The sequence below is a fragment of the Agelaius tricolor genome, unplaced genomic scaffold (assembly GCF_023055355.1).
Source record: "Agelaius tricolor isolate 1412-34295 unplaced genomic scaffold, bAgeTri1.0.p SCAF_19, whole genome shotgun sequence".
Lineage (NCBI taxonomy): Eukaryota > Metazoa > Chordata > Aves > Passeriformes > Icteridae > Agelaius > Agelaius tricolor.
In genome coordinates, this window is record NW_027269279.1 from 16,218,162 (window position 1) to 16,427,525 (window position 209,364).

Below are 209,364 nucleotides of genomic sequence, written 5' to 3' on the forward strand. Positions count from 1 at the left end.
CTCATCCCAGCAAGATACTGTGCAACATTTTGTTGTTTCCTTAGAGCTCGGTGCTTAGGCCCATATTTGGGATATCTTTGCTTTCCAGGTGTCCCATTAGAGATACCAGAAGGAGCTCTAGGGCTTTTTGTGCAACTGGCCAACCTATTCATCAATGAGTTGAATGCAGACAACCCCAGGGAAGGAGAGGTTGCAGAATACATGGAATTCTTCTATACTGGACAGACATGCTTCGACCTCCAGGGATACTGGCTGGTCCTCTACAATGGTAAAAGCAGCCGGGCCTACTGGTGTGAGACAGAATCACAGTGTCCTGTACTGCCCCCAACACAAGAGAGATATGGAGCTGTTGGAACAAGTGCAGATGAAATCTCCACAGAGATCCTTTGAGGACTGGAGCCCTTCTCCTGTGAAGACGAGCTCAGAGAGTTGAGGTTGTTCACCCTGGAGAAGAGAAGGTTCTGGTCACACCTTAGAGTCCCTTCCATTGTCTAAAGGAGCTCCAAAAAAGCTGGAGAGGGACTTTGGAGAGGGGCTTGGAGGGACAGGACAAGGGGGAATGGCTTTAAGATGAAGGAGGGCAGATTTAGGTTGGGTATTAGGGAGAAATTCTTCCTTGTGAGAGTGGTAAGGCCCTGGCAGAGGTTGCCCAGAGCAGCTGTGGTCTGCCCCTTCCCTGGAAGTGTCCAAGGCCCGGTTGGATGGGGCTTGGAGCAACCTGGGACAGTGGAAGGTGTCCTTGCTCATGTGGGACAGGATGGGCTTTAAGATCCCTTCCAACCCAAACCATTTTGTGATTTTGATTATATTCTCTTGTCTCACCAGGGAGCCTCGGGAGGTGTTCAGGTGAATAAGAGGTAATGCTGTGAGCAGCTGTCACTCCACACAAATGAAATTACAGTGTCAGTAGTGGCAACAGATTTTGTGTTTCCCACAGGTGACCATGGGGACACCACTGGGGGAGAACTTGTGCAGCAGCTCCATGGTGCCAGGCCCTCCTGCCGTCTGCATCAGTAAGCTGTGCCTGGCTAGTGGCCATACCCACATCTGCTTCATGGAGCTGGAGGAGAAGCCTGGCACCAGCCTCAGAGGACTCAGCTTGGTCTTCTTCTCAGGGAAGGAGGGGAAGGCACATGCCAGCATCCCTTTGCAGGGCACTGTTGGCGTCATAGGGCTGTTGGCGTTTGTGCTGCATTGAGAACATGGGCATGGTGAGTCCAGTGAAATGGGTCTGATGTGGGGTCTCTCTTCAAACGCACGGGCAGGGGCTTGAGCAGTTTAGAGGAAACAGATGGAGGAGGGTGCACACCATGGGGAACAATTCTGCCTTGCCTTTCCTGTCCTTCATTCCTGTTTTTTCCTCTATTTGTTCTGCCTGGGCTGTTCTGTCATACTCCAGTTGAGAAAGTGATAAATCCTACCCCGTGTCTCTGCTAATGCAGGAGAGTGGCAGGACCAAAAGTTCCTCTTGCTGGTACCAAGACAAGGGGATTTCAGGAGAAGCAGGGCCCACCAGGGCTGTGGGTTGCTCCCTTATGTCATGTTCACTAATGCTCACTGAATCCTGCAGTGGTGCTGCCGTCTCCTGATTCTCAGCTGGTGCTTTGTCAGCACATTCTTTTATCTCGTTTACTTTAACGCATTCTTACTCATGTTCACCTTAATTTCTGTCTGGGCTGCATGAAGACAACTGCATCTTGGAGGAACCGTGATCTTTTTGGAAGCACAATCACAGCAAGCAGCTTCCGTGCAGCTTTACTTGGCCCCAGTCATGACCATTACTGTGTTTCTCATTTCTCTTCTTGGAATCCTCCTTGTTGCCAGCTTGTCCTGTCAGGCTCAAAGTTCAACCTAACACTCTCTAGATATTAATCTCATCTATTTCCCTGACATTTCTGGATGAGACAAACCTGACTTCCAATAAAATCTCTGTTACTAGTGAAGGCTTCAGTGCTATAGCTGTGTACCGCACCAGTGGGATTCCTGCTAGCGGGAAGGCAATGCCAGAGAACTCGGTGGATGCCTTGGTTTACACGTGTGAGCCTGGCGCAGCTGGAGAACACTTGAGCTTCCTTGGGCCATCTTAAACTGTGCCCTGCAAGGGTGACAGGTGAAGTTACTTCTCTAGAAAAGTTCCTGGTGTGAAGCGGGAGCATTAGGTTAATGAAATGCTGGGGCAGGTATTGTGTAGCTTGGAAAATTCTATCCTGGAGGACAAACTCTTAGGTGTGGGAGTCTGGTGTAATGAGGCAGCAATCTTGCTCCTGCAGAAGCCAGTCAGATCAAGTAGGTTTGCTCTGGCCAAGCTCACATATTCTCCAGCTGGAGGAATAAGGTGGACCCATCTCTACGATGGGTCTGTGGTGCACACACCAATGTGTGGATGTGGGGCTGTGTCACGGTTTGACACTGGCGCAATGCCAGTGCCTCCATGAAAATAGCTTCAGTTCCAGCTCCAGGTCCCGCCAACTCTCCATCATCCAGCGCCAGCAACTGAGGCCCAGGGTGGGATTTAGAGGTGGGAAGAAAGGTGTGTGACATATTGGTGAGTTTTGACTCTCCTGGGGACAGCCCTGTGTCCTGAGCTGCTGTGGCAGTGCCAGCACAGCACTGCAGTTTGCCCTCTTGAAGCCCTCTGTCAGGCTGTGGAACAGCTGCCCCAGCACAGCTTTGCCATGGATGGCCACCTCTGCTTCCTCACACCTAGGGAGGGGAGCAGGGCATCCCACCGGGCTGGTGGGGGCAGGCTGGGACAGGGGTTGACCTCAGCTTTCCATGGTGTGGGAGAGGGGCTGTTGGGCAGCCTGCTGCTGTGAAAGGGGACACACTGGGAGAGAACTGGTGCATGCACCAATGTGTGGATGTGGGGCTGTGTCACAGTTTGATGCTGGCGCAGTGCCAGTGCCCCCATGAAAATATATGCTTTCTGGTGTCTGCTGTGAGATGGGACCAGGAATAGAGCCAAACAGGCTCCAATTTAGGAATGAAGAAGAAAAACTTTATTAACCTGCAACTATATATAGAAGGAAACACACACAGAACTCAGAATGAAAACCTTCTAAAAACATTCTTCCTCTCCCCCACCAAATTTCCAATACATCCATCCCTCAGATCAGCAACTCTCAGTCCATCTCCACCCTTCAGATAATCAATTCTCAGTTCATCAAGGAGAGAGGAGTCCTTGTACCATAGGCTTCCCCTGGAAACACAGTTGAAACTTCTTGTGTTTCCATGTCACACGTGGCACCGCCTGGAGATCATTTGCCATCATGACATCTTCCTTCCATGTCCGGTGCTCTCACCACTGCACATGGACCAGGGCTGCTTCTAGGGTTTCCCTTTTTAAGGATGCTTTGCCCAGTTCCAAAAAGAGAGCAGTCTCTCACTTTCGGGACACCTGTTCCCCCCAAATTTCACCCCCTGGGGCCGAGGGGTCTCAAGAACAGAGATCTTCTCTTCCACTGAAGATCGAGGGCACCAACCACCCTCCTCATCAGTCGCCTCTGTTCACACACTCCTTCACATAACATCACTGCACTCTCTTGGCTCCTAGCCATTGCCTCCCCCTAGATGCAGTCTCTGTGTCCCAGGAAAAATGGTTCTGTCCATGGCTATACAAGAAAAGTCCAGCCAAAGGCCACTCCATCACCTCCGCCCACCCAAGATTCTTCTCAACTTCTCTCATGACTCACTTCCTCTTATCTCATCTCTATCTCCTCATTCAGCTCTAAGAGGATCAGCATTTGTAAGGTTTCCATCATCCGAGGAAAGGGTTAAAAATGTCAGGCTCTTCCTGTCCAGAGCTCCCACGCTGTCCTGCCGGGCACCTTCTTGCCACACCCCCCCCCCCCCCCCCCCCCCCTTCTCTTTCTTGACTGGCCGTGCTATCAAATTTGGTGGCACAGGCACAGACACCAGCTCTCCCTCTCTCTCTCCTGGTGGGGGGGAGGGTGGCTGCCCAATGTCTCTCAGTACTCCTCCTCCCTTCCATCCTGCAGGGGCCTTCACCTCCCTTCTCTGTCCAAAGCTCCGGCCTACTTCACCCGGCTGCATGGCTTCCCCTGCCCCACCCAGCCCGCAGCTGGGCAGGGCAGCTCTGACCTCTTTCACCCACCTGAACCAAGAGAGCTTTCTCCAGGGAGTTCTCTGCTTTTAAACCCCTGTGTTCTCAGGGGCGTATCCATGTCCTCAGTGGCCACACCAGGTGCCAATATTCAAATCTGAGCGCCTATTGGTTTGACCACAGCATCCCAAAAAACTCACTTCTTTTTCAAACCAGGACACTCCCTAACCCAAACGCCTTTTTGACCAGTTGAACAATTTCAGTCAATTCTGAGCAGTGGGTAGAGATACAAAGTGTAGTAAAAAGTATTCTGTTGGGTGGGATGACAACCTCAAATCCTTTTTGTCACCAAAAGAAAGGTAGAGCATGTGCTCAAGTTACCAGTGATGCAGCATGGCAGCATGATTTCAGAGCAGTGGGGGGGAGAAAGGTGAAGAGCGTGGGAGCAAGGAGGGCACAAAGTCATGGGAGCAGTGTGATCCCTGACACCAGAGGGTTTCTGACCACCCACAATGCACTGTTGTTTCTTGGAAGAGGTTAACATGAAATGTGTGGGTTCACTGGTGAAGGTCTGGGGCCAGGTGTGGGGTCTGCAGCCAGAGCAGGAGCAATCCATCAAAACCTGTCTCCAGGGATTCCTGGCCAGCCCCCATCCCTTCTCTGTGGATGGGAGAGTTCTGAAATCCAGTCCTGAGTGTGTCACCCCCAAAAATATACCATTCCTGTCACACAGTGGTGGTAAGTAGAAGGGACTCTGCTTCCAGCACAGTGAGCAGGGCTGGGACCAGGGTCAGGTGACATCTCCACAGGAGAGGGCACATGTGGGCAAGCCACTGGGCTTCAGTGGGGAGGCCCTTGCTTTTGGACCTGTTGCTCACACCGAGGCTTAATTGCTGGGAGCAGCTACTGGCATCCAGGCTGGAACTGTCCAGAGGTGGGATGTCACAAGGGCTGTAGCAGGGGAAAAAGAGTGGGAAGCTGAGACAGCCCAACCTATTGTTGCCCAGAGAAACTGTAGGTGCCCCATCCCTGAAAGTGTTCCAGACCAGGTTGGGTAGGGCTTGGAGCAACCTAGGATAGTGGAAGATGTTCCTGTCCATGGCAGGGGATTGGACTAGGTAGCCTTTAAAGGTTCATTTCAATTCAACCCAACCCAACCAGGCCCAATCCAACACATTCTCTGACTGATTGCGTGACCTCCTAGGGCTCCCCCATGCTGGGAAAGGTCATGGCTGTAATGCTTGTTCTCTGCCTTTGTTCCCTCAGCTTCCTTTCAGGGCCGGGAAATTTCCCTGTTTGTTATGGGATCTCTCCTGCTCCTGTTATTGTTTGTTGGCCTGGCTTTTTATTTCATCAAAAGGTGAGAAACCACCGTTGTATCTGCTGTGTATCCCCCACCCTCTCCTTCCCCAGGGCCTCCTCTGTGTAACTGCTGCACAGAGACCTGCTCCTTTACTCAGCTAAACACCTACATTGCCCTCAGACTGTTCAACATGCTGCTCCTCATTCCTGCAGTGAAGTCCCTTCCTTTTCACAAAGCCTCTGTTTCTGACAGAGCAGACTGCAGGTTCTGCGGGAGGCTGAGATAACACCAGTAAATCCTGGATGATGCTGGGAATGGCAGCAGGTGCAGTGTAAGGGCCATCAGTGGTACTGACAACATGCTGTGGTGGGAGAGCAGAAACCTGAAGGCATGTGGCACACAACAGATGATGCTGTGGCCACAGGGAAGAGCTCTTCCTTGGAGCAGGATGGAAATGACAGACACCTTAGGATTACCTTGGTGGGAAACACCTTCCGTGTTATAACATGACAGCACATTAAATACGAACTTGGTGTTCCCTAATGTGGTCAGGAGGCAAACAGCAGCTGAACACTTAGGCTGTAGATCTGTCTGAAGTAAATTTTATGGTGGATAGGTTATTTAACCAGCCCAAGTGATTTGTTGTTATTAATTCTTGGTGGGGTTTTTTTAGCACTGGATAAATGGCTGATGTGCAAGAGTTAGAAATGAGGAAGGTTCTTAGAATACATTTGGGGAATAGAAAACCCAGTGTGTGTATATATATATATATATATATATATATATATATATATATATATATATATATATTTTTTTTTTTTTTTTTTTTTTTTTTTTTTTTTTTTTTTTTTTTTTTTAATAATTTAAGAAGTAGCCCAAGTCAGATTTAGGGAAGCTCTTTCAGAAACCAGCGTGGTTTTAACTACATGTGCCAGGGAATAGCAGTTGTTCTTTTTCTCCAAAACGTTAACAGAGACATTAGGGAACTGTGCCTGCTGAATGCTGATCATCCAGCCTCTTCTTTTCGAACCTGAGGTGCAGATTAGCTGCCTTGGGCAAAAGAACAGAGCAACTGATTGTGTGGTTTTTTTCATCTGTTGCTTTTCAGACATCCCAAAAATTACACCAACATCCAAATGAGTGACCGCAGGCAGATGGCAGCAGACTTCTAGTTCCCTTGGGCACAGCTGGATCTGACAGCCCTGGGGCCAGCAATGTGTCTCGGGGCAGCAGAGCAGGTGTCCAGCTCCCCCAGGCACTGGGGCTGCTGCACAGACCTGCCACATGCATCTACATCTGTGCACGTGCGTACAGCTCCACGTGTGTGTCTGTGTACAAACACTTCAGTTGTTTTTACCCTTCTTAATTTTGACCTTTGACTCAAAGAGACCTCAGAAACAGGCTGGGCACTTCTCATAGGCACAGGCTGTGCCAAGCGTGGTGCCCGCGCAGACAGAAGCCTGCTTGGCTGATGTGGAGGAAGGACACGTTCTCTGCCTCCTCTCGGGATTCGCTACTGGGTGCTGAGCCAAGGCCACACCCATCAGACCTTTACTGCTGGCAGGCAAGGCCAGTCTCTGGTCCTTCTGGACTCCACTGCTCAGCGAGGGCCCATCAGCCTCCTCCATGCCCTTCTGGTGCAGGGAAGGGGGTTCTCAGCATCATGACCTGGTCTGCTAGAGCAGCACTGCACCACCAGGAGCCTGCTCTAGGGAGAGCCCTTGCAACTGGGGATCACAACCAGGAGGGTATCCTGCCCAGGAAATTAGAGGAGAGCTTAACACCCAGTTAATCAGCTCCTGCCCAGATGCAACTCTTACTGGTACGGTCCTGCCCATATCTCACTAGACAGTGGGCAGCAGCAGTACCAGACTCTAGATCTGTGGGGTGAGGAGGGTGGAATCTGCTCAGTAAAAGATTGTTTCCTACAAGTCTGATCTATCCCTAATGGTGCAGCAGCTGATACCAGGCTCCAGCAACATTGTGTGTGGTCTCACCTCACGGGTTTCTGCACCCTGTGCGGTTCCACGCATGGTGATAGTGACCCAGACAGTTCCAGCCTGCTCACTGGCTGGGTGAGGGGTAGGGAATACACAGATACTGATCCCACACTGGTTCTGAACTGTGGTGTAGACAGATTTTTACTGAACAAGCTTCTGTGGAGGGAAGGGCAGGATTGATCATCATGGCATTGACCCTTGAGAAGGAAGTATCCTGTATTCCTGGAGTCCCACCTCCCTGCTGTGTCCATGTTAGCTGCATCTTCTCCTTGCAGGCGTTCTCCTGAGGTCCATAAGCCCCAGCCAGCTCCAGTGCCAGCCACGATCAGCAGCACAGGAGGAGCAAGGCCTCAGCCTTCCACTGTCCAGCCTCTTATGCCAGGCAGCCCCATCCAGTCAGCAGGGCTGGGAAGATGAGGCACCAGGGACCTTATCTGCTGGGTGCTGCATGTAATCCTTGGGCAGCCTCTGAGAGATGGTTCTTCCTCCTGGCTCCATTAGCACAGTACTGCTGGCACACCCAGGCCTTGTGGGAGCTCAGATCAGCTCCATCTTGAACTGGCTGAAGTTTGGCATGCTGGGCGAGGGCTCAGCCATGCTGCTGAAGGGGCCACAGGGCTGGGTGGCAGGCACAGTGCTGTGGCTCACAGTGGAGCTGAGCTGCTGCAGTGTCATCAGCACCTCCTGCTGCAGCCGCTGCTGGTGCTCCTGCTGGCGCTCCAGGTGGCACTGCCGCTCCAGCACCGCATGCAGGGCCTGGCTCAGCTTCTGCACCTCCATCTGTACAGCATCCAGCTTCTTGGCAATGGCAGGGCAGCTGGGAGCAGTGGGGGGCACTGGTTCGCTGCAAGCAAGGCTGTGATTTCCCAGACCCATAGAGTTTGGCAAGGCAGTCTGAGTGCTGGCATCTTTGACCTGGAATAGTGGGAGGCAGGAGAGAAGGGAATGTGAAATATTATCAGCTGCCTGTTCAATGGCATTTAACATGGGATTTATTCTGCACTTAGCTACAAGGCTCAGAGAAGAGCTCTCAGAGAAAGACATCACCTTGCTGCAGATCTCTAGACCTCACCATGTGCTGCTCTTCAGCCCCACCCAGCCCCTAAGCTGCTGCTCCATCAGAGCCCCTGGTGCACCATGTTGTTAGCAGATGCTGATCCATCCTGGTGAGTGCCACTGTACAGCAGTGGGGCTGCCCATGCTGATGCCAGGTTTGTGTTTACTCTCTGCACAGACAGAAACAACATACCCTGGATTTTGCTTTATAGCCTTGGGTGGCTGGTAGAACTTCCCGAGATGGTACTGGCACCAATCCTTAAAAACAGGTTTTGGAGCTGCCAGTTGGAGGCCAAGCCTGGCGTGACTGGCATCTCCATGGCCAGCAGTGGGTGCTGGCTGGAGGCGGGTGGGTGCATGGCCTCACCCCCCACCCAGAGGGGCTTCCCAGATATATTCGCCAAGTGCCAGGGTTAGCATTGCTGGGGAGTGCAGCTAGCAGAGGTTGGAGGCACTCTGGAAGCCTTTCACCCTCAGAAGCCTGCCCCAAAACATGGTGTAGATGCAGCAGGGTTTTGTGCAGGGCTGGCCAGATGGCAGCAGCTCCTGGCTGGAGCACATGGACTCTCTCATCCTGCCATCCTACCTTTTTCTGCAGGAGGATAGCCCTGTCTACTGTCTTCTTTTTCACCATCAGAGCTGAGTTCTGGGTGGGGGGTGTGACCAGCTGTCCTCGGCTGGGCAGTGGCTGAGGCAGGGGGGCAAGGCCTGTCAGAGCAGTCCCTGGAGCCAGGGCTGAGCCTGTGGAGCTGTCATCACCTGCAACAACAGAGAGAGAAATACCTCAAAAAAAAGACCCTTGCGGGGTCTCCAGTGGGGAATAGGGCCCTTTCATGAGCCCAGCAGTGCCAGGAAGTCGCCATGGTAAACCCCAGTGGGGCCAGGCCTTACCATTCCCAGGGGCCAGCCCCATAGCCAAAGTGTCCCCAAGCTGCCCACCGTCCTTGCAGAGTGAGGCCACACTGACAATCTGGATGCCTTCCTTGGTGTCCTGGCTGCCCACAGGATCCCCGGTGGGCAGTGCAGGGTGCCGGGTGCCCAGCAGCCTGGGGAGCTCAGCCTTATGCCCCTGCAGTGGGGGCCAGGGCTGGTCCCCATCCCAGCCAGCTGCCGCTGACCCCAGCTCCACACTCTTCCTCTTGAGGAAGAGGTACACGGCCTGTGGCGTCACCCGGATGTCATCCAGCTCCAGCACCTTCTTGATCTTGCGGAAGCTCAGCCCAGCCCTGCGCAGCTCCACGATCCTCCTCTTGGCACGGTCATCCAGCCGGCCCATCCTGCCGGGACTCCTCCTGCGCCCGGCACCTACATCCCTGGGGTGCGTCCGTGGTGGGGATGCTGGCACCCCCCCAGGCAATTCTTGTGCCCTGTGATGGTGCTCAGGCTCAGCTAGTGCCTTGCTGCCAGGCTGCTGACCCTTGCTCTGCATCCATGTGGTGCCATCCCCAGCAGTGGAGAGGGTGAGGAGATGGCTCTTCCCACCAGAGTGAATATGGACAGCCCCAAGCTTGTCCCTTGCTCACTTGGAACCCCTTTAGAGAGAGGGTTCCAGCTTGGTCCCCTAGTCTGCCAAGGGCACAGAGGATGGTGATGGGCTTGGCTCTGCCCAGTGTCCCAAACTGGACATCAATCCCACCCTGCCAGCAGCACAGTGAGGAATCAGAAGCAGTCAGGACCTCAAGCAGCAACTCAGTGTCTCAGGAAGCCTGGAGAGAGTCCTGGCAAGTGACGGTTCATCGTACAAAGCTGGCAGGACTCCATTGTGTTTCCCTGGTGGCCCAGAAGGTCAAAGCAAGCAGAACTGTAGAAACTCCATGTGGGAACTGCTGGTGCTGCAGAGCCTGCCCTTGGGTCTGGAGATGACAGCGTCCTGTACCTTTGGGAGAAGCAAATGCAACTACTGATACACTCATAAAGAAGGCACAACTATAAATATAATGGCTGCACTTCCTGTGCTTCCCCTCTCACACCAGGTACGTGCCTGTACCACACAGGGATATACCTATATATGTCTATCCATGCACATGTATGTGTCTGCACAACTATGGTGGAGAGTATTTTCCACTTTCTACCAAATTCCTTAATCTGCAGGCATTTCTTGGACCCTCAGTGCTGCAGCTGCTCCCTAAAGGACATACTTGTAGGTTTCACTTCACTAAAATAAGTATCTTCCAGGAATTCCCAGAAGGCAGCAAAACACTTCTGATTAGAGACTACCTCAAGTTGGCTGCTGCCAAGCAGATGTGATATAGGAACTTTTTCCAAACCACATTTCCCAAGGTACATGTGGATCTTAAAAAAGACAATAATGTGTTACGTTGGCCAAGGAGGCACAGAGACTACTGGACATCAGACTCAGGGAGAATTGGAGTCAATTTGATAGAGGAGTTTTGCCCCTCTGCATCTTACTTGTTCCATGGCAAAAGAAAGACACATTAGCTCCAGAGATGTAGGCTCTACTTTGATCCAGCTCTGTTTATGTCAAGAGGCCACCCCATGCCCTGTTTGCGTGCATTAGGGACCTTGTAGATAAGAGCTGGGGCAGTGGATATTGGAAAACAGACATCCTTGGATGTGGACAGTACAATTGCAGAGCAAGAGCAAAAGGTCAGAAATTCTCAACCTTCCCCACATCAAAGGAAGATGCTCCAAGGAGACCACCACCTTAAAGCTACAGGTATGAGGTGTTTGAGCCCTGGCAATATATTCTGCCCTCCTCCCACAGTGCCTCCAGACATAGCCAGAGGACACTGGAGTATCTGAGCAGTTGGTGACAGAAACATCATTTACATAAATGCCAGGAAAGCCAACAGCCACAGCTGCCGCCTTCACCCATCCTCCACAGGGAAGATGAGGAGACCGCCTTGGAGGAGGACCAACTCTACACTGCATCTCCTCCAGCTTCCTCTCCACTGAAGGTGTTCCTCTTTGTGTAGCATCCCCATGTCCCAAGTCCCTCCTTCCTCACATGCTCATCCCCTTCAGCCCTTCCCAGTCCTCAACTGAGATCCCATCGCCCTGTCCTGCTTTCCTGGGCTTGGGGAAAGTTCACAGGAGGCAACAGGCCGTCCGTGCCCTGCTAATCCCACATAAACTCAGTATTCCCAATTCACAGTGTTCCCTCAGAACCCTCCATTTGTTGGAGGATCAGCAGGATGAGGAGTTTAGCCAGGATGGCTTCAGGGCAGTAGGGCTTGGCTATGGAGAGCAGCTGCATGGAGATACCATCAATGCTCAAGGCTTCACCCAAGCTCCTTATCCTTCAAGAACAGCACTTGCCTCTGCAACAGGGCTTTTAAAAAATCTATTCACTGATCAGAGGTAGACCAAAACCGGAAAAGCCATTTCAGAGAAGACACTGCAAAGCAGGCTGGGGGTCAGAATCCAGCAGGTGAGCAGGAGATGCAAGAGGCAAGTGCCGGCCTAAGTGCAGGTGAAAAACCAGCTCCAATCCTGCTCACTTACACCTTGAGGGCGGACAAAGTGCACAACAGCTACTCCACCCCTGTCAGGTAGGGGAAAAGGGTTACCACTGAAAGCAACACGAGTCTATTCCATAAAACACAGGAATCCAGAATGCTTTGGGTAGAAAGGGACCTTAAAGCTCATCTTGTTCCACTCCCCTGCCATGGGCAGGGACACCGTCCACTATCCCAGGTTCACCCAAGCCGTGTCCAACCTGGCCTTGAACACTTCCAGGGGCAGCCACAGCTTCTCTGGGCAACCTGTGCCAGGGCCTCACCACCCTCACAGGGAAGACTTTCTTCCTAATATTTAATCTAAACCTATCTAATCTAAACTCTGACAGTTTGAAGCCATTCCCCCTTGTCCTATCTCTAGATGCCCTTGTAAAAAGTATCTCCTCATGTTCCTTGCAAGCTCCCTTCAACTACTGGAAGGCCAACTCATAAGATCCCACAGTCAGCCCTTGCAACAGCCGGGCCTGGTTCCATCTCTACTTATAACTTTATTTATCCAGGTCTTGCTGCAAACTCACAGTTTCCCTGTACTAAATGTGCTCCCCATTTGCACACTGAGTCCATCACCTTCTCCTCTTTCTCCCTCTCCAGCAGGTATTTTCCCCAGGGAGCTGCAGCCTGTGCTATGCACACACCTTATCAACTTACACATTCACAAAAGAGATGAGATCTTTACACTCACCTGGCCTTCAAGGTATTTGTTACTCTCCAATAATGTTTGCACAAGGAAAAACAGAAATCAGTTGTATGAGAGGGAAAGATTCAAGGATTTTCCTAGACCAATGACTGATGAGGTTCCCTTCGCTTTCCAGGGCCAGGCTGAGAGCGACATGTTTCTTCTAATAGTTTCTTACACCACTTGGGAAAAGTTAATTCCAGTGGTGGTTTTGCAGGAGGATAGGAAAAGGGAGCACATCGGTGTAAGAAAATTCACAGCAATTGTGTGAGCTCACCCTCTGCCTCTAAAGCTTTCCCTTTCTGTGGATATCAGGAATACAGAGAGGGTTCATCTCCTCCAGAAAATCCTGACACAGTCTCATCTGAACTGACTCAATCTTTGCTATTTCTAAAATAGAGTGGCTCCACAAAGTTGGCTTGGCTGGCATTTCCATACCAAGACCAGGTGCCGTGAGCTGAGTGTGGGCAATAAAAGTCCCCTGTTATGAAATCCTGCTTGCCTCTGCCTGCCTGGCTGTCACACTGTGTTCCAGCCACAGCTGCAAGTCCTTTGGCAAACCCAGATTCTGCAGCCACAGATTATTCCCCTGCAAGCTGCAATGGTTTCTCATGGTATGAAAGTGTCTTCCCCCCACACCCCTTGTGTTTTGAAGTGGGATGAGGATCCCAGGGGAAGATGTAGTGACTGGATCACTCGGTTTACTTAGTTCCAATCAGAGAGGCCTGTCATGCAGCACCACAGTCTACAAGTTTTTCCCTTTAGTGGGTTGGCTTCTGAGACCTTACACAGCCAGCTGGACATACACATTTCCCTTGTTACACCACCACACCTGCAACAGGAATTTTACTCCAGCCTGCCAATTTAGGTGTCTGTCCAAATTTCAAATTAGCCACCCTTTCTTCAGCTACTGCTGAATGCTTGCAATGCCTGAAGTCTTTATGTACTTAGTTATAGCTGAGAAAGGCCCTTTACCTTGGTATTACTGCTGATAATGCTCTATTCCATAACTCTGCATGCAGCTGTATCCACAGAAACACAGCCTAGAGACTGAAGCAGCCTTCCCATCACCACAATTGTTTCCTTAGTTCCCCTACACTCTGGCCCAGATAATACTACATACAAAATTAAACAGCCTTAAGAGAGGAGGAGAAAGAAGACAGCATGCTCCAGGCTTCCTTTCAGAGCAGAGTGGATTTAAGGTGTAAAAAAGAGGAAGAGCATGAATTCAGGTCTTCCTACAATTCAAGTGACGTAACCAATAGCCTTAAGCCAAGCAGGCTCTTCCTCTGCACAACTTGTCTCTGTGCTTATGCAAGCTTCCACTTCAGGAGGTGAACCTGAGAGAGAGGACCTTCCCCATCCTGCAAGTCCTTGGGGTAGAGCTCCCTCACCTGCCTGCACACACATCCACCCCAGCCACTGCCACCTGTCTCTCCCACAGTTCTTCTGAAGCCCTGATTACCTGGGTTTGAATGCCAAATTCCCCAAGAGTAAAACATTAATTGTGTGACCATGGAGCTGGCTCATGTCTGGGAAGATTAACTTCTCCCTTTTGTCTCACAGCTGTTCTTGGACACACGCAGTTTTTATCCTTATACACAGGTACAAGCAAAGCTGCTTCTAGAATTCATGCTGAGGTGATGCAAGGAAGAGTTAATCCTTCAACAGACGTGGCACAGGTCACTGTGCTACCCTGGGGCTGGTTTCTCAATGGCTGTTTCAGCTGCACCACAGCATGCCCGTGGCCAGCCTGGCCCATGAGATGGAATAGCCTTGGAGACATGGAAGCATTTAGGTACAGATGCAATCAGAGCAACAAGCTCCCATACACTATTTCAGGAGCAGCAAAGTCATGAGGCAGTAGGTACAGAGGTGGAGCAACAGGTTTCACCAGAGAGACAAACTGCTGATGCTGAGAACAGATGTGATTGAAAGTGAGGAAGGAGAGAAGCAAAAGCTGTGACCCATAGGGAGCATGAAGATGCAGAGCAAGAAGATACAGCTCACTGTCTGGTCTCAGCAATTGAAAACAGACACTTCATGTTGTTAACATCCCAAAGCATGCTGAGCTTAAGGGCTTGCTGTGCTGCACAGAGTGCAAAAATACTCCTGCCCTAAGAAGGTCCATGTCAGATCATGAAGAACAAAGTTGGATGTGGTTATGTCTCTTTCCTTTCAATGCTCCTTGTACAGTGCAAGGCTAGTTTACCAAGCCATGGGAAACAGTTTACCTCATTTACAATGGATTCAGTGTTGCCAAGAGGAGATTGATCCTCATGGACCTTGTAAGGAGACACAAGCCAATCTGTCAGGTCTGGGCCTTGTGATTAGAAACAGCTCGACAAGGTTCTCTTGTCTTGTCAATTGTCTTGCTTGTCTTACTTTCTTTTGTGTCTGATTTCCAGACCTCCTTCTCAGACCCCCAGCACAGCCTGGGAAGCTGGAGCAGCTGCAAGCAGCTGGGGAGAGACACTCATCCATCTTGTTTAGTTTTGTTGCTTTCCTGTAGTGTTCTGAATAGCTGCTGCAAAACCAAGAAGAATCCTTTTTCACTCTGCATCAGCTTGGAGGGGAAAATAATTATTATAAACATCTCCCAGAAGCACAGGGAAGACAGTGCTGGTTTACATGGGATTCACATATAGATTCAGACAGCAAGAAATGTATGAAGTAGAGCAAATGAATTGTGGAAGGAGTGAGTCTGCTACAGATGCCCAAATCCTCACCCTGCAAAGAACTGTGCTCTGAACACAGTCATGTGTTCATGGGGAGTACAATTCTCCACTGGGCTTCCTGCCCTCCAGGTCCTGTTCCAGAGCTTGCCTGGCACTGTTCAGAAGGGACACGGATAGTTCTTTGTCCAACTCATGGCCCTGCACAGGACAGCCCCAAGAATGGCAATGAGCTGGCCAAGGTGGTTCAGTGGAACTTAGCCCGGAAAAAGATGAGGAGTATTAAGTGTCCAATGCTGAAATGTTGCCAAAGCAGAAAGATCTGTGCCAGGGAAAAAATGGTCATTTCTCCTAGGCTGCAATTTTACTCAGTGCCACTGTTCTGTGGGATTTGCCAAGCCTTATGGAAGCAATAACATTATCTAACAGTACTGAGTGTAGTGAGGCAGCATCCCACCTTACCTGTGTACCTTACCCTTTCTTTGTAAATTTGGTGAAGGAGCAGCTCTGTTACTGGTTTTGTCAAAAGGTGATGGGTCAGATGAATTTAGATGGTGCTGCTGCTACCTGAGCCATGCTGGCTTCCCTCTGAAGGGATAACCTCAGAAGAAGATTTTAATCAAGTTGTACTTCAGACATCAGAATGGCAGAGAGAAAGGGTTGGGTCTGGCTCAGGGTTTGAAGTGAGCTCTATCTTGGTTTGCTCTATCACCTGCTCTGACAACTGCTTCATTCATTTAGGCTGTGCTTTCAGAGCAGTTGAGGAGCTACCCCTGCCTGGCCACACTTTAAAAATCAGATCCTCATATGGAAAACATAAAAATTTATGGTTATACCTTAAGATTTGCAGAATTTTAACACTGAAGAAAGTTGGATCGCCACAAAGTTTCTTTAACAGTTTTGGGGGTTGCAAAAAAAAAAATTGTGAGTACAATGGTACACATAGTTTGTCTTGCCTCAGACAATGCTACTACAGCCTGGAGCTCACTGGGAAATAGGGTATAGACATATGGTGGAAAGATAAAGAGGAGTGTGTTGGGATGTTTAGGAACACAGGGTAACACTGTGTTAGTGTTGTTAGTACTGTTACCTCACCTTTGAGGGGAGAAAGGGAACAGCATCGGGAATACTGAAAAATCCTCCCGTATTAGTGAAAGGGTCCCAGCCGTACACCACAGAGCAGAGACACTGCATAAAATCACACTTTGATAGCCTTGAACAAAAGGCTTTTCATTGGATCAACTCTCCCACAGCCCAAAACCCAGAGTCACCCTCAACATTTTTACCTGGTCTGACAAATTCAGCATGGCTGTGATGCTGTGTCTGGTAAAGGTCAGGTATGTATCAAGAAATTATTTAGAGCATCCAAACATGATATTAAGAACTGTGGAACCACAGCTTGAAGGAACAAGATTCTTTCACAGGTCACCTGGAGACGTGTGGGAGGGGAGCAGGCTAGATTTCACATGCTGGCTCCAAAATCTTTGCCCTCACACTAAACAAATTAATCAAGGTGAACTTTGGTATTCAGACAAGAACAATAAATACCAAGTATCTCACTGTCCTGCCTTTACCTGTGCCTCTCTGTAAAGCATTATGTACTTTGAGTCACTGCTCTCCACAGACACAGCCCTTCCAGCAAAGAGAGCTGCACTGGCTACGCCACCAGCACACCTTGAATTTCTAGTCTTTCACATGCCTGAATAGGAAACAAATAAATCACAGCAAAGTGAAACATAGTATTTATTCCTTGTGGTGAAACCAGACGTTTCCCTAAGTTTAGCACTGAGCAAGTATATTCCTACAGCATCGGGACAGAAGAGTGTTGCAAGAAAATGAGCACCAAGGCTCAGTTTTAAAGCTAAAAGCCTTGAAATATACAAATGTATGCACTGACACATCCAGGGGCAGACAGTTATGAAGTCCTAAACCTGTTCATGGCCTAGTTACCAGTGTGCACTGCAAGAATAGCCTTAGACCTCGAGAGGGCCAGTTGTTCAGAAACTATGGTAGATGGCTTAATAGACCTATAAGTATTTCAACTAAATTGCTAAATTCACACCCTTCTGCTGATTAGAGAGAAGTCCCAAAATCTCCTATTTTCGTTCCAAATCTATGTAGCTACTCAACAATGCAGCCATTGGAAACTCCCTGCAATGACAACTAAGGCTGTTTCTACACATTTGGATGAAAAGTTTCCAAGTCCCAGAAGACAAATGCCCCACCCTGCAAAATTCCTCTAAGGAAGCCACACAGACTGTATCCTCTGGAGCCACACACCCCTACTCTCATAGAAGTGCGGGAGTGGCAGACTGAACAGGAGGCAGAGCAAAGATCTCCCAGCACAGGGAAAACACCAGCATCCAGAGGCTGTGGGCTGGGCCAGTGCTGCAGTGCAATCCCCACAAATGCTAAGCAATGCCTGGTACAGGGTGCTCACACCTCACCATGATAAAGGAATGCCAGTGTTGCTGTGGGCAGAATGACCCACTGATCACCTGGATCTCTGGGGCCTCAAGGAGAGCTCTCTGTAGTCGCCACCACAACCGAAAGCCAATTGATAGGAAGGACAAATGAAGCGCCAGTTGCAAGTCGGCACAACACACGGGACAAGCGCCCTCAGCCTCAGGCAGCGTTTAGAGACAATAAGCCCCAACCCCACTGGCACCGGAGCGGAGCAGTTCACCTGCGGAGGTGGCTGTAAATGGCTTGTCCTCAGCAGAAGCCTGGGAGTGCAGGAGGAAAGGGACAGAAAAGCACTGAAGTAAGAGCCAAAAGCAGCACTCACACAGCTCTGTTATTTCATCTCCTGCTCGTCCACCAACACATGGGCAGTATCTAAAGGAATCTGCACTTCGCTGGAAAATTGCTGGGTAGGCTTCTGAGTTCAAGAAGTGGCTGGAGGACAGCACTTCAGATCGGGCATGCCACTCCCAGCTCCGACATCGAACCTCAGCACCGCACCAGCTTCCGCACGGCCGCGGGCCCCGGAGCCCTGTCCTGCTGCACCCTCCCTGTGCTCGCACCACTGCCGGGAGTTCCTCTCATCCTTCCCCACGCCACTCCCAGCGCCCAAACCAGCTCAATGCACGGAAGCAAATGGGCAGAACACCCACGTACAGGGACTCCCGACGGCAGCCGGGGTCCTCTCAGGCGATGGCACCAACTCACTGCCGCGTTCTCCGGTGGCCGGGACCAGCCAGGTGCCAGCGCAGCCCAGCTCTACCGCAGCCAACTTTCAGGGAAGCAGCTGTTTGAAAACCTCCGGTCGTCTTTGTTTGGTTGGGGCAGAGCCAGCAAGGGCTGCCGGGAAGGTCACGCAGGAGGACACCGATGTACAGGAAGGGCGGAGCCCGCCTCGTAACTCTTTCGGGGCAGCCGCGCTCCAGGGCCGCCGGGAGCCACGTCACCTTAGGGCACAGACCTGTGTGTCCCGTCCCGGAGCACAGCCCAGGCGTGGCTGGTCACACCCGTGCCACAGGATGAAGGAGAAGCCTCACAAGAGGCAGCTCTGCCGTCCCTACAGGTGCCCTCCAGGCCTGGAAGCACCAGCTCGATCTCTGCGGGGGATGGTGCTGCGCTGTGCCAGCCGGGCTGCTGGCAGCGGGCAGAGGCCACAGCGGGGCCATTCGCTCTGAAACTGAAGCAGACACGTGCTTTGAGCTGTTCTCATCTCTGCGAGTGCCCCCAATGATATGTTAAAATGTCTCTCCTCGTTCAGGCTTGGCTTAAAGGCTCAGTCCTGCCAGCTGCTGGCAGCCCCTGGAAGTGGATCAGAACCCCCACACGCTGCCACCGCCGCCCTGGGGCTGGCCCTGCGGCTCACAGCTCTGCGGGAACCTGCTTCAGCTAACAGCTGGCAGCAGACCTTTTTTTACAGTATTATTATTTCTCTGCTGGGTCAGTGACCTTACCTGCCCACCCCCGGAGAGATGACAGCTGTTATGAGAATAAGGGTGTGAAGGATTTTGGGATCAGCTAGCCTTTATGGCTTTGCCATAACTGAGAGAAAAAAAAAATGTTAAACACTGTGAGTGCAGACAGGTGGGCGTTAGGCTCTACTCCCAGCGAAAGCGGGACAGGATAAGGGGAAATGGCCTCATGTTGCACTCGCGGTGGTTTCATTTGGATATGTTATAAATACATATTATATTGTTGGCTTTTTACAAATATTATGATGAATGCTACATGTAAAACGTTAAAATAACTTTGCTTTTATTTCTGCTATTAACAAAAACTTAGACATGGTAGTAGTGGTAGCTGATATAGTTAGGAGTGAACTGTCTGTTTGGTTGAGATAACATCCAGTGAACATGTAATGAGGCCCCTGCTATTGATATGTCAGCTATCAGCATCTGCCATCTGAAGAAAGTATGGATCAAGGCCCAAACTAGAAGTGGTAAAGAGAAGGGACCAAAACCACAGCCAAGAAACACGCCTGCTCTAAAAAGGCAAACCCAAGCAGGGGCCATGCAAAATAGTTCCTGGAATAGGTAAACTAGTTTATGGAGAAATACGAATATGCATGAGTCTATGAATATGCAACAGGCTGATGTAATGGAAAAGGTATTTAAGGGGTATCTCGGAAGATGTGTGCTCTTGGCTGAATGCCAAGCACCCAGCCGTTTTTAACGCTTTGCTTTATTTCTGTTTCCTACTGTCTTTTTATTAAACTTCTTAATTTTTACCAGGAAAGTGAACCTCGTTTTTCACAAATATTAGGGATATACTCCTCGCAGAATGGGTGGTCAGGCACTAGAAGATGATACCCAGGACAGTGGTAGAATCACCATCTCTGAAAGTGTTCAAAAAAATATGTAGACGTGGCATCTGGGGATGTGGTTTAGTGGTGGCCTTGGCAGCACAGTGGGAATGGCATTGGAATTAGACTCAATGATCTCAGAGGACTTTTCCAACCTAAATGATTCCATGATTCTAAGCTCATAATGACAGTCTACTAATAGTCCTCATTTGACATAATGCAGTTTCTCATTGAACCCATGTGGATTTTTAGTAGACTACAAAATCTCCTGCGAGAGAAATCTGCCCTTTAACAAGATGCAGTGGACAGAAGAACAACTTCATTTTTGCTTTCTTTGGGGTTTTGTTTATTTTCTTTGTTTTCTGAACCCATTCCATGCCAGGTCTTATGTAATACCCCTTGGGTTTGCAGCAGAACAGAAAATAAGCCTGTTTTTATTCTTGCCAAATACGAATTTACAGACACCTGCCCTAGTCTTGCTCATGCCCTGTGATGGAGGTAGACAGGACATATCCTTCCACTGCATTCAAGAGGTGAAGCTTCTGTCATCGGGAATTTAACAGACGTGCCTGTGGCCATACACATAAGCTGATCAGCACACCTGCTTCTCAGAAAGATCTGTCACTTTCAAGGCTCTGCATTAGGGATGGGTCAAAATACACTTCTGGCTTTGTTCATCTGAAGTCAAAAGTCAGGCAGCCAGTGTGGTGAGAAGGTCAGAGGTTCAGTGTCTGCAGTGGCAAATTTCAAGTTCACAAACACATTTGGCAGGGAGAGAGAGAGGTTATCCGTCCCACGACATGAAAGGCCACTCTATGGTGCTCCATCTTAAGTCTTTCATTCTCCTCTTCCCAATTTTCTTGCAGCTGAGAGGGCAAATCCCCTCACACCTGCCACCACCTCAGATCAGAGTCAGTGTGCTGTGAACCTCCACCTGAGACAGAGTGGACCAGAATTCACGCGTGGGAGCTGCAGCCTGCTGGGTTGTCAAGCTCTTAAAGCCCAGAGCTGAAGCCCCAGCCGCTACTGCCATTGCTATGCAGGACAGGGTTTGCAGGAACCTTTATTCCAGCGCTGGGGTAGCAGCACACTCGCCCAAGCCCGCTCCTCTTCGCTTCAGGCCCTTCCGCCCCTCCCGCCCCCCGCTATGACGCCATCGCCGCGCGCCGGCACTGCCCCTTCCCGCCCGCTAGCGTCACTCTCGCGCGACGGGCGCGGAGCGGCGGCGGCTGCGAAGATGTGAGTGCGGGGCGGGGGCTGCGCCATCCGCGTCCATCCGGCCAGGCCGCGGCCCGACCGGCCCCTCCGCCGCGCGGGGCGCCGAGGGGAGCGCGCTGGGGCCGCCGAGAGGCGATGGTGGCGCGAGGGTCAGGGAAGGGGCCTCGGAGCCGCGGCCTCCCGTGGCCGGAGGCGGGGAGGGCGGGGGAGGGAGGGCCGGGGCGGGGCCGGCCGGGGAACTGGGCCCGGGTGTCGGCGCCGCCGCGGCCCGGCCTGCGGGAGGAGCGTTGTGCGGGCCCGAGGGACGGGTTGCTGTGCTGATCTCGCGGCTCCCTGCCCCACTGCTATACCGGACCCACGGCGTGCGGATCTGGCTGCCCGCGCTTCGCCGGCCGCGGAGCTGGGCCTAGCGGCCGTAGAGGGCAGACAGGTGCCGGGCGCCGAACCCTCCACACACCAGGAATTCTGCCGGTTTGCGGCTGAAGACCTGGAGCAAACTGTCAGTAAAGGACTCGCCTATAGCTTTACGGGAAGCCTGAGGGCGAGCGAGTTTGCTTCCTTTACCACAGAACTGCTGCTCTGAGTGTGTAAATTTTGTCTCTAAAGCAGAAGCGTGTGTGAGATGGACGTTTGGTTTGTGTCGATTGCTCTTTAGACTTTGTGGTTTTGGGTGGATGTCCCTAAACCAGCTATTTTTTAGCGAGTGAGAGGTTTTGATTGTAAAGAAGAAGCATGTCGCTTAGAAATGCAGTGTTGTTTAGCCTTGTGTGAGGACTGTGATTTATTTTTTCCACGTTTTCCAGTGAATGCCTGAACACGTGAAAATGCCCACAAGGTAGGGTGAGGTTTCCAACTAAAGTGAGTTTGGCCAGTGGCATTCCTGAGAAACGATTAAAACCACTAGTTAGTTTGGAGACTGCTTATTCGGTGCATAATTTGCTGAATGTTCCAAAGCCGTGTGGCTGATCTGCCTGGTAGGTGCCTGTCCCAAGGAGCAGTAAGCAGTGAAACCTGAAAGGAGATTGTATCCAGGTGGGAGTCAGGCTCTTCTCCCAGGAAATGGGCAACAGGACAAGAGGACACAGACTTAAGATGCACTGGGGAGGTTTAGATCAGTTAAGGAAGAATGTCTTCACAGAAAGTGCAATTGGGCCCCTGGAAGGGGATGCCCAGGGAGGTTGTGGAGTCACCATCCCTGGAGGTGTTTATAGGAAGTGCTGCATCCAGTCTTAGTGCTCTGGTCTAGTTGACATGGTGGTGTTGGGTCAGAAGATGGACTTGATGGTCTCAGAGGTCTGTTCCAATGTAATTGATTATGTGATTCTATTTCCTGCCTCAGCAGCAGGCTGGGTAACAGCAAACATGCTGGTCTTTATCTGTGTTTCCTCTTCTCTTCTCCCAGAAGGGGTAAAACCAGATCTGACTCTTGAGTACTAACAGTTTTGTATGCTGATAACATCATGAGTTTGATAGTCCGCAGGTGCCGGAGGAGCTGATGTGTAGGCAGACATAAGCCAGACCTGGCTATGGGATATTTAGAAGAAGAAAAATGGGCTCTGGGGTGACCTAATTGCAGCCTTCCAGTACCTGAAGTGAACCTGTAAGAAAGATGGAGAGAGACATTTTACAAGGGCCTGGAGTGCCAGGAGAAGGGGGAATGGCTTCCCACTGACAGAGGGCAGGTTTATATTAGAGATTAGATACCCTGTGAGGGTAGTGAGGTCCTTGCCCAGGATGCCCAGAGAAGCCCCCATCTCTTGAAGTGTTCAATGCCAGGTTGGAGCAACCTGGTGTAGCGGAAGGCCATAGCTGGGGCATTGGGAAGTGATGAGTTTGAAGGTTCACACCATCCCAAACCAGTCAGTGATTCTGTGATTTTATGAAAGGAAAATCTTAGGTTTTCTGGTCTTGTGAAACCAGGAACCTGTCTGTTCTGTACCACCCAGCTGGGCTCATGCAGTAGCTTTATGAACTGCATCCGCCTCAGACCTTGCACTGGAGAGGCACAGAGCTGGATAGAAATGTCCTAAAGCTGAGTGACATACACGGGTTTGCTTATCTTGGCTCCCTTTGCAATGCCCGTGGGATAGTCTGCTTTCTTCCTGCCACTGGTGCTAGAGGAGACATTTCCTTTCCCAGCAACTTCCGCCAGTAGCACATCTGTGGTGTGGGTTTCCTGTCCTCCATGCAGAAAGGCCACGGGTCTTTCTTGGTTTCTGCAGGGAGCTGGGTTTGTGAATATTCATTTGTGTTGTTTCCTGCAGTTGGTGTATTAGGGAAAACTGTGAAACTGAAAATCAGGAAAGCAAATTTGGCTGTTCAAAAGTAATCTCTTTCCAGCCATACATTTAATTGCAATTCAGAGAATAAAGTAATTGCTTACCAGAAGCACAGAAGCAAAACCAGTGTTGGATGCTGTGAGCTGTTGAAATTTTTTTCTTGTTCGCTCAGTTTGCCTGTGATGCATGTGGGGATGGAGATGTTTCCAGCATCTTGCATTGCAGTGTGTGTTTGGTGCCACTACAGATAAGGCTGGCAGCTCCAACACACTTCTATTCATTCCCTGAACATTTAATTCCTTGGTAGTTGAAGGTGTCATATTCCTTTAGAGGTTATTAAAATATTAGAGGCAGGTCTGTAATGCTGATTTCAAACAATCTCCATAGAATAATCAAAATGTTACATGTTTATAGATGTTGCAGATTTTGTGATTGGATGCAGCCCTCATATAGTAAACATCTGGAAGTCAAATAATGCCCAGCATTTCAGTGCTAAATAGAGAGGTGTTAAATCTGTCTCCTTTTTGATCGAGAGCAAAGAGAGAACTGGTTCTCTGAATCCAAGAGTTAAAAGTGAGATGTGAAACATGAGGCCCATTCTGCCACTATGGATATCTCTGAAGGGGAAAAGGAGTTACCAGGATTAAAAAAGAAGAGCTTGCTAGAACTTTTTCTAAAGTGTCTGGAATTGCCTAATGCTTTAACTCCACAGTTTCAGTAATCTTCAGTTACATTCAAAGTTCAGTGTTTTTTGTTGCTGTTCTGTTCTATATTTGGGTGTGGGGCTTTTGTTGTCTATGTTTTTTTTTAAATTAAGCAATTAAAAAGCTTGCTTTCTGCAATTTTTTGTTAAAGGGCTCCCTCACCAACCAAGCGCAAGGACAGGTCAGAAGAAAAATCGAAGGACCGGTCCAAGGATAAAGCAGCTGCTAAGGAATCGAGTGAAAAGGATCGTGGTCGGGACAAAACACGCAAGAGACGCAGTGCTTCCAGTGGGAGCAGCAGTACCAGGTGGGTACTTTTATGGGAGTATCAAATGACAGCATTTTCAGAAATCAGTAGCTTTGTTTGTGGTAGTCTTGGGCCTGTTGAAAGCCTGTGTTGTGTTAGTCACTGTTTAATTTTTGTCTAACTTGAGAGGGTTTATATTTTAGGTATGAATTTCTTTGGTTCTCTGGTGAGCTGTGGAGTTTCAGTCACAGTTACTGTTTGTAATTGTCAGGAGTTTCTCAGCCATTGTTTTTCTAGGTATTCCACTAATTTTTATTCTTCTCCCCCTTGAAAAAGATCCCGTTCCAGCTCAACTTCCAGCTCAGGGTCCAGTTCCAGCACTGGTTCTAGCAGTGGCTCAAGTTCCTCTTCTGCCTCTAGCCGCTCTGGGAGCTCCAGCACCTCGCGCAGTTCCAGTTCGAGCAGCTCTTCTGGCTCTCCCAGTCCTTCTCGACGAAGACATGACAACAGGAGACGGTCCCGCTCCAAGTGAGTTTTATTTGTCTTCTAGGAATTGCCAGATGTTAATGTTAATTCCATGTAGAATGCAAGATTGTGATCAGAACAGATTGTTCTCTGAAGACCACTTGCTTTCTCCATAACTTAGAGATGTAAATTTTATTAGAATGGATGTGCTCTGTTTCCTTAGAATTCAAACATACGCCCTGTAGGAACAGAGGTTAAAAACCTAATTTTTAATAGTTTAAAAATTTTAAATACTACATTTTTTAGAGGTGGTTTTAATCAACGTTTCCTTAGTAGTATGGGTCTAGATCAGAGTAAAGCTGTTCAATTCCTGTAAACTACAGTCATGACTAACAAAAAAGTCAGGGCTAAAACCAGCATATATGTGTACATATGTATATTCTTATTTATGAAAAATAAAATAGGAAGGAGGGCAGAGGAAGCCCCTGTAAGGGTAACATGGGAATCGAGCTATCTTAATGTCTGTACAGTTCTTCCTTTGTGTAAGGCGATGAAGGCTGATAAAAATCTGTGTAAGGCTGTGTGGATTTTTAGTATCACTCAACTGATGGACTTTAAGATTAGGAAGAAGCATAAACTTAAATTTTCTACATACTGTTTTTTTTAATAGATTAAAGTTTCATTTCAGATTTTTTTTAACTGCAAAGGCATTGTGATATGCAGCTAATTTTAAATAGATTTGTTTACATTTTTGGACCTCTGTAGTCAATGGAAGATACAGAAATGCAAATAGTTGAATGTGTTTATTGTCTGGTTGTGGTATGCTGTGATCTTTATGGCCTTATTTTGCCTCTTCAGTTGTTGAGGCAAAGAATGTTTTTGTGTTTACAACTGGGAAATGCTTTAGCTATGACCACAACTTCATAGAAGTGCTTGCTAAATTTTGTATTTGTTACCCTAGTTGCAGTGAAGTTAAAAATTTGCAAAAAAAAAAAGGTTCTCAAATTTCAAAAGGTTCTAAAGCAAAAGCAGACAAATGCAAGTCCTGAGGTCTTTCTGAGGGGAACACCCTCTCCACCACCCCAACACTGTAACGTCTTCAGGACAAAGATCCCCTTCAATAAAAATGGTATTTATAATTATGTGATAATGACTGGCTTAGGTTTTGTCCTGCATGTGCCCTGAAAACTGTAAATGTTTTCTGTTGTCCAAATCAGATCCAAACCACCCAAGAGAGATGAAAAGGAAAGGAAGAGGCGGAGCCCATCACCCAGACCCACAAAAGTGCATGTTGGAAGGCTCACTAGAAATGTGACAAAGGTAATAATGGCATGTTCCCTTGCAGTCAAGCATTTGTGTTCTTCTATGAGAATGTGTGAGTTGCTCTTTCAAAGCTCTCTGAACCTTGGTTACTAGTGAGTTGCCAAGGTGTTGCTGTTGGATATTGTTTCTTTGCGTCCAGGTTGATCAGTGAGGAAAATTTTCATATGATTTTACTGAGTCAAATACCATGAAGCCTTCTGAGAAACTGTGGTGCCTAAGAAGTCTGCCTGTTTTGTCAGTATTCCAGACCTTATATTCTGCTGTACTAGGAAGAAAACTATAGAATTTGGGACAACAGCTGAAATTACCTTGGAGGTATAAAGGATATTGGGCAGTTCTTTATAAAGGATCTGCAGAGAGCTGGGCTGGCTTGAGTTGTCTTTGCTAGAATGTAGTTTAAAGGTCTTCAGGGGTAAAAAGTTTAGGCTGCTGAAAAAATGATGTGCTGTGGATTTACTGCTCTGTGCCAGCCAGGCCTGGCTGGTGAGTGTGCTCTGTGTTCATAACACTTGGTCTCTCTCTCTCTCTCTCTCTCTCTCTCTCTCTCTCTCTCTCTCTCTCTCTCTCTCTCTCTCTACAGGATCACATCATGGAAATTTTTTCCACTTATGGAAAGATTAAAATGATTGACATGCCAGTCGACAGGCTAAACCCACATCTCTCCAAAGGTTATGCTTATGTGGAGTTTGAAAACCCAGATGATGCTGAGAAAGCCCTGAAACACATGGATGGAGGTAGGTATTGACCTGCAAGGAGCCTGTGGGCTTTAAAAAAGCTTCAGAGTAGATGGATTTGATCAGAAAATGAGTTAGAGGTGATTGGGATGTCTTGGTGAGCAGATATAAAGTACTGTCAGTTTTCAGCCCAAGTGGCTTTTGTGAGGTTCAGGACAGATCCAAGAAACCACAGAACTATTAAAACTAATCTTTTTTTCAAAACAGTGAAAAAAATAATTTTAAGCTTATATGAAAACCTTTCCAGGTTTACATCTGAACTGCAGTTTGGTGGGATTAGATAAAGAAGTCTAGTTAGTATGAGGGCTATGTCATAATAGCCCCTGAGCAGGGTGTGGAGCTCCGTGGGCTGGTCCCACTTCAATTGCTTCTGACAAAGCAGTGAGTTGCAGTAATATGATGTGTATATGTTAGGTTGAAAAATACTTACTTCTCCCTATTTCTGTGATGCCCTAAACAGGCCAGATTGATGGTCAGGAGATCACAGCCACAGCTGTGCTGGCACCACGGCCTCGACCACCTCCCAGACGCTTCAGCCCCCCCAGGAGGATGCTGCCACCGCCGCCGATGTGGCGCAGGTCCCCCCCTCGCATGAGGAGGAGGTGAGAGCTAGGACAAGGCTTTTCTTTCTCAGTAGCAACTCATTATTGCTGGAAGACTTGGCATGGGGACAATTCTGTTGGACTTCTCTTTCCCCTGCAAGTGACAGTAACACATTTTGGGCATTGGTTGAACCTGGGTTGCAGTTCCTAACTCATTAGCTCCAGAGTGCCTGCTCTGGTCTGCACCCTGATCACAGTCTCTGGGAAAGGTCTCACCCTTCCCAGCCTGTTCTGTGGAGTGCCTTCTGCATAAAGGCTTCAAGATGAAATGGGAACAGACTTTGGCTGACAGAACACTTGTGGCAGGCTGTGCCAGCTTCTTGTTTCTTGGAAGCCCTTGTACCCCCTTCCCTCCCTTATTTCTGAATGGGCATATGACCAAAAAGCAGTCCTGTGTCAGGTGAGTGGAGTACACTGGCCCTAAGGTGTGATCTGATAGTTGTACAACTTGGAGCTGCCTGATTGTGCTCAGGTAAGTTCTGAGTCTTTGGTGTTTACATATGTTCAAAATATTTTACTTGTCAATAGTAACTTGATTGCTGAACAGCTTTCAGCAAAGGTTTAAAAATGAGCAGTAGTTATTGTGGCATAAGATCCAGGAGGCTTCTTGGTGCTCCTTTAAACACACCTTTTGCTGAGATCTCACAGATGCAGGTTTGCCTCCTTTGTAATCTTTCCTACTCCAACTTCTACTGTCCTGTTAGCTCTGCTAGTATTCTGTGCCTGGAACTTCTGTCATAGCAGTAGCTATACTGATATGACTGTTGGTTGTAGTACTGAGAAGCTTGAAGCTAAACTACTTCTGGAGTAAGCTTCCTCTAAGGAGCTTCCTTGTAATTTGAATGGATTTGGGTAAATCCTTGCCCTGAATATCACTCTTTCAGGAGTCAAAGATTACTTCAGGTGAAGGAGGATCTGATGTTGGATCTGAGTTCATTTTCCTTGAGGAAGGAGATAAGTTTCTTGTCTGTTGTTCAGGTATTAATAACTTTCTGGTTCCTTAAACAGAAGGAGGATAGCCAGAATAGTCCTGCTGTGTCCTCTATGGAGCTGTGTTTTGCTCAAGCTCTTTTCCCATGGTGTGTGAGGGATTTTGGCAGGAGGCAGGGAAGTGTTTTTAAAAATTTGGTAGCTGAGCTGACCAATTACTTGAACCTGTTGCTTGTCTCCTAACGGAAACTTTCTCCTCATTCCCTGCCAGGTCCCGCTCTCCTCGGCGCAGGTCCCCTGTTCGCCGGCGATCCCGATCCAGGTCTCCCGGACGGAGGCGCCATCGCAGCCGCTCCAGCTCTAACTCCTCAAGATAAAGCAAAAGGACTGGACAGCTTTTTACTTTTTAACTTAAATCCCATCAGATGGAATATTGTACCTTTTTTTTATAATGAGTCTGGGTCAGGAGGAGTGAGAGATAATCCTGGCAGTGAAGGCAGTGTAAGAAGAGAGAACACCAGTTCCTGGCCAGTAACCTTTGCTGTGAGGCTTCTGGATTCCTGGCATAGAATTGAAATTATTTAAAAATGGCTTTGATTTTAAAGGCTGAAAAACCATCTTTTCCAGATAGAGGGAGGGAAAAAGGTTTCAGTCTGTCTTTCTCCAGTTAGCAGCTGCTGCTTGGTGATTGTAAACGTTTAGCACGCTGTACAGACCAGCATGTAAATCTTGAGCCAGTTCAGAACCCCAGTGAGTAAGGCAGTGAGCCACATACCTTGATCTCCAGATGCCAGCACAAGAGTTGATCAGGGCAGCTGGAGCCCAGACCTGCTTGAGACTTAATTCAATATAGAATTGCTTTATTCCGGTTCCCCTGGATGGTTAGTTTCTGCAAAGTTTTTCTGTAATGCTTACACCAGGCAATCACCACAGAAACAATGGTCCAGCCCAGTGAACACGACACTATAAAAAAGCGGAAAGCCTAAGAAATGTTTTGTACCTGCCCCCTTAAGTGATTCTTTCACCTTTTTGTTGAGGGTATTGGTAAAAACTTCCTACTCAGCCCACAGTGAAACAGTGTGCTTTTACAAATCCCCAATGAGTGACTGAGCACCACCTCCTTGGAAACTGCAAAGCAGAGAGGGAGGCTCGAAGCCATGATGCTGGCTGGATTAACTGGGGTTCACAGAGGGAAAGGCAAAGAATTTACCACCCGTTGTACAGTCGATACTATACAGATTTTTTTTTTGTTTTGTTTTGTATAACTTTGTATCCTTTTGGGCCATGTTGTGTTTGTACTTGTGTAGGACAAGCAGTTATAAATAAAGCAGTAGGGTTGAGAAGGGCTGTGCCGCCTCGCTGCATTACGGTGCGCAGGGCGGGGCTGTTCGGGGGGGCGGTGCTCGTGCCCCTTCCGGGGGCTGGCGCCGCTCATTGGCTGCGGTGCAGGGCGGGCGGAAGCGGGGCTGCTGAGCGCTCCCCTCAGCGCCATGGCGGCGGCGCTGGCGCCACCGGGGCCGCGACTCGCTCTCGATCTGGGGCTGGAGTCCGTCCTGCGGGAGGCCGTGGCGGCTGTGGACCGGGCTGGGGAGGGGTTGGTGGCGGCGCTGGGCGCGGTACGCGCCGCTCTGGCGGCAGCGGGCGGCCCAGCCACCCTCGGGGAGCGGGAGCGGGCGCTGTTCGGCGCTCTCCTGCGCAGACTGGCTTGGGCACCTGGTGCGGCGCGGCCCGAGGGCCTGTGGCAGTGCTGTTTCCTGGAGGGCCCGCCCGGCCTTGTCCTCTGCGTCTTGCTGGAGGCCCTTGGCTCTGCGGGGTCAGTCCGCTCCCCGGGGCAGGCGGGCGGGGATCCCCAGGGCTGGTCTCGGCGCGCAGCAGGGATGTCTGGGGGGTGCCTTTCAGCTGGGCTCAAGTGCGCAGGGGGACAGAGATGTGTGTGAGCGCGGACAGCCCTTACCCTGCTCTGAGTGCCTTCAGACACGACACGATGCTATGTGTCCCGCAGACACAGAGCTTTATCAGTCGTGTTTGTTGAAGGTCCTGAATGTTCGTAGTCGAGGAAGCTGCAGATAAAAAGATATTAAAATCGCTTTTTTTCTTTTTCTTTTTTTTTTTTTTTTAATCCAGTGTAGCAGAACAGAGGTATTTCAGTAGTGATACCACAATAGAAAAGCAGTAGCATGCAAATCTTATTTTTACCATTTAAAAGAGGCAGGAACTTAAAGTTATTTTCTTCCAGCTCTGGCCTTGACCCGAGGGAGGTAGTTGGAGTCCTGGAGCAGTTCCTGCAGCAGGGCCGGCTGTCAGCATTACTGTGGGAGGTCTGTCAGCCGCAGGCACAGGCCGGCTGCCTGGAACTGCAGGGCGCCCTACTCAACAAGATCGTCTGTTTGCCCGAGCATGTGAGCAATAAACTCCAGGGGAGAAACCCACCAGTGTTCTTCCCACAAAACTACTTCCCTCTCCTGGGTGATGCAGTTCTCCAGGTGCTAGAGAAGATCTCTGACTCTCTGCGGGGTAAGGCTGCAAGGATGACTGTACTGTAACGTCGTTTTCTGAAGAAGTGTTTTGAGCATGGACCCCGTGTCTGCTGCTTGAAATACAGATGATAACGGAGGCCTTTTGGAATCCACCAAAAGCCTTAATCTTCCAAGCATTTAAACAGCATAATCTGTTGCTAAACTTTGTTGTGGTCACTTTGTGTGTTCTAAAGGAATTGTTTGGGAGATGTGAGTGATACTGAATCAACCAGTGGCATTGCCACCCATGCCATCACATTAAAGTGGAACTGAGTTGCTTTAGCCTTCTGCCTGTCACTGTAACTACTACTGAATGCTGGTTTATGCCTGAAGGCAGGTAGTGGAGGGAGGAAGAGATGATGCTTGAAGAGAAAAAGTCAGTGTGTTTTCAGAATGCAGCACTTTTGGAAGTCTCTGCACCTCCTGCTGAAGGTTGGTTGGAGGATGCTAGTGGCATGCTTACTTAAGCGTATGTCTGTTTTATCACAGGTGGCTTGGACTGCTCCATCTCTTTTGTTTCTCATGTCTTGGGGAAGGTGTGTGTTCATGGATGGCAAAGTGAGTGTTTTACTGTGCTCTTTTGGAGACAGGGGAAAGTGTTTTAGTGTATTAGCATGGGAGGATGACTGTTAGGATCAACAGAAGGAATGGGAGACCAACAATTTGATTTGGAGCTGTTCTGAGCTGAGCTGCACAGACTGCTCTCTGAGGCTGCTCAGCTTGTCTGGTAGATATGTCTTGTGGGAGCAGCTGTTGGTCTGGCACTGCTTAGAACTTTGAAGCTACTAATGCAGAAGTTAACAGGGCTGGGGAAGAAGAAGAAGGAAGATTTTCTGGCTCTTTACTGTGATGAGGAATTCTGGCCAGTTCCTTAGGCTGCTTAGGGTGGTTCTTACCAGTCAGTTCTCCATTTCTGTTTTGAGCATGAACAAAGAGGAGCAACAGAGTTGGGGAAGGATCTGAAGCATAGTCAGAGGAGGAGCAGCTGGGGGGGCTCAGGGTGGAGGAAAGAAGTCTTAGGGGGCCCTTCTCACTCCACAACTCCCTGACAGGAGGGTGCTGCCAGGTGGGAGTCAGGCTCTGCTCCTAGAGAATAAGGGACAGGACAAGAAGAAATGGCCTCAGACGGTGCCGGGGAGATTTAGATCAGATATTAAGGAAAACTTCCTTGCGGAAAGCTTGGTCAGGCATTGGAACAGACTGCCCAGTGTAGTGGTGGAGTTACTAAATCCATAGAGGGATTTAAAAGCCATGTGGATCTGGCATTTGGGGACATGGTTTAGTGCTGGCCTTGGCAGTGCTGGGTTATAGTTGGACTCAATGGTCTTAGAGAGCTTTTCCAACCTAAATGATTCCATGATTCTAGTCGTATTTGTACTGCAGAAAAAAATTAGAACTTGAAACTGTACATTGTATTTTTTTCATGTTGTGAAGATCTTGACATTCTCAGGTTAGTCTCAAATGCCATTGTACCAGCCTGCTCATCTGGGTTTTTGCTGTTTTCTCTCGCACTTCAGAGGAAATTCTGGGAGTTTTGGTGCCCCACCTGACAGACCTCACCAAGTTAGACTGCATCTGGCAGAGGATATGCTGGCAGTTGGTGGAATGTGTGCCAGACCGCTGGATGGAAGCAGTGGTCCTTGGTTTTGTGCAGAGAGCACCTGGGTAAGAACTCTGCTTTCTCCCTGATCCACAGCAAAGGCAGGAATTGTCACAAATACTTGCAGAACTGGTCTCTGATAGGTGCTCTGTTTGTATAGGTGGTTTTTTATACTGCCATGTCCTAAAAGACTCAAGGGATAAAGTAGTTGATTGTTGCCTCTTAGGGAGAACCTACACCATTTCTTGAGTATGTTCATCTTGACATGCAGTGGAAAAACTAGTGAAAGCATTCTTTGCCGTGACTGGATCACTGTCTGAGTTTAGAAGTATTCTAGAGACTTAGTTGCAAATAGCTGCTCTCAGATTTTCCTGTGATTAGGAGTAGCATGACAGCAATAACACGGATTCCTGATGTTTTATTGTTGTCTTGTTAGGGCAGATGTCTTGTCCAGATTGCTGGGTAACCTGGTTGTGAAGAACAAGAAGGCTCAGTTTGTGATGGCACAGAAGTTGCTGCTCTTGCAATATGGCCACACGGTGAGGACTCTGTGGGGAACAGCAGTGTAGTAGTGCCAGGTTTTCCCTGGTACCAATGTAGTTCTTAGCTGAGCTCTTACTCTGCCTGAGTAAGGTTTAACTCTTCATTCCAAAATGAGTCCTCAGTCTCCCCACATTTGTGCTGCTGTAACAGAGTGGGAGTGGTAAACAGTAGCTTTGAAATCATGGGATTCATGTGCTCTCTCAGGGTTAATGGTGATTAGTGAAATTACTGTACTCCTCTGGAACCAAGTGTTTATTTGCACAAAGTTTCAGAATTTTGGGGAGCTGAAGGCATTAAATTATTTTAGAATCTGAAAGAGGAGATTGAAACAGCCAGGATCAATCCTTGGGGATAAGAATTATATTAAAGACATGAGATAAGGACCGTTGGGTTTTTTCCTGTGCACCTAAGTTTGTTATGGGATATTAGGAACTATACTGTGGCTTGTGATGCTGTTGTGAGAGTTGTTCTTTAGACTTCATGAGTTCTATGTTTGCCTGGGACTGTGCTGGTTTTGTTGGTAAAACACTGTACTGTATTTCTGTTATGATTTTCCATGTATTTCATCAGCAACTGCATATGTGTGCTTGCTTGTTTTTTAAAATTTGTTTACTTTTCTCTCTCTGAATGTTGTCAACCAGTTCCTTAGAATGAAGTTTAATGTAGTAAATAAAAACAGACACTTGTCATTGCTAGATGACAGCTTTATAACCAGTTGAAGCAGGAGTTGTGGTTTTCCTTGCAGACGGCAGTGCTGCAGAACCTCCTTGGCTACCTGGCCCTGGACAGCGGCCGGCGCCCCTTGTTGCTCAGAGTAAGGTTCACTGAGTGGCTGATGAGGTGTCTGATGGGGAACATTCTGCTCTCTGTGTGTCTGGGGGTGCACAGTTTTGGTTCTGGTTTCTGGTTGCTGTTCATGAGAGTGAGGGAAGCCTAGCTATATCACAGGTGAGCTGTGATAAATTAATCAAAGCTTTCCGCACTGCTGGCATTAATTTTTCATATTTAATGGGTAAATTGTCTTCCATGTAGCAAAACTAGTGAGGCTTGGGTTCTGACAGATGTCCCATGTCCTCTGTCCTTCTCAGCTTCCTCAGTAGCCTTGTTTATGTGGCTGGGCACATGGCAATAAGGGATCAAATTGGTGGACAGTTGTCTGTTTACCAAATGGTTGATGTTTCAGACTCTCTCTCACGCACATTTTCCTTAGTGGGGATGGCAGATATTCTGCCTCTTCAAGTCAGCAGTGTGATGAAACTTTTATGAAATCTGAATATCTGGAAATCCCTACCATTTTGTCAAATTTTTTTTTCACTGTTTACATGTTCTAAGATAATATGGAAGGACTGACAGTTATCTAAAATTGGACTAAACTCAGATAAAACCTTATAATAGCATACTGGTTTTTGACAATAATACTTTGCATTATTTGCTTTGCATATAATATTTATTAAGGAGAAATAAACATCACTTTTAAATTTAAAAACCCATTATATTTAACCATGTCTTAATTGAATGTGCAGTTCTTGGGTGGTCAAACACAGTACGTTTTGAGTTCTGAAATACAAAATTTGTATTTTTTTTTTTTTTGCTCTTTGTAGGGAGAGTAAAAATGTGCTTCAAAAATCACCTCTGTGTAGAAAAGATCTATTTCAGGCCAACCTGATTTCTCTGGTGTAGGTGCTGCAGGACCTGTTGGAGACCTGGAGCAGCAGCAGTGCTGTGAAACACTCGCCAGCTGAGCAGCAGCTGTACATTAGCAAGGCCATCCTCATCTGCCTCTCCCACCTGAAGGAGCCTGAAATTGCAAGCTGCAGACAAGGTGAGGCTATATGAGAAGTGGGGTTTAGATTTTTTAGCAGAGTGTCTTACTAGCAGAGTGTGTAGAAAAATATCTTGTTTTGATCTGTGGATAAGCAGAATTGTCCCATATTTACCTTGGCAAATGGGGTAACCTACTGGAGTCCTCTTTAGCATTGATATGATAGAATTCCAAGTGCGTAACTTTAGTTATGGAACTGAAGAAGGTCTATCTTTGCCTTACGGTTCTTACCTGAGTTGTGGTTTAAAAACCCTGAATTTTTGTCACAGGAAAACAAGGACTGACTCTGGGACTAGTGAGAGGAATGGTGTGATTTGTAACTTATAGGCTTAACTTTGGAGCATGGGTGCAGCTCCAGACAGGCAGGGAAAGTAACTGGGGGTAAAAAGCTGTTAGCTTGGTGTCTGACAGTCCATGGGCATTCCTCAGTGTGAAGTGAGCAGGTTAGTCATTGGCATGGACCTCCGGTTATGTGCTCACACAGTGCATGGCACACTGAGGTCCTGGCCTAACATATCTGTTTCTGTTGAAATTTAAAAAAAAAAAGCTGTAAAATGTCTAGAATTACTTATGTGTGTGTGTGTGTTACTTATGGAGGATGTGAAGATTCACTTCAAGACTTGCTCATCTGTTTCATTCTAGAATTAATTGTTTAAGTGAATAAGCGACTTGATATGTATTACCAGTTCTGTAGTTTTATAGTCAGTTTTTTTGTCTGACAGCTGTTGGAATGATAAGCTTTCTGAGATGAAGGAGGTCAGTCAAACAGCAGTAAGCCTGCCTGGTGAAGCTGGCAACCGGTATTCCCTCAGGGCTGAGAAATACTTGTGTTACCTGCCTGTTTGAGCTTATCCAAAGTTAGGCAAATATCTGTCTCTATGTGATTCTTGTAGTGGTCAGAACTTGTAATGTCCTCAAAACATAACATTTATTTAAGTGATTCTGAAACGCTCTAAAGCCAAACTAAAGATTGGCTTGACTTACCATCCTTTTTTGTTTCAGTGAAAACCAAAATATTGCAAATTTAGAATATATTGTGATGTTTTGTTGACTTTGTACCCCCATGGAAGGGTGTGGGTTTGCTGTGCTGGTGCTGAAGGGCACCACTGACACTGCAGAGAAGGAAGCCACAGTTCAGGGACCCTGTCTATCCATTATTGTGTGGTGAGTGGGTAAAGCTTCCCTCAGGGAAGTACTAAAGATGGCTGTTTCTGCCACTGTTTCAGAATTTCAAACATGCACTTTTTGCTGGTTGTTTGTTTCAGAGCTTCTGACAAGCATGATGGAGGGTGTGAAATGCCACTTGGAGAGCAGTCTGCCCCAACTACGGCGTCTGGGCATGGTGGTGGCAGAGAGCATCAGCTTGAACATAAACACCGAGGGGCCTGTCCTGAAGTTTGAGGTGAACGTTTTACTGAAACTTATGACTGGTGTGCTAGGCTTAGAGGAAGTAAAAGCTTTAAACCAGATGATTCAGGGCATTATAGCATTTTTTTATCTGGATATAAGGAGAGGCAGTCACACCTTCAAAAAGAGAGAACCAATTGTATGTAATGATCAGGTGGCTGAGAGTTACCTCAGGAGGGCAATCTACTGGCAGAGGTTAGGATAAACTTGGTAGTTAAAGTTTCTCTTATTGCATGAGGGAATCAGAATCTGATTTGTGGGAGTTGAGGGGAGCTTCAAACCTAAAGCAGTGGTGAGCATTCAGTCCCTAACATGGTGGAAATACCTGTTCTGAGCTGGGATTTTCAAGTCTGACAGGAGATACTTGCTCTGCTCTTTCCAGTAGAATTTATGTGACTTATCTGAATAAATCACATTAATTCTCTAAAAGCCTGCCACGTTCCTCCTGTCACATTGCCATTTATTAAATGTTTGAAATATGGAAATAACATTCTGACCAGGTGTCATCAGGTACCTTAAATATAAGGACAAAGATTACAGCTGCCTGCTGCTGTCAGCACAGGGATTGAAACAGGATTGTTGAGGGTTCATCTGCTCCTGATTTAGTCCATGTGTACTACAAGGGTGAAATGTTGAATGCTGGGGATATTTGCAGTAAGTAATAGAGTGCAGCAGCAGTTATTTTGAATGTCTAGTATGAAGAGGACGATGAAACAAGAGAATTGAAGTCCCTTCTGGTGCAGACTCCATCATTCTGTGTTGTCCCCAGCCTTCCAGATGATGAGTAAGTTGTTGCTACTATTCATGCTGTCTTTTTGCCCTTCTGCATGCCTTTTTCCTATTACACACAAGAACTATGTACAGTATTCAAGATGTTTTATGTATTCTTAAACATCATAATGCACCACCTTCTTACAATGTGATTTAGTTACATTCATAATTCAATTGGTAGTGTGTACTAAAATTGCCTGTTGATAGCTGCATGTGGTGAAACTGTGGTGTAGGGGTCTTGTGTACAAGGGGCCCTTTGGTACAATCAAATGGACATTTCTGTTTGCTTCTTGGAAAGCTGGTATTTGTGTTGTATGCCCCCAGCCCATTCACCCATGACTAAAATCTACTGCGTCTGTCACTCTAAAGACTGCTCTTAACTTCCAGAGCATGTGCTGAGGCTCTTTGGAACACTTTTTGATCAGCTTTGAAGTGAAGCACTTTATGTTACTAGCAGATGAAGCTGTCCAGCACTCCAGGGAAATACAAAAGATTTATTGCTCCCATTTTAGGGGCATGATCAGCATAGTCAGCTGTTAGAGACTGGTTTTGAGAATTAGAGAGATGAAAGGACAATGCCAAAGTCCACAGAAATAGGTTGAGATAGAAAAAATATTCTCAATTATTGTATTCATCCTATGCAAGATCTAGAAATTGTTAAAAATGTTTTCTTCCAATTTTGAAAAGTCATGGAATGGTTTGGATTGGAAGAGACAAAGTCTGTTCCATTCCACACCCTGCCATGGGCAGGGACACCTTCTATTAAGAGCAGGTTGCTCCCAGCCCTGTCCAACCTGGCCTTGAATACTTCCAGGGATCCAGGAGCAGCCACAGCTTCTCTAGGCAGCCTGTGCCAGGGCCTGCCCACCATCATAAGGAAGAATTTATTCCTAATATCCAATCTAAACCTACTCTCAGTTCAGTTTCATTCACAGTTTCAAATCTGGTGCAAGTCAATGTGATCTGGTTATTGGAGTCTTTCATTAGCAGTCCCAGGTATTGTGCAGGGGTACACAGCAAACTAGCCAGTTAAGTTTTTTTTAATCCATTGCTCTTCTGTTAGAAGATTCTGCTTATTTTCTCCCCTTACTCCATTCTCCTTTCCAGTACTTTGTTCTTTGTGTCAGCCAAGCTGGGTGTGAAACTGCAGCAGGAATAATTATCTGCTGTTCTATTTAGGCAGCAAGGGTTGGTAGGGTGGGTAGTTTCTTCCTTGTAAGAACTATTACTGTATCCATTTTAAAATTTCTTGTTCCTCACAGCAGGAGTGAGAAAGCAGGTGCTGCCCTGCCGTTGGTACCAGAGAGGAATGAGAAATCCTATACAGCAGCCCCGGTTAAGGCAGATGAGGAGTCGGATGCTGAACTTGACAGGTATGGGGCAAGAAACAGGGAGGAAATGGGAAATAAATGGCAGATGTGGGGGAAAAGGATCTGTCAGAACCTGCATTTCTTGGCAATTGTTGTCATTTCTGACCTTGTTCAGCTGAGTGGTTTGCAGCAGAGCAGGGCTTTGCATAGAAAATTGCATAGTCAATAAATTAGGCAAGTCCTGTGTTGTGTGCAACTGCTGTATTTGTTCCGTTTGACTTAAATATATATTTCTTGGAAATTGTGGATGGATTTACCATTTTAATAGTGGACCTGCCTTATTCTGTCACTATATGAAGAAATATATCTATATATCTATATATCTATATATATATTTCTGTATATATATGTTAATATGTATGTATGTATGTATGTATGTATGTATTTTATATATATATACACACATAAATCTATAATGAAATCTCAAGAGTCAGTTTTAGTCTCTTGGTCATCTGTATCCTGTCCTTGACCAGGATATCCAGTTCCAGATCTGATCACAGAACTGCTCTTGCCCTAGAACTCCCAAGGATCTCTCTCAGGCCAGGCTTCAGCAGTGCTGCTGAGTGTACAGGAGTGATGTGGTTACAACAGTGTATGCACTGGTTCTTTCTCTTTGTTTGACTATCTGGGTAAAGCAAGAACATCTGCACCCCATAAACTAACCCCTACCTTTAATTCTTTTACAGTGATGATGACCTCATCCCTTATGACATGTCTGAGGATAAAGAGCTAAAACTTAAGGCTCCTATGTATATCCGAGACTGTATTGAAGGTAGGAGATTTTGGGCTGAGTCTTTATCTGTTTCTTACTGAACTTGGGAGAGTGAACTCTTGCATAGGTTTATTTTTTTCTGATCTAATTTGAAGAAGCTATAGAATTTTTGAGTAATTTTAGTTAATTTTAGTTTAGTTCCTAATGCTTCTCATGCTGAATGTCTGTACCAAGACAAATGATTGGCAGAAGGAAGTTTGGGTATATACCCAAACACAGCCATTCTGTTAATAACTTTTGTTAATCCTTTGATTTCAGTTCTGACTGGATCAAGATCTGAAGATGTGGACAAATGGGAAGCTACAGTCAAGGCACTTGAGAGCTTGGTTCGGAGGAATCCAGCAGCAACAAGAGAGGTAAAGTAATATGAACTATGTTACAAGAGGGCTATATTGCCCTTTGCTGTCATGAGGAGACTAAACATGCCAGTGGAGCAGAAGGACTGGCTAATGTGTGACTGGGTCAAAGGTACACATTCACAAGCTTTCAGCTTGGAAGTAGAAGGAAATAGTTGCCTTGAAGGTGAGGCACAGGGGAGCAGAGAAGCAGAAAAAGTGCTGGCAGCGCCCTGCCGTCTCCAGTGCTCAAAATGAAGCATAATACAAGTAGTGTTTGCTAGTGTGAGGAAGCTCCATGCTTTATTCTGGGCAGGAAAAACACTAAAAAATGAGATTACAGAGCAGCCATTTTGTATTTTGAATTGAAATTCAATTTGTTATTCCCCAACGAAAATGGAGGAAAAATCAAATGCACTTTCCCTATTTGCTTGTACAAGCATAATGTCTTGTGGAGGCAGTAATTGGATTGTACTGGTCAAGATAAAAAGCTCAGGGGAGAGGAATGTGGGACAAGGTCACTGTGTGAAGAGTACTTGTCACTACCTGCTAGTGAGCACTTGCAAGTGTCAGAGACACCAGCTGAGAAAGAGAAGGGCTGTGCTGCTGTACCCTGTACCCCATCTGTTACAGTGACTATTCATTCTATGTCATGATGCTACTACTTCTCCAAAACAGTCTCAGTGAAATGTGAACAGAGAATTGGCAGGTGGAGAATCTGTTCAGGGTTTTGGGAAATAAGTCTGATGGCATTTGGCTTAATGTGTTTTCTCTCCCTCCTAAGGAATGGACATGTTGCCTAAACAAAATACTTCCTTGTCTTTGACCATTAGAAGAGGTCCATAATTCCTATGAGGAAAAAACCCAAACACCATCAGGGTTTTGATTCTTTTTTTCATACTTTGAGCAGGTTAGCGTGGAGCTGGCAAAAATATTATTGCATCTGGAGGAGAAGACCTGTATTGAAGGCTTTGTGGAGCTCTGTCAAAGAGCTCAAGTAGCTGTTTTAACCACAGACCCAATACCTGTGAGTTCCTCCTACTATTTTCCTTTTTCCAATTGAAGCACAGGCAAAAATTGAAGCAGGTGAAGTCTCTCTCTCATTTGATAGAGGGAGCTGTCTGGGTGGTAGAACAGGTAGTTCAGGTCTAACAACATATATGCTCCTGAAGAATCTGCAAGGAATGTCTGAACCAGTGGGAAAAAGAACACCCTGTCAAACAGAGGAACTGTGTGGAGGCTGTTGGTTCAATTGTACCTGAAAAGGCAGATCAGATAAGAACTTGTTGTAATGAAGGGTTTCACATAAAGGGAAGCTGGGGCAGAGAGGGCTTCTACAGAGAAAGACCTGACTGGTGATGGTAATCAGGGAATCACAGACTGGTTTAGGTGGGAAAGGATCTTTAAAGTCCATCTCATTCCAACCCCCTGCCATGCCAGGGACACCTTCCACTATCTCAGGTAGCTCCGAGCTCTATCCAGCCTGGCCTTGAATACTTCCAGGGATCCAGGGGCAGCCACAGCTTCTCTGGGCAGCCTGTGCCAGGGCCTCAGCACCTTCACAGGGAAGAATTCCTTCCTAATATCCAATCTAGATCTATTCTCTGCCAGTTTAACATCTTTATCTTTTATGCTAGCCAGGCCCCAGTAAAAAGCCTCCGTTCATCTTTCCTATAATGTTCTTTAAGTACTGAAAGGCCACAGTGACATCTCCTAGCTGCTGTGGTGCTTGTTTCGGTACCTCTGCATAGGAGGGTGAGAAGAGTGATGCAGTCTCATCTGTCATTCAGATTTTTTGGGAGAATCTGAAAGTGGAAGTGTCTGAATTTCCGATTTGCACTGTGTGTTTCTTCCCATCTCTTGGAGGCTTGCTGTTACCTAACAGGAAGCAGAACCTGTGAAATTAAATGCTTTTCAAGTTAATGGGAAGGCTGTTTCTAGCATGGGTCCCTGTTCATTGTACCCTGATTTTTCTGTACAGGTTGCAAAGTACTTGACCTCCCAGTTCTACTCTCTGAACTACAGTCTCCGTCAGCGCATGGACATCCTTGATGTGAGTGCTCTTACTTCCCACTTTCCTTCTGTCTGTTGCACCGGTGCTGAGGTGTATTGGTATTACCTTTTATTCCTCATGGGAGAAGGCAGAGGCATGGGAATCTCTTACGTTACTATTTGTGTGTGGCATTCCCCTCTCATTCCTAACCCTGCTACACTCCATCACATAGGGATCTCTCCCCACAGAATGCAGAGCATGTGTTGGGCATTTGCTTGGGAGAAGCCACTGTTTACTTTCACATCATCAGTCTGTTTTATCTTCCCTTTCTGAAGGACAGTGATCTGTCTGTGACTCCTTCCACACTTGAGTCTGAAGGAGGAGCCACCGCTCTGTTTCAGGGCTAAGTGACCAAGTGCTTGGTCAGTACTCAGAGCCAGGTGGCTGTTGGAGGTCAGTTTCCTGCTGTTCTTCACTCTAAAACTGTTGTGCCTTTCTGCTTTGTTGCCACTGTCAGTTTGGATGCAGGGAACACTTTTGTTGCTCCCTAGGAATTACCCATTTTTAACAGAACCTCTCTCTGTTTTATTTAGGTATTGGTTTTGGCAGCTCAGGAACTGTCCTGTCCCAAATTCCATGGGAAGACCAAACATTCTGGTGTCCAAAAACCTTGTATTCAGCTCCTTCCAGAAAGTGACAGCTCTAAGGGCTGGAGAAGAATTGTTGAGGAGAGGATCAAAAGCAAGACTCGGAGATTTGATATGGTGAGGCTAGAGGCAAACTAATGAAAAATCCACCAGAAATAGGGACACTTGGAGTTACTGCAAGCTCTGTCTGGAAAGAGCAAAATACCTGTGAAAGTGGACCCAATCCAAAGGAAAGTTTGGATTTCTCCTCTCCAGCAGGGAGAGGAAGATAAATCTGAAATTCCTTACCTGGCTTTGAGAGATAATTGTTGTTCTGTGCTTGTTCTGAGCTTGTGTGGCCACTGCAGGGAGCTGTGACTTCACCTCGCAATCCCAGGGCCTCCATCAGACTAGCTGCCTCTGGGCTACACTGTCTCAGCCTTCCTATTTTCCAGGGAGATAAATTGATGCCAGTTTCCTAGTGTTCAGAACTCCCCTGTGGTTCAGCCTGGAGAGTTTGCCTTCCAAAACTCCTTTATCCCTTGCATGTTCTTATATCTAACTGAGCAGTGCTGAGGCATATTGTATTGAAATGTTTAGATGTGGAGAAAATCCAAAATGGGAAGTGAGCAATCCAGTTGGGAAACTGGTAGCCATAGGTGTACAAGCAGTAGTTGACGGTGGGCTGTCTGCAAGGAATCTGTAGTCTTGACAGTGTCCAGTGAAGTGGAAGAACTGGATGCTGTATCTTGTGCCTAGACTTCATTTTTCTCTTGGACAGGGTCAGTCTCGTGTGGAACTGGCTTCCTGCCCAAATGAGTTCAATTCTGTTGCTGGACATTTCTTTTTCCCATTGATTCAGCACTTTGACAGGTGAGTGTGAACACCTTAGGATGTGGGATGTGGACATAGCAACGGCCAGAGTGAACCTTTCTGCTTGTCCTGCTTGCCTCAAAGCAGCAGGCTACAGCCCAGGAGCTCTGCAGGAGCCCAGTGACACCACACTGACACTTGGACCCTTCACAAAGCTTGAGGAGGAGTGGACTGTGGTCTTTTGGACTTATCCTTTGAAATCTTGTGGGGCAGGTGTATGTAGGACCCTGCAGAAGTGAAGATCCATCAGCAGGTACTCAGACAAGTAATTCTGGCAGCACCACACCCTTTATCTTGGCTGAGCCTCTACTGTGGGCTGGTTCACACAAACCACAGAGCTCAGACTGCAGTCTTGAACCAAAGTTAGCTCCATCTCTGGTTTGGCCTATCACCTGCACTAGTCTTTGAGGCCACAGTATAGGACACAGTTTATTGTGAGTCCCTTAAGTCTTTGTGAACCTAAGGAAGGCAGAGTAATCAGTTCCATGATAACCAAGAATATTGTAATACCAGTTGTAATGGTAGGCAGTGGGGGCAGCTTTTGCCTATAGGTCTTTACAGGTAAAGCCTGTTGGTAGAATATGTGATACCTGCTGTACGAGTAGAGGATATTGCTCTGCAAGATACTGGTCTGGGAGGAAAGATGAGAGCAAACAGCTCTGATCTCTGTTAACGTGGTAGTGCCTAAATAATGGCTGTTGTTCTAGGGATTCGGGCTTTTGGGGACAACTCCCCCTTCATAACCCTCCTGACCGTTCCAAAGAGGCACTGATCATCCTTCTCACTGCTACACAACCCTGTGTCTTATACTTGCAGGCCTTTAACAACATTTGATCTCCTGGGAGAAGATCACTTAGTCCTTGGAAGACTGGTTCACACTTTAGCAGTTCTGATGTACTTGGCTGTCAACACTGTGGTAAGGAAGGGCAGAGGGAAGGGGTGACTTCCAGCCTGGGAACTTGAGGTGTCTTCCAGATTAGCCATGTGCTTCAGGGCCTGCTGCCCTGAGACTGGCAGCAAGTTGGAGTTGAGTGGGCTGAGAAGTTGTGAAATGGGCTGGGAAGAAATAGTCAGAAAATAGACATGGGATTCAAGCCACCCCTGCATTGTCTTTTGCTTCTTGTCAACTTCTTGGGGGGATTGGGCACATTATTTCACTTTACTGCCAAAGTTTCCACATCTGTAAAATAAATTCAGTTGTATCTGATCTTAAGAAAACCTTTGTTCAAGCATTTGGACAACACTCCCAAGCTCATGATGGGGTTGTTGGGGTGTCCTGTGCAGGGCAGGAGTTGGATTCCTGACTCTTGTGGGTTCCTTCCAGCTCAGGACATACTGTGATTCCATGAGCAGTATGTCTTGAGGCCCAGCTCTACAGGGCAATGTGGATGGTATTCAGTGCTGCTGTCACAATCCTCTTTTGCAGGCAGTGACAGCAATGGGAAAGGCACTGCTGGAATTTATTTGGGCGCTGCGTTTCCACACAGACTCGTGAGTTACTGTCGTTGTATACTCTCATTTTTAAAGATCAGCTGTGAGCCAGCCTCCAGTCATGGTTTGTCTTTGTCCAAGACGAGCATCTGGCTCTGAGTGTCAGTGACTTAATGCATTTACTTTGTGCTCTCCTCCAGCTGTGTGTTCTTATGACTGTGTTTAATGTCAGCCCAACATATGAACTTTGCTGGTGTCTTCTGGTGTGGCAGTACAGCCATTACCTATAGAAAGGTTGACAAATTTCCTGACTACCTGTCCATGTGATAATTTCATCTGTGTTTACTCAGGGAGCTCAGAAAACTCTAGATTCACTTCCAGCATTTAGTCTTGGAAAGGAATTAAGGCATGTAGCCAAAAGTCTGTAAACATCCAATATCTGTTTTGCTCTCAGATGTGTCCAGGACTCTGAATTGTGTTAGGCTCCTGTGCACAGCATGACAGGGGCTCTGTATGTGAGACACACTGCAAGATTACACCCCTAAGCACCAGGAATATGGCAAAAGTTGTCATGCCATTTGAAACTGGAGAGCCCCTGAGGTGAGGAAGTCAATGCAGAGCATAAAACTGCATTACCAGTTCAGTCCTTGTCCACAGGTATGTGCGCCAGGGCCTTTTGTCCTGTATCTCCTCCCTGCTCCTCAGTGTCCCTACCGAACAGATTCTGGCAGACATGACAGAAGAGCTGTTGGAGACTCAGTCCTGGCTGGGAGGTAAGACCTGGTGGGGTACAGCAGTGCTTTTCTGGTTAGTGGTGTGGTCTTTGTGCAGCATCTCTTTAATTGTGATGGCAGCAGTGATGTCCTGGCATTGTGCATCAGAGATCTCCATGATCAGCAAGTAGAGCACATGTGTGCTGTAGAGATGCAGTGCTGGGGTACCTGAGGCATAAGCCAAGAACTGGGTATGGCATTACAAACTGTGACTGTCTTCACAGGCTACCCAGAAAAATCCCCAAAGATAGTCTGTGCCCCCTTTCTCCATGTGAGCAGATGACCACCCACCTCATGAAGCTACAGGAAGTGTTGTCACATGGCCTGTTACCCCCAGGCAGTGACTTTGGCCAGCAGGAGCACACAAAGCTTCTACAGCCTACAGCCTATTTACACCATGTGCTCATGAAGGGGTGTTAGAGCTAAAAACAGGAGGAAGAGGAGCATGGCCTAGTATCTAGTTTCCTATTGTCGATGGAAAGAAAAAGCTACAAAAGACAGCAAATTACTTTATATGCTGTACCCAGCACACCTTACATCAACACAGACTGTGTCTGTGGGTTCTGGCAGGCTGGAGCTGCACAGATCAGTGCTTAGGTACTGCAGTGAGCTGGAGTGAAAAGAACAACTAATGTTGAAGCCTTCGCTGTGTTGTGAGGGTGATTCTTGTTATTCCCTGGTCTGGTTTCCTTCACCATTCTCACTTTTGGTGAGTCGCTTCCCAGAGGGAGCAAGCAGGAAGCAAACTGACCCAGCTGGCCTCTGATCCTGGCAGGTTGGGGTGCTCTGTGCCCTTTCAACGGAAGAGAGCTGCCATGTGGGGCTGAAGACTTCACTTTTCCCATGACACTATGTGCTCTTAGGAATCTGCTTGTCTCTGCATTTAACACTGCTGTTACCAAGTGAAACCTTTCAGGGATGTATTTCCAGCATGAGGGTTCGCATAATCCATTTTCTGTGAGTTATTTTGGGGAGGAGGAGGATGACCAAGATAGTAGCATCTTCTCATGCTTATGGGTAGTGTAATAGCCCTGTCTTTTCATCTAATGCTTTAGCATGAAAGCTGCATGGTTATTCCTGGTGGGAATGAGAGCAGGGTAAGATAACTGTTGTGGGTATACCAGAGAAAGGAAAACTGCTGTAGGAGTTGTTTAGAAGCCTTAAAGAATTCAGCTTCACATATGGTCAGGTGCAATTTAAGTGCAATTTAAAGGGCTTCTAGAGCTGCTTTCTGAAACACACCAGCTTCTTGGGCTGTGCCTTTGCTATTTATTGTAAGGCTGTTGGGGAAACAGTTCACAGGGAGGTACTGGGCCCTCCCTGCTGCTCCAACAGGTCAAGTCTGGCACTAGAGACCTGCTTCTGTGACTGAATCGCAGGTCTGAGCTCGTGGACTTGGCTGTTGCTTCATGACTCTTCCAGACAAGATTTGCAAGAGGAGTCATGTATTAGCTGTGCTGTAGCTGGAAATGACAAGCTGTCTTGCATGGGAGCCCTGGCTGCTATACGTTTTAGCTTAAAGTATCTTTGTTTCTCTCATGGCCAAAGCACAGTGATGAACAGTGGGATAGGAAATGTTATGCATGTAGTGCTTAGTAGAAATCCACAGACTTATTTCAGTTGGTTGTTATATCCAGGCCTCTGCAAACTGCTGTAGTGTGTCCTGTGACTAACTGTTGGCCCTTCAACCTGTTGGCTGCAGCCCTGGCACTGTCTGCACTGGATGCTTTGGGACATATCAGCTATGGAGAGAGACTAGAATCCACTTTGGACTTGTCCGTCATTACCCTTAGCTGCCATGCTGGACTTGCTGTTGACCAGCCTGATCCTTTCTGGGGGAGGAAGGGAATACCTAAATGCTTCTAGGAAATGCCCTAGGAAAGGACATTCCCTGAGGATCCCTTTGATTCCTCAGCAGCTGCCTTTGAGGGAATTCCCCACCCCTTGCAAGTGCTCTGCATCTATGTCATGGGTAAGTGGGGTTTATATCAGGACCAACAGAACACTCTGATGCCTTGTGCCTCCCATGCAGTGCCAGCAGTGCCAGGTCCATGTTCATGGAACAGAAAAAACACCAACAGCACTCTAAGCTTTTGAGCTTGTTCCAATCTGCCTTGTAACCTTCCTTTTTGTCTTCTGCAGAGGGAGTATGGAAGCACCAGGGTGCACCCTCCCTAGATTATAAATAGCTGTGCTCCAGTGACATGAGTCATGTGTTTGGGCTGACAGTGCCGGGCTCCCAGCACAGTACTCGTGCGTACAGGATATCCTCACACAGGCTCCCTGCTCTTCCAGGCTCCCCTGCTCAGACATCCTGCATGCATCCTGGTTGTTACTTTGCAGGCCCATGAAGGGCCCCTGGAATAACAGCTGCTGGGAACAGCCTCACGCTGCCCTTACGTGCTGTGGGAAGTGTGGAACCCGTTGCTCAGAAGATTGGTCTTTCAGAGTGGAGAATATGCTGAACCTTGGGGCCTGTCTCCTTCTTTCCCCGTTGGCATCCTGACCCCAAATTCAGGAAGGAGCACTGACCATTTTAGATTGCAAGAATGGCAGAGTGGAGACTTTGGACTTTGGAGAAGTGGATTTCTAGCTGCAGACTTCATTCACACTTATAGCTCAGCTGTACGAAGCTTTTGTATAGCTCAAAGTGACAAGTACAAATTCTGGCATGGAGATTATCCCATGGGTTCCAAGGTCAGACAGTTTCTACAATGTTTCCGACCAACTGACTATTTGTTTCTCCCTCAAAACTGGAGCACTGCCCCATGTGGCAGTCAGGGCTTGGCTGAACTCATGCTGCTTTACATGATCAAGTTTGTACATCTCTGCCTTCTTGCCTAATGCAGTTCCTGCAAGTCCTGATGTCCAAGCCCAGCCATAGGTGCAAATGCTGTTGTTTAGTTCTGTGATTGTCAGTAAAATAGTGAGAAGTGTTAAGGGCACTTTTTCCCATTCTCCAATTAACAGTGGCTGCTTCTTTTGCAGATGTGATGGAGAAAGATCCTGATGGGGACTGCAGAAGGCTGGCCCTGCAAAACTTGCTGCTAATGGAGAACCTGAAAAGGAAACTTGAAGCTGTTCCTTCCTAGCTAAAGGGTAACAGAAATTACCTTTTCCTTGTGCTCTTGCCAGCTGGATGTATTTGGGCACTGCTGGGGCCTCTTCAGCAGTCACCTGGCTGGAGGAGAGGAAGAAGGGGGAAGGGTTCTGAGCTGTAAGCCAGTGAGCCTGACTTGACATCTGGACTTTGTAGTGGAGGCCAATTGAGTGAGCTCTGGGTATCCGGTACAGCGTGTACAGATGCAGGAAGGTAGGCGAGTGCTGCCATCCTCCCGCGCCCCCAGCCCCCACCCCAGCTATTTATAACCTTGGCAGGTCTGAGCACTCAGCTAAAAATACAGGGAAGATCTCACAGAGCCTTCTTGTCAAAAAAACAGGAGGGCTGGGGAGGGCCACTTGCCACTATGACCTGCCCCTTACAAAGGCTCCCATGTCCCTGAGCAGCTGGAGTTTGTGGGGCCAGCTGTTGGTCTGCTGCTGGAAGGAGTGGAAGATACGGCACTGCTGATGGGATGTAAGCACTGGATAACTACACTGAAATGCTGAAAGTATGCCAGACTTTAACAGCCTGAGGTAGAGCTGGGCTGTGGCTAGGAAGGAATAAGACAGGGAATTCTTTTTGTATAATCTTAGTACAGAAGTTTCTACTAAAGAATAAATAATGTTCAGATTTTGACTTTAAAATCTCCCCAAACCTACTCCCCTGAAAGCAATTTAGAAACTTCATGTTCACCCCAAGTTTTGAAGCAAGTCACAAAACATGAAAAAGAAAAACCATTCTAAGTGTAAGGGCTAGTTGGTAAGAAATGTGAGTGATCATAGCTACTCCTTGGCAGGGCACGGTGACAGGCAGAGGTGAGCAGAACCTTGGTTCTTACGTTGAGCTTTACTTCTCTCAGTCGTGCTTGTGCCAGGGAAGAAAGCGACCTCCAAAAATCTGACTAGTACAGAGTGGCTTGATGTAACTGCAAGAGAAGGAGCTTCAACGCAAGAAAGAAAGCTTGAGCAGAGATTGGACTAGGGGGCATCCAGGATCCCTTCCAACCCAGGCATTCTGTGACTCTGAGGTTTACCCCAGATGTCTGTAAGGAGTTCTCTAGCCCACATGACCCTCTGATGTATTTGAACAGAGAAGCTTTTGCTGGGGAAACTGCCTTCAGCCTGCAGGAGAGGGTAGTTTGATTTTAACCAAGCTCCTACCCAAATGGGATGGGGATTGTTTCAGAAGGTCTAACTTCTAAGGAATCACAGATCTGCACCTTAGCAGATCACAGCTGTACTTGAAAGGCAACTCAGAGTTTCCACCTCAGTTATTCAGCTCTTCTGTACTGAGAAAAAGTGAAGTTACAATATGCAGTTCTTACTGGGTTTTTCTGCCTCAAATTTATTAAAATACTAAAACCAGCTTCTAACAGAATGTACATGTGAATTGCTGTATGCTGTGCTTGAGAGAACGTATTAACTCTAATACTGTTGCTTATACAGTCAAGCAGGAAAAAGAAATTTCTTGATAATAACCAAAAAGTTGTGTGGTGATGGCATGTGATTGATCTGGGCCCCCCTAATGAGGATGGAATAAATGAGCTGATAATAAAGTCAGTTTTGCATTTGGTAAATTATCATTGTCAGGGGTCCTCCACTTCATCAGCCACTTCTTCCTCCTCCCTGTTGTCCATGCTGCCATGGCCAGAGTGTGCTGGGGCCTGGGCTTGGCTCATGGGAACACCAGCTCCTCGGTGCACAGCCTCCATGGTCTGTGGGGACACATAATAGCTCAGGTTTGAGGCTGGAATTCTTTTCTGCATCTCTTCCAGGTAGCGATAAGCCTAAAGGAATGCAGAGATCACTGTCAGAGGTAGCAGTGCTACAGGGGCCCCAATAAACCATTTCTTGTACTTTGCACATTAAAAGTGAAGTTCATCAGCACACCTGGAGGATCTTGCACTTGACACCCTCATGTTTCATCAGAGCACTGGACCTGTTCAGGGGATGTCTGGCACATCTGCCATGAAGGAGCAATTCACTGTTTCCTCAAATAACTGCCATTTTACAGTTTTTTCCTCTGGCCAGGTAGCAAACACAGTGTGGTGGCATTGCTGAGGCATGCACCAAGACTTACCCTCTGTTCTCACTGAATTACTGGGAGTGGTTAAGAATCTACCACCATTTACCCTCTGTGTCCTGTGAGCTTTTCTTTTCTCCCATAGAATGAAAAATAGAGGTAAAGTTCCTGAGCTGTGCCTCACCCCGCTGCACATTTAGGCTCCTACCATGGAACATCTTCCTGTGTGAGAGCCATGCTCCACCAAGCTGTACCAGTGGACAATATGGCTTCTGTAGGTTAGAAGAATTAAGACTTTACTTACTGTATGGAATTCCTCCACTTGTGCATAATGCTGAACCAAAAATCCCAGGACATCACCATGCCGGATGGCATTGTCAAAGGCCTGTTCAGCCAGGAGCAGTTCACACTGCCTGACTGCTTCTTCAGTGTCTTCAGGGTAAACTCTAGGAAAGGGGAAAAGGAAGTGTCACAGCCCAAGGAGAGCATTCAGCTTATCCAGACAAGGACAGGGAAGAGTTTTTACTGCATAAGTTTTCATGACAGAAGCCCAAACAAAACCCAGAAATGCCCCTTGTCCTGGGGCTGATTGGCCAGTGTGGGCAGCAAGGGATGCCTGCCCTGCTCAGATGAGACCCCCACCTGCAGAGTTCCCTCCAGCCCTGGGGTTCCAGCACAGGCAGGATATGGGGTTGCTGGAGCAAGTCCAGAGGAGGCCATGAAGGTGTTCCAAGGGCTGGAGCCTCTCTGGACCCAGGCTGGGAGAGCTGGGGGTGTTCATCTGGAAAGAAGGCTCCAGGGAGGGGCTCCAGGATAGCTGGAGAGGGACTTGGGACAAGGGCCCTGAGAGACAGGACAAGGGGGAATGGCTTCCCACTCCCAGAGGACATGGTTAGATGGGATATTGGGAAGGAATTGTTCCCTGGGAGGGTGGGGAGGCCCTGGCACAGGGTGCCCAGAGAAGCTGTGGCTGCCCCATCGCTTGAAGTGTTCAAGGCCAGGTTGGATGGGGCTTAGAAGATCATGGGGTAGTGGAAGGTGTTCCTGCCTATGGCAGGCTTTTGGAACAAGATGGTCTTTAAAGTCCCTTCCCACCCAAACCAGTCAGTGATTCTGTGATTTTATGATAATCACCTTTCTGGCTACACCTCCCTTGGTCTATATCCTTCTCTTTCAGGTTACCATCTTTAATGCAACATTTTAAATGCACTTTTAAAAATCACATTATGATTTCCCTGCTAGAAAAATGTATCAGCAGCTTTTTTTTTTTTTTTTTTTTTTGCAGCAAGCTGCAAATTACTTATTAAACTTCAGGTACTGTTACAACTTCTATTCTGGTATGATATTTTTGTCAGTTTCTGTACTATCCATGCTGCAGCTCACCTCTGAGCATGGATGAACCGCTTCATCAGACTCATCCTGCTCTGCAGGTGACCAAGTTTACTTTCTTGTTCCACAGGGCTTCTGGCCTTTGCTTTGGAAAGGCACTTGTATGCTTCTGTCAGTGCTCTGTGGGCTTTTTCATAGTTCTGATACTCATCGATTTCTACCTGCAAGAGGAGAAAGGAGGTCTAGCTCGAGAGCCAATAAACCAAACACCTTCAGTAGTCACAGAAAGGGCAGTACCTGAGCACATGCATCATAGAAACCTGCCAGGAGGTCAAGGGCCCCTCCTTTGGTGTAGAAGCTGATGATATTTGCAATAATCTTTGCGTCCTTGCGCCAATCCAGTGACTGCAGGTAGTTGGCTGCCATGATATAAATTTCTCTCTGTCTGGAAACTCCCGCAAAGAAGATAATTTTCTCAGTATCTCCAGATTTCAGTAATGCCCTCATAGCCTGGCAAGGGAAAGAGTGGCACAGATGGAGAGAGGGAAAATACTGTGAATGCAAAAACACCATCAAGATGGTTCAGAAGTTTCATGTGGGTAGCTACTGTAGGAAGTCTGCTTCAAGGTTTACTTTTCAAAACACCCTCGTTTTGAGGCTCTCCAGGCTGACCTTTAACTTGTTTCCTGCTTGTGTGTATTTCTTGGTGGCAATGTGGTAGTTGCCTTGTCTCATGCAGCAGTCAGCAATTTGCTCCAGCAGCTCTCTCCGGGACTCCTCAGAGAGATCCTGGGATTCCTTGGAGACTGTCATCTTCTCAGCCAGCTCCTCGGTAATGGTTAGGTTCTGCTCCAGGCAGAGCTGCAGAGCTTCATGGTACTAATGGGAGCAAGAGAGCAATGAGATGTTGTAAACACTACCATGATACCTCACATTTGCTTGTGGAGTAACCTACAGAAATCCGCTAGAAACACAAGTAAGTATCTGAGGATGCTCTGTCTGGAACACTGGGCTGTAGTTACATGTCAACATCAGCCCCTGTTCAGGCACACACTGTCCCATTTGTTTGCTAAGAAGAACATGTTTGTTCTTCCATGACAACACTGCTCTCACACAAGTGTGCCATTAAAGATTCAGCCATTTTGACTCTGAACATGAGGTTTTCAGAGACACACAAGTCAGGTTTGTTAGGCACGATCAATAGTAACATTTCCAGCAAATACAAATAAATTGAAAGATTTTGTTAAATATTTTGGTACTTCCCATATAGGAACAAATTCTGAGTAGGCTATACAAAAGCTTGTAGTCCAGAAAAGGGCTATGGTACCCTTGCAAAGTGTAGAAGAAAGCCAGCCATAGGAGCTTGTTAAAGAGGAGGGAGCACAGAATGGTCTGGTGCCCAGCATTTTGGCAAGGCTGAGCTGCCAGTGCCTCTGAATCACTGGCTTAGGAGGAATCTTGAAACTTTACAAGGGTCTCTTGTATCTGTTTATCTGCACAGATGAATGGGTGTGTGCAGGTACACACCTGTTGTGCTCCTCTACCTGTGCAGAGGGGACCAGAGGGCTCAGCTCACCTTCTTGGCTGTGAGCAGCAGCTCCATTGCCTTCTCATACTGAGCATGTTCAATGAAGAAGCCGGAGCAGCGGGCGAGCAGGGCTGGATCGGATTTCTCATCCAGGTCCTCAGCAATGAGCTGTAGGGCCCCGAACTGCTGCGTGGCGAAGGCCAGCTCCAGGGCTTTGGAGAAGTGTCCTGCCTGCAAAATTAGGAATGAGGCTTCAAAGACTAGAATGAGCACTACAGAGCCAGTTCACAGGACACCCTGGCTTAATAAAGTATTACTCACCATGAAAAAATTACAAATAAGCAGGACATAGTAAGCACCACAGCTGATTTACAATTCCTCTGCTGTAGGAACTGCTTCAGAGTAAAGTTTGAGAGTTTTTACTAAAAGATATTTACCTTGTGGTATAACATAACAGCTCTGTCCATTTGATCCCCCTTTTCCTCATAATAGCAGGCTGCCTCTATCATGTCTTCTGGTGAGCTCAGGAGAGCCAGGTTCATCAGCTGATCATTTAAATTATTCGCCTGTTCAAAAGCAAAGGTTTGGCTCTGGGTGTGCGCACAAAAATTTCGTAATTCCAACTTCTGGCAAGCCTGTGTCTTTATGCTGTCCCATAGTACTAAACTCTCACCCCCTTCTGTGTAAAAAAACCTCTATAACCCAAGTGATCTTCAGCTTTGATTATGATTATTTCTTTCAGGGATTTTCTGATGAGCTGTTTAAGAAAATACATTTCCAAACCACCAAGGCTTTATTGATCCACCTTTAGTAGAAGAGGTCCACAGAAACCAGGAGCAGCTTCATCATGGGCTGTTCAAGAGCAGGCAGTGTCTTATGGGACAGAACAGGCACGAACACCTTATACTCCCAAAGGGCAGAAGCCCGTGCTGGTGTGGGCACACGGCGCCTCTCAGCGTACCTTGCACAAGCGGATGGCATTGTTGAACGCCTGGGCCCGGCTGTAGAAGTGCACGGCCTGCTTGATGTCCTCCTGACTCTCGTACTGGCGTGCCAGGTGATAGGAGGCTGCCCCATTCCCCGTTTCATTTGCTATTTCGGCAGCCTGCAGAGGGAATTGTACAGCTTTACTTCATGTCCATGCTCCTCCCAGGACTGAGAGCTCTGGAAGCAGGTGGAAGCAGGCTGCCTTACCTTCTCAATGTTGCCTTGAAAGCAGTGAACACGGACTAGGGAAAAATAGTCCTGAGCCAGTGCATAGTATTTTAATGCGGACTCCATGTCTGACTGGCTCTCCAAGTACTGTGCCCACCACTTCCACAGGCTCCTGGAAAAGCAACAGTATTAACTGCAGCAATGAGAACTGACAGATGCTGTTTGTCACTGCTAGAGAGCTTGAACTAAAGACTTAACACACTTCTCAGTGTGTTCATGGTTTACCCCAACCCAAGTGTGACACTCCCAAGATCTGCAGTATACCAGAAGTCAGCCTGGATAACAATGTGGCAGTTCTTATGCAAGTGCAGCATAAACCTGAAAAGCTGTTGGAGGGTCATAGTGGATAAGGCAGGGGTTGAATGAGACTGAGAAGATTCACACTCTGTCATCCTTGCACTCATCACAAATTGTATGTCAGACCTGACAGCCCGTGTAGAAGGAACAAGCATAGCACTCACTTGTCTTTCATCTTGTTGATGTAGTTCTCCAGTGCTTGTAAGTCTTCAGAGAGCATTCGAGGTACCTCAAACCTGTGTGTGTCTGACTTTTCATAGCTGTAGAGAAGAACATATTAGATGTGAAATGACAGCCTCCTTATTAACTCTCTATTAATCTATTTAATCCTGTTTGCCAGCCAAACAACAGACAACACTGGCAACAACTGCTTCAGCTGTATGAGTTCACTGTATGACCAGTTGCAGTCCACCAGCACCATCAAAAATTAAAAGTTCAGTGGTACTGCCAGGCACTTGGAATCAGGGAGGTGTGATCTTCACAGCACACAAAATACTTTAAAAGTGCCAGTGATGGCCCAATGAAGTATTCCAGAAAGTTCCCCAAGCACACCTGTCTGGACAGGTCACAAATGGCCCAGGCTCCACATGGTACCCACTGCAACATCAGCCTCTGCCACTGCTGAGAGGTGACTGCCCTTCCCCAGCACCCACGTCTCCTAACCCCACTGCCCACCATGGCCATCAGTGGGTCTGCCTGAGCACAGCAGAGTTCTGCTTTGATTCTGAACAGAATTGACCTTATTGGATGATGATGATGATGATGATGGGAACTTTTCATATAGGAAAACTCATATAAAAACAAGATCTCAAACAAGAAATACAAGACATCAAAAATACCCTCCCCTAACTTGTCATGGGACTTGGCAGTCACAGGAGAGGATCAGCCACCAGAAGTAACCAAATCAAACTCAATTCTGCTCCAGCAGTTGTGTCTAGGACTCTCGGGAAAAGCAAATAATTGGTTTTTTCATGGAAAAGGAAGGGAAAGATGTCTTCCAGAGACAAACACAGGACTGGATATGAGTGGGTTTTCACTACTGGCCCAGACAGACTCTTGACTTTTTAAGACGCTACACATTATCTGCATGGGAGGGTGCTCTGAGGTTTCACTGGGAATGCTTTCACTCTATGAGACAGAAGGCACCAGAAACAGGAAAATACTTTACTTATAATTTTTACTGGTCATCATCAAACATCCTCCTTCACCCAACTTCACAGGAGAAAGAGGCTCCCAGTCCCCCAGCTTACACCCAGCTGCTGCTTACTGGGTGAGTGCCAGGCTCTGCTGCCCGGTAGCCTCCAGGTGCTTGGCGTAGTTGTAGTGGGTGGTGCGCAGGTGAACCCGGTCGTGAGCCTCGGCCGTTTCAATGGCTTTCTGCCACTGGTTGGAGGCCTGGTAGAACTTGTTCAAGAGGTCATAGCGTCTGCAATCCTTGTACAGCCGCTCTGCGTCCTCCTGGGGGGAGAGGAACACCCAAAATCCTGTCAGCCCCGACCACGCTGCATGTCAGTCACACCACGCACTTCCTGGAACAGTTTATTAGTGCAGGGCATTGCAATGCAATTAAAGCGACAATCATTCAGTCAGAGGGTTTAACCAACTAAATATACATGGCCTAGGATAGCATGTTATTGGGAAACAGGATGGTTATGTAAAAATAAGGAAAGCATTCAGATCCTGACATTTATTGTACAGGATTGCCTGAGAGGGAGGGGAGTGACACAAGCAAGTCATCAATGATCAAATACTGTCATCAGGAGTGTGAATCACCAAAAATGGAGACATGCTTAGGTGGGGGTACAGCTACTGATCATGCTGCCCACCCAGGGGTGGGGATTAAGAGAGGATCCTGGCACTCAGGGTTTGAGAATTAAGGTGTTGCAAGCCAGGGAACCCCTGTGGCCTCCCAGCAGATCTCAGAGGTAGCAATGCTGTTTGTGGACAACTGAGCTCCATTCCTGGGAATAAATGTTAGAAATTTATTGCAGAATTAGAACAGGAGGGTTTTGCCGGTGCTGACGCGAGGGTGGGCAAAATTTGGAACTATTCTTTTTATTCTCTGAGAGGTTCTAACTCCTGTGGAAGGAGCACTTTCCTGCTCCACCCAACTGCTGTCCAGCTGAACACTATATTTAGTAAATTAAGATTATCTGTCCAAGACAGAAAAATGCTTTGTCTCTTATTGTTTCAAATTTTAAAAAGCACAGAAAGTGGAAAAGGAAGATGCCTGCCCTAAGACTCTGTACAAGATGGAAAAAAGCAGTAGAACTGCATTCGTTTTGCTGCAGTTCCCTTCCACCTCTCCAAACAGATCTAAATATCCAAGAGAAGCAGTGCTGACACTTTTCAGCCTCATAGTTTTCTCTGCCAGGAAGCCTTTACAAACATTTAGTTTGAATTTTCCTTTTTTCCTTACCTTTAACTCATAATAGTTACTCTCTGTCTCTTTCTCTCTCTCATACTCATCAAGTAACTATAGATTACTAAATACCTTTTCAAGCCAAATTTTAATTATTTGACCATTTTCAAGACTTCCTTTTCTGTGAAATCTTTCTAAGAGCTGAGAAATTTCCACTGATTTTGTCTGAACCTTTTCCAGTTCGTCAACTATTTTTTCTGTAATGAGATACTTAAAGGCTGGAGGTCATCATTCCAGCTGTAGTTGCCCTGAATACACAGATAGGAGTTAACAAATCCAGGCCCCAGGATTTGGCATCTCCTCAAACATGGCCCCAAACTGATTTTTGCTGTCATAGCACCTTGCTATTTTTTATCTAATTCAGTATTTCCTATAGACTGTGGGTTATTTCATAAATTCTTTTCTAGTTTTTCCCTCTGACATATCATATGTCTGGATCTCTTAAAGTTCCCAAATGAAAAATTTCTGGGTTTCTTATGGATCATTGCTAAAGGTATTAAATTAGTAGAATACTAATTCCTCTCTAACCAACACCAGTCAATTTTCAATCCATATGAAAATGCTGGTCTCAAATTCAGTTTAGATCTCAGTTCTATTGGCAGTCAAGGGGAATGAAGACAGACATGAGACACAAGGTCTACTTTGGGGTGTATTTGCTGCCAGGTTGGGCTCCAGATGGTGGAACCGCCAGATCGTGTCCTCTGTCTGAGCTGGATCAAGCCCAGTTCCTGCTCACACAGTGGGAGAAGTCAGGATAGAAATCTGGGTGACTAGGCATCCCTGGGACAGTACAGGCAATGAATGTGACTGACCAGAGCTCTCCAGCCCCACAGGAAAAGTCTATTTTCCCTAAACTCCTTCAACAACCTCAGGTCAGCCCTCACTCTGTTACAGCACACAGCTCTAGCCTTTCACTCTAGAAACAAATAAGTTCAAATTGGAACTTGCATTCCATATCAGAACTTAAATATCAGAGCTCCATATCAGAGCTTAAAACATGTTTCTTGAAACATTTTAACTATAATAAAATAGAGCCTTTTTTAAATCCAGTGAAACCTAGCTTGGAAGAGGCTTATGCCCCAAGAAAGCAAATTTTTGTTAAATGTTTCACACATAAAACAATCATCTTTAAAATATATTTCCTTTAGTCAGCAGTTTCTTTCACTGAGTAATTTTTCAGAGTCTGATATAAACCATTCACAGCTTGGCTTTACCAGCATGCCCAGCTGGATGGCCAGCACAGCCACCCTGGCCTTCTGCTCTGGCTCTTGCTCAGCCTCCCTCAGTGCCTTGGCTCCTCTGGCATGACCCATGTGCCCCAGGCAAATTTTGGCAACATCGAGCCTCTGAGTCTTCACACACATGCGAGCCATGTTCTCCCAGACAGCCTCACTGCAGGAAACAGGAAAGAAAAGGAGAGCTGTTATTGTGTTGCCTGGAAGGCAAGTGAGGTGTGAGGGGGGAGAGTGTGAAAGGGGAAACCATCAGTACGTTGGGAATGGGGTGACTGTAACAGAGACTCCAGCAGCTATGTCAAGATCAAAGAGGAACAGAAGCAAGCCCACACACAAAGGTCACTTCTTGAGCTAAATGACCCCAACCTTAAGGAAATATTGTGGACTTTGATTTACACCAATGTCTAAACAACAGCAACTACATGTCTACTCTGGAGACAGGCTGAGAGAGTTGGGGATGTTCAGCCTGGAGAAGAGAAGGCTCTGAGGAGAACTTAAGAGCATCTTCCAGTGCCTAAAGGAGCTCCAGGAGAGCTGGAGAGGGAGTTGGGATGAGGGCCTGGAGGGACAGGACAAGGGGAATGGCTTTAAATTGCAAAAGGGGAGATTCAGATTGGAAGAAATTCTTTCCTATGAGGGTGGGGAGGCCCTGGCACAGGTTGCCCAGAGCAGCTGTGGCTGCCCCATCCCTAGAAGTGTTCAAGGCCAGATTTGGATGGGACTTGGAGCAACCTGGGAATAGTGGGCATCCCTGCCCAAAGCAGGGGTGGGTAGAACTAGATGGTCTTTAAGGTCCCTTCCAACCCAAACCAGTCCATGTTTGCATGTATATAAACATTTATCATGTGCCCATTCTGCTGTAGCTGCAACCTATAGACAGTCACAACTCCCACACTGATGTTCAGAAATCAAAATTTAAATTACAAAAAAAGTCTTAACCTACACTGGAAATCTCCTGTTGCAGTCTGGAGTAGTTTAAATACTGAACAACTACTGGGAGTACAATTGTTGTTCCCAGTTATAGGGAACGATGTGTAGAAAAATTACCAAACAACCACGTTCTAATATAAAACTTGCATAAAACAGACAAAAAGAAAAGCTTTGTAATGCTCAGAACAAGAACTCAGGGCTATGAGCCTGGAGTTAACACTGCAAAGTCCCCTGCCCAGGCAAAGCAGGAGGGGCTGAGGACCATGCTCCCAGCTGGAATGGCTGGCAGAATTGCTTAGCAGAAGGAGCACAACAGAACTGACCATCATGGAGTGGGACAACCAAATATTTTCACAGATTCTATTCACTTTTGAGACTCTTCAAAATTTCATGCAGTAGCTTTGACTAATAAAAACCATGAGCATTCAAAATAAGGTTTTTTTCAATGTCACCCTCAGCAGCGGTACTGTCTGTGCAGTTCTCAGGCACCAACACAGCACAAAGTAAAGATCTAAATTCTAAAAGCAAGGAGAAAAGAAGAAAATAATAGAATAGAATGACACTTTATGACCTGCCACCAAATTCCCTTCCAGTTTTCCTATGATTAAAATGTTTTTCTGTTTCCAGTGGCTGTGGGAAAGCCCTCCATACACAGGAGAAAGTGACTAAATGGGAAGCAGTGGAACGGGTGAACCATGACGTGCTCATACACTAAGAAAAGGCACAGGAAAAATTCTTTGCGTAATTTACTTAAGAATTACTTTTACTTGCAGTGCAACTCATATGAAGGTTTTGGGTATTAATCAATATAAGTAGTACAGACTTCACTGAGACAAACGGTACAGAAAAAATAAAAAAGGAATGAAAACGTTAAATCAGGGACAAATTTCAGAAAGACCAAAAGTGTTTCTGGTTTAGAAAAGCAAAAATACATGTCTGAGTGCTGCCTTTCTTACAACTGAGTGGTATTCAAGCATAGCCTCCTCATGCTCTTCTCCCACATGTCCAAGCTCCCCAGCTGAGGAGCCAAAAGGAATATTGAAATAGAACATGGTAATTTCAGACCTGGAAGGGCCTGACAGAAACCAATACCACTCAATACAAAAATGCTGCCTTGTGTCATCAGATGTAACCTTCCTAATTTCTGAAAAGTTGGAACAGTTTTCTCTTTTATTCCAGACACTATCTCTATCTGGAATTGGGAAAAGTGGGAAAAACACCTTTAAACAACATTGACACGATCAACATGATGTTAGTTATGGTCACCTGGCTTTGACCAACACAGCCATCTGAGTTCTGTCCTTAGGAAAAGCTGCTTGAGGCTGTCCCTGGGCACAGCTGTGCTTCACAAGACTTGAGGAGAAGTACATTTCCCAAACTCTGAAGTGTGCCAGAAGAAGCTGCCAACAGCCAGTTGGCTTGGGGTGAAGGAACACACATCTGTGCTGGGCTTTGTCAAGCTGACTAACAGCGAGTTTCTGAAAGGAAATCAAAGTCTTTCTTTTTCAGAGCTCTGACAGCTCTCAACTCCCTCCATGCAGGAAGATGAGAGTTCATGGGCTCAAACAGGCGAGCGGATGAGATTCTTATTTAGACTACAGGGAGTGGAAACTTTTGAGAGGAAACAGACTACACAGTGTATTTTAAAGTACAGTAAAGTTAGAAGATAACAGCGTGCAGAGAGTCATAGCAGGATTTAGGAGATGTTGCTCATCATCTCTCAGCTGTTTTATGCTTTCCTGGATGGCAACATCTCCTGCCAATGTCAAAATTCAGCAGGAGCTGCTGCCCCTAGGACTCCTCTTTGGGAGCTCTTGCCCCCCACACACCTGCCTGTGGGCCACACAGGCACCCAGGTACCTCTGCCCTGAGGAGCTGGAGTTCTGCCATCCCACCTCTTTCTCCTACACTCCAGACCATTTGCAAAATGAACCTGAGAGTCTTGAGCCATGGATATGCTGCGGGCAGCAACAAACACAGAGGGAGAAACATCTGCAGTGAATGTGCTCTGCAGTTGTTTTTATTCCAGCAGACACTGCCTTTTCCCACCCTGGCTGGGCAGGGGGTAAGCACACCAGGCTCAAACTGCACCAAAGACACTGAATTTGGCACTGCTCACAGCAGAGCACATCTTGCATGGACTCACCCAGCACAAAGACCACAGCAAGAGATGAGAGGGACAGCAAAGAAAGGTGTCCCTGCCCATGGCAGAGAGTTGGTGCTAAATGGTCCTTAAGGTCTTTTTCAACCCAAACCATTCCATGATTCTAAGATTCTGAGAGACATGATCAGAGCAGCTCACCAGCACAAGAACCCACGGCAGGTGAGACCACTGACTCCCTCTGACCATTCCTTCTCCTGCTTCCACCTGCCGAAACACCTGAAGGAGTGTTTTACCCAAGGAATCCAGCCTTGTTCTGCCCAGAGCAGTTCCCACACCCCACTCGGTTTGCTTAGCAGCTGCACAGGCAAGAACAACAGCCATGGTCCCCATGGAACTGCAGCAGACATTGGTTCTTTCCAGTAGACACATCCTTCACAAGATGGACAGTGCTCAGATAAGGTACACGGAGAGAAAAGGGTAGGGAAGGGGAGGGGATCCTGGCAGCACCCACAATCCACTTCCATTTTTCTCTTCATTTCACGAACACCAACCTCAGCCATGAGATGCACAACCTCCCTGGCAGGCACACACCTCCAGCACCAGGGCAAGTTTTGCTGCCCCTCAGAAATGTGGGCAGATGGATGTGGGTCTGGTGAAGGAACAAAAAACAGGAGGTGCAGAGCAGGTTCACTTAAATCCCAGGGAAAAAACACAGTTTATCTCCCAACAGCTGCCAGTGTAGTAAGAAAGCTGAATCTCTCCATGCATCCCTAAAAGGCAGCAACTCTACTTTCCCTGGCCCTGGCCCTGCTGTCCATATAAAAACGCCAAATAATATTTTTCCCTGCCCCCAGCTGTGACACCAGGAATTTCCTCTTCTTCCCCTCCTCCTCCTTTCACCCCCCCCCCCGGAAAGCCTCTCACATCTGTACTTCATCAGCCGAAGCTGGAAATTTAATGAAGCCCAGGCACAGCAGCAGTGGGAGCAGAGCCATGGAAAGGCATCCCAAGCAGCCTGGGAGCCCCAAGCCCCCCACCAGGCGCAGGGATACACTGCTGCACCCTGTGCTCCCAGGCTCCAGGCCACATCCACAGTACCAGGGACTGGGGAAGCAAATGTTGATGCCTCTTAAGAGTGGACACAAATCTTACCACATATTTGATGAAAGTTTCCTTGCTTTATATCTGACCTTTCACATCTGTGTTTACAGCATCCACAGTCCTCACAAACCCTTCTGCTCCCATATATTTTTCATTGCCTAAAGCAGTGAAGTTTAAAGAAAAAATGGAATATTATTTAGAAGGGCTGGAGATTTATATGTCTGAAGCATCTCACTGAAAAACCTTTTCTCCCTCTATTTAATGGGCTATATTTGGAATATGAACATTGATCAGGATAAAAAAAAAATCTTTTCAATTTGGGCCCCACTTTGTTGAACTGGACCCTATAATATACACATTATATATAACAAATTATTATTGCATCCTATAATATTATATTCTAGATCATCACAGAACCACAGAATAGTTTGGGTAGGAAGGGACATTAAAAACCATCTTTTTCCAAACCCCTGCCATGGGCAGAAATGTCTTCCACTAGACTGGAAAACTCTAAGGACTTGAGAAAATGAGGTTTTAGCTGATGTAGCTAAATTAGGTTTGATGCTTTTAAAATAAAATGCCTTTATGGGATCCTGGTTATAACTTTCTGTGGGGCTAAAAGACAAGGGATTCAAGTAATACATGAAAAGTTGTAACAGTTCAATGAGACTCTTGATAGTGTTAATGATATTATATGAGCTACTCTAAGAAAAGTCAGGCATTTTTCATGTATGATCCAAACACTGAAAGCTGATGAGGCTACTCCTAAAAACTCTTCCCTGGAAGAAACATATCATTTTGATAAAGCAGCTTCACAGAATGGATCTATAATATCCCACTGAATACACAGCTTTGTTCCAAGCTTACCCTCATGAAACCAACACCAAGAGATTGCTCCATGTGTGTTGTATGACACAAACTCCTGTGCCCCACAAAATGCCGTGAGTGCTGCAAAATGCACATTCTGCTGCCTGTTTGTCAGCAAAGAAGCATTCACTAAGGCAGTTTTTTATTAAGGATCAGGATTCCCATAATGTTTAAATGGGATTTTAGGGAAAATTTCTTCTTGGAAAGAGTGGTTGGGCACTGGCACAGCTGCCCAGGGCAGTGGTGGAGCCACCATCCCTGGAAGGATTTAAAAGCTGTGTGGATGTAGCATTTGGGGACATGGGTTTGTGGTTGGACTTGATCTTTTCCAGCCTTTATGATTCTATGACTAGACTGATTTGTTCAGCCTTTGTAAAATATAATTGCTATTGTTTTTATTGTTACATGAGAAGGAAGCTTGGACCCCCCTGAAAATACATACTCAGACTTCATCAAATCACAAAAATCAAATGGGGGGAGGCAGAAGCAGGTGTGTGACATTTCCCTAAAGGTAAATCTCTCCTGGCATTATCTGCATGTAAACATCATCTGCCTTCCTGCTGAATGCCTGGTTCAAAATAAACACAGAATCATAATAACAAGTAATCCAAGGGGTTTAAAATATGCAAAGACAGTCATTGCTGGTAGGAAATTTATTTGAAGAATGGCGGACACTGGTGTGCTATACTGGAAGTTCTAAAACCAGAAATGTACAGAAATATGATCAATCACAGGGAAAAAGAGAAACCAAAGATGCTACAGTGCTCTCAAGGGATGAAGATGCTCAAAGTACTTAAAACTTAATTTGTTTAAAAGATTAAAAACTATCAGAGCACACAGAGGAGGACTGAGTTCATAGCCAGGTTAGTACATTCAACTTCAGTACCTGAAAACTAATTATAGGAGCATATCAGCTTTATTGGAATTTCCCCCCCTTCTCTCACCAACAAGTCTTGAAAAGAAAATGTTGCCTTGCAAAAAATTTCAGACCAGTTTCTTTCTGTGTATTGAGTCAGGGCAGATCAGTTGGTTAGGGGCAAAGCCTCTTGTCTTGGTAAGATGGAGCCACTATAAAATTAAATCAGTTTGTAATCTAATGTACTGATTACTGGGATGTGAAATCCTGTGCCAGCCCCTCAGGTGTGGCGGTGCCCGGCAAGGCAGGTGTGTGCCAGGTCTCCTCAGAGCTGAGCGGATGTGGTGCCTTCAGTGCAGTGTGTACAAGGCAATGCTACACTCGTGCGGAATTTGTGAAGCCTGAAGAACTGTGCCAGGCTCAGCTCAGGAGGGGCATGACCCCAGGCAGTACCACCTGGCTGCAGGGTAGTGCCCACCAGAATCTCTGTCCTCCTCCCGGTGCTGCCGAGTCAGCTGATAGGAACAGCAAAGAGCCGTTTGGAGTGCCAGTCTGGGGAAGACCGCTCTGGAAACATCCAAGTTCAAGAACAGTTTGGAATACCCTCAACAACTCTCTTTAACGGGTTTATCAGAGAAGCACCTGCCCTGTGAAGAGAAGCCACTTGCCCTGTGGCAGTGCAGTCCGTACCGGGCTGTCAGCAGGGCCATCCCACACGGCAGCAGAGCTTGCACGGCCTGGGCACCGAGCGGGATGGGCAGCCTCCCTCGAAGCTCTGCGGAGCCCTCACCGCGCCCAGCACGCCGGGACTTGGTCTCGCCATGCGCTGACTCAACCTCACACCCCAACACTTGCCCTCTGCCTTTGCAGACACCCCCTGGGTTGTTACCGGGTTGAGAGTCTCGAGATTTTATACTTCTTATTTATCTGCCACGGTCCCTCCTATGGTGCAGAGAGGACGCGGACATCAGCGCACTCCCGCAGAGCTTCCGTCGCGCTGTCCAGCAGCGAACCCCAATCATGTTTTGCTTCTAGTAAAAGGTATTTCAAAATCCCTCTCCTCGATCCGCTTCCACAGAGCTGATGCCCCGAGGGCTGAAGCTGGAATTTCCTTCTCTCCTTTTCCCGAGGAGCTCTGCTGTGCTCCCCGGGCTCTCCGAGACGCTGCGGGTCCCGGCAGCCCTGCTGGGGGCAGCGGCGAGGGGAGGAGGCGTGAGGCAGGGAGGGGGCCCTCCGAGGGGAGGAGGGACAACTTTAGAAGTCTCCATAGTCTTTTCCTTTCAGGAAACGCATCCTGTTAATGTTTGACTGCCGTGGCAGTGGCTCTTTTTTTTTTTTTTTTTTTTTTCAGTCGACAGTCGACTACGCCCTGAGGCTCACCAAAACGAGTCACAAAAACAGCCATTTCCTCTTGGTGGGGAGGTGGGGGGGGGGGGGGCCTTTTCCTCACCGCAGTGGCTGTTCTCGTCCCGGCACTCACAGCTCGGCTCTTCGGAGAGCGACAGGGCAGAGCAACCTCCTCGAGATATTCCAGACTTGTAGATCACCTTTGGGGTGACCGCATTCCCCTCTGTCTCGGCTTGGCTTTGAGAGGATGATATCTGTCACCGTTTGCAGGATATTCTGAAGTTTGCACCCAAACCTAGGCTTTTGGAGCAGCACTGGTTGGCTTGGAGGACCCAGCGCTCGGCAGGCTACAGGGAGCATCCTATCCCACCTCTGCCCCATCTCAGCTCAGGCTCTCCTGCTCTGAGACTGGATTCTGTCTGGATTCACTCCATCCAACACGGAATGGACCTCCCTGTCATCCAGTTCACCACAAGACTGGCATTACTTATCAAAGTGCAAGAAGGCGGATAAGTCAACACTGGGAAGGACAGCAAAGCTTCTTTGTGTTCTTATTTTATGGAATTCTCCTATCTACCTCACAAAATTCTCATTTCCTCAGTCAGAAATCCCTCAGGAATTGACTTCAAGAATGAACGGTGATGTCCTCTAGCACCCCGTAACACCCAGTGCAGACGCCTGTTCCCAGCCCAATTTCAATGTGCTGCAGCTGACTGGGACCTCGTGTTGTCTGCAGTTAGAGTCTGGCAGCAAGCTGACAGTCAGATATGACTGTCCAGAAACTGGTAGCCACAGCTGTGTTGGTAGCTCTAGTCTCACTCATCCTTAACAATGCGGCTGCCTTTACCCCCAACTGGGTGTACCAAACGCTGGAGGACGGGCGCAAGCGCAGTGTGGGGCTCTGGAGGATGTGCTGGCTGGCAGAGCGGAGCAGAGGGGCTGCAAGCACGAGTGCCAGGCATGGGCAAGGAGAGGAGCAGGAGTGTGAAGCCCTGGGCTGGGGTTCAGAGTCAGCTGGGTTCCAGGAGTCACGCAGCACTGTCAAACGTAAGTGCAGCCTCTTATCTTCTCTGCAGACACAATTGATAGGGTGCATCTGGGTCCCCAGGAGTTCAATGGCCTAACCCTGAAATCGTGCTATCTGTCTTAGTCTAAACATCTCTTCACATTCATTCCCAAATAAATTAATTTCAGAAAATAAGGAATATGATGTCCACCAGTGAACTAAACTCCTCATTCCCCCTCAAAACCAGTCATCTGCATGGTGCTGGCTGGTTTATATAGCTCAGGAATTGATCTGCTTTGAAAAAATTATCCAAGAAGTGTAAGCCCAAAGTTCAGAGACGTCTTGGGCTCACTTCTCCCTCCTGGGCTCCTGTCATAAGATATCCCTTCCTCCTCAATACAACAGCAACCACAGTTGCTCTGAATACCCTAAAACTAAAAAAAACCCCACAAACCCAAACCCAAAAAGGTATTGCAATGAACGACATGTTGAGTTCTTTCTCCCTTCTGTTTGCTTTTGTTGGAAATGTCAGGAGCAGAAACGTCAGAAACAGTTGAGGTAAAAACATGTAAAATTGAGAAAGGTCTTAAAATGTATAACTAAGTTTCTTGGTGAAAAAATACAATTAATATACAACTTGGTGACTACAAAAATCATTACCCATGGTGTATTTTTCATTTTGCACTTTCACAGATTGTGGGATCTGAAGAATGCAAATAGCTTACACCGAGCTAGGGAAAATTACTGGACGACATGAAAATTACAGAACTGATTAATAAATAATAAACCTTACCTATCACATTCATAGCATTAATGGTGCAACCCTGCTCTTCCAGAGCAGAACTGTGCTGGAACAGGATCACAGAAAGGCTTGGGTAGAAAGGAACTGTGCTGGAACAGGATCACAGAAAGGCTTGGGTAGATCTTAAAGACTGTCCAAAATACCTGCAGACACCATGCCTGGGACCACAACTACCCTTGTGCCAAGAGGTTTCTCCCCTAAACCCCCTCCACTCCCAGCAGCTGGGCTGTGAGCAGCCATTCAAAGGGGAATCAGTGCTTCCACTGTACCCTTCAAGGCATGGAATTTAACAGAATAAATGGCTATAAAGTCCATGCCTTGACAGGCTACAGGATTCTCCCAGGATTTCAAGGATGCTCAAAAACAGCTCTGGTACCTCTGAGGGATGGTATGTTACAGCATCTGTAACATACATTATTTCAAACCAGATTTTTTTCATGGTTTGAAATGTGGAGAAAGAGAAATTGGTCCTTGGAGTTTCTTAGATCCCTCTGGAGAGAAACCAAAGAAATATTAGAGGAATTTCTTTTAAAAATGCTTTAATGTGGACCCATTATAGATTATATTTTCCAATAAAATAATACAGAAACATTTTTGAACATTTGCTAATACTGAGCTGCATAAATCAAAACCAGAAAATTTCTCAAATGTTTTAAAGTCCTTACCCTTTCAATACTTCTAACTGAAAGAACTTTTTATAACAATAAATGGCTATAAAAAGGATTAGACTGTGGGAGAAGTTCCTTGATGTGTTTTTGCAGCTTCATCTCTGGAATCACTTCCCCAGTTAATACTGATAAGCCATATTCTAACCTGAAGAACACGTGTAACATTCACAAATAGTAAATGTACATGTTATGTACTCAGCACTGGAATGAGCTCCTGCAGAGTGAATTTGGCTCCTGCAGCATTTTCAACACACAAGCTTGTATTTCTTGCTGTGTGCAGGCCAGGCGGTGTGTGGTACCTAACAAGGAGAGATATTAGCTTCATGGCAGAACCATCTGGGCAGCACTTTCTGATGTCAAATAGTAGGATAATGTGACAGAAAATTTGAAAATTTCCAAGTAATAATTATAGCATGGTCAAATGCTCAGAAGAATTATCTGACAATCACTGTTAAAATTCTAATTTAAAGGAGGCTTTTCAAGCCCAGAGACTTGATCTGTATAGGAGTAAAGCATCTATTCCTAATTTAAACTGGAAGCAAAGAGTAAGCAAAGGCCAATTCTGAATCTTGATAAAGCATTTAAAGGAAAATCCCTCCTCTGCAGCTGTCATGACAAACTCAGTAGGAAACACGACTGTGGCATTTATTTTTACGACAATTTTGTTTCCATGGATGTATACATGGTTAGTATGAGCCTGATCTTGCATCCATGGATTTGTCATCCTAAAGAATTTCTCTAATAAGAAATCACACATTATTTTAGCAATACCTATGGCAATCCTCATCTGTCAGTTGTAGATAAATCACAGACATGCAGGGGGGTGTGTGTATGCATATACATACATTCATCTAAAAATAACTATATGAAGGAAGAAAATGCCTTCCCCAATACCGAGTTACCACAAAGTATTTTGGATGCCATTTGTAGAACGATACAGAAAAGCTGTTCTGGTAATAGCAATGCAAAAGAGGCCACAATCTGGCTTATGTGAAACAATGTATTTATATACTCATACAGACGTACATACTTGAGAAGCAAGCTATTTATCTCACAGTTCAAAAGAAAAACTGTAAAGTCTTTGGGAATTTGCTTGTCCATATACTTAAGACTCCTGTACATGCAGTACGTATCTAACAGCCAACTATAGGCACTACTATAAACTGACTTCCTCCCTGGCAAAGAGAAATACATTCTTAGAACCTGCTTTTCACTGACTTTCTCTGCCTGCTGTTTTCTCCCATTGAAATCACAGAATCATGGAATGGATTGGGTTGGAAAGAACCTTCAAGTCCATTGCATACCAACCCCTGCCATGGGCAGGGACACCTTCCACTAGCCCAGGTTGCTCCAAGCTCCATCCAACCAGGGATCCAGAGGCAGCCACAGCTTCTCTGGATAACCTGTGCCAGGGCTTCACCAACCTCATAGGGAAGGATTTCTTCCTAGAAATGTCAAAAAAACCCAAAAAGAAATCCAGGGGCAGGAGTAAATGATATTAAAAATACAGGGAAATGAAACATTGCAATGTGAACTACTTCTGCAAGGCACAGCATCAGAAACACGGGCAAATGATTCCATGTGAAAGCACTTCAAGTCTGTCCGTCAAACCTCACTGCTCCTGAAAGTGGAGATCCCAGGCCCTTTCTTTCACTTCTCTTTATCTACCTTTCTCTTTCTCCCTCTTGCTGTGCAGCCCTGCACCTCTCTTTCAACACCCTGTGATGGTGAACAGCTTCTGTGATGGTTCAGATGACTAACAGCAAAAGAATCCCCGGGTTAGGGTGGAAGTTTTGGACATGGGGTGGCATAGGGTTTTTGGTGGATATTTTTCCGTTGGATTAAGCAGTGGTATTGGAGTCCAACAAGTGCTGTTGCTAACACTAAGTGATAAAAGTGTAAGGAGGGCTGAGATTGCTCCTTTTTTAGTGGTAATAAACTCTCAGATCTGAAACCTTCACCTATGTTGAGAATCAGCCCAGCTGTGAGGACATACATACAAGCTTTTATAGCCTGGACAAACCACTGAATGATACAAACTTCAACGCTTCACTGAGAACTCACGTTGTATAGGCCCTCTTCAAACACTTTAAGGAAACCTGGCCAGGTAGCCTAACTCTCCTGTCACCTGAGTGTAGGCAAAGACATTTGACAAAGATTATGGAGCTGCAGTTTCAGAGCTGTTGAAAAATTTTGGAAGATTTTGCTCTTGCCTGCATCTCTTTATGCTTCAAAAAAGCCCAGAGGTAGTAGCCTCATGGCCTCAATAAGAGCTGGAGTAAGACAGCAGGTCATGAGTAGTCAACACTGAGCTTTGTGCCCATGTCACGTGCAAGCAAGGGCAGCACACCCAGAGATGTGGCTCCACAGAAGGACACGTGAGCTACCTTGAGTGGCGAGAACACGCAGCTACACCAGCACTGATGCCTTCTCAGAACCAACCCTTCTCAAAGCCACCTAGGTCCTGACCAAGTACCATTCCAGGAATTCTGCATGAACACACTAGATTACTTGAAATCATCTTAGATATTTTTAACCACACTGTAGAGTTCAAATATACCCTCAAGTTCTGCTGTGCTCTGAGGCTATCTCTGGATGGGCACAGGGAGATGATTTATTCATCAGCCGAGGTCCCAGTTTGTCCCTCTTTATCTAAAGAACATTAGGAACAATCTAGAAATTCAGGAATAGGGAGAGGTTTAAAAGATAGAAAACCTCACTGGGTTCTTCAGGGTTGCAAGAGACATAAGGAAAATTGCAACAGCAGAATGTATGTTTCAACTTCTGATGCTCAGAGCTAGACTGCTTGTGGGAATTGAAGTTCTACCAAGGAGTATAATTGATGCCAGGGAGAGGCACAGCATCAGGAGCAGCTACATGACTGCCACAGTACGTCAGGTAAACACCAGTCCAGCCTGGACAGGTGATTGTTTGCACACACGTGGACACAGGGACATTTGCTGGCTGAGGCAGGATGCTGCTCAGAGTGGGAATGAGGAGCTGAGGTTTGATACAGAGGCAGCCATTCACCTTAATGCCCATGTCCACTGCATTTACATGAAGTTCCAATGTCTCCAAAATTTCCAATTTCTCTGAAATTTGGTTGGCTGGAAGCTAGGCTGAGTCGAGCAGCAGAGTGTGCTGTAAACATGTTACTTGTCTACATATATATATATATTTTTCCATACATAGAAATCCAGAAAGGAGGCCAAGTGCATCTGGAGAACACAGGAACTACCATCAGATTAAAAAAAGCCCCAAACCTAATGATAAACATTATATACATAGCATGATAGACACAGAGATGAGACAGCACCAGCAGCTGGCAGCTCACGGTTTATGATTTCCCATCCTAATACCTGAAATATGAGCAACATTTAAATAAGTGACACTACTAATTTAATGATGGAGGCCAGTAGAGATGAATTCTGAGAGACACAGCTTCTCAATTTAGAGTGAATGCTCATTTTAATGTCAGGGTTCAGTTTGGTGTACTCATTTTGGAAAAGTGCAAAACTCCTTGGGATTCGGGACAGGAAAATGAACCTTATACATGTTTCAATGCAGTACATCCACAAGTGTTGCACAGAAATATTGTCAGAGCAATTGGAGCTTGGTTACTCTTGCCATCAAGAACTTTGAAATCAATTAAAGCATTATGAATGAAAATGGCTCTGGAGCTTTTGAAAATTTCAGATGAATGCATTTATCAGAACACCCTGCTGAGATTTATAAAGAAGCAAATCATGATATCTAGACAACTCATATGTCATCAGAAATAGCTGTGCCTATTAAAACTGATCGCTGTATTGAAGGCTCTCAATGCTGGGCTTGCAAGGGCCCATCACTTAACCATAAGCACTTGCTTACATTGAAAATAGTTAATGGAACCATGTCTTCAAAAGTAACAAGTGAAGCTGTTATAAAAAACACCCCCCAACCACACTCTCCCTCCCCAACAAGATCTGTCTGCCTTTCAAAATAAATATTCAAATCTGAAGTTTCACACTTAGATGAGCTGAATGGTTAAGTTCTAAAATACCTAAAGGCTTGGAAGATTCCATCGGTTTGTCACATCAGAACATTATTGTAATTGTGCAAAACCAGATTGGGCTTTCCCTGCTTCCTTCCTTTTCCTTAACTCTTCCTTAAATTACTATTTTTTAAGCCAAAAAAAAAAAAAAAAGCATAAATTGCATGCTTCAGAAAGTCTCCCAGGAGGTGAAAAAAACAAAAGAATTTTTGAAATATCCACACATTAATAATTTTTAAGATATTCATCCAGCAACAGAATGTACTGAGGACTCCTGCTGCTGAAAGCTCTATCGCTACTTGCAAAGATTTTTTAAGAAGAGCAGGCGAGACTTCCTTTTTCAGGTCAAAGTCAGTAAGGCCTGCACACAACAGAATCATGTGGAATGGGTACGAGGCAAAAAAGAAATCCAGAACTGTTTCACTTTAAAAAACATTAGTGGCCATTCTGACCATCAATATACACTTGCATCACATAAGCATCTCTTTAAATCTTCCCATGGTCTCAGTGACACAGTCATGCAAAGGTGCACTGAGATACTGCCAACATTTGGCTTAGTTTGTTTCACAAGTACTTTTTAAGTTTTTCCGTATATTTCCTAATTCATACTCAAAGAGCTTAGCAATATAAATACCACATATTTAAATTGACAGAAGAAATTAAATGTCAAAGGCTTTATAAATACAGCATAGGTTTGGGAGGCACAGCATGATGCTGATAATTACAGTGGTTCTATTTATTGTCCCTATTATCTCAGAATTGTTTTAAACAGTAAGTGCTGAGCTCCTATGCCTGTGTTGTAAAATGAAGTACAGTTGTACCTTGGACACCAAGAGCACTTTCTTAGTGCTCTTGGTGTCCAAGGCACAGCTTCAACTGATTTCCATGGCAGCTGCAGAGACTGTTCAGCACATCTCACCTTTGTTGACATCCAAAACAAAAGAAACACATGATTCATTGCCAAAAGTTAGACTGAAGTGTTGGGTTGTTGGTTTTTTTTTAACTTTAAGGATTTCTTCTAAAATTATTTATTAATACTGAATCCAGCTCTCCAGGTTTGAACTCAGATTAATGAACAGCAAGACCATAAGTAAGATTCAGCAAGACAGAAGCTTTGCTCTTTCTGACTGTTGCCTTTCATCCATTTAAGTTCAAGCACACTATTCTGGCTTTTCCTAATCTTAGTACTTGGTTTGCATTTCTGAAGTCCCTATAATGTGGATTTTAAAAAATTACTCCAAAAGGCTGAAAAATATGATGCATTCTTTATCTCAGGATAACAGCTTAGCAAAACATCAAGTTCTAAGAGGAAAACAGCATGCTCAGTTAGAATATCTGATTATATTAGATAAAACCTAATTACTTATCTAGTTAGATTTTTATCAGAAGATAAAAGAAGATGAAGTCTAACACAGTCACAAGAAATGGGAAAAGGGTTCTAACAAAAGTAAGTGAAGCAACTTAAGTGTAAGGAGCACTACCAGTTTCATCTATAATCAATTAGAAATCTCTTTTCAGAAACACAACCATTTATTCTCTTTTCCAGAATAAAGTAATGTATGAACATGAAGCACTTAAAAGGACAAACAAGCGCACGTGAGAATGTGTCCTCAATAATTCACCAAGTAATTAATAAATAAATCCAAGAACCATCGGAAACAGCATCAATAGAATAATTTTTTAAAATTCTGTTCATTACAAAACTAAGAAACAATATCCCTCAGGAGATTTAAAGAATGGATGTGATCATAGATGCAATCAGCTTCACAGCAAGAGGTGGCACCATCCCTCAGCTGAGCATAACCCATCCTGCATTGTTAAGAGTTTAAGAGCAATTTAAGACTTTAAGTACCATTTCTGAGATGCAACAGATTTAGTGTCCCACAGTGGACAAGGATAACAGCACACTCCCAGTCAGCCCTCCATCTCAGAGGCCATCAGGAGATTGTGAAGGCATACAGAGATGCTTGGGAATCCTCACTGTGCCCATGCACTGAATAAATGTGTGGTCATTAGCTTCTTCCCAGGGCTGGACACTTAATAATTTCCTCACAAAAGCTGGATTAAAGTTTGCACTAAAATTTTTGTTTATCAAGAGGGTAAACTTAAGAGGGTAACTCCCAGGGGAGTTTTAGATTACTATGAAAATATCTGGAGCCATTTTTCTTAACCATTAAAATGCTTGAATTCCCACTTAACTGTTTTTTTCCCTCAATGCAGACAGAAGAGGGAAAGAAATGCTTGCATTTTAAGCAATTAACATAATGCGATCTTCCAGTGAGATCACTCTTCCTCATCATCCCAAAACATTGCAAATTACTCTCCAGTATGACTAACCTACTTCTGCAAACAGTCCTGGGTCTATCCTGGAACATAACACCAACAGTTCTGGGGCTATCATGGATCAAAACAACAAAATTGGTGCTTGTAAATAAGAAAATCAAGTTAACATCTCTAATCCAGATGGATAGAGATGGTTTAGGAAGTGAGCAAAACAACAAGGAATCTGACTTGGTCTCATCCTTAAGAGTTTGGGGTTTGACTCTTGATTGATCCCTGTTTTAAACAAGGCAGAATTCATTAAGCCAATACCCTTGGCTGGACAAGAGTCCCAGTTGGATGTCCTGTCCAGGAATTAACTGCTTCTCTGAGAAAATGGGGCCCACAGTGGGCTTCAAGAAGGAAAAAGGCAGAGACTAGCACTGTATGCTGATGAACAATTGATACTTGGAGTAGAGTTTTTGGAACCATTCAGCTCTAATCCTTTCCAGCTCTCAACAGCCAAGTTGCATCTTAAGGGAGGTGAAAAGGTATGGATGGAGGGCTTATCCTCCCTCTTTCACCTGTCAGATGCACACACAAAGGAATGAACACTTTCTGCAGTGTCTAGGTCTATTCTGCTGGAATTATTGACCTCTAGCTACAGGAAACATCCACCTCTGGCCACAGAGAACTCCATCATGGTTAAATTTCAAGAGACGACTGACATTAACAATAATGAGTTTGACAAAACAAAAAAAGAAGAATATCCAAAATACCTATGTCATGACAGTCTTAGGCAATAGATTCTAGAAGTGAGGGGTTAACACAAATGCCACCAGTAACTGTGCAGACACTAAACCCACTATGACCATCTGGTTTTACAAACTGTCATTAACAAACAAAACACAAAGGTTAATGAAGTCTGGAGTGGCCACAAAAAGTTACACTGGAATCATGGCTACTGTAAATGAAGCTGAAACAGTTGAACAGCTGATCCTAAATTTATACTAATTATTAAATCTATAGAAAATTCATCAAAATAGACTGAAGCTGGCTATTGAGGCATTTTTGCTGTACATATAATTTAAAATAGAGTAAAAGAGCACAAAGGTAAATACTAAATTTCACAGCTTTTACAAAAACTATATTGCAGCCAGTTTTATAAGATATTATAAATATTTATTCCTGGATTAAGCAATCATTCAAGCAGGGAAAGAGCTTTGTGGCCTGGCCTTCCTCAACAAGATTTCCCTCTTCAACAGCATTGGGCTGAGCTCTGAAGAAATACTTTAACATTGCACACTCAATTCCCTTTCTTGATCTACACTGTCCATTGGCTGTCATCACTAAAAAGAGGCCAGAGATGCTGGTGCAGAGGCTCAGCTTAGGGTTGTGTACATACAAAATAAAAATGTGCTGACCTGACAGCATGCAAAGTCACAATGGTGAGTAAGGAAGCACAGTCACCTCACATTTTCAGGCTGAATACAATTAACAAACTCTACTGCAAAAGAATGGACTTTATGCATTATTATAAGAGTTATATATCATTGATGGTCTGCCCAAGGTAGGGGTGGAGTCCCACATCCCTGGAGGGATTTAACAAATGTGTGGATGTGGCACCTGGGGATATGATTAGTGGGGGCCTTGGCAGTGCTGAGGGAACAGCTTGACTTGATGATCTCAGAATCATAGAATCGTTTAGCCTGAAAATGAGCTCTAAGTTTGCTTTTTTTCCCTAAGAGGAATAATTGCAATTCTAGAACAAAATCAAAAGATGACAGATCATACATTAAACCTGTTAGAATAAACCAACATCTCTCATATGAGAGATGGGAAGGTACTCAGGTTGTAATACTTTATTCTATAAACATAATTTTCTTCACATTTAATGAAATCATACCAGCTACATCCTTCTTATTCTACAAATCATCAGCCTGCTGCAGTTCCATGGACCATGTGCAACCTTCTTTCTGGTTAATAGGAGCAGCTACACAAAATACCCACTGCATTTCCACATGTCTCTGAATAGTGGTAGTGTATTAGGCCAAGAAACATTCCTAAGTGTGGAGTTCTTACAAACAGCAGCAAAAATCATGTTACCCATTCAATGTACTTCCAGCTGCAGGAGAGGACAATGATCAAATAACTATTTTGTAAAGATACAACTGAGTTGATCTGAAGTTCAACTGAGTCACAGTCAGAAACGTACTATTTTTAGTATGCATGATATAACATCACCTGTGGCAAAGCTCTAAGTCTGTAATACTTTTTAAGTTAAGTGTTTAAAAAGTCACAAATAGGAGCAAAAGCAAAAATTTGGTGTTAATTTCTGTCAGGGGCCAGTATGTATTTCTGGCATAAACTTCAGACTTTTAAAGGTTATTTATATACAGAGGCTTTTTTTTTTTTTTTTTTTTTTTGAGCTCCTGCGTACTATATACAAGCAAGGCAAGAGAATCCATTATGGCAACAATTTTTTAATTTGATGCTACAGATAGTTCTGTCACCAAATGAAAGTACTAATAATGGTTGGCAAACTTGCTCTTACTTTGGGCACTTCTCCTTTGAAAGTCATTACTATCTCTTCAGCAAACACTGGTGCTCAAAGCATTACAGAAGTCCATCTGAGTGGAAAGACAGAACACTCTGAATGTTCAAAGTTTACTGGTGTTTAAAAAGCTCATCTGACTGTGATTCTGTTATCCATCCAATGCGTTTCATGATCTGCTAGCATTCAAAATGGTAAGAGATGGAAATGCTGCCAATGCTAAAAGGGCAACTTTAGAAGTTAAACACAAAATCTTTGAACAAATTTTCTGAGTAACTGATCAGAAATTAACTCAGTAGGAGAGGCCAAAAATACTTAGTATGTTACCGTCTTAACATTTTATTCAATGGAAAAAGTTTAATGGACTGTGGTTCTTAACTAACTCCTCAGATACAATACTATATTTTATTACATTTTAATTAAATAATGAGTTGTTACTTAGAACATGGGAAGCTGAAGACAGCCTGTGAGGGGTAAATAAAGGGTAAACACAAAAGTAGGTTAGACATCATGATTAACACAATTAAATTTACTCTTGTTTATATCAAGTTTTGTTTTCTGCATTTCCTAGCAGTCTCTCTGGAAGATCAGGAACCAATTTCTGATGGTCAGTGCATCCACCAAACTTAAAGCCTGTTAAAGCACTCCTAAAAAATCTGCTCCAGAGTCTTTGTCTAGTATATGCCAGCTTACACATAGTGCAACTTCTATTTCACAATAGCAATGACACATTAGCGAGCGATGTGGAACAATGATATTTGTAACTCCCACCTTATGCTAGAGAAGAAGGAAAAGGATAAAAACAGGGCATCCATCAGGTTAACAGGAAAAGCAGGAAAAAAGTCTGACTAAAAGTACCCAACTTTGCAGTTGATATAAGCCATTCAGTAGCCAGCTGGGAGACACATTTTAATCAGGTTTCTAGCCAAGACTGCGGATGTCCGTGTCTGTAATCATGGCTGCATTTGTTCTTTAATAGAGAATCACAGATTATCTCAGGTTGGAGGGGATCTACAAGGATCATTGTGTTCAGCTCCCTGTTGCTTGCAGGACTATCTTAAACTAAAACACTAGATCACTAAGAGCATCCTACACAAACCACAACTCTGGCAGCCTTGGAGACATGACCACTACCCTGGGGAGCTTATTCCACTGCCAACCACCCTCTGGGGGAAGAACCTTTTCCTAATAACCAACATAACTTTCTCCTAACACAGCTCCAGCCACTCCCTCAGGTCCTGGCACCAGACAACAGAGACCAGCACCTCCCCACTATGAGGAAGGTGCAGAATACAACAGGGTCACCCTTCAGCCTTCTCTTCTCCTGGCTGAACTGGCCAAATTATCTCAGCCACTCCTTGCGTGTCTTACCCTCGAGGCCTTTCATCATCCTGGTCACCAGGTCCTGGGCATACTGCCATCATTCAATGTCGTTTTTATTTTGAGTTTGTCATTTTCCCTGTCATGGTGTTCAGTACAGACTCTGGCCTACACACTTTCCTTTTCAGCTCAAGAAGATCCCTGCTCAGCCAGACCCTCCTTCTTTCCTGCTTGCATGACTCCCTATGCTTTAGAAGTGCTGGTTCCTGCACTATTAAGAGGTCACCATCTTGCCCACAAGTCTCTCTTTACAAATTGCACATCTCAGAGGGCACCTTTTTGAGTTGATCCTTCAGTCCCTGCACCCGAGGTTACTTTCAACATGCTTCAGAAACTTTGTGAATCTCTTTGTGTCTGTTGTATGATATTCCCTGTTGATGTCTGGAAACTTAAAATCACTCTTAAGGCCCAGGGGAGCTGATCTAGAGATATCCCTTAATTCCTTGTACTATAATTCATCAGTATCATTGTCCCGACCAGGTGCTCAATAGTAGACCTTCACAGTTAGATATATATGAAATATATATATATATATATATATATATATATATATATATATATTTAAACACACACACACACACATTCACACACCCTATTTTAAAAACTAGCTTTTTACCTGTACATACAGATTATGCCTTAACACCTCATTCAGAACTGCCAAGCCTTGATATCTTCATTTCAACCATCTCCCTCATTACACAGATGGAAATATAAGGATCTTTGCAGTGTATCCCAAAGACTAATAAATTATTAAAAAAGTAAAAATTAAGAATTCTCTCTACAATGCTTCTGTAAACCAGTAAGACCCAAGCATTAAAATCCACAGGATGTTTTTTAGGACAATACAGAGGGACTAGGGGAAAAAGAAATTCAGGGTTTTATTGGTTTGTTTTAGCAATGATTATCATTTTAGGGTCTTGAAAAACTATTTATGGTTCCATTTCACTCTGTGTCACACAAAAAAAACCAAAAAACAAACCATCAATCCTGCCCCAAACAACTCTGGCTATGAATTAAGTAGAATCTTCAGTAAAGAGAATTTCAGCACCACTAGTGGGCCATTTTGGGAAATTAGCTGCTTGTTCCATGCACTACTTATGGGATGCTGTGCAACTAAAGGAAGGAATCAATACATATTCTGAAGAAAATCCTTTCTTAATCAGACCACAAAAAAGGCAGTTACAACAAGGGACTGCTGGGAGAAGGGACTGCTGTCTAAGAATTGTTTTCTGTGGAATGACAAACTTTATACTCCTGCTCAGTCAGGATTTTCTTTTTCATCATTTTATATTATTGTAACTTTCTGCTGCTTCTGTTTTCCTAGTGCAGTTTGACATGATGCGTGCCTGCAACCTCATTGCCACGGTGGCTCTGACTGCTGGCCAGCTCCTCTTCGTCCTGGGGCTGATGGAGCTCCCCATCATCTCCCAGGATACCCAGTGGTGGGAGGAGGCCATAGCTGCTGTGTTCCAACTTGCCAGTAAGTCCACTTCTTACTACTGATGGAAAAGAGCTCAGTCTCTCTTAAACCCAGGTGGAAAAGTGTTTCTTACTTTGTAAATCTTTCAAGTGACAAAGAATAGCAAAAGGCTTATATCTAAAAGCAAGTTCATTGTCTCCAACAAGCTCTGTCCATGAGATTCTGCAGTACCTGAACAGAAGCTTTTAACTGGGATATATCATAATGAGCTTCTGGCAACCAAAAAAACCCCAAGCCTTTATTATTTCCTATGAAACCAGGAAGGCAAACATAAGAAACAAACTGGATACACAGTAATTCCACAATTTAGCAGGGCAAAATATACTCAAGGAACTCTAGAAAGCAGAGTGGATGGGCTGAGCAAATTTTTGAAGCCTTGTTGAAACAAGATTATTTTATTTTAGCTAACTGAATTTTACTCAATGACCACCAGCTGGATTTTGACAAACAGATACATCTGCAATCCAGCAAAGAAAGCCAAAGTCAATTCATACCACTGACTTCTATAAATAAAATTTCCACAGCAGTTCTCGTGGACTGTATACAGAACTGCACGAGGAAAAGAGGAAATAGGTTTATCACAATTCCATTTTGATAGCAGTGGCAACAAAGTGTAAACATTCTGCAATAACACCTTTCATTATTACATAAAGTAACTTCAGCATTCATTACAGTAAGAATCCAATCCTAGACGATATCCATGCAGGAAACTTATCATTAATGGAGTAACAATCAAGCTGATTACAAGATCAGATTAAAAATACAACATTTACATATATATAAATATATATATATATATATATATACACACACATATATACATATATACATATATATATACACACACATACATATATATTATTAATGCAAAGAATGTAAGGTTATAATAAAGCAACACCATTTTATTTAAAGTTTTAGTTTTGACTTTAACAACTCAAAATATTAAGAATGGCATAAAATTATGGAGACCTCAGGTTTTCGAAAACACAAGATCAGAATCTGGCCTAGGTGATTTAAGCAGTCTCATGGCAATAAAATAGTTAGGTTTTTTTTAGGTATACTAAGGATGAGGAACCTCAAATCCAGATGAGAGGAGGAGACTGCAGAGGTTGTGTAACCTTCAAAGCACCTGATCCATCTTCCAGGTGCAGCAAGTGCTTCAAGCACGAGACAGTGCTTCCAAAAGACAGATATAAACCTTGCCATAAAAGCCCTCCCTACAGCCCCTTTGTGTCTGTGTAACTGTGGATACCTTCTGGATAGTTCTCCCTGACTTTCAGCATGATGCCTGCTGTACTCTCCCATCCTCTCCAAACTTGATCTGTTTTTCCAGAGCGGAAATGCATTCTGGCGCTGTTTGGATGTGTTGTTTCATTGACAAACAGCACAGGGGACAGCCATGGGCCTTTCTTCTACCATGGCTGCTAATTTTAGACTGAGCTCTTTTTTTTTTGCCTTTTTTTTTTTTCCTGTGCTGGAGTCTGTTTTAAACACAGTCAGAGAGAGACTGAAGGGCGCCAGGATATCCCGACACAGGAGGAGGAAATGCCTGCTATTACCTGTTATGCAAGCTGAACCTTGAAATCCCTAGTGCTGGGAGGGGACATGGGAGAAAAGCCACAGTCAGAATGATTAACAAAACATTAATGAGAATGGCTGAAGAAGCTTTTGGATCAAGGAGTCTATGTCAATCTGCCTGCCTATGTTCAAAAGACGTGAAGGAATGGAGCTGCAGCCTGTGATGATATGAGGACAGACATTGAGCTGTATGAATCTGCAGAAATAACACAGTGATTATCCCTGCCCCATTCCCCAGCCTCCTTTGTAGTTATGCCACACTCTCCTTTACCATCATCAGATGGTTTTCTGCCTTGAAGTCATGATATTCATTTTACATCTCATTATCTCATTCTAACTTTCTGTTTAAACAAGTTCCTTCCTGATATCCAGAACAATCACCTGAAGTCTTCTAGAATGCATACTTTTGAAAAAAGTGGGAAGAAGTCACATCTGCATTAACCCGATATAAAATAAGACTTCTTGGAGACCTCCTTAGTTTTCCAGAAAAGTGTTACATCAACTGCTGATTCCTTGGGAATTTGCACTCACTAAACAGGAGTTTGCACTCACTAAACTCCCTGGACTGGGCACAGGGGATAGCATTTTAGACATTATAGATTATGTGTCTTTGAAATCGGACAAAACCCATGTGCAGTGAGAAAGCCCAGCAAATCCACTGCTCTGATGAAGGGCTGCTGCTGCATCTGGAGACTGAGTTCCTCATTGAAGGGGAAGACAGTGGCCACCACACGTCATATGAGCCACAGGTGATTTTCAGGCTCTGAGTCTCCACTCTGAGACAGTAACCTCTCAGTCATTCTCAAAGAAAAGGAGCAATATGGAGCAAAAACCTCAGAACAGTAAATATGACACTTGTATTTAAAAGCATTTGTCCCATGCAAACAATCCAAGAGAAACCCCTGCAAAGCTCTCTCCTGCTTCATTTGAGGAGTTAAAGCCAAGGTACCTTAGGTCAGACAGATCATTTGTGTGAGAAGGGCAGGTAATGTTTAAGAATGAACGAACTTAGATCTTATTAAACATTTCTGAAGCACTGGCTGTGAAACTTCTGTTTATATCACTTTCAAATGAAAGAACATGAGCACCAACCTTCTAGTTTTTCCTTTCAAAACCCAAATAATCTGAAGAATTGTTCTGCAGTTCCTCATCCTTTCAGTAATTTCAGAAATTATCTTGAATCATATTCCCTCTAATTCCAACTTCTCCTTGATCTCTACCTTTCATCCTGGAATATGCCAACAAGTGCTGAAGAGAACCACAGTGGTCACTGGTAGACTGAAATCTTGTGTTATGGGGAAGGTTCAACCCACAATTTTCTTGTTTTTACTCAACTGAAACTGTGTGGATTTCATTACACTTTCCCATGGCCTGAACAAAAGTCCTTGTCGGCTTAGAAAACTAAGAGTGCTAGGTATTATCTCCAAAGTCTATCACAAGCTCAAATCAATGATCTTGGATCCACCATAGAGCTTGCAGTGGCTCCAGACTCCACCACTTCCTCACTTCTGCCACCTGCACAAGCATTTGACAGTCATTCAAAAAAGGATGAACCTCTGACACAAAATCAAGCCTGGAGAAGCAAAGAAGAGAGGAAACAGCAATGCTGTCTGGGACAGCAATGGGATTCACACAGCTCCAAAGCTCCAGAGCCTCACACCTCCCTGTTAACAGGAAAGTGATCTGTTTGCTTTGGAAAAGGTTTCTAGTGAAAATAGAACCAGCGTTTTACATGGAATTTTGTGTCAACGCTCAGAAATTTTCCTCTAGAGGGTTTTGGGGTTTCTGTTTTTTTCCAAGGACCTGTTATAAACACCATGTGCTGAATATAGGATGGATAACAGCCAACAGAAGGGCTGTTGGAAAGGGAAATCCATACTAACAGTACAGGGAAGAAAGAGCACTTCAGAGGATATTGAATTACTACAAACATTAACCTCCCAGACAGGATCAGGCCTTAAGGGGCTCCAGCCAAGTCTTGATCTTGTCCAGTGATGATTATCACAGACTTTAGAGAGAAATATTAGAAACTTAATAGGAAAAATCTGGGATAGAATATCATTTACATTAGATCTCATCCTGGTTTCTGAATGTCCAAGACTGCAATAAGCCTGAATCATGATTAATATTTTGCCAGTCTGCTTTCAACATTAAATAACTTTAATACATAATATCCTGAAGATTAAAAAGTTTCATGTTCCCAGTGAGCCTGTCATTTACAGCCAAATAAATTAGTCTCATCTTTCCTAAATTTCAAGCATTGCATTCCAGCTTTGCCCAACATGTTTTTCTGATGAAAGTGTTTCACTCCAGACCCCTAATGCATCATGGAAAAGCTGAGCTCAGGTATACTCTAATTTCTGTGCTCTTAAAACTAAATCAGACAATTTTTTAATCTTCTCCAACCACTTTAGATTAGTTGATATCCAGAAAATGTCTATGTAGAAAAGAACAGCACAGCAGCCATTGGAAAACATGGCTGAAGATATTGCTGATAGCAGTGTGATCCTGAGTTCTGTATTACTTCCTTCCACCTTTTTGCTTCATGATACCCTCAAGCCCGATCTGTTCTAAGATGAACTCCATGGAACTGTAAACCTAAAACTTCCTGAAAATGAAGCAAGTAAATGAGATGCTCTAAGTAACCTAAAAATCTAAAAATCATAGCAAAAATAGAGAATCTGACTGCTTGATTTGTGCTAAATGTTTTCATTATTTGTCAATTTTATTTCACCCTCAGTGCCAAACTTCCCCATTGTTTATGCAGACCACAAATATCACAATAAAGTGATTTTGTTTTTGCACATTTGCAAAAGGAAGCACATTTGCAAATATCTAAAATCTAGATGTCTATATTATTTATTTTGTTGGAAATAGTTCCCAGGAGCAGCTGAACCAGCAAACTGGGAAGGATGGTAGCTCACAAGAAGTGTGGTGAACTCCTCATCTGGTATAGCTGCAGCAGGAAGAAGATCTGCCTGTATTCTTTAAGGCTAAACTCTGATAAGAGCAGCAGGCAGGTTCTTGTAGCATCTCAATGTCAAGGGCACATATTCTGATCAGAAATATGGTAAAAAATTTTATTAACAGATATAATTTGGATATTAACAAATATAATTTGGATAGGCAAGCATAAGGAACATGTACTGCAGAGGAAAGTGTGTGAGACGGGAAGTATCTCAACACAAATATTCACTTTATTGCTTATGAACATGCACATTATATATATATATGGAGGTGTCTCCTAAAACTGTTTCAAACCCAGTTGCCTTGCTGGATCAAATTACGCAGCTCTTACCCTCTGATGTATCCAGAGAAGAACAGAGCACTTGAACAATAAAAGCAGAAAATGATGCTGAAATGTCCAAAAATATCACCTGTCAATAACTACTTCTCTCTGCACAGGCTATTTTTCTCAGGCTGACCCCACCTGCAGCTCTGGGATCCTCAGCATGAGACAGACAAGGACCTATTAGAGTGGGCCCAGAGGAGGCGATACAGATGCTCCAAGGGTTGGAGCACCTCTGCTCTGGAGCCAGGCTGGGAGAGCTGGGGGTGCTCACCTGGAGAGGAGAAGGTTCTGGGGAAAACGTATTGTGGCTTTTCAGTACATAAAGGGTGCTTAACAAAAGACAGAAAGTGACTTTTTACATGGACAGACAGCAATGACAAGGGGAATGGATTTAAGCTGGAAAGGGGAAGATTTAGATTAAATGCTAGGAAGAAAGTCTTCCCTGTGAGAGTGGAGAGGCCCTGGCACAGATTGCCCAGAGAAGCTGTGGCTGCCCCTGGATCCCTGGAAGTGTCCAGTGCCAGGCTGAGTGGGGCTTGGAGCTACTTGGGATAGTGGAAGGTGTTCCTGCCTTCTGGCAAGAGGATTGGCAAGAGATGGTTTTAAAAGATTCCTCTCAACCCAAAACATTCCATGGTTCTGATTCCAGACAGGAGCCCATAGCTGTGCCTGATATGAGGCCTACTACATTAAAGCAGAGCTTTAATTGGCTCCAGCTGCCTCAGAACCCAAGAGGCCAAGCAATGCTAACAGTTGATATCAAGTGTGAGAGTCTGCACATTCCTCCTTATTTAGACAGCTGCCCAAGAGGAATTCTGCCTAGTTCACTGGGAATACTTTTCACCATTCCATTCAAAGACTGGCATAATTTCTAAGGAAACCTCCAAAAAGTAACAAACAAAAGCAATTCACTGTTAATAGACCTAAACTGGTTAAAGATTTCCAACATAAGGTAGGATTCACTGCCTTACACTATCTACATCTCCCATCAGGTTAAAGACAAGGACTGACAAACTCAAAGAACACAAGTGGAAAGCCCTTGTAATTCAGAAAAGTGAGCAACAAAAGGGTCTTAGCGCCCCTGAGAAGCTGTGCTACTCACATGTTTAATTCTAAGATGTTACATGCTACCAAAATCTTTGGAAGGAAATTTTAAATTAGAACTAAACAAAACAAAAACCAAAAAAACCCAACCTCAAACAAATTATTGTACTTAATGTACAACTGAAACCTCAAAGGTCACTTGACTCTAATAGTCACACTCTAATTCCCTGTGCCATTAGAAACCAAAGCATCATCCTACCTGGTGCTACAATGAAGAGCACATGACTATTCCAGACACCCCATATTTGCCTTCAACTATAAAAACTTCTTTTGTGCAAAGCTGATACAAGAAAAGGTATTTATAAATAATTTGCATAAGTCCTATAGGAATCACTTTGTGAATCTGTCTCCTGCTGATAAATACAGCTGAGCTCCTACAGATAGCCCATTCAGGCACATGACTCATCACATCTAAAAGAGTCGCTGTGAAACTTGGTGGGGTACACAGAAAAGGAGTGAAATATTTCCCTTCTCTGTTTGCAGTTCTGCACAAGTGTGGGTGGTGTATTCTCAACACTCTGGCTGCTCTATTTTCCTCCTTCTCCCTTTTCTTGACAGCAAAAGTCATCCTCCAGGACAAGCTGTAAAGAGGAGGATTATAAGTCCCAATATAGACTTTCTGGTAAACTAGGAAAAACAATGTGTATTTCTTCAAATGCACTGTCAGTATACTAATAAAAAGGAAGAGTAAGAATACAGGGGCGTCAGAAAAAAAACCCAACAATCACAGAAATAAAAATTGACTATTAGAGTTCTGCCTCAAACAGGAAATCCAGCATACAGTTCTGAAATGTAAGTTCAAAAAGTAACATTCTCCTAACCCACCCCCACTACCAGTCAATACTGTTCCAACCAAAAGTCTTCTGAGTGACTTCGTTATCTGTTTCCTTCCCCAGCGGAAAAGCCACCCCCCTCCCAGCTTGTTTTGCTGCAGATGGGAAACAACTAGAGATAAACAGCAGTTCAATGGGAAAAAAAAGCACTTCAATCTCATCAGGATTTTTAGTGAAGTTGTGGCCTCTGCGCAGTCTTGCGACAATATACAATAAAATTATCTGAAATTGATTTATGTATTTAAATTAATTCAGGGAAATTGAGCCATGCATCTCAAAGTCCTGTCATCACTACAAAACAGAAAAGAAACAAAATCAGATTAAAATGTTCAATATTTTCATAAATAAATTTAAAGAAATATATCCCTTCTACACCCCTTGTCAACCTGTATTTCACACTGCTAGCTCAGGAATCCTGATGGCAAAGAGAGCAATTTTCTGGTTATTTTTAGTAGAGCTATTTATGGGAAATAGTCTGAGAAGCCAGCTGTTTTCCTCTAAGTGTTTTATTGGAATACTGAAACTGAATTCAGACATTGTTACAAATATCTATCTAAATGGGAAAATCACCACAGTAAGCTTTGGAGACTATTCTTACAACAAGGTTAATTTTTATAGGGATACTTATAACTATTATATGGCACAAATACGTGAACTGCACATATTTTTGCCCAGTCATTTAGAGGACAGAGTACATGTTCCACCCCAGTTCTTGCCTAGTGTACAAGAAGACAAGACTCTTCTAAGGGCAAGGAGAACATATGTAGCACATTGGAACACTTTGCTTCAAAAAGTCCAAGTTTGATTAAGCTGTTACAGACAAAATCCATTCAAGCAAACCTTGGGGTTTTCACACATCATCATCTTCACAAAAGCAGCATTCATCAAAATTTGAAATGCACCATCCTATGCAAATTCAGTTTTTTGGATTATTACGATTTCTTCAGCCTTTGCTCTGGAGTTCCTACATTTATAATTTACACATCAAGCCATGCTAATATGAAATAAGAATGCCGGAAAATAACTTTCTCAGTTACATTTCTATTCTGGAGTTCTGTGACTCTTGCAGAACTGTGAAACTAATTGTATAAACTCTACAGTAAAGTGCTTCCACCTCTGTTGCCTCTGTCATGTGTTTGTCTGTTCTTAATGTCAGTTCCTCTCTAAACTACAGCAAAGGATCTGAAGCAGAATACACATTTTCACTCAAGAGCTCTGGCAACTGGCTCCTGTGATCTGTCAGTTCGAGGAGCTCTCAAACCCAGTCCCTCTACCTCACTCAGCCATTAGCACAGAACTGGGAAAGGACATAAACCCTCTTGCATGACTGGCTGCTCCTCTGAGCAGGGATCAGGCAAAGGGCTTGTGAAGGAAAATAGTCCTTCTAGAAAAAATAGTTTTATCTGGGGACCTGGAAGGAAGCCTTAGTGCTTTTCCCTGGTAGATAACTGCTCCATCAGATAGAACACGGAGATGTTAAGCCATTTAGGACAGTAATTTGCCATAAGTAATACAAAAGCAAGAAAGACAAAGTGAAATAATTTCATTAAAAGCCGGGTATTTGGAAAAATTTTAAATATTGAAAATATTCCTACAGTGGGAATTAAGCTGCAAGACACAACATAGCATCAGGTTTACTCTGTGTAACTGGTATTCCTGAACCCATGTCTCTCTGCCAAGAGAGCCTCAAAAAATACTGCAAGATAGTGGGAAGTAGGCACTTATTAATATTTATAACTGTGCCTTAGAGGCACCTGTGAGTGGTCACCGGTCCAAACAGCTCCTGCTCAAAATTCCACCTGCTTAAGGTTTTATGATTTTCTTCACACTTAAAAAAAAAAAAAAAAAACAAAAAAACGCTTTATGGATTCCCTGTGAAAGTGTGCATGAATTTAAAATAAGTTCTGAAAGGAAAACTGAAAAGGAAAACTGATTACATAAAGCCTTCTCATGTGCCAAACTAAGTAAGATGGGTTTCTTGATTTATATCAATACCCTCCTTCCTGCCAATTTTAAACCACAAGAAGATGAAGCTGGTCAACTCAGCTGCAGGAGGTGCAAGCATCGCCTTTCCTCTTGATTTCCTATCTTCATAAGAAAATGGCTATCTATCATCCATTGAACAATGGATTAGAAAGCACTATCAGCATGTATCATCCTTATAAGACCTAAAGGAAGATGTAGACATCCAAATTCTTTATAAGCATATCACAACTAGCATGCTCTGCTCCCAATACTCTGAAATACAAAATAAACACAGGAAGTTGTATCATCCTGGTTCCACAGATGGGGAACCAAGCCATCTCAGAGGAAAGTTTAAAAGACCTGATGTCACTCACAAAACAGAACCTAATCTCCCACTCTCTTCTCTACCATGTGCTTCAGGACAAACTGAACTTGGAGACTGACACTGGAAATGAAGGGAAAGTATTTTATTTGCAACAGCAAACCATTATTGTATGGATCAGTGATTTCTACAACTCAATGCACTTCACATGGCCATATTCTCTCCAAATAAAACTTGTTTATTTATAACTAAGCTGAACCATAAAATAACTACCAGATTTACTGACAAAACCAAGGAGCGACTGTGTCCTTACAACTGTATCAACAACCTAAAACCCATCCACGGTACATTAGGCTTTTTTAACATCAGAGTGGGGAAAGAGCAGTAAAGAGCTACTCCTCCCATAAGAACCTATTTCTCCTTATCTGTCCTCAGAGAGAGAAGTGCTTCACTCCAAACCCTCTCTGGACATGCCAGCAACTGTTACAAAGCACCTTCTAGGTAGACACAAGAGAACCAAGGATGCCAGACAGCTCCTGAAGGAATATTCATTCAGTGTTTGTATTATGAGGAGGCGGATTCAGCCTTCATTTTACTGACTCTCAGAATAGTACAAGTGTCACACCTTTAGGTAATGATTGATTTTTTTCCTCCTACTTGTATGTCATTTCCCTCTTCTGTGTGTTTATCTGTAAACAACTTGTGTCTTTTCCCTCTTCTGTGTTTTTTATCTGTATGCAACTTGTGTCTTTTCCATCTTCACTGCATTACTAGCACTCTTTGAAGAAAAAAACTTGATACAATGCACACTCAGGATGTGCTCTTTCATGGAAAATCAAGGACCAGGGCCAGGGGTCACACGATTGCCATGTATCCATGGGGACAGTGTTTGCAGTCACAGGCACTGTGGCTAACTGAGAAAAAAGCATGCAGCAACTGGGACTTGCTCTTGACTTCTCCTTGCCCATGAACTTTGGAAGATGGTGTCCAGATATGTTCTGGCAGTTCATGGATATTTATTTATTCCAGTCTTCCTTCATTAATGGGTCATTTTGGCAGTGACATTCCTTTGTTATGGTGGCAGTTAAGAAAGTGTGTAGGATAGCAAAGAGAAATTTTTTTTTGGTTAGTGAGGCATATTTGTCTCTTTTTGTTTGTTTCAATATGATTACATCCATGAATTTATTTTAAAAAGCTGAAAAGTAGTTTTGTTTGACAGTAGGTACAGAAAGAAAGACTAGGCTGGAGCCCCTCTGCTCCAGAGCCAGGCTGGGAAAGCTGAGAATGTTCAGCCTTGAGAAGAGGAGAAGGCTCCAGGGAGACCACAGAGCCTCTTCCAGTGCCTAAAGGGGCTCCAGGAGAGCTGGTGAGGGACTGGGGACAAGGGATGGAGCGACAGGACAAGGGAATGGCTTCAAACTGTCAGAGAGCAGGTTTAGATGAAAAATTAGGAAGAAAGTCTTCCCTGTGAGGGTGGGCAGGCTCTGGCACAGGGTGCCCAGAGATGTGGCTGCCCCATCCCTGGCTGTGTCCAAGGGCAGGTTGGACAGGCCTTGGGGAAACTTGGGATAGTGGGAGGTGTCCCTGTCCATGGCAGAGGGTGGAATGCAATGAGTTTTAAGGTTCCTTCCAACCCAAACCATCTTGGGATTGTATGGTTCTCTGATAATACAATAAACAGAGGGCAGAAAAGTAATCATGTGGTTATCAATGCATTCTTCAAGGAATGGGCAGGTGTAACATAAAAAAGGAGGTGTAAAGGGATGCAGATTGCCCCTTGATCTAACATGGGTCTCCTGCATAACTAGAACAGTTACACAACCTCACTTCTGAAATAACATTACTATTATTCATCAGTAATGTAACCACCAAAGAGATTGAGATTTTTTTCTTTTTTTTTAGTTGGTTTTTTTTTTTTTTTTGCAAATCACTTTGTGACATCTGAATGGAAATGCTAGACAAGTGCACTGTTATTACTCTAATATTACCTACCTTTTAGGGAACTTAGTACTGTGCTTAAAGTTATGAGGACAATAGAAATTTTGCCTTCAAGAGCTTCTGGAAGCATGACATTACTACTGTCTCATAATAACCTTTTTCCAGCAGGAAAAAGTAGGACCACAAAGTTCCATTTATTTCACCTTCCCTTTTTTAAGTTTCTATACAATGCTTTTTATTATTTCTGTAAGATATTTAGCTATTCATCATCTTTGCAGTTTACATAGTTGCCTGCCTTAATAAACATTTTAAATTTCAGAATAAGAGTACATACTGTGAAAAAAAAATATTTTGAAATTATTATTATTATCATCATTAATACAGCTGTTTTCTCTTTTGGCAATGGAAGGAAGAAAAAGGACATCTGTGTAAGTGATTCAAATGATTGGGAGAAAAAACCCAAGGTGAAATACAAGTGGGTGTAGGAAATTTTAATTAGAGTGAACAGATTAAAACTTAATATTGAGCCTCTGTTTAAGGCACTCTCTTTGAATGTATCATGAGGCCCAAATATGCCTTCAAAAACACATCCAGCACATCAAAATAGGGATGGAAAGGCTCTACGGACTTATGAGTGAGTCTGTAAATGTTGAGATTCTATGGCATTTTGCCACTACAGAAATTCAAGAGAATAACTCATTAAAAATAACTCTGCCATTCTGTTTGCAGGTTTTGTTCTGGTTATCGGACTGGTGACGTTCTACCGTATCGGACCATACACCAACCTCTCATGGTCCTGCTACCTGAACATCGGAGCCTGCCTCTTGGCCACCCTGGCAGCTGCCATTCTCATCTGGAACATCCTGCACAGGCGTGAGGACTGCATGGCGCCCCGGGTCATCGTCATCAGCCGCACCCTGACCGCTCGCTTTCGCCAGGGCTTGGAAAATGACTATGTTGAGTCACCATGCTGAAAGAGCACACTTGAAAGGTGACAGATGTCCAAGGAGATCTGCATTGGAGTTATTTTCTATAAATATATGCTATAATTTAAGGGTTGAAAGACATCACAATGTTCACTTGTGTGGGCAGAGGCCCTCAATCATTATTCAGATGGGCTCCATCTATATACATATGTATAAAACACATAATTTTATATATATATATATATATATAAAAATATATAATTATATAAAATATTATATTGCACTCTCCTTCTGCTGTACAGCACAGAATTGTTGCGTTGGCTGCATGGCAGCAGGGTCAGCCAGAAAGATACCAAGTGTGTGCAATGAGAATACAGGAAAGAGGGAACCAAACACAATTTCTCTGTCTGCATCAAGTTCTTCTGCTCCTTAAAAATAAAACAAAAAGCTATAGGAGACCAATGACAATAGCTTGGGAGTTAACAGGCAATCTGTGAAAGCAGAAAACTCACTATAGATTAAGTGATGGGTTTAAAAGCTGTCTAAATTTCATGACTTCTAGTCCTTCTATTCACCTCTCTACAAGGAATGGATTCTCATTAGCTGCAACACCTGCTCCCAGTCCCAGAACAGACCAGAGAGTAAAAAGCAAAAGCAACTCTAACTATTCTCATGTAAGGAAAGGGATTGCAGAAGAATTAAGTTGCATTTTTTTCAGACATTTCTTTTGTATCCTGAGACACAGGTCTGCTAGTGTCCTATGTGTAGACAGACATTAAAAATGAGAAGGGTACACAGCTAGAACAGGCCACACATGCTGCTGAAAAAATGTTTCAGTATTACATTGAGGGAAAATGTCCACAGGAGGCTACCAGAACTCCCTAAGAATCAGATATGTGATTAAAATACATTGTTGGGAATAATTACAAGAAAGAAATATTCCAGCCCAAATTGGTTTATTTTCTCTCCAGCTAGTTATAACATTTGCAGTAGCATTAGAATGCTATGACAGGACACCAGCTCTGCCCAGCAATGCTCAGAGTCACATAACATAAGGAATATTGGAGAAGAGAGCTGCCACTCAAGCACCCAGACTGGAGAATAAGACAAATATACAGGACTTCAGGACTTTGAGATTTAAAAACAACCTGCCTGATAACTTAATATGATAATGAAGTGAAAAATTAATGCCTTTAGAATTAGGTATAGTGTTTATAAGCCTTACCCTGAGAAGCACATGGCCTCACAAAAGTCATATGCATATAATTTTCAGAAAGAAAAACAACACGTCAAAAACTATTATGCAGGAATATATGGGATAAAGGAACCTGAGGCAATGACAGGTGTCAGAATGCTGCTCTAAGCAAAATTAGTGATAGGTTTCAAGGACCATGAGCCGTGAGTGTTACAAATTCCTCAGGACTATTGTGTTGCTGCCAGCTGAGTACACTGCTTTGCTTCTTTATCACTATTACTACACTTTGTTAAAATGTGATCATCAAGCTGGCTCTTGAGTTCTGTTCTGCACTCAGTTTGGATGTGATAAGAAACTCAACCCCAACTGCTGCTTTGCACCATGTTCCAAATGAGCAACACTCCACAGAGACTGATGCTCTAGAACAACTGCACTGCTCTAGACTGTCAGGGGAAATACCATAAAGCTGACAAAGAGTTTCTTCTAGCAGTAGGTTTGTAAAAACCAACTAAGATTAGTATTCACCTGTCTGCATTGATTTTCTGGGAAAAAAAAAAGAATTCCAGAAATAATATGTTATGATTAAATGCAGTGGTTTTTAAAATAAAATATTGGACTATTTAAGAGACATTATATTATTTCCTCTAATATTGCAATATCCATATTATAATAATGTACATGTGAATTTAAAAATCGGCTATGTGGTTGGTAAATCTGTAACACTCAGTATTGGTGTGATTATTTTAGATGTATAAATAAAATTGTGAAGGTTCATTTTCTTCTAGTGATGACATTTTTGCTATTCAGACACAGCATAAGGTTGCAGGTTATCAGTAATTCTTTCTTTTTTAGCAAAAAATAACCCACAATGTATTATAGACAAAGAATGAGCAGAGAATGCTTAGAATGTCTGTGAGATAAAGATGTTTCATCTGGTTAAAAATGAAAGGGAGAATGAAATCAGAGAGGGAAAAGGTAAGGAGGATCTAGGAGGATTTACACTTCATACAAACTTTTAACAAAAATAAACTGCACCCATGAAGAAATAGATGCAAATAGTTCTGATACCTTTTTATCAGTTTGATGGATTTGAAGGCCTCATCCATGTCTCCAGCAGTGAGATAGTAGCTGAAGTTCAGCATGGCATCCTGGGTGGTCTTATCACAATCTCCCAATCCAGTGAAATCTCTCATGGGTCTTCTTGCAGCCATCTGAGAGACTGTTCCTGAGCCAGACTCTGATGCTCCCTTCTCAGCTTCTCCCAGCTAAAAAGAGAAGGTTGTCACATACGTATCAAGCACGTTGACACTTACTCCTTTGTACATGGAATTATTGCATTATTCCCACTGCAGTCTAAGTTTTTTATATCTGCAGGACCATAATCAATAGCATCAATAGTTGGGAAGTTTCAGAGCTTTCTAGAAAATGCCACAAAATATGGAATATCATAGAAGAGATTAGCATATTGCAGGGAACAATCACAGCATGTTAGTGATCACTGGAGACTGGTAATATACCACAGAAAGGTAACCTCCATTCATTATTATTTTTATATATAGAAACATGTATATTAATATTACTACTATTATAATAGCAACTGTTAAGTTCCCAAATTTCTGAAGATTTCAGATAAGCATCTCTCTCCAAGTTTAGTCTCTTCTCAAATATTAGTCGGCTGTTCTGAAAGTTAACTATACAGACCAAATTCTTCTATCCTTGCCTTCATGTAAATCTTATGAATACTGAACTTTAGGTTCAAACCCTTCCCCTTACAATTGGCAGTTCTAAAGCTTCAGGGGTACTTTCCCCACCCACTGAAAGGCAACTCAAAGCAATTCAATCATTATGCAGAAAACCAATAAAGTCTCAATCCTCAATGTCAAATGATCTGTCTGGAGTGTAACAAGGAAACTTTCCCAAGCCAGGCACAGAGGAAGATCATCTGAGTCATGAAGGATGCCAAAGTCCATGTACACTCTACCCTAATCGGATAGTTACATAAGATAACAAAATTTTAAGGTATACAGAAGCTAATAAAAGTTGTATTATATTATAATACAATGGAAGTGCTGGGTAAAGTAAAAGACAGAAATCAAAAGCGCAAATCTGTTTGACTAGAACTTGAGGAATTTCTGGAACCAGGACAGTAAAGACATTATGGTGAACAAGGAGAAACCCTGGAATGAAACCTGGGCAACAAGGCTTGTTGTATCAACTTGATTTACTGTATTTACAGCAGACTCTGCTCTTTTACTAAATTAGGTTTCCCAAATGAATACAAGTGATGTAAAAAGTGACATCATCAGAAAGAGACAACCACCTACCAAGAAAATGGAAGCAAGAGAGGAGCAGAGGATGAAGGAAGAGCACCAAAGCAATGCAGATACTTACAGGTTTATAGATACATCCCCTTCGAAAACACAACTAATGGCAGCAACAATCCATACAAAGTCAAAAAAAAAAGAAACAATATCAAAGTAAAATAGCATGAGACATGATGGAGAAATGTTAAAAAGAAAGATTGGAAAATGCAGCATACCACATTTGATCCTTCAATTTAAAGGAAAAAGGAAAGTAAAACACAGTATAACACTAAAAGCTCAGTCTGCACAGGAAGATTGACAACAGACAGTGCTTTGAAGAAAATCAATTGCAAAGTGCTGTTCTGAATCTGAACATACTAAGTAGATACATTCTCCCTGTCTAACAGTGCTCCCAAACTACACAAGTAGAGATTAGAAAATCTCCTTAATATTAATTTCCCGTAGATTTTACAAAACTAAATACATTAGTATAGTAAATGGGCTCTGTTGGACTCCCCCTACAAGACAGGAACAGAGCAAATCCTCATCCTAAGAAGCACCAGGAAACTCAGGTCAGAACTTCACCAGAAACCAATTTGTAGGTGAAAGGCTGCAGCTCGCCTAGTATGCATGGAATTATGTAGGGTATTATTTACCTGAGATGCAAACAATTTTGGATTGAAATCAAGTTTTAGAATTGAGCCTGCATTCTTGGCATTTGCAGCACACAGGCACTTGTTGATGGTGCAAGATGACTATTCTTGCTCTCTTAGGTATTCCTGCAAGGAAGTAGGATGCTTCTGCCAAAGCCAGTATGATATGTCCTGTCATATGGCCTAAATAAATCTCACACACACACCCCTCTTGTACTTGCAATAAAAACAGTGACTAGATAAAGCAGAGTTTTTTCCACATCCCTTTTTCAATTGCATTACCTGGTAATTCCTGTTTCTTGTACACTTGTACATCACATTCAGTTTACAATACCCATAAAAAACCATCTCACTACAAATTCCACAATTCTGTTAAGTTCATCTGCATCAGAATTATCTTTATGCCATTTCTACATGTGATGCATCCCCTGCCATTGGAATAGCTCTACCTACCCCAGACTCAATTTGGTTAAATTTGATCCCTGTACAGTGGAAAGTCTGAATTTTTGGGAAGGGAAAGAATTCTTAAGAGATTACCTCACCTTTTTTGCAAAGTAATAATGTGGCACCTCTATGCCGAGAAGAAGCTGGTAGGATGAAGGCAATGGAAAGCTGTCCTGCAGCAAAAGGCCATGCTCTTCAGTGCTGAAGAATGATATAATCCAAACATCCATCTGGAAAGGGAAGTGAAGCACTATTTTATTTTTATGCTGCAATATCCTTCTTTTTGTTTTTATTTTCCATATTCACTTGGCAGAAGCTTCTCTTGAGAATAGTATGACCTCTACATTCAGACACACAGCTGCTGGGAGGGCAGATCCACACTCTTCCTCCCTGCAGCAAGCAGCCAGCACCTCGCTCTGCATTCCAGACTGCTCCTCCTGCACAGGGACCTCCACCTCTGCCTCTGCAACCAGCTTCACCCACCAGAAAGAGAAATGCCCCTGGCACAGATGGCTGCTTCAGGCATCTCTCTGAGAGATCTGGCTCAGGGCAAAGAAACAGAATCACAGAATAAGAGAATCACAGAATGGTTGGGGTTGGAAGGGGCCGTAAAAACTTTTTTTTTTTTTAAACATTATATTATTCCCATTGTAAGTTTATCAGCTCACTGACTGCTTTGAGTTCCCAGGAAATATATCATCCATGCAAAAATAGTTCCTCTAACAGTTTAAGTATTGACCTGAGTCAAGTTAAAATAACATTTATTTCCAGCAGAAGTTAATCAGACTTGTCATTTACTAAGGCATAAGCAGACAGTAAAATGTTTTGTTGAATAAGGGGCAAGAAGTTGCATTCCTTTTATATCTTTTTTTCAACTTTACTTAGAAGCCAAGCATTTTAAAGTTTTTTACTTGAGTAATATTAGGTTCAATTGTTCTTCTCTTTGCTAGAAGACCCTAGCCAGGCCTTTTGAGACATCCATATCCCTATCCCATTTCTCCTTTTTACTTTGATCTTTTCATGATTCTTCTAGGGTCATTTTAACCAACAAAAGACAAAAAGAGCTTTCTATACCTAATTTTATAAGATTAGTTAAAATAAGGCACAATTAAAAAACTTGAGATTAAAATGGATGTGTCAAACCAATGCAATGTTTATGCAGGATAGGCAGTTCTGTACAAAGTGGTAAGGAGCACTACAAGTAGAATAGCAGGGGAAGAAAGGAAGAATTGTTTGTATGATGAAAGAAATCTTTGATTAGATAATTGGTGATGAATAAAAATGAAATTTTTTTCTAATGTAAAAAAGACCATAACAGATAATTTGGGAAGTCCATAAAAATGCACAATATCTCTCCAGAAAAGCAGAAGATGGGAGGGACTGGGTAGAAGAGCGTATTTCTCTGTTCACCTCAACAGTAGTGTCCCTGTTAATCTATCAAGTTAATTCTTGCTGCTAAAAGTGTACTCAAGATAAAAAAATCAGCAATTTTTTAAATTACAAACTTCTAGATTATCCATCCACCCAATAATGTCACCTGAAAAACTGCAGTCCAGATAGAAGCTTGCATTATGGTCATTCCCAAAATTCTATCACAGCTAAAGAAATCCCCTTTTTTCTTCTTCACTGTATGCAAGCTTGGCCTAAGCCATAGAGCTGCCATAGAGGGACTGCCCCAAGCACAGACAGCAAACACAGGGGTCACTACTCATTTTTGCATGTAGTAATATGTACTACCCATTCCTATATCTTTAATGAAGCACAAAGGATTTACTACTTGGACAGGGAGAACTCCATGTAAAAAAAGATAAAACAAATAAAAAAGACCATACTGTGCCCTCAGCCTGGATTTTCTTTTGGTCTGGAGATTGGAGGCCTTTTTCAGGAATTGCTTCACATACAAAAAGTCTTGGTTCACTCTGGTCCCAGAAATGGCAAGCAGGGATGTGACTGTGCAACTCTGGATACTCCACTACAAACCTACCAAGAGACAAGAAAAAATGTAGAAAGGGAGACAAAGTAATTCCAGCCCATTCATTGCATGAGTGTAAATAAAGCCAAGGGATCATTCTCAGTTATTTACACTCTGTATTAGAACATTAACCAGATACATTTTCCTGACTCCTAACATTTTACACATGGCAACGACACTTCTAGTTTGGTCTGTTACACTGAGAGTGGTGACAGGACATACAGCATTTCTATAGAAAAAAAAGTTGGTACCACCTATAAAAATAGGTACTCAAAATCTGCCTGCCCTGCGATTGCAGGTCCTACAGAAACCCTTGAGCATCTACCTCAGTGCCTGCTGCTGTAACACAGGGGTTACCTCAGCTCTGTCTTCAAACCATGGACTCATTAAGATTGGAAGAGTCCTCTAAAATCACCAAGTCCAACCATGCACCCAGCACCACTACCACATTCGCCACTAAACCATGTCCCAGAGTGCCACATTCGTACATTTTTTGAACACTTCCCAGGAAGGAAGTGTTCCCACCACTGCCATGGCCACCGTGTTCCAATGCCTGACAATTCCACCTGAAGAAATTTTCCCTAATACCCAATCTAAATCTTTACTGGCACAACTTGAGGCCATTTCCTCTCATCCTATTGAATGTTACCTGGGAGAAGAGATCAACCACCACCTGACTACTGCATGTCAAGAATTCTAAGGCATGTGGAACAGCACAAGGACTTCCCCTGCAGCCTTGGTGTCCTGGGTTGATATATGATGCTTTTATCCCCAATAGTCTTGTTCTGTTTATGCTGAATAATAAGTTTTGCACCTTTAAGACTTGTTGCAGAGAGTGAAGTGGGGGAGAGAAGAAGCATGCAGTTTTTTTGAGACACTGCACTCACTCCTCCACATTCCTGCTCCTGGACTGTGTTGTCTGGGGATGAACAGACAGTGGGACAGAGCTCTCCTTTGCTTTTAGTTAGTTTAGCTAGCTGAGGCAAAGAAGTTCCCTGGACCGTGGTTTTTTTTTTCTTTTTCCCCTTTTCTTTGGCCTTGTTTAAACCTGCCCTGGACTGAACACCCAGAAGAGCACTGGCAGCTAGCACCTGTGGCCCACCAGGCTGGGCCCAGCCCACAACATTTCCAGCACCGGAGGGACTGATAAGAGCCTGTGTGAGCTGAACTGCAACGTGGGGAGGGGACTTTCTCAGTTTGTCATCTCTTTTGGAGCAACAAGGGGTTTTATTGTTTAATATTGTTTAGGTTTTATTGTTTAATAAACAGTTTTTTCCACTTTTCTCCAAGGAGGTATTTTCTCCCAAAACAGTGGGGAAGAAGGGCCAATTGAATCTGCTTTTCTAGAGGAACCCCTCTGGGGGCTCTCTCCCAAATTTGACCTGAACCAGAACACTTGGGAAAGCCAGTCTCTGTCAGTAGTTAAAATAATAGCATCCTACTGCCTCCTTTGGGCATTTCAATACTACTTCAGTGTGTCAAGACTCCAGACATACAGAATCACACTATTTTAGCAATGGCTTAGTATTCATTCTTCTGAAAAAATGTCAAATTATTTAAAAGAAAAACCAAAGATGCCATTTAAGTATTTCCTCACTTGCTGTCACCACTGAAAGGTGGAAGTTGTGGGGAGGACTGGAGTAGGGCTAGAGGGCAAATTGAAAGAGACATTCAAAGAGGTGCAGAAATGGCCTAAGTCCTCTCCCTGCCATGGAATTCAAAATCAGTAAATTGCAAATCAAAAAAAGAATTTGTGTAAAAAAAACTGGGAGTGTTTAGATTTTGCCTCAGGAGGCAGGAAGAGAAGCAGAAGAGGTGTAGATTATCATCACTTTCTGCTGAGTTGACTCACTCTAATTTGAAGATGCCTCAAAAGGATGCACAGATAAATGGATTATTCATACAGACAGTATTTAACACTCAAACAGTAAAACAGCATTCCTGGCTTGGGTTGGCTTCTGTTGGGCTACACAAGATACTGCACTTGGAAACAACTTCCTCACTTAACTCTTGACAGCACTACTCCATAACTAACCAGGACATAAGGCCCCAGATTTGCATTGGCCTTAGTTTTTGATGAGCTGGGTAGTTTCTTCTGACTTTCAGTGGTAAGGAGGGTAATTCCTTTTCTTTGCTTGTAATACCCATAGCAGATAGTAGCTAAAAAAGCAATCCACCTGTTCCAATGCTGGTTTTTCTCAAGAAAAATACAGTCAGAAAAATTATTGTAAAATCAAATGGGAATTTTTACTCTAATATTACACCATACTTTCACAAGCATTCCCACTTCACTGCATTGTGCTGCTAGGATTTCTAATGCACTTCCTACAGCACAGTTTGCATGGACAGAAAGGCATCAGCTCTAAATAGAGAAGTCAAGAGTTTTTACCCACACAAACTCAATTTTTATTATATTTTAAAAATACCTTTATTCCTAAAAGGACCTTCAAAATGTCCTCTTCTCAGTTCCCTATTATGTAAAGTCTTCAAGGAAGGGTAGCTTTCCAAGATTTTTTTTTAAATTTAAAGATCTGGATCCTGATTCTAATCATGTAATACCTCTGTATAAAACCCCCAACAGCAAATCATCCTCTCCTCAGAGATCTCTAGCTTGATATAGCTTCCAAAGTGCTAGTAGCTCTCCCTGAATTTCTCTTCTATGAATTTGTCCAGTATCTCCATAAGCGCGTCCTTCATCTTCTTTACTGACTTTGCAAGGAATTCCTTGGTTCAGCTGCATGTTGGCTGAAGAACTACCTACTGTTTATTTTGAGCTTGCTTTCAGGGTGTGTTGATTTGGCATAGCTTGGTGATTGGCTGCAGGGGAGGGCATGCACCTCAGGGGTAGCTTCTGTGAGAAGCTGCTAGAAGCTTCCACCATATCTGACAGAGCCAATCTCTGATGGCTCTGAAGATGGACATGCTGCTGGCCCAATTAGAGAGGTTGGTAATGCCTCTGTGATAACGTGTTTAAGAATAGAATCAGAACAGAGAATATGCAGATTTCCCCCTGGAGTGGGGAGGCGCCAGGGTCACCACCATGCTGGCACAGCCCAAGGCAAGCCTTGCCTGCCTGGGCACCCCTGGCCAGCCGCACCACAGGCAGAAAGGCAGGGGCAGCTTCCCCCTCTGAGTGCCCTACATGAAGAGAGGTGTTCAACAGCACCAGCACCATGGCAGCCACCACTGCCCCTGCAAGGGTGGCAGGCCTGCCCGGCTGGCAGTGAAAGCATGGTGAGCAATTCCCTGACACGCAACCTAGACAGGATCAACTTCTCAGCATTGCAGGATCCTGCAAGAATCTTTGAATTAGTGGAACTTGTTGACAATGGTAACTACAAGCAGCAGTTTTTTTTCAAGTCAAAGAAGAGGAGGAAGTGAAGACACGTGAGGGAGAACAAGATGGTGACACCAAGGTCAGTGGAAAAGGAGAGGGAGGAGGTGCTCCAAGCATCAGTGCTCAGATTCCTCTGCAAGCCATGGTGAGGACCATGCTGAAACAAACTGTCACCTGGTAATGCATGAAGTCCACGGGGGACGCAGAAATCCACTCACAGCCCATAAGAAAAGTGCTCCTGCTGGAGCAGGTGGATGCTAGAGAAAGCTGTGGTCTAGTAGAAGACCTGGGGGGGGGGGGGGGGGGGGAGAGAGAGAGAGAGAGAGAGAGAGAGAGAGAGAGAGAGAGAGAGAGAGAGAGCCCTTGCTTCCAAACTAGAGCAGCCTATCCTTCAAGGACTGCACCCCATGGACAAGTGAGCCATGTCACAACAGTTTTGGGAAGACTGTTTGCCTGTGGGAGGGACCCCATGGCATAGCAGAGGAAAGACTCCTCTCCCTGAGTGAACAGAAGAAGATCTTGAGTGACAAACTGACCAAAACTACCATGTCCTATCTCCCTGCAGGGTGGGAAGGAGGGAAGGGCTAGCAGGAAAAGAGCTGTTTTAAGGGCTTATTTTACTTCTCATGATCCTCCTCTGACTCTGTTAATAATAAATATACTTTATACCTTTAAATTTAAACCCATCTTGCCCTTAGAGTGTTTTTCTCCCAGTCCTTATCTCAACTCATGAACCCTCTGTTAATTCCTTTTTTTTTTCTTCCCTCCTCTCTACCCAACTTTAAAGACAAGGGTAAGCGAATAACTGTTGCGGGCGCCTAGCGTTTGGCCAATGTCAAACCACAACACTCCCTAGCTCGGATTATTGGAATAGATAGGAATGCAGCTTGATGGACATACAATTCAGTGTTAATTAGTTCTTTAGAAATAAAGAATTAAATTCATACAAACTCCTTCCCAAGATGGAGGAATGTCAGAATCAGGATGTGCTTGTCTCCACAGGGCAGATTTCCGTCTTAAATCCACCATTAATGCTTCTTGAAGCAAAAGCTCCTTACTTGCCAATGCTTTGTCCAGCAGAAAGGTTCTCTCTACCATCTCCCTGTTCAGCCTTGAAATCAAACAGCGTAACTTGGTCCATTTCAACATCATAGAAACAGATCTTGGAATCAATGTTCCCATCCACCTACAAGAAAGGAAAACAAAGGGTGCTGGAGCATGCAGTCAAAAAGAAGAATTAGGTAAGTTTATCCCATATGCTTCATGCCCTCAGCTTTCTTTCTTAGTAATCACATGAGGTCATTCTTACTAAGAAATATCAGAAAATTTCTGGTTTTCTATTCCAACAAGCGAGCCTTAGATTTCTTTGAAATGCTACAAAGCAGCTTTTGTAACTAAAATATTCCTTTTCTGAATTCCAACACAGAACAAAGCCTTAAGAGATCTTAAATAATGCTGGGACACGACACTTCATTATATGACTCAATACACTGCCTGGACCAGGTAGGTTTATTTCTGAGAAGTGATTCTTGCGTCCTCAGTAATCTCGACCCACACCAGCCTATGAACCAATAGAAAAGTCCCAGACAGTGAGTGAAGAGCTGTGCCTCACCCTGCTGACAAGGATGCTGACTTTGCTGCCATTAGCATTGCACTTCACAGACAAAATGTCTCCATGGCCAGGAAGCAGCTTGGATAAACTCTTGCTGTTGCAGTGCACTTTTGCCTCTCTGTGGGAAGGAATAAACTTCAATTATATTGTGGCAAGCAACTGGCAATTTACCAAATTATGGGTAAGACTTTTAAGCATATTTCAAAAGCATATTTTGACTATATGATACAACTGCCCCAGTTGTGTCCCACTTCCTCTCCAGAGGATTGCTGCCACTGCCTTTCTTTCAGGACTAAGTTAACAGACACTCTTTCCTCAATGAATCAGCAAGAATAAATGTCAGTGTTTCTACAGGATTCCCAAAACATGGCTATACAGCAAGAACATCTGAACATAATTCTCAATTCAGAGGCCTACTTTTCCTACAGAAATAAGCTGAACAGTACCATGAATTTGGAATAGAGTCCATTCACATAAAAGTTCTGTGTACGGGAAGCACACAGTGCAGCAGAAGTAAAGAAATGTGATTAGCAGGGCACATTTATATATTTTATTATCTCAAAAGGATTTTATTGCTGTTATAGATACAAACCCAGAAATCAGTCAGCAACAAAGAGGACAAATCTCATGAAACGAAAGAATGCAGCAAAAAGTGACAGTAATTTGAAGTGACAGCAATTTAGAGCTATAATACAATCTCGTAAAAAAAAACATGCTTGATTCTATAAAAATAACATTTGCTCTCAGCCAATTACAGTCCCCTGAAATTAAAGTGTCATAATTTGAGAAAGGGTATTTTCAGTACCAAATGCAAAAATTTATCACAGCATGCATGAGTAAATCTATTTTTTCCTCACTATCAAACATCATAATCCAATATTTATGCTAGTTACAACCTGCTCGAATCTAATAACCTTCGAACTGTCCCAGGGGGAATGTGTGTGATCTCAACCCAAGAAGTTTCCAGATGGCAACTAACTAGATTTTAGCATTCCTCTGGTGACAGCATGCAAAGAAGAACAGAATCTGTTTCACTCTTCAGGTTTTTAAGCTTTTCAAAATTATGTTTGTCATCAGCAGCTACATTTTCAAAATGAACGTCATGTCAGTATCTTTTTCACGCTCGTCAGTATGAGAGTATAGCAACCTTTGAACAAAGTCAGGTAAACTCCTTAACCTAAACAGGAGAAAGAACAGAGTCTCTACAGTTCTAGGTTCACTTTCTCCATAGATTCACTGCAACAAGTTTCCTGATTTATGAAGAAATACAAGACCTGGCTTTATTTCAGCTCTTTTGAGATTCAAGTCTTGTTCAAGATACTAAAAGAAATGGGACATCCTTAGCTTGATCATCCATAAATTCTCCACACACTTTAAAATGCACTCAAATATCCCTCATGGTATCCTCTTTTTAAAATAATAATCATCATCCTCATCAATCCATGACTTGCCTAATAATTCCATGGTTTCTCCCTTGCTTTGGAAATATGCCATCAGTTCACATAGCTGCATGTATTGTCTCAAGATTCAAAGGGACTGTTGCTTTTCATCATATCAAAAACAGCTAAAGATTTCCCACAAAATACACACTTAACTATAAACTGATTATTTTTAAAGCCTCATTAATACCTGCGTGAGAGATCAAAGATTTTCAAGTGAGCCAGATCAGTTCCCACAGCCAGGAAATTCCCACAGACATCTAGGAGGCATGGATTCCCCTCTGCTTCAGAGAACACGAGCAGCTGTTTAACTGTGCCCTGGGAAGAAATGTGTAACACCAGGTTTGTGTGGCCACAGCCTCACTAGAAGGGACTTATTTTGTCACCAAGTTGAGTCACAAATTGCTGAACTTCTCTGTTAGATGAATCATTCCAAGCAAATAGGAGAAACATACACACACAAATTCAATCTGGGTTTCAGGTATGTACATAACCTCAAAAAAAGTGTAAATTTAAAGGCATCCTTCTGCAATAATTTCCTCTTTAGTAACACAACCTTTACCAAGTGAAAGACATACAGAAGTATCAAGTCCCTGAAGGTCCTTAAATATATAGCTGTAAAAACAAATACATTATATTTATGTGATGAATCACACCCATTCTAAAATAAAATATTTGCTTCCTAAATAAAATTATGTATCACAGAACTCTGATAATTAGATTGCTCTTTTTGGTTCTCATAGACTAGCAGAGGCTGCAAAGGTTCACACAAAATGTGCAAGTGATATTTTTCATTATCTTGTAAGAATATTCAGTATGATCATCTTCCTGAAAGTAGTATATGTATCTCAACCTGCATGCAATTTAGATTGTCTTAAAGTCTATAAATACTTATTAGTTACACTGCAGTAGTGTTCAGAGTGGCAGACTTTTTAAAGAACACAAAATGTCAAAGACCTTTCTGCTGAAATACTCAAAATATATTTTGAGTATTGCATTATGACAAGGAAGCGTTAATAGATTTAGGAAGATCATGCACATTACTTCTAAGCTCTAACACCAATCTTTGAAAACAACAAGGTCTTTTTATCCCTTCATGGTTTTCTCAGTCCTTACCTGCCAGGTGCGGACCTGGATCCGATACGGCTCCACTGTGTACAGATTTTCTCCATGAACAGACAGAACTGGAGAGTCACAAAGGAAAGAGCCTGGAACAATCACAACAAAGCCATCATTACAATAAATATGTTCTGTAAAAAGAAAAAAAAAAGTAACTTATAGCACACAATTTCCACTATCTTGCACCAAATCTCTTTTTCAATCTGTCAGTCACTATTGAATCCCAGCTTCTTGGTGTTTTAGCCTTCTTCCATACTGCCACTACATTTTAAAGCTGGGGGTCCCATTATAAACAGGTGTTGGTACACTCTGTCCATGGAAACAAGTGAGAAAGGAAGGGCAAAGAGTTGATACAGGGAGTGAAAGAAAGAAAAAAAAAAGTGCAGTATGAGGTTCTGGTAAGAGAATTCACTTTTCCCTTCAGTGAACTGCTATTGAAGGGGGATAACAGAATCTCTGTCAGAACAGTGGCTCTGCAATAACTTCAGAAGTGGTGTAGACTGTTAGGACCTTGGTGGTAATAAAGCAATGATTCAGCATGGAAAAGTTATAAAATATATCAGTAAATATAGACAAGCAGAAAACACTTAATGATTCTTAAAAGACAAATCCCAAGATTTAGGATGGAATTGATGGAATTCTACACCACTTATTTCTCGAGGCAGAAATATTTAGGGGAGAATTAATAATTTAAAAACCTAATTTACTCTACTTGGCACTGTACAGAGCAATTTACAGGATAACTTCTCTTGAGAGCTGGGACAAAAAGCCTCTTTCCCAGACCCTTTGATTACACTTTCTCTCAAGCAAAGTGGAAAAGCGTTCAATAGTCATTGCCATGTCTTATCTGTAAAAGCAACAGGAGCAACAGCTACAAAAGCAGGAAAAAATTGGTCTTCTTGATCAAATCAATGGTGTACTTAAAAAATATAAAAAGAAGTAGTTCTAGCCTCACATGGTGTTTTGTGCAAGGCCCTCTATAATGTAATTTAACTACATCATATAAAAGCTTTCTCTAGCCCTGAGGGTTTTTCCAGTCTAGAAGAAGGTGTCCCGGCCCATGACAGGGGGGCTGGAACAAGATGTGCTTTAAAGTCCCTTCCAACCCAAACCGTTCTTTGATTCTATGCTTACAGTGCATCAGCTACCATGAATGAACGTATAACATTGGAAGAAAAGAAGCATTCAGACGCTGACCAATGTTTTAAGTCCTACCTGCACTTCTGAAGGTATCTCCTGAGCACTCAAAGACAGCCACTTGCTTCCCATTCCAGAATACTACAGCATCCTAAAACAAACAAACAAAACACCAAATAAATATATACTTTTAGTTCCTTTTGGAAGCATGCAGGAATTCATGCAGTAACATGGCAAGAACTCCCCAACAATAGCCACCAGTTACTAGTTCCTCTGGACATTGGGTTGGAAGGCTTTTAGCAGCCCAGAGGTTCTCTGGGTTCTAGTGAGCACCCTAGAGCATTTCCCTGTGAGTCCCTGTTCTATCTTAGAAAAAAACAGCTCCACTGCAGCACCATTGCTACTGTTACAACAATACCTTCATAACACACTACGTTGAATGTTAAAAAAAAAGACTTTTCTTAAAGACTTAGGAAGTTTGGTCTTGATAAACGTAACTAGGCAACTGATTAGGCAAATAAATAACAACAACAAAAAAAAACCCAAACCGATTAACCTGAGTAGCAAAGACTCCACTAGCATTCATGTCAACACGAAGGCTGTGAGTGGTTCCTGTGCTGAAGATCGTCACATTGAAGAGGTTGGGAGACACCTGTACCACGGCCACCTGCTGATGAAAATGGGCCAACATGGCCTGCTCACTGAGGATCACCACAGAGCTGATGTTGTTCACTGCCAGCAGGTTTTTTCGGGACCCCCACTGTACATAATGGGAAGAGAAAAACCACACAATTTCATCTCTAGTCTTGAATTGTCACAGCAGTGTTGCAAGAGAAGTAACATGGGAAAAGACAGAATAAATATTTTCATACATATGCAAAGTCCTACTATCTAAATACAAACTACAGGGAATGACTGGGAAATATGACAGATTCAAACTATTATGCTTGTTATCCAGTGAACTGGTTTAAAAGACATTTGTCTGCCAAGGAAGGCAGGAACCTTCCTGGAATGGAAAGCTGGCCCCCTCCCTCCAAATTATTATAACTTCACAAATACAGGGCTTCCAGGAAAAAATATGGAAAAAGGAATAACAGTTCTTTACTAGAAAATATATATCTATAAAACAGAACAAACAAAAAACAACAAAGAAAAAAATCGTAAGTTTTCCCACCAGTCAAGCAATTTCCCCTTGGTTGCAGATATGACCACAACCAGCGGGGGGCGCCATTGGGCGAGGCAGAGGGTGTACAGTGGCTCCCTCATGGCTCCAGGGGATGCTCCGATGTGAGCCTTGAGCCTCCCCAGGGTTAACGGTGGCCTCAGGAAGACAACAAATGGGAAGCAATTCCTTTGAGAAAACCTAACCTCCAACATTATCCACCCCAAATTTTTCTCCCATACAAGCATGTTACATTGAACTTACACCTTTTAACTACAGACATTCATGCATTATCCTAATTATATACATATATACATGCAGATACGGATACAGGTACAATGTCAGACAGTTCACCCCAAAACAAGGTCCCATTGAGGTATATGTTATGTTTCTGCACCACCTACTAAGTGCAACCATGTCCCTGAGCAAAGACAACCTGACAAATGTCTTTGTCTTTGCTTGAGGCAGAATTCATCCAAATAAGTCTTTCCTAACATACCTCTCATATGTGCCACTAGAATCTTATCGCCATCTGCGGTACACAGGGGTTCAGATTGGGCAGGGCCACCTTGCTTAGTGGAACATTAGTGTTAACTAACCCTGTAGCCTTTGCTCAGTGCAGATCCCACTGCTTGAAGGTCCTACTTCCTGTTGTCTTCAATGTTGTTTTTAGTAGTCCATTGCACTGCTCAATTTCCCCAGCAGCTGGTGCATGGTAAGGAATGTGGTATGCTCACTAAATACCATGTTCTCTAGCCCAGGTGTTTAATAAAATGTTCTTGAAATGAGTCCCATTGTCTGACTCAATCCTCTCAGGGGTACCATGCTTCCAAAGGACCTGCTTTTCAAGGCCCAGGATGGTGTTCCAGGCAGTAGTGTGAGGCATAGCGTAGGTTTCCAACCATCCAGTGGTGGCTTCTACCATTGTGAGCATGTAGCTCTTGCCCTGGCAGGTTTGAGGCAGTGTGATGTAATCGTTCTGCCCCCCCCATACTTATATTGGACGACCACCTACCATACCATAGGGGCTTCACCTGCTTGGCCTGTTTGATGGCAGTGCACATTTCACTACCATGGATTACCTGGGAGATGCTGTCCACAGTTAGATCCACCTCTCAGTCTCATGCCCCCTTATAGGTAGCACCTCTGCCCTGACAGCCTGAGGCATCGTGGTCCCATCGAGCTAGGAACAGCTCTCCCTTGTGTTGCGAGTCCAAATCTATCTGTGACACCTCAATTTTTGCAGCCTGATTCACCTGTTCATTTTCCACCTCCTCATTAGCCTGACATTTGGGGACATGGGCATCCACATGACACACTTTGACAGGTGGCTTCTCCATTCAAATGGCAATGTCTTGCCATTCTTCAGCAAGTCCTGACTGGTTTTCCTCTACACTGCCAGTTGGTCTTTTTCCATCTGTCCACCCACCCCCCTGGAGCATATGTCAATCCCCGAAAGTCAGTATAAAAGTAATTCTTTGGCTACTTCTCTCATTCAGCAATGTCCAAGGCCAACTGGATACCTTTGAGTTGCACAAACTGGCTTGACCTACCTTCTCCTTTGGTACCTTCTGTAACTTGTCACATGGGGCTCCATTTTCAGTTCATTCCTACAATGTGACAGGAATCATTACTGAAAAGAGTGTAGCATGTTTCTTAGTCGGCAGTTGATTGTATGGTGGAGTTTCCTCGGCTTACATCACCTGTTCCTGCTCTTCATCTGTCAGAACAAAATCCTCACCTTGAGGCCAATTCATAATTATTTCCAAGATCCCAGGGTGATCTGGGTTTCCAATACAGGCGCGCTGTGTAATCAAGGCAATCCACTTCACGTAGCATCAGTGGCATGACAGGTAGAGGGAACCTTTCATTTTAACATCTACCAGTCAGCGCTGGCAGTCAGGGTACCAGAAGTTGGCCTCTGTCCCAATCATCTCTGAGGCAATCTGAACTCCTTCACAGGCTAACAGGATCTCCTCTCCTGCAGTGTAGTTGGCTTTGGACCCCTTGTAACTTTGGCTTCAGAATCCCAGTGGCTGGCCCAGAGTCTCCCCAGGCACCTTCTGCCAAAGGCTCCAGGACAAGCCATGGCTCCTGGCTGCAGAGTAGAGCACATTCTTCACCTGTGGTCCCATGCTGACTGGGCCAAGGGCAACTGCATGAGCGATTTCCTGCTTGATCTGGGCAAAGGCTTGCTGCTGTTCAGGGCCCCAGTGGAAATTGTTCTTCTTGCAGGTTACCGGTAAAGAGGGCTCACTAACTGACTGTACCCCAGGATGTGAACTCTGCAGAAACTTATGCCACCTAGGAAAGCTTGTGTTTCCTTCTTGCTGGTCAGCGGAGACATTGCTGTGATCTTGTTGATGACCTCGGTGGGTATCACGCTGTCCATCTTGTTACTTCATCCCTAGGAACTGGATCTCTCAAGCAGGTCCTTTGACCTTAGTCTTTTGGATGACAAAATCAGCTTTCAGGAGAATCTGGATGATCTTTTCTCCTTTCTCAAAGAATTCTGCTGCCTTGCTCCCACACGTGATGATGTCATCAATGTATTGCAGATGTTCAGGAGTCTCATCCTTCTCCAGTGCAGCCTGGATCAGTCCATGGCAGATGATGGGGCTGTGTTTCCACCTCTGGGGCAGTCAGTTCCAGGTGTACTGCACACCCCTCCAGGTGAAGACAAACTGAGGCCTGCCCTCTGCTGCCAGAGAAATGAAGAAAAATGCTTTAGCAATGTCAATAGTGGTGTACCACTTTGCTGCCTTGGACTCCAGCTCATACTGGAGCTCCAGCATGACCAGCACAGCAACACTCAGTGATGGTGTAACTTCATTCATGCCATGATAGTCCACTGTCAATCTCCATTCTCCATCAGACTTCCACACAGGCCTAATGAAGCCAAAGCGCAAGTGGGCCTTGCTGAACACTCCTTGGCTCTCCAGCTCATGGATCATCTTGTGAATGGGGATCATGGCATCTTGATTTTTTGATACTGCCGGTGATGCACTGTTGAGGTGGCAATCGGTACTTGCTTTTCTTCTACCTTCAAAAGTCCTAACCACAGAAGAATTTTCTGAGTCCAGGCAAGGTGTTTAGCCACTTTGTTCTTTCCGTCTCCACAGCAGCAATTCCAAAAGCCCATCAATGTCCTCTTGGGTCTTTAAAGTATCTGTTCTTAATGTAGTCAATGCCCAAAATACGTGGGTTATCTGGGTCAGTTACAGTGGGGTGCTTCAGCCAGTCCTTCCCAGTCAAGCTCACTTCAGCTTCCAACAACCTCAGCTCTTGAGAACCCCCTGTAACATCAGAAATGGAGACTGTTTCTGACCCCACACATCCTGGTGGCATTAATATACACTGAGCACCAGCGAGCACCAGTGTCAACTAAAGCCTTGTACTCTTGTGGGTTTCGCGTGCCAGGCCATCATATCCACACAGTCCAGTAGACATGGTGATCCCCTGGTGCCCCTACCTGGCTAGAGGCAGGACCCCTCTAATACTAGTTCTTGTGAATACATATGGGAGGTACCTTCCAGCGGGTCAGATACTTGCCCATGGGAAATTGGCACTGCACTCACTCTCACTGACTTCCCTTTTCTTTTCTCCTTCAGTTCTTGTATTCAGGGTGCCAGGACACAGGTAGGTTTCCTGTGCCACCATCTCATGTCTTCTTCATGGTTGAGTAGGAAATATCTTAAGTCAGTTTGTGAGGCATACCCGCTCTCTCTGTCTGGAGGGCGCCTGACTATGACTTCAAGGACTCTGATTTGCACTGGTGCTACAGATAAACATCTCTCCCTGAGTTTTTTATTATCATCCTTGAGACTCTCAACCAATGTCTCTACAGCAGAGATGTGGGTCTGCATCAGGCCTTGGACCCTACTCTCGTAATTCCTAAATTTGCTTGCTACAGAGCCCATTGTCTCTTGGTTGCCCCTGAGATGCTTGTTTGGCATTAAACTGGAGTATTCAGATGGCCCCTGATGTGCCAGACTCCACCACATTTGCACTGTGCACCTGACTTCGTTAGGGTCATTATCCTGTTGTCCAGGCATTGGATCCTTCCTCCATGGTCTTGCATGGCTTTTTATGATGGTGCTCCTGCAGTCTGTCCCTGTGAACAAACCTCTCTTACATTTGCTAGAAGCCACTCCCAGAAAGAAAGGGGTCCTGACTCCCTCACGAACGCCTGCTCAATGGCCACACCCTGGGCCAAGGGTCCCAAAAGTCTTGCTTTGGTACCATCAAGTTGCATGCCTGTACGTGTAAAGTCCCAAACTTGAATCAACCAAGCCAAAAAAGCCTCGCCCCCTAATCACGTAATGTCTTTTCACAGACTGCAGAGACTGTCAAGCAACAGGGACTCAGTGACGATCTCAGGCTCCTCTGCTGGCTTTGAGGGCCCTGGTTCTGCATCATCATGAGCTGGGCACACCAATTGGCTTATCCTTCCTCATTGCAAAGGGCCGACTGCTGCTGCTGGCTGTGGCTGCCCCTGTGGTTTAGCTGGAACCTGGACATTTGTAACATCAGTTTGTTTCACTACTGTGCTATCCACCTTTCCCTCTGACTGCAGTGGTTTTGCTGGGCAGTGTCCCCGACCTCTGTGGCAGGTTTTGAGGCAGCTACACAAGGTAACCTCACTCTGTCTCTGAATGGTGAATGGACCTCACTGAATAAAAACATTAAAAAAAAATATCTTTAACTTCTAAGGGAAATTTAACTCTTCAGAAGCTGTTGTTGTAGGCCCAAAGAAGTGGGTGAAGGGTTGGGAGAAAACTCCCTCCTGTGTTGCTTCCTCTCAATAGGTAGCATTATTAAGGAAACCCCAAAGATACAGACTTCATGTGTGATAGTTATATAGCCTTGTGCCCACATTTCAGAAGAAGTTTACGAGCACTGAATTCCTCACCTTATTGAACCATTCTACAAACAGGGTAACAGCTACAATGGTCTTAGTTAGAGGACCCATGTTTGAATAAATGACCTGCAAACAGGAAAAACATAGCCATGATCATATGCCTACTAAACCAGGGTAGGCTAGACCACATGGTGCTGCCCAACAAGGTTTCTACATCCAGTACACAGATGGGTTACTCAAGAATTAGTATTCTCTTTTCACCCTTTCCTCTCAATGCCCTTGAGCCCCACATTGGTCACCAATTAATGTCCTGGTTTAAAAGATATGTGTTTGCCAAGGAAGGCAGGAACCTTCCTGGAATGGAAAGCTGGCCCCCTCCCTCCAAATTATTATAACTTCAAAAATACAGAGCTTCCAAGAAAAAAATATAGGAAAAGGAATAACAGTTCTTTACTAGGAAAAAAAACCCAAAAAACCAGAACAAACAAAAAACAATAAAAAAGCCCAATGACCAATTTCCCCTTTGGTGTAGTTACAGGGGCTGCAGGGGATGTGCTATTTTTGGACAGTGCTCCATATCCTGTTACCTGGAAAAGGCTTGAATGGGAAAGCTGACACAATCACCTGTATCTATTAGGAGATGTATGAGATACTTACGACACACTTTATTTCCTATATCCTGGATCTTTCGTTACTGAAGCTTGTTAATAAAACATTTGGATTCTCCATTTTCACAGCACTTCTGATTTAACTTTGTAAGTAGGATGGTATTACAGACCCTCACTCTTACACCAACACAGAGCAAGCAATTACCATTGCTTTTAAAATACTTTCCACTCTTATGAGAAAACAGAATAATAGCAAATATAAAATTACTTTCTCTTGAAAGTCACCAGATATATTTGATTTTCTTTCCTTATAAAAATAATGGGGATTGTTCTCACATATGAAGCACAGCAACAGATTGATGTAAAGTATAACAGAAACACCCAAAAATTGAAAAAACCTAATAATATGGTATAAAACCCAACAACCAAAGATGTTGGAGAACCTAAAGCACATGCTTTGCCTTTTTAGCAGAATGCTAAAAAAGCTGTTCATTAATATAAAACTTTTTAAATTTAAATTTATGATTGTTACACTTACCATTTCTCTTCTGTGCATATCAAAATGCTATTAGGCATTTTGACAATGATTAACCTCATTGTGACAAAATATTCCAAATAAATAAAAATGCTGCATCCCGACATTTAACAGACAAGATGTTAAAATATATAGCATTCCTTTCTAGATGGCACATCTCACCAAAGAATATTTGGTTGTAAATATATATTTTTATTTTTACAACTACCAGTGAGATGAAACTTTACACTGAGAAAGAGACAAATAGAAAAAAAAATATTAACTAATAAAATCATTCATTTAGTTAGATTTTTTTTGCCTTTTTAATAAATTAAAGTAAAATTGACATTCCTGATAATCCTTTTTTTCCCAGAAAATAATTTCAGGGAGCTGAATCCAAAGGTTTTGCTAGCGAGCCATATGATGGAGAAACTAGCTACAAACAGGGAGTATTTCGGCCCATCCAATTTTAAAAGTTACCTGATTCTCAGGGGTTTTCCTCCTACTTCTGAAGGAGGACCAGCCTCTGCTGGAACACATACCCATATGATAGAGATCACGTTCACTGGTTTCACAAAGATGGTCTTTTCATCTAAGGTTTGTGAAGTCCACTAACATTCAAGGAGGCTCTTTCCTTTTTTACCTTTATCTGAGTGACATTTCCTTCAAGTTCTGTAGATGCCTGGAACTTCCACTTCTCCTTGCCCTCCGAAGCCCATATGCTCTGATGAGATCCTGCTGCTTTCTTCCACATTGCTACTCTCCCCTTGCTAGTTCCAGCTGCCAAGATACCTGCCATTCACAAACATTTCAGGCATTTCATCTTGGGCTTCAGAAAAACAAATCCACATTACACAATGTAACAGGCAGCAAGCTCTTGTTCTTGGGTACTGAGAAGCCACTTTCTAGCACCAGCATTTGTCTCCTCACTGCAAATCAACATCCTAGTCCTGTACTGGAGAACTTTTCTGAAGAACCAATGGGAGAAGTTCCACATGGTAAGGTGCATCTTCTAAGCTACCAGATGAAGTGATTTTTTAAATGCATCAGAAATTACTTCATTTTAAACTTTTCTTAGAATATAGAACTATTGAATATCCTGAGCTGGAAGAATCCCCAAGGGTCATCCAATCCAGCTCCTGGCCCTGCACAGGACAGTCCCAGCAATCCCAATATGTGCCTGAGAGTGTTGTCCAAACACTTCTTTACCTCTGGCAGCCTTGGGGTTATCCCCACTTCCTGCTCAGTGCCTGACCACCCTCTGGGGGGAGAAACTTTTGATATGCAGTCTAACCCTCCCCTGGCTGGACACAGCTACAGCTGCTCCCTTGGGTCCTGTCACTGCTCACAAAAACCAGAGGTCGGATCCGCCCCTCATGAGGAAGCTGCTCCATACATGCATCCCCCAGTCTCAGCCATTCCTCCAATGGCTTGTGTTTATTTTTAAATAGCTAGTTTTGTAGTCACTTTGGGCAACCAACCACTGAAAACCACTGCAGCAGATATCAGCTGTGCCTACACTAGCCAACAAGGTAGTGCCCAGGAGCAGGTCTGTAGAAAGGATCTGTTGTAAGGACCAGGCATATACACAAAACATGTCACTAAGCTCTATTTTGCATTAGCTGTAGTGCAGGCTTGTAGACTGAAATGCCCAAAACATGTTGGAGTTCATTAGGTGCACTCCAGGGGTACTCGTCTCAGAGGGAATCCAGCTCATATGCCACAAGACAGCTCCACAGTGAGTCTAAGTGTAGTTGAGTATGGAATTATTTCCCTGCACCTTTCAAGGCATATTTCCGATCCAAACTAAAATCTTCAGCATCACATACTACCACTGAGATCCTCAGTCACAAGACAAACATACTGAAATTATTACAGGGCATGGAAGGCTGAGCTTTGACACGGTTTGGCACCAGAGATCACAGCTGCCACGTTATTTCTCACCTTTAGCACTGCAGTAAGACACACAGTTAATACATTCTCCCCCCTCAAAGCCAAATTGCATATCTAGGGAGAGCACATAGTTCTCATCTTGATCCAAATCCCAGAACCTAAGGCACACAAAACAAGAGTGTTAAAAATGCTTTTCATTCCAAGTGTCTTGCCAAACCCAGTCAATAGGATGCTGTACACGGCATTAACTTACTATTTCCACAATACCTAGATCATTTAATTTTTAAAATTAAATTGTCAGAAGCTGCCTGGGGAGTGTGAATTTCTTAACAATCTCCTCCTTTTCCTTTGAGTTTTTAATCTGCAGCATGTTTTGGGATATTCTCCTATGAAGAAAGAAGTCAGAAGCAAGTGCAGCTTTAAAAAAAATGAAAGAAGTGAGGGCCAGTTGCAATTTTCTTCCTCCCTAATTATGCTTGTCCTCTATTTTAAGAATATTCCCGGGTTAGTCAGTAGTCCTTTGGATTCCAGATTTATTTTCTACAACTAAATACTGCCATGAAGCTATTCCTTCTTGATACTTGGTCTTTATTGCATTCTCACAAAATGAACAAATGATTCTGTCTGATAGTAGCAGACAGAGGCTCAACAAAGGGAAATACTGATATTAATGGAACACTCCCACCCTCCCAAAGGTTAGAAGAACAGGTGGAGCAAGTCATAGTAAAGACAAGGTAGAAAAGATTGCAAAAAAGGTAAAACTACAGAACACAGTGACATAACAGTATGGCAAAGCAACATACTTTGAAGGATTAGGGAAATAAGTAATTGAAATACTTGTCTTATATCACAGTAAAATAAATGTCCTGAAAAGTAAGCAATTTCTTTCTGGTTGCTGATGCCATGAGTAGCCTAAGGATCAGAAAGTAACATAGGGAAGAATGGCAAAGGGGCTGCATTTTCATGCAAAACCCCCAACTGGATTTATTTTCAGAATAAACCAGTAACAGCACTCAAGGAAGGAACAGAATAGGTAGGACTGCCTGACAAAATAAAATACCTAGAGAGAAAGCAAGCCATACCAAATTAGTTTCTGTCCTTGAGAAAAACAAAATTCATTTAATTTCTCTACTTATTTTTACAAACAAAATAGGGGATTTTTTCATTATTGGTAAAAAAAACCCAACCAACATTTCAGCAAAATACTCAGTTCATTGCAGACTGTACCTTTTAGCTGGCCCTTCTCAGGGGCAGCCAGAACAACTTTCATTCTTACCTGATGACTGTCTCACCTAGTGCTGTAACAACCAGGCTATGGTCTACTAGAATCATGTCTGCAGAATGACCAGTCTTCCCACTCAACTTCACCTGTTAACCATTAGCAAATAAATACATTTACAGAAGGTCAGAGGAGCACACTGAAGGACACTGAGCATCTGAACTGCACAGTTGGGCTAAACAGTAAAAATATGAAAATAACTAGACCTATCTGTCAATTCAGACATATTCAGACAGTGAATTCATATGATTCTGACAATGATCACCATAAAATGCATCAAGACTGCAATGTATAAATTTAATAAAAGAAACCTCGGAATGGGTTAATTAAGTAGATAAGGAGCAGTATTTTACTCTTGCACTAGAACTTCTCTTAGAATTTAATAAAGATTCCTTTGAAATGTGAAATTCCAGATCTTACTTCTAGTCAAATGTAAGTAATGATCAATAAGAAGTGGACACTGCTGTAATACACATCTGTCCAGTGTTTTTCTGTCTTGGATAAAAAGAAAAAAAACATCTTAGAAAAGTGAAGGTTTGGGGTCTACCTACAAGCAGCATTTTGTAATAGCACAGGGCAGGGTGTGAGACATTTTCTCTTTAATTTCCTCTTTTAATTTCTGGAGATCCTCTGTCAGTCTTTCCACTGAGGAGACATGGGCCCATAATGGGGTGGAGATAGTTTCTTCATATATCTGAGGTTTCGTAACCAAATAGTCCACATTTTGTTCTCCTTCTTTCCATGACATCACTCCCAATGAGTTGGCATATCACATCAGCACACTCAGTAAGAATGTCTGCTATATGTTTTGCGAACACTGGGTATTGTCTGGATTAGTAAGGAATTGCTCATTATTTAAAAATATTATCTCCAGCACAGCTAATTCTCTCAGGTATACCAGATACCTTGCTCCATAGTGTTCCACTTGTCTCAGTGCACTAAAAGGTCATCTTTCCAAGGAAACCTTTCCCTCACATTTGACAGGAGTTGCATCCAGAGGCTGAGAGTTTCTGGTCCTTTCCCAGTCCTGTGGTCAATACTTGCATCCCAGTTGCAAAGTGTCACTACCATCTAATTTCATATCACGGGCCGTGATAGCCCAGTATAAGAGCACCCAGGTCACCAGGGGCTCACCTGACTGGAGTGAGAAATCTTTTTGCATGTCTCGCAGCTCACTCAGGGATAGGGTTTGGGTGATTATCTCTGGCCCTGTCTCTTCCTCCTGTTGTGAGGGCCCTGCTTCCTTTTCATCACTCACTACATGAACTGATTTGGTCTTGGATTTCTTCTTCTGAATACAGGCAACTGCTCTTAGCACAGGTTGCTCTTGTGGGTAAGCTGCAGTTTGAATGGCCATAATGCCTGTTGCTTTGCTTTCCTCCTCCTCCCTCTGAGGGTGCTGCATAAAAACAAGCAGTGTCCAATAAATAGTAGCCACGGTCCAGCACATTCCATAACTTTGCACCTCTCTGGAACTGCCACAGCAATTCTCTTTCAAACACTTTATCAGGGCTCTGGAGTTGTTCAGGGGTGAACTTCCGAACCAGGAGTAGAGTACTCTTTCAAAAGCTGGCCCATTTTCTCCTACATGCCACACCACTAATCAATATCCATCCCAGGACATGTTTCTGGACAACTTCCCTAGAAATCTCTGTCCTAAATCTTAACATGGTGTACGCTGGACAGAGGAAACCTATTAGACATATCAATGAGGGCATGCTTCCCAGGTCACTGTGAAACAGATCACTGTGGTGGATACATAGCACATATACGGGAGTATATGCAGGGTTAGGTATCATACCCACATGAACAGACCGAGCAACACTAGAACCAGGGAGCTCTCTACCTAAAACACAAATGCTTAGATCAAAGTTATCTCAATCCTCTTGAGCCTTACCTTGGGCACCAATTAAATGTGGTGGCTTAACACCAGCAAAAAATTAAATGCCAAATAAGCCATGGCCCTTCTCCTGCCCCTTCCGGTAAAGGAGGGAGACATGCAGAGAGTATGGATTGAGATAATTTACTGAAAGCAAAAAGCAATGGAATAAGAAACAGCAATATGAATTTAAAAAATTATCCAAAACCAGAAGGTGTTTCAGCCACAAAAAATTAGTTTTATGTGGCTGCTGGGACCAAAACCAAAATGGAGGATGCTCCCCAAAGGTTGTGTCCACATGACTTCCCCAGGCTCTCACATGTTGTCACAAACAAAGGCAGTTTGGCAAGAGGCTCCCTGCCCCTCCCAGACCAAGACAACAAAAAACAATGGCAAACAGACCCTCCCAAAAACTGGGTCATCCAAGATGGATGCCCTGCTAGGCTCAGTTCCACACAAGTGCCTGCACCACTGCGTCTACCGCTCTGCCATACTGGGGGTTGATCCTACAGGTTGCTGCCACTTCCCTGAAATTCTGCTTCACTCCTTTTGGCCTGGCCTAGCTGGAATGGGCTTGGCTGGACTGGGCTCGGCTGGGCTCCCTTTGGCTGGACTAGGGGCCTTCCCTGTCCCCTGCCCACAGTCTCCCCATTAGTGCTGCCATTCAACATACGTCAGTTCTGTGTTCTGCTGCTTTCCTTTCAGCACCATATCCCATAGTGTCTCAGAGAAAACAGAAGAGGGTGGATGGCAGGGCAGAAGACAGAGTCTGCAGGGCTGATGCTGACAACCTCCCCATGAGAGAGAGCAAGGCAGAATGGTGCACACTTAATGGAGTGTGTGTGTTTTCTCCCCGAAAACAGTGATGATATAGGTGGTAAAGAATAACTTAGCTGCACCTACATGGTGCTAAGCACCACCCACCTCTGTAACCAGGACAACTGGAATTTCCAATTTTTCTGCAATTCACTAAGAAACTGAAAGTAAGTGTAAAAGAATTAAGATAGGGTCAAAATGAAAAAAAATATGAAAAAACAGGAAAAGATGAAAACCATCTTTCCAAGTTCAGTACCATATCATTCTATTCCACTTTTAGATAAGCTATTTTTGCTTCCTCATCAACATATTATCTGAGAAACAAATACGAGAGTTGATTCATTTGAAAGCAAAATAGTGATAATCAAAAAACGAAACAAACTTATAAAGAATAAATATTGCAACTTTATCCTGTAGTATGACTCTTACCTTCATGAGCTCTTCTGCTTCTCCCTCAGGAGAAACTGCATGTAAAGACAACTGCAGAGTCTCTGTTATTACAAGTAAAACACCTCTTTCCTCTAGCAACAGGAGCTTTCGGACCAGACTGTCTGTAGACAATACCTGCCTTGTCTTCCCTTTCTCATTCACATAGTGCACAGAACCTGTAGGACAAATAAATCAGGTGCAGATTTTAGTTGACATCTTTTAGCTACAAAAGCCAAAGTTGATGCTCTCTACCTTAATAAAACATTCCTCAAGTGCTGAAAATGTAAAAATAACAAAAATTCTTTCATTTTCTAGTTCCTCTCAGGATAGACAGTACAATAGCTGACCAGAGCAATAAACCAAAGCATATTTTTCCCCATTTAGAAGATCCAAAGAGGAATACTTTAAATAATTTTAAAATGCAAATAAACTTTCTGTATGAATGATAGTGTCTGAAATCTTCAGTCTTAGGAAAAAATCTGTGAAAGAAGAATGGCAGCTAAGAATTGGTTCAATTTACAGCAGAGTTGAGATGGTGGAAAACTGTGGACCTGAAGTTCTTCATTGCTTAGGAAACACTGCACCACACACCAAACTCAGCTTTAATCCATAATTTGACTGGCAAATGGGACAGTGTTTTTCTAAAAACACTGACATTGGTAACTAATGCACCCATCAACATTTTAAAAGCCATTATAATGTCATTAAGTTGTACTACTCTATAATCATAGCATCACAGAATCATTAAGGTTGGCGCTCTCTGTGCTGGGCCTGTGGCCACTCTATGGCTGATCCAAGTCCTGTCCCACTGCTATATTTTCTCCCTGCAATAAAACCCTGCATAGATATCCCCATCTTCTTAAATCACAGGACATTTTGGTTTTGAAGGGACTTTAAAAATGAATCTCTTTTTAATCCTCTTGCCACGGGCAGGGACACCTCCCACTAGTCCAGGTTGCTCCAAGCCTCATCCAGCCTGGCCTTGAACACTTCCAGGGATCCAGGGGCAGCCACAGCTTCTCTGGGCACCCTGTGCCAGGGCCTCAGCACTCTCACAGGGAACAATTCCTTCCCAATATCCCATCTAACCATGTCCTCTGGGAGTGGGAAGCCATTCCCTTGTCCTGTCCCTCTCCAGCTCTCCCAGAGCCCCCTTAGGCACTGCAAGGGGCTCTGAGCTCTCCCTGATGCCTTCTCTTCTCCAGGTGAACACCCCCAGTTCTCCCAGCCTAACTCCAGAGCAGAGGGGCTCCAGTCCATGAAGCATCTCCATGGCCTCCTCCAGACTCATTCCAACAGCTCCATGTCACCCCTGTGTTGATAACCCCAGAGCTGGAGGCAACTCTGCAGGTGGGGTCTCACCTGAGTGGGGCTGAGGTGCAAAATCCCCCCCTCCCCAGCTGCCCATACTGTGGGATCAGCCCAGCACACAGGGTATTTCTGGGTGCCAGCACACACAACTGGGACATGTCCAGCTGTCACTCACCAGAACCTCCAAGTTCTTCTCAGAACATTTGGGAGTTAGAGCAGATCATTACTAGATTAAAAACTGAGTCCAAAATACATACACTCAAACCAACCCAAGCAATGAAGCTGCTCACAAGGAACAGTCAGACAGTATCATTTGATTGAAATTTGAGAAGTATGACAAGGAGGCTGTCTTGGGGTGACTTTATAATACTATATCCCTTATCATCTGCTTTATGCCCAGACACAGGTTCTGTAACTTTAAGCTAGGTCCGAGAGAAGGGGAGAAGCCGGGGGAATTCTTTCATCAGTTTGTGTTCAAACACAGACTCTCCCCCGGTCTTTCTGAGGAGAGAAGAGAGTTAAATTCTTTTGTAGCTAGCTTTTTTATGTTAGCTGAGTCAAGAAGTTTTTCCTGGGACTGTGGCTTCTTCTGGAACTGTTTAGCTTTGCTCCAGTCCAAAACACCAGACCATCACCGGGAGTCCCATGCCGCGGCCCAGTGGGGGGAAGCTGCAGGGACACCTGGCACCGGACCTCGGAGAAGCAGGACTCTAAAATCCACCAGCTTTCTCCGCAGCGAGAAGGTTTTCATATCTAACATTATTCATTCTTGTTCCCGTGCCGGCGTGCACTCTTTGTGTTAAATAAACAGGTTTTTTCCCCTTTCTTCAAGAAATTCCTTTCGTCTGATGGGAAGAGGCTGTGCCACAAACCGGCCTTTTTTTCAGAGGAGACTCCCTTCTCAGGACGTTTCCTCCTAACTAGTCTCAAACCGAGGCAGAGGCCCAAGGCAAGGACAGCACCTGCAGAACACACAGCCTATCCCTAGATGGAGCTCTGCACCATCACAACAGCGGCTTTGAAGGTGAGGACAGAATGGGCACAGCTTCCTAAAGCTTCTCTCCTTGTATCTTTATGAAGCACCTTGTGTCCATTTTCCATTTAAATGGTACCCTTCTAGTAAAGAGGCTTGTATTTACACATTAAAAGAAAGTACACTGCAAACCAACCACGCAGCTGGCCCATGCCCCTCTTGCAAGCTGTACTGGTGCTGTACTGGTGTAAACAAGGGGTGTCAATTTTGGTACAACACTGAATCAAATTGTAACGGAGCTGCAGAAGCAGCATAACTGAAATGTTTTCAGAACAGTTAACACTTGAATCAACAGGATGATTCGAATCACCTACCAGAAACACCCATTATGCAACTTCTCACACACATTTTGGCTCCAGTTCAGAGAGTGATGGCATCAAAAAAATTTGGGGTGGGAAGAAAGTTAGCTTAGAGCAAACTAGTACCCAGAAGACTAAAAAGGATAGGAAAAAACAGGGAAGAGTAAAAGGCAAGGAAGAGGAAAATACAGAGAAGAAACACTATTAGGCAGCAAACTAAACAAAACAGATTCTCAGACTTTTTGTTGTTCTGTAAGACTGAAGCATCATTTCAAAGCATGAGAAAAAAGTGAAAAGAAAATTGAGAATTTAAGACGTATGTTTTAGTAGAATTTGCCTATTTATAGAAAAAAGAACCCACAACACATGCATTATTTTGAAGCTTTGCACAAAACCTAATTTTATCTACACTTGTGTGTTACAGATTGTTTTCCTCATACTCACTTCTTCGGAACCTGACTAACCCAGTACCTCTGGTGACCTTGCGAACAAGACCATCCTGAAGATAAGATTTCAGCAGTTTCATTCATTTCTTACCAAACATTCTACAACTCCTATAGAATACTCTACCCTACTGGATATACGAATATGAGGGATATATGAATATACCCCAAGACTATCATGCACTGAGCTATTTTGAAGCTCTAAGGAAACAACTTCCCAGCCAAATGGAAAAGTGGTTTTGCTCTTACCATCTGTCAAAGTGATAAAGAAGGAGAGTCCTTCCTGGACTGCTGTTTTCACAGGCGGTCCTATTCCAGCTTTCTTCCAATTAAACATATCCAAGGCTTTCACATCACCACTCACAGCTGCTTTTGCCAACTGTACAAAGTCCCTGAAAAGAGAGATCCTTCATTCCTAATTTTTTTCATAACTGTAGTTTCAGTCTCAAAGAATGGATGAGAAGTTAATAAAGCATATTGTATAAAGAGAACAAATATTGCATACACTGATTGAAAAAAGGGCAAACTCAAAAAGATACAAAACAAAATTTCAATATTAGTTTTCATTTGCATTGTTTCACTTTTTTTTTCAAAACACATCACTATCTTTTCAGAGATGTGAAACAGAAAAGCCCAGACAAGGAGAACTCTTATTTTTCACTACAGCTGCTTCCTATTTCTTGCTTGGACAGGAAAGAAATAATAATGTTTAAGAACTGACTTTTAATTTAATCATTTTTGACAATAATATAATGATAATTGTGTTTCCAGTGTGTTTATGGCTTTCCACAATCAGCAATATTGCTAATTAGAAGAACTAAGACAGAAGAGTCAACAGCAACAGATAGACAATGTGGAGAAGAGAAAAAAGACCAGTTACTGCACACAGGACACAGAGCCAGCTATCAGAGTGGAAGAAGAGCTTGGAAATATAGGGCAGTTAGGAAAAGAATGTTTTTATATATATTTTAAAATAGTCCATTTGTGGGTAGGACTTTCTTTCTGTGGAACAAGACAAAGACTTGGTCTATCAGTGCTCTGATGGGGTCAATACTCACTCGCTAGGAGGGGGTGGCCGAAAGACACAGTGCCACAAGCATTTCCCATACTCCTGCTTAACCAGGGCAGGACCCTGCACTCTGCCCCGATGGTCCATTTTCCACAGACACAAGACACCGTGCTGGAAAAAGACAAGTTAATTCATTACCCTTTGCACACAGATGAGAATTCAGACTCAAGCTAATCACTGCACATAAAAACAAATGTTTTATTGACAGAGCAACACTCTTCCTTTTGTTTAGTTGACACATACAATTACGCCCACTTAAAACTAAGCCACAGAGAATCAAAGCTATCTTTAACATTATATTATTTGTTCCCTTAAAATCAAATTATCTAAAAAGAGCTTGTTGGCCCTATCCTTTTTTAGTTAAATCACACTGCCAGAGCAATTACATGGAACAGTCTTAGTTTTCTTCTGCAAGAAGAAAAGTAGCAGATGTAAATATTTGTCTTGATAATGCCTTTCCACATTCTTTCTTGAAAGTAGTCTGATAGTTATTTTTTAGCAATTGAAATAAAGGATAGCAGAGCATATGCATCCCTCAGTAAGTGTATATAAAACTGATGTAGATGAGCATGGGTATATGATTAGACATGTAAAGTCACAGGGTGTAGAAAGACTAAGGGCAGAATTTTTTAATTTCTGGAGCTTTCCTCCTCTTTCAGAGCAGACATTCAAGAGCTTACTTTTAGAAAAATCAAGAACTTACTTTTAGAAAAATAATCTAGTAACTAGAAAAATCATATATGCGAAAGAAAGGAAGTCTGGTTAGCTAATTAACTCAACAGTGGTCAAGTAGAGGTCAAGGCCAGCCCTTGAGCCTGGCACAGGTGCTGACATAACTCACACCCTGCAGTGCCAGCTCAGGAGCAACAAACCCCTGGTGACTAAAAAGAATGGAGACAAATTCCAGCAAATTGACTTAGAGTATAAACTCACAGTTGGAATGCTAAGATGATTATTTATTGTTGTTGTTATGCTAGTGCTTATGAAACCAAATTGCATTTAGGAACCTTCCATGTAAGCACTACATAAAAAAAACCCAACAACAATTTTCAATATCAAATTCACTCTCATTTTATTTCATTAAGATAGATAACCATAAAGTGATATTGGAATTCGCTCTATTTTTATTTATTGTTTTCAATGAAGTATCATCCTTTTCCTGGAAGTGGTAGCAGTGGTCACTTATTCTTCACAATTCTGACTAGAAGCCACAGAAGATGCAGCTGAGGCCTTCCAAAGTAACATTTCCTCCTGTTTTTCCTAAGATTCAAACTTCTAACTTCTTTTCAACGGTAAGATGGCAATAGTTACACCATCCAAAACTGTTTATTAAGTGCTATGTGTCTGCAGATTAAAGAATGCCACTCAGCTGTGCAACTGTGACACTGCTGTACTCCTGTCCCAAGAGAATACTTGCAGTTCATAAAATGTTTGCTAGTTACCTCTGAAAATCACAGGATCCTATGAACCAACCTTGTTGGTTCCTCCTCTCACTCTTCCATCAGCTTTATATGCCACCAATTTCCAAGGATCCCAACTAAAATCACCTCCACCATTTATAAGCTGGAGGAAAATCCTGCAGCTTTCTAAAGCTGCTGACCTTTGTTCCACCTCCTTCTAGATATTTCAGCCTGTATCCAGATAACCGACTTGCACAATCTCAATTCTTAGTTAGAAGCACATGAGATTGGAAACAAAAAAGGCTCACAACCTCTCCTAAGTCACACTGGAGAGGATGCAGAACTCATCTGTTTTCAAATGATATTTTTAAAGGACACAGGACATTGACCTTATCATCTATCTAAATGTCCTTTCCAAATGGAGATATTCTCTGATTCCATCCTGTAACTTCCCAATAATTTTTAAAAACATAAAGCTTTAGTTACTTGGTATGAAAGCAATTTGCCTTACAAATAGGCTTTCAGTATAGAAAGCACCTAGATCCTCTGTGCGATCAAAACGTGGAAATCATTCATGTTCTGTTTACTTAAAACAAAACGAAAGCTTCTGATTTTCACAGTATCCTATTCCAACTTTATGAAGTTATTTTCAAATAATTTTCTTGCATTTCAAGATGTACAATGACAGAAATCCTAGTGAAGATAGAATCATAGAATACACTCAGTTGGAAGTGACTCACATAGATCATCAAGCCCAACTCCTGGCCTACACAGACAACCCAACAATCCCACCCTGTGCCCGAGTGCTTGTCCAAAGGCTCCTGGAGCTCTGGAAGCCTTGCAGCTCTGAGCTTTCCCTGGGGAGCCTTTCCAGTGTCCAACCAGCCTCTAGGTGAAACAGAAACTTAATCAGGATCCAAATATTTATCTTATTTCTAAAGAATTTCCTCTAATATAAGCAGAACATGATCTTGGCAGCACTCACCTAATGGAAGTTTCCTAAAAATAAACCCTCATGGGAAAAATATTAAAAATAAACGTATAAACTATTGGATAATATGTAAGAAATGAAGTATATCTATGCTGCACCTCAGACCATAGCATAGTAACACTGGTTTGAAATCAATTTGAAAAGTATTTTGTTCATAAATGTAAGTTCTGTCTATATCAATGTATTGGCTCATTATGATTAAGGCCTCAGCTACACTGAGATGTGTCCATCTTTTGCCTGGGAAGAACTTTCTCTTTTCTAATAAAGAAGATGATAAATTCTGTTTTTAGTCAATTTTGAATTTCTGCATTTCTGTCAAATGCAGCAGCAGAACTTCACAACCAATGAATTAAAATAACTTTTCCTCCCAATAAGAATATTAGGAATCCTAACATATAGGTAAGAGCAGAACTGAAATTCTTGGGCAAGCTCAAGTTTGAATCAGGGAAAATACAGGAAAAAACCACATTTTTTTTCTTCATTGGCTGACTCAGGAACTGGCAATACAGAATCTTCTATGAATACTTAATCCTGAATATTCAATAGCTATTTTCTCACTTCACTATGTAAAAGGGCAACCAGTTCTTCAAGAAATAGAGTGTCACATTTCCCAATACAATCAATTTGACACAATATTAAGGCATTCATAAAACCAGGGAAAGAGAGATTAGCATGGGTTTCCTGTAAGCACTGCTCTGCACTCAGTATGGATGAATATGTTGTAGCTGGAATTTATTTCTCAACAGCTATTCTTGAGTCTGCCCTAAAACTTGTGCATGGACAGGAGCAAAAGAATTCAAATGGTCTATACCTCAATTACTCCATCCATGAAACAGCCTTAAACTTTCATCAACAGTCAGCACTCACTGAGATCCAACACAATTTTATTTAAAGAAAAATTATAGAATGGCAATTCTTTAATTGTAGAATAATATTGTAGAAAAAATTAAAACACTACGACTTTATTTTATTCCCTATCAGTTTTAATTTGTACCAAAGGAAAAGAAATTTCCCTCCCACACAAGTCTACCTTCCCCATGGATCTCCTTTCCATGATCCTTTCCTATTACAGAGCTTCCAAGACTGTATTCCACATCAAACCCATATGGCATTTCAGCTACTCACCCCATCCCCAGACACAAGGCAGGTACCACTCGTACTCCAGCTCAGGACCGTGATTTTGGCGCTGTGATTTGGGGGTACAGTGTGCTGCTCCTTGTCTTGTTTGTTCAGTATCAGAACTCCTCCTGTCTCCCATCCTGATGCCAGAATGGGTCTGGAAGGGTGCCAGGCAAGTAATGTGACCTGAAAGCTTCTCTCAACATGGGAATCAGGCACATGTTCTCCCTGCAAACAAAAACCGGTGTGAGCTCAGTCCAGTGGAAACTCAGCAACCAAACCTTTCAATTCATAGCCCAGTCAATATCAAGCTTTCTCTCCCATATAAAGGATATAAGAAGGCTTCAAGCATATTTCTAAGTAAAAAAAAATTCCAGCTATTGAAAAAGAACAAAGCACATCACTAAGGACATAGAATAATCTAATGCTTCAACAGCTCTTAAAGGCAGATCCTCCTTTAGGCATGGTTCACAAGAATATTTCATGCAAATCATTTAACCTCTCTAAGTATTTCTTTTTCCATTTTTTAAACTTGGATAACAATTTTCAGAATACACTTTGAAAAGTACACATTTTATAGGCTATCATATTAAGAGACATGTTTCAGTAAGTCTGCTGCAGACTTAGATACCTTTTAGTGCTACTTCTCTAAAATTATGCAAACCAAAGTCTTACACAAGGCTCTCATGTAAAAGTTAGAGTATGCAAAAGAAATATCTGTCTACAGACAGAAAATCAGTCCAGTCTTGAGGTGGTAGAGTGATTTGTTCAGTTTCCATTTCTTAGTACGTTCTATTCACTTAAAAGTTAAAAAGCAGCAGCAGCAGCAGCATGTGTTCATTTACATACAAATCTGAAAATCTCACACTATGAGAAGCAAAAAGCAAATCAGTAATCATCACAAACAAGACTTATAGACTGCAAACATCAAATTTCAAAGGAAAGATCAATTTAATTTATGAGGATCTTTTTAAAAATACATATAATGAGTGGCTGATGAATCTGTCATGTTCCGTATAGCACAGGACACAGACAGTAATTAAAACCCAGAGATATTTCAGGAGGATAAGTAAGCCTGCAAAAACAGAGATTAAAAATGTGAAGTTTTAAATTAGAATAATGATAAAGGTTGCTGAGAGAAGCTGTGTGACTTCTCACACATCTCACATCTCTGAAAGTGTTCAAGGCCAGGTTGGATGGGGCTTGGAGCAACTTGGTCTATGGAAGGTGTCCCTGCGCACAGCAAGTGGTTGGGACAAGATGATCCTAAAGGTCCCTTTGTGTCAAACCATGACACCCTTCCAATCTAAACCATCCTGCAATTCTGTGACTCTGTATCGAGAGCAAAAACAAAGTTGTTGATTTTTCACCTGTTCCAGGTAGATATCCACACAGCCCCCACCTGCTGTGCTGATGGAAGCAACTGCCAGGAGTGGATGAAGTGGGTGCCATGCTATATGGGAAGGGGAGGCAACAGAATCAGGAGCATCTGTTCTATGATCCACGTACACAGCCATAAAAACAGGAGCTGTCTCAGACTGCACACCTGTACAAGGAATAAAAACATCTCTATCAGGTTTGCTTATGCAGATAATACATTTACACTACATATATGCTATTTATATTGAATTTATGTACTATATATAATGACATATATACGGCTTAAAACAAGAGGGAAAATAAAACTACAGCATTATCTTGTTGCATATACTACACAGACATGGCAATGTCAGAGTGGCATTTAAAAATAAAAGGAGAAACACTGAGTCTCATACTCTGTAGAGTCACACTGTGCATAAGCCGGTACCAAGTCTCTCACCAGTGGCTTGTGCTGGCCTACTTCAAAGGACTCTGAAATAACTCAGTATTTACCGGAAAGCTACTTCCAGCAGCTTCATATCCAAAGATATTAATTAATCTACAAACTGAACTCTTTTATGTTAAGTCTCATGTCTCGGCTTTCAAAGTAAGTTTCAACAGTTGTCACCACTTTGGAGTTTGTACTGTTGAAATCACACTATCTGCTATTTATATTGGAACTGTTACTGACATTTGAACGAAAAAAGTAAGTGCTGATGTTGCACAGTAAAGAACATGAGAACAAAACCCTTTTCAGTGTTGTGGGTCAGAAATCAAGGGCATCAGTAATAATTTGTAATAATTTATGCACAGAAATGGTCTTTGGATTTGTGTCATGGGATCCAGTCAGCTCAGTTTCAAAACAAAAACAGCTGGAGTGAAACACCTCAAATTCCTAGCAAATAATCAGTGAGTCATAGAGTTCAGTGGGTCAACTGGCCCAGCCTCCCTGCACAAGCAACATCTTCCCAGAGCACATGGCATAGGACTGTGTCCAGACAATTCTGGATATCCCCAATGAGGGAGATTTCACATCCACTCTGCGGCAGCCTATTCAGTGCTTAATCGCCCACACAGTAAAGATATTTAGAGGAAACTTCCCGTGTTCCAGTTTCTGCCCATTGCCTCTAGTGCCATTGCTGAGCCCCATGGAGCACAGCCTGGTCCATTCTCCTGGGCTTTTCCTGCAGACACTGACAGACAGGGATGAGGTCCCCTCTCAGCTGTCTCTTCTCAAGGCTCAACAGGCCCAGCTCCCAGAACTGGACACAGTGCTCCAGATGTGCTTCACCAGGGCTGAACAGAGGGGAAGGATCCCCTCCCCAGCCCACTAATAATGCCTTTCCTCACCCACCCCAGCATCCACCATCGTGGCCCCAGGGCACACAGCTGGTCAAGGACAGCTGGTGACCCCAGGTCCTTCTCCACAGGGATGCTGCCTAGCAGGGCAGTCCCCAACCTGGACTGGTCCATGGGATTACTCCTCCCCAGGTACAGAACCCTGCCAAGACCCAGTGAAAAACAAAACAAGATCCCCAAGAAAACAACACCAACAAACATACACACAAAAAAGCCCCCAAGCATGAAACATTTAAAAGACTTCTGTGACATTTAAGGGGAAGAGATGTTTTCTTCTGCACAGGTAAACCATGAATTCAGAATCCACAGGCACACACATGCAGAGCAGTGAGCCACCAGCCTAAGCCACCAGCATGTAAAATGGGCATCAACAGACTCTTAAGGTCTCTTTTCTTTAAATCTTCTGTCAGTGCCTCAAATAACCAATTTGCTGGGCACTTAATTTAGAAAGGTGGGCAACTCTGCTCAGTAAATTGGGAGTTCTGTATCTTGCCTCTGACACATACAAGGAACAACATCAACTACTGGATATGAGAGCAGACAAGAGCAGTCACCCTAAGGACAAACCATTTCATCTTCCAACAAGATCCACTCACTTTTATCTGTACAATCCTTCAAAATCCTCAGCATTCCCAAAGTGGCATTGCATGGTCCAGTTTTATCACCACTCAAAAAAAAAAAAAAAAAAAAACAAACCAACAAACCATTCAAATAAAATAGAGTGTTTTTCATCTTGATTTCATGTATTTTAAAAGTTTTCTTACATCTCCAGTACTGTTCCAGAATTCTGTGCCCATGCTACTACTTTACTCCTTATTTTATGTTTCATTTTCCTCTAAGAGAGGAAGTATTTAGTCCATATTTGACTATAAGCTTTAGATAGGCTCAAAATTTGAAATAATAAAGAATTTCACTTCAGATTGAAACAAAAATATAAGATGCCTAAATGAAAACAAAGCTACATTTCATATAAAATAACAGTTTTATCAAGCCATACAGCTGTAATATCTTCTCTATAGACACCATTTTCTACTTTTAGTTGTTCCTTGCATCTGTAGTTACTAATATTACTTATTATTATTCAGATATTTCAGTCCCCTTCAATGACAGAAATAAGTTTATCAAGCTTCCAAATTGCATCTCTTGTTCAATTCATTAATTTAACTTTTGGAATTAATAGACAGCAAGAAAAAAATTTCAACCAAAACTGTGTAAATTTAAAATGGCAGACTGGCACTTACTAAAACAAGACTCAGTGATACTGTTGGGTAAAGTATGGACAACCCCAAATATAAAATACTCTTCACCATCACAGTAACTACACAGAGTTGTGCAGCAGACTGCTACATACAAATAAATAAATGGCTTACATAAGTGGATTACTCAGTGGTGTAAAAATAATTGAACCAATATTCATTTTCTTGCTGTGATCTTGGGAATTCATTACTCACATGATTACTGCTAGCTCATGCATTTAAACTGTAGCATTGACAGCTGCCTCTTCAAAAAAGTCTTCAAAAAAGAAAAAGAAAACCAAGTAACACCACCTCTACAAACTATCCATCATGTTCTATTTTTCCAAGGTTTCAAAAAAAATAATATTTCTGAAAAAGTTAACCATATTGTATTTTAGAATAGAACATGACGAAGCCCCCACACTTGATCTCAAAGATCAAATTACAAACATCTGACAGACACTTTTGAAACAGCCCACAGGCAATTCTTAAAAATGGTTAGACCTTATGGAATCTCAGCATGGTTTGGAAGGGACCTTAAGCTCATCCAGTTCCAACCCCTGCCATGGGCAGAGACTCCTCACACTATCCCAGGTTGCTCCAAACCCTGTCCAACCCAGCCTTGGACACTTCAGGGATCTGGGGGCAGCCACAGCTTCTCTGGGCAACCTGTGCCAGGGCCTCAGCACCCTCACAATAAAACTTTTCTTCTCACAATAAAACTTCTTCTGCCAGTTTAAACCAGTAGTCCTTCATCTTGTCAGTACACGCCCTGGTAAGAAGTCTGTATCCATCTTTCTTACAAGATCCCATAAAGTTCTTTTTAAGACAACTTCCTTGTCCAGCCATCCAGAAGCCACCCTGACAATCACTCTTGCACCACCTGAGCAGGGACCAAGGCCCCCTGTGCAGCTACACCCACCTCCACAGTCAAACCAGCTTTCCTTACCAGCTCAACCATAGGTTTCCCATAGCAGTCTCAGACGTCTGGATCATTAAAATAATTTCATTTTGGTGCAATAACAAAATTACAGCTCAAGCTGGTATCTCCAAGGAGGAATGTCAAACAAAGGAACCCCTGGGCTTTCACACCCTTTCAGTTTAAGGGCAGGGAAAGTCTGGGGGTTGTCAGCTGCTGCTGAGTGCCTCTGAGTGTCCCTCACCTGGCTGGGCCACAGGTCCCCATGCCCTGTGTTATGCAGAGTCAGCAGTTCACAGCCTCTTGCTCTGGCCACCCAAAGCTCAACCTGCAGCTTGCACTGCAACTGCACCCTGCAGACGACATTACACTACACTACAGACAACATTAATGACTGCAAATGACAGCAGCGAGCCAGAACACCCTGAGCTACCGACACTGGCACTGAATGGATTCCTAAAATACTAGAAGGCCACAGTGAGGCGTTCACAGAGCCTTCTCTTCTCCGGGCTAAATACCCACAGCTCTCCAGCCTGTCTCCAGAGAAGAGGGGCTCCAGACTCTGGAGCATCTCCTTGGACTCTGGATCTCTGGACTCTGTCCACCAGCTCCATGTCCCTCCTACACTGGAGCTCCAGAGCTGGAGGTACATCTGAAGGTCTCACCTGAGCAGGGCAGAGGAGCAGATTTCCCCCGTTCCCTGCTGCCCACGCTGTGGCGATGAGCCCAGGACATGGGGGTATCTGGGCTGCCAGTGTGCACTGCCAGGTCATTTTGAGTCTTTTACCCACCAGTACCCCAAGTCCTTCTCCTCAGGGCTGCTCTCAATCTGTTCATCCTTCAGACTATACTGGTAATGGAGATTGCCCCAAACCAGTGCAGAACTTTGCACATGGCCTTGTTGAACTTCATGAGGTTCACAGAGATAAACACCACAGACAACATTAACGACTGCAAATGACAGCAGCGAGCCAGAACACCCACACATATTTCACAAAATAATATCAACGATCAGGAAAAAAAATATATGCTATTCTATCTTTGGGGACAATGCTTAAAAAGCTGCTTTTATGTTCTGTCACAGTGTTATCAGCACATTTAATCGAGGCTGATAGCAACTTGGTTTGCTGTACCTGTGGAGCTGTGGACTCATTGGCCCCCAGTCACTACACAAATGGTGAAAGGAGTCTCTGTCCAAGTTGCCTTAACAAGACTCGCTGGCAAGGCTCCCAAAGCAAAGGTCTTTCCTTTAACCTCTACCTATGAGAAATGCTGGGTTTAAAATTTGAAATTGTTTAAAAGAGCCAGCCCCAGGAAAAAAAGATAATACAGAACTGCTCTGTGCTACAAAAAGATGGTTAATGACTACGTACAATCTTCTCTAACTAGTAAAACAGATGAAGCAAAAACCCGGTTGAATCCTGCACCCGCACAGACGGAGAAGGGGTGGGGAGCCTGTGCCAGGCAGAGCCCAGGCTGCTGCTGCCGTGGGCAGTTCCTGGAGTGGACCGAACCCTGCGCGCGTCCCCCGTCCGGGCCATGATCGCCACTCGCCGGCACAGAACAAGGGGCTCCACAAACTCCACGGAGTTTGTGGAGCCCCTCCGAGAAGACAAACACGCGGGCCACGCCACCACATTCTCGCTCGTGGGTGGATTCGGCTGCCCCCGCCGCCAGCAGCTCAAGCGCCCCTTACCTCCGGCTGACCGCAATCAACCCCTCTGTCGAGGGCCGGGCCCAGATACAACCATGAAGAACCGGCCGACACGCCGCGGGCAGAGCCCGCCGCCCGCTCTCCCCCGCCCGTGGGCAGTGCCCGCCGCCCTCTCTCCCGCCCCCGTGCTCACCCCCCGCGCCGCAGGCCGCACTCGCTCCGCGATGCTTTGCGTTACCCCGACAACGGGGCGAGTCGGGAGCGGAAACAGCCGAGTGGAGCCGAGGAGTGACGGGAGCGGCCGAAGCCATCCGGCGGCACACGAAGAGTGGCGGAAAGTGACGAGCACAGCGGGTTTGGCGGCGATCCCGCTGCGCTGTCCCCGACGGTCTCAGAGGCGTCTTCAGGGTTTGGTGGCTTGGCCTGTGAGGAGTATTTTCTACCGCAGGTGATGGACTGTGCCGCCGTCCCGAGAATCGAGATCCTTCCCCAAACCCTCCCGATCCCCAACGCTATCAAGCACCTGCTGTGACGGAGTGTGACCCAACTGAACCTCTGTGATATAGAAATGCATATCGTAACCATGTTTAAGTGTACCGCCCGGAGCTCAGTGGCTCTTTCAGAGTTTTGGGGGGAAAAGCTTTTAACTTAACGACTATGTCTTTCAAGTAACATCTAAATGAAGATAGCCCGTAAAGCCGTCCTACCATCCTAAACCCCCTCAGCACGCCACCTACAACCCATGTCAGGTACAGCCCAGCTCCATTCCCAGTTCTCGCCCCAACTGGGCCTGCAGCCAGCCCTAAGAGCCAGGCTTGCCTAACACCTTCAAAAGGGTTGAAAAAATTTAAGACCAAATCCTCACAGCACTGTCCTACCCATAGTCATTTGTAATTCCTCTGAAGTCACAACACTTCTATGCAAGCTGATGAAAAGCAGCCACACCCGGTACAGCTACAACAAGCAGCTCCTGTATATTTCGAGGTTGACTGGCCATGTGTAATGTGTCATTTATGTGGTGTTTATAAGTTTCCTTTCCCAAATACGCAGGGACTCTTGTGAAAGAAAAAAAAAAAAAAAAAAACCACAAAAACAACAACAACACAAAAACAACAACAAAAAAACCAACAAAAAAATCCAAACAAAACCAAAAAACACCCACAAAATAAACAAACAAAAAAACCCCCTCTGATTCGGTAGCAAGTAGAAAAAAGTACACAGTGAGAGACACACAGTACATTGAAACACACTGTATATCTGTAGAATTATGGGCAGCATTCAGGTAGAGAGGCAAAACACTGGCTTTAGACCTTGTTACAAGTCAGCAACTCCTATAGACCAGAGCAGCAGACCTGACAAAGTCCTGTTTCCTGGAGTTTTTTATCTTCTCCCTCTACAAGGCATCAGCTCTAACAGTCATTTATGGCATCTCTTTGTGGTGGATTCCTTGAACATGCAATAGCCCAGTTGGCTCACTCAGGTGCCACTCCCCGAGTCAGAAATTCATCCCTTGCCTCTGCCCAGCCAATTGTTCTCACTGTAGCCTTGAGTTTATCAGACTAGAAGTTGAGGATTTGAGCAGACCATGTGCAGATGCCTTGTTTTCTTAGACAACCAAGCTGTCGTGGAAACTACCGCAACTACATGATACACTCAAGTCAGAAACATACAGCCAGCTGAAACCTCAAAAAATCATCTAGTCTATCATCCCTTTCTGGGCTGGAATAAAAATAGTCTAAACAACCCACTAGAGTCTCTGCTCAAGAGAACACTTTACAGCTCTCAGAATTGGCTGGTTTCAATGTTGCACAATATTTTTCCCAATAACTAAATTACATATTCCTACTGGTGCAGGCTTAGCTGGGAATAAAGTTTTCCTGCCCTTCAATATTTGACAGAGAAGCCCTGTTTCTGTGATAAATAGACAAGTGAATGTGGACTCCTAGGATCTTAACATCTTCCCTTCTACTCATAAAGTCACATAACCACAGAATGGTTTGGGTTGAAAGGGGCTTTAAAAATCATTTAGTTCCATGTCCCTGGTATCATAAGAGATACAGCTCCAAATCCCTTAAGTCCCAGGACTGGCTGCAGTAGTGCAGTTGCTCACAGCCCATTTCCTCCCTTCCCCTAAGGGCTTGACCTCACACACCAAGAAGAAAACAAAGTTGCATGACTAGGTACTTCCTTATTCTGTAAGCAATACGGGATTAACAATAGCAGTCTGTCGTTCCATTTAAATCCTCTTACATGCACGGGAAAGAACTGCTTTAGCAACGCAAAGATCATCCATTATTGTCTGCCAGAATAAACAATTTCAGAGCCTTTTAAGAAGAAATAAATTATTAATGAAATCTGCTAGTTTCTAAGTAATCTAAAAGGAAAATATCGAACATTCACTATATTGGTGACTTTTACACCTAGGATCTTTGGAAAAAGTACTTCCATGTTATAATTTGCAATGATCATGCACATTAGATTCAAAATTTAAAAAATTAACAAATGTAAAGTATTAACTTTGTCCTTCTGCTGAACAGTTCTGCATTGCTTGCTCTATTTTCTAGCAAAAATGCAATTTGTTATTCATACTTTAAAATACACAGGATGCAGGACAAATCCAAGTTAATGTTCTTGCCTGGCCTAGAAAACCATGACAACAAACACTGGAAGATTATTTGTATTTTGTAGCTGTGCAGGTCTGTAAAACCAGAATAGCGAGGAAGGGCTATGATCAAAACCGAACAAATGGAAGCTCAAGTGTCTTTTGGCGTCTCACCCTACCCCCTGCCTCTCAGCTCTTGTCCAACTCCTTTCCAGTCAGCTTTTCTCTCACAAACATTTAGACACATGAGCAATTTCACCCCTTAACAGTCCACTGGAGGCAGTGAGGCTATTCAAGCAGGTAAAGTTATTTACATACAGAGAATGGAAACCTCCATCTGGAGAGCTGAACATAACTGCACATCTCTCTGCAAAGCACTATGGAAATACATGGTGGTGGAGATGCAGAATCCATTTCCTAACAGTATTGTTGAATTTGGTTGTGGCCAAGGATGAAAAACTATATGATCTTGTGCAAGATTATAACAAAGTTGGAAAATATTTTCTTTAGAAAAACCCCAAACAATTAAGATGTAGATTTAAACGCAAAGCTCGGCACTAGAGACAAACCTTTTTTAACAAATTCAATTTAGAGCAGTCCATTTGGTTACTCACAAATACACTTTACAGCATATTTACAGGTGGTAACACAGTGCTCAAGACATGTTACATTTCTACCATCATAGAGAATTACTTGCAACATGCTCCAAGGGAGCCCAATTTTCCAGAATTTGGACACCACCATGAGGTTTAACTACTTATGACTTTATTTCTAAGCTTACAAAGATTTTCCTTGGAAGAGGACTAAGGCACCCTTTCCTGCTATGAAAATTATAAAGATTCAAAAAAGAGGATGATCTAATGTTCTTTCCACAAACACGTTATTAAGGGAAAAGTATCTGATGCAGTATCAGTTACTCAGGTCAAGCGAAGGGCCTCGGGGGGGGGGGGGGGGGGGGGGGGGGGGAGCGCCTGTTCCCAAATGCAGCCCACGAACGTCCCAGTTGCCCTAGGGAGAGCGGCCCCACGGCTTTCGGCTTTCCTGGGGGTCCCGACGAAGGGAACGAGAGTCAGAGGTACCGCCGGCGGATCCGGTGTCACCGGGCAGCGAGCCCCAGTTCCGCCTGCCTGCGGAGAGCCCCGGACGCAGCCCGGCGGAGCAGCGCGGAGCTGCAGCGCAGCCGCCCGGCGGCCGCAAACACTGCGTCGCACACAAACCGCTCCCTGAGCAATGGAATCCTGAGCCCGGTCCAAAGAGCTCAGCTAGATGGCTCTCCATTGGCTTTTCTTTCAGCCAATCAACAGCCAGATCTAGCGATTCGATCCACCCCTAGCCGACACGCGCCACCGCCTCTTCCTCCGCGCGGAGCTTTCGTCACACGCCCCGCGCCGCGCTTTGTTTGGCTCGCGCTGGGGCCGTAGCCCCGCCCCCGCCTCGCTCCCGCTCGCCCCCGACCAATGGGGCGCGTTGCTTGGGGGGCGGGGAGCGCCGGCGCTCTCAGCTGGGCCCGCGCGCCGCGGCCCCGCCCCCGGCCCGGGCAAGGTGAGGAGGAACCGGAACCGCCACAGCCCCAGCCCGGCCCGAGCCTGGCGGCGCTGTGACCGCGGCTGGGTTTCGGAGTAGCCCGGGGAAGAGGTCGGCCCCACTGCCACGAACGGGGCTGCCGCCGCCAGCAAAACTGGGAGGGCCGCTGGGCTCCGCGCCGGCCGCCTCCGGAGCTGGCGGGTGTGGGCGCAGTTCGGAGCTGCCTGGAGCTGAGGGTGCCGGAGTAGCCGAGGCAGCCGCCGGCGGAGGAGCCGGAGCGCGGAGGCTGCGTGTCGGCATTGATGCGGCAGGTGAGGCAGGGGCGGGGGATGGAGCCTGCGGGGCGGGACGCACCCGGCCCTCGGGAGACTGACCCGGCCCTGCTTGGCCCCTCCGAGCCGGCCGCGCTTGCGGAACTCATCTCTGCGGCTCTTACGGGAGGCAGCGGAGGGACGGCCACGGGGGTGTAGACGACTAAAGCAGCTAGGCTGAAGAAGTTTTCAGTTTAGGAGAAAAAGGGAAAGGAGGAAGAAGGTGAAAACGAAAGGACAAAGCAGCTATAACGGGGAAACTGCGCGGCTTAGGCAGAATGCTGGAAGGAGCCAGCAGTTGAAAAGTGGGGCAGATCCTGGGGTGTGCTACTCGGGTCCTGTAAGGAGCTGTCCCCAAGGAGTGTGTCTTCGTTTCCCCCCTGCTAATTGTTGGGGGAGGCCAGTGGGTGGGTGCATCGTTTAATTTGCAGTAATAAAACCAAGCTGGAAATTACTTAAGCCTTGCTTATGCAAAGTTTTTGAGCACACGCTGTCAGAATTAGAATATTTCTGTCCTCAAAATAACTAGAAACTGTAAGTTTTGGTGAGTGAAGAACCAGTCTGTAACTAAGGACCTGTCGGGTGACTAAATAACCAAATTTCAGTGTGAGCTTAGATCCACAGTTCAGAACAGTTTATTGGGCGTTTTCAAGGAGCAAAACATTGCCCAACACAGTTCTGGATGGATTCAGTGTTTTAGCTGAAAATTAGACGGAAAAATATAATTTTAATAGTAGGAATACTTGATGAATTTGTATGCCATATCATGTTGATGCATTTTCGTTAATTTGAACCTTGTTATCCTGGTGTCAGCCTAATCTGTAGTGATTCCAGTGTTTGTCATATTAAGAATTTCCACTTCTTGTTGGATATCTTTTCTTGTTTGTTATCTTTTAGAGGGAAATTGGATGGTGGCTCCTGCCATAGTGTCAAGGCAGCTGCATCCCAAGTGCTCCTTGGTTCTAACTGGTTCTTTCTTGGAAGTTGACTTCTTTTAGATATGCTGTCAGTAATATTTTTACACTCTTTAGGAAAAACTAAATTTTAACAGATAATGTGGTTTAATGCCTTAAGCTTGTGTCCATATCTGACATTTTGTTCCAAGTATTTGAAAAAAGCCTTCAGAATTGAGAGGATTTGTGAAGTCAGCACAGGAAGTAGTCATCCCAGCAACTGGTCCCAATGTCAGGTCTGCCAGTTGACAGATGCCTTTGGAAGCCCAGGGATGCTCCCTTGGCACAAGGGTTCAGGGCTGCCCTGCTTGGCCAGGGTCTGTTAATGGGCAGGAGCAATGAGGCAAGGGTGAGGCAACCGAGGCAACCGCTATAGGTGCATCTGAAGTTTATTGACTTCCAAATTGAAAAAAAAAAATTAAAAAAGGGGGAAAAAATGGGGTGGTATTAATTCTCTCTCAGCAGAGGCGGCAGGCAGGGGTGCTGGCCTGGGGAGCCAGTCCCTGCCCGTTCCCGGTGACAGAACAGACCCGGCCCACGGTGCTGCTGCCGTCGGCGGGGGCGGCGGGGTCGGGGCTGCCCGGCGGAAAGGAGCGCGGGGAGGTGCGGGGTGGGGGCGGAGGGGAGCGGGAACCTCGGGAGCCTCGGCCAGTCCCAGCCCCAGACACACACACAGAGGAGGCGAAGCCGCCGCCGCATCCAGGAGCATGGATCCCCCCCCCGCGGCGGGCCGAGCTGCGGCTCCGCGGTGAGGAGAGAGGAGAGCCCTGGGCCCGGGAGCCGCGGAGGGGTGGGATAGGATGGGATGGGATGGGGGAGCAGCACTCCCCGCTCTGTTCTGCTCCGCCGGCCCAGCGGCTACCGCTCCTCCGGCGCTGGCGAGCGCTGCCACACGCCCGAGTTTGGCCGGGCGATTTCTCGGCCAAAGGCGGCCCGGAGCCCTTCGGGACAGAGACGGAGGGCTACCGGGGGCCTCTGGCTGCCGTTTGGGCCGGTTTGGGAGGGGTTGTGGCGGGGCTTTCCCCCTCCCACCCTCGGCACAGGTTGTTGGGTCGGGACAGCAAACGAAGGGGGATTTAGTAACAAACAACGGCGGCCATGTTGAGAGGAATTTCTGCAGCTAAACTTCTCCCCTCTCAGCCCAGGGGTTTCTCTGCCTCCCCGGGGGGCTCCCTGGTCTGACTGTGTTCCCCCCCTCTTTTCTCCCTCTCCTCCCCTGCAGGATGACAGTGAAACTGGGAGAGAGCAGCGGGGAGGAAGGGGTGAAAAAGCTGGGCAAGAGAGCAGGAGGAGATGAGGAGTCCCTGGAAGAAGAAGGGGCAGGAGGAGGAGGAGAGGCAGCTCCAGGCAGCAGCAGCACAAAGAAAGAAGAGAAGATCATTAACAGCAACACTACCAGCAGCTCCCCACCGAACCCCAGCTTGTCACCGGCCCCTGCCTCTCTCCAGCCCTCCCAGAGCCAGGACCAGCATCATTTTCTAAGGTCCAGTGTCAGACCTCAGAGCAAGAGACTGAAGAAGGATTCCCAGGCATCCTCCTCGGTAGGCAGCAGCACTGCCGGGAAAGGCAAAGGTACTGTGTTTTGACACCCTAAAAACATGCAGGGAAGGGGGATGGCAAAGAGGGAAGGTACCTGTGGGGCTGTGGGATGTCATTCTCTTTCTGTAGATGCCGTCTTTTGTTTGGTTTTGGGAAGGTGTTTTGGGGCTTGTTTCTCATGGCTGAAATCTTCTTTGTGTCCTAAGCTTCAGCTTCTCTGCTGCCCACTGTCCTCTGCACTTCCAGAAATGGAGGGTCTGGATATTTATGTGGAGGAGGGAAAAATTCTACATTATTGAAGCAAATCTTTAATGTCTTTATTTCATCTCTCTTGAGTTTTGGGAAATTCCTGTATTTTTATTAGGAATCAGACTCTAGCTAGCTGTGTAATCAAGTGGCTGCACTCTGAATTCTGTTCTTGGATAGTAACAAAATATTCGCTGGGTGCTAGTTAACATAGGGAAAAAAATCCCGCCCACAAGACATTGGTGATTTCCCCCAGTTATTTCTATTATCCAAATAATTATTTTGGAAACAGCAATGAAGTACAAATATTGGCATATTTGTTTCTAAGGTATTGGGAGTCCTGTTTCACAACAGTTTGAGCATCTATGTGATTTGAGTTTTTATTAAGATTGGTTTGTATACATCTGAAGGTCTGTAGGTACGGACATACATACACCTGCTTTTCCGCTTAGCATTGGAGACAAGAATTTGACTTTTTTTTTTTTTTTGGTGCTGTTTCTAACTTGAATAGCTGGAAGGCAGCAGGGATATTTAAATATTTTGGCACTATTGTGTGTGCTCAGCACTGACTGATGACATCTCAGCACTGCAGTTGAGCTGTACTTGAGCCTAATTTTGGATATCATGTGCTAAAGTACTCAAGTGTTATTTTCTGTTAATTTTTGAGAAAAACAGCACTCAAAGATTGCATCAACATTTCAAATAATGAAATTTACTCTTGTCTGCTAAATTGAAGTATAATTCCATGTAGCATAAATTTATCTTGGAGGTTACCTCACTCCTGTCCATCTCAGGGGTGTGCACATGCTGGGCATTAAGTAAGCATTACAGTTATGATCGTTTTGTGTTGCAGTAAAAAAGCAGTGCAAACTGGGATATTTTAGTTATTGTTATATCAGAAAAATGTTCTTGAACACAGTTGCTTGACACTTGGTATAATTGACTAAAGTATTTCTAAATACCTTAGTAAGTCCTCTTTAATCTCTTGAATGTCAAATGAAAACTCTGTGTGGTGGTAGAGGACAGAACAGAAAGGCCTACATAATTTTTCTTCCAGTTGCATGAAACCAAATAAACAAACAAATGGAATACCCAGGAGTGTTTAGCTATGTATAATTAATTCCAGGATTGTAAATAGTGCTGGATGTGAGGAGGTGTTTCTTTGAAATATGTCTTGTCTGTGATTCACAAGTTGAATATGTCCATTTGAAATTATTCCATTGATTTGGAAGTCCATGCATGTGTGAACAAGTACATGTGTTTGTGTAAGTGTATATTCGTGTTTGTACATGAACATTTATTTCCAATTCCAGAGCAGCAGAATGATTTTTAACTAAGAATATCCAGACAATAGGAAAAGAAATTTCATTCACTTTTGCAATTCAGATTCCAAAACAAACATAAGAAAATTACATACAGAACAGAAAATATTAACTCAGTAGTCATGGATAGTGCTTGCAATCGCTGTACTATGTTGTCAGGTTTGGGAGAACTTCTTAAATTCATCAGGAGTGACAGTGCTAGAATTATGACTGTGCTTTTGCTTTTTCAGTTTTAAGACCAGCCACAGCTCTGCCTTGCCAGATTTGGTGTGATTGTGTCCGATTGATTGGATTTTCTGATATGGTGGGGATTATAATTGTTAGATTTTGGGGAACCGAGCCATGGAGCGGGATCCTTTCTAATTTGAGCTCTTTATGTTCACAGATGCCTAATGAGAGGTTTTCCAGGCTTGTCTAAATTCTTCCTTGTGGAATGCCTTGTGATCAGAATTCATAGTGCTCTGTGTTCCGAGGGAAGTGTCAGAGCCAGCTGCTGATAGGGAATGAATGGAAAGGTGGAGATGACTAATAAAGATTGGACTTAAATCCTTTCATTTAGCTGTCCCACTAACTTTCTCCTCCCTCTGTAAGTATAAAAATGATGAAAAGCTGGAATGCATCAGCTCTCAACCCGAAAGCTTTTGCATTCTTTATGTCAAAGTCAAGGTGATGGCTGCACAAGTAACTCTGACAGTGGCCAACTGGAGTGACCAGACCACGCCTATGCTTGGTCCAGTGAAACCAGAAACTTGTTTTTGTCATAGGCATTCAATAATGCTGTGTAACCCTTAACATTTTATTGAAGTGATTCTACTTCTAGAACCTCTGTATTCTGAAAGGAAGACTCTCACTTGCCAATTTTTAAGGAGTGTGATCAATGCATTTACTTTCTTTCAAATTGTGGTTGCTCAGCAGGTGATGGTTTGTCTTCAGAAAAGTTTTGGAAATAGTATTTTTTTTCTGTGTGTTGCAAATTCCTTTTTACTGTTGACATTCATGCTTTTAGGGTCCTTAATTGTAGCAGACAAATTATTGATAAACTTGGCTATAAATTGTGAAAAGAGTGTGCCCACTCAGCAGCTGCTGACTTTTCAACTTTATCTTACTGTGGTTCTGGGAAGCTTGCTCATAATAATTCTCAAGTTCTGCCTCGTGGAGTGTGTAAACATGCTGCTAATAGTCAGATTGCCCTGATGTACTCTTTATTGCACCTTTGAATCCTGCCTCTTGCCTTTTGTGTACTGAGGTGCTCTTTCGAGTTTAGGGCAAAAATTACATAGGAAGTAGTACAGTAAAATACAGTTTGGAAACTATTTCACTTCAGGAGCCAATCCATTTGGAATTGTGGGAAGGTTTATCAAATTTTCTGCACAAATATCTAAATCTCTGCTTTTTTTTTTTAGAATAATTATCGTACTCTGTTCATCATCTTTTAATTGTATTTTCAAGGTTGTAGTCTACACCTCAACTGATGGATGACTTTTAAAGCATGAAGGTTTGAAAGGAAGTCTTCAAGTAACTTGCATGAAACCATAGCAGAAACTTGAAGGACTAGTGGTGTCGAGACAGTTTATTGGGGGAGTTCTAATGCAGAGAGGTCTGTTGAGGCAGGAGATGCAGACCAAGTTAAGGTTGCTGAAAAAGAGGCATTTTTGAGACTTTGCTTCTCAAACACCAGTATGCCACATGGTTGCTGAGCACAGCTGTTAAGGTGTGTTTTGAGGCTTTGGTCCATGAAGCCAGGGTGGATGGAATATGTGTGCATGCGTGTGTTGTGACCACATTGGTAAAAGGCATATCAGAATACACGGCCACAATGTGCTGTAGGTGTAGCTTGAACTAGAGTATTGCCATTTTCGTGTTTTTATCCATTTTCTGAATGCAGAATGAAGTCAGGAGGACTAGCCTAATGGTGATGAGCTGAAGCTTGAAGATGTCTTTCATGCTGTTCTGGATTTATTCCTAAAATGTGTAGAATGTCTCAAACAAGTATTTGTGTTAGTTTTGAGGTAATAATCAGTTCTTTTTTGAAAAAGGACTTATTCAGCTGAAAGCTTAATTGAATTAAAGTGTTCAATCTTTTGGCATGGTATAGAACTTGCTAAAAAGCAGTCTGGTTTGTTTCAGCATGCCAAAGTTTCATGTTTGGTAGCATGTGGGTTAAATAAACTACTGTCTTCTGTAGAGAGGATGTAGATACCAAAAAACCTGATGTATGTGCTTACAGTGTGTTCTATTGTAACTTCCTGAGTTCATGTGTTGCAGAATATATTGTAACCATCATTTGAGATGTTACTCCTCCAGCATTATTTCACTGAGACATGAACCACTGTTTAAAACCTACTGGCACAGTCCATTGTTCTGACATTCTCCTTAATTCTGTCCATCTCACTTGCACTTAGTACCTCTTCCTTCTATCCTACCCTGACATGATTCATTCTTTGCCATCCCACTTACACCAGTTCTCCCTCCCTCCCTTTTGAAGTGGCTCAGGACCAGGACTCCACAGTATCTCATCCCATGCCACAAGAGGAGGATTTTCTCCTTCTGTGCAGTAGGTACTGAGCTCTGACAGATGTCTGCCTGCAAGGCTGCACAGCCACAGTGTTAAGTGGAACTTTGTATTGAGCTTTATGGGTGTTTTCTTCAGGAAGAGCAAGAGAATAGTGATTTACAGGAGATGGAGGAGTGACCAAATGTATAATAAACCATGGGGGGTTTTTTATAGCTCTTCTGGGTTAGCTCAGATAGGGCTGCCTTTGATACATTGTATACTAAACAGATCCTGTCCCTAGAGAGAAGCAAGCCTTCAGTATAGGTTTGCTAGAAGGCTCAGCTTGACAATTGACACTCTGTATGTTTTTAACACATTCAACTATCTCTAATTTTCTAACTATTAGCAGTTAGGAGAAGACAGGTTACCATTGTCTGTGTAGGACAGTTACCAGTTGAGCCTCAGATTAGCTGAGTTGGTTAGAGCATGGTATTAAGAATGCCATGGTCACAGGTTCAGTTCCTGTGTAGGCCATTCATGTATGAGTTGGACTCTGTAATCCTTGTGGGTCCCTTCCAACTCAGAATATTCTGTGAGTCTGTGTTTCAAACTTTGGATGTTAATTCACAACAAGAACACTTTATGGCATAACCCTGCCATAAGACATAAGCTGTTCTAGACTCGCCCTTCTCAGGTGTCCATGCTGTGTCCTGTGGAGGCAGGGTGGAAACTTCCTTTCCAGTTACAAAGTTAGCAAAATGAAGCTTGACTTGTGGGGAACTTGTCTGTTACAGGTTGACATTTGCATCCCACCCTTTGGGGAGTGAGTTAGTCCTTGCATTCGGTATTTGAACTGCAGCAGGCAAGAGTGTGAATGCCCCATCTTGTTTATAGAGATATTCCCAAATGAATGCTCCACCTACAGTGACTGGTGATTCCTGGAGAAGTTAAGATGTTGTGAGCTAAGCCTATAATCCAGCCTGTATGTTGGGATACAAGGGTGTAGTGAGAATTTACTCTGGGGATTCCAGCTTCTGTGTGTGTGTAATCTGTCACAGAAGATACGAATCAGCTGGCCTGTAAGAGCTGTCAGTGGAAGACTGAAAGGCAAATTCTGAGATGCTACCTAGAAGGAAGAAGTTGTGGCAGTAGTCAGTATGAGATCCTAATACTATCAGTGTCTCTTATTTTAAACATGTATTCCATTGTTTGTCATTTTCATATCAGATTCTGAAATTGCAATTTTTAAATGTCTTTATATAAATTTTTACAAGTGTTTATGTTTTGCTTTGAACTACAGAGACAGCTTTTTCCATGGGAATGTAGTTTGATATGATAGTATGCCAGTCACAGATAAATGACGTTCTAATAATGGGACATATAGATGGGTAGAGAACACTGGACAAAAGGAAGGAATAAGTTTCTCTGGAACACTGGTGTTCTGACCCATGATTTTGTTGGGCATTGCAGTTCAAATACTGAGTACAAAAACCTGGAGTCTTTGCAAACTGTGTTGAAGGCTGAGGGAAAATGCTGGCGGTCATATCCAAATGACGGCCTTGTACCTTGTACACAAGGTCTGGTGCTCTGGTATACCTGGAGCAAAGGGAAGGAGTTGTTACAGTTGTAATGATGTGGATGTCTAGGTCAGTGGCTGGGAGATGAAAGATGAGTAGACAGTGGGAGAATGTCCAGCTTGTCTTTGTCTTGTCTTTTCTATAAATGATTTCACATTGAACAAACACCTCAGCAGGTTGTTAAGAGTGAGTCCCCTCCTTCTCCCCAGCATTCTGAAGCAGTAATGGTATAGCTGGCCTCAGGGGAGCTCCTTGTTTTAATGCTTTGATGAAGTTTTAAATCATCCATTATTGGGAATTAATAATAGAATCGTCAATCATTAGTGAAGGGATGAAAGCTCATTAGCTGTTCTGTATGTTACAAGAATTGCATACAGTAAGATTGAAGTAATGAATTTATGGGGGGTAATTTATTGATGTATGACTGGTCTTGTTTTTGCCTTTTATCCTGAACTGGTCTATGGTTCTTTTTTTTAGAATATAGTACATTCCATTGCCATACCAAGGTTCAGTATACTCTTAAGATGGATTGGGATAACCTGATGATAAATATTACCATGCACAACAGTAAGAAAGTTTATGCAAAGGAACGATAGAGCAAATGCCTTTGTTCCTGAAACAATTGAATGACACGTAAGAGCTTTGTAGAGGGTGACAGGATATTCAGGTTTTTACATCTTCGTATACAATACTCTGAACAATTGTCTGGATGGTAATTTATAAAAGAGTTTAAAACAAAAAAGATTCTGATAAAATTCCCAGGACTACAGTTTGTCTTGTGGAATAGTAAGTGTGCATAAAAGAACAAATGATCAGTTATGAGCTACGTGTCCTTTGTAGAAGTTGAATTCATGGAGTCCTCAGCATGTCCATTAGAACTCTTCAGTCCATCTTTTACCTACCACTAAAATATAAATGAACATTAACTGAACTTTAAATTCTAATGAGAGCATAAAATCTTCACTGACACTTTAGCTTCTGATGCTTTTTAATAAGGAAAACTTTGTGTACCAAGTGTACTGAACAATCTTTAGAAAATCCTTGATAAGATCTGTTCTTCAAGCAACTTACTTAGGATTGTATTTACTTGAGTAAGTATTAAAAAAAATAAAATAAAAACTCCCCCAGAAACCCCAGACAAAAACCAACTACCCAGCACACAAATGAAACCCCCAAATCCTGCATTTGTTCTTCCTCTGAAGGATTTCTCAGTAGTTACGGATCTGTGATAAGAATAGTAACTCTGGACTGAAATCCTGTACCTGTCTTCTGATAAAGGACATCTTCTGTGTTGGGAGCTGGTAGCAACAGGAGATTGGAGATTGAGTTTGGGGACTGACTTGTTTGACTTTCCCCTTCTTGACCAAAGATTTGTATTTCATTACTGTGCAAATTATGATATTCCAATCTCACATTTGCAGAATGAGGAAGTGTCAGTTCTGTCTGTGTTGAGTTTCTTCTCAGCCATCTGTTAAAGTGATCAGTTTTTTTCTTATTGTTTCCTTTTTTTAAAGGATTTACCTCCACAGTGCCAGAATTAAATGGCTTAAGTTTCAATTATTTTATTAGTGGCTGAAGACTTTAGGAAGTAAAGAAGCTGTTTATTTGAGAAGCTGTTTATAAGTGCATTTTCTTCTATATGTCTAATGGTTTTTCATGTTTTGCCTTGTATGCTTCCCTGTGGTACACAGTAATTTTTTCAAAAGAGGCAAATAGTCATCCCTAGAAATAAAAGAAACATTAATTCCAAAATAGTCAAAATATCATATTTTATATCAAGTAAATATTTACTGTATGCATGAAAAAAATGTACTTTCACACATCCTGTTCTCTTCCACGTTTGATTTCAAATATTCTCCATTACTTGTGCAAACCACCTTCTCTAGGATTTGGAGAAAGTATTATTTTGTTGCCCAAAGGAATTACTTTCAAATTGCAACTGACTTGTTAAGATTTACATACAAGTCTTTAAATCTCTAAAGCATGATGGGCCTGTAACAGCTGATTCTTCTGATACTTAAAAAAAAAAAATACTGTTAGAATTGTCAAAGTGGGATCTCTGGATTCTCGAATGAGATATATATGTATGTATGTGTGTGTGTATATATATACATATGTATATATGTATGTATGTGTATATATGCATATATGTGTGTGTGTGTGTATATATAGATATATATATATATATAAAACAGTGGCTTTGTCAGGTAAGAAACCCTGCTTCATGAAGTTGAGAAAAGATAACTGAACTTTTTAAGCCTAAATATGAAAGAGAGAATTATGAGAATTATGTTGATATATATAAAAGTTAGGGAAACCAATTGGGACGACTGTACTGTACAAACTGGGTGCATAAACAAATAAGCTAAGGCAAGCAAATATATCATGAGGTAAAACACAAAATGTAAAGGCCAATACTGGAGAAAAGCAAAGTGTAAGGATCATTCTTTATAAATAAGCCATGAATGTTTAGTGTTAAAAGATTTCTGCTTTATTAAGTACATGTCTGCATTGATAAGGACAGACAAATCCTAAATAATTTTTAAAAATAAAATTGAAGATAATTTATTTTGGAAATATAAGTTACTGGGAATGTTTATATTCTTACGGAAAAAAAAAAATGAGTGCATTTTGGAGGGTTTACCTTAGTTTCTGGATTAGCACTCTGATATACAAACTGATATGTCAAACTAGGCATGGTGTTTTGTGTATAGATTTTCCATCCCGTTTTCTTTCCAGGTCCCTACTTGAGTAAACAGCAAATTCTCTTAGGTTTATCCAGCATTATTCTCATTTCTTCATACCTCTTTTTCCATGTTCTTTGGATGCTGATAACTGACAAAGGGACAATCAAGATTACACCTCTGTGCCTTTTTCTGAAAGCCACAGCAGGATTTGGGAAAGGAGAATGGGTTGAAACTTGCTGTCCTCTGGATAGCTGAAGTTTTACTAGATGGGCCATGTCAGAGGTGGTGCCCTGAGGATCATACACTGTGGATCAGATTGTGGAAATGCTGATCTATCGTTGTGTGGTGAACTAAAGTCGACATCTCAATCCTTCCCTTTCCACAGTTATTCTGGAGGCAGTCGGATCAAACCAAGGATAAGGGTGTCACCGTTCTGCCTATTTTCCTCATAGACATCACTTTGCTCCGTACTTAGCTCCATGTTCAGCACTGCTCAGGAGGTCCCCCTGCCTGCAGGGCAGTGACTGCAGAGCTCAGCAGCATATAAACATCAGCAAGGGTTAGCTGGTAGAGGCTGCTGTGGTACATTCCTGCTTATCTGTGTTACTTCTGGAAATAAAAAATTAAGCCATTGCAATCTTCCCCTTGTTTTTTGTGCTTTGAGATTTTATTCCTGTAAAATGAACCTTGTTATTTGCCCATTGTATGTCAAATGAAAAAGGCGAAAATTCTGAGTTACTCCCTTACCTCTATCCATGAATCTTCTTGTTGGTTTAATATTCACTCTGGTCATGGTTTTTTACAGCAGCAGATAATGGAGGGGCTGCACCCTGTGGCACATCAGGAATTCCTCCCAGCAATCCTGCTGGGAATTCCAAGTCAGCAGCAAGGAACCTGGGTTCCTCGACAGGAGAGAAGGAAGAAGGGAAGAAAGTCCGACGGCAGTGGGAGTCATGGAGCACGGAGGACAAGAATACTTTCTTTGAGGGGCTGTATGAGGTACATGTAGAAGAAAATAACAGACATAGATGGCTTTGGTTAGAGCCTGGATATTCCTAAAGAAGGGTGAGATTGGCAGGAGCAGAAGGCCACTTAGAGATGAGCATTTGTAGGGCCATACATGGGGCTGTAAAACAGCTGTCTGTCAGAGCTACATGTCAAAAGTGTCAAGTTTCTTTTTTTTTTTTTCTTTAAATACACAGGAAAGATTTCTGAGTTTTATTAATAAATGTTTATAGTAAGTTCAATTGTTATTTAATTATGGTTCTGTTTCAAATGAAAAATAATTAAATTATGTCCCCATCTGAACTTTCAAAAGCAACACTTGCTCTGAAGTAATACCAAACAAGAAAAGTTGCTCTGTTCCAAAGAGAATTGTGTTTAATCTTTGGCCCTGAAGAGGCTAGAGCCAGTTCAGTCCTTGGGCTGAGAGACAAGAAGTTATAATCATCTTATCTTCTGTCTCTTATGTTTTATATGATGGATTCCTGCTCGTCCTGTTCCTGTGATGATTTCAACAGCTTATCTGTTTTGAAACTACATGCCAAATGTAAAAAAAGCAGTGATAGGGAGTTTTCTTTGCACATGTGCATCTTTTTGAGTTTCTTTTTTTTCATCATAGGTATGGTATCACATGCATATGTTTTGTGGACAAAAGGAACACTTAAACGGTGTTTTCTTTTCTTTTATCTCCTCTGAATTGCAGTAGTATTCCTGGGAAGCAAGTAATTTTTAAGCCATTTCACTGATTTTTTTTTTTGAATAGTGAACAAATTTTTCAAAAATTATTTTAAGGTGGATCCAAGACTCATTTTGTTCAGTCCCTCCTACCATTCATTTTGTGGCACTGCCTGTCAGAAAAGATTTTCATACTTTGTATTGAAATCAGTTCCAACCTTTTCCAAATACAAAAATTTTGTCTTAGCAGGAGTTAATGTGTATAAAATCAAGTCTTTTGAAACTCAAATTTTTTACTCCTAGTAACAGTAACATGAAATGTACTGCAAATAAAACTGCAGCTAGTAAATATAGTATGTTTTTCATTTAGTCAGAAGTGGTGGGGGGAATGCAGAGGAAAATAAAGAATGCTCAGGGAGAAAATCAATGTTTTCAGTCCTGCTACTTAACACATTTGTCAGTAAAGTTGGGTGATTTTTTCAATTTGCTAGCAACTTACTGTTTTTATTTTGAAACAGCTAAAGAAATTGGAAAGTAATTAATTTGGTATCCATATTGCATTTTATATAAAACAAAGGAAGCCAGTGTCATTCTTTCACAGTTGAGTTCTGGTCCCCAAAAATTTTGTTTATGACCATTGAAGTCCAATTTTCCACAAAGAACCCCAAAGCCCCTCACACTGTTTGACTTGACTTACAACAAGATCCAAGTTTGGATTTGAGTATTTCTATTTGATTTATTCTTTCTTCAGCATGGGAAGGATTTTGAAGCTATCCAGAACAACATTGCCCTGAAATACAAGAAGAAAGGCAAACCAGCAAGCATGGTGAAGAACAAGGAGCAGGTCCGGCACTTCTACTACCGCACCTGGCACAAGATCTCCAAGTACATTGACTTTGACAATGGTTAGTATTTACCAAAATGGGCTTGGTGCAAGGGTTGCAGTCCTGCCTTTTAGAGGTGAGGAAATAAATACTGAGGAGGAACAGGGAGTTCACAGTGTCTCACTTCTTATTTTTGTTAGCATGGCCCTATCAAGGTTCATGTTTCGTGAAAAATGCTTTCCAAAGCCTGGTGTTTATATCACTACTGTTCTGTGAATTCACCACACCATAGTAAATGTAGATCCTTCTTTTAATACTGGGGGGAAAACCAGGTTCAAGGAAATGTTTTTGTATTGTCAGGAACACACCTTCAAGAACTGCCTAGACATTAATCAGGCATGGTTCCATCAAGCACACTGACCCAGCACTACTTTGCAATTCTTGGGGGAAGTTAGAAACAAATCACAGTCCAATACAAGTGTAAATGGTGACATATTTGCTCCCACTTTAAAGTTTGAAATTGTACCATGGGTTCAATAACTTATGATTCCCAGTGCCATATTCCCCTTCCCATTCTTTTCCCTCCTTCTGCAAGTGGTTTAATGAAAACTAAATAAGTGAGTCAGATAAACTGCTGGTGGTGTTTTTATAACAGTAACATTTTAATTTAAAATGGATTTTTATCAAATCCATACTACTTAGGAATGGGCAGAGAGGATTCAGCTTAGTCTGTGGGTGGCCTAATCTAAATAACAGGCTAAAGAAATTTTATTTCAGAGTGACCAGATTTTAGTAAGATTGAGTTGTTCTGACTTTAGGGTGTCAAAAATGTAATTTCTCCCATTAGCTTGTAATTAAGTAATAGTCTCCAGAGTTTTCTGGTCATTCTGATGGTCTATTCTAAGATGCATAAATTTGTGGTGGTTGAATTTTTTGGTCTTTGAATAACTCCTGATTATCAGCAAAATTTTGGATAGTAAATTAATCTATAGTCTGTGGCCAGAACCTCTCAAGTTAAAAATAACTCTTCAGGGAGAAATGGATGTGGAAAGAAGTTAAAGGAATGCAAAGCTAGTGTAAAATACAATCTCTTTGTCACAGAATCAACTAGTATGGAAAAGACCTTTGAGATCATCAAGTCCAACCTATGACCACCTTGTCAAGTAGACCATGGCACCAAGTGCCACATCCAGTCTTTTCTTAAACACTTCCAGAGACAGTGACTCCACCACCACCCTGGGCAGCCCATTCCAATGCTTGGTCATCCTTTCTTTGAAGAACTTCATCATTTCTGTCCTAGAGCTCCTCTGATGCAGGTTAAGGCTGTGTCCTCTCATTCTGGGACTCAATGTGTTAGAGAAAAGATTGACCCCCACCTGGCTACACCCTCCTTTCAGGGAGTTGTAGAAAATGATGAGGTCTCCCCTGAGCCTCCTTTTCTCCAGGCTAAACAACCCAGCTCCCTCAGCCACAAGACTTGTGTTCCAGACCCTTCACCAGCTTCATTGCCCTTCTCTGAACACAGTTGAGCATCTCAACATCCTTCTTAAACTGGGGGGGCCCAGAACTGGACACAACACTCAAGGTGTGGCACAACCAGTGCTGAGTACAAGGGAAGAATCACTGCTCTTGTCCTGCTGGCCACAGCATTCCTGATCCAGGCCAGGTGCCATTGGTCTTCTTGGGCACACTGCTGGCTCATGTTCAGTCAGCTGTCAGTCAGCCTCCCCAGGTCCCTTTCTGCTTGGCCATTATCCAGCCGCTCTGTCCCCAGCCCATAGTGCTGCAGGGAGTTTTGGCCAAAGTGCAGGACCCAGCACTTGGTCTTGCTAAACCTCACTAAAAATTAAAAATAATGAGTTATTAAAAGTAAGTAATTAAGGAGAAATGGATATGGCTAGAAAGAAGCTGAAGGAATGCAAGCTAGTGTACAATATGCTTAGTATCATACTATGTACGATGGTACATACTATACTATGAATATGTAGTTCTTTATGAACTTTTGTGTTCCTGAGCTTAGCTTACCTAAAGAAGGACTTGAGTATCTCAACAACCTGGCACAAGGTGTATTTGGGAGTTCCTTTTTTCAAAACAAGGCAGCAGTTTAAGATGAAGCCATTAGTATTTTATTTAAAAGCCAGTGTTGCAGTGAACACAGTATGGAAGAACTTTTAAAATAAAAATCAGTTATGTATCTGTATATTTGGGGTCCAGAATCTCATTGTCTGAAGGAATTTTAACAATCAGTGCAGTAGTTTGATTAGGTTTAGTATTAGTAGAAATATGTGTGCTTGCATTTTGGGATCAAAGAGAACTAAAGTTTTGATGAATAGACAAGAATAAATATTTTCACTTGGTTTTTAAATCACAGGACTGTCCTTGCTGTCATAGATCTTTAGGTCTATTAGCATTAATGTCTGCATCTTGTGTGTTGAAGAGAAAGGACAAAAAAAACCCTTGCAAAGTTGAATAAAATGCCATCAATTTTTTGTGTAAAAATTTAGAATCTAGAATTTGCATCAAATCTCTTAGGATGTGTTTGTGTGCCCAAAAAATCTGTCATCTGGAAAATACAAACCTACCCCTGAATTTTCATGTAAAATTGTTCGGTATGCATTTGCTTGGGGGCATCTGGACATTTCCCTTAGAATTTGTAAACAATTGATACTGGACCTAGCTTTATTATGAATTAGCTTTATTTTGCATATTGAGCAGTTGCGTATTTGTTTAAATTCCATGGAGTTTGTTTTCCTGTAATCTAAAAAATGCCACAAAAAGGAAGTTGGTGAGCCAATCCCATTATACTGTTTCTTGAACCAGAACTTAATTTTGCCTTTGTGATTTGTCTCATAATTGAAAATACAAATCCTCTCCGTTTTAGTGTTGAAATGAGCATCTGCAATGTAGCTGTGCGTATCTGCAACCTGCATCTCACTGACACCTCTTCTGCTTTCTAGTGTTTTCTCAAGGGCTGAAAAAATCTTCCCTGGAGCTGTATGGCTTAATCTGCTATGGGGAACTAAGGAAAAAGATCGGGGGATGTGAGTATGAATGACTTCAGGCTATTTTTACATTATAGAATCAGAAGTTACTACCCTTGAGGTTGGCAGTGTCTAGTTCAGTTCCATTTTTAAGTTCTTGACTGTTGCTGTAATCTGTGGTGTTATTTCTTCATTAAATGCATTTTTATTTTTACAGACCTTCCTTAGTCTGTTGCATTAGTCCACTTTGATAGATTTCTTTAGTTTTATCTGTCTGCAGAATGCTGTGCATGTATTGCCCACAGGTGATAGGAAAACATACACAAAGCTTAGATGATCTATTCTGTTATTATTGAAACCTAAGCAATTAAGGGTGTAAATGATACTACTTACACCCAGAATTATTTGTGCCCATGCAGTCAAAATCTGGGATGGTGTATTTTTCTAAGTTTTTCTCTAAATGTTTGCTCACTGTACCCTGAAGATAAAAGGCACAAATCAGAATTGGAAATAACTTGACTGCCTAAGCAAGATGGGTTCTGACCTTGTCAGTCCCAGAGTCCAGTTTTGTCCATATCAGTGAGTGGAGATGGAGGAGTATGTGCCATAACAATGCTCTGCTGTTCGTTGGCAGTTGATTAACTGCATTAGTAACATATCTGAGCTTAGGCTCTCAGAACTACAGAGTGGTTTGGATTGGAAGGGACCTTAAAGACCATCTTATCCCAACCCCCTGCCATGGGCAGGGGTACTTTCCACTAGACCAGGTTGCTCCAACCCCTATCCAACCTGGCCTTAAACATTTCCAGGGATGGGACACCCACAGTTTCTTTGGGCAACCTGTGCCAGGGCCTCCCCACATTCATAATAAAAAGTCTTCCCTCCTGTGGTTTAAAACCATCAACGTTTGTCCTGTCCCTCCAGGCCCTGCTGAGAAGTCTTTCCTTGTTTATTTTTTTTTTAAGCTTTCTTTAAGTACTTCATATGCTGGGATCCCCAGAGCTGCAGGTGGAATTTCACCTGAGTAGAATAGAGGATCCCTACCTTACCCTACTGTCCACACTTGGGGGGATGAGCCCCAGGACATGGTTCCTATGATTTTCATGGTTTCCAGACCAGAGAGAGCTGTGACATGATTGCCTTGAAGAATGGGCAGAGAAACGTGTGCCAGTTCGTGCACATGTACCTTTTTATCCATGTATTTTTTCATTTGTCCCCAGGCTTTTTGCACAGTGTTACATCATAGTGCATCTTCTACCTGCTTCATTTAATTTGTGGGACATGGAAAACCATCAAAATACCTTCACTTCTTTGTGAAGTCATACTACTTGTAAGGTGAAATGGACATGAAAGTGTTCATGAGTGAACAAGTACAATTCCTAAAAGGATTAGGGGATTTTGGGAAAGGTTTTTAGCTATGTTATTCCCTTACCTGGGATTGCTGTCATAACAGGTAATGAACGAGACTGTTGTGAATGTTCATACTGACTTTATTCTGTTTGTTTAAAGATTTCTAGTGTGTTAATTGGAGAAGCAGTGCTCAACTTGGAGAAGCAATTTTGAGCTGTTTGATGACAAAGCAGGTGCAGAAGCAAGGCACATTGCACTGTGCCTTGAGAGATCAGTGATAGTGTTAGTGTTTCTTTCCTGTACCCACATTTCTTTTACAAGCAGACCCTTCTTGCTATGACTGGGAGTAAGATTTCACACAGTCACCATGGCAATGCCTGCAGCCTCTCTGCTTCTGTCTTTTTAGAACTTTGGGACTTGGCTACAGACTTTACTCACTGTCACTTAGAAAATTTTTGTCTCCAAGACCGAATGTACTCAAGATGCAGGACAGTACACCCATTTATGACAAGTCTACTCTGTAGAAAAGCAGTTTCTTCCTTCTCCCCCCTCTTTTTTTCCTCTTGTGGTATTCACAGTCACATAAATGGAGAAGACTTACTGAGAGCTATTGAGACACGAAAACACTCCAGAAATACTTTAGAATTGCCAGAGGGAGGCTAATTGTTCAGTGAATAGATCTAGGCCTAACTGTCATATAAATCGAGTTACCAAAATTTCTGTCTAAAAACATGCTCTATAATGCATACGAAAATGTGAGGGTTGCCATGTGCATTTTATTATTTTTATTTACTCTTGTTAAGTACTAGGGTGCTGTTTCATTCTGCTTTGCTGCCTTAGTAACAGAGACTGAGCAGGAAGAAGCTTTGCTTTTTAATAACCCAGTGTCACATTAAAGCCCAATGTTCAAAGATGGCTGTAGTACCTAAATTAGGATTATTTAATCCATGTGTAAAAAGTAATTTTTGTGGCAAGGATCATGTAAAGCTTGCATGTTATGAAAATACAAACTTTCCAGAAGAGCTATGTTACAGCACATTTATGCACGTTAATGCTACGTGAGAATAAAATGTAATAGCTTTGGAAACCCAGCAGGACACAGAGAAGGCCATGGGTTTAACAGTGTAAATCCTAATTCACTGTGTTATCTCATTTACTGGAAAGGTATGGATGACAAGAACGCAGCTAAACTCAATGAGCTCATTCAAGCCGGGTAAGTAAGAACTTACTCCTGACACTCATAAAACTGTGTTGTTCAGTTGGATGTTGTATTGATCATCCAAAGTTTGGGGCATTTTTTAATTTTCAAGAGCAGAAGTTTGATGTTTTCCATTCTTAGTTTGTTTTGTATTAGGAAAATATATTAGGAAAATTATTATTTCTCCCCTTTTCCATGAAGCCAGTAATTGTTAATAATCAGAATTATGAGTTAAATTGAATAAAATAATGAAATGAGAATTCTTTACAGAAGCTACAGCACTTAAACATGTAGATTCACTCAGGGAAATCATAGAATTATTTGGGTTGGAATCCAAGATCATCAAGTCCAACCATTACCTCAGCCCTTCCACCACTAGCTCCTGTCCCCAAGTGCCACATCCATAGGTCTTTTAAATCTCTTCAGGGATGGTCACTCCACCACTGCTCTGGGCAGCCTGTTCCACTGCCTGACCACACTTTCAGTGCAGAAATTTTCCCAGTATCCCATCTAAACCTCCCCTGGCACAGCTTGAGGCTGTTTATTCTTCTCCTGTCCCTTGTTCCCTGGGAGCCAAGCCCGACCTCCACCTGGCTGCACCCTCCTGTCAGGGAGTTGTGCAGAGCCAGAAGGTCCCCCCTGAGCCTCCTTTTATCCAGGCTGAGCCCCCCGAGCTTGGTCAGCTGCTCCTCATCAGACTTGTGCTCCAGACCCTTCCTCCACTCCATTCCCATCTCTGCACACATTCCAGCCCCTTAATGTCCTTCTTGCAGTGAGGGTTCATGTCCAAACCATTCTACCTCAGCAGGGCTCACTTTCAGACCTGAAATGACCCTTCAGCACATTGGAGGCCTCAGCCCTCCAGTGACTTTGCATCTCCTTGACATTAAGAACGAGTGTTCTTGGGGTTGCAGTCTATGATTCGAAGCCCTCCTAGAATGCAGAAGGGGTTAGAAGTTGTGTGTTATTATAAATGAGGGCATACCTGATTTGTGCATCAATTTTTCCAAAGTAGTTCAGCTTTTAGAATTTATGTCTTTTAAAGTGAAATCTCTTTCAAAGGACAAGGCATGTGGTTACTTAGGAGGCATTGATGTCTCCTTGACCCCATCTTTAAAAGTGATTTGAAAAATCATTATTTTCTGTCTGTTACAGATCTGCTTTTACCTTTTACATTCTTGCTTTTAGGGTGAGGTGCTTTTTCCTCTCCTGGGAGATGCTGTTTGTACAGTGTGCTTGTGTTGATGGTCTTCAGTGTGATGCTTGAATCACTTGTTCATTCTTCTGTTAACTGCAAGGTTTTAAATTAAAGAGAAATTCCCACGTGGTTTGGGTTTTGTACAATTAGGAAAATATTAACAGTATGTTTAACAGCATTATTCTTAAAGCGAATTACCTCTTTAAATTTGAGTTACCAGTTAAAGTGGACCTGGGATGAGCCTTCATCTGTAGTTCCCCGAATATCTCTATGGTATAGAGTATCAGTTTAGTCACTCTGTGCTATACTAGAGTGCCTTTCTTATACTGGGTTATCCAAACAAACTAAAGCATAGCAAATGAGCCTGATGATGTTTAGTGAACTGTAGTATCAGTCTTTGCATGATTCAGGCTTTAGTTCTTCTAATTAATTGTTAATGAGGGCTAGTGATTTCTGTGAAGTCTAGGTGTTTACTTCGTGAAAGCCAGTCTTGTAACAAGCCATTTAGGGAAGAGGAGTCTTTGCATTTGGAAGTATTAATGCTAATCTTCTACACCAAAATTAGAGTGTACATAACATTAACCAGTTGCATTTGCATAGGCTTTTTGTCTACATCCGGGAGGCCCATTTTTGTTTCCCTTTTTCTTCTGCATCCCTTACCCCATTTGGTGGTGAACCTCATCAGCTGAAGAAGAACAAACTGTGTCTCCATTACCACCTGGATGTCTGCACCACCTGCACATGCAGGGCAGCCTCATAGCTCCCAGAAGCAAACACATTGCATGTACCTCGGTTGGTTCAACTTCTCATCTTGCTCAGTGATGGTACAATTCTATGAGCCTCTTCCCTCTTTGTAATCAGCTCTTTCTCCAGTTGCTAACATGTTTCTTTCCAGTGTGACACTCTTCTTCTGAATGCAATGCACTTTGTAAGGCTTGTCACTGAGGAAAGCAGTGAAAGGGAACCCAAAGTGATTAAAAATGGGGAATGTGAACATGCATTATTCTGATGATCTACTCCTTAAGTTGGTAAACATTCTCTTCATTTAATTGGTAAGAAAAGTCAAGAAAGGTTCTGAGGAGCTACCTGGCAATTTATTTGCAGCACAACTCCTGACCCTGGAGTTAAGACTAGCACTGTAGACAACTGTTCTAATTCAGTGCTTGTTTTGCATCTCTTGTTTCTGTACTAATCTCTTGGAGTGTGGAAAAACAAATGACCCTGTCAGAGACTTATAAGAAAACCATACGTAAAAGCTTCCTAGTTGAGCTTATAACCCAGGTCATGCATACTAAGGAGTGCCTGACAACTCCGGTTGTCAGCTGACCCTGGTAAGTAGCGGCAAAGTCTCTGTGTGATGCATCCCTGTTTGCCTGTTGTACATCTCTGTACTTGGCTTCAGAATGTCAGAAACAGGCAAATGAGGCTAGTCAACAGCCAGTGGTACAGGACTTGTTGAATAAATGGGGAATCTTGCAGAAAATAGATCACAGTTTACATCTTTATAAATGCAAGGGAAGCTAAGAATTATTCTGTCAGCTTCTGTAACTGTTCTGAGTAGTTCAGCATACTCAGGGCAACTGGCCTGCTCTAGCTGCTGAAAGACAGGACCACTCTCTGTCCAGTCCTTTGTGCTAAGATTTTTGTTACAGCATTCTAATTTTACTACACATTTATTATGTCATTGGATGTATAACAAGAAAAAAAGGATGTATAGTGGTATAGCAGAACTGCTCAGTAACTAATTTAAATAAACTTAAACTGAAGGTTTGTTGTTTTGTTTCATTTTAGGAGGGAAACATTATTACTTAACTTAGATTTTGCAACACCCTTTACATTTAATAAAAAAACTACATAGGAACAAATAAAAATATTTCCTCAATGTCTTTGTAAATATGTAGAAATTTTGGGTAAGTTAAAAAAAAACAAAAACAACCAAACCACAAAAACCACTTAATTAAAGAAGTATTGTAATGGTGCACCAGTTAAGCAGAGCACTCTTCAGTGTCTTGTAGTGTATGTAATTTTAACCCCCAACTTGAGAGGCTCTTTATAACACAAGGTAAGAAAGACAGAAACCATTAGAAGGCATTAGTTTTTCTGTCTGGTTCAGATTCTGAATGTACTTTATGTGGGATAGGAGTGATTCTTCACTGTCCTCCAGTTCCTTGGGAAAGCTCTTTGGCATGCTGAGGGGAAATCTGTAACTCTCTAAAAATCTTGATCATAAAATAACAGTTCATACTGAAAAAAAATATCTAAACCAAACCATTTTAGTATACTGAAAAAAATAGTATATAAACCAAACCATTTTAAGTAGGCAGGTTATGCTCTTGGTGTCAAGTCAGACAGGTAATTCTGAATGCATAGTCAGTAGAGTGACTTTTTTTAAGACTTACCCTTTTCTGCATTTGGAGACATCCAGGATCTAGGTAACAGAAGAAAAAAGGGATTTTGAAGCTAAAAGTAGTTCTGTTGCAGACTGACTGTTCTACTGTACTCTCCCTTAAATTCGTAGAAATAATCTTCTTCCAGCCTCCCAGCTACAGATTTGAATTAGAAAATTATAGTGTCTAAATATATCTGCTTTTATATCAATTTGATAACAAGTTATTCTTTAGACTCTGTCCTAGATTGCTTTAAGCTAAGCGTGCTTAATGGAAAAGGGAATTAGGGGAAGCAGAACACCTGAATTTGGGGAGCTGGGATATTCTAAAATGTGTGTGAAGGAACCATGGAAATAACATTGATCACTGTTGTTGTGGAAGAGTGCTGTAGTGGCAGGGTGAAAACTTGCATGGGAAGTCTTAAATGTTTTGTCACATTTGTGACAAAACATGAAAGTAAATGTCTCTTCATTTACTGAATGGTATACTTTGCTTGCTGACTTCTGAACTGCGCCCATTTCCCCTCGTGCTCGGGGAAGACAGTGGTTCCTGCTTCTCCATATAGGTATCAGCAGGTTTGCAGTTGTTTGGTTTCCTCCAATGTGGTTTTCCTCCTAGTGTTTTGTTTGATTTTTGGTTTCTTTTTTTTTTTTTTTCCAAATAATATCTTTTCCATAATATACTTATATTTTTCGCACTTCTTTTCTGGCTTTTATCTTAGGTTTTGGTTGGGTTGGTTGTTTTTTTCTCATCTCTCTGCCCTTTGAAGCACAGATAGAGATGCATGCAGGAGTTTGTAATGCTGATTCATTTATAAGTTGCTCCATGGTAACAGATGGTGGATACCTGCAGCCCAAGGTCCACCTGCACAGGTGGCAGACAAATGAAGCACGAACAACTACCAGGAAGCCTGACTCAACAATAAATGCTTTATGACCAACTTGCCGGGCTCTTGAACAGAAATAGGAAATATAAAAATGAACAACAGCACTTCTCTTCTTTTTTCTTTTTCTTAGATCAATTAGCTCAGCTGTTTTAGGCAGATCAAACCTTCTGGGCCTTCTGAGCAGCCAGGCCCTTGTTTCAATAACTTTCCACTCATGTGATGAAACAATTTCCAAAGAACTTGATTGGTTTATATAGTTATATCAGTTAATATAAAAATGTTTCTCTCCCCAAACCTCTTCTTACTTGTACTAACTGTCAGAATTATAATTATGATGACGATAATAATAATGCCATTTCTGACTCTTCACTCACGTGCTTCAAGGGCACATTTGATAATAAAGAATTGCATTAGCTAAAATCAAGGAGGAGAGTCTCAGCTTGCACAAGTAGTGAAAAGAATTTGCTGTATTAAAACAGATTACAAATAGGGAAGAGGATCATTTTACAAAATGCTGATTTTCTGATAAAATCATATCTACACTTGAATATAAGGATAAATACAAGAGGATATGGAGTCTCATGCTAAGGCTGAGGTGCCCAGGAGGAGGTTTTAACTTTCGTCCTTACCTTAACTTATTGATGAGATATCTGCAAGGGTTTCTGTGTCCTTCTCTAAGTCTTTTCACTGGAAGACCCTGACAGAGACTTTACACTGTTGGACTTGGTGGGACCAACTGTCTTCAAACAATTATTTTTTCCAAGAATTAAGCTGAAAAGAAATCTGCCTTTCCAGCCCAGGGATATTCTAAATCTATTGAAAGTCACAGTTCAGTAACTGAAACTTTTGAGTTGCTCCCCCTGTCAGCTCCATCTTCTCAGGTCTGCCTCCACTTCTGCTGCCCTTTTGCAGATTTTCCTCCTAGCACTGTAGACAACTGCTCTTCCTGCATGATGGTGTTTTACTTACAGCATAGGAATATTCTTTATAATTTATTTTGTTTTACTACAAGGATTTGCATCAGTCCTGCTGCTTCTATGCCAGCTGATCCTTAGTGCTTCAAGTATGAGGTAGTAATACTGCCATTGGTAATTTGATTAGGCTCAATGTGTGCCCTTTAAGTCCCTACAAAGAAAACAGGACTGATGGAGTGAAGAAATCAAGTAGTTTCATGGTGTGAAAACAAAAATGACCTCTGACTTTTAAGGATCTTTGTAACTGCTAAAGTGATACTGAAACTAAACCAGTGAAATCATACTGTAAAAAGTTACTTTGTTTAGGTTTTTGCACAAGCTCTTAGACCTCATGTCTGCGCCAGATATGGTGATCATATTTCCAAATGAAAGACTGCAAGGACTTCAGACTCTTTCTTCCTATAATTAAGAGTCATAGGTATAAAGGGAAGATTAAATCAAAACCACTTGTCTTTTATGAAGCAGCTGTCTGTGAGGGTACTCTTGAACCAAAGTAACATGATATACCTGGTCCACTTATAAAACAGAAGTCCCTCCCTGGGTGGACAATCAAGTGTTTAATGAAAGTCTGGAAGAGAGTCACAAGAGTAGCACTTCCACAACGAAAAATAAGGTTATAGGAAGAACTGAATGCTCCATGAACTTGCACTACAGACCCTTACATTTCTGTTTTCATTCCTATAGCCATGATGGTGTTTTGCTCTGTGTCCCTGATCACAGAATAAGCTGAGTTGGAAGGGACAGGGGTCATCAAGGTCAGCTTTCAGCCTTGCACAGCACCATCCCCAAGAGTCACACTGCGCCTGAGAGCATTGTCCTGATGCTTCTTGATCTCTGTCAGGGTTGGTGCTGTGACCACTGCCCTGGGGAGCCTGTTCAGTGCCTAAGCACTGGGGGAAGAAGCTTTTTCTAATATCCAACCTACACCTGCCCTGACACAACTTCAGACCATTTCCTTGGGTCCTGTCACCAGTGACCAGCACAGAGAAGAAATTGATGTCTGCCCCTTCTTTTTCCCTCATGAGGAAGTTGCAACTGCAAGGAGGTCTCCCTTTGGTTTCCTTTCCTCCAGGCTGAATAGACCAAGTGCCCTCAGCCAGTCCTCATATGGCTTCCCCCTTCACCATTTTCATTGCCCTCATTTGGACATTCTCTAATAGTTTAATATCTTTATTATATGGTAGTGATTAAAACTGCACAAAATACTCAAGGTGAGGCCACTCCAGTGCAAAGCAGAGTGGGACAATCCCCTCCCGTCCCGGCTGGCAATGCTGGACCAGGTACCCCCAGAACAAGGATTTCCCTCTTGGCTCCAGGGCACTGGTGACTCAGCTCCAACTGGCCCTCGACCAGGACCCCCAGGTCCTTTCTGCAGCACTGCTCCCCAGCATCTCATTCCCCAGTCTGTCCATACATCCAAGGTTGCCCCATCCCAGGTGCACAATCTGGCACTTTCCCTTGTTGAACTTCACATGGTTGGTGATTGCCCAGTCCTCTGATTTGTTGAGCTCTCTCTGCAGGGCCTCCCTGCCTTCATGGGAGTCTATGGCTTCTCCCAATTTTGTATAATCTGCAGACTTGCTTAGTATCTCTTCCAGTCCTGTGTCCAAGTCATATATGAGGATGGTGAAGAGGCCAGGGCCTAAGGTGGATAGGTCTGTATTCACATACTGTTGTTACTGCTTCCTCTAAGTACTTCTCTTTTCATATATCCAGGGCTACAACTGTTCGTTACAAAGGCAGAAACCTGCGTATCAAAGCTCCCATGTGCAGGGCTTTGAAGAAACTCTGTGATCCAGATGGTGAGTAAAAGATGCTGGAACACGAGGGTGTTCTAGAAGATGGCTGGAAGCATAGAAAGTGAGCAGGCTTGTTCTGGTGTGTCCATCACTGGCAGGGAAATTTGGGCTGTTGCATGTTTGTCCTGGGCATAGTATTCTGTCTTGGCCTGTTTGCTCATGTAACCCCAGTAACTCCAGGACTCAGGCAGTTTTCTTACCAGCTAACTTGAAAAGGAAATACCCACACCAGACCAGTTCACTGCTGATTTCACTGTATGTGAAGGTGCTAGTGAATCAGCAGTAGTATAGTGTTTAGCATTGAACATTTTCAAATTTTTTACCTTCTCCTATTCAGCTGTGTATGATTGCGTTTTGGGTTTTTTGTTGACTTCCTTGTTCTCAAGTAAGTAGAATCAGGCTGTTCAAAGGTCTGAAATACTGTACTTGCTCAAAGTTTCTAGAGGTCTGATTTTTGACACTGCTTGCTCAACTGGAATCCCCAGTACCACTACAGTGTCCAAGGATAAGAACATATTGAAAGAAAAGGTAATTAAGGAAGTGGGTTCCACTGGTGAAGCTGAACTCCTCAAGTTGTCTGTAGGTGATGGTGGTGTCTGATCTTTTGTATTGTGTAACTGAGCATACAATGCTGTGACTGAGTTGTCCTTGCTTTGACCCTTTGTGCTTCATCTCCATTCAGGTGTGAGTGATGAAGAGGACCAAAAGCCAGTACGACTTCCCCTCAAGGTCCCTGTGGAGTTGCAGCCACGGAATAACCATGCATGGGCTCGAGTACAGAGTCTTGCCCAGAACCCACGGCTTAGGTAATGGAGAACTGATTGTGGTGCTCAGAATAGAGAAATAGATGAGCAGCATCCTAGCCCCTTCCTCTTTCTTCAGGGCTCTCTTTTCCAGTTGGGCAGTTCATCTATGATAATGCAGATGTCCTAAGGCTACTTAGTCTGAAGCCTTTGTCTAACCATTGCATGGTTTGTAAACATGAGTTATCACGTGGGAAAATTAGATTACCATTGTTCTTTATATATTTTAATTTGAGTAATGAGAGTAATTGAGTAGCTTTGGAGATGAGTACAGTTTGTGCCACTTAATGTCAGAGCAGAGGGCAAGTAAAATGGAGATAGTAGCCTTGGTTCTACTAAAATCTGTATTGCATGTACCATTGACAGAGAGAAGGGAATATACACAGTGGTCAGAGGTGCCTGCACCAAGGCTCTGAACGTTTCACCTGTACCCAATGATTAAAGTAGCATGGAAAGTGTTCATAGTTTCTCCCTTGAAAAACACTGCTGGTGCAGCAGCTGTTCAGTGTCATCAGTGGCTTTTCATCCTGGTCCTTACATCTGATCCAGAACTTGGAACAGCAAACGTGAGACCTCTGTGATGTTGAATGTTGTTTCAAATGCAACACTTCAGTGTAGTGATCAAAGATCATGATAAAAATATCCATTCTCTTCTCTGCATTAGGTTAATTTAGTAAAATGCTTTCAAAAAGTAAATGTTTGTCTTTTGTGCCCTTTTTTCTCTTTCTTTTTATACTTTATGTAGTCACTTCGTGCTTTGCCTGCACTTTTGCAGTTCAGTTAAGTCCTGCCATCTTTTCCTATCTTCTTCTGTCTGGAAAAAAAATAGTTTCTTGAATCATGGCAGTCAGGTTTATCTGACAGGCTTTTAGAATGTTTGAGTTGCCACAGTTGTGAGTTAACCAAAATTTTAAAGTTGTGGGATAACATATGTTTTTTGTTGTGGCCGTTTTTCTTAGCGCTTGGGAGTATTCTTTGTGCTGGCATTATAGAATGCCAGTTTATTCCTTAATTCCCCTTCTAGCATCAAGGTTAGGACTTGGAGCTCCTGCTGACAAGTTGTTCTCTGTTCCCTCGCTCTGCTTCTCTTGCGTACAGGATGATCGTGGAGTTACATCGGAAGGTCTCCAGCCTCCTTGAATTCCTGAAGCAGAAGTGGGCTCTACATGAAGTGCGGGTTGTATCCTTTTCCTGCTCAGTCTGTTCCACGTGCTGTGTCCTGGGAGAAATTCGCTTCCTATTCCAAGTTCAGTTTTGCATCGTAAAAGTGAATCTACTTCATAAATATACCAGTCCCTGCTTAGTAGACACAGATAAAGTCTCAGCATCACTAGTGGAAGCTTTTGTGGGAGATCCCATAGTGTTCTGCTTTTACCTCAACTCTTCTCTGTTATGATCCCATAAAAGCTAGTTAAGAAAAAATTATGTTCCTGACTTTATTTAGTTTCCTCAAACAGTGATCTTAGTCTGGTTCATTATCACTAGGTGACCCCAATACAGCCTGGATAATAACTGACTATTCTGTTTCCAGTTTCAGCCAAGAGATTAAGGACAGATCTTTGCACTTTGTGCAGTTTCACCAATATAGGCTTAAGCTTCTTGTTGAGGTAGCTGCTGCTACCTGCAATGTATCTGCACTGTCTGAGCCATACAGTGTTCAGGGTGTCCCTGCCTCTGAAATTTGATCCATGCAATAGAAAGATCTGTGAGTTAGCAACTGTTCTGTTCTGAACCTAGTCCTTCTGACTTGTAGGTTATCCACTTCTTTGGCCTTTCACTCAGGCTTTTCTGTTTAATTTGTGAGCCTGGAAGAAGCAGCAGCATAGCACTTGAAACTCTGAAGGATGTCAGAGTGTGTAAGGTGGAGTTTGCTGCACTCCTGAGAGGCTGCTTTGCTGTGCAGTGTTAGAGGTTTTGCTTGGTTTTATTGGGGTTTGTTGATTGGGTTTTTTTTTTTTTACAATTACAGTGGTGTGTGAAACAGGGAGGTAATTTTGTTTGGAATGAATATTTGGGCTTGTAGCAGGTCTTCACTGCAGTCTTTATCACCACAAAGAACCTAGTTTTTGATTATAGCTGTCTTCACTATAATCTGTGTGAATAGAGAACATATCCTCGATCAGTTAGGTTTTCTTTTCTTTTTTTTTTTTTTTTAACTTGCAAAATAGGCTCCCAGGTGCTTTTTTGGAAGGGGCAGATGACTGTTACATTCTTTGACACATCTTTTTTTAGCGTAAAACACTTGAAGAACAGCAACTTCGAGACTCCAGAGACTCAGAAACAAGAGGCAGCTTCTCAGAGGAGAAAGTGATGCTCCATCTCTTTCCAGGGGAGAATTGTACCATCACTCCACTGCCTGGGGTAGCCAGAGTGGTCCACTCCAAGGCCTTCTGTACCGTGCATTGGCAGGAAACCGGCAAATGCAAACAGAACACAAAAGATTCTCACTTACTCCCCCCTGCCCAAATCCTTGGCATACAGAGTGGTCAGGGGACAGCAAGGGGACAGCTGAAATACCTGCGGGGGATGGAAGGTAAGGGTGTGGGAAGGGGAGACAGCACTACAGAGCCCAGCAGAACCTTGCAGCCTACAACTGAAGTTTCTGCAAGCACTGAAGATGGTGCCCCAGAGCCTGTCCTGGTGGAAGGAATAGCCTCAAATCTTGGCATCACTAATTCCCTCCAGAAACCACCTTCTGGACTTCAGGATCCCGGAGAGCACCAGGAAAAGCTGAGCTCAGTGGTCCCCTGCATGGAGGGCAGGGAGGCCTTGGCTGTTGACCAGGCAGGTGTGCTACCTTCGTGCAGCACAGAGTGTGCTTGCAGCAGGATCCCTGATGTGGAGGAGCTCTCTCTGCTTGATCCATTCCCACGGTACATGAAGTCCTGCCAGGACCTAATCGTCCCAGAGAAATGTTCCTGCACAGACAAACTGCATGGGAAAGACTCTGCTTCAGCAGCTGGTAATGCTTCTCCAGTGGCTTTTCCAAGCAGGAGGAGTGCAGAGACCTCTGACTCTTGTTCCCAGCTACTGAGAGGTGATGTGGCTTCCCCTAGCAGCAGCAGATATGAAACTCAGGCAAGCCACAGCCAGGGCCAGCAGCTTGATGCTTGTACCAAGGATATCACGGATGCAGTAATGGAGGATTCTCAAGAGAAGCTGGGCTCCTCGTTTCCACCTCCACCTCAGGGACAATCCAGTACAAAGTCTCTCAAGGATGACCCAAGTCGGCTCTCCCAACAAGTGAGAGAAGAAGGATGGAGTCTGCGAACCTCTGAGAGCCTTACACTGGCTGAAGTCTACCTCATGATGGGCAAACCGAACAAACTGCAGCTGGAATATGACTGGTTGGCTGTCTTGGAGCCAGAAACCCAGCATGCTAGAGAGCAGATACCTGAGTCAAGTGCTGTCCCTGCATGTCCTACCTTGCACAAGCAGAGACTCTTGAATTGCCTTCTGAGACTCATCTCTACTGAAGTCAATCCCAAACCAGTAAGTGGCTCTTGTTCATGCTCCAGATGCTAAACTCTAGTTTCATTTGGGGAATAATTGCCCAGTTGTGCATTCACAATAAATCGGTAGCTAGCCATGTCAAGAGCTTTGGAGATTCCTGTGTTTAAATTATACAAAAACCACCACACAAGACAGCTGGCTACAGAGTGGACTTTGCTTCAATATGCTTTTTATACTGCCTTTTAGCGTCTAGTTTGCTGTGAGTCTCATTGGTGTTCCAGTGAACATTTAACGTGATTACTCAAAAGATCAGCTCTGAGGTGAGGTGCCTTCTGTTCTCTCTTATCTCTCAGATTTATGGAACCTTAAAACAGCCCAGGTTGGAAGGGGCCTTGGAAGATCATCTAATCCAACCTTTTGTGGGAAATGGAGCCTGGATGAGATTATTATTGCACATGAAAAATGCATTGATTTTCAATATTTATGTAGTTCAAATTACACAGTGTGAGAGTGAAAAGAAAGTATTTCTTCAGAACAGCAGAGTCAATAGAACTGTGCCTGCCTCAGTTGATTTGTGTAAAAGTTCCCAGACTCCAGGATAGCTGTTCAACAGTCCCAGTCCTTAGGCAGACCTTAGGGAATGAACTTGCTTTCCTTCTTGTGCTTTGTAAACCTGTATTTAAGATTTGCCCCAATGATACCTGAGCAGCCAATTCCACCTAGTGCAGCCAATTGAAACTTAGTAAAACATCTTTTAAAAAGACACAGAGCTTAGCAGATCTACTCAAAGGCCTCTGGTAGATATGATGAGCTAAAGATTCTGTTCCACCCAGGATGCAAATGTATCACTCTTCCCAAACACAGAGTTCTTTAATCCTTGTTTGTTGGTGATTTAACTCCACTCAAAGTTCCTTTTGATTCTGATTCTACAGACATGGAATGAAGGATTTTATAACTTTAAACCCATCTTTGTTCAGATGTAGCTCCAGATATAGACTTTGTTTAAACTGCAAAGGCCTTTGGTCTGACATCTCACAGATCTGGGCTGCTGTCTCCTCTTTGGCATCTACTTTTACTTCTGATGACACAGATGACTGCTAGGCATGACATGATGAAACAATCACAAACTATAAAGAAGGACATCCCTGAGACCTGGGGGGAGAGGAATTGAAGAGGGGGGAGGAACCAGCAGTTAGGATTTGCATGTCTTTTTCTATCACTCACACTCTTGGCTGTCTTATAGTAGCATAGCACTACTGAACAGTAAAGGAGCTCTTTAAGGATATATACTATATTGTACATTCCAGAAGAAAAAAAAGGAAAACAACCTTTAATTTGTCAAATACCACTTTATTCTCACTGTTTTTCAGAAAAACATACTCTCCTTGAAACATGAGCATTGTGGCACTGATATTGCAAAGGCCAGGAAGATATTCACAGACTCACTGAAAGCACTGTAGATGTCTTGAAAGTTGCATTTCATCAAATAATGACAGGAACTATGGTATTTTTGCCACAGGATATTTTAAGAGGAAGGATTGATTGTGTGCATGCCTGCTGTTTTCTCCAGATAATCTGTAACAGCCAAAGTAGCCAGCTGTGCTGTGGTTCATCCTTTAAATGAAAATCATCAGCATAAAATGAACTGTGAAGTGGCCTTGCAGTTGAGCAGTGGGTGTAATTTTAAGCCTGTGATTGCTTAAAATTAATTAAAAAGGGAGGGTTTTCTAGAAAACAGTTTAAATAACTTAATGAAACAATTGGATAGGCCTGTAAAATTATCGATGCACATATGTCTCTTGTTAGTGCTGTGTTACAGTGTGAAAGAGAAGGGAAAAATTCAAAACTCTACTTGATTAGAATTAAGAGACAATTAAAATGTTTTTGTCTGCTCTCACCAGAGCAGCCCTCTGTATGGAGTTTATGAAAAATAGCTTTGCACTGAATTAAAACCAAGACTATTTTTTTCTCTTTCTTTCTATCCCACGGTGATCCAGCACGTTGTGTGAAGCTTGTTGAGTGTTAACCCAATTGTAACATAAATTAATGTATTGAATTGGTGACATCCAACAATGCTAAATGGGCAGGAAGGTAATTTCAGCTGCCCCTCATGCCCACTAGGAGATATTGCTTACAGTAGTTTAAGGTGTTATAGTATGTCAGATATTAAGTCTTCCTAAGTACAGTGAGTTTCACAATACATTTGTTGTACCAGCACAAAATGTTCATTTAATGTGCATTTTCAGACGCCCGAGATGAGCTCTATTGCCACGTCACCTATAAAGCCTGCTCAGGAGGAGCAGGCCCTGACTCCCCCGGGAAAGGTAATTGCCATCAACACCAGGAGTCCTGGCTGCGCACGCAATCAGTCTGCCCTTCGCAACAAGACTTTTTCTCCTGGTGCTGCTTCCAGCTCCTCAGGTGAGTATTCCTAAAAATCCACTTGATGAAATCAACTCACTAATACCTCACGCCATAATGAGAACTTCCCAGAGATGAAACACTGGATGGAGAAATGCTCTTACTCTTAGGAACTTCACTGTCTGAGAACATTGGTGTGTGCTAATTTGCTTTAGAATTGTCCTAAGTCCTGTGCTGCTTTGAATCTTGAATAACAATGCACATCAGTAATGCAGTTCACAATCCAGAAGAACTCTCCTTAGTCACTCATAGAGAAGATGCTTGGGTTTTTTTGGGAGCTGTGTCATGGTTTAATCCCAGCCAGCAACTCAGCCCCATGCAGCTGCTTAGTTACTCCCCTTTGGTGGAATGGGGGAGAACTGAAAGAGTAAAACTGAGAGAACTCATGGTTTGAAATAAAAACAGTTTATTAGGGAAAGCAAATGCTGTGCATGCAAAGCAGAGCAAGGAATTCGTTCCCTGCTTCCCCTGGGCAGGCAGGTGTTCAACCATCCACAAGACAGCAGGGCTGCATCATAAGTTATAGTAACTTGGGAAGGCAAATGCTGTCACTCTGAATGTCCACCCCATTCCTCCTTCTTTCCCCAGCTCCTTATGCTAAGCATGACCCCCCATGGTGTGGGATATCACTGTGGTCAGCTGGGATCAGCTGTCCTGGCTGTGTCCCCTCCCAGTTCCTCATGCATCCCCAGCCCCCTCACTGGCAGTGTGGGGTGAGGAGCAGCAAAGGCCTTGACCAGTGTAAGTCCTGCTCATTAGTAATTAAAGCATCCCTGAGTTATGAGCACTGTTTGCAACGCAAATCCAAAACTGCCACTGAAGAAAATTGACCCCCTCCCAGCCTGAACCAGTACATGCTGACTGGCACAGGGTGTGAGATCTTAAGAGAATATCAGCTTACAAAACAGGCAAGTAAATGCCCAGTGTAAAATCTGTTGATAAATATTTACTGAAGATTTTCTGTGCCATCCTGCCACTATAGGTTTAAATTAAATATTAGGAAGAAATTCTTCCCTGTGAAGGTGGTGAGGCCCTGGCACAGGTTGCCCAGAGAACTTGTGTCCGCCCCGGATGCCTGGCAGTGTTCAAGGCCAGGTTGGATGGGGTTTGGAGCAACCTGGGATAGTGAAGTTGTCCTGTCCATGGCAGGGGGTGGAATGAGATGAGCTTCAAGGTCTCTTCCGACCCAAATCAGTTGTGTGATTCTATGATTATAAGATAGAGAATGATTATGAATTGCCTTTTCTTTAATAGGAGGTATGGCTGCTGTAACCTGTGAGCCCCAGCCATGCAGGCCAAGAATTTTGGTTCTGTGCTTCTGTCCCAGTTGCATTTGCCACCAAATGTTTATGCCTTCAGGAAAGTTTGTGATGGTGTTGGGATTACTGGGACCAGTTGTGATTTTTAGGCAGTCCTTTTCACACCCCTGCTCTGAGAAGTAGTGAACCCAGGAGCAGGTTAACTGGGTTAACTGGTGCTGTAAAGCACCTGTGTGGATCTTGGCTACCTCAGAGTACCAGGCTAACAATGCTGGCTTTCATCCAAGCTGGCTGTATGCAGAGGGAAATCCTACCACATTTTTTTTAAACTTAAACATTAATAGACAAGTTTCACTCAGACAAGTTACCATTATTTCACTGTGCCAAATGTATTTTGAAGACAGTCTGTCTTTGGGAAGGTCTTTGGTAAATTGATCTCTGCTCCATTACCTGACTGATATTATTGGGATTCCACTTCAAATTACTATAAGGAAAGAAGGGGTGGGGAGTAAATAAATCATAAATACAGTAAAATGGCTCTGTGTTTGTATTATCTTCCCCTACATAAAAAATGGTAGATATAGTTTGTTTACTGGGATAGGCCCTCAGGTATGCCTACAAGCTGAACAGATAAACTGATTATCACAGTCTATGTGGGGCTGAAAATAGGGCTTCAATTCTAGTTTCTTCAGTAGTGTACAATTACATTGACTCCCATACTTCCAAGAATTCAAAGCAAGTGAATATTAGTGGTGTTCATAGAAGGTAAATACTGTCAGTTGGCAGATGGGACAACTGAAATATGGAGAGATTCCTGATTTTGGAAACAGCTGGTGACAAAGCCTGAATCCTTAAATCCCAGCTCTCTACAACCCTTCAGCTACTAAAGAGTTATTTCCTTTTTGTTTTCACGTTATTTAATTTAAATTGCTGTTAAAATATTCTAGGTTTGAGAAACCTCCCTAGACCTCTCTTGGTGGCTAGTCCTTCAAGTTCTGGGAGCACTGAGGCTGACAGTGGACTGTTTGCAGTCCCTACAACCCTGCCCCCCAACAGCCGCCATGGGAAACTGTTCCTACCCAGCAAGGAAGCAGAGCTGACCTTCCGGCAGCACCTGGACACCATCAGTGTAAGTGAGAGGACTGAATAGAAAATGCAGCATGGTGTGCATGAGCCAGCTTCCAGGAGGTATCACAGGGATTCTGAATTCCTCAGAAAGTATGGGCTGCCTTGTGAAGCAGTGCTTCTTATCATGTTTAAGTTTAACATTGTATTAAATGAGCTGAGTGAGATTTTAACTATGTAACTGCTTTGAACTGACATTACCTGTTCGGGTAATTCAGGTAATTCAAATCTGAATACCATCCCACAGCCTGATGACACTTATTTGCTGTCTAATTAAGTTGCTCCAGCAAATATATGTGCTAGATTTAGCAAAAACTTACCCCTTCTGATGTGTAGCTAATTTTAACATAGCCTCATTGCTGTACATAAGTCAAATTCTAATTTTTATGTACACAATCTCAGTAAGAATTTTGTAGGAAGCTGAAGTAGTTGGTAATGTAATGGCTTTTTGGGACAAAGCTTTATCTCCATAAAAAAAGAAGAAAAAATACATCCTTGGTGGAAAATATTCTGACTCTAGCAGGAAGGATATTGTGCTATCTGAAGCAAAACATAGTATTCTGGTAAATTCTTAATTCATCTTTATCGAAAATAAGAATTTGGGGGATATAATTTATTCTGTGTCTGGATGCTTAAAATACTTGTAATGCATTTCCTGTTGTTGTCCAGATGCAGTCGGACTTCTTCCTTCCGAAGCCCAGGAAGTTACGGAACAGGCACTTGCGGAAGCCACTGGTAGTACAGGTCAGAGCAAAGTGTAAATGCCTGTTTTGCTCCCTGAGTATCAGTAAGGCTGTAGTAATTTGTACATAACAAAAAAAACCCTGGATTTCCCTCATGCATCCACTGGAAATATAAAGCTGAAATTATGAAGGAACAAACACTTCAATCTCTAGTGTAACTAGCCATATTACATTCCCTGTATGAAGAATATCAACAACAGTGAAAGTCCGTGCCTAAGGTAGTTTGGAGAAATAAAAAAGCCTCTGGAAGAGGCTTTTGAAACCTGGAAGCAGGTTCTGCTACCTGGGCCTTCTGGCACTGAGGCGTAGGCAGTGTTGTCCCTGTACTGTCCTGTGCTGGCAGTGTTGGAGCTGGCAGCCCTCTTAACTACAAAATTTTCCTTTATATCCTTTTCCTGCTTCCTGCTCAGTAGTGGATGTTAAACTGTGGTGGATATAAGCCTCTGTAGTGAAATAAGCCATAACACACGCTGAAAGAACAACGATTCTTGGGGAAAAATGGGACTTGGAAAAAGATGTATGGAAGGAATGGCCGGTTGTTGTGGTGCTTTGGTGACAGACAGGTATTACCCTCCTTCAGACTGCTCTGTTTTCCCTGGGAAAAGGCACATGTGACAGGAACACCAGAGGCAGGTGAGAAAAACAAATCTGAAACCTGATTAATAGTAAACTGGGGAAAACAAAGGTCACAAGTGTCACTATACCATTTTTTTCTCTTCTGTTTTGTATAAGAGTAGGGATGCAGAAATTACCCCTGGACTATTTTTGATCCTGACATCTTCAGATCTGGGCAGTTTCGTGTGTTTTAAGAGCTCCCAAGCACACACAGGTGTCTCGCTCATCTACACTTGCTGAATTTTAAGGGCAGATCACTTTGTACACAGACTAGGTACCATGCTTAAAATCACTTCTGAGAGAAATTTATAAATCACTGCAAGTATAATCAGAGAGGATTATAGTTCTAATCAGCCTTTCTCTGAGAATTTTCCATGTGGAAATACATTGTTTTAGTAGTTCACAGAGAAAACACATCATTCCTTTCTGTAGCTTTTTTCTCAAGAGCACACTGATCACATTGCTGTGTCTGGTGCATGATAGTAATGCTACAGAAATACTCTGCTATTCTGGAAGGTCTTGTGAACTCCTGCAACTTACATGATGAGTGTTACTCTCTGTGTTTAAATCTGTTCTGGTTTATTGTTTCTCTCACATAGAGAACACTGCTCCCTAGACCGTCTGGAAATCCGTCCCAGCATGTCTGTTCCTTTTCTATCTTATCCAACTCATCCATTACAGGTGAGTCTAGCACTTCTACAAACTGAAAAGTGTCCCTTAAAATTGCATAAAGAAGTAATTTCTAAAAAGAAGAAAATACTCTTTCGAAATGACAGTGTCACTAGCCTTCAGGATGATGGAATTGCTCTCCTGGATCATTGTGAAGCAAGTCGTGCTTTTTATAAAATTTTTTTCTTCAATTTCCCAAGATTGAAATCACAGAAGAGCAAGGAGTTCTCAACAGGAAGATGAAATTTGGAATAAAATACTTAGATAGGAATTTTTGTTCTGTAGGGTGTAATAATTTGTCTAGATTTTATATTGGACTTAGCCTAGTACTGGGGATACGGTCTAAATTTTATACAGCATAAGCAATCCACTGCCCATGTGTCCTTTTCTGCTGGTACACTCTTGAGTACAGTGGTAGTACAGGTGATCCCCCATGAAAAGCAGCATGAGGCCTGAAGGGTTGTCTTCACTGACAGTATGAGAGCAGCTCCAATAGCACAGCAGCACTCGCTGTTGCATGCCCGTGGCAAGACACTGCTTAGCTCACATCACTTATTTTAGTGCTATTCCATCATCTCCACTACTTGCATTCTTGCAGCTTGCTGCTGTTTAGAATTTATTTGCTTCCATTGAATTGTGTTGCGTTCTGCTTTAAAGGTGTTAGATTTCATTTGCCTGAAAGGTATTAATGCTTCCCCCTAGGGAGAGGTTCATTTCGGCCAATCCAGTCCTCACTGACCAAAGCTGCTGTTTCTCGTCCAATTGTGCCCAAAGTTCTTCCAACACAGGCCACCAACCATCTGTCTAGTAAGTAACTCTGAATTCTGCAATAAAACCCATGCTGGTGTCCTCCAGGCAGGTACTGTCTCGCAGTAGAGAGTGGGTTCCATTAATTAGAACAATTAATGAGGTTAAAACAGTGACTGCATCTATGTTTTACCTAGAGGATTCTTCTGAGATGAGAAGACATTCAGATGTTTGAAGTGGATTTTAATAAGTCTGGGTGAGGTTGACCCTTACAACAACCTACAGTTTTTACACAGAGTCTACATGGCTGTCAGAGGCAAGATAACAAAATAAGGCTCTATTGTTTCTAGACCTCCTCTAGTAACCCATAGAAAATTTCTGGAAATTGCATAATTACTTAGCAATTTGGAGGACAAAAAGAAAAAAAAAATAGAAGAATGGGAGGGGAACTGGGATGTTTCTCAGCTATTTTGATATACCTAGTAATAGGTTGGAACAAGGCAGAAAAGTTAAAAACTTTAGCTAAAAGCAGTGTTACACTTGGTGCAGAGAAGCAGCTGACCCAGATGATCAGATCATTACCATTGCTGCTTTTTTACATAGGCGTAGTTTTGACTCTGGGTAAGTTTAAAAAAGTCATCTTTTAGAGAATCATAGCAAAGTGAAGAAGAAGCTTGTAATATGTTTTTTGGTGTTTTGTCTCACCCAAGGTGCTATTGACTTGGCAGCTAAAAGTGCTGGCATTATCCCTGGTAGTCCCATGCCTGTCCTGGATGCAGATGGTTTGCCAGGTGTGTCTCCATTGTCACCGGATGCAGTGCCTACAGTAGTGACAGGGCAGGAGCCAGCAGTAGCACATCAGAATGGAGGCTCCATCACCACTGTGGAGGTCAGAGGCTCTTAAACAAGCTTTTTTCAAGTGCTTAACTGTCTTGTTCTTTCATTGTATAAGAAAGCTGTATTATTATGATTCCTCAGTGAGCTTTTTCCTGGGGCTTGCTGTTAGACACTGCTGTCATGGCAGACCCAGTCTGTGTTATGTACTGTGTATGCGGGGTTGAGGGATCAAAGCATCATCTCACTGAATGAATTTCCATCCTGTAAAATGGGTTGCTGCTTGTAGAGCATTGAACTTGACAATCCAGAAATCTCGCTTGAAAAAAATGATGGCATTTCAGAAATTCAAGAGGGAATCTGGGGCAAAACATGGACTTTTTGGGATTGTATTTGGAATGGAAACTGTAATTTCTCCTTGCTGTTTCTTTCATTGAGACCCAGACACATGTTGGTCCGTGTCATGTTCTGAGGGAGTTGATGTACCATTTTGAAAGACATGAGATATATGAAGAGCACAGGTGAATGGTGATAGGCCTTTATCTCTTCCGTCCCCAGCTGGTCACTCATGTGGTTTCTGTTGTGCTTGCAGGGCTCAGGCCCAGGGTGCCGGGTGCCGTACATCAGCCTGCCGACCCGCCCCGAGCAGGATGGCTTCCAGGTACAGTGTGTGCTGGAGGAACAATGCTTTGGAATGGGTAATGTTCTGTGAAAATACCACTGGTATTGCTAGTTAAAACTCTCTACTCCCAGGTAATTGTGCACCACTGGTACTGTCTAGTGGAAATTAAATCCTTAGCATCTGAAGAAGTTTAAAGAGTTTAGGAAAGCTGCTTAAATATGTGTGTGTGCCATTCCCTAAAATCTAAGTGACGCTGACACTCCCTGACCCGTGAGGGACAAACAAGCTTTACATATCTCTTAATAGAGTGGAGAAGTTTATAATCGCTCTGCTATATCTATGTGCATATTTTAGACGTCACAAGGGTTCATTTCAGCAGTTTGCAGTCCTGATGCCTCCATGTAGCTAAAGGAGGATTATTAGGACTAACATTGTGATTGTAATGTCAGCATCCTTTCCAGAAATTCACTGTTCATTGTATAGGATCCAGTGAAACATAGACAGATACTTAAAGAGTAACTGTGATGGCACTATTGTAGGAGGTGTTGTCATCCTGTCCCCAGACTCTTTCTCCACTGGGATCCAGGACCTAGTGCTGGATTTTTAGGCCTCAGAATACAGTCTCTTCTTTTCTTCAGTGGAACACTTTCCATGCTCACTGTGATGCCTGCATGTGAAAAAATTAGTTTGATTGGAGAGCATAAAGGAGATTAAGATTTTTTAAGATGTTAGGACATGAACCTATGAGGCATTTATTGTGGTAATGGGGCCTTGGGTTCTGGTTCTTGCTGTTACGACAGCTGTGTATACACTACATCAAAAAAAAGTTACAGTTCTACGATGAAGTACTGGTAATGAGACTCCTTAAAGATCAGTTGAATTTTGGGAAGTCTGTCTGCAAAAAGTGAATAAATGTGAGTTACCAGTTTAAAATATGTGTATTCTCTTCCAGAAGTTAAAGGGTTTTGCCTACACAAAGTCAAATTAATACATATCTATTGGGAACTGTCTTGTAGATATTTCAAAATTATGTTAATTTTAAGATTATGCTTGTTCTGTTATGTAGGCTGTCTTTGGAATGTTACAGATTCATATTTTTTCAGATTATTTGGCAGGATATGGGCTGAAGCATATTTATTTATGCTTACAGGTACTTTTCATTAAAATAATACAGATTTATTATATAAATAGTATATTCCTCTAATTTAGGCATAATATCTACTGGATTTTTTCCCTTAGAAGTCTGGTTTTAATCTGATGCTCAGGAGCCAAAACGTGCCTTTTTAGTTTCCTGAGTTCTTAATAAATTTATGAACACTTAATTCCATTTTTTGTAACAGGGTACATCAGTCCTTTCTATGCCAGAACTGGCCAAGACTTCTCTCCAGAATGGTCTGTCCACCCCTCCACTTCCCTCATCAGAAGCTTCCAGTACTCGGCTCTCTCCTCCCAATGTTTCTGCTCTCTTGGATATTTCCCTTCCTGGACCACCTGAAGATGTGCTTTCCCAAGGCGAACCTGCCACTCAGATCAGCGATTCCATCATTGAAATAGCCATTAGCTCTGGCCAATACAGTAAGTCTAAGAGTAGCTAAAGTCTGCCTGTCAACTTAAAAAAAATTCCTGACATCTTACATAGCAGCAGAAACTTTTCCAGGAAGGAGTTCTTGGGTTATGAGGTTTTTGTGGGTTTTTTTCTTTGTTTGTTTGTTTCCAAATGTGTTGGAAATAAAATTCTGTGCCCGACCTTTATTTTCTAGCAAATATGGGGCGGGGGGAGGTTATTGTTGTTGTTTGGGGTTTTTTTCCTTTATAAACAAAAATTGTTGCAGTGTCCTGTAATTTTACCATATTGACTGAATTCGTGATCCCCGACATCGGCTTACAGGTGAAGGTGTTTCTCTCTCTCCTGCAAAGCTGAATGGCAGTGACAGCTCCAAAAGTCTTCCATCCCCATCCAGTAGTCCTCAGCAGAACTGGATTGCATCTCCCACCCATGATCCCCAGTGGTACCCCAATGACTCCACAGACTCCTCCCTCAGCAGCTTGTTCTGTAAGTGTCCAGATACAGAGAAGTGCAACCCAAAACCGTTTTCCTGTTAACAAAAAAAACCCCAACATTGTTTAACAGAAGTGAATCCTTTGAAAAATTGTAAACCCAATAGGACATTAGTAGAATTATTCCAAATACTTCTTGCTTTCATTTCCACGGTGTTGCCTTGAGTACATTTTCTCTCTCTTTACAAGTCTGTTCCTGAAAAGATCCTATTGCTAGATTGGGGCCCATAGCTTGGGACAAGTAATTCCTTGGCAGTTCCATGTAGTCTGTTTGGAGCCTGACTCATCAGTTAGGCTGAGACATTTGGACTGTTGTGCCAAAATGAACAGATGTCTTTGGCTCTGCTGATGGAAAAACAGACTTTGTTGTGTGCTTGATAAGTACTATTTCAAAGACATGAGATCGCTCACTGGATTTGGTTGAGGTTTAGTTGTTGAAAGGTTTTTTTTAATTAATAATTCATGGAGCCAGTGTAATAAGTCTTCTTACTCTTAGCAGTGTGGTATCAATGCTGGCAACACATAATTTTTAAAAGATGGAAGAAATGGATATCTGTCCTCCATTTTGAATTTCCTTGCCCTTCTTTTTTATCCTCCTAGTTAAGAACACTCAGTGCAGTGACTTACTGATGTGCCTTTTCTTTGTAGCAAGTTTCATCTCCCCAGAGAAGGGACGAAAAATGTTACCAGCTCCAGCTGGGAACACCAGTGGCACCTCCTTACTGGGACCCAGCCTGCTGGATGGAAACTCACGGGACTCCTTTGTGTCGCGGTCCCTGGCAGACGTGGCAGAGGTATGTCAGCAAATTACACTCAGAGTCTGCTTCCTTTTGCAGTGCTGGAAGTTACAGTTACTGGGTACTGAACCTCAGACCTTCCTGAGATACTTCAAATGCAGAGGTGCTTTGACACCTGCACTTCAGCTCAGTAGAGAAGAATTACAGTCATAACAGAAAGATGTAAAATTATCTGAGGGCAATTACCCGACTCCAGAGCTGGTGTGAGAAGCTGCTGTAAGTGCCTTCAACCCAGGTTCTTTTTGCTGAGGGAGGTCATATTCATCTGTTGGATATACCTTTGTTCTGACAGAGAAAGATTCAATCATTCTGTTGTGTGTGTCCTGCTCTGTAGAGCAAGAACTGAAAGTGCCAAAGATAAGAGCAAGATTAATAGTGATGCAGCTACAATACAGTTGGAGGCCTGGTAGGAAAAAATAAATAGGTCCAGAAGGAAGAAGTAGGACATGGCTGATAGCAAGTCACTTGAGAGGATGGAAGAAGGTTCTGTGCTACTGAATTACTTGTCTCTGTTGGCAGAGGTATCCCTTTGTTTTGAACTCTTCTGAAGGGGTAGAATGAAGCCCAGCAGTTTTTAAGGCTGTAACACACTCAAGGACAGAGCTCCCTTTCAGAGGGACAGACAGGAAGAATGAGCTGCAGGAACATTATGCAGCTTAGCAAGGAAAATGCAAAGTCCTGCCCTAGGACTAAGGAATAACCCCACGGCAGTATCAGCTGGGGATTGGCTGCCTGGGAAGCATCTCTGCTGTACCTCAGACGTGAGCTGAGCGTGATCCAGGGTGGATCCAAAGGTGTGGAACCAAAGGTGAATGATATCATGAGCTGTTTTTAACAGGACCAGGGCCAGGATATTGAACAAAATTATTATTAACCCGCTCTACTGTGTACAGCAGTGGTGTCTACCTGCTGTGAGATCATGCCTAGAATATTGTCACCAGTTTTGAGTACCCAATATATAGGAGAGAGAGATTAACTAGAGCAAACTCAGCTGAGGTTTACCAGGAGAATCAGGCGGTGAAGAAAGGGTGATGTCTAGGCTTGTTCAGTGTAGAAAAGGCTTCAGGATGGGAGGGGCCCTGCTGCCTGCCAATGCCTGCAGTAGGGTCATTAGGAAGATGTAGCAAGCCCTTTACAGAATGGTAATGGGAGGTGGGAGAAACAAGCAAAAGCTGAACTGAGAAAGGTTCTGCTTTATCTATAGAAAAACTTCACTTCGACGATAGGCAGGCAAGGAAACAAGTTTCCCAGAAATGTTATGCAGTGAATGTCTTCAGAACTTTCCAGGGCTCACATCAATAAAGCTCTGAGTGAGCTGGTCTATCCTTATAGGTGAACCTGCTTTGAGCAGGTGGTTGAATTAGAGACCTGTTCAGATCCCTTCCAGTCTCAGTTATCCCACAATTTAGTTATTAAACTCATTACAACATCACATAACTTGTAATTTCTTGGGGACTTTCCCTTATGGAAGGAATGTGTCATTTCTCTGCTCCCCTTTGGATTTGGATAAGGAGGTTCTGTACAGACCATGTGACCAGGAGCTGCAGCAAGCTCATGCTGATTTAGTGTGACATTGGCAGCATCAGACCTGAAACACAGATCCACTTCTCGCATAAATATGAAGATTCTGTTTGCTTGGTGGTAAGAAGTTGTCAAGGTGTGTTCTAATTAAAGAAATATATGATAATCTATTTGCATGGTTTTGAAGTGATATTGGAGCCCTCAGTGTACCAACTCCCTTTAGAAGAAAATGAGGTAAGCCTCCATGTTATGCACAGGTGAGCAGCTCTTGTGGTAGAGGTAATATCTTTAGATCATCTACTTGTGCACCTTAATGCTAAATTGGAGCAGGTAAGATTCATTGAGACTATAGGTGGTTAGGCTTTTTAGAAGCCTCCATTTAGTTGTGGATGAGAAGAGCTGTTCTCTAACTCAGGTCAAGTGAGATAAAGTGTCTCTTTCATACGAGGAGAGGCTGGGAAGGAAGCTGAGGGAGCCAGACACTTCTCAGAATGAGAGGCTGCAAGCAAAATTTGAAACACAATAAATTCCACCTGAAGACAAGAGATCTGTTTTGAGGTAATCAGGCATGGAAACCCAGAGAGTTTTGGAATGTCTGCGCATGGGGATAATTCAACACCTGCCAAGGTCCAGGGCAGCCTGTTCTAAGCTGACCCTGCTCAAGTGAGATGGTTGGATAAAATGCTCTCAGGATGTCCCTACCAACCTCAGTTATTCCATGAAATTGCCACTGACATCTAGCTCATCTCTTCTCTCCTTATCTCTTCCAGGTGGTGGATTCCCAGCTGGCTTGCATGATGAATGAGAACAGCATAGATTACATATCTCGGTTTAATGACCTTGCCCAGGAACTGTCAATACCTGAGCCAACTCGCAGGGAGATCCTTTTTGATGGAGGTGGTGGTGGTCCCCCGACTGGGGATCTGTCACAGTAAGGAAATGACCAGCAGGCTGGTGCAGACTGTTCAGCTAAGTTGGAGCTTGCAGAGCTGGAACTCGATGAGGGAGCAGCTGAGTCTGAGTTATCCCTGTCCTGTGTGCCTCTTTCTAACAGAGAAGCATTGGCTTCAAAGGTCTCAAGAAATACTTGCAAGTCCTGGAATGTGCAATATGCTGACAACAACAGAACATGGAATAACTTTACAGAAGATAGTGTGTCCCTGCATCAGCAATGTAAGATTGCAGGTTTGTGGGACAGTCCTGGACTTGTACTTTGGAATAGCCTAAGCAAGCAGCTCAAGTAGGGATGGGATTGCCATAAGCTCCTGTTTATGAATTTTTGTTTGCATAGTGATCAAAATGCCACGCCTTCTGATCCCCATGAAAGTTGTGGAGGATAAGGGTAGGTGTGGGTAGGGGAACCATTGTGTATCTTGACACGTCCTAGTTGGCAGCTTTCATACCATTCAGTCAAACTGAAGTTCTTGCACTCTGTTCAGGGCACTGCCACTCCTTGATGCTATGTTCTTACAGACCACTCTGTTCCTTTGGCTCTTTGACCATTCCAGTGGGGCTTGCACCTGCTTGCTTGTTTGGTAGGGAAGCTCTGATCTGCCCTCCTCTCATGCTGCTTGGATCCCCTACTTTTAAACCCCATCACATCACAATCATTATCACCACCCTGACTGCACTCATATTCTTAACCTTTGAGATTCTTCAGCATATTGCACAGTTCACCCTGTGAGTGGAAGAGTGCTTTATTGCTCTCCCTGAAGAACAGTTGTTTTTTAGGTCTGGAAACATGGCAAAAGAGCTTATGCTAGGAAAACTCTGTCATAATTAGTCTTGGCTTTTCTGGAAACATGTAAATATTGCCATCTTCACAAAAACTGAGGATTTACCTGGGAGAGGAAATAGGAAAGAATATGGTATTGTGTAGGAACAAATACTAGGTTAATGCTAAAGCAGTTGAGATCAGTTTTGCGTTATGAAGTGTAAAGTCCTAGCTTAATCCCTTAGTCCTTCCCTACTTCCTCTTTCTTCTGTGAACTCTGGGTGCTCTGTAGTACCTCACCATCATTCTTTATTACAGTCACTGCCAGGCATGAGTGGGTCTGGCACTCCCTCTTTGAAATCCCTGTGCATTTAATGTTGTGTTTTACTGTAGGAAAAACCCAGATACTGATTCCAGGGGGTTCAACAGGATAACAAGTTAATAGTTAATCCTCCCCTCCCCTCTCTCCTCTCCCTCTCCCTCTCCCTCTCCCTCTCCCTCTCCCTCTCCCTCTCCCTCTCCTCTCCTCTCTCCATATCCATGTTGTGCCCCTTTTCTAAGCACTTGTCTGCTTCTCCAGTTAGAGGATACTCCTTGGCTGGTGTGAGTAGATCTGAACTTTTCCACGGGGCTGCTCCTATATACACCTCAACTTTGTATTAATAATGAACAAACAAACCTTCTCCATCCCGTAGGCTGTTATCATGGGTTCATTTCCTAACTTGCACTATACTTGGTGGATGTAGTTCTGCCTGCCTTTAGCTACTCATAGGAGGCATTTCTTTGACTGGGAGTCTATTGTAACTTGCTCACAATGCACTGACTGCTGTTTGCCCAGTCCCTTCACTCTGCTTTAGGCAAATGATTTTTAGCTTCCACAGAGTTGGTCTTGTGTTTTATGTCATTAGGAGAAAATTGAACAAGTTTTCTGATGCACACAGAGCCTAGTTTGAGAATTCTGATCGAATTGTCAGAAAATCACATAAACCTGGAATAGGAAAAGTTGAAGGCTGTCATAGAAATGAATGATGGGCCCTGTTTTGTTCTGAGCATTCTCCCTTGGTATGGAGAAGACACCTGTTACTCTCAAGAGTTATGCCCACTAAAACTTTTCAGTTTTACTTATAATTTAGCTGTGTTATGGTTTGGACTTTCCCAGATTGTTCCTTCTTGGTTTTGGGTTCCTCCATTACTAATGCTGATTATTCTATATGATGTGTCTCCAGAAATCCTTCAGATTTGCAGGACAAAAGTAGAAGGCACCTACTATGGCTGTGGATTACAGAACGTGCAGGAGGAAATGTGTTAGATTCTAATCAAGTACTGTCTAAAAAGAAATCTGAACTCTCATTCTTAAACTTCTAAATACTGCAAAAGTAATGTGAGAGTCTCCAGTGTATTTGTAACTTGACACTGGGTTTGGCTCTGAAGTTGCCTAGAATAAAGACCAGTGTTGCAGTACCTGCTGCAGGAGTGGAGAGCAGAGCACTTCATCCTTATCCATGAAGGCTTTTTGCCTGCGATACAAGGAGCTGTCAGCTGCCTTGCCTCAGCATACCCAGGGGGAAGGACCCAACTGCAGAATGAAGGCAGAACAGGTGGCTATTTTTGATGACGCTGTGACATCAGAAAACTTCTAATACCCTGAACCTTTGCAAGTGGGCTTGAACCACCCTGTAATAACAGAGTATAAATTACAGAAATCAGTTCAACACTCACAAGGTTGGGTTGGAAGTGTTTGGCGTCAGCCCCTTAAAAGTTGGCATTATGAAGCAGAGTTTGATTTCAGAAATGTAATGCATTGCAAACTGCTTTTTAAGAATAAAGCCCTTTGAGGAAAAGGGAAGAACTTAAGAATAATTAAGATCATTGTGGTAATTCTGAATTGATGCAGTATCTGTTACCCTTGCTATATGAAAGGCCATTTAAACACATTTCTGATCAGACCAGCTCTAGATTTTAGGTGAATGTACTTTACAATAGTGGTCATCATCAGTTTGTGCCTGAGACTGCTAAGGAGGTGGTGTACACACACACACACACACACACACACACACACACGCGCGCGCGTACATGCATACACAGATGGCGGGGAACGTGGTAATACTCAAAATTTCTTCAATTTTAATTATTTCAGCTTCCCCAACAACAGTAACAAAATCTATATGAGGGAGAATGTCAGGCTAAGCAGACATCCAAGCAAGTAACACTGAATTGCACACAGTATCTTTTCTGAGGTAGAAGTGACTTCATTAGGTTAGTACCTTCCTGGAGCACTATGAGGTGTTGGAGAGGATTAAGGGACACTAACAGTCTCCACATCTAGGATTAACTGCTCTAGGCTTTTCCCTCTCAGTGACCATAAGGCAGTTCTGAGTAGCTGACAAGGTAAATGGCAGAAGATTGGGTGTCTCATCACCATGGGCTGAGTGCAGAGCAGTACCATAGCCCAAGGCTGGATCCACCCATGTGTGTGTGCACACATTGACAGAGATCTGTACAGGGTGTTGCATTCTGATCACTCATACAATCCATTTTATACTGCATCCCTAAATCTACTAAGCGTAGGAATAGTAATTGTTTTTCATATATCATTGTTAAGCCTTTTTTTGACACCCTCTGTATTTTTAAATTGAATTAAATGGCTTGATTCAAATCTAACTTATAAAGACATCTCATTTACTGACAGCAGATCCCAGAGTGGAAATTCAGTTGCATTTTGTTTTCTACGCTCAGACTTCAGATGCATTTATAAGGAAAGTACTGCACTTTTTTTTAACCTTTTCAAACCTTTCAGTCTGTTAATTTCACAGCAAGTTGTAAATGTTACCTAAGTGAAACCTTGGCAAGCACTACGGCAATAAGTTATCATTAATTATTGAACATGATAACTGCTTTAGAGCTTACGGTTCTGGCAGCAGAATGTAATGCTGTTTCTTTTAATAATAGTTAAGCCATATCATCTAAGGTTTCTGGCTTGTTTGAGATGTGAATTTGTTTTATAGATTATAAATATATAGTGTATGTATAAAGCAAAATGCCTGTCCTTACTGATTATTTTTTGTACCATACTGTAAATTATATTATTTATTCTTTACCAATTTTGGAAAAAGGTGTTTTGGTTATTTAATATAATATACAAAAGCTGTTAAACTTCTTCTGTTTAAATTTCCAATTCAACTTGTAAAGCTGTTTTTATTCTTGTGCATAAATACATACTAATACTTGGTCTAACTTGTGTCCAGTGTGTTCTTTGCTGTTCATGTCCTCCTAGGTTTTTTTCATTTAAGCTTTATTTACATGATCATGGCCTTGTGGGGGTGGGAGTTAAGATTTTTCCATAAGACCAAGTCATTCAGGGTGATTTAAGTGCAGTGAAATCAGTTGCCTAACTCCCATTGGCATCTCCCATCCCAGAATTTTGATGATTCTCACCATGATCAGAGAAAATTTTGGTAGGGTTGTTTTTGCTTTATAGCTTCCATTCTCAGTAGTGTCTGTTCACGGTGAGCTTCAGAAATGTGGCAAACCAGAGGGCTGGTTATCATGAATGGCCTGTCCTGGGCCATGGGCACCAGAAACAAGGGGGAGAAAGAGAGAAAAACAAGAAAACCACCAAAAAAATCCCAACCACCACCCCTACCAAGAAGGTACAATAAAAATGATAGTGTATACCTTTGGGGTATTGGTTTTTTTTTTTCCTATTCAGAGTTTCTGATAGGCAGAGACTTGGCTGTGGAGGTTGCATTCAGGCCATCATGTTTTATACAGCCACTACCAGAAACACCTTTTCACCCTAGGACACTCAAGAACAGGAAGCCCTGATAGGGTTGCATAGTCTATCTTCAGAACTTTCCAAGATAAAACTAACTAAAGCCCATAGAAAGGTGGGCTGACCCAGCATACCCTGCTTTGGGCAAGCTGGACTCAAGGCTTGAAGTTCCTGTGATCTAGGTCAGTAACTAACTCCTTTTTGTACACTTTTAGGATTTTGGTGTCTAGGACATACAAAAAGGCAGCTTTAATGTTGCACTGAGAAAGTACAAGTGTATAATTGATCAGAAATTAAGAATGTTCTAAAAAGCTCAACATAAGTTTTATTAGTATTATTTTGATACTTCCTTCCCATCTAAAAAGTGCATAGTTATCTCTCCCGCTTGTTTACTGAGAAAATTGGGCTATGACCACGTTTGAGCTCTTTCTGTGCAGCTTCACCCCTCCACTGACTGTGAGCTTTTGTCAGTATAAAAGACCTTTAAATCTTTTCCACCTTCTGTCAAAGCTGCTACTGAATCTTCTCTCACAATTTAGCTAATTTTGCCCTTAATGACCAAAATTTATGACTGTAAAAACAAAAGGAACAAGTCTGAAAAATTATTAGCAAAACAAGATACTGCAGTGATAGTACGTATGTTTCATGCTTTTTTGTTAGCTTTATTTGATTTGGTTTTTTCAGTCCTTCAAAACAAAAGCAGCACTATGCTGCTAAATGTATGCCTCTAAGTTTAATTCTTGACATATCACAGCTGTAGAGCTGTGAAATTAAACCTTCAGCTGAAAATGTTAGCTTGTAATGTCACAGTCAATGAAAAATGGTTAGAAAGGCCATGTAAATGCTGGCTCTGCAGGTGCAGCTATACCATCTCCTCCCAGTGCAGGTTGTCCAGACAGCCAATGGCTTTCATATGGCAGCCATCCCATGCTTCAGCCACAGAGCTGTGAGCAAACCGTGGACACGTGCCAGAGAGCAGGGTGGATCACAGCAGCCAGACTCTGCTCAACACTGTGCCGACAAACCCCTGTGCACACGGACAAGGCCTGATGAAGGCCCAACACACAACAATCAGAATTGATCATGTTGGAAGGGCCCACAGTGGCTCATCTGATCCCATTTCCCTGCTCAAGCAGGGTCATCCCAGAACACATGGCATAGGGCTGTGTCCAGATGGTTCTGGAATATCTCCAATGAGGGAGATTCCACACCCTCTCTGGGCACCCTGTTCTGTGCTCAGTCACTGCACAGTGAAGAAATTCTTCCTCATGTTTGTGTGGAACTTCCTGGGCATCAGTTGGTGCCTTTGCCTCTTGATTTACTAGCTGACACCAAAGAGAAGAGCCTGGTCCATCCTCTCAATACCCACCTTTTAGATATTCATGCCCATTAATAAGGTCTCCTCTCAGCCATCTCTTCTCAAGGTCCAACAGTCCAACTCCCTCAGCCTTTCCTCATTAGAGAGATTCTCCAGACCCTTGACCAACTTAATAGCACTCTGATAGAACTGCTCAAGGCACTCTATGTCTCACTTGTACTGTGGGGCCCAGATGTGTACACAATGCTCCAAATGTGGCTTCACCAGGGCTGAGTTGAGGGGCAGGATCATCTCCCTCAACCTGCTGGCAATACTCTTTCAAAGGCCTGGACAATATTGCCCTTTTTGGCCCCAAGGCACACAGCTGGTCAGGGACAGATAGCTGTGCACCAGGACACCCAGATCCTACTCTGCAGCACTGCTGTCCAGTGGGTTGGCTCCCAGCCTGTACTGGTGACCAGGGCTGTTCCTCTACAGGTGCAGGACCTGCATTTCCCCTTGCTGAATTTCAGAAGGTTCTTCTCTACCCACTTCCCTAAGCTGTTGAGGTCCCTCTGAAGGCCTGCAAAACCCTCTGAAATATTAGCCACTCCTTTGTATCAGCAGTGAACTTGCTGAGGACACATCTGCTCTTTCATCCAATCATTGATGAACAAGTTATACAACACTGATCCCAACAGAGAACCCTGGGGGACACCACTAGTGACAGGTCTCCAACCTTACTCTACTACTGATCACGAGCCTCTGGGATCTGCCACTCAGGCAGTTCTCAATCCATCCCACTGTCCACTCATCCAACCCACTTTTCTTGAGTTTGCCTATGAGGGTATTGTGAGCGAAAAGCAAGGTGGGCAAAGAAGAATTTTCCTTGCTTCCCTGAGTATGGATTGCCCTCCACTTGCTTCTCACTTCACAACTGGTACCTACTCTTTGCTTGGAGGATGGATAGAGGATCTCCTTTCTGTTGGATGCTCCTGTCTTAGGAAGGCTATGGTCTCACCAGTCTATGTCCCTTTCTGATTTACTAATACTTCTCAGTCTTCCTAGTTTGTCTTGTAACTCTGCTACCAGGCTGGGCAGGTCATCCACCTGGTCTTATCTGATGCTGAAATAGAGATTTTTGGAGTTCACTTGAATTAGCAATATGAATTAAGCATTTAAAGTTTAGCCTGTAGAACTATGTGTTGAATTTTAACATTGTTACTTAAGAAACCTCTGCCGTGGTACAAAGGGCATAGGAAAATGCAAATTTCTGAAGTTTCTTGCATAAAGGAAAATACCAGAGAAGACCAAGAGATACAAAAAGCCCACATAAAGGAACTCCTCTGTCTCCAAGCTAATCAAGGCCGACAGACTACTCAGATAAGCACCAAGGGACCAAAAGCGCATGCGCAGAGGAGAAAAGTACAAAAGTTCAGTCATGAGGAAGACCACAATCTTCAGCCTCACAGACCACCGGAGACGCCCGTGCGACCACTACAGCAAACAAAGCATGCCCAGAAGGGCGTGGATCTGATTACCATGCGAGGCGAGAACAGGCGGGGCCAGGGGTTGAATATGCATGGCAAAGTTGTGCAACGCATTGCATATGGAATACCTTTGTGAATAAAGATGTGGGACAGCCCGAGGCTCGGGGCACAAGTTCTCACGAGAGCTATCTAGCTTGTGCCGGGCGCTGACATACATACCCACTTCATAACTATATCTGGTTGTGGAGTTTATTTATTCCGCGTATCGCTTCAATGCAGCCGCCCATCACTGATACAATCCACTGACAGGCGCAAGCATTAGCTACAGCCTGAAGCCTGGTTAGCTATATGGGGGTTTTGCATGTTTTTTCGGGACTTCAGTCTGAGACACTGCATCTTTCTTTGTGAGTTTAAGGGACTCAATTCCCTGCTGAGCAGGCACCATATATTTGAGTTCTCTCAGCAACCGTGATGACTAGAAAACTGAGCAGACTGCCTGCGCCGCAGCGCCCTTCCCGATCCATGTCCTGTTCGCTTGCCCGGGTCGCCCGCGCTCCCTGGAGCGGCTTCAATCTCCCGCACTGAAACGCTGCCTCCGCGCCTGAGGGGCTGCTGAGGGCTGCCGGCGGGGCTCGGGGCTTGCCGCTCGGGTATCCTCGAACTCGGAAACACTGTGTAGGGCAGCAGGTTACGAAGTCCTTCCTGAGGTTATTCCATACGATAATCTTCCTTCTGTTTTCTGCATTGCATCGCTATTTCGAGGTGAAACGCCCACATAAAGTCTCGACTGTAAGGCCAAAGGAAGAACCAACCACCTCCCCGCTACTACAGCCCATACCCCTACCCCACCCCGTCGCATTAAATACCCTCCCGCTGCTCGCCCCGCCCTTCCTCCAGCTAATGGCTGTGCAGTTTCCTCTGACGGACGAGCAGAGCGACCAATGGGAGGCATCCAGGATAAGCGCCGACGCGGGTCGTTTTAAGCTTCCCTCCCTCTTGCGAGGCGGGCCGAACAGGCAGGATCTCGAGTGGGTTAGCTGGCTTCGATAGGCTGCTCATCATGGTGGGCAGCTAAATCGGCCAATAGCCGGGCAAGGCCGGGGGGCGGCCGGCCTCCCCGCGGCGCTGTTGGAGCGGGGCTGCGGAGCGAAGCTGAGTGCCACCATGTTCCACGGTGCTGAGGCCGAACCGGTCAAGCCTAGCTCCAGGTGGGGCGGTGGAGGACGCTCAGCAGGGCGGGGCGGGGGGAAGAGGTGTACGGCGTCGCGCAGGCCTTGGCGGGGCTTTGTTCGGGCGCGGGAGGTGCAGGCTCCAGCTGAGGGCCATAAGGGGGAGAGGGGATTGGGTCGGGGATGTAGTGTTCTGACCGAGGAGATCGGGCTCCCCCGAGGGACCTCTTGGCCGCGGCGGGAGGAAGCGGAGCCTCCTACCTCCCGTAGGAAGTTAGGGGGGATAGAAGCCAGCGCGCGGCTGGCGCCTTCGCCGTGCCTCAGTTTACTTGTTCCGAGGACTGGGCGGGGAGTGGCCGCATTGCGCTCCCGTTGGTGCTGCTTCGGGCGCGCGAGGAGAGCCCCAGGGCCGGGCGGATTACCCACGGTTGCCGCTCCCGGCCCGACCCCAGAGCTCCTGCAGGGACTCTGGCGCGGAGAGAAGGGCCCAGCGCTGGGGAGCACCTTCTCCCGCCGTGTTTCTACTCACGGGGAGCGAGGGGCCCCAGCTACTCTCTCTGCACAAACGCCTCCAGATGTCGGCTTGTTTTCGCCCTACGAAGTTGAAATATATTGCTTTGTTTGGAGGAGGGCAGTTACCCTGAATACTGCAGGGCGTGAGTACAGTGATTAATCCATGTGCAAGGCTGTCGCGTGGGGAAGGAGGAAGGGTTTCGAAATTGTCCGAGCACGCTGTAAGTTTTCCCGTATTCCAGTAGGTCCAAGCTGTAACATGGTTTTAGACTTTTGAGGATGCTCTGTCCTTGGTGTAGTCTCTGAGAAGTGTCTGTTTTCATAATAATTTTGAAACTACGTTTAACGCATAAACTGGGTTTCCAGGCAGACCATTGCAACGTGTTAGTTAACAGCGAGCCGAGGTGGCCTTACAGCTTCCTCCCTGTTGCCGTGTCGGGGTGTATTTGTGGTGCCTGGGAGCAGGCTGGAGCCACTACAGCTCTGTACCGGAGACTGTGGCAGCACCGCAGGAACTTCCTTTAGCGGGTTTGCAGCGTGGTCTCTGAGGCATTTACTATATCGACTCATGGCCTGTGCCATCAAGGGTAAAAGTACCTGGTTTAAAGACACGGCTTACTCATTCCCTGAACAAAACTTTGTTTAGCGAGATTGCAACTCCTTTTGCAGTTCTTGGTACGTAGAAGTTGCTCTCTTTAAATCTCAGCCTAATTCAAAATCCCAGCAGCAACTACCACCCGCTGTGAAAGTGGGGAAAAAAAGTCTTCCTAGTGTGAAAATCATGCCTAGAAAATTATAAACAAGTGTTTGCATTTTGAGAACTTCATAGTACAGGGGTATTACTGTTAGAAATAAATTATACTAAGAAGATTTTAAGTGAAAGCTTTCACTTAATTGTCCAGTGAAATGTGTTTCTAGTGATCCTTTAAGTATGTACAGTGATAGAGCAAGCAACTAGTTCGCTGAATCGAATTAACTGCCTAGTTTTATTTTTTTAAACTTCAACAATGACACTGTATTTTTAAGCAAGTTTTGCTTTTTCAAAATAAAGCATGGTATTACATGTCTAAGAGCGTCTAAAAGCAAAACAGGACAGAGTTGTATCATTCTGCTATTGTGCGCTATAAAGATGCAGTGTATTAATATACACTCGATTTGTCCTGTGTATGAGCAGTTTCACAACCACTGCAAAGAGCTGACAACGGTAAATTCAACCATCTTGGAAATGTAATGCTCATGTTCCTCTACTCCCATCGGGGCCACTGCAGCGCTCTTGGGGCTTTCAGATCAAGATCATGGTTGCATAAAACAGCTTGCAGTTTGTATGTGAGTGAGCTGTTTAATGAGCCGTGAGTCTCCATTGATCCCACAGCAGAAGCACCCCAGGACCTCTGGTCTTGTTTTAGAGCCTGCGGTTCCAAACCTCATCACCTGCTTTCTGCCAGTCTCTTATGTATACTCCAGCACTTATCTACTGTATTAGAACAGTCTAAAAACTGGTAAAACTTCAGTGTTTAACTTTCAGGCAGGATTAAAAACAATTATGTAGCAGGTGTCTTGAAGTAATGAATAAACCTTCTATAGGTTGGCTGAAAGGCTTAATGAGGAAAGGGCATTCAAATTCAAGTGTTTTAGAATGTAGGGGATATAAAAAAAAAGACCAGAAAAACTAATTAAAATTCTTCAAATCTGCCAGAAGAGAACAAAGCAATTAGTGGGGGCTTTTAAACTTGCAGAATAGGGCTCTTGATTTACCTGTTTTAGAGAAGTTCACCAACTTCTGGTCTGCTGGAGGGGAGGGAGAGAGAGGCAGATTTAGATTTTGTAGAAGACAAAGGGTTGTTTTTTCATGGTTTGAAAGAATACAGCAATACCTTCCCAAAGGAATAAAGACCCAACATACCTGGCTACAAGAAACAAAAATGTCTCTGTATAAACTGGCATAATACTGATATAAACTAAAATTACTATAAAGTATAAACTAAAGTTTTTAACATATTTTAACTGAAGTTTTTTAACATATAATTTAACATATGTTACTGTACATATGTTAAATTATATGTTAAATTTCTGTGTACTCTGTTGGAGCAGCTCATCTTGGCTAGCTGAGTTTAGCATGCTGTTTTCCTTTGGTAGGATTTACAGGTGAAATCTGATTTTCTTACTTGGTGTAGGGGACCTGCATGTCTCACTGCTCTAGAACTGAGTACGTGGTAGTACAGGGAGGCCAGCAGTGCTCTAGAGGCTACACAGAAAGAAAATAACTTTGTAGTCTCCCACGCGTTTGGTTGGAGGAAGCAAGTGCAAAGCCCTCTCCTCTTGTTGGCATCAGCTTACAGACTTTGTTGCTGTACTTCAAAGTTATTTTTGGTAATTCCTGTCAATAACTTAGTTATCTGACTTTGTATTAGTTCAAATTTTATTAACCTGGTGTCACTGAAAGTTTACGTAATGCTTGGAAGGAAGGTTCCCAGCATTACAAAGTTCTTGAAATTGAGATGGTAAATCCACTTTGTGTATGTAGAGTCAGGACATAATTTTTCGTGATGCTGGCAGAAAAGGTATTTGTGCTGATTTCTACCTTGTAAGTACCACCAGTGATGCCTCTGGTTAATTATTCAACAGTAGGGTTTTCATAGTGTGGCTACTAAGCTGAAAATAAAAGGACAGTATAAGATTAATCGGTGGATTTATTTTGATGAAGTTTCTTTAGTGAATTATCAAGACTTCTAATCTTAAAATGGGTTTTCTCTAGAATTTCTTTCTGCAATAGCTCTTAAAACCCATTACAAGAATGAGAAGTAATTTGATTCTTGTGACTGGCTATTTTTCTTTTAAAAATCTGAATGTAGTTATTTTATTATTCCCTCCTATGCTTGTAGGCATGTGTTAAGCAAACAGTGTGGTAAATTGAATGAATCTGGGCTGTAAGAGACTCCAGCTGTATAAACAGCTTTTTACTTCCTTACAGTCTCTTTGCAGGTATACTTAGTGTAGTTGGAATGCAAGAAAGACGAAATGCAGTTTAAAAATAGCTGAAAGAATAGGTAAAATAAAAAAATAATTTAAATTATGTGAGAGGAGTCCACTTTAACTGACTCCTTCCCAAACTACTTATTTGTAGAGTTCCCTATTCTTTGTCTCCCTGCTTTAAGTACTTAAACTGCCTCATGGTGAGGGATTGTGAATGTTTGAAATACATAATTTACCTATACAATGTCTGCTTTAATTGTGGGTTTAAGTCTTCTAAAATATGTGGAGAGCACAGAGGCTAGTTAGATCTGTAGTCTATTGGACACTAAATTGTAAATAAATAAGCTTTGTATGATCTAACCTGTGCTTTGGACAAGGAGTTGTCCTGTCTGCAGAAATTCTAGTTACTCCTTAAGCTAAAGGTGTTTATTAAATCCACAATCGTACTAAGAATTAAAATATTAAAATTGGCCAGCAAAGGCAGCCCCTCCGAGGCTAGTGCTGTGTATATAAACTGTTTCCAGACTAAAAGAAGAACTTTTTTCTCCTTCCTAAAAGGCCTAAAACTGCATTCTGCATCTTGAGATCTGAAATGCACACAAAGCCCATTTTCTGACAGAGCAGCCAAATATCTCTACTTTTGTGAAATTAAATCTTAAACTGGAGTAGATCTTGGCACCAAGAGGTACCTCATTTTATACTTGATGTTGCTCACCTGTGATGACGTTTTGCTGTCACAGGGCTAGGGAAAGGAGGGGTTGTAATAATTCACTTATATCTGAATTGTTCAAGTAGAGTGGGATCAAGATCTTGCAATTTATAACTGTTCTCTTGGTTTAAAAGCAAAGGTTACTTTAGGTTCTAGATCAAGGGTTAAGATTAGAAGTAGTATAATTGAGCTACTACCTTTGTTCAGCTGCTAACACTGTGGGTAATTGGTAGATGTAACTGTAAAAATTATTTTTGATACAGAATCCCAGAATCATTAAGGTTGGAAAAGCCCTCTGAGATCATGGAGTTCAACCTTTGATTGCTTGTCAAATAGACCAGAGCATTAAGTGCCACATTGAGTCATTTTGTGAGCACCTCCAGGGATGGTGACTCTACCACTGCCCAGGGTAGCCCATTCCAATGTTCAACATCTCTTCCTGTGAAGAAATTCCTCCTGATGTCCAGTATCCCCTCTCCTGGCACAACTTGAGGCTGTTTCCTCTTGTCCTGTTCCTTACTCCCTGGCATTAGAGCCCAAACCCCCCATGGCTGCAGTCTCCCATCAGGGAGTTGTGCAGAGCCAGAATGTTCCCCTTGAGCTCCTTTTCTCCAAGCTGAGCCCCCCCAGCTCCCTCAGTTGCTCCTCATCAGATTCCTCATCCAGAGCTGTCCCCAGCTCCATTTTCTTTTATGGGTATGCTCCAGCCATTCAGTCTTTATTGTCATCATGGCCCCAAAACTGCCCCCACGGTTTGAGGTGCCTCACCAGTGCCCAGCAGAGGTTACTGTCCTGATCCTGGTACAGGCCAGGATGTCATTGGCCTTCTTGCCCACCTGGGCACACCCAGCTCATGTTCAGCCATTGTCCACCAGCACTCCCAGGCCTTTTTTTTTTTGCTGAACTTCTTTCAGCCATATTTAGGTATTAATCTCTGTTAATTTTCCAATTGATTTTCACTGATTCTATTCCCAGATAGTAATTTGGTTCCTTTTTTGGAGAGGGACCTGTAGTCTGTTGAACAAGACTTAGGCATTAACTATGGAATTACTACTGAAGGACAAGCATGACTTTTGGTAAGTTTTCAAGAAGTCAGATGATTTCTGCTGTAAGCTCCAATTTTTCTGTGGATCCATTTGATATCCTCTGGTGCAAAGCTTTAGTTTTAATGGATTTGCAGCTTAACTGCTAAATAGTTGACTTTTTGGTATTCTGTCTCTCCATTCTAAACTACAGCAGCTGTTATGATAACTGATGGTTGAAACTAGCAAATTTTTTAGTAGTTATGAAATGTCTGCCTTTATTTAAAAGTCAGTGGGTATGAATTGTATCACAGATTCAAAGTTGGTATATGCATAATAACCTCTCATTTGGAGTTATTATAAAGCAGAGCAATAGGGCTCAGGAGCTCAGTCCCTGGGTAGGGACCGGGTGCCCGAGGCTAGCTCGCTCATGCCAACGCCACGGGGCTACCATCTAGCAAGCATGGTGATTATCAGCTCTATAGTGATTGCAAGCTCTCAGGATTTCAGCTCTGCTTGCTAGGTAGTGGTGCCCTGGGCTTGAGGCTGCAGCAGACGGAGAGAGAGGAGAAGGAGAAGGCGCAGGCTGTTCCACGGAGATGGCTTTATTTGGGGAGGTCCGTGAAGGGTCTCTGCTCTTCTTCTTTCTCCCCTAATGGGGTACAGTATGCTTCTTTTATAGGGTTGGAAAGGATCCAAGCTTGACCAATGGGTAAGGGGTTAACATGACATTGCCTTATAGGGTTACAGAGATAGGTTAAGGGCGGAGGACAGGGAAACAGGAATTTTCTTTTGCTGTTTCAGCATTCCTATTGTTCATATTCTCCATGGTGCTTTTCCTAAATCTATGGGGTTTACTACATATGCAGTTTAGCACAAAGTCTGATTCTCTAATGGTTATTTTTAAAATCCTCACCATCATAATCTCTGTTATTTCTGGAACACCACACATAGTGTAGCCATTTGTGTAGGTGGCAGTGTTAGGATCATTCCACATAATCATAGATACCTTAATGATCAAGTTGACTGACCAGGAGGTTGCCATTATTTGTGCTGAACTTAAGAATATTAAAACAGCTCTTGAAAAGTAGGTACTTCATGGATATAGTAGAATTACCTAAAGTAAATTAAAATCAGGATAGTTACAGACAAGGAGAGAATGGGCAGGGGATGTCAAATATGTTGAATACTATAAATTTTAAATGAACTTTCATATCTTGTTTCTTATTCTGTGATATAGGGTATTGAAACCCCCAGGGGGAGATTCTAGTAATCTCTTCAGGAGTACAGAAGAAGTGTCTTCTTCAAGCAGGCCACACCGGATGGCATCCAATATCTTTGGAGCATCAGAAAAACCTCAGAACATTCCAAAAAGAACAAACCCTCCAGGTAAAAGCTGCCCCCTCTTTCTGTGTGACTGGCCTCTGAATTGCAGCATAGAATGGTTTTGTGCTCCTAAACTGGAGCACTGGGATCTGTCTTTTTGTGTTGCATTCTTACATACTGAGTAGGTTTGAACAACAAATCTCTTCAAACTTCTGGATATATTAATATTTCAGTGATTTGCATGTTCACAGACTTTTTAGCACATTATTCAAGTCTTAATTCTTTCCAAATTGAGGTTCTAAGAAATGATAAAAGGAAACCTTTTAGTATTGTAGAGTTGTCAGCAGTTAGCTCAATTTGAGACCTGCCGGTGAATTTGTAACAAAGGATTTCAACTAGGCAAATACGACTAAGTCCCTAAGCAGCAGAAGTCCTTCAATTTTATTTTTTTTTTATGTTATATTATGTGATAAAATTAATCTAGAAAAAAAGTCCTAACAACTGCCTTGCAGGAGGAAAAGAAAGTGGCATTTTTGAGGACTCTAGTTCTGCTCAGCCTCGTCCACGCTTGAATCCACCTGGTGGGAAGACAAGCGATATCTTTGGGTCTCCTGTCTCTCCTAGCATTGTGCGAGCACACCCGAACAAACCCAAGGTATTTGTACTTCTGTTGCTCAGATCAAGAAGCAAAGAGCTCCAGGGTCCTGTCGTGCTCTGTCATATGCCTGTGCTCTCCCTAAGAACAGAACTGAATGTGCATGGAGTGACTTTGAGTTAGACAGTTATTCCCAAAGTCTTTTTGATAGCTTGTTATTTTGGGTGTATCAGATCTCTGCAGTTTGTTGTGAAAGTATTAATTAGACTATGGATGTGCATTCAAAAAAAAAAAAAGGAAAGAAAAAAGCCTTTGATCTTTCTTGTAATTGAGGTACAGCTGGAGCTCTTGACAGAGCCAAGAGGCATTTAAACTGGATAGGGAGGAAATATTTCTCCTTATTCTGCATTTTAGCAGATGTGATCTTGATGCAGACTTGGGAAGTTGGTGAGCTACAGTCATAATCCTTTGTGAAGCCTGGCTATGCACTTCAGCTCTCTTAAATACATGTATCTACAGTCATGTATTTAAGAAGCCCCTTAGAAGCCCTTCAGCAGATTAGGCTTACAGTGATCAACAGTGAAAAACTGAACTTCAAGATCAGTGGTGTTAGGCCCAGCGGGTACTTGATTTGTACAAGATAGACAAAAGTGTCTCTTATTATAGTGTTAGAGTTGTTACACATAGATTATACAGTTGAGTTTTGATCTTTAAGCTGGGATGTGTAATAGTTACTTGTAGTTATGACCACATCTGTGTTTGGAAAAAGCAGGATACGTTACCAGTTACTGTATTTAAGTGCCCTATATGCAGATTTACAACCTGCTGCCCCTACTCTAAGTAAGTGCTAATAAGTGAGTAGCTGTTAGGGTGATAATGTTTTTGGCACATCAAATAACATGGAAATTTAACATTCTATGAAACTGCTGTGGTTTAGGAATGGTATTCCCCAGTTTAGTGTTCCCACTGAAAACACTCCAAAACATGCACCACTCATGCTCCCCTCCCCCTTCCCCCTCTCCCCTGGGGTTAAATTGGAGGTAGAAGGTAAAATCAGGGGTTGCTATATGAACAATTTAATGGAAATAGCAATGAGATAAGAAAAGAACAGTAACAGCAACAAAATTAATAATGGAGTGTACAGGAAGGATGAGCAGTTCACATGCGAGGGCTCACCACATGAAACACAGCACTACCCCAGCTGTTCAGCCACTACTGCCCACCCCACACCCTGCACGTGATGTGGTCTAGAATAAGCTTCAGGTCCCTGCCATGCCCTCACTGGCTACTGCAAAAATTAACCCTGTACTGACTGGAACCAGGACAGAAATTGTCATTGTGCTGAAAACACAATGTGTCTAGGTTTTCCTGGAAGCTTAGGAAAAAAGGATCAGCCCAATTTACCTTTCTTGCCTTTGTTTTTTTTTCCCCTTAAATTTAAGGTGTTGGTAGAGTGCTTTCTTTTTTTGCATATTCGGAATAGTATCTGGGGCCATATGAAAAGATGAGGAGGAAAAATAAGATTGGGAGCTAGGTTTTGACAGGAGTTGTGCTGTTGGTATAGGAGAGGGCTTTGCTTTGCTGCTCTGTACCCATTTATTGGGATGGTTGCACTTTCTTTTTAGCTACTTTTTTAGAAATGTAACTTTAATTCCCATTAATTCCTGACTAAATGGAAGACACCATTGTGGAATTTCTTATATCATTAATTAGAGCATTGGAATTGTGGGAGATACTGACCTGGAAAGAAGACATGCGAGTTGAGTTTCATGTGTGGGAAAACACACTTTTCTGAAGTGTGGCTGTGTATTTTCAACAGTCAGTTCAGATTGTTGGGGAAATGGTCTTAAAATGTTTTGATTATTACCTGACTGTTGGGATACTCGGTGAAGACAGGAATTGCTGCGTACAAATAGGGTCTTCAAGGGCTGTTTGTATTATAGTTGTGTGTACCAACTTCTCCTGTGTGATAGCAGGTACTTGACAAGAAGGGTAATTCCTGATCTTAAAATCAATGAATCCTTAAGGTTGGGGAAGGCCTCTAAAATTGTCTGGCAGTTAACCCACCACTGCTGTGCTTACATTTTGATGATTTAATGTAGCCTCTTCATCCATGTTTCACTGAATTGTCTGAGATGTGCATTTTGCCATAACATAGAAGACTTGTTCCCCTGCTTTTGGGGTTCTGTAGAAGTGGAAGGGATGAAGGGCTGCACACAGCTTGCTTTTCTTTGATCAGTGATCTATAAACTTAAAAATGAAGCAAAATTTCCAGAAGGATTTTGTGGCAGACTTGCTGTTTGAGAACAATAATACACTAAGATAGTTTTTGATTTCTTTGCAGGATCACATTGTCTTAAAAGAAGAGGAAATACCAAAGAAGCTAGAAGGTCAGCAAGAGAAATTCTTTTCTTTGTTCTCTTTGGGAAGATAAACTATGAGGAAGTTTCTTGTCCTTCTGCTTAAACATTAGCCTAGTCTCATGTTTTTAGGATAATATGACTGAAAAGTTTAGTCAGAAATGTAGTCGCTTGTCTCAGGGAAATGGTACTCTTCCTCTTATTGAGGAAAGCTCAGGCTTCAGTTGTGATACTTTGTGTCTCTGTGTTTAGACTTTGCTTGATACTGTGTGTGTATATACAAATATGTATGGAATCTGTATATGGCAAAACATCAGATTACCACTTCCTCTCTTGCCATCTTCTTCAAATGGCTAATATTGGCTTTCTGTTGTTGTAAATAATAAACAGCTGACTGACAAAATTTATTATTGCTCAACTAACTGTTAAAGAATGATGGGATCCCTGCTTTCAAGCTCAGTATGAAAGGATTGATTGGAACATTGTATCTCTTAATTGCCTGCAACTCCCAAAATAATTCTGAAGGTGTATTGCTCAGTCTTTATATCCTTAGAAAGGATATGAAATATTAGAAAGATTGCTGAAAGAAGAGAGGAATTATTGTGAAAAGTGAAATTCTTTTCTTTCATGTTTCCTTCAGGAAAAATGAACAGGTAATGAGAAATCTTGGTGTGCTATGGATGGGAGATGTGGGGAAAAAATGCAGCGACAGAGGATGAGGCACTTTGTGCACTACAGAATAGTGACTGATCTGATGATCTATTATGTTTTCTTTAATGTAGCTACAGAAAATATCAAAACACACCCGGAAGACGGAGGCGAGAAAAAAGCTCTGGGCAAAGAGGAGCGATGCAAGGAGCCAGAACCAAAGATGGACAATCACGAACCCCGACTAGGACCAAGGCCACGCTCACACAACAAAGTCCTCAATCCACCAGGGGGGAAATCCAGTATTGCGTTCTATTAGGGTCATCATGTCACTGTCACTAATGGAGAAACTCTTGTCTGTGGCAGTGAGGTCAGTTAATATACTATTGCTTGTGAATAGATTCTTAGGCAGATGAATGAGGGTTATGTTAGAGTACGTAGGAAGGATAATCTGGTGATTTAGGAGGAAAGGCTGGGGAGGGAATGGGTGCCTTGTGGAAGATGTGAGTACTGGCCTGCCTGGGTGGATGGCAGAGCCAGACATTAGTGTAACTTCATGAAAAATTAGTGCTACTTAGTGGTGAGTTCCTCAGACTCTTAGGTAAGAACATAACTAGCTAGCTTGTGGCTCAGGATGCTCTTGTAGAATCAGGCTTCCATACAGTCAACACATCAAACATTGTGAATGGGAAGGGGCCTGAAGGTCATACTTGAAGATTCTGGAGTACAGCAGGTAGGCTGGACTTTCCCCTAGGCAATGGGATGCAGCTTCCAGCGTGAGCTGACTTGCAGTCATGTGACTATAAATGTGTTCCGCTGGAACAAGTAGTGCTGACATGGTTAAGAGTGTCTTCAGTCATTGCTTCTTTTTCTCCTTTCTTGCTTGCAGCACATGATTGCTGATACAAGGACAAAATATGTTGAAAGTTTCTTTTGTACTCATAAACAATCGTATATTTGTAAAGATTGTGGTCTTCCCCTGCCTAGGTATTCAGGTCTTTTGGATGCTTTTAGTAATTTGCTGATTACTGTAACCAGTTCTTCACTTGTGGCAGTCCAACTTGCTGTTTCATGTAGGTGCTTCTAGTTGAGTGCTTGTATGTTTTCTGGTGAAAATGTGGATGCAAACAACTAGCTTTATGGTACTCTTTGAACAGAGGCATCTTGGAAGTTTACCATGGAGTGTATGCTGAGGTGTCAGCCGCGTCTCTCTGACCCAGCCTTTGTAGAAAGGGCTTTCACAGGTTTTCACTTGGCTCCCTGTGGAAACCAGGACAGTTCTCCTGTCTCCACCACAGTGAATTTCCTGTTGGTTTTGCCTGTGCTGAGTCTGTTAGTGAATTCTTCTGTCTTGCATCAGCCTTATCTTTGCCTTTGACTGCCTCAGATTTTTGTTGGGAAAACTGTGAGTTCTCCCCTAGAGTTGTAGTTGATTTTGCTGTAGATTACCTTAGTTGGAAAATCAAAGCCAGCACAAACAGAAGGTTTGTATTACTAAAATCTGTCATAAATCATGTTTGGAAGATGTGCATGTTTTGCACAGATGTTTTTGGGGGAGGATTTGTTCACTGAATGGATTTTATTATCATATCCAGAGCTTTGATATATGAATGTTAACGCTAGGTGCTCTCTGTTAAATACATTGAATACTGACCTTTTAAATCTGACATATCAAAACAGGCGTTGTTCGGGTACACCAAAGAACAAGTGGCCTTATTGCGTATATCCACTGCTGTTCTAGCCCACATTCCCTGAGAACTGCTGCCATTGAGATGGGATGCTGGGCCAGGTGCTAAACCTTTCTGTGATTGTAATGCTTCCTAGGCTGCTCAGCTCCCTTGTGTCAGCAGCTGTGGGTGACTGCTTTAAGATTTAGCTGCCATTTCAAATAGTGAAACATATGGGGCAGTGCTAGGATAGAAACAGCCATGGAAAGTAGGGATTCAAATGCCTTTTGTACCTTTCAGATTGGTTTGGAGCTGCCTGTTAATTTTCCCCTAGGAAAACAAGGCAGTAGTTCAAACTACAGCCCTGGAATGAACTTACGTTACTTCCAAATATATATTTCTTAGCCCCTCCTCCTGAGTCTGTGCTCTCCAGCCTCTGTCTGAGTCTCAGACACATTAGCCATTTCAGTTCCTTGTTCCAGTGCTTGACAGGAAGCTGTCATATAGAAAAGTCAACCAGAGGCTACTTCCTACATTGCAAACTCTGGTGTAGCTGATGCTATCTGCAATGCCAAGCATTTGCCATCTTTTATTTAGTACCTAATGTGCATGGGCTTCAGTGCCTGTCCTTTAAAGAGCAAATTTTAACTAGGCCTTATATTAGTTAAACTGTGTTAAATTTCTTGTATTTCTTTCTTTGAAATGGAAACAATGTTTTCAGTTCTTCATGTAAGATTGATCTGAGTATTTCTCTGGGACAGAAGGGGATTGGAAATCAAATGACAGAACGTGCAGTTACCAATAAACAAGTATTTTGTTACTTTATTGTGTGCTATAGATGCCTACTTTTATAAATTGATCAGTACTGTATTTCACCATAGGTGCACTGGTGAATTTTATGGTGCGAAATGGGAAAAATTGCACATTTTCAGGCCTTTTGTACATGGGACTGTGCTCAGGAGCTGTGACATCCTGCCCAAGGCTGCCCATGAGACAGACACCTCTTATCCCCTGGGAGGGGGTAGTACAGTAGCAAGAGCTCAGCTTAATGCCTTTTTGTGGGCAACATTCCATGATGTTGTGTTCCATGCTGGGATTCTGTTATGTTCTTCAGCAATATTGTAAATAGAATAAATATTCAAATATTTTAAATAGTTAAGGCTATTTGTAGAAAAACATAGTAATTCCCCTTGAGCGAGGGATATTCTTTATGTGGAGAAGTCATACTCTCACTTGTGTGTTTCTCGTGAGTGCATAAAACACCCTTCATGTGCCAGACTGCCTTGGCTGACAGAGGAGGGAACTCCAGCTACTGATACTGTAATTCTGGGTGAGCTGGACACAGTGGCCTCTCAGCCAGGATGTTGTGTCTGTGGCATTCATTCCTGAACTTCCAGGCTGTGATGCTCTCACAGCCTCTCGGCCAGCCCTCACTCCTACAGTGACTTCTGTGTTTGGCCATTCACAGTTCAGAACTCTCCATCTGAAGTATGTACAATTTGGGTGGGTATTGGTATCTTTACCAATATTGCTGAATGGGGCATGCCTTAGCTTGTCTGGCCCTTGCTGCTGAACCAAATAGCAACAACTGTGGTGTTTCAATCCAGAGACACTTTTGGCTAGCTGGGTGTTACGCCTGGGCGCGTGGAGACAAGTCCAGGCATGCCGGGGCTCTGGTGGCTGTGGGATGGAGCTTCCTCCCATAAGAGGGTCCACTCTTTAGGTTTACCTCTGATGGAGAAGCTTTAAGGTGATGGTGAAGGAAAGGAGTCGGTTCTGATGGAGGGTTTCAATCCAGAGCATTTTTTCTGGCCCACAGGCCTCTGAATGCAGCAACAGCTCCAACAACCCAGAGTGTGTGGTTGCCTGCCCTTTTACCTGGGGGAGAGGGGGAGGGAAGGGGTAGGAAGCCCACCAACCAGGTAAGTGTGAGGAGGTCTTAGGGGACAAAGGACCCCTGGATGGGCCAATGCCCCCCCCCCCCCCCCCCCCAGGGGTAAAGAGCATCCTTTGAATCTGCCAATCACTCGAGGCCCTTCTGGAATTCTGGGATTGAGAGACAGTGCTTGGCAGGGGTCAGGAAGGGGAAAGGAAGGATGATTGACACACCTGGGAGGGAATCTTCAGGGGAGGGACCCGGGTTTCTGAGGTAAACCCTGAAATCACACGGCAACAGGTGCGATCTGCATAGCGTGGGAATGTGGCAATGTCCTCGATAGATAGCACATTAGCAATGAAGTACTGTTTTTCCTTTGAGCTGCAGCCAATAGTAGACTGCAGTATAGCTCCAGTTTGCAGCTGTATATGTTACCTCATGGCTTTCCCTAAAACTGCTGGTTTGTAACTAAACACTTGGGACAGAATGTTATCGGAGTTGCTGCTTCAGTCTGGGAAGCAAAAGTATGGTGTCCATAGTGAGCTTAGCCTAGGAAGTGGTTAAAGGATGACTTGCATGCTTTCATGAGTTGTGTGTGGTTCTAGGCATATGTGTTGCTTAGTCCCTAAATATGTCACCGTGTCTGTCCTGTACAAGACCTCAGGGCTCTAGTGAACTGCCCAGCTGCAGTGTGTCATCACTCCTGATCCCCACGTGTGCCAGTTAACCCAGATCATGCATGTTTTTCCCTGTGAAGACTTCTGACTACTGTACAAAACCTTTTAAGCAAGCATGGTCTGATACTGTCCCTCTGTTGCATCACATCCTGCATTGCACTCTCAATGAGGAAGATTAATGTACTCTCTGTTGGTGTTTTAAGCAGCATTACTGTGAGTTTTTTGAATTATTTATACAGGCTAATCAGACGTGGAATATCCAAAGTTCGTTCTTGGGGCTTGTCTAGTGAGAGAAGATACATAAAGTAGTGATGTGTGGAGACAGTTATTTAAGCACTAAATGAGTAACTGCTGTAGTTTGTTCCCTGGAAGGCTGTCAGAGTTGCTTATGTACAATATGATCACAGTGGTGTATGGATGTCCAAGTGTCTTGGCTATCTGGGTGACTTTGTGGTGGAGCTGGCCACCCAGTGATTTGTCCAAGCCCCTGATGTGTGTCCTGTTGAATTTCAGCTTGAAGCTCTGCTGAAACCATGTATCACTTCCCTGTGGAAAGGGTGATGGATCAAATGTCATTGAGGCTGGAATTTTCCATTGCTTCTTAAGGAGCAAAGAGAGGTCACAGCATCTTGACCGGGAGGAGATTTGGTCACATGTAAGCTGTTTCTGTCATTACTGCTTATCAGCTGTGCAAGAAGTGGACTGGGTAACAATTCATTGCTGGCCAAAAACTGATGCCTAGAAGCCTCCCAGCAGGCTAAGCTGGCTGCCTAGGCTATGCCCAGTCACCACTCCTCCCTTTAAAAGTAGTTGGTGAGCAGGAATAGGCAGATTTAAATTATTGGGCTAAATTAGTAGTCCTGATTATTTTTGTAGTTTCATCTTGCTTCTGAGAATTAAGACAGTCTCATCTTGAAATGGTTTTCCCTTTCTTTCAAGTTCCTTGTATTGCTAGCAGGACAACCTCTTCTTCCTCAAGCAGATCAAAATACTCTCCATAGCCAGCAAGAATGCAGGAATTTGCTTTACTTATCAGCCTCTCTAGGTCCAGCTGCCTTCTGATTCTTACCCACTGCTTTCCTCCTCCGCCCTACATATACGGATATTTGAAATAGTATCTGTGCTGCCTTTGGCTTCTCTGTGACCCCTCCTCTGCTGCTGCTTGGGTGTGTGCTATGTGCCACTTAAGCCAAAACCACAGATCACTCTGTGTCCAGGTGTATCCGAAGAACAGGGGCCTGTTGAAGTAACGGGAACTTATCATTATGCCAGGTTCTTCATGAATATCATAAAGATGATGGCTTTTTCTCCACTCTCTTGTCCCACAGACTTACATAAATGTGTGCGCTACTGTGTCAATGTGCTCTACTGTGTCTACATCCTGGCTGCTGGGAGCATGCACTTGGGCATGAAGGGCAGCACACGTCCAAGTGTCAACTACCTGAACTAATGTCCACTTTCAGGCTTCAGTCTATATTTTATGAGTCTCAATCCACTGTGTCTTTGGCAAGAAGAATGTTCTGCCAGAGAATATGTGCAGCTTAAATGTTAAGGCCCAGTTTGTCTAAGGCTCGGGACAGTGTAAGGGGGTTTCAGTTACCCATAATTATGATCAGTGCAACACTACAAATGTTAAACAAAAAAACCCCTGATTGTTTCCTTCCATTTCTTGCAGCATGTTGACATCTGTGCATGCCACCCGTTCATTTCCATGACAAGCTCAATCAAAGTATGAGAGCCTTGCAATTGCCTTTTTGAAAGCTTAGAGCTGAGCTCTGGTATCCCAGCTGCAGGTATCCAGAAAAAATGGGGAAGACAAGCAAAGTGATGGTGGCTTCCTGGTCATCAGCGGGTCATTACTGAAAAAAGCTTAGTAAGATCAAACAGTCAGTGTGCCCAGTAGAGGTGAGCAGGTACTGTTCAAGGAAGGGTCATCATCCCCTTCCCTACTCTTATGTCAGCTTTGAGCTTTATCCATCTGAGCTGAAAGACAGGAGCACTCTGTCCAGAAGAACTCTGCCTATGAGAGGCTCCAGTAGAGTCCTCCCCCCTTGAAGATGGTCTTTGTGCAAGAGATCCAAAGGTCACCAGGATGTCCCTACATCTTCACATTCTGTGACAGGGCTTTTGTAAGCAAGTGCAAGGATCTCTGCTCGATGGTTTCTTTAAAACTCTCTCTAGCCAACAGACGTTCTCTATATAGGCAGTGAACACAGGAGAGGGACAGGAATGGTTCCCAGTGACACCCAGCAGAGCAGGCACTGAGGCTTTGATGCCACACCAATGAGAATCTTGTTAACCATTGGCAGATTTTAAGGAAAGTATGTCAACTCTTCTTCAAAACAGAAGACTGGAGTTTCTTTTCTAGTAATTTGGAGGTAGATGTGGGATGTCAAACAGGAGTGGCTGGCTTTTGAGCGAGCTTCTCCATGAAGGAGTAAGTACACGACTTTGAGCAGTTATCCCAGCACTTATTACAGCACCAACCCCCTCTGCATTTAGCTGCCACATCACATGGCATAAACTAAGAAATTTGATGGCTTCAGCAGACCAGGCTGAAGTCACTGCTTTTAAGCCAAGATATTAACATACAAATCAGTTCTAAACACATATTTTCTTCTGTTTGCAAGCCTCTAACATTTGTTTACTCCCCTGCTGCATGTGGTTTTTCAT

General features: G+C 43.5%; 6 protein-coding genes across 27 annotated transcripts; 4 read left to right on the plus strand and 2 right to left on the minus strand.

The window, feature by feature from the left end:
• Positions 1 to 2,976: 2,976 nt before the first annotated feature.
• Positions 2,977 to 19,049, minus strand: LOC139598338 (polyhomeotic-like protein 1). Of its 7 annotated transcripts, none has more exons than XM_071444619.1 (5): positions 18,373 to 19,049; positions 14,812 to 15,104; positions 9,314 to 10,298; positions 9,009 to 9,181; positions 2,977 to 8,281 (listed from the first exon to the last, which is right to left on the minus strand). In XM_071444619.1, the coding sequence occupies exons 3-5, from the start codon at positions 9,849 to 9,851 to the stop codon at positions 7,904 to 7,906; spliced, it is 1,089 nt and encodes a 362-aa protein (XP_071300720.1). In that variant the 5' UTR covers positions 9,852 to 10,298; positions 14,812 to 15,104; positions 18,373 to 19,049; the 3' UTR covers positions 2,977 to 7,903. The 7 variants fall into 7 exon arrangements, with proteins under 7 accessions (XP_071300720.1, XP_071300719.1, XP_071300723.1 ...); XM_071444618.1 differs by having other exon boundaries at positions 14,812 to 15,143; XM_071444622.1 differs by lacking the exon at positions 18,373 to 19,049 and adding an exon at positions 18,041 to 18,366.
• A 2,097-nt stretch (positions 19,050 to 21,146) lies between these two features.
• RNPS1 (RNA binding protein with serine rich domain 1) lies at positions 21,147 to 29,859 on the plus strand. Of its 2 annotated transcripts, none has more exons than XM_071444624.1 (7): positions 21,147 to 21,253; positions 24,367 to 24,522; positions 24,799 to 24,990; positions 26,145 to 26,247; positions 26,831 to 26,984; positions 27,445 to 27,586; positions 28,788 to 29,859. In XM_071444624.1, the coding sequence occupies exons 1-7, from the start codon at positions 21,162 to 21,164 to the stop codon at positions 28,891 to 28,893; spliced, it is 945 nt and encodes a 314-aa protein (XP_071300725.1). In that variant the 5' UTR covers positions 21,147 to 21,161; the 3' UTR covers positions 28,894 to 29,859. The 2 variants fall into 2 exon arrangements, with proteins under 2 accessions (XP_071300725.1, XP_071300727.1); XM_071444626.1 differs by lacking the exon at positions 21,147 to 21,253 and adding an exon at positions 21,256 to 21,381.
• A 77-nt stretch (positions 29,860 to 29,936) lies between these two features.
• On the plus strand, positions 29,937 to 93,813 carry LOC139598337 (transmembrane protein 204-like). Of its 11 annotated transcripts, none has more exons than XM_071444611.1 (21): positions 29,937 to 30,329; positions 30,753 to 31,030; positions 31,522 to 31,590; positions 32,550 to 32,697; positions 33,069 to 33,171; positions 33,921 to 33,989; positions 34,856 to 34,997; positions 36,263 to 36,399; positions 37,100 to 37,188; positions 38,438 to 38,548; positions 39,232 to 39,317; positions 39,576 to 39,673; positions 40,563 to 40,679; positions 41,634 to 41,705; positions 42,239 to 42,409; positions 43,053 to 43,144; positions 43,961 to 44,060; positions 44,571 to 44,635; positions 45,233 to 45,348; positions 48,337 to 48,447; positions 79,731 to 79,820. In XM_071444611.1, exons 1-20 carry the CDS (start codon positions 30,007 to 30,009, stop codon positions 48,438 to 48,440), a joined length of 2,490 nt encoding a protein of 829 aa, XP_071300712.1. In that variant the 5' UTR covers positions 29,937 to 30,006; the 3' UTR covers positions 48,441 to 48,447; positions 79,731 to 79,820. The 11 variants fall into 11 exon arrangements, 10 of the variants coding, with proteins under 10 accessions (XP_071300712.1, XP_071300713.1, XP_071300710.1 ...); XM_071444612.1 differs by lacking the exon at positions 79,731 to 79,820 and adding an exon at positions 65,228 to 66,471; XM_071444609.1 differs by lacking the exon at positions 79,731 to 79,820 and adding an exon at positions 54,073 to 54,297.
• Positions 49,764 to 135,019, minus strand: IFT140 (intraflagellar transport 140). 3 transcript variants are annotated; one of them, XM_071444600.1, is made up of 31 exons: positions 134,881 to 135,019; positions 129,532 to 129,707; positions 128,168 to 128,389; positions 124,641 to 124,762; positions 123,832 to 123,974; positions 120,497 to 120,672; positions 117,370 to 117,461; positions 116,145 to 116,251; positions 114,844 to 114,992; positions 113,130 to 113,204; positions 107,612 to 107,815; positions 107,134 to 107,206; positions 105,916 to 106,007; positions 104,990 to 105,117; positions 103,361 to 103,478; positions 102,807 to 102,934; positions 98,272 to 98,419; positions 96,538 to 96,669; positions 94,108 to 94,304; positions 58,479 to 58,656; positions 56,110 to 56,300; positions 55,007 to 55,102; positions 54,525 to 54,657; positions 54,292 to 54,435; positions 53,768 to 53,896; positions 53,379 to 53,561; positions 52,475 to 52,681; positions 52,100 to 52,312; positions 51,857 to 52,023; positions 50,778 to 50,919; positions 49,764 to 50,237 (listed from the first exon to the last, which is right to left on the minus strand). In XM_071444600.1, the coding sequence occupies exons 1-31, from the start codon at positions 134,996 to 134,998 to the stop codon at positions 50,037 to 50,039; spliced, it is 4,584 nt and encodes a 1,527-aa protein (XP_071300701.1). In that variant the 5' UTR covers positions 134,999 to 135,019; the 3' UTR covers positions 49,764 to 50,036. The 3 variants fall into 3 exon arrangements, with proteins under 3 accessions (XP_071300701.1, XP_071300703.1, XP_071300702.1); XM_071444602.1 differs by lacking the exon at positions 134,881 to 135,019 and adding an exon at positions 134,730 to 134,863; XM_071444601.1 differs by lacking the exon at positions 113,130 to 113,204.
• A 3,723-nt stretch (positions 135,020 to 138,742) lies between these two features.
• On the plus strand, positions 138,743 to 187,831 carry CRAMP1 (cramped chromatin regulator homolog 1). 3 transcript variants are annotated; one of them, XM_071444605.1, is made up of 21 exons: positions 138,743 to 139,124; positions 141,300 to 141,649; positions 150,748 to 150,941; positions 152,371 to 152,524; positions 155,401 to 155,484; positions 157,939 to 157,987; positions 165,134 to 165,219; positions 165,899 to 166,022; positions 167,118 to 167,199; positions 168,252 to 169,511; positions 171,719 to 171,893; positions 174,100 to 174,281; positions 174,947 to 175,021; positions 176,235 to 176,316; positions 177,007 to 177,111; positions 177,762 to 177,940; positions 178,478 to 178,546; positions 179,848 to 180,082; positions 180,396 to 180,560; positions 181,214 to 181,359; positions 183,654 to 187,831. In XM_071444605.1, the coding sequence occupies exons 2-21, from the start codon at positions 141,301 to 141,303 to the stop codon at positions 183,816 to 183,818; spliced, it is 3,960 nt and encodes a 1,319-aa protein (XP_071300706.1). In that variant the 5' UTR covers positions 138,743 to 139,124; position 141,300; the 3' UTR covers positions 183,819 to 187,831. The 3 variants fall into 3 exon arrangements, with proteins under 3 accessions (XP_071300706.1, XP_071300704.1, XP_071300705.1); XM_071444603.1 differs by lacking the exon at positions 138,743 to 139,124 and adding an exon at positions 140,706 to 140,825; XM_071444604.1 differs by lacking the exon at positions 138,743 to 139,124 and adding an exon at positions 140,706 to 140,825 and having other exon boundaries at positions 150,751 to 150,941.
• Positions 187,832 to 192,228: 4,397 nt separating this feature from the next.
• On the plus strand, positions 192,229 to 204,963 carry JPT2 (Jupiter microtubule associated homolog 2). The gene is made up of 5 exons (XM_071444627.1): positions 192,229 to 192,364; positions 198,783 to 198,931; positions 199,381 to 199,523; positions 201,808 to 201,853; positions 202,606 to 204,963. The coding sequence occupies exons 1-5, from the start codon at positions 192,321 to 192,323 to the stop codon at positions 202,788 to 202,790; spliced, it is 567 nt and encodes a 188-aa protein (XP_071300728.1). The 5' UTR covers positions 192,229 to 192,320; the 3' UTR covers positions 202,791 to 204,963.
• The last annotated feature ends 4,401 nt before the right edge of the window (positions 204,964 to 209,364 follow it).

Coding starts and splice junctions, on each gene's coding strand:
- LOC139598338 (XM_071444617.1), bottom strand. CDS start 9,851: ATGCAGAGCAAGGGTCAGCAGCCTGGCAGCAAGGCACTAGCTGAGCCT. Junction 9,182..9,313: donor GGGGCTGGCCCCTGGGAATG/GTAAGGCCTGGC, acceptor CTGTTGTTGCAG/GTGATGACAGCTCCACAGGC. Junction 8,282..9,008: donor CTATCCTCCTGCAGAAAAAG/GTAGGATGGCAG, acceptor CCACTATTCCAG/GTCAAAGATGCCAGCACTCA.
- RNPS1 (XM_071444624.1), top strand. CDS start 21,162: ATGACGCCATCGCCGCGCGCCGGCACTGCCCCTTCCCGCCCGCTAGCG. Junction 26,985..27,444: donor CCTGAAACACATGGATGGAG/GTAGGTATTGAC, acceptor TGCCCTAAACAG/GCCAGATTGATGGTCAGGAG. Junction 27,587..28,787: donor CCCCCTCGCATGAGGAGGAG/GTGAGAGCTAGG, acceptor ATTCCCTGCCAG/GTCCCGCTCTCCTCGGCGCA.
- LOC139598337 (XM_071444611.1), top strand. CDS start 30,007: ATGGCGGCGGCGCTGGCGCCACCGGGGCCGCGACTCGCTCTCGATCTG. Junction 32,698..33,068: donor TTTGTGCAGAGAGCACCTGG/GTAAGAACTCTG, acceptor TTGTCTTGTTAG/GGCAGATGTCTTGTCCAGAT. Junction 42,410..43,052: donor AGACTCGGAGATTTGATATG/GTGAGGCTAGAG, acceptor TCTCTTGGACAG/GGTCAGTCTCGTGTGGAACT.
- IFT140 (XM_071444600.1), bottom strand. CDS start 134,998: ATGGCTTCGGCCGCTCCCGTCACTCCTCGGCTCCACTCGGCTGTTTCC. Junction 55,103..56,109: donor CAGAGCCTGGCACTCACCCA/GTAAGCAGCAGC, acceptor TCTTCTCTACAG/CTATGAAAAGTCAGACACAC. Junction 50,238..50,777: donor AAGTGGAGGAATTCCATACA/GTAAGTAAAGTC, acceptor GCATTCCTTTAG/GCTTATCGCTACCTGGAAGA.
- CRAMP1 (XM_071444603.1), top strand. CDS start 140,785: ATGGATCCCCCCCCCGCGGCGGGCCGAGCTGCGGCTCCGCG. Junction 165,220..165,898: donor GAAACTCTGTGATCCAGATG/GTGAGTAAAAGA, acceptor ATCTCCATTCAG/GTGTGAGTGATGAAGAGGAC. Junction 175,022..176,234: donor GGAAGCCACTGGTAGTACAG/GTCAGAGCAAAG, acceptor TCTCTCACATAG/AGAACACTGCTCCCTAGACC.
- JPT2 (XM_071444627.1), top strand. CDS start 192,321: ATGTTCCACGGTGCTGAGGCCGAACCGGTCAAGCCTAGCTCCAG. Junction 198,932..199,380: donor AAAAAGAACAAACCCTCCAG/GTAAAAGCTGCC, acceptor ACTGCCTTGCAG/GAGGAAAAGAAAGTGGCATT. Junction 201,854..202,605: donor AATACCAAAGAAGCTAGAAG/GTCAGCAAGAGA, acceptor TCTTTAATGTAG/CTACAGAAAATATCAAAACA.